Here is a 254,942-nt window from a genome sequence, read left to right as displayed (position 1 = left end):
TAATAATAATATTATATAAAAATTTTAACAAATATACATAATCTGCACATATCTGTCTGTCTGTCATAAATGATGCACAAAAATAATTATTATAAATACTTACATTATTACATTATTATATAAAATAAATATTTAAAATGGTTAACAACTGCAACAATCAAATCAGTACATTATCAGTAGAATATCTATCTATCTATCTATCTATCTATCTACCATGCACAATAATATAATATAAATATAATAAAAAAAACTAATAATAATAATTATGTACATGAAATAAATGTTTAAAATGGTTAAATCTATATAATCTGCAACAATCAAATCATTATTCTATCTGTCATCTTTGTTTTCAATATTACATGTTATATAAAATATAGAATACATTAATTTTCCATAAATACACTACATGCAGCATTTGACAAGATAAAAGCATTTGTATCTAATCACTATATTGCGTAAAACTATAAAAGATGCCGTAGTATTTTATTTTTTATAGATTTTCTTATTATATTCATATCAGACGTGACAAAAAAAAAAAAAAAAAAAAAACACGACAACATGAAATTAGATTTTTGGACGTGAAGGTTACATACATCTTGCTCTGAAAGCAAATCATCCAGCAAGTTACTCCCCTCTGTGAGGAACAGATCGCCGGATCCTGGGTCTTCATCTGGGAAGATTAGACCAAGCAGGTCTGTATTTTCCATATCCTCGCTCACTGACATCTGACACTGATTTAAAGAAGTAGAAATCAAAAGACGATATGAAACAGGGCAGGTCCGCAGCGACACGCGCACTGACAGCTCGATCAAGTTCAGGCCCCGCCCACTCATCATGTGACTGCATTTGCGTTTTAAACAACACAATCGACAACCAACTTCACAGCATTAACAGTCCAGCGTAAGAGTCAAAATCGCAATCATAAAATGGTTATACTGTGTGTGACAAATAGTTAAAAAACTCAGTAAACCCTACAGGGAATACTACTGTAACACGATGACAGCGGAGATAATATTGTTAACGTACTAATGCAAAGAGGATACAGGTCACATTTTAATCTGATTTGGTTATGCGATCTGATTTGCTACAAATTCAACATAGTAGCAATACGTATTGCAGAATTTACAGATTTAATAACGTTATTGATACTAGTAAAAAAATATAGAACAAAATCTAACGAAACGGAACAACTGAATTATGATAAATGGAAGTAAATAAAGTATTTGGTAAAGCATGTGACAGGTCTGCCGTTTGACAGCTCTACAATGACTGTATTGTGAAGAATTGTGAATTTTTCTGAGGAAAGCAAAGTCGACCTAACAGATGCATATAAAATGCTTTAGATAACCCCTTACCTCTGATGATGTTGAACCGAAATAAGATACGTAGACATATACAACAAATAGGAAGTGCCTTCTCTCTTTGTCCTGTTCCTGATGAAATCACCCTCCAACGAGGCAAAATTTGCGTCAACACGTACGGGCGGACAAGTACGTGCACGTCTTCTGCGCAAGGCTTCCTGGGAGTTGTAGTGTAAAATGCCATGCCTCGAATACGCCATTTATGAGGAAGACTCTGTGAAAATGTTATTGCAAGTTTAAATCGAAAAATCCTAGAAAACTTACTATACTTAATTATGATAAATATATATATATATTAGAGGCATACTGCAAAGGGAAGGTTTGAAACAATCAAGTCCAAACACTTTATTACATACATTTATGACATCCATGACGTTACAAATGTCTTGCACTCACTCGCTTGAAAACGTTCATACTTTTCATTCATTCATATAGACTACTTTATTAGAGGCATTCACTGATCTCATTTTCAACTGAAAAAAAAAAAAATAACAAAAGAGGTATATCAAATATATCTAGCTGAACTATAGCTCCTGTGAGCTGTCCATTATTATGTATATGTTTTCTGAGCATCACAGAATAATGCAGAGTTTAGACGTATGCCTAAGGCTCCTGTATGTCTTCAGACGGTCCTTTTTAGCATCAGTTCCATTCACTATGTGAGTAACTACTGGCATGCTCTCTACTGCTTGTCGTTTATGTGCGCGGTGTAAGAGGATTCGATAGACTCCAGTGATGGAGCTCCTGCAGTCTTTGCCCTGGTTGTTACGAATGTGGTCTGGAGTGATGCCAAAAGCCTCCAGGGCGTTCCTAACATCTATCTCATGCTCTTCAAGTTCCCCTGGCTTACACTCAGCCAGATGGAGCGGGTCCAGTTTGAAGGGCTCCATGGCCTTGGGAAACTCCACCGGCAGCAGCCACTCACAGCCCATCATCTGCTCTACTGTGTAGCGGTCAGACGGCTGGGGTTGCAGGATGCCGCGGATTAGTTTCTGGCAAGGATCCGGCACCCAAGTAGGCACTGTGTATGTCCCATCCAGGATGCAGCGCTTCAGCTTGGCCACTGTTTCGGCACGGAAGGGCATGGTGCCGGTCACCATAAAGAAGAGCATGACCCCCAGGGCCCAGATGTCTACACAAACACCTATGTAGTGCTCATCCCTGAAGAGCTCAGGAGCCGCGTAAGGGGGAGAACCACAGAAGGTGTTGAGGGTCTCATCGCGACGGCTGACGGTGCTGAAGCCAAAGTCTCCCACTTTAACACAGGTGCTACAGGTGTAAAAAACATTCTCTGCTTTCAGGTCTCTATGAATGATGTTATTGTCGTGCTGCAAAATAAGAAAGATAAACTACAATTAACTACTACATATAAAGATATTTTGAATAACAAAACAGTCGATAAACTGATTTAACTGGATTATATATATATAATCTGTGTGTGTGTGTGTTAAAATATGTTTAATAATATTTTGGATAAGAATTGCATTTTAGAGGCTTCTTCTTTATAATATCATGACAGTTGTATCAGCAATTTTTAAATACAGTATACTTCCCAAAAAATACCATTATCATTGACATTATAGTTACAACACTCAAAATAGCAAATAAATAATTATTAATTATAATAATAATGATATCAAAAATATTTAATACTTTAATACTTTTGCATTTCTGCTAATTCTGCAAGTAACTCTCAACATATTTATTAAATATTATTAATAATTTATTGATGAAACATTTTGAAAAGTAAACAATTAATAATTAACAAATATAATTTTAATCCCATTAATATATATAGGATTAAAATAAAAGATGCATATATCAAATAAGATGAAAATGTGTGTGTATATATCTTATATATTCTGAATGGGCATTGTGTAACTGACCTTCAAACTATGTATCTTATAGAAAAACTGAAAAAGGTAACTGGCATGAAATGGCTCAATCCTGCCAAATTTAAAAGGTCAGGGAAACAGAGGAATCATAATGAGAATATGTTTGCACCCTGTAAACATTCAGTCTACTATTATAACAGATCGCCCTCACTGAATTCTATTCCTTTGCACCATGTACATCTCACCATATGCTTCACAGCTGACAGAACCTGAGAGAAGACGATCTTGCTGTCGATGTCGGAGAGCTTCCCCTCTGTGCTGATCTTTGTGTAGAGCTCTCCTCCGCTTGCGTACTCCATGACCAGGTGCAGACGGGTCAGCGTCTCCACCACCTCATACAGACGGATGATATTTGGATGGTGCAGCTTTTCCATGCTTGATATCTCCCGGGACAGCAGCCTTTGCGTCTTCTGATCGAGCTTGGTTTTGTCCAAGATCTTGATGGCTACTTTGTCTGGGGATGACAAAATACATTTCAGTTACAGGAGTTTCTCATTCAGAAAACATTCATATTCTTTTGTCTGTGGGACATATGCATTCCTACTAATTTCAGTATATATAAGAATTGTTTAGTCAAACAGCAGTAATAGTCAGCTGTCATAAATCAAAGACATTTGAGCACTTACGGTATCAGATATGGTGCAGTGTGATATGGAATGTCATTCTACACCCTCTCTTCAAGATCTGCTGCAGCACTACAAATCCTCAAAATGCTCTGTGCATGAATTCACAAATGGCTTTGTAACAGCACACCACAACCTCCTATCCCTTACACACAGCAATCTTTGATGAGGGCTACTGCAATTCTAAAGGTCTCGATAGAAATGTGACACCTCAAATCCATCCATCTGTGTCTGGACCAGACAAGTTGTCTCAGCTTGACTTTGACTGAGGGCATACTTCCCACATTATCAATGTAAAGTGGACTCTCAGGACACATGTTCATCAAGACAATAACACTCAGCAAAAAGCATACGCATGTAAAAGCATAGAGCGGTTATATGTAGTTTTAACCCTTATTTAGTGAGAAGTATGTATTAAATAATACATAATGGCTTTTTTATTTTATTAAATATGGGTTAAAACTTCATATATCAGCACTATATTAGGAATATATCATGGCAATAAGTTCGGAAGAAAAATGTTATTTGAAACATTTTCTATGAATAAATTATAACTACCTGTTTTGGACCAAATGTCTTCTAAATTGGTGAGCTGTAATATATAAATATAATTTTGCACAATTTTCAATATGTTTAGTGAAAGTAAATTAAAAAAATGAACTACTTTAGAATTTAAGCATTTACTTTATAATTTTATATATTTAAATAGACTTATATCTGATTCAACATAGCTTAATAAAACTATGTTTACAACACTGTTCAAAAGTTTGGGGTTAATCTTTTTTTTTTTTTTTTTTTTTTTTTTTTATAAAAATATGATGGCTTTGCCATCACAGGCATAAATGACATTTTAAAATATATTAATTTAAAATATAAAATATATTAAAACAGAGAACTAAAAAACAAGCATCTAAATGTGCATTTCCAGACACATTACAGGGTGTCAGTGAGCTATAGGAATATACCCAGATCATAAAATTCTACAGTGTTAGTGAGCTGTTCTAAAATAAATCTATCAATATTGTAGCCTTCTTTTGAGGAGAACCTCTTAAGAAAGTCAAAGAATATGTAACAATTACTCAGAATTCAGTTTAGAGTCTTTTAACTGACATGTACCTTTCGTCAGAGCGTGGATGCCCAGCTTGACATGGGAAAAGTTTCCACAGCCGATCTCGCCACGTATCTTGTAGAAGCCGATGCGGCGACCCACGGTGAGCTCTTTCACCATCTTCTCATCCTGGCACATGTCCAGATTGAGCTTCTCCAGTGGGGTGAGGCGGCGTGGCTGGGTCCCCTCGTCGTCCGTGCAGATGTCGGAGCTGTCTTGTCGGCTCCATCGGGCATAACGCTGGGGACCCGTGGCCACTTCTGAGACCCCGACAGAACCCCCCCCAGCCGGGTACACAGCAGTCATCCTGCCACAGGCCACTGGGGGCTTAGCTCATGGCAGGAGACCTGGAACTAAGACACCACCTGAAAATATAAAATGAAACACAATTAGAGAACCTGCATTATGTATACTCTGCCTATAAACAAATCCATTATTTATCAAGGAGCAAATAAATAACTTTATGAACATAACATAATATTTTAATTTCTTAAAATTTTAATTATTTTATATTACATTTTCTATATTATGTTTTTACAATAATTTATTCAGGATTTTTTATATATAACTGTAATATATATATATATATATATATATATATATACACACACACACACACACACACACATATTTATTCATAATTAAATGTATACAAATATAAATACAATTATTATATACAATAATAAACTAAATATTATTTTTGATATTTGTAAGACACACACACACACACACACTTATTCATATTTAAATAAATTAAACAAATAAATAATAAACAAACAAATATTTATTAATAGAAATATTTTACACTATAAATTATATTTATAAATATTGTTAGTAATAAATAGTTATTTTATAAACACACTTTAATAAAATAAGTGCAAAACATGGGGACCGTTTTTCATAAAAAAAAAAGCAAATAATGGATAGTCTCTCACCTTCACATGTTGTCCTGTACGTCTGTGTCAATTTCCAAAATTAGCTCATTATCGCCACATCTCAACCCAGGCTTATACACATATCAAAGTATAAAGGAGTAGATGTTTAGGGTCGTCTGCTTCACCCAAGCGGCCCAGCGCACAGTGCTGTTCCTTCCCCTCAGTCTTGCATCTCCCTGAACATCATCACATATGCCCAAATTAATGGGTGCGTTGTCTCAGTGATAAAAATAGACCGCGGATCAGCATGGAGAACGATGAGTGCTGTGATTGTTGCCTGGCTGCTATAACAAGGCTCCACATTACTCTCAGTGGCCCTGGCTTCTTGTACGGTGCTTCCTCTCATTTAACATCTTCGCCTGGTGGCTCATTCAGAAATGGGGTCCCACATGGAAAACAGCCACTCCCTCTCATTTGTTCACGTCGGTGTGTATCTTTGGTGCTTCTGACTCACTCTACAGTCGCCTCTCTGGGATTAGCATGTACAGAGATCCTAATCCATGGCTTTTTTAGTGGCACTTAAGTGTCCAATTTAAACAGCAGGGACTAAACTAAAGGATTCCTGTTTACCTGGTGAGAGAGAGAGACAAAGAATATAACAAGACCATTACATTGTCCTTAACTCACCTTTCCTTAAGGATTTAGCTTATTTAGCTTGTGTAAACCAGCATGTTTGTAGAAAATGTATGCATTTGCAGCATTTGTTAATAAATAATTTGAACTATTTACAATTAAATTATCATTTTAAAACTCCAATGACAAGTTTTTTTTTTTTTAAATATGTATTTATAGTTACATTTGAACTAAATGATTTATCTTCCTACAAATGTGACTCAATGTGTGCGTTTTTGTGAGTTTCAGGATGCAATTAAGGTGAGTTTGCTGATGTAGTTCCTGTAACAATGTCCCTAAAGAGCAGAATATACGAACACAGAGCGCCGTCACCTCGCTCTCTAGCCACTGAGTGCTAACAGCACACATAAAACAAGCACACATTCATCACGCCACAGTGGACCACAAATAAAACAATATCAGAATATCAATTCACATATTCAAATGATTTCTGAAGGATCATGTGAAAGTGCAGACTGCTGAAAATTCAGCTTTGCATCACAGGAATACATTTATTTGTAAAATATAATAAAATAAAAAAGTGTTGTTTTAGATGGTAATAATATTTCACAATATTACAGTTTTTTCTGTATTTTGGAACAAATACATTTCTTGGTAAGAGACTTTTAACAGACCCTAAACTTCAAAAAAGTATAAAATCATTCAGAAAATGCGACTGGATTTATGGTTTTCGCCTTGATAAATGATGGAGCAACCATTTCTACGAATTTTTGGAAAGTGTTAAAATGTAGTTCATAACATTATACTTTCAGACTGTGTGTTTTTTGCAGGGGTTTCTTGATCAAAGAACACCAGGTGTGTTTAACTGAGGCAGTTTCTCCACACAGGACCGCTGAGCACTGCATTTGCACAGACATCTTCAGGTGTGACAATGTGTTTTTGCAGGTGGAGGTGAGCGGTGATGCTGATATAAGCTGCTGAGCTTGGTTTTCAACAGGGTTCTTTGAAGCAATATTCTTTTGTTTGAACTTTCGAGCATCAGCATTATAGAATTAGAACTAAACCAATCAGATCGGTTGAAAGTGCTTTGGAACTGACCGAGTGTTAAAAAGGCAAGTTTTGGCATTAAAAAGTGACAAAACAATCATATAGCTCTGTATCTTTACATGTGTTTGTGTGTTGTACATTTCTCTAAGTATGATCAGCCATTTGATAATCGAATGAGAACCCAAACACTCTTATACACAATCAGCAGATCTTTCTGAGAAGCAGATTTAATCCCCCTTTATTCACTCAATCAAAACAAGAGCTTACTTCTACTGGCATCAGCATTGAGCATTCAACCACTAAATACACTACCCTTCAAAAGTTTTTAGTCAGTCGTTTTTGAACAGAAAATTTAAAAGAACAACATTTATTTTAAATGGATGGAAACTAATTTTTTTGGAAACTGTGTATATATATATATATTCTTTTTTTATTAATACAAAAGTAGGCAAAAAAAAATTGCCTGAATACTGATAGCTAAACTGATTCTTATGAATAGTTGGATGGTAGCAAGAACAAATAAAGAGATGACTGAAAAAACACATCTATCTGATACAGCTATCTGACCTTCCTTATATTTGATATCTGCCCTAATTCACACGCTCTATTTACCAAGGCACAGCACACAAAATCAAAGTGATTCTTCTCATGAATATTCAAATCCTCAAGCTTCAAACACCATCTTGTATATGTTTGTGTGTGCTGCTGATTGCTGAAGGGGCTGAAAAGATTCGCCGGCTGACATAATTCTCTTTTAAAGTGTAAAACAAGCAGAAATCCTGAAACGATCCTTTCAAGTGCATGGATGTGCATGTGTCTGCATAATGATCTTCCTCTCTCACCCTTTTCCCCCATCTTTCTGATCTTATTTATTCAATAATTTATTTTTATTTGAATTTTTAAATCAAATAACCAAATTTTCAAATGGTTCATTTTTTTAGCTTGACACTTTTGTTTTTGCCCCCATTTTTTATGAGCTGAACTCAAAGATCTAAGACTTTTTCTCTGTACACAAAAAGCCTATTTCTCTCAAATATTGTTCACAAATCTGTCTAAATCTGTGTTCCAGCCCAGGGCCTCCACATCCAGCATCTTCACCTGAGACCAGCCTCCCAGATAGCTGCTGTAACAATCGGTTTGCATAACCAAAGAATTTTTGCACAAACTGTCAGAAACCGTCTCAGGGAAGCTCATCTGCACTCTCGTCATCCTCATCGGTCTCAACCTGACTCCAGCTCGTCATCGTCACCGACTTGAGTGGGCAGATGCTCACATTTGATGGCATCTACCACTTTGGAGAGGTGTTCTCTTCACGGATGAATCCCGGTTTTCACTGTACAGGGCAGATGTCAGACCCCCTGCCCCCGGACCCCCAATACACTAAAACTGCACATTTTAGAGTTGCCTTTTATTGTGGCCAGTCTAAAGTCGAGTTCAGACTGCACGATTTTAGCCCAATTTTTGGCTCGCCGACAGGTTTTGAGAAATCGCCGACAAATGCCTGAAATCACAGGCAAATCTGTTCTCGTTCACGCGAGTGACGATCACGCAGTGTGAATGAGCAAAGACGCGATCTGAGAGAATCGCCGACGAGTCGCCGATGCCCATGAGATATTTGGCATGCTAAATATCTGGACCTGTCGGCGATTCAAAATCATGCTGTCTGAAAAGTGTTCTGACTGAAAACTACATCGGCGATGACCGACAGCCAATGAGAGAGCAAGATACAGAGCAGTTATAGACCACAATATCAGCAAGCATGGCTTCATTGCAGAAAAAGGCTTTCTTCTCAGTCTATTTGGACCCATAAAATGGAATATAAATTAGTATAAATTTAGCAGGAGCACCCGTGTCTGTTTGACGTTTCATCTGAGCTATCCCAGTCTCACGTGAAAACTCCAAGTATAGGTCTCTGCAGGAAAGTAATGGGAGTTACCAGATCAGGGTGTTTTTACACCATGATAACTGATTGGCTGACATCACAGTGACGTTAGGTTTAGGGGTGGGGTTGGGTAAGGGGGATCATTTAGATTGCATGATTTAGAAACACCCAGCAGTTTGAAAACACCCACAAGGTGATAAACGCCCACTTTTGCTCTGCAGAGACCTAAGTCTCGAAAACTCCGGTCTTGCACGTGTGATATCGCGTTGTTTCCTTGTCACATCTCGCGGGTGTTTGGTTGTGAAACGTAGTTAGCGACGCGTGCCAGACAGAGTTGTCGGCGATTCTTCCTAAAGTCATGCAGTGTGAAACCTTCTGTCGCTGATCCGTCAGGCAGTGTGAACACAGCAGTGACTAGATAGTCATGCAGTGTGAAAAGAACAGTGACCCGACTACTTTGAAAATCGTGCAGTCTGAACTCGGCTTAAGGCACACCTGTGCAATAATCATGCCGTCTAATCAGTATCTTGATATGCCACACCTGTGAGGTGGATGGATTATCTCGGCAAAGAAGTGCTCACTAACACAGATTTAGACCGATTTTTGAACAATACTTGAGAGAAACAGGCCTTTTGTGTACATAGAAAAAGTCTTAGATCTTTGAGTTCAGCTCATGAAAAATGGGGGCAAAAACAAGTGTTGATTTTATAATTCTGTTCAGTGTACATCAACTGTGTGACTTCTTTCACGCCCCACGGGACAGAAGCACTGACTAAGCATTAAGCGTCTTCCACAGGGGCCATTTCTACTGATCCGGCCCTGATCTACACGCAAGATAAACATTAAACACATAGGATATCAGTGGGTAAGAAAATCCTTGTTGCATGTACAGGGTTCAGCAAGTAAAACATTTGGCTCTAAATGCAGGTAGTTACACATTTTTAGAAAGTAATTAAGTGATTCTTACTTTATTGCTCATTCACTATGGCTTTCCTCACAACATCCAATATGCCTACTTCCCTACTATATACAGTAATAAGGAAAAAGCAGTATGTGAAAGGAGCTGTATGTCCGTATTCATGGTATTATTCACAAAACATTAGGCAAAAAGTCCCAGGATGACCTACATCTGGATAGATTCCAAAATGTGCATTTCAAGGACACTTCACCATTCCATAATGCCACAGAAGAGGTGACACCATAAGTCACATGACATTGACAACATGATAAATTAAGTACAGCCAGATTATATTTATAATATATAGAACATCCGTGAAGTAAATTCCAAATCAAATGAAGTACCTACACAGTATGCGATTTCAGAAGCAGCTTCTGTGTTCACACCCTCAGCCACAGCTACACAAAGCCCTCCTGTGTGTGTTTTGATTGAGACACATGGACAGAGAGGGGAAAAAAAGAGCTCAGTAGTGAAAAGATCAGGGACAATAGGGGGCCAGAGGTGCCAATCTGGAATTTCCATCACGTAGCTACAACTACCAATTTTCAAGTCATTTTCTTACTATCAGATCAGCCACACAATAATTAAATATGATAACTATTTTGAAAAATGACGCATTCTGTTCCTAAACTGTATGAATTTCTTTCTTCTGTTGAACACAAAATAAAATATTTTATGGCTACTGTGAAGTGTTTGGTCACCAGCATTCTTCAAAATACCTTTAGCAGAAGAAAGAAACTCATACTGGTTTAGAACAACATGAGGTTGAGTAAATGACGACAGTATTTTCATTTTTGGGTGAACTATCCCTTTCATGACAGAGTATGTATTAGATATGTGTGGATGTCATTCATAAACATATTTTGAAGAGGCTCTACTACACATGATGAAATGATGTACTGATTACTGTAATTCTACATAACTGCATTAAAAATGCACAACACCCCAAGCATCACACATGCTTCAGAACATGTATTCAGATTTTGATACATGTCTGAATGTGTCCATTATTAATGAGTCCTTAAATAAGGAACATAATTAAGGAGTTCAATTGATGTTTGGACCTTTGAGGGGAAAAAAACATGCAGATTATGCGATGAAACCACAAAAAAGGCTGTTTCCGTTGCATTGTGCCATGTTAATGTATTCCCAACCCATCAAAGCAGCTTTAATCTCAGACCTAAAACCATGTTTCATGTCATCCAACTAAGGAGTCATCAAAGGGGCCTGAACAAAAGTTGACATCAATCCGTGAGAAACTAGAAAGGATAATTCAATATCATAAATTACAATATTCTCAGTAAATTAATACTTCTTTTCAGGAGCCATTTGGGATTCACACACCTGTACTGTTCAAACACTAATGCGGCTTTATTTAAAAACCAGAGGCCCTCTGTAGATCCCACACATTCCCAAATGCAAGACTAAAATCATGTTAATCACAAATCCCATTTGATCAGAGGATTTTAAATTAGTTTTACAAATGCTCAGTCATAAGGGATTTTATAAAAATAGAAAATATAATAAATAACATTTTTACACAAATAGTAGCAATACTAAACATTAAAAATTATATTAATTAGATTTATTACTGGCAATAAATAACTAAATAAATAAACGCATCTCAAATCACTAAAGGTGACACCACGCATGTTTGTGTCAGATTTTAGTGTGTAGTTTAGCTCTGTGCAGAATAATTATCAAATACAAGTATCCTAACAGTAACCCCTTCCTAATTTTTAATAAAATGATGCTCGAATCTGCGCCAAAGGTGAATTATATTTTACACGCTTCCATAACAAGCGCTGCTGGCCAGTAACCAGATACATCTGGTAAGATATCTGAACAAATGATATAAGCCTTGTAAAAAATTTGAAGGCATACATTCGTTCTTCATGCTTTTATGTATTCAGTAGTAACCTCTCAGGATGAGAAGATTGATAAGAGTGAACATCCTTACCTTCCTCAAGAGTTGAGGCGGTGAATATTCGTTGAGGGATCATTCAGTTTGTTTTAACTCGGTGCGTGTCATTAGCCTGAATGTGATGCGCGAGGACTCCAGTGGCTCCATCACAGCAACAGGGAGGTCAGGTGACGGACATTTCTGTTAACCAATCACAGCTTGGAGGTGGGACTAACGGCTTTATTTAACCAGTAGGCTATTTGAACATTTTCTAAAACAGAAAAATGTGTTAAACTCCTTCGAGTAAAAAATAACAAACAAAAAAAGTATAATTTTACTCAAAAGCAAAATCACTTTTGAGACTATCAATAAAGTTTAAATTTATCAACGGTGATTGTGATTCTGTAAACTAGTGCTTTTCAAACTTTCTAATTCCACTTACCAGTAAACATATTCTCCTTGCTAGATATAGACACCTATATGTTTTGTTTAGAAAAGAAAAAAAAAGTATAATTATAATGGGATGTTTAAACATTTTAATTAAATTGTTGTAATATATTCATTATAATATTTAAATTAAATACATTAAGAAATTATTTTAAGTCATCCTGTGGCCCTCTTAGAAGTTTTCTGAGGTCCTATAGTGAGTTCCGGCCCATTAGATGAAAGCTACTGCCTTCATGGGTGGTCAAAGCTCCTCTGTTTGAGAAAGCCTGGTTTAACCCATACCTGCTTCACAGTGAAGAGATGCTACATTTCCCAATGGCATTTAAGTTCCTGTACACAAAAATCACTGCAACTGAAAACAGGCGCAGAGTGCCAAATCAGGGTTAAAAACCTCTGACAAATATTTTATACATAATTTTATTGCTCTGTACAGCTGAACAACAAATTCATTTAAATCGAATAAATGGTGCAGACTGAACAAGGAGAAAGGTTAGAAAACAATCCAGAACTGCATACATGTCGTCTCGATTATCTAGGGAAACATTTTGCCTTTAATTCTTTTATGAAAATAAGCTTCTTGCACACGCTATAAACATACATCCAAAGATAACTTAAGAAAAAAAAGAAAAAGAAAAAAATACATTCTTTCCACACCCAAAGCAGTCTTGGCCATGTGCACTATTTATGAAATGAATTACATCTTACTATTCTTACCCACAACATACATTAAAAGCATGACTAAACCTGTGATTAGATTTAAAGAGACACTGCTTTCTGAGAAGTGAATAGATAGAGCAAAGCTTAAAGAAATAAAGCGGATGACCCATCTTTGATGGATGAAACCACTGTGAGCATTACTGTATGATTTTAATGTGGTGGGAAAGGAGTAAAGGCCTGTTCCATCTTCCCAATTCATTATCAAAGCGTCCATGCACAGGAAAGGTCTTTCATACAATGGCAGTTTTTACTTCTTTCGAACTGTCCACTGCCTCTTGTTTAACTTGACATTCTGCTGGTTTTGCAACAGACACCTGTGCTATCTGGATTTCCATTGCTCGTTCTTTCAATCTCTCGCTATCTACTTGTAAAACCACTGTCTCTTCTACCCCACCCACAGTCTGAGAAGACTGTATCGGCGTCTCTTCCTCCACCATGAGAGACTCCTCAACAGCAACAACGTCCACCGGCTCCACAGTGACATGCTCCACCTGTAGGCCATCCTCCAGGATCACCCTCTCCTCTCCCTCCTCAACCTCCGCCATAGCCAAGATCGTGCCTGGGTCTGAAATCATGACTTCCTCTGTGACGATAACCTTCTCCTGCAAGCCGTGGAGTTCTTGCAGATGAGTTTGGAGGTCTTTGGGTTGCGTGAACCACTGATCGCAAATAGTGCAGTGGTTGGGTTTCTCACCCGTGTGGGTCACTAAGTGGTCCTTGAACTGCTCCCAACTATTGAAAACACTGCTACAGACCTGAGGAGTGAGAAAGATAAGTGAGTAGGGCTGCATGAATGAGCAAAATACAACCAAAACTGACATGTTGCTAAGTGTGATTAACAAATAGCTTTTAATTAAATGCACAATATCTACATTTTTTTAATAAAAAAAAATATATTTAAAAAATCATTAGAACAGTGTTATATATTTTGCTGACTTGTGTTCTTGCATTATCCCAAATGTTTTGAAGAATGTAAAAAAAAAAACAATTTTTAATAATGGCTCATCCCTGGTCTGTTTTGTAGGAAACATGGGAGCACCAAAGACACTTTAATATGTTTTGTGTTTTATTAGACAGGTGATGACTACACTGAGTACGGCTTTCAGCCTTACCATCCTTCATATTATGATGTTAATTAATGCTTAATAAATTAGCTCATCCATGAACATGATTTCTGCCTGAGTCCCGTCGGATTGCATCAGTTGTGGAGATGAAGACCACAAACTCCCATGATTCAACACTGTCACGGTATCATCAAACTATGCCTTTGTTTCTTTTGAATATGCGCCCTCTAGTGGCGAAAACTTACATGTTGTGCCTTATGAAAAGCAATTATATACATGCTGTTGTCAAATATTGAGAAGAAACGTGAGGTCTTATATATATATATATATAAAATAAAATGAATTATTTGAGAAATTGCATGCAATATATTGTATATCAAAAAGTGAGTTTTTTAGGAGGTTTTGCATAGTAAAAATACATGCCTGGATAATATTTTACTGGCTAAAACCAACCTGGCATTCATACAACTTCTTTCTCCCTTTTTTGGCTCCAGCGCCATTTTGACATGCTGACATATGACACTTCAGCGTACTGTTCCTGGCAAAACGTTCATGGCACTCTGGGCACTCAAAGGGTTTCTCACCTACACATGCATGAATAAATGGGAAGCTGATTAGAGACTGCATTTAAATATATTTCTTAAAATACATTTAACCTTATATCATCTCACCTGTGTGCTTCCTTAAATGCTCTTTGAAGTGTCCAAAATGGTCAAACTGCTTTTCACAGTAATCGCAAACATGCACTTTCTTTTTCTGTCGTTGGGACTGTTCCTCCGCATCAAAATGGTAATTATTCAAGTGCTGTTTAAGGGCTCCTTCCCGGGCATATGTTTTACCACAGTGCCTGCAGACAAAGCCCTTGTCGGGGGTAGCGGTGTGAGTCTTCATGTGCTGTTTGAGATGGTAGTAGAGTTTGAAGCAGCGGTCGCACTTGTCACAACGGAAAAGGTTGTCCAGCTGTGAGATCTGAACCTCCACCACTTCAATATTCTCCAGGGTCTTGGAAGCAATCACAGCCTCTTCTGGCACGACTACTGAATCATCTACTTCCTTTTTCATCCCATGAAGTGTCTGCTCTCCCTGCTGGTACTTACTGGTGATATCAGCCAATAAGGCCAATGCAGAGTCATCAGATGAGGGTTCGGTTGAACTCCTAGCAGCATCCACTACTTCCACCAGGCCACTTTCCTCCACCTCAATATGTTCCTCGCCAACCTCCACGTCGATTTCAACAGATTCGGTCTCCACTGAAGGAAGAGTCTCAGTGATCACATTGGAGGTCTCTGCGATTTTCCTCTTCTTAGCCTTGCTCTTTCCTGCCAAGGCCTGGGAGGAGTTTACTGTGGTTGTACCATTCATTCTACATAGGAGAAGAAACATTATTGCTAAAAATCAACTTCAGTATAACATCATGCAAACGAAAATGTACAATAGTTAGCAACCTGTTGTTCAAGGCTTTGATCGCCTCCTGCATTTGAAGGTACTCTGCAGCTCTCCAGACATCACTGACTTCTTCCTCACCATTCACAGCTAACGTAGCTGTATAAGTGAACTCCATCAGGTGACGGAAGGCAGTGTTACCAACACCTGTTCATTGCAACAAAAATATTGCAGTAAAGATTATTATTTAGCATACATTATTTGGAGTAATTTTTAGTTTACTACTATTTGGGCTGGGAGACCGTAAAATGCAATAGCAGAAATGGGTCATATTGTGAGTACATGTAGTTAATATTAACTACATGTATATTTAATATGTGCTCTGTGTGTAAATAACCAAACCCAACGTCTTTTAACTGTTTTGCAAACAAGTGCTTCCAGTTAAGACAGTGTTGCTGATTAAGATTGGTCATTGTCCAGGAAAAACATGCTACATAGTAATATTTAACACTGTTTGGTTCCATGGAGTTGCATCGATTGTTAAGTACCTTCAATTTCCACTAGAGGCTCTTGAGTGAAGTCCTGAAAGAATTTGTGGAAAAACTGACTGCAGGCAGCCAGAACAGCTTTGTGGGCCCGAAACTGATGTCCTTTTAAAGAAACCACAATCATTGACACGTTTATTCAACTGTAAAATATTTTGCATAATTCCAAAAGTTATTAGGTCAGCAGGTACAAACAGTGGAAACCTCACCATCCACAATAAGAGTGATGTCTGTGAACTGATCCAGCTGACGCTGCTCATTCAGTTTGTCAAGCATCACTTTGTAATGGGCTGGAAACTCATGCCCATAGTCAACATCTCCATCAACAGACATGGTTCAGCCCTTTCCCTGCGCATGCAAGTACTATGAAGACGTAAACAGACAATAAAAGCATGTCAGCATAATACATATGTATACATGATATGTAAATTATAATAAAAAAAAGCTAAGTAACAAAAAGGAGTTACAATTTTTCAGGGGTGCGTTTCCCAAAAACAACTATGGTCGCAAGTCCCGTCGTTACCAATGGAACTCAATGAAACTAAGCATCATAGTTAGCTAACGAAGCTTTTGGGAAACGAACCCAGAGTTTAAAAGTGGAGAGATAGCTAAAATATTAAAATGTTAAACGCTTTTTGAAAGCCAATCAACTCGTCTACAATCTTTCACATGTCATGTTTCACATGACATTTTTTTTTAAGATAAATTAGGCACATACTTTGTAATGGCCCCTATGCCAACAGATCCACAGAGTAGCGGGCATTTCTAACCAGCACGCCGAATAAGCGCGCATTTTTACGGGGAGCTTCTCTACGCAAGACGGGCTGCTTTACACCCAGTGGGTCAAACTGCTGCAAAAGCCGCGCACTTCAACAGTCCAATCGTATGGAGGTCCTAAAGAAATATCTAAAAGGCGAAATGAGCACAGTGTGCCAGTCAGCTTCATGTTACTCGCGCGCTGGGCCTATGGCCGCTAACGCATTCGCCATTTGTTTTCTAGACCATTGTCGTTACGTCATCAAATCGCGCATTAAAATGCTCTTTTAATCAGACACATTCCCTTTTCGCTAAATAATGAGTGACGCCGGGTGTCTAACGCTCCCGAGAACTTACCCCGGGTGACGCTCCGATGTTTTAGTGAGGTTATTTATGCGCGTTGGAGGCCTGAAGCGATCAATGTGCTGTTTTTCCTCCGCTCGTCGGAAAAGGGCGGTCGCTCCTGCTCTGGCCTCGAGTTCCCATAAGCCCCCGCGGAAAAGTTTTATCGCGTGAGGCTGACGGGTGGTGGTTACCAGGACTACGATGCCAAAAGATCCCGTTGTCTTCAAGTATGGAAAAATGCACGTTTTGGCTTAATCATGTATTCAGGTTTTGTATATACTTTACTGCTTTGCGTCACGTCATTTAGGTCTATTATTTTAAAAATACTAATATTTGTGTTGGAGGCCTATGTATCCCCTGTAAGTGTTATATGTCCTAAATAAATAGCTTTTTTTTTGTAAGTATGTAAAAGGTAAATAAGTATAAGAAGTAAAATTTTGGTTGGCAACCTGATTTGGATCAAAATATTTAGATAAACATTTATTTAAAAATTAGCCATTAGTAAAGCATTTTATGGAAGCCTTGTAAATACAATTCATTGATATATTATTAACCTATAGTTTTTGTTCACATTTTGAATTCATTTTAAATGTTAATATTTAAATGTAATTTTAAATGTTTTCTTTATCTTATTGTCTTGTCATTTTTATTAGTTTTTCTTAAATGCCTATATAGGCTAGTTCTCAAAGATAAGATAAGATAAAATAAATCTAAATTTTAATAAATTTTACATTTTTTATTTTAGTTAACTTTTAATTGTATTATTGTTTTAAGAAACGTTTTTTAATGGTTTTGATTTTAATAAACCGATCCAATTTGACTTTTGTTCCTAAACAAATTTCACATTCACAAATGCAAATTCTCTAACTGTAAACCTGTCTTCTCTGTTTTCCTAAGAGAAATGGAAAACTATTTGAATGTAATCTCAGTATCTACTAATAAGAAAGCTATAAGGACTGTTAGAGTTTGCTCTGCCTTTGATCTCCTTGTGTAATTTTGTTTAGATTTTGGCCCTCTTTAGTTCTATTTTATTATTTATTGTTTTTTTTTTTGTGGTTGATATTATGTGATGTATGTTTATACTTTTGTATGTTTTTGTTCTCTGCATTAATAAAAAAGAGAAAAAAATCTCTCGCGGTGATTTGTATACAATACGTCGTGCCTTGTATTACTAAATATGTAAATAATAACTATAAATAAAACTTGTGTTACTGAAGTAATGGATACAAGTTTTTCATGTTACAGTGTGCTACAGTTTGTTGCGGGTTATTATTGTCATTCAGTAACACAAGCTTACCTTCAAGCTGCCTTGAAGGACAAGAGCTTATATTTATAGACTGAGACGATCGAAGGTCAAATATTATTTACATATTTAGTAATACAAAATGCGCGCTACTGAGTGACGTCTGTACTTCCCGGTCAGAGAGCACCTGTCCATCAAAAGCTCATTATCCAATCAGAGTAGATCACTGTGAAAACCATAGACATCATATATGTCTATGGTGAAAACACCCAACGAAAAAAAAACTGCGAAGAAGCGTAAGCGAAATCTGTGGCAATACATTCAGAATCCACGATTAGCGAAAACGAATCTTTGAAAAACATTAACAAAATATGAAGCATATTTGAAGAGCCTGTTAAATTTGTGAAACTGAGTTAATTTTTTTTTCATTTTCATTGTGTTTTTCTTTTTTTGTAATGGCATATTTTTGATAGTTTCTGAAAAAGTTACGTTCAGTTTTATAAAGTTTCGTTCATTTTTAAGCAAATGTGATGGTGGTGATGCGGCAACGACGCGAAGCAGAGTATTGGTATTACTTACATATGTTTTATAAGACCTTTAACAGAAGTAATACATTTTTTTAACTAAGGATATTTGAAGTTAATCTGAAAATTTACATGATAAAATGTTTTTTGCTTCTCTCAGAGCCGAAACGTGCGTTATTCATTGACAGACAAAGCTCTCTACTGCCCTCCTGAGGCACAACTGAGATACAGTAGCATTCCACTCTTGAAACCAAAGATTCCATGGAGAATCTTGAACATCCGTGGAACGTTTCCATTCCAAAAAAAGGATCTTTATGGTGGAAAAGGTTCTCACTGTTTTCTTCTCACTAAGAAAAATGGTACTTTTAAGAACTGTTCACTGAGAGCTAAAAACGGTTCTTATGGCATCACTGTAATAACCCACTTTTGGGATCTTTATTTTTTAAAGAGTGTAGCGTTTAATTTATGACAAAATACTGAGGCTTTTAAACAAAATTAAAGCAAGAACTAAGATGTGATTGTTGGAAGCATGCATACAATGTAAAATTAAATGTAAAAACATGATACAACATAACCTTAATTCATTTATCTGAACCAGACATCAACAGGTTTACACATAAGCTGAGTATGTTGAACCATTGCAGGTTTGCTAGTTAAAAATTAGGCTAATCTAAAAATGATTGTCAAAACTTGAGAGAGAAAAAAAGCTTAAATCAAATAGATTAGACAATTCCAAAGATGCTATTGATTTAATGTCCAGTTGTTGCACTATCCACTGACTTGGATATACAGTTTATTCTATACTAAAAATAGACCAATGTATTGTCAAGATTTATGAGTATCAGTTTATCTACTAAATGATTTCATAACACCCTCTTGAAGTTAACTATTAACTAGCAGTAATCAGTAAAATGTGTATTAACTGCATCTAAAGTGCATCACTAGGAGGTCAAACTGTCCTCCATGATCATGAGATCTGATAATGAACATTAACAAATTGATTGCTTATAAAACATAAGACAGTCTTGAGACTGTCTTTGAATGTTTATAAAAAGGTTTTGGATGCTTATGCAAGTTTTAAACACGTCTTGTTTTGAAAATGCACTCTATCGTTGTTCTTCCAGTCTTACAGAATTTGAAAAACAGGGTTTATCAAAGTTCAGCAAAAAGACAGGAAGTTTCAAAGTTTGATCTCAGCAGGAAAAGTGCTGACACTAACCCAGCTGTGCACTGCTGCACAAACAAAAATTACAGGATGTTAAGAAAACCATGCAAATAAAATGATCTTTTATTCTGTACGAATGAATGCTTAAATAACCATGTTGCACACAATGATCTGATACATAATTGGTTGTAATTTCTTTTCAGTGTTGCACCCAGCCCCCCACTTTTCAGTGCTTAGGGAAACAGAAGTCTGGAATGCAGTGTTCGTTAACTATTTACTATCTAGACATTTTTTATTTTTATTTTTTTTTTGTGGCAAAAACAAGTGTAACTTTGCTATCAGTTTTTTATGAAAGAGACGTGTGAAGAAATGAAAATGTTAGAAAGGAAAAAATGAAAAAGAAAATTAAAAACAGACTTTGGCAGTGAAACATACCAATACTAATCCACTTAGACATTCTTTTTTTTCTCTGCTCAAGCTTTGCCGTGTCCTCTCAAAACACATTATGGAGGTTACAGATATTTACTGCTGATGCGTGTAACTCCTGGGGTGAATACGTGAGCTATTAAAGTTTTTGAAACAGGGACAGAGGGACCTTTGCCCCGCTTTCAGTTGGGAAAAACAAGAGGAGTATAAATAGGAGGAGCCGTGTGGGAGTGGGTTGTTTTCGTCTAGAACACAGCTCAGAAAGTATCGCTGCTGAAGACTCTCAAGTAAAACAAGTAAGTCACTCATCAGTTATGAGATATAATATTTGATTTCTTTTTTTTTTCTCCAGCCGTTCTGTAAAACATCTTCTTTGCATTGCTTATTAATTTTTTGGTGTATTCAAATATACTTTAAGTTTAATGTAGCCTAGGTATTAATGCATAATTTAAAACTAGTTTGCACATTAATTAGGCTCTGACAACTCTTTACAATGTCCCTCAGTAGCATCTGGATGGACTATGGACCTTGTCCTAAACTTGCTTTCATTGACTTTGATCACTAAATCAGGGTTAATTACCGTAATTACAGGTACATGATTATTATATGGCCAATACAAGAACAATATGGTTATATAACTGCTGAATGGACAGTAATTTCGATATGTGCTGAGTCAAAAGAGACTATTCCCCTGCAGAGGTTCCCTTTTGTTTTGCACCATTTTTCTTGTTTCCTGTAAAGCTTCTTTAGAACAATATGTACTGTGAAACTAAAAATTAATTTTATACAAATATTTTATTAGCATATTTTATATCAGTATATTTTTTAGAGCTGCGACATTTGAATATAGAAATAAATCAATAATAAAATAAACATTTTATATAGGCTATATATATATATATTGTATATAGCTGTGAAATTTAATGTAACAATAAATAATAAAATAACATCACAATACATATTAAAAATGTTTGTTGTTGATTGTCAAGTTGGAACTGTATCAGCATTTTACAGTTCAAATGTGTTCTGTTTTTTTTTTCTGGATACGGGACAAACTGTTGGTTTTGTGTTTAGGTCAGTGGGTTTGTTGTTCGGAGTCATGTGGAAGGCACTTAGCCTTACCCTGGCTCTCTGCCTGCTGGCGGGCTGCAGTGCAGAGAGCGAAACAGACGGAGCCCGCTGCAAACTTCCTCCTGTGTGGAAGATCGGAGAGGAGGAGCCCATGAAGAACGCTTTTGGACATGTGACAGTGGTGGCTTTCCTCCAGGCCAGCTGATTGTTCTGCATGGAGCAAGCATCAAAGTGAGTGCAGACTTTTTACTTCATACTAATAATTTTAAACATATCAGAGAAAAACATTGATGAGAACCTTGTTTTTCAAACCCTTATCTGGTCACATTCTTGATCTTGATTCTTTGTACAAGATGTATTTATTTAATCCAGCTTGTTGAATGTTCTTCAAGGCTCAATGACTTGCTCCTGAAGTTAGAGAACCAAGGATACGTAAATATAAACTACATGGTGGTAAACAACCGAGACGAAAGGTCCAAGGAGATGCACCACTTGCTCAAAGAAAGACTGATGAATATCACCCTCTACGCCCAGGACCTCAGTCAGCCGGACATCTGGCAGGCAGTAAATGCTGAGAAGGACGACATCTTCGTCTATGACAGGTTCGGCTCACCACTCATCTAGTTCAATTCACCTAATGAACACGATCACTACATAACTTTAATAATAATATTCATTAAACACCTTTTTCTACCAGGTGTGGCCGACTCACTTACCATCTGTCTCTTCCCTACACCATCCTGAGCCACCCACATGTGGAGGAGGCCATAAGACTTACTTATTGTGATGGTATTTGTGGAGAATGCAGCATCGAGGTAAAACAGCATTTATTATACATATAGTATGTAATATACATAATATTTGCTTTCTGTAAAAACTAGCTCAAACCCGTTATAAACATGACCATAATAATAATAAAAAAAAATTATCTCCGTTATTTTCATTTACTTACCCTCATGTTTCTAAACGTGTGGTGCTGAGAATGATATTAGATAAATAGTCAAGACCCAAAAAGCACATAAATGTACCATAAAAGAAGTCTGTATAATCTGTGCTCTATTATTTTATTCTCTCAAAATCTTCCTCCATCCATCAGAATCTGACGCGTCTGTTTGTTTACGTAAGTGCGCTCTGCAGCATATAAGGAGAAGAAGGCGGGGCTAAAGAAAGCCATAATACATTTCGCTCCTCTGTATTAAAACCAACAGGTCTGTCCTTACAGCGGTAGATTTTAATGTTTGCAAGCGAATGCAAAATGCGCAGGGAATTGACGTTACAATGGCAAATTTTCCCTTTAGGAGGCCCCCTATCAAATAAGTAGCCTATACTTTTTTTTTTAAATTGGCTTCGTTTAGAAAAACAAATTCATAATATATATATATATATATATATATATATATATATATATATATATATATATATATATATATATATATATATATACTTTTAATTCTGTTGTTCTTTATTACAGATATTGGTATTCATATTGTTGGTATATGTTTTACTACTGTTATTATTTATTGGGTATATATCCTAAAACAACAACAGAAAACTTAAACATTTACTTTTAATATAAATGTTTTTCTTAGACTTTGGTTTTTATAATATATGTGATGCATTCTATACATAAGAATAAAAGCATATGTAAAAAAAGGTTCTTTTCTGGGCTCTATTCTATGTCTCCATGAAGAACCTATCACATTGGAACCTTTCCCTTGCACAAAAAAGTTATTTATATTGGAAAAAGGTTCTTTAGAATAATAAAAGTTTTTTTTTTTTTTTTACTAAGAAAAATTGTCATAAGTAACATATATATATGTAACATAAGTATATTTGTAGCAATAGCCAACAATACATTGTATAGATCAAAATTATTTTCTTTTATGTCAGAAATCATTAGGAAATAAAGATATTTTGTAAATTTCCTACAGTAAATATATTAAAACTTTTGATTAATAATATGCATTGCTAAGAAATTCATTTGGACAACTTTAAATGCAATTTTCTCAATATTTGGATTCTTTTGCACTGTCATATTCCAGATTTTCAAATAGTTGTATCTCAGCCAAATATTCCCATATGCCAAAAAACATACATCAATGGAAAGCTTATTTTTCAGCTTTCAGATGATGTACAAAACTCAATTTCAACAAATTTACCCTTATGATGGTTTCATGGTCCAGGGTCACAGATGGTCTTCTGTCTTCTAAGAACTGTTCACTGAAAGGCTATTCTTTGGAGAACCCAAACAGGTTCTTTTATGGCATCTTTTAAAAAGAAAAACTTTTGGAAGCTTTGTTTTTAATGAGTATTTTCAATTTGCCCTTTCCTCTGGTCATTACAGAGTTCACTGCAACTTGAACAGTGCAAGAAATCCACAGATGAGAATACAACAGAGGGAGAACAGCATCACGATCATCATGGACATGGTCATGAAGGGCATCAACCCGACGGTGTGGAGAGGCACAGGCATCATCATCACCATCACCACCATCACCACCACGGCCAACAGCAGGTTGATTTGGGTCAGCAGATGCTGGTCCAGGTTGACTTCGGTCAGGCAGCCGTTGAGCCACCAATCATGAAACGGCCTTGAGCTAAGCACACTAGGTGAAAAGTTCAGTACAGCTGACAGCAGGGGGCAGACGCTCCAGCCACCAGCTGATGCTGACACTGACGACAGCTCTTCGGCGACAGCAACGGGCGTGTGGCAGGCCTCTGACACTGTGAGGGGGCTCTTCCAGCCTCCTGACACTGACAGGGCCTGAAGGAGGACAACCACATCAGGGAGACCTGACAGTGACGTCCCGTCCCACAAGCTGAATGAGAGCTGTCGCAAAAAGCCTGAGCCTGACCAGCAGGGGACGCCAGTTGAGTATGACAGGAGAAGTAAACAGGGCCGTTGGCTTTGTAACAATCTTGTCTGATCATTTATAGCTTCACGTAAACATCAGTGAACCCCGTACTGCTGGTCAACGCTCTCGGTTAATCTTACCAACTAGTATTTACACCTCAGTGTGTGGCAGCACTGGACCTTGGCATCCCATTAGGAACAATTAGCAAATTGGTTTATGTTAGAAGGAAGCTAAATCATTCAGGAACATCTAAATTACAAAATGTGCACTAGATTTGGATATTTTTTTTGGTTACATCAAACAAACTTGAATGGGTCCAGTGTCTGTTTGCTACTGAGAGTGTGTTAGGTTCATCATGTTAGTGTCTTTTCTTCTCTAGATGCTTTATGTGGCCTTTATGAAGGCAGGTGCGGAAACTATGCACTAGTGGTGCCTGTTTGATGTTAGGCCACACAGAGCAGAGGGCAAAGGTCATGTAACATCCTGTAACCCTTGCTTTACCCAATCAAAGCTATCCTATATGAACATCTGGGGTATTAAAATCTATCTATCTCTCTCTCTTTTTTTGTTTTTTGTTTTGCTCTGGTATTCAGTAAGATGTTGTAGTTTTGCCGTGTGGAGATGGAGGTGGTAAAGTAGTCAGAGAGATTCCGATCTTAAAAGTTTCTTCTTAAAGACCAAACACTGTTGAATTATCTAGCATCTATATCTGTATTCCTCTAGTTACTAGAACAGATGTTGTAAGGGGATTGTAAAATGCATTTCATATTTGGCATTACAAAAATGTTAATGGATTATAGGGAAATGCACAAAAATATTTTTTTTTTACAACACATTTATAAGAGTGGAATTTGTATCCAAGGGAGTAACTGGAAAAAGGTTAAGTCGTTGTTATCTTAGGAAAGATTGTTTGCAACATTTTACATACTTAATGAAGGTTTTCTGGAAAATCTAGGATCACCTGGGAGATCTGAGAATCTGTATGAAAAAAATGTATGCTGTGGTGCCGATTAAATGTGAATGTAAAACGCATGTGAAATCTAAGACAGAAAGAAAACATGTTACTCAGATAAACTCAAATAAAGTAAAACAAACAAACAAAAAGGCTACTTTGATTTTTATACCTAACATATATGGAACAGACACAAATAATCCTACCAGTAAATCAAAATGTTACGCTTTGACTGATAACTTGATTAATTTCAATTAATTACTTATAAAAGGTTATTATACATTAATTGATAACATATGATTATTTGTTTTATATCGTTTAAATCAAAATTTACTTTTTATATTAAAATTATTTTTTTTTAAAGTCTAAAATATTGTATTTAGATGTTATTTATTAATACAATATTTTAATTATATATTTAATAATATAATTAAGTCATTTTTTATTAAGTTTCATGAATAAATTAAAAATATATAGGCGAACACAGTTTTTTTCTGAAGATAAATAAATATTGGTAACCTTTTATTTTCACAGTGTCTTTATTATATGTAACATGTACTTGTAGTAATAATAGTTAACCCTACCACTACAAGTACACTTTGTACTCAGTACTTGCACAATTACATTTCAACTGGCACCTTAAAATAAAGTGTAACCTAAATATTTAATTATATTATTTTCAACTTATTAAATCATTTATATTTTATTTAGATATATTTATATATGTATAGTATTTTAAGCGTGATTGTAATCGTTTAAATCATTAGCAAATGTACACATTTTTTTAAGGGAAAATATAACAAAATCTGAAACCTGTTCAAACCTGTTCTTTTCACGGTTTTATGTAATTCCAAAGTTCACCAACAGATGGCGCGCGCGCACTGATTCATCTTTCGTCTGTGTTGCTTTCCCTTTGAGAGCCTCTCCAACATTTTTCTCCCAAACCTGGACTCATGAGCTGTCTGCAGTGTTTCCTTTTAGATCCGTTTAGACACACAGATGTCTCTCTCTCCTGGCAGAAAACACAGGTAACGTGAGAGAGAAAGTGAAGGGGAAATGAAACATTTTAACCGCTGCCATGCAACACCTAATTGCCAAATTATTTAAATTTTTCTGAACATTCCTCGGAGTATTAAGAGCAAGCGTCTAGGCTGCAGACTTTGGGTTTCTACGCAGAGACACAAATAAATCTAAAGCAAGCAGAACAACCAAATGCCTTCCGTTTCATTCTGTTACATTCATAAGTGAGATATTCATCGACACTTAGCAAAGAAATTGTAGCTCAAGTTTCGTTTTAGTGCCACAATCTAAGAAAAAAGGTATAAAACTCACTGGCGCGGTATTATTGTAAAGGGTATTACACTTTATGTAATATGTACGCTTTACCCTTACAAAATTAACCATGGTTTTATTTTATTAACAGTAGTTTTTACCATTACTATAACAATATTTTTTACTACAAATGCCATTATTAAACTATGGTTAGTGCAGCAAAATCATAGTTAATTTGTGGTTACTATGGTTTAACTATAATAACCACGTTTGTTTGTGTTACGTTTTTTTTCTTTTTTGTAGAAAAACAAGTTAATTTTCGTTCACACGTGATATTCTCCTCAACGCGTGTCGAAGACTGACATGGAAGAGATGAAATTGTTGAATAAAGTCGTTTTACACAAAAACTCTTCTTGTAGCTTTATAAAATTAAGTTTGAACCACTGATGTCACGTCATGGACTCTTTTAACTATGTCCTTACCTTTCCGGACCTTGAACATGGTAGTTGCATTGCGGTCTATGTGGGTCTATGCTGGGTCAGAAAGCTCTCAGAATTCATAAAAAAAAAATCTTAATTTGTGTTCTGAAGATGAAAAGGTTTTATGGATTTGGAGTGACATGAATGTGAGTAATAAATGACAGAATTTTCATTTTTAGGTAAAATATCCCTTTAAGGTGCTAATGTGTACGATTTAGATGTAAATATATACCTTTTAACTTTTGTACTGCCCTAGTGACAGCTTTGTACTTTTTTTCTGAGAGAGTATAGTGAAAATATTCATGAAGTAGATGAGCTGTTTCTTTCAGACCGCATGACTTGCAGGATAGTAACCAGACCTGTCTTTTCATTGTTTTCAACTCAGCAAGGGCACTGTGGGTTGTGTGGACAAGCAATAATTTGACCCTGAAACATTTAGCATAAGATCAAGAATGACGTTTCCCTCGTTTCAACGGCCCTTGAGATGCCATATAAACGTCAGCTCTCAAACCTCCTGTTCGAAGCATGCAATGCAAAAGGTCAACAAGCAAGTCGAGGCAATAAATGGTAAGGGTGGGTGGCTTTGATAGGCTTAATTGGCCTGAAGATCCAGTGCAGGAGAGCAGAGACTCACGGCCAATTACTTACAATGTCCTGAGAGGCGGACTGTGAGAGTGGGCTACACAGATCCAATCAGCCTCACGCAGTGTTGCTAAGTATGCACCGCTTGCCAAATTGCCTGATCTGCTTTCCCTATCAGCCGGGGTCCTGCTGCTTCTCAAACCATTTAGCAGAGACCGGAGAGCTTCTATCTGGTCCTTGCTGGACGCCTGCTCTTCCCCTCGTTCCCGGTACATTAAGGCTTTCGTGGTGTTGACCTGGCCTTCATAATGCATCAGGCCTTCTCCACAGCATGGCTCTCAATGATGTAGTTAGGTTAGTCTGTCATACACATCACAACAACATCGTACTAATGGACCCCTTGTGCTGTAGGTTACAGTTTGTTCCTGTTTTCCTTTACAATGCTGTGAACTGAGAATGAAGACAACTTCCTGAGGTGTTATGAACTGGATATTTATGCGTAAGTGAGATGATTCATTTATTCATATGATGTCCATTAACTCCATGGCAGACCATAGAAACAATAGTGTATTAAAAGTAAAAAAGTATATCTATCATATTAATATATATATATATATATATATATATATATATATATATATAAACAGTTTTTTGAAGATTTTTTATTTGTGCACTAGAAGTTTGGGGTCTGTAAGATTTATCTTTTGCTCACCAAGGCTTCTTTTATTTGATTTAAAATACATTAAAATAGTATTATTGTGAAATATTATTACAAATTAAAATAACTGTTTGCTATTTGAATATATATAAAAATAATGTACTAAAAAGTTATTATTATTATTTTTTATTTAAAAAGTAATTTATTCCTGTGATTGAAAAGCAGAATTTTCAGCATCATTACTTCAGTCTTCAGTGCTATTATCATTCAGAAATCATTCTAATATACTGATTTGGTGCTCAAGAAACATTTTTTTTTTAATCAGTGTTGCAAACAGCTGCTTAATATTTTCAGAATCCTTTGATGAACCGAAAGTTCAAAAGAACAGCATTTATTTGAAATGGTATTTTTTGCAATACTAAAAATGTCTTTGTCATATTTTTTTTTATAGATTTAATGCATCTTTTATGAATAAAATAATTTATAGTAAAAAGTTATATTGTAAATAATTAATTTTAAAATTCTAATGAATAAAATAAGTTAGTAACTATTATTTTATTTTATAATAAATACAATTCAATTGTAATAATTTCTATTTTCATAAATATATTTCCTTCTATTCACTACAAAGGCAGAAAGGCACTAAAAAAGGCACTAAACTTTTCCTCATCTGTAACAATATTGTGGACCACACGTTGAACTCATTTTTATGGTATATTGCTTTATAAATGTAGACTCTTGGGTGGCCATAATGCAAGTCTAACACGTTTTCTTCTTTCACTTCTATTGCTTGCTTAAAAATGAATTTTGTTAACATGCTGGAGGCTTTTTTCAGTTGTTGTTCCCAATCAATCTTGTGTTCAGGGCTATTTCTGTTTATTTTTTACCAGTCCGTCCTCACCTTGAGGGAAATGATGCTTGAAAAGCTGAAACATATATTTTCACAGTAATACCCAAGTGCACAGTACACACATTCAGCCAGAACAGTATACTAGTATTACTTGCAACAAGATGAACTTAACAGTCCATGTCTATACATAAAACACGAAACAACCAGCAGCATATGGCTACAGATAATCTAATAATTTGAAGCTATCCTTTTAAATTGAAGAAAACAGAACAAAGCAAATGCTGAAAATTAAGATCATCTGAGCTATGAGGAATTCAACCATTTCCAAATAGCAAACAGTACAAACGTTTCAATAACAAACCTGAATCAAGTTCTTTATAATGTCTCTAGTAATGCTCAGCAGTGTGCATCAATGAGGCAAATACATCATTTGATCAAAAATTGGCACAAAACTGCTCCAAAAACATCCTGGGTTACGTATGTAACCCTAGTTCCCCGAAGGGAACGGACGCTGCATGAACTCGCAGTGGGAACGCCCCCAGCGTAGTGCGTCTGAAGCATGAATGAAATCAGTCAATGGTGAGAGTGAGCATCACGGAGAGTGACGTCATTGACCAGGAAACTATAAAGCACCCCAGAATCACAACCGCATCAGCTTCGACTGTACTGAAGCAAGCGATCCAAGGGGATGCTGAGAGTATGGCAGGACACGCAGCGTCCGTTCCCTTCGGGGAACTAGGGTTACATATGTAACCCAGGACGTTCCCCTTCAGGAACTACCGCTGCGTGAACTCGCAGTGGGAACGCCAATAACCACGCCCCCATATGAGCCAGTCCCCGTAGTGTGGTTAGGAAACACAAGCTGACGAAAGAACCTGCGCCCCAGGAGTAGAGCTAAGATCAAGACTATAAAATCTGACGAATGTGTGTGGTGAGGACCATCCTGCCGCATCACAAACATCTTGAAGATCAGCCCCAGCAATAAGAGCTTTAGAAGCGGCCATACTCCTAGTAGAATGGGCCTGTACAGCCAAAGGTGACGGCTGGCCTGCCGATTCACACGCAAGTGAGATGGCCTCAACCACCTACTTGCTCATCCTTTGCTTAGATGCAGGACCCCCTTTGTTGGGTGACCCGAAACAGATAAGCAGCTGTTCTGATTTTCTCCACAGGGCAGCTCTATGGTCATATGCATCTAAAGCCCTCACTGGGCAAAGCAAATTTAGTTTCTCCTTGTCAGACGTCAAAAAAGGAGGAGGACAGAAAGCCTGCAGTACGATAGGTCTAACTACCGTAGTAGGAACCTTAGGAACATGTCTTGGCCTAGGATGAAAAAAAGCCTTAGCCATGCCAGGAGCAAATTCCAGGCACGAGGGAGCCACAGAAAGTGCTTGAATATCTCCAATTCTTTTTAGAGATGAGATAGCAAGAAGAAAAATAGTCTTAAGAGTAAGAAACCTTTCTGACACTTCTTCAATGGGTACAAAAGGAGCTAGGGAGAGGCCCTCTAGAACGATGGCCAGGTCGCAGGATGGCACCCTCGTACGTACTACTGGCCTTAGCCTCAAGGTGCCATGGAGAAAGCGAGATATAAGTGGGTGTCTCCCGAGAGAACCTCCACTCGAAGGGGCGTGGTAAGCAGGGGGGCTGGATGGCTGAGAGAGAACCACAGTGGGCAGTGTGATGTCTCTCAGGAAGCAAATAGGTCTACCTCGGCACGACCGAAGTGTTCCCACAGAAGCTCCACCACCTCGGGGTGAAGTCTCCATTCCCCGGGCCTTGGCCCCTGTCTCGACAGGATGTCTGCCCCCTGATTCAGATACCCCGGGAGATAAATAGCTCTCAGTGAAAGAATTTTCCCCTGGGACCAAAGAAGGATCTGACGTGCAAGTTTGTAAAGCGGGCGAGAACGCAGACCCCCATGATGGTTTATATAAGAGACCACCGATGTGTTGTCTGTCCGGACAAGAACAAGGTGGCCCCTCAGGTCTGGGAGGAAGTGTTTCAGAGCCTGAAACACTGCCAACATTTCTAGACAATTTATATGCCACGAGAGATGATGGTCCTGCCACAGACCCTGAGCTGGGCGACCACTCATGATCGCCCCCCAGCCCGTGAGAGAGGCATCCGTCGTTAGCGTAACGCGACGACAAGGAGCTCCCAGCATGGGACCTTGAGAAAGAAACCAAGGATCTTTCCACATGATCAGGGCGCGATGACACCGTCGCGAACTCAAGATCGTGCGAAACGGATTTCCCCTCGGGGAGAATCCCTTGGATCTAAGCCACCACTGTACCTCAGGAACTTCCTGTGTTGAGGGAGGATTGATATGTGGAAGTTAGCGTCTTTTAGATCTACCGTGACAAACCAGTCCTCGGACCTGATTTGTGACATGATTTGTTTTAGTGTTAGCAACTTGAATTTGAGCTTCCCTACAGAGGGGTTCAAGAGACGCAGATCTAAAATGGGATTTTTTACCCCCTGTTCCATGACCAGCGCCTGCTCGGGGCCCACCACTGTGGTTAGAACCCCTCTGAACTGAGGAGGAGGCGACCTGAATTGAATGGCATAACCTCTCTCGACTGTGTGCAGGACCCACTGAGACACATTGGGAAGGAAGATTTTTCCACTCCTCCAGAAAATCTACTAAGGGAACCAGCCTCTCGAGGTTGCCCTGTATCAGCACACCAGCAGGGAACGACTGGTCTGAACACTCCAAGGCCGTCCTCGGAGGGGGCGAGCATCCCTCGGGAAAACACTCGCCAGGCCCTTCTATGCCCTGTATTGGCAGGGTTAATAGAACGGACCCCTGAGGGCACCGAGAGAGACAGGGCACCGTCAAGTAAGATGAACTCAAGTCTCTCTCGGTGGGGACCACCCTCAGAGCCCTGACACTTTTGGTGTCAGGACCTCTTCGACGCGGCCTGCTTGGCGGCAATGACTGTCCTCAGATCAGTCCTGCCTCTCGAAGACCGCGCCTGTGTCCCGCCTCGTCTCCCTGTCTCCCGCGAGTGTCCTGCCTCGTCCCTCCAGTCTCTCTGTGGGGGGGCACGAGACGCGACGCTCTGCTTCTGTTGCACTCTCTTTGAGGAGCTACTCGACGGCGGGGGCTTCCCTCACCCAGCAGCCCCAGAAATCTTAACTTTGAGCGGGATAAATTTATGAAAAGCGGCAGACTGTTTCTTTTCTTCCTGGAACCTCTCAATGACAGATTGTAATGCCTCACCAAAGAGACCCATAGGAGAAACCGGGGCATTTAAAAGAACAGATTTTTCTCTCTCATTCATTTTAGACTGGTTTAACCATAAATGCCTCTCCGTGGCCACCAGGGCTGCCATTGAACGGCCAATAAATCTAGCCGTCTCCTTGGTGGCCCGGAGAGAAAGATCAGCAGTCTGCCTCAATTCTTTAATAATATCAGCTGAAATTTCTCCCTGCTCGCTAGCCTCTTTAAGCAGGTCAGCCTGATAAGCCTGCATTATAGCCATAGTGTGCATGCAGGCTGCCGCTTGGCCAGCCGCCGAGTAAGCCTTCCCCACCAGTGTTGATGTATTTTTTAAAGGTCTATTGGGGAGCGCCGGAGCTTTAAGTGATGATGCCGATTCGGGAGAGAGATAGCTTGCGAGCGTCTCTTCTGCCCTCGGCATCGTCACATAACCTTCATTTTTAGCACCCATAATATTAGAATAAATGTTTGAAGTGTGGGTGTAAATGCGCGCTGACATCGGTCTAGCCCAGGTCTTTGACACCTCAGTGTGAAGTTCCGGGAAGAACGGTAAGCTCCGGCGAGAAGGCTGAGTGCGTTTGGGCAAAAATCTGTCATCAAGTTTGCTTTTAATAAAAGACTCCTGCCTATCAGATGGTCCTGCCCACTCAATGCTGAGCTTTTCTACAGCACGGGACAAAACATCAATAAGCTCCTCATCAGGGGGAGACCGGAGTGACGAGTCTCCAGCCTCCTCTGTTCCCAGGCTTTCAACATCCAGCTCCTCAGAACTGGATAGCTGAAGCTCGGGAACATCATGTTGTGTCTCAACACTTGTTTCTCAACACTGGGAGAAGTAGCGGCGCTTCCACAGCCGCGATAGAGACACTGGATCTCATCGGTGAAGGCTGAGATAAGGCGGAGCCCGTCTCAAACCCCTCGGTGAGATCCATTTGCGAACCCCACGACAAACGCCTCCGCTCTGCCTCGACAGAAGCGGGACCTGAGCCTCAAAGCTCTCCTCAAAGAGCGATCGACGGGAGCGCAGCGTCCTTAGGGGCAGACGCTCGCAATGCTCACAGTCAGCCCCCTCGAGAGCTGCCTGGGCATGCTGCACTCCTAAACAAGCCACACATAGTTGGTGTGAATCCCCACCCGTGAGAAAACGAGTACAGGGGGGAACACACTTTCTATAATGTGGCTCGCTCGTCACACTCTCTCTGCTCATTTTTCTGTGTTTTTATTTAATTTATTTTATTCCTGTCTAGTGCTTTTACAAGTAGAGACAGACAAACACAAGAAGACAGTTTTCAAACACACACAGAGAGCTGCTGAAGTACAGAAGCTAATGCGGTTGTGATTCTGGGGTGCTTTATAGTTTCCTGGTCGATGACGTCACTCAGCGTGACGCTCACTCTCGCCATTGACTGATTTCATTCATGCTTCAGATGCACTACGCTGGGAGCGTTCCCACTGCGAGTTCACACAGCGGTAGTTCCTGAAGGGGAACTATCTAGTCACATACAGGACTAACCGTACAGAAGATTAAATGTACTAGCATGTCTATATATCATCTGCATTTGTCAACTTGCATGTACAGACAGGCATTTAACTGCCCATGCAATTTCAGAATTTCGCAAAAGACAGAGATTCATAAGAAAATGCTACATGTGAAGGAAAGAGATAGGAGCAGCACATTCAGCGAAGCTTAAATGCATATCGTACACCACATATCATGAGAGCTTAAGACATTTCCATTAAAACATGAACATGCTGGTTTCACAGCAATGGCAGCAGCAGAAGAGTTGTATAATACTTGATATTTCTCAAGAAGGCAATATCTTTACATATAAAAGAATGGCATGTTGCTAAGCACAGTGTTAAGATTGACTACATCATGTATAAGCCTACTTTGAATCATATATACACAAAATAAACATGTGCAGGACTTCCCAAGTGAAATCGTTACTCCTTATCCTCACTGATTTAGCTTATGTCCTGTTGTGTGTGTGTGGAGGCACATAGAGTATAGGCCATTAAAAATCTGTCTTATATAACAGAAATATATATATATATATATATATATATATGTATGTATAATAATTAATATTTCTGCATGTCATAATATAAAAGTAAATATTTTAACTGTTTTTTTTTCTTTTTCTCCAGCTCAATATAAGAAAAAGCTAAATACTTTCTCCTGTACCATTTTTTTCATCTCTACTGCAGTATCTACACTACATATATCTCTAATATGAGCTTCAGCATCAAGTCTTTCCCTCCAGCTCACTGTTCAACAGTTTTTTGGTCACATATGTCTTCGGTGTATCTGTGTGTTCGCACAATAACAAAGGCTCAGCATCATAATTATGGCACTTCATTCTACTGTGGTACAATAGAACAAACAAATTGTACTAAATAAATTATTAAATCAAACAATACACATGATAAGCCTGAGCTGTTATTATGAGAACACATACACTACCCTCCAAAAGCAATTTAAAGAAGTTTTGTATTTAAATTGATTTTTCTCTGTAAACAAATCTGTGGATCTGAGATTAACTCCAGAATTTAATTGTGGACTATCAAGAACTTAAGGAAATGTTAAACTACGTGCAGGTTAAAAATAACAGTACATTTTAGACCTTTCGCATACTAAGGAAAAAACTGACCACAAAGTCTGCCCTAGACATGCAGGTTCTGCTTATGGCATCTGTACAGATCTGGCAGAACATCAACAGGGAACGATCAGCCGTGTTCTGTGAAGTCATTTACAAAGATCAGTTCATCCAAAACATAATATTTTGTCATTGTTTACGCACTCTCATGTTGTTGTATAGTGTTAATTTAGGTTTACAAATTGGACTATAAAACAAGTCATTCCTGAATTGTTCCAGAACTGACTGACTTCACTCTTAAAAATAAAGTTTTCTTTTTTTGGCATCAAGGATTCTATGCAGAACCTGGAACATCCATGGAACCTTTCAAATGCAGAAATGGTTATTTATAGTCAAAAAAAGGTTTTATATCTATCTATCTATCTGTCTGTCTGTCTGTCTGTCTATCTATCTATCTATCTATCTATCTATCTATCTATCTATCTATATCTATATCTATATATATATATCTATCTATATATATGTATATATATATATATATATATATCGTATATATATATATATATATCGTATATATATATATACCGTATATATATATATATATATCGTGTATATATATATATATATATATAATTGTTTTTGTTTTTTATTCTTAAAAATGGTTCTTTTAGGAACTGTTCACTGAAAGGTTCTTTGTGGAACCAAATATGATTCTTCTATGGCATCACTGCAAAAGGAACCTTTTATTTTTAAGCGTGTTCAAGACCCAGTCTCAATGGAACTGAACATTATCACTGAATAACAGCTTCAATTTTGGTTTGTTCATCACACAAAGTCATATTGATGACTTTTATGGTCTTTAAAGTCATTGTCTTTTGTTTTTGTAAATGATGAGGCTGTGATCTGCCTGAAGAATCTGTTTAAATACAGATGGAATTGAACTACTGAACTATTCCTTTAGCTTCTGTTGGAATATGCAATATTAATCATTAAGTGCAATTCATTGTGTCAAATGATTTGCCAAACTGGCGGTGTACCTTTAATATACTTGTAAAAGTTTGGGGCACAAATAACCTAAAAAATCAAACACTTTGGGGGCACAAATAAATCAATTCAAAATCAGAAGAAAATTAAATGCTTTTGGAAGGCACTGCAAGTCTGCAACTACAATAGACACCTAAAACAAATCAGGAGCCAGTATGCAAGGATCATAGGCAAACCCAGGACCAACTGAGCTTGTAATTTAAAGCCTCCTTCTTAACCATCATATACCTCTACTGTGATTCTCTAAAAACAGAGAACACATAAGAGTCACAAAGCGCTCAAAATAAGCTCATCTATACAACTTAACAAGCAATACTTTTTCTATACAAACTTATCAACAGCACAGAATTACATTTGTGAGAAATTCACAGACTGGGTGGCTTGAGAACTCTTAAAAGTCTATTGTTGTAAATAAAAAAAAGATAGTTTTTAATTCTCCAGTTATTATTTCTTCTATTATAATGCATGATTTCACAAAAGAGCTGTAGTTAAAAGCAGCTTTACAGGCTGTTTCTAGAGGACATCACTTAATTAACTGTCCTGACAAGAATTTTAGCCTTTTTTTAATGGCAAGTCTTTGTCTAATAAAACAAGTCCAAAAATTGGCACATCTTTCCCAGCTATCCTGTAATGCAGCGGTTCTCAATTGCAGTCCTCGCGCCCCACTGCTCTGCACATTTTGAACGTTTCTCTTGACGGTTGGCGCTTCAGACATTTGTTCTATTCGAACAAAAGTGCCCTGTGAAGTGGACATCACATGATATTCAGCCATGATTCCAGTTCGAAGCGAACGTAGCTATATGTTCTAATCGAAGTGCATTGAAGTGTGCAAGACGTGAATTTAAATTGTATTGATTGTCCATGTTTAAAGACGCTGCACATTTCATTTCTAACGAGCTGATTATCTGAATCAGGTGTGTTAACAAAGAGAAACGTGCAAAATATGCAGAGCAGTGGGCGCGAGGACTGGAATTGAGAACCGCTGCTGTAATGTAACTCCCATTGTAAATGCACATATAGATTTATAGTGTCTTCTTCAATATAAAACTGCTACATGCACAAAGGTAACTCATAAGAAAACTTGCCATACAGTTTGCATTGCACAACAAAGACTCTACAAGCACTTTCTTTTCACAATTCCCCTGGATACATTAATACAAATAAAGACAAGTTAATTTGTCACTTTTTGAACAAGCAAAGGTAACACCTTGTTCAGTGGGCTAATATAATTACAAAAACTTGTCTCAACATTTTCTAGTAATGATCGCAAATATTATATAGTGATGCTAAAATACATATCTGCACCACAACCCCATTTTTTTTTAGTGTTTTAGCATATTGAAAAAGTTCATTTTTCTGAGTTTATCCATCTGGCTATGGCAGAGGATGAAATGTGCAGAGAGCATGCAGCGCTCAAAACGGCTCCCATAAATCTGAGGAAGCAGGTTCCCTTAACAAGGTATAAAATATCGACTCGTCCACAAAACTCTAATATTTTGATTTCAAGAAAAATATTTTTGGGAACCTTAATATGATGCAATGGAATATTTGTAAAATTCCGTATGCGAGCAAATCCAGGTTGAGGAAATCACAGTAAAGCGATACTACTTTCACTTGTGTGTAAACAATTTAGTATAAAGATATGTTTGGATTTATCTCATTGAATCTGTTTCATCCCAATGCCACTGTAGCTCTAGATCTGTATCCTTGTAATAAGATAAACACATTTTCAAAATGGTTCTCTGACACAGGAAGCGAGCATATATCTGTAGTATTTTTTTTTTTTTTTGCATGTAACCAGCTGATGTTTCTGATTGTAAATTGATAACACATTTAAACTCTCTCGGCGAGCTAGCATAGCAGTACTGCAACAGCGAACACAAAATAAACCTTTTCAGCTCCTTCCATTTTGTAGCGTACAGCAGAGAAAATGAATGTGCAGGATTTCCATCCCGTGTCACGCCATTCATGCAACTTTGGTTTCCAGCAGTGAGTAGGTACAATAAGACCATAAACTTCACGGGGTCAGGTTTCCCAGAAAGTCTGGGGTGAGATATCCCATGGGCATGGTTGGCATTGCTGGGAGGTGTTTGTTTGGGCTGTGAGGGCATATCGCAGGCTGTGAGGAAGGAGGATTCAGGAGGAGGCTATGCTGGGCATCCACTTCCTGCACTACAGTATAGTCTGACACGGGGGGCAATATGGGGGATGGAGGAGCTTCGGGAAGGAGGTACGGCATCTGGGAATCACTGGTAGACACCAGGTACTCCCCGTTCCAGAGGTTCCCCTCAACAGCTTGGGTTGGAAATGTTTGGTACCCCTGCTCAGGACCAGGGCTGGACGGCACGTTGGCGGAAAGTTGCCTGGCTGTGTTCTCTGAGGTGTAGGCTCCATCGGAAATCAGCTGGAACTGTATCTTCTTCTCATTCTCTTCTTCCTTCTTTTTCTCCAGAGAGCTGTTCAGTTGTCCAGGTGAAAGCACCACTCCTCCTGCTGGTGTGAAATCGCTTACTTGGGCATAAAAGTCCATGTTAACCCAGCTGGGCACAGCGGGTTTCTTTTGAATGGGCGTCTCCTCAACTTCTGATGTCTGTTGGACGCCAAGGTCAGGGATGGACGAGCTGCTTCTGGAAACCAGTGGGTGGTTATCTCCCCGTCCAGAATGGCCAGGAAGAAGGGTAGCCAAGTCCTCGGGATTTGGGATTTCTGGGTCGTAGCAGCTAGCACGACCTGAATCTTCATCGCTTTTGAAATTCAGGACGTGAGAAGAGCCTGAGCGGGACAAGCCCAGCAGATGTTGTGTATCAGAGCTCTCATTCTTCTCTGCAGGGTCATCAAGGTCCAGCTGGATGAACTCCACCCATGGATCCTCATGGTAGAAGTCCGGCTTGTACATATCCTGACAGCTCAGCAAAGAATTGAGCTGGTCAAGCTTTCCATTCTGTCAGTGAAAGAGAGAATATATGCTGTTATTAGATAGGAAATAAGTGCTATAAAAATAAATAAAACTGTGATAGAAAAAAACTACACATTTTCAAAAACATTTGTATGTCATACATTACATTTTTATGTGGGCATAGGTGTGTTTGATTTCAATTGCTCTTGGGGTTTAATTGTTTCATGCTTACACATCACTCTAAAAATGGAGTATGAGGGTTGTTTAATTAACAAGTCCCCAAGCTTTTTGTAGGTTTTAATAATTATGGGATAACACCCACAACATGTCAACAATTTTGACCTTTTCAAAACAATCAAGTTCTGCAGTGATTCATGCCATTTTTGCACAGAGGTGTAATCTTTCCAGTCTAAATTTATAATGCAACACTGAAATAATTCTTATGGCAATATTTTTATGACACTGGACAATACATTTGCCATGCTGTATGTACTGCATTACACATTACTTTCAGTTACAAATTTAATTTTTATTAAAGAATTAACAAAATAAGGTACATGTTCATGTAAAGTTGTACATGTTTAATGCAGAATTACCTTCAGCAGCTCTGGGTCGATGCCTTTAATTTTAGGTGCAGGAATAGGTGGTAAAAATATTACCATCAACCTGTGAAAACAAATTAGCAAAATTTTGTAAATGGAAACCATTATATGCATTTGTAATTGTGTGTTGTTCCAGGGGTTGTGTAGACAGAGCAATTCCCAGCTTATAGCTTAACGTGAAAAAAAAAAAACGTAAATATTAATCTTAAATAATAAAAAAATGGGGCGTCGTTTTCATTGTGTAGAATCAGATTTTTTCAGAATCAGACCTTTTTTTTTGTCTTTTATTTTAGGTTGCTATTTGTGAGATACACTTTAAAGAGGTTTAAACAAAAACTCACCTCTGCTGCTGTGAGAAGATGAGGAGGACAAGAAGAATCACCACTCCAATCATTCCAAAAATCAACACCAACGTCGTCGGGAACGTTGATTCTGTGCAAAGAGAAATGGTCTTTTCTTACCCTGGAGCAATTTGCTTAACTGATTCCTGATGGTTGAGCTGCACAGCTGCTTTCACTTTGTGCAAACAACAAGTAAAGTTTCTGGCATCGACTAACCTTTGCTTGGTATCTGTGCCACATGCACAATGATGCTGTCACTGAATTCACCAAAGTTGTCAAAGGCTGTCATCTTGCAGCGCACCCGGACTTCATACTCTTTGTCAGTATGTAAACCGTAGATGGACTGCTGTGTGCCACTCTCCAGGTCCAGCTGCAATAGGAAATGATGAAAAAGTGAATATGAAAAGCACTAAACAAGGGATTGAGCAATAAACTAGCATTTGTGAGCCATAACATTTACTCAAAGAGAAAAATCGATATGTGGAAAGAACTGTACGTTTTTTCCAGGGCTGTCAATTTAATGTGTTGAGAAATGGTAAACAGATTTAATGTTAATTTAGTTGACAAATTGCTAAATGGATTACAGTGGACTGTAGGCCAATGATATGTAAATAATGCATATATAATAACATAATGACTTCCTTTGAGGGGCTTTTCTCAGCAATATTATTTATTTGTTCTCCTCCAAGCCTTACATTTTCGTACTAATCTAGCTTTATTTTAACCCACAAAGAGAATAACTGTCAAGAACCTCACTAAAAATAATCCTTAAAGTTTATATCTGAAACTCTCTTGAGGACACCAAAAAATGTGCTTGTATGTGACCTCAGCAGAGGGCCTACAGGAATAACTGTAACAGTGAATCATTCCCCTCTGATCTATTCAGGCCTGCCAACATACGGCAGTGATTAAACATGTGGCTCGGTGTGGTTTTTCGTGTGTCTGCTCAGGCTGGGCTGGACCGCTGGGCAGGCCGGGAGAACGTGGCTGTCGGGGAGTGCAAACTGAGAGAGCCCCTGAAGATCCTGCCAGATGCAAAGATCTCCCAGAACTAAGCCTGAATTACAGAGCACATATGACTGCTCTGGACAAGCAGTGACCCTTTTAGAAAGAGTAGATGAACACTGGTTGTGTCTCCAACACAAATTGTATTTCTCAGAATACAATAAATAGCGTGGTACAGCCAATTTCCTCCACCGCAGTGCCTGGGAGTACATCAAGAGAGGAAGATCAAAACAGCTTCAGAATGTTCTGTGATGGTTCGATGAACTCCACAAACTTTCTTTTAAAGATGGATTCTCTAGGTCTACATTATTTCATGCCACAGCTCTGCTCATTTTTAACCCTCACTGGCTGATAAAAATGTTAAAGGTTAGGGTAACACTTAATTTGATGATGCCCTTGTTACAAGTTACATGTACTGTACTTACTATAGTAATAACAATAAATTATGCATAATTACATGCAACTAACCCTAAACCAAACCCGCATCCTAACCCTAAACCATACAGTAAGTACAGTACATCTAGTTTATTAATATTACTTAATACTTAAATGTAAATTAATTACAGTGTAATAAGGACACATTAAAATAAAGTGTAACCAAGGTTTGTTTTAATACATTAATATGAATGATAAATTATTTAAGCGGCATTTGTATATTTATGCATGCTACAGTGTTTGCTCTAGCTAGCTAGCATAGATAGATAGATAGATAGATAGATAGATAGATAGATAGATAGATAGATAGATAGATAGATACTGCAATTTCAGTAGCTGGGTGAAAGTTCAAAGCAAAAAATATCTGTGACTATAAGTCATGTGTATTTCTTTTAATCAAAATGAATCTCTCCCACACACAATACTGTTACTTTAATAGCTGCCTAGAAACATTTTAAGACATACCATTTCCCAGTGGGAGTTGTTTCTGACCCGGTACTGAACCTGGTACTCCAGGCTCATCCAGCCCATCTGCACATCTGCTGACAGAGGGGGAGCCCAGCGCACAAGGACGTCATAGTGCAACCCTGAGCGACTCACATTCAGTAGAGTCCAGTTCAGCCCAATTGGTGGGTCAGGATGCACTGAAAAGTCACAAAATATTTGAAGTCAGACCTGCAACACAGATCATTCTGTAACTGTGTAAACCGCCATGGAGCAGTTTCACACACTGTTAAAAATGTATTGTATTTTTACAGGAAACTCCTGGCAACTAATTGCCGTGAATTTACAGCAAGTAATATACAAGAAACATACTGTTGATTTAATACAATAAAATTCTGTGTTTATACAGCAGTGTTGCTGTGATTACAGTAACATTAATACAATAAAATGTTCTATTTTGTATTGTTGTCGTACAATCCTCAACAGTGGTGACAATCCCGAAAAACAAAATTGCAGCAATGCATGCTGGGAGCCATGAACATGTTTTGTATGTTGGCATGAAACATGTCACCATTGTTGTGTTTCATACGAAAAATATTGATGTCTGTGAGTGTATAAATAACCTAAAACATGTTTTAAACAAAAAGTTAGCAAAGACAAAATTTATACACTGTTAAACATCAGTGTACGAACCACAACAGTGTTTCAAATTATTTATTTTTATGTCAGTTGGGTCACTTAAACCATTTTAGTGCAGTCAGTAGGTTGCAATTAAAACAGACTTGTTGATCTGCTTTATATAAACAGAAATGTTTTCTGAAAACAACTGCAACCGCTGCAGAAAAAAGTATTGCAGCAAAAGTTGAGGGTCAAGAGCACAACTGAAGCAAACCCTGATCTCTATGATGGTGATCTCAAAAAAACATTTTCAATAAGACATCAACATCTTAATCTCTGTGAATTCTCAATAATAACTTCTGTAGATGCATGACAGAAATAAAATCATTCTGGTTAGTATTACTATAAGTGAAGCTGGTAATGCTGTTTGTGGAGTTGTGGCTGAAGAAAGTTGTAGTTTGTGTTCTTATTTCTCTTTTTTCTTGCTTGTTCAAAGCAGGTGTTTGAATGACTGAGAGAATGTTGCAGGAACATTTTACTAACCTTAAAATAACATTATACTAATATGGAAACTGGACTTTTTTATGTTAGAAAGAATATGAAAGTACCAGTTTTAATGCTATCCCACAATGCTTTGTGGTGTCTGTAAAACAATGCTTCTACAGTGTAGTTACAATAATATTACAGGACTGTCCATCAATTTCCCATCATGCATTTGCATTTACAATAAAAACCATGAATACAGTGTATTGTTGTAAAATGTACTGTAAAATTACATAAATTGCTAACAGTGCAGCTATAAATTCACCTATGTTCTCCACTGTAAAGCAGGCCTCATCATAGGTTATGTTCTCACGAACTGAGCGCAGCTGAATGCAGTAGGAGGTCCAGATCTGTGTGAAGGTCTTGTTGAAGTAGCACTCGTTTTTCACAGTACGTGTGTAGTCTGGACACTCCTGCCACTCAGAATGGGCACTATATACCAGTCAATAAAGAAAAAAACAATATTATTAGGTGTATAGAAATATTAGACACCTCAGTACAGTATATGTAATTCGATTACATTAATGTTATAATTTGAGATTTACAATAAATATTTTAACTGCTACTATGTAAAAGGAATACTGCTGCAAAAAAGCACCTTATTTGTTTAAACTGTTTGAAAACCAAATGTTATTGCACTTTAAATAAAAAAAAAGTGCACAATACACTACTTTTGAATGCTTTATTGAATTTTGTGCATAACAAGATTAAAAAAAATAAAAGAATCGTTGCCCAGCACTAAATATATGATATTATATCATATTATATTATAAAATTAGCTGATTTGTAGTCTTCTAGACCCTGAATCCTATTTAAGAATGAGTCTTATCATACTCCTGAGTCCTGTGTAACCTAATCATTCTATTTTTCCTTTTCTTTAGCTGCACATGTGTCAGTGCAAGGTCTGCTTCTTGTGTCTGTGTCTTTCAGTGTTTGTCTCTTACTTTTTTGTCATGTAGAAGACCCTGAGAGCCCCAGGCTCGGTGAGGTTCTGGAAGGTCCCAGCGCTCCACCAGCAACGAAAGGTCTCCTGCTCTCTGGAGCGGCAGCCCGTAAAATGAGGTCCTCTGCTTGGATCTGAAACAGGAAAAGAAAATAGAACGGGCTATAAAATGAACGAACAGCCTTTATATATTATTGTTTAGATAGACAAATAAATACATAAATTATTCTTATTATACACTGTATGTACTGTATGTACAGTATGCTATCTTTTGGCTCATTGTCAGCTCTGTGCTCTGCAGTTGAGCTCCTCTGGTGCCAAGTTTACCAGCAGACCTCTCCGTCCTCTGCTTTTGCGCAGCCATAAATAAGCCTTGGAGGGTGCAATTGATTTCTCGTCCTCTATTTCTCCGCTCCTTTCCTAACTGCAGTATAAATCAGCAGAGCTTGCACGTGGCACCAAATCGGCTAAAGGTATCAAGATTTTCTATGACAGTGTTTCTAAATTGTAACTGCAAGAGTAAATCCAGGTTAAATTAATAGCGGCTTTGGGGATGAAGAAGGCTGTTAAAAAACGTACTCGGTTACTAAACTTAACCTCGGTTCTCTCTAGAAGAGCGAACGAGTACTGCGTCTTAGCTAAGACGCTACGGGAAAAGTCTCTTTTCACGAAATACTGAAGCAAAAAATTATCCTTAATTTTGTATTTTTGTAAAGCGCATTTGCAGCAGTACACAGCCATAGGCGAGACGGCTCGTTCGCTCATTGGCTTGTTCTGCGGCAACTGCACAGCCTATCGAGCGCGGGCTGATGCAACATCAGACCAATAAGGGCGCTTCGCGCCCTTCTTGCCACTTCCCGCCGAAACGGGTGTGGCCCAACCTATAAAAGGAGCTCGAAAAGGCTGACTCACCTGATTTATTTCATCGCCGAAGCGAACCAGAGTGAATCGTGCGCACGGCAGAGAACGCAGTACTCGTTCGCTCTTCTAGAGAGAACCGAGGTTACGTTTAGTAACCGAGTACGTTCTCTTACGAGAGCTCTCTCGTACTGCGTCTTAGCTAAGATGCTACGGGAACCCAATGTAAAACACCGTGCGCGCAGGGATCACACACCAATAAACCTGAAGCAACGCCCAGGATTTACAGTGCACAGTCACCTGAGGGACTCACAGAGAGTCCAGGACAGAAAAGGGAAAAAGCCCTCCGTCCCATATCTAGCAGCATCCGTAGATGCGGCAATATGACGTCACACAGCCGAGGCAAGGCCTGACCAATGTGGCAATGCGGGTCTTACGCAATACTGCCCATATAACAGTCGGCAGCGCATAGCGCTCGTGAACTCAGAATTCCCCTCAGGGCCCTGATTCGCCTATACCGACAGCAGCCTTGCTTGCAAGGCGGGAACCTCCAGGTTATAGAACCTGATAAATGTAGACGGCGAGGCCCAACCTGCCGCCATACATATATCCTGCAAGGAGATCCCAGTAGACCACGCCCACGACGAGGCGATGCCCCTTGTGGAGTGTGCTCTGACGCCCAACGGGCACTGAAGGCCCCTGGAAGCATAAGCTAACGCTATGGCGTCAACTATCCATCTGGATAGAGTCTGTCTCGAAACAGCCATTCCTTTGGAACGCCCACCGAACGAGACAAATAGCTGCTCCGTCTGCCGAAAGGCAGCAGAGCGAGACACATAAGCTCTTAAAACCCTGACAGGGCAAAGAAGACTCGAGTCTCCATCCTCCCCTGACACCGTCAGGGCAGACAGGGCAATAACCTGAGCCCGAAACGGTGTGTTGAGGGATTTCGGCACATAACCGTGCCTAGGTTTGAGTATGACTCTTGAGTCATTGGGCCCAAACTCCAAGCACGACTGGCTCACCGAGAGCGCGTGCAAATCACCCACACGCTTCACAGAAGCGAGAGCCAACAAGAATACTGTCTTGAACGACAGATGCTGAAGGCTAATCGATTGGATAGGCTTGAAAGGGGGACCTTTCAAGGCCTCCAAAACCGCTGCGAGGTCCCACATAGGGACTGACAGAGGTCTGGGAGGATTCAGCCTCCTAGCTCCTCTGAGGAACCGGATGACTAAATCATTCCTTCCTATTGACTGACCGGACGCCGTTTCAGAAAACGCCGCGATGGCAGCCACATAAACTTTGAGCGTGGATGGGGCTCTGCCCTTATCCAACAGCTCCTGAAGGAAGGAGAGGACCTCCGTCACCTCACAACTAAGGGGTGAATAACCTCGAGCTGTGCACCAGCTGGAGAACACAGACTACTTCGAGGCATACAGACGTCGTGTCGACGGAGCTCTAGCCTGAGTGATGGTATTTAGCACTCCCACTGCGAGATCAGCGGGTAACCATTGAGTGCCCATACATAGAGGGACCACAACTCCGGTTGAGGGTGCCAAATCGAGCCCCTGGCCTGCGAGAGGAGGTCTCTCCTCAACGGTACCGGCCACGGGGCGACATCTGCTAACTGCATCAAATCTGGGAACCATGGTTGGTTCTTCCAAAGAGGTGCTACAAGCAGTATTGAACATCTCGTTTCTCTCACCCGTTCTATCACCTGCGGAAGGAGGGAGATGGGAGGGAACGCATAAAGCGGGCAGCACGGCCATCTCCGTGACAGCGCGCTTTCGTTCTTGGAAAAGAACGCGGGGCAGTGAGCGTTTTCGTGGGACGCAAAGAGGTCCACCTCCGCCATGCCAAATCTCTCCCACAACAGCCAGACTGTTTGCGGGTGTAGAGACCATTCGCCCGTAGGAACATTGCCTCTGGACAGCCTGTCTGGACCCAGATTCTGCAGTCCAGGCACATGCACTGCTCTCAGCGAGCACACGTTGCGCTGAGCCCAAATCAGGAGGCGTTCCGTCAGCCTGCACAGGTTTCGGGACCCGAGACCGACCTGGCGATTTATGTAAGACACCACGGACATGTTGTCCGAACGGACTATGACGTGGTGATCCTTGATATGGGGACAAAAGCGCGTCAGCGCGTTCTCCACTGCCAGCATTTCCAGGCAGTTGATATGATGGAGCTTTTTCCGTTCTGACCATAGGCCAAAGGACGGTCTGCCTTCGAGCAGCGCTCCCCATCCCGAAGTGGAGGCGTCCGTCGACACCATTTTCACACTCGGGGAAGTCCCCAGGCTTACACCTGATCGGTACCAGCCGTTCGCTGTCCAAGGTGCTAGAGCCGCAACACAGCTCTGATCGACCTTGAAATGCAGCCGGCCAGACGCCCACGCTCTGCGCGGCACCCGAGCCTTCAGCCAGAACTGCAGGGGGCGCATGCGGAGCAGGCCCAGCCGCAGAACCGGAGATGCTGAGGCCATGAAACCCAGCATCTTTTGACAGTGTTTGAGCGACACAGTCGCGCCACAGCGGAAAGAACTCGCTGCACGCTGAATGCCCATCGCGCGCTGTGGTGACAGCCGCGCCGTCATGGAACACGAGTTCAGAACTATACCCAGAAACAGGATCGTCTGACTGGGGTTCAGCGAACTCTTCACCCAATTGACACTGAGGCCGAGCTTCTCGAGGTGATAGAGTAAAACGGCTCTGTGGTCCATGAGCTCCGCTCATGATCGGGCCAGAACCAGCCAGTCGTCCAAATAATTCAGCACTCGTATGCCTCTGAGTCTAAGAGGAGCGAGCGCTGCATCCATGCACCTCGTAAACGTACGAGGAGCTACGGACAAGCCGAATGGCAGGACTGCAAACTGGTATGCCTGGCCCTCGAAGGCGAATCTCAAATATCGCCTGTGGTTTGACGCTATCTGTATTTGAAAATACGCGTCCTTCAGATCTATTGACATGAACCAGTCCTCTCTGCGAATCTGCGCGAGGAGCTTCCTGGTCGTGAGCATTTTGAAACTGCGTTTCATCAATGCCTGTTCAGCTGTCTTAGATCCAGTATGGGCCAGAGACCCCCGTCTCTCTTGGGCACCAGAAAGTATCTGCTGTACAGCCCCCCCTCGCTTTGAGACACAGGCTCTACAACCCCTTTGCTCAACAGTTTTGATATTTCGGCCCGAAGTATGTGTGCTACTTCTGTTTTGACCGTAGTTTCGATGCGCGCTGAAAAGCACGGTGGGCGTCGAGAAAACTGTAGCGAGTAGCCTCTCTTTATAATGCCTAGCACCCAATCCGAAACCCCTGGAAGCACTGACCATGCATCTGCATGAATGGCTAAGGGCTGGATGCGAAACGCGCTCTGTTGACTGGGCAACGGCGGCGCTCGAGTGTGCTGCGCATCTGAGGCGGGGAGCGCGCTGATCACAGCGGGCAGATCGCTCTTCCTCGACCCCGTTCCGGCGCTTAACCGACTGGAGGGAGGCTGAGCGGGTCCCGTGGGACTCGATATATCTGCGAGTAACCGTGGGCTGCATGTGTGCACTTTTACCACTTTCAACTCGCTGTCTGCCTGTGCAGAATGTACGTGCACGGGCCTCGTTTTTACAGAAGCCCCGCGCCGTATGTGACATAGTGTATGTGGGCACTGGGAAGTGGGCACGTTTACTATGCGGCGCGCTCGACCGATCTGTGTCGATCTTATGTGCGCTAGCCCTGTGTGCAGGGCTGTGCTTACATGTGGAGATGGGCACTGGGTAGTGGGCATCGTCACTGCATTTATAGCACCATCGGCCGTGGCCGGACGAGCATGCACGGGTTTCGTTTTTACAGAAACCACATGACGCGTGTGACATAGTAATTGTGGGCACTAAGGGGTGGGCACGTTTACTATGCAGTGTGCGCGACCGACTTGAGTCGACATTATGGGCGCAGGCCCTGTGTGCAGGGCTGTGCTTACATGTGGAGATGGGCACTGAGGAGTGGGCATCGTCATCACATTTATAGCACCATCGGCCGTGGCCGGACGAACGTGCACGGGTTTCGTTTTTACAGAAACCACATGACGCGTGTGACATAGTGATTGTGGGAACTGAGGAGTGGGCACGTCTACTATGTAGTGCGCGTGATCGACTTGAGTCGCTTTTATAGGCGCGAGCCCTGTGTGAAGGGCTGTGCTTATATGCGGAGATGGGCACTGAGCAGTGGGCATCGTCACTACATTTATAGCACCATCGGCCGTGGCCGGGACACCAGAAATTACACCTTTTTCGGGAAATATCTGGGTAGCCGTGATAACGGTTTTCGTGTGCAGGCAAGCGGGCAACCGTACAGGCTTGCGCATTGCAAACAACGCTGAAACAGTCACAATCTCTGGAAACTGAAACAGCGGTGCGCTTAGGTGAGAGCCCGGCCGCAGCGGAACTCGTACACCGGCGCTTCGATGAAGCAGCCATCGTGTGTAGTGCCGACGCAGCGTCATGCAGCATGCGTAGATGGCTTTCCCAGGATGGCTTCGGGGCTCCCGGCCTCACCGTAATCCTCTGCCGCGGTCCCCGCGGCGCGGGGCGACGGCCAGTAGAGCGAGAACGGGGGTCTCGAGCTGCGTTGCTGAAGCTGTTGTGATAACGGCTTTTGTGTGCAGGCAAGCGGGCAACTGTGCAGGCTTGCGCATTGCAGAAAACGCTGAGACAGTCACAATTCCTGGAACTGAAACAGCGGCGCGCTTGGGTGAGAGCTCGGCCACAGCGGAACTCGTACACCTGCGCTTCGATGAAGCAGCCATCGTTAGTAGTGCCGACGCAGCGTCACACAGGAGGCTTTAGATGGCAACACCGCTTTTGCCGCCGTCCAGCAGAGGGCGGACAAAGGTGCGTCGCTATCGCCTGTTCCACCGGCGGAAGTGAGTGGTAGTTCCTGTTTTTAGCATCATCAGTGTGGAGAATGCTAGTGAGACAGACGAACGAGTTCGTGCTGAATATGGAGCGTTCCAAGCCTTCGCCACCTCTTCGTGAAGCTCAGGAAGAAATGAGGCGGGCTTTGAGAAGTACGCTCATCTGAAAGGGAAATACCATCCAGCCGGGAACGAGAGGGGGGGGCGCTGGTGCAAACCACTCGCGGCCGAGACTCATCGCGGCCAACACGAGCATTCGCCCCGGCTCCTTCTCGATGTCAGCTCGTCTGCTGGGCTTCTGAGCAGAAGCTAGCAGAGAGCGCGTGTCCTCTTCCCCCAACGCGGCCCTGAGATCGACTTCCTCGGAAGACGCGCCGGCAAACAGCGGGCGCTGCCCACCGGGAAGCGATGCAGGGGGGGCCGGTGAAGCAGGGCGAACCGGTGAGCTCGGTTGAGCTGAAGACGGTTCCGGAATCCGCTGGAAGCGATGCTTTTACGGCGCCTCAGCGCAGCGGAGAATGCAGGCTCAGAGAAAAAGGCCAGGCGAGTCCTCAGAGTCACCATGGCAACAGCTCGCAGTGGGGGCATCCGCCGTCAGCGAGCGAGCGCTGCATGATCTTCACCCAGGCAGGAGACACAGATGACGTACCGGTCTCCCTCGCTGAGTGGGGCTCTGACGAGCCGCAGGAAGGCATCTTAAAAAAGACGCGAGCTCTTTTACGAGTGTGTGTCGCAGGGCGAACACACACACACACATAAAGAACAGCTTGTATATAATAGGATTGAAAGGATATAGGCGCCGGATAGCGCAGCAGGAACGGCAATGGAAGGCGGCGATGCCAGCAGCTTCAGAATGGCTCGTCCTGCTGATGTGCTTTCTCAGACGGCGCTTGCTTCCTCCGTGATCCAGCGATGCGTGAGCTTCGCTGAAGAGATGAAAAATCAGGTGAGTCAGCCTTTTCGAGCTCCTTTTATAGGTTGGGCCACACCCGTTTCGGCGGGAAGTGGCAAGAAGGGCGCGAAGCTGTTAGGCTGTGCAGTTGCCGCAGAACAAGCCAATGAGCGAACGAGCCGTCTCGCCTATGGCTGTGTACTGCTGCAAATGCGCTTTACAAAAATACAAAATTAAGGATAATTTTTTGCTTCAGTATTTCGTGAAAAGAGACTTTTCCCGTAGCGTCTTAGCTAAGACGCAGTACGAGAGAGCTCTCGTAAGAGAATCTAATTTACTCTGAAGAAACGTTTCTGCTGAGGATCCCTTACACACCCATTTTTCCATATTCTCCTTCGTCTAGCCCGCGTCTAGTGACAACAAGATGTATTTCCCCCATCCCACAGCTGCTGAGCGCAACAAAACTGCTCCACAGTGACACTGGTCAGGACTGATCATGTGGGGAAGGGATTTCCAGTGGCTTAAGTGTGTGAGTTCACAAGAACGCATTCACATACACATAAAACGGAAACACAAACCTTGCTTATAAAGGTGTGCTGAATTACTACAATGAGAAAATCAAATTATTAAGTGATTTTAAAAACAAATCTACTTCAAAATCACTATACAATGATAAATATCGATACATAATGCTTCTAAAACAACTTCTGAAAACGACAAAAACCAGGGATGCACAATATATTGGTATCACTATAGTAATTGATATAAGATATTAGAACTTCAACAAAGAAATTTAGAATTATTGGATCTTTAATTGTGCATGCTCATTTTTACATTTAGATTATGTTTCCCATTATCTAATTCCCACTTAAATAAAACATTTTAAGTGTTTTTAATTTATACAGATTTATTTAAATAGTATAGAAATTTTTATATTAGCCAATTAAAGAAAAAATATCTTTCAGCCATTCTCAGTCATCATTTAATAAAAATCTCTGCTGCTCTATAACTACATAAAATTTTTCATAATGCTCCTTTTGTGTACCATGTATAAAAAAGAAGGAACAGCATATGAGAATGACACAGAGCTACCTAAATTACTAATAGACACTAAAGCTTTAGTCTGGATTTTCTCCGTGTCTAGAACTCTCTCTCTTCCCCTTTCTGACTCCCAAAACTCTGTTATTGCTACTCCCTCCTCCGAGAAATTCCGGCATGTGCAATAAAAGAGTCTGCTATGGTAGCGATTAGGTCTGAGAAGAAAAGATGATTTGTGGGCCACTGCGGAAAGGATGGGGACAGAACAGATAGGGACATTATCATCAGTAAATTGTTCCTGGTCAATATTTGGTTTGGTGTTGGAAAGGCACGAAGGTCTTCGAGCACACACAATTTGCTCTAAAAAAATGTTGCAAAAGCAGCTGTAAAAAGGCCAAATGACAACTTCGGGACCAGTTTCAACTGTGTTAGATGTCAGTTTGGGAAACTTTTTATCACAAACAAATTGGGTGTGGTACAAGTGGAAAATTTGCTTTGGCTACGCTTTTGATGAGGTAAACTATAAAGAATAAAACCAGGTGCTCTCATGAGAAAACAGAATGTAAATTAAAATCATATTTTTTCTTTCTTTGCTACAAAACAATCTCCCATAATATTAAGCAGAGAACACAAATTGTTTGTGGGGTGGGATGTTTCACCACAATCTCTTTTTTTGATAATTATGCAAGCAGTGAGTTACGCAGTTTTTGCGTATGAAGTTGGAACTATAAGTTGAAACTAGGGCTGGGACAACGCGTCGAGGTCATCGATGACGTCGACGCAAAAAATACGTCGACGCAAAATATGAGTGCTATTGAATGCTATCTCTATACAAGTGCAAAGTAATGCATTCTTAGTCAGTCTTTTATTTTATAATTTTAAGAGCAATAAACATATATTGCAATGTTAAGGAATTCATGTTTTTTTCATTCAGATATGTAAATCAACATGTATAAATTGTTAGTAGTCAATTAATGGGGAGATAATCGAAATCGAATCGGTCTGAAAAATTAATCGTTAGATTAATCGATGCATCGGAAAAAATTATCGCTAGATTAATCGTTTAAAAAATAATCGTTTATCCCAGCCCTAGTTGAAACTTTTGAGCCAAAGTACTTGTGCAAAATAGAGCTCATCTATCATGCAGATGTTTGGCAGAGATGTGGAATACGCTATAATCTACGTATGTGGTTCTGAATGCATGAATATTTTGTATGTGTACTGACCAGTGATTCCTACTCAAGAGATGTTACAAATCATTAATGAAATGTAATATGGATTTCTTGTTTCAGCAGGAAATCCACTGAATAAATCAAATTAGTTTTTTTTTTCAGTTCAAACTTGAAACACTGATTTTGCAAGTCATGAGGCTACAATTCTTCATGTGATTCTGTTAATTTTTTCCCCCACTCCATTTCAGGTACTTATGAATAATAAATGAACATGCAGTTGCTTATACACACACCTCGTGTTTGAAAAATTAAATAAAGCTACAGCTTGTGTGGGTGAAGGTTTCCCGTGAATGAAAATCATGATGTTTACTCAGCTTCCCGCAAAGACAGACCACCAGTAACTAGGATACCAGCCCAGACAGAAAGCCAGGACAAATGTTTTCCACTTCAGCGAGCCGCAAACTTCTGAATAAATAGACCACATTTCAGCAATTAAACCATCTTGATGGATTGCGATCACTTGAAAAAGCACCTTTATCACTGGCTGCCCAGCAAATGTCTTGATTGGCTCAGGGTTATGAGCTGCTGAGCAGACGCACCATCTTTTCCAGCTCATTTGCTGCAAAGACGACAGTTTAATAGCAGAATCAGAAGAAAGTGCGTACTTCAGCGAAGCTAAGAGACTGTCAGATAGCATGTGTCCACTTGCACAGTGTCAGTTACACATGTGCACTTATGAGAGCACTTACATAAGGGCTTGTTAGCTTCTGTATGTATGCTGTTACAGTTGTGCGTCATTCTAGAACCATGTGAAACTCATTTGACAGTGAGCATCACTGTGCCCTACTTACACTGAAGAACTTAAAGTAAGCACTAAGAAGTACGTCACATTAGTGCATTTAATTTAAATCAGAATGTTACCTTGATAACATGGCTTTGCTTCATTGAGTTGTCTTTAAATAGAGAAACAGCTAGCCACCAAGGTTTGTAAATATCAAATCTTTCTAAAAACAGCAGTTGATTTCATGAAAGAATTGATAAATTAATAAATTAAATACAAACTCCTTAAAGATCGAAGGGGATTTTTATTCACAATTTTTAAGAATGTTATGTACTCAAACTGAACATTTCAAACACAGAACCTTAAACAATTACTGCATACAGTAAAAATAATAAACTAATTTTTTAAAGAAATAATACTTTTATTCAGCAAGGATGCATTATATTGTTCTAAACTGACACTAAAGACCTTTACTGTATAATGTTTCAAAATCTTTCTATTTCAAATTTATTCTGTTTATCTTTAGAACTTTTTTTTTCATCAACAAACCCTGGAAAAATGTATCAAGGTTTTGCTTTCATCATTTATAATCAGCATATTATAATTATTTCTGAAGAATCATATGACAGTGAAGACTGGAGTAATGGCTGCTCAAAATTCAGCTGTGTCATAAGAGGAATAAATAATATTTTAAAATATATTAAAATAGGAAACTTTTTTTAATTGTAATAATACTATACAATATTACTGTTTTTACTAATATGGATCAAATAATTGCAGCCTTGGTAAGACTTTTTTCAAAAACATTTTAAAAATCTTACAGACCCAGACTTTTTAAATGGTAATGTATGAATAGTACAGTGGGTTTACAGCACACTGACAGGTGAAAACTGCGATAGCTGGCAAATTTACCATTACATTATGTATGCTGGTGTGGTGCTATAAACAAACATGAAAACATGTAAAGAATATTTCCTACTCATAGTTTTTGGATGAATGTGCATGGATATAAATTACAAGGGGAAAAAAATGTCACATGAGTCTCATCATCTGCAACAGTTTCCTTCAAGAGAGCAGAAAATGCTGTTTGTATTTTTATGTTTTTGGACAACGACATGAGAACATTATGTCCCATTAGCATATGGATGCGTTCATTACCAGACAGGGATTCCAAACCTTTATCATAGGGAGACAGAACATTATGATTATCATCTATGCACTATCCACAGATAGCTGGTTGTTTTTCAATTTATTCGATGGCAACTGGTTTCACAAACATTTTAACCAATATGCTTTACAACTTATTTAGAAGTAAATATACAATAATAAACAAATAATAAACAAACAGCAATGGCTCAACGTAAATCCAGAGCTCATGATTGTCTTCATTCATATGGCAAACACATAAAAGAAGCTAAAACATACCATTTACTGCTTTGTTAACCTTCATTTGCTCTGAAAGCCTGTATTAAGAAAAAACACAGAAAGCTTCTCTTCATTTAAATAAAATGGTTGAGATAGCAAATCACTCTTTTTATTTGAAAGACTATTATGTTAAAAGCTTAACTTTTTGCTTTAGGTGTTCAATTACATTTTTGACTTAAAAGGTGAAGTAGAAACAACTTTTACCATCGCTGTTGTTGCCAGAAACACTTTAAAAATGTATTTTTTTGAAACTCATTTTTCTGACCTAAGGAACAAAAGGTCCACTTGGTTAATAAACAAGCCAAATAATGAGCACAAAATATGACAGCAGTTATTATGCTGTTTTTATTCTCCTAGTCCCTCAAATCTAATTACCAATCACACACACACATTCACAGTCACTAATGAGCACATCTGAAAAGCCTTCTGACCCACGGCATAACTGCCTCTAAAGTGGTTGAATATTTAGTCCAAAACACAATTAAAATAATCAATTAAATTTCAGAAAGCAGGAATTACAGCAGCAAACAACTCTGTGTAAATAACTTTTATGCAAATTGGTTCCTTAGCTTAAGAAAGGCTTAAGAAAGATGATTTGCTTGTGTAGGTAAAATCTGATAGGGACAGATTTTCCCTCGGAAACCATCCAAAGGAAGAGCTTTCCAAATTACGCCTAATTAAAGTCCCATGGAAAGAAGGTCTCTAAGAAAGATCCATTCCTGCAGGGTCATATGGGGTGACCGTTTCAATGCTTTCAATGTTTATTACTGGTAATTAAAAATGTCATGTGCAAAGCTGACCTCATACGTAATTCCCCCGGAAATGTTTCCGTGTACAACAGTGAGTGCAAGCTAGATTAAACTGAATATTGTGTAATTCACTACAGTAGGACTCCCCAGAGCTGTGTGAGACACTTTTTATTAAGGATGGGCACTTTTTATTTAATTTCTTTTGGACTGATGCACTGCAACACCTGCTGAGTGGCATTAAACAGCTTGAAAGATCAAAGACCATTTTTTATATAACTCCGACTGGAGTCTGAAAGAAGAAAGTCATATACACCTAGGATGACTTGAGGGTGAGTATAATTTATAGGCTAATTTTCATTTTTGGGTGAACTAACCCTTTAATACTATAATTTCCTGCTCTTAACAGATTTATATACTACAAGCACACAGATGTCTGGCAAATCTCAGAATATTTTTAAAGAGACTCTAGTGATTTTAAATCATCAGATATCGGTCTTCTCAAAAACTGATTTTGGCTTTGGCACCCCTCAGATTCTACCTAATATATGAGGAAAACAGTTGACAGACAGACATTATGAAAACGGTGCTTCCAGAACTGTGCTGAGCATAAGAATTTGTGTCAGACTAACATCAGTCGTACAGACCAGCACATAAAAATACTCACTGACAGTCTAGCACATGCACCACCTGCTCCTCTTGGTCCTTTAAAAAAACATTTTGCTGTAAGGGGGGCAAAGAGGACGGGCTTCGGTTATGGAGAAGAGTGAGAGAGATGACCCTATGTTAGAGACACACACTTCCTATAAAGCAATATAGATCACCCAATATTGAAAATTTGAGAAATTCTGAATAATGTCCAGGCCCCTTTTTTCCATTCAATTATAATGAATAGGGCACTAAAGCTTTCAAGATTCATAAAGGTAGCAAAAGCATTGTTATTCATAATATTCTATTTTATATTTCAATAAAACTGAATATTACTATTCTATATACTGCCCTACAAAGGCAAAAGACCTGAACTTGCTAGAGTTTGAAACTGATAAAAATTACGTTAAAGTTTTTTATTTGTCCAGACAAATTAATTATAGGTAGGACACTGGAAATCTGGCAATTAAATGTTTTAGTAATGAAAATTATGTAGATTAAAAAACTGAACTCAAACTTGATTTTTTACTGTGAAGTTACTGTAATCTGCCTTTGCATTGTCTGCAAAAATTGAGAAGTCACACCACGGCAAAAAGCAGTAACTTACACTGATATCACAACTGTTCACTATTTACATAATTACATAATAGTAACACCTGTATAAAATCTAGTGAATATGGGCTGGCTCATAGGCTATTTCATATAGTAATGTGACTGTATTAATTGTTTTTTGTCGGTGACAAGCAGACTAAATGATAAACATGAGTGGCTACCATTTTAAAACCAATTTATTTGCTATGCTCAGTAATGTAAAAGAATGCTATAACTGCTTTTATATTGAGTCTAATGAAAATAGCCTAACATAACAGAAAGACTTGTGGATTGATGTGAACGCCAGCAAGCAGGAATAATGGTCAGAGTTCTTGTGGATTAAACATCTCCAAGGATGTTTATCGGCATGGATTGATTTTTATCGGTTTACAAGAAAAGGTAGGTAAATTTAATGGACAGTAAAATAAAGGCAAAACACTGTATTACTCCAAGCCGGCACTGTAACTCATTTTGAGCATGCCAAAAAAGTAAAATAGTATTTTTCCTTTGCACGGCATATAAAATATTGGTATCGGTACTCTGTATCAGAAAGTACCAAATATAAAAGTATCGGTATTGGGCGAATACTGGAAAAAGCTAAACAACCAGAGCTCAGAGTGCCATCCAAAGTGCTGCTATAATCAATAAAAAAATAAAAAATAAATAAGTACATTTCCTCGATCATCGATTTAATGATCGATCATTGTTGTCATGGTCGAGTACTCAAGTACTTGATCACTGTTGCACATCCCTAAAATATAATTATGAATTTATTTAGGTCTTTTTGTTTTTACACCTGCAATTGTCTGTGGTCACAGCAAAACAATCTTGAAGATTAACAAAATGATCGAAGGCAGCAGACACTTACAGCAGAATGTAAACTGGTGTTAAAAATAACTGCAAAGAACACAGACACACACACACACACACAGAGTGTACAAAAAAGGCGGATGAGAAACTCAATACATTGCAAGTGTTCACTTAACACAAACTCCAGCACCCAGATAATGTATAGAGGGAAGTACTTGAAACCACATTATATAGAATATAATGGCATATTTGGAGGACAAAATCCAGGCAGAGGCATCGATAATGACAGATAAGTGCCTATTGCCATTTGCTAACATAAAAATGATTGTTTTTCCAAATGTAATGTCAAGCCAGTGCAAAGAGCCATAAACAACTACTGGCCTCCAACTGTACTGTCTAAGTCCATCATTAGCACAAAGTCTCTTTGATTTTCAGTGGACACAAATCCAGACCCTTAGGCTGAATTACAGCAGATTTATGTCAAGTGACTCTGCGATAATGACCATAATTTGCGATAATGACCATAATCCTCCCTAATACCATAATAATCAGGCCATTACTTGAGTTAATCTACTAAATCATTTCTTAATTGGGAATTATATTATATTATATTATATTATATTATATTATATTATATTATATTATATTATATTATATTATATTATATTATATTATATTATATATGGCTCTGTGGAATACTTGATTCTGATTGGTCAGTCGCGACATTCCGAGGTATGTTATCCCTAGATAACAACTGGTAAAAGCTAATAACACAGGCTCATCCAGGTAACAGCAGTTGGCGCTGTACTCTTGCTTGAACTATTTTTTCTTGGTGGAAGCTTTGTGTTATTTTAGCTAATTATGTAATTATGTTATCCTGGTATTTCGGACTCGCTCTCGTTTCATACAAACGCAGCGACTGCTGCCCTTTTTTCTACGATTGTTTTGTACGCTGTAATGGATTATAGGAGCACTAACAAACTGATAAGGTTTTAAAACATTTTTGTCTTAATTCTTTTATTGCCTTAATTATTTATGTGGTGAATTGTTGTGTAATAAGTAGTTTGACTGCACCGTTTCACTTAAATGTCCGTCTAGTAGTTTGAATTTGCCGCTTGCTCACAACTGCTGTTCACGAAAGCTTTGTGTTCAAATATTTAAACTCAAATCAGTATTTTGCGTCTAATTATTTACTTATGTGGCAAGTAGCCATGTAATAAGTGGGATAATGTACATCCAGCTGGTTGTTCTCTCAGAATAAACCCCTTCAGGCTTTGCGAGACTTCGCGTCGGGGTCCTTATCAACCTGTTGAGATTTATTCTGAGAGAACAACTGGCTGGATGTACATTATCCCTTATATATTATACTTTAATTCACTAAAGATGCTCTCATTAAAGCTCTATTTAAAGGGGTCATATGATGCTGCTAAAAATAACATTATTTTGTGTATTTGGTGTAATGCAATGTGTTTATGCAGTTTAAGGTTAAAAAAAAACACATTATTTTCCATATAATGCACATGATTATTTCTCCTCTATGCACCGCCTTCTGAAAAGCATTGATTTTAACAAGACTCATCGGTCTCCCAGGCCAGCAGCATGAGACTCAGTCCAGCTGCTCTGCTCAGACATCACTAGACGAGACAAAACCAATAAAACCTATTACAAACTAGGCATTTGTTGCATCCAGTTGGGGACATAATTACTGATTATAATGACTTATACTGTCTTTTATTGCGTTGCGTATCACGCTGCGTATTGCGCTGCGTAAACATAAAGCCATGTCTGCATTTGTGATCTGAGAAACAACAAGCCTACTTTACACTGCTCAAAACTCGTGTTTGAATCATCATTGGCAAATTATTTAAATATAAATAAGATACTTACAGCCAGAAAGCGCCTGACTGTCCTTGCAACGTTTGAACTGCCCAACTTTATAGAAACAGCTGGTTCAGGAAACAGTCCTCATCCTCCAAAAAATGTGCAGCACACATCTGAATATTTGTGTTGGACTGTTCTGGAACAATGTGGAAATACAACTTAACCACTGATTTCTAGTTGTGTCCTCTTTTGTAAGGCTAAACAAGTAGTTTCGCTTTCACAACGAAACACACAGCGACTCCACGACATGGCAGTGGCGGCAACAGAGAGAATAAAAGTTAAACCTTCTTTCTTTGCGTGAACATTTGGCCAGCGTTATGCAAATCTTCCCACATTGTGACGTAGAGAGGGGGCGTGTTAGAACGAGCCGTTTTAGGGGGGTGTGGTCGAGTCTTAACTTTTATAAAGAATATCTCTTTGGATTTGAGACTGTGGTTTTTGCAACTTTACAGATCTTCTTCATTCACCAAGAGCTTGTAACACTCCAAAGAGAACAGAATAATTGAAATCGCATCATATGACCCCTTTATATTGCATACTGTTTAACATATTTTTATTACCACAAACAAAACGATCCACATTGCTATCCCTCAAAATCTATCAACCAAACATTTAATATTTGTCTCTCATATTTCTACAACCATTATGCTGAATTTGCAGACCACAGAAGATTTAAACATGCCTGCAGATGAAAAGTGATTGTTTTATGGCCACGCGCTACTTGTGGAAAAAGTTTCATGTGAACGGCCCTGCGGTCCTGCTCTCCATTTGGCAACTGGACTCTGTTTTTCGGAACAAAAAGAGCCAACCACTGCCTTATGTAACTGCAAACTTTGCTGTTCTCTGCTGTTCTACTTTCTCTTTGGGCTCAGCTCTCTCCCTGACTCACCCTGCTGTCTAGCGTAAATAAACTTCAGCCCAAAGGCGCTCCGCCTGCGTCTGAAACTCCCTGAGTCAAAGCAAGAAGACTCTCAGGTTTCGGAGCACTCACATCGCCTGTGTCGTGTGAGGGTTATGGCAGACAGAATGGCACAAAGAAAATTAAAGAATCAACACACCGACATAATCACTAGGCTTTTAAACACAAAAGAGCATGCTCTGCAGAAACCTTGGCTACAGCGGTACAGTGTCTTGCTCCTCAGTGAACATTTTGTTAGTACAGGAAAAATAGACAACTTCCAAGAATTTACTTGTGCTTCCGACTGTTTCCTCTCTATACACCGATATAGCTCTGAAGTCTTCTGTACTTCTGTTTGCTCATTTATTTATTTATTTAGAGGGCAGTCCCCTTAAAACAACCCTGCCTTGGTAATTGTAGTAAATCAGGATTGTGTTAAGATCCAAGCTTGTTGGGACTGCAGCACATGTTGTGATTATTGTAATCTGAAGGGCTCATTGGTTTTTCCTTTTTAGGTTTACCAATAAATAGCACAAACAGATGGGAAGACAAATAGTAAAAAACATTTTTTATTTTGCATAAATTACCAAAAATGAGTAACAGCCATTCATACTCAAATGAGAAGTACATAATGCTTTAAATTTTTCAATTTTCATAATGCATTTTGTTTTAATCATCTAATTCTTACGTAAAAATTCAGATATAATAATGATAATAATAATAATTCTTATTTGTACATATTCATTAATAATAATAATAATAATAATAATTACATGTTACTTTAATTACTATTAATAATAATAATTATATTATCATCATCATTCATTTTGATTATATTGTAATTTATATTTTGCCAATTAACATATATTCATGAAGGTATTTAAATATTATGAATAACAGTTATTTACATATTAATATTATTAACATTATATTAATATTATAAATAAATATTAATATAATAATATATTATTAATTGCATTATAATTAAATTACTAATTAATAACCATGTTTATTATTAGTTCTGACCATAATAATTAATTATTATTATATCATTACTATAACGTTGCATATATATATATATAAATATATATATATATATTAGGGCTGCAACTAACGATTATTTTGATAATCGATTAATCTGCCGATTATTTTTACGATTAATCGATTAATCGGTTTATGTACTTATATTTTAGTTTTTTACATTTTTTTCCCCAAGTAAATTATTAATAACGGGTCTTTATCATTCAGCATAGATTTTTAAGAGATTTTAACCATTTTGCATTGTCATATCCTCATCAAAAATATACCTGGAGTTGTTTTATTATGTGTTAGTGATCCTTTGTCGAACTCTTCTGCAATCAAAACACTGACCCATACTCTAGCAAATTTCACAAAGAGATTTCAAATAATGTTTTCACCATGGCAGTCCTTAGAGCTCCTAAAGTAGTTTAACATCCCGAACAAAGCTTATTAAGGAATCTTTCAGAACATATTTTCACAAAGAATAAGGATAAAACAGAATAAGATTGCAGTGTGTTGTATTTTATTATTTTCTGGGAAACAGCTTTATAGCTTTTGCTGTGAAATTGTAAACAATCCTTCGAATAAAGTGCCAATGGCCTGAAACCTGAATGGAACTCACAATTTAAAGTAAAATCCATCAGAAGGTTGTCCAGAAAAAAAAATTGGACACACAAAAAAAACCTGCTTTGTGAAAAAGAGCAGTGAATACTTAGAAAAAAAGTGCATTTTAAATATCTTTAAACATTTACCTCTCTCATTCAGTCATAATTAGGCTGCATGACTGAATTATGAACTGGTAAACGACAAACTGATCACAGAACATGTTTGTAAAGCTTTAAATGTTAACTGTTAAAAAGCAATGTTATCAGCTTTTACGACTAAACATTTGCAAACAACATTGTACTGGAGAATCTGCACAAATAAAAGTCTTAGGGGCCGTTCACATATCGTGCCTAAAAACGCGTGTAAAACGCTAGGCGCACCGCTTTCTCCTCCTTTCCAAAGCGCTCGTGCAGTTGCGCCCCTGAGGCGTCTGCCTTTGCTAAGCATTTGCTAATGACGTGCTCTCTCCTTGAAGACGCGGAAATTTCAGCAAAATGGATTTGCAGCTCAAAAAATCGCTTGTAGCTCTGCTACTAAATTTATTTCAAAATGGAAATCCATATACAGCTATGATCAGCTGTTCCTTCATCTTGGCTGAGCTTTTAACGTAGTTATGGGAAAGGATGAAGCTGATTATTTAGTTCTTGTCACATGACCTGCGGTGCGCTTGCCGCATTCTGAAAAGTTGAAATGTTTTTAACTCGATGTGGTGCGGACGCGCCTGGAAAAACGGGCGCGTCGCGACTGCGTCGCTTCCATTATGAGCGCGCATACTGCGCGCCTAGATTGGGAATAACGAACTTGAGCGCGCAAAAGACGCGATATGTGAACGGCCCCTTAAACAGTTCAGTAGTGCAGAGTTTACAGGTTAATCTTTTTTGAAGGCTCAAAGTAAAGTACTCCCACATCCCGCTGACTGCTGCAGAGACGCTGTTCGGGATTCGGGAAGCACGTGACATAAAACAAGGCCAGCTATTGGCTATTCGCTACTTCTCCTGTTGTACTGGCTGAGTAAAACCTCCGGTGGCTCATTACTGCCACACTTTGGTCACCGCAGATTTGAAATATGCACGAAATGAGCCGCTTACGGCAAATAAGTTATTTAGCAACGAATCGATGACTAAATTAGTTGACAACTATTTTAATAATCGATTTTAATCGATTAAATCGATTCGTTGTTTCAGCTCTAATATATATATATATATATATATATATATATATATATATATATATATATATATATATATATATATATATTAGGGGTGTAACGGTACGTGTATTTGTACCGGACCATTTCGGTACAGGGCTTTCGGTACGGTGCACGTGTGTACCGAATGACGGAATGCAATATTTTGTGTGCGGAATATAAGTACATTTTCGTGTTTCCAAACGAACATATTAAGTGGCAGAAGTCTCCGCGTTCAGTGCAAATCCCGCCCTGCAGCTGATTCTAAGGCCGGTGACACACTGGATGCATGGCGCAAGCGTCTCAGCTGCGTGGCGTGTCTGTTTTTAATTCGGCTCACATGTAAACAGGTTAGAGCTTGCAGACTGCCTGCGTGAGACGCGCATCTCAGGCGCGGCTCGAGCCGCGCGGAAAGCGCGTGCATGCTAGAAATAGAACCGACGCCTATTTTTCACGCGACACGCAAGCGTGTTGGAAGCGTTTCCAGGCAAAATAGAATAGGAAAGTATGTTTATATGTCATTTTGTACACAAATACATATTAATTCATGACACTTTGATGTTTGAAAGTCTATAGGTTGACATAAATTCAGATATAAATGTAATTTAAAAAATAAATGAATAATTATAGATTTTCAAATATTGCACCTGTCAAGCATAGTCTATTTTGCCGTCAATACTGTTGACGGTGTCCTTTGTCAGTAGGCTTTATATTTATGCTCAACATGAAGTATAGCCTAGATATTGTTGTCATGAAGACAAGAGCCTGGTCTGTCGGTGGTCTCCCTCTATGTCACCTACAGCAGCAGCAGCGCGTCAGGCACGTTTCTGGTGAAGCAGGCCTACAAGCTGGGATTGGTAATGCTGCACTGTAATCATAGTTATTTATTTATATTTTTCATTATATTTTATTATATGGTATTGGTTTGAGACTGAGAGTATTTTATTTAGTGGAGAACTTTGCAGCGGTATTTTATTTCTTATTCTTTTTTTATTTTATATATATTTTATTAAAAAGTATTTTAAAAAAAAGTGTATAGTAATAAACAACCTGCAGTTTAATGTTTGCATTTCTTTCCCTTACTGTACCGAAAATGAACCAAACCGTGACTTTAAAACCGAGGTACGTACCGAACCGTGATTTTTGCGTATCGTTACACCCCTAATATATATATATATATATATAGAGAGAGAGAGAGAGAGAGAGAGAGACAGAGAGAGAGAGAGTACATTACAATAAATGTTATTATTATTAAAAAATATGTTCAGGGTAGTGCTGAACAAGTATATGCTAATATTTTTTGAGAATGTAGTAATCACTTAACTCTAAAAAAAAAGTGCTGTCAAAAAATCAGACATTTGATAATTCCTCATCTCTGCAAGATCTCTTAAGAATTAAATAGAGAATAAAAAGCTAATAAACTCAATAACAACTTGCATCCTCGGGTCCTCTTAACCAAGAATTTAGCAGCACATCTAAATATTGTATATACCACATGACACAATCATTGAGGATATCAAATATATCAACAGTCATCAGTTGTTTTTGAAGCACAACAAATCTGCATGTTGTTAATGTTTGAAATTTGCAGCCTTATCTCATTACACTTCTACAACGAAGGCCCATATGCTTGGCCCAGAGTGAGTTGAAATATAAATAAGCGAGTTGATCTACACACATCTGATTTATTAGAGACACATTAGCATACACGCATGACTTTGACAGCACAGGCCTGAAGCGCTGCCAGTCCATTCTCTCCTCCATAAGACATCATCATGTCTTTGAAATTCCAGCCAAAACTGAAGAGTCATGTTTGCCAGACCCCCCTCACAAAAAAGTCCAGAAATATGGCCCTTGTCCGAAGCCATAACTCAAGACGATTACTTCTGTTCTCAATCAAAGCACAGCCTGTCCTCAGAACACCTCTGAAGAGACCTTAGTCAGGGCAGACAGCATATAAAAAGACACACGGACAGCCCGTTCAATAGGGTTTCCAGATTTCTGTCCCAAGGAATTTGCTTTAATGCAAAAACATATTTTAAATGCCGCATCATTTGAACATTTGAACACAGACACCCAGAAACACAACGCCACCACCCATCAAACACTCAATTGTGGAAAATATCCTAGGCAAATAATCTGTTTTATGAAGCATAGCTAGAGCATTTTCCTTAACATGCAACATCTGCTGCTTAGTAAACTCATGCACATTATGATCTCATATGGTGTTTAAAAACTCTATTAATCGCTTTGGACAATGCACTCTAATGGCAGTTCGTAACTAATAGTGGTGGATTTATATATTTTAATACAATCTGCTTAGCCCCCACTGTGGACCTTCATGCTTCATATTCATACTCATACAAAAAAAAAAAAACTAAAATAGTTGCATTTTCTAATGAAACTGGGTTGGCTTGGGAAGGACATGTTTTACAAGGCAACATGGAATAAGTAACAATTATTTTTTGCAAAAAAATAAATAAATAAATACCTTTTATGTCACAATAAGTTCTAGCACATCTTTGTTGGAACCTCTTTGGCACTGAATTACTAGCCCTTTCATTAATTTAATATATTATTTTAAAAATTAAAATGACACCATTGACTTGTTCTCCACATCACACTCCACCCACCCCCCCCCCCCCCACAAAAAACCATGCACTCCAAAGGCAATAAGACAATATTTTTATACATAGCTGTTAAATAATAGCTTAATAAACACTAAAAGAGTATATATTTAAACATAAAGCAAAAAAAAAAAAAAAAAAATTCTAACTTTAATCAAAGTGCTAAAGTCTGAGCTCCAACTTGTGCACAGCTACTGGGTCATTAACCCAAGTCATTCACTGCATCAGTGAAAGCCTATTACACAAATGTTATTCACCATAACATATCACTGTCTCCATCTCAATGATAAGCTACGTGCAGTGATGACATCCCATTTAGTTCATCATCCCATAAGCGCCACTGTATCCTGTCCCTGGACTTTGGACGACCACAGTCAATGTGTTTACTTTTTAAACAAAACCTATTTATTGAAGGATTGTTTGACTAGACCAAAGTAAAATGTTCTGTGTGCTCAAAGGTGAATAATCTTGACACAGGCCCAATGATTTTCCAATAATGACCTGGCACAGACATCTACAGTTTAAATCCAGGATTGATGAAAGCCCTTTGAAAATTGTCATTTTTAACATTTGCTACAATAACTTTAAAATAAATGAACAAATAAATACATGTCCATTTAGTCAAGTATTTATAAAAATGTACTCTTTAATATTCTTAAATAAACAAACTGATTAATGACACTATTCATTTTATTATTTATTCATTATTTGTTAATTGTATTATTAATTTAATAATTTACAACCAAAAATTATTTACCCCTAACCCATCTGTAATTTTTGCTGATGTACAGTATATTTACATATGCAAACAATCAAACAAATAGGGCAGACTAAATGCATAAACCACCTATAGTACAGTTGCCTCATTCTACCTCAGATAGACTGTAGGGCTCCACCATATTTCGAAATAAAATCAATATCACATATGGCTTTGTGTGACTGTCAAATGGCCCTGACAGCGACTTAATTAAATAAAGTTATGCATTTTCCAGCATGCCATTAAACACGTGTTGCTCATGATACAGTGATCACTGTTCAGTATCTGAGAATGGCTTGGTTCATTTACTACTTTTTATTTTACAGTATTATTACAATATATTTACTATTTTGTTTAATATTTTCATTTAATAATAATCTATAATCTACAACTACAATCTCAATTTTAACCTACAACCACCATCATGAAACCATCTCAATTATTATTCAATAGTGAGAATGTGGCATACGAAAGTGGAATATGACTTTTTTAAAAACAAACTGAAATGTTTTTTTAAAAGAGGTTTGAGGTGGTCCTTGTAAAAAGCAAACCCAAGTAAAAACACACCATTCCGTAAAATTTTTCCCAAAACTTTCTGATTCATCTTTCCCATTTACCGTATTTTCCGGACTATAAGTCGCACTTTTTTTTCATAGTTTGGCTGGTCCTGCGACTTATAGTTAGGTGCGACTTATTTATCAAAATTAAATACGGTAAATAAAAAATTAAATACGGTACAGCTATTCAATCATCTGATGAAAATTCCTGTTTTCATTCATATCGGAATATAATGCAGAAATACAAAATATCATATGTAAGTCTTTTTTTTTTCAATACTGATTTCAAATCAGACTGCTGTGGCAATGCAAAATGACCAATGTTTCTGACGTGGTTGTTAGTGCAGTACCTGGAGTGAACAGCTCAGATCTTGCAGACACCAGTCCGTTTCCACACAGCATGCCCAGGTAGAGCAGACTGAGTGAGAGAGAGTAAGCCATAGCTTCTGCTGTCTCCCTGAGCGAGGGAAAAAGAAAAATCATTATCAGTGGTGCTCCCAGATGACACCCCTCTGACAAATACTGAGCTGAAACCCCCCGAGAGCCCCATGGCCATTGCCATCTCCACAGCTTCTCCAATTCATTTCCTTACTCCTTCATGCCAAAATGCGTTGGCGGTTACCGCCATTAATTCTTAGCTGGTCTGTGCAAAACCCTATTCGAGGACACTAGACAATTAACAAGCAAACACAGCCTCTGAGCCCTGCAACACTCAGCACTTCCAGCCATACGTGGGCTTGTCATTATCTGTAGGTGACCAGGGGTCTTTAAAGCTTGCAGACAGCGCGGAGGATGTATTCACAAGCTAAGACTCTGCATTTATTGTGTTAAACTGGAGCTTCCATTATAAAATTGAAAAGAATTTAAACTGGCTTTGTATTGTCTACATTAGTGGTGGATGTTTGACAGAAATACTGTTGACAAGTTGCCATTATTCATACGGTGATTTATGTATGTGGGGGCGCTTTGTGATTTACTCGTTGTGCTTGGTTGAGTCTGTCGATGACCCTTCTCTATTTCCTCACCACTTTTGGGTCTTATCACAATAATATTCAATAGAAGAGATAATGGTTTGTCTGAAATGGCGATGACATTGTGACATAGTGAGAAATAACTGTCACAAGCAAGTAGTCTGAACAGGCTGTATCCAGCTAGCCGAAGAGTTAGGCTAAAAATAAGAACACTATATTTGTTTGGTCACCATCGCAAATCATAGAGAGGTCAGTGGCGCTTTGGTACGGATGAGTCTGATCTCAACAGTCCAACTAAGCCTGGAGATTTATATAGACAGCCTGATAGAAACGAAAACACTAATGATATGGTTTAAATGTGCGTCAAATATATGATATCAAATCAAATTTTAAGTAGACAATTAATAAATACAATCAGCCAATAAACATTGTTTAGACTGGCCTCGTCCTGATGCATTTCTGAATCTGGTTCGATTAGAGGAGTTCTGGGCTAAAACTTGGCTTTAAAGCTATTTTTCTTCTGCACTTGGCAATGGATTGTTGAAAGCAGCACCAGGCTATAATTTCCAAATGTGGGAAAATACGCGTTCAGCAAATAACTAGCTTTGCTGCATCTGACCTATAGCTTCACCTCATCTCGACATCTAATAATGCTAGAATAACAACATGCAGGTTTCATAACCCTGTCTTTTTGCATTGTGATATTTACAGTGTAAAATACTTTGGTATTTTGTATTTACATTCCCAAAAGCTAGCTAAAAAAATTTATGATTAACTATAATATATTTACTATTTAAGTCTGATACAGAGTCAACAAACACACCTAAAACTCGCCTTGATCGTCTCTATTCTTCTCAAGGAGATGGCCCTTCTCAGTCAGGCAGTGGAGAGGCCCCAATACTCAAAGGAATGCTGCTATCATACAGCAAGAGAGTGTAAAATACATTACACACCCATGTTGACAGGTCCAATGCTTATTAGCAGGTCTATGAGACTGTATTGCTTTTAGTTAAGTATAATTAAGTTCTATTATTAATAGGATAAAATAGTAAAACAGTGCTATAGAAGGAAGAGGACTGGTTGGAAATGTTTGAAAGGCTGTATTTATTTGATAAAAAACACAGTAATATTAATAAATAGTATTACAATATATTTTAAAATGTAATTTATTTCTGTGATGGAAAAGCTGATTTTCAGCAGTCATTACTCTAGTCTTCAGTGTCACATAATCCTTCAGAAATAAATCTAATATGCTGATAAGATGCGCAAAAATAAATAATTAAATAAATAAAATTATTCTTATTTTCAGTGTTGCTTAATATTTTTGTGGAATCTGTGATACATTTTCTTCAGGGTTCTTTGATGAATAGAAATTCAAAAGAACAGCATTTATATAAAATAGAAACCGTTTCTAACATTAAATTTATTAACTGTCACTTTTGATTAATTTAATGTGCCCTTGCTAAAAACTAAATAAATTAATAATAAAAAAATTGCACTGACCACAAATTTAACATTATATTATATTATATTATATTATATTATATTATATTATATTATATTATATTATACAGGTTATTTTATGAGGCATAGACTGCTGTCCCTCTTTTGAGTTTGCAGTCACATGTTTGGAGGTACTGGGAGGGCCAGTATGGTCCGGCCCCATGAAGGAGTTAAAGGGGCACGACAGTCTTCACAGAGGGCCTGATTGTCCAGACAGCCATGAGAGCGAGGAGGGGAGGAACCTCCCTTGAATCTGATTGGCGGAAAGAATTTCCCGCTTTCTGAGATATTCACTGATTTCTCAGCACTGCATGCATATTAGGCAATGCTTCTCACCCTTTAACCTCAAAAATGTGTCAGATGTTGATAATACAGCCCATCTATGAGTATGGACAACATTTAAATTTTTTGTAGGGGTCGAACGGTTCAACTTTTTCACGGTTGGGTTTGTATCACGGCTTTAGAGTCACAGTTTTGATACGGTTCGGTATGTGTTATGTTTATTGAAAAACTATACTTTCAAATAAAAATAAAGAAAATAAGAATATTCTATCTAATTACAAGCAACAGCACAAATAAATACAATAAAGATACAAATAAAATAAACAGTGATTTTTTTTTTTTTAGGTAGATCTAGCATTAGTTTTTAGGTAGCCTACAGAAATTGAATAAAGTATTATCAAATGTTAAACAGCATTGCATATTTGACTGTATACATGAAAGATTAATCTTTATTAAAGTTACATAAGCTATTCAATCAAGAGCAGTGAGTAATTTATTTGTTGTTGCTGTTCGATTAATATTAAGAAAGTGCTGTCACTTTCAGAGAATGCACTGATACAGTACGTTCAGCCGGATACGTCTGCTGTAAGATACTTACCAAGTTGGGGATTTTGACATCATTTTTGTGTGAATTTGTCAACTTAAACACAATACTTTAGAGAGAGCTTAATATTTGCTCGTGTTCTGAGACACGGTTTGCGGGATTCGGAAAAGAGCACGCACAAATCTTCTCACTGTTTGCGTGAGCTCGCGTCCTCTGGCTATTAAATGTTTCAACTAGCAAAGCTTAAATGAGTTTAGTTTATACACAGATATCAACGTTTGTTGTTCAGGTCTCACCTGTGTGCGTGCATTATCAACATCCGGGTGATGATGAAATAAATGCTTATTTTTCCAGCAAACGGCTTTCGCATTGAACAAGAGTGAATGGTAAGTCCATGTTTTTTTGTTTTTTTTATATCGCTGTTGTTGTAATGTTCTAGGACGCCAGAATGCACATCCATCAAAAAAAAAAAAAACTTTTTTTACGTGTTATTTATAAGAAACCATATTACAGATGCGTTGTCAGATTTAAGTTGAACCGCGGTCCCAGCGTGTGTGGAGAACTGTACGATTAGATTTTTCCCAACAAACCACCATTATTTTATTATTATTCTTTTTTTTTTTTGCTGCAATGTTTCTCTTTTAAATCCCTCATAAACATGTGTAGTATTGTATTTAGTTATGAGCTTTATGGGAATCCAAACACTTTTTTGTAACGCAGACACTTCCATATATATATCTGGGCATTATTGTAGGCTACAGTGCGTTGTGCAAATAAACAGGTCTGTTTTACATCAGTCACACTGTGTGGTTGAGCGGATGACAGCCCACAGTTTGTTCAGATTTATTTGTTGCTTAAAGCATTTGGAGCAAAACTTGATATAAAGAAAAAAAATATTGCCATCACTGGAGGGTTTCAACCAGTCCTTACCATTCCACACACAGATCACAAGACTCTTAAAACTATATAATTAAGGGAAATGATGCATCATTAACACTCTCAGACACATTACTCAAACAAATACAGAGATAGATAGATGGACGGACGGACGGACGGACGGACAGAAAGATAGATCTAATATAATATATAATCAAATTTCACTGTCTGTCAGAATTTTCATTATTTGCTGCCACAACTCTAATAAAAGGATCTGGTGCTGGCATCACTGATCTATATATATGACTATAATATCTATATTATAGATCAGTGGCTGGCCTGCATTTCTGCTAGCTGACCTTTTGTGTGGAAGAAAGGCCAGAAATCACCATTTTCACATCTTCACTTCATTTAGCTCACATTTGCAAACACAAACTTCTGAACTGTTGTAGCTTCCCTAAATGAACTACTAAGTTATCAGGTCTAGAACTCAGGCTAACAAGAAAGAGAGTATAATTCCTATTGGGCCAGCATCCAAGACTAAATAATAACATCCAAAATTAGCAGTGAGTGAGTAATACATGCAGAGTTCACCATTTGAAACCTGTTGATCTCTGCTATATAATAAAACGTCTGGAGTCACTGAGTCATACTCTGTTATGATGGTGTATTCCAAACAGGAAGTAATACTAAATCTGTGTGCGGTGATGTGCTCGGTCATAAACTGTTCTTAATGGCACCTATTTAGCAACTTTATATCAGCACTCAGACAATCAAGCAGAGATTTAATCTGAATGACTGAATCTATGTGCATTAAGACTAAAACCACTGTGCCTTTTTCCAGTTCTTCTGAGCTCAATCATGCTGTCAGCACATCTCTGATGTAAAACAAACATGTGGACATCACCTTTAGCAAACTGTGCTGAAACTACAGATGACATCAGTCCATTACCATGAATGTTGGGGTAACATGTTACACAATTAAATGTATTTGTATTAAATGTAAGTTACTTATCAAATTTACACCATACTATCCAAGTCACTTCAAAAGTTCAAAAGTTACACACATTCCATGTGCATTTATTTTATTTAGTGGCAAATATAAATAGAAAAAACACTCCCTTCCTATAAGAGTACATTAAACAAAGATTATTGGAATATATTTTACAAGAAAATAACACTTCTGTTGTAAAAAAAAAAAAATGCCTGAAGAACATTTTTACTGTAGAAGAGAGTATTAGTCAGCAGATAGTGTAACAATATGAATTTCTTTTTATGAGTAAAGCAATCCCGCAATGCATTTCTTTTAAAAGTAACACTGTATCTCCTATTTAAGTCCAATAAATTACACTAAATCATACACATTTAGTTCTACCGCTTTTTTAAAAAACTTTGTCAATGGTTTGGTTGGTCTTTAAAGAGACGAAAAAGAAAATTCTGTCATCATTTACTCACCCTCAATTTGTTCCAGACCTGTTTGAGTTTCTTTCGTCTGTTGAACATAAAAGAAGATATTTTGAAGAATGTAACGTGTTGGTCCCCATTGACTTCCATAGTATGGACAAAAATTATGGAAGTCAATGGGGTCCAGTAACTGGTTACATTCTTCAAAATATCTACTTTTATTATCTAGCTGAAGAAAAAACATTCATACAGGTTTGGAACAACTTGAGGGTAAATAAATGATGACAGAATTTTCTTTTTTTTTATCCTAATTATGGTGAAAATGTTGATTAACAATTGCCCTTCCAGTGGATCTCATCCACTGTATTTCTTGCAGCAGTGCAAACATTTTTGAATTTACTGTTGCAATCTAATTCTTGCTTAATCTTCATTGTTGCAGTGCTGTAGGTCTCACAGCATTCGGCTACTGCAGAAAAGAGGATATTAGACAGGATTCAACCTTTCCTATTCTGATTGATTTAGTCAGGAGACGATATGCACAGTTCAAAGGTCACATTCAGTCATCCCAGTTGCACAAGCAAGCAAACAGTGTGGTGAAACAAGCACAAAACCTTGTGTAAACCATTATACACGTATATGCATGTGCACAGAAAAAAAAACTGCATGTGCTGCAGTTTTGCTGGTGGAAAGGGGGTTTAACTTGGTTAGACAGGGGTTTAACACTTCACTGGACTATTCAAATAGAGATTAAAGTGGGCTTCTGCCAGCAGCAGTATATGAGAGTCTTTTCGCTTTGTGATGGCATTTAGTTCTGACTGGTGAGACCCGATCGTCTCTCCTGCTCCTATTTCACAAGGGCAGTGGAAAAGTCTGGGTCAGCAGAGCAGGCTGCTGGAGGGGGACGGAGCTACATTCTGCCAAACCATGTGTGTGTGTGTGTGTGTGAGGGGGAGAAATCTAAACTGACTCTAAACAAGAAAGAAAGAGAGATATCATGCTTCAAACACCTCTGGTAAACTGAGGTCAATCATGTTTGTGCAGAGAGCGTTTGGAAACCTGTTTGTGTTGCAAAGGTCTTCGAACGTCTAGACATTTTTCATAGAGAGTCAAAAGCTGGTGCACTGTCACATTAAACCTTCATACTCTGTTCTAATACAGAGTTTGACACTCAAGCCACATCTAAATACGTATGAATGTCTTTGCATTATACACTGCTGTTCAAAGGTTTGGGGGTGAGAAAGATTTGTTTACATTTTTTTTAAAGAAATGTATATCTTCTGTTCATCAACGATGCATTACACTAAAAAAGGCAGAAAGAAATTACAAAAGAATGAATGAATTCAAATAAATGATTTTAACTCTCTATTCATCTATCCACAAAAATATTAAGCAGCACCTCTGTTTTCAACATTGATAATAATACGAAATGTTTCCCAAACACCAAATCAGCATATTAGAATGATTTGTTTGTTACTTTAGTAAGTTTGTTAATTAATAAAACAATACGCCTACATGTGGCTGTTCGAATGTCACTATGTTTTTTGGTAATGTAATGAAGTACAGCTGTGGTTATTCTCTTAGAACACCTGTGTTAACTTGAGGAAAACAAACTTCCACTAAATAAGAATTTTGGAATATTGGCTCAAAAAAAATATATTTCTGAGAAAATCTGTTTACAGATGCCACTTGGTTTGATATTTTACATCCTGATATGCAGACATTTTAAGTGTGTCCTAAACGTGTGCAAATACTTATACAATATCTAAGCTAAATTGTAACTCTTCTACCATTGCCAGCAGCTTTATCTCCTCTCTGCATGTGTAAACTGTGATTCTGTTCCTGCAAGCCTGGTACACAAAAAGCAATTACCATCAGCACAAAAAAAAAATTAATTACAGACTAACATTAGGCTGAAACAAGTAATTCAGTTACTGACGGATGGCAACAATTTTATAATGAATTAGTTTAAACGAATAATGAATTTCAGGTTCAATAACTGCAGAAGGCATTTTGCAATTAGCATGTGAAAATCTACTAAACCCATAGAGGAAGCATTTCTCATCTAAACAGCAGCTAAACAGCATTAGGGAAGCATTTTGTGAGTGTAAACCAGTCAATCAAACATAACATAAGCTGCTCTGTGCATATTATGCCTTAAAAAATTAAACCTGTACAACCTGTAAGCTTTTCCACAACAAAGAACGGAAACGTCGGAAACAATCTAAGTAAACTGGGGTCTTGTCATATTGGCAAAAAGTTGCAAAAATAAAAATTATAAAGCAGTAGATTAACTTCAGAAAAATGTTTCATACATTTACATTTCAATTCAGGCAGTGTTTTAGGAATATGCAAATCTAAAACAAGTCCATGTGCTTCATTCACAGACTTGTTGCAATCGGGAACTCATGACCTTCTGTTTAAGCATCTGTGACATGGGAAATTGGATTGCAGTGCTCTTTACTTCTATTTGTTCAGGATTTTGAAGAATTGCACAGGTAATGTCATCATGGCTGCTTGGAAATATAAAATGCAGGGAGTCTGAGATTTGCAGTCTCATTTCAATGCCATTCCGGTCTGAGAGGTGGTCAGAATTATTTTTATTATTACTCCACACATTTTATGAGTTTTTAGACTTTTAAGCTTTGTTTTCTTCATCAATATTAAAATGCAAAGTGATTAAAAATTCACTGCAGCATTTTATTTGGGAATCATTGATTATGCAAACATTTTAAATTATGTTTTAAATTTTAGGAGGTTGATTTTTTTAGGAACACACATTTAAATATAAGCATGAATATATTATTAATACTGCTAAAGTAAATGTAGCTAATTAGTTACATTCAATTGTAACAGTTTAGAATTTTCTAAAGTTATTCATTTTAAAATATTCAGTGTTATCAAAAGTGCTTCATTTTATAAAATCTCATTTTACATTAGCACAAAAAATTTTTTTTTTTTTTTACAAAAGTAGGAGACACATTTGTCATAAGTAGGACGGGTAGGCTATATTTGTAGCAATAGCCAAAAATACATTGTTAATGTCACAAAATGTTAAGGATATTAAGTAAAGATCATATTTCATGTAGATATTCTGTACATTTCCTACTGTAAATATATAAAAACTTAATTTTTGATTAGTAATATGCAATGCTAAGAACGATTTTCTCTATATTTTGATTTTTTTCACCCTCAGATTCCAGATTTTCAAATAATTGCAGAAAGCTTATTTATTCAGCTTTCAGATAATGTATAAATCTCAATTTATGACCTGAAGTGCCCTAAAGTGTGTCAAACATGCGGAAAACACCTGAATGACAGATGCCATGTGCACAAATCCAGCTGTCATGCAAATTCATAACACGCATAAACAGCAAATGAGTCCATGAATTCCCGCTCTGTTTAACTTGTTAGTCTGGCCTTGATTTAACGAGAGCAATAAATATTTTTCAAACACTTTTCGCAGCAGATAAGCCACCTGAGGCCCCTTATAAACATTACTGAGAAGTGCGTAAAATACATTTCTGCCTTATTTCCACTGTGCAGAACAAAGCTTAGACGACAGATCAACATCAAATGAAAAAGAAAAAGATTACTTACAATCAAAATACTTCCAAACTGCACACTCAGCGCGCAAAAGTGCTCGATTTCGCAAACTGTTTACTGCCCTGTGCTCCACGAGCTTTGCACACCCCTTTAAACCAACGTATACCCCAATTACAGTAAAACACTTAAAATACAGATGTTTAAATGTATATCATGCAAAGAATACTTGATAAGAAGACTCACTCAGCTCCAGAGAAGTTGTCCGCGAGAAAACTGTTGCAAGTTTTTACTTTCTCAACAGTTCGTTCATCCGGATCAACAGACTTGCGTGTTGTGGGTCTCTCGGTGTTCTCCCCTTTTTAACGATCAAACTCAAAAATCACCCGAACATCGTTTCGGGAAAACAGCTGAACGCGTTGCAGGGTTTTTAGGTATAACGTGCTGAAAACCGTTGACAGGGATTTGTTCAGAGGGAGTGGGGGGCACAGCGCGCATCCTGAAGGGTCTCACGTTGACTGCGTAGCACTTCAAGTCTTCAGATTCACATATTTACTGGTCTCTCGCAGTGTCACTGGCTCGCGCCCCCTGTCGACAGATATTCCAGTCCTGGCGCGTGCTGCGAAATACAGCGCTCTCCCGCGCAAAATCCAAAACACTCATGTCGCATATACTCGAGTGAGTTTAATGAGAATAGATCACTCGCGGAGAGTTTGTTTTTGTTGTTTTTAAAAGTCAGCACTGGTCACTTTTTGTCGTATTTGGCCAGTTTAGAGAGCCAGAGTTTTTGAGGGAGACTATTTTGGTTACTTACTTGGGAAAGAGCAGACTGCTTATTCAACCAGTTTTTAAAAGAAAGCCAGCTCAGGGCACTCCTACTACAGTTTTTCCAGCTGCTTATGCACAAAATCTTAACTTGTCACATAATTTCTGAAACCTGACACTCAAACACCAGAACAACACACCAAATCTGCAAAAACATACTCTAATTCTCGGCCTTTGAATAAGTTTTCAATTTTATAAGACACTTTTTGCAAAACACAACACACAATTCTCTATGTAACACAAAAATCTGGTATTGCAAATGTTTGCTTTTGAGTTTTGTTTATGATTTTTTGACTGGAGTGATTCATTTAGCAAGGGATGTGAGGCATTTTGCATTTTGTGTGTGCAGTTCTTGGATTTGCGTGTAAAGTTTGGAAAAAAAGAGGCAAACTTACCCACATTTGTTTAGCTCTTTGTAAACAAACAAAACAAAAATTGGCTGCAAACTATGGCCCCAAAACATCGATTTTTCTTTTTGTCAAAGATCATTATAAGTAATAAAAGCATTATATATAGAAATGCTATGTTTCATGAAGATATTTTGGAAGTTGTCTACCGTAAGTAGACATGATTTTTAATATGCATTGCTATTGTAATTGAATCCTCAGATTCCAAATTTTCAAATAGTCCATATATTGTCATATCCTAACAAACCATACATCAATGCAAATCTATTTATTCAGGTTGCAGATGATGTATAAACCTCAATTTAAAAAAAAAATGGACACTTATTTGTAGCCCAGGGTCACATATACAGTATTGAAGAAAGTGCATTGGACATGTAGTCTTTAAACATTTAAATTTCACTTGCTTTACTACTATGACATAAATCTTAGGTTTTGTAGGTTATCTCTGTGTTAATGAACTGCAGATCAATGGAGCTGGTTTGGAAAAATTTATTTGTCTAGATTATAAGGACAATACAACTGCCAGCAAGAGAGTAATGACATTAATTGTAGAACAGTAATATTTGTGTAGGGCTGAGAATATTTTCTTTTCGTCGTCTTTAACTTGCAGTGAAATAATGGAATCCAAATCACTGTAAATGTTTGTCTGTACAGCTAGATAAAATGACCTCATCTTTACTTTAGGTCAGAGTTCATCGTGTGTCTTCTGTCATGTGACCTGCCTTATAATTATTTACTGGATTTGGCTCTAATGGAGTAGTTTGTAATTGGTTTTTATTAGGCCTTGAGAAACCTTACATCCTCGAATCACAGACATTCAAGTTTCCTTGTCAAGCTTCATTTTGTTTCATCATTCATGTTCTCAGATGTGAAAGGGTACAATCTAACTCAAGGTCTGCATGTTTTTACTGAAGCTTGCCTGTCTGCTTACTATGAATTGAATCAATGCAAGAGCTGTGCTTTTAATACATGAGAGGCTATCAGTTCTCATACCCACAGCTGTCTTAAAAATATATTAGAAATTCAAGTTTTTTTTAAATATTACAATCTTTCTAAGAAACCATAACATGGTGAGGTGTGATAGTCATGTAGTGAATTTTGATCAGATTTTAGAAGGGTAGTCCATTGAAAGGGGCCCATTCTTCGCTCACTATAGTGCTTCAGTGAATGAGAGTGGAAAAAACAGCAACTTCACATTAAACGAATGTGGCATGTGAACAAAGCTCTTGGACGAGATGTTGAGTGTCCAATTTCTCTTTCACCAAACTTCAAGCATTGCAACTTGCCCTTATATTTTATCTCAATAATGTTCATCACATGCTTTCGCCAACAACTTTGTTGCTGTTAATCAATTTTGGCTCAGGGTCAAGCCCACATTCTTGAACTTCTGAATACAGTATGTACACATTTTGCATACACACTGCAACTCTGGTGGTAATAATGTTTTGGACCTGATTTTTCTTTCTGATTTGAAGAATGTTTAGCTAGATGCATGTAGTTATAAAAAGTATAAAGGTTGGAAAATGAAAAGCTGGGTGGAAAATAGCCTTCGGATGGACCTTGAAAAGTGGTATAAAACAGAAATACTTGTAAAATCCTTCTTTTTCACTCGAAACATGGCCTTTTCTGGCTCCAAATGAAGCGTAATTCACTTAGTTGGTGTCACACCAAGCTAATGTGTATTTACCTCAGTGTCAGTAGCTAAGCTTCAATTGGATTAGAATGGCTGTTGTAGTTGGACACAGCATTGGTTTTAAGTTCCCTGAGGCGTTAATTTAACTTCAGTTGTATAAGTTGTTGCGGAATTGAAATGACAGTGAGGTGTAAAGAGAAAAGGGAAACATCAGATTATTGGACAGGAATAGAGACAGAATGCAATCTCCATCCACATCTAGAAAATCAGCAGTTATGTTTTTTATAAGTGTCGGAAAAATGCCTCAAATGCTTTTTTTTGGAGTTAAAGCTGTTCTAAGAAATTTAAGGCGGGATGTAAACTTGATTGGCCAAACAACTGTTAAAACAGAACTGAAATCTAGATCAGATTCTCGAAGGAGTGGCGTTTGAAGACTGATTTTTATGTAAATCTTTCCACATGCTAGTTATAGTACCCCATTAATTTAACCAGTTCGTCTTTCTCAAATCAAGTCATTTGAATTATTCACTCAACCTATTTGTTCTTGAATGAAACAGTGTGTCTGAAATCACATAAAACCTGAGTAGGTACTTCTTTTGGTTAAGTAATTTCTGCAATAGTTTAAAAAAAATATGTTTGACTACACTATAGTATGAATGTGTGTATTATGAATGATATCCAGAAGTACTACATTCATCATGTTGTTATTATCATGTGACCTACCAGAGTTAATAGCCTCGCTGCCATTCACAAATCCTCTCCTGTGGCCTCATGGGATAGTAAAGTCATGTGCACATCAGAATCTCACCAGCAGAGTTTTATGAACACTATAAATTCAGACATACTACTCTTATCAATTTCTGTTTTTGGCCCAAGGGAAATATGTGGTTTCAGATGCAGCCACGGTTTTGTTTGGAGATAACATCTTAATAACTTTACTAACATCAGATTTGAACACTGAATCAGGATGATTTAATGAACACTAGTGAAAATGTTTGTCAGCCTGTAGAACTCAAAAGAGATGTTTTTACCCACCTGCTGACAGTCTCAGTGGGTGAGAAAAAACAAAACAATTAGCATCCCAGTCCTTGTCACTGTTTTAATGTAGTATGCAAATTAAATGTTTTCCTCATAATTACTTGCGCATGGATGATCCTAATGGAGGTTAACATCGAAGAATACAAATAAGACATTTAATTCTAATTGGCAGTGAAAAATGGGTGTGTATGAGGGGAAGGGAGGGAACATGGAGCCATGTGTGAAATATTGTTATTAATCCAACAAAAAGAAACTACAATGCGTCAGTAAAACATGAATAAAAATGTAAAAGGAGGAAAAGTTCTGACAAAAATACTCTGCTGGGACCAGAACTGCAGGACTATTGTTTAATTCTGTTATCCTGTTCGAGGAGAATGGTAACCGTAATAACACTAGTGGAAATCACAGGTATTATCTGAAGAGAAAATAGGATTAATTATTTTTGCTGATAGAAAACAACAACATTATAAGCTTTTACACACAAAAAAATAGCCATTTGGAGAGGGAAAACCATGAAACATTATCAGAAAAGAGATGCTACTCTGTAGACTCTGACCCACTGTCATGATGGAAAAATCTGAGTAAACAACTCACATACTAACATAAGAACTGATATGTTAGTCACGTTGTTCATGACCCATCTCTTTATCTCTGTAGCTCTGTTTCTGAGACGAGCCGGTTCTATGCCACAGGTATTCTTACAGCTGAAGTGTTTGGCAGAGCTGAATCATATTAAAGCCACCTAAACTGAATGTTTTCTTTGTCTTTACACCCACTGGTCAGTATGTGGTCCAGGATTCCACTTTATGAAAAGTCCAAAACAGATTACTGTACATCCATTGCCAAAATAAAAGTCATGGCGCAATTATGTCCACTTTGCTACTTGCAACGTTCAAATGAGATTATTTGTCCTGCATTACTTATAATATAGTTGTCGCAGCTGGTCTATTTCTGATGCAGACATGAGGACATAATGCAAAAGTAAACTGTTTTTGCAAAAGTAAAATATTATATAATAATATAATATAATATCTACATTAATTTGCTTACAATTAAACTAAGAAGCAATTATGATGCATGTAATCTTAAAATAATCCATGGAAATCAGCAGGCAATTTATTCTAAAAGGATTTCAGGCCTGTTATTTTTATGGGTGCAGACAATGAACGGTCTGTCTCACTACATGAAATAATGGCATGAGTGAGTTAGAGAGGTACTCGTGAAGGAAAACTGTTTGCAAGAGCTTCTGGGGAGATGAAAGAGAAGATTTTAATACGGAAAGGTCAACACTTTCTCCATTATGTCAAATTTCATTACAGAGCAGGCAGCCATCTCTTCCATTCAGGTTAGACTTAATGCATCCAAATTGCAGCAATTACGATTTCATTTTAAAACATCCTTTTTTTTTCTTTTTTTTTCAAGACAATGATTATTGCTATACATAATCATTTTAGGAGTAAGAAGATTGATTGCAAGAGAAACAATTCTGTTCTTACTTTAGGGAAATACAAAAGGACTAAACATAATTCAATACATCTTCTTCCACCCGGAATGGATTTTAGACTAAAAATAATAATAATAAAAAAATAATAGTACATGCACTTAATGCTAAAAAAATTAGTCACTTGTCATATAAAACCCATCTGTCTAAACTACCAAGTGCTCAACCTTTAAAATATGTTGGAAAGACAAAAAATACAATGACTCCTGTCTCATTTCTGTAAGGCTGAACTTTAGGATTAGTCTTAATTACTCAGTTTAGCACATTACCTCTGTAAAATGCAGAAAGCATAGGCTGGTTTTCACTTTAATTAAACAGGAAGAGAACAGGGCCGCAGGGAGTCACCGACAAAGAGAAGACAGACAAAGCAATACCTAAATATTTCTGGAACACTGGCCACTGGATGACCTCCACCCTGAATAAAACAAGGCAGCAGGTTATACAAGGTCGATGTTCATATTGTTGTCAACAAATCATCTTAATAAAGCTGAGGATGCTGCCTCTTTGTGGACAAAAGAGGAAAAACACCCTTCTTGAAGAATGATTCACACTGAATAATAAATTATAAATAAATAATAATGATTTTCTTTCCCCAAAAATGGGAACACCAAATTAGGTAAAGGATTTTCAGCACAACACAGGGTTTATGTAATTGAACTATCATTATTTCACGGATATATATTTTACATGCATTACTCACCTAAGATAGTTTCATAAAGAAAGAAAACTGTTATGCTGTGCAATAAAATAATTGAATTTAGTTGGCTGAGTGACATTAAGTGTAAATATTTACATATTCAGTCCAGCAGCACATGGAATATGAGAGTAAGTCAATAAATCATTAATGCAACAAGTTCACTTAAAAACTGATGTGCTTATAGTTGTTTGGAAATGGTTGGGTCTGCTTTGTAATTGATGTTTGAAAAGAAGAGAGAAGTAACAGGCAAAATTGTGTCTAAAATGTAAGTTGATTAATATTAACTTCTTTATTGAACTGCATTGTATCACATTCATAACATGTTATTCTGATTCTGAATACCACCTGCCCACTGTCAAATTTCAGGCATGTTGTTATTAGGTACAAAAAAAACCCAATTGCTTCTGTAATATTACCTTTCAGAGCTATAATTTTCCTTAAAAAAGAAAAAAAAAAGAAAAAAGGACTAAAATAATTAGTGCAAAAGAGTGCAATGTTAAAACAGTTCACTGAATTATGTAAACTAATTTCATGGTATTACTGTGGTCACCCCCAAAAGCACAACTATTACAATGGTGTGACTTTTATGTACTTGTAGTAAGATGATTAAAAGGCCTCTTTTATAATGCATCCAGCAGCTTTCAGATTTTCTATTGGTTATAGCTTGACTCCAGAGTGCCTCAGCAGCCAATCGATACCATCCAGCATTCCTGACAGTGTTTCTGCAGCTGTGTCCTGAACCTAAAGCATGACAAAACATATTATTGCATATACAATATTCATTTATTCTATACAGAAATTCTTTGGTTATGTTTCCAGATGTATTACTATCCAAGGGTTGGTCAGTGTGCTGAGTTGTAGCTGATGGGCAACGGTCACACAAGGTATCCTGCATCTGTCTGCTGTCTCTCTAGACACACAGGAGAGCACCAGGATAGGGCGAGACACAGCACCCACCTCAGGGTCTAATATAACCCGGATCTGGGCACTTTCCTCCTCCCACCCTTGGTCTGTACCTCCAATATAGTAAAGAGAGATATACTGTACAGTATAAACTGCAAAATAACTTTGGGAATCTGCTTACAATGTTTCAGCAAACTAAAGAAATTCATACTTGGGCACAATTTATATTTGTGTACTAAACTAATTTCAAGCATAGAGGCATAAGCCTTTAAATCCAAAGTGTGCTCAGGACAATCATACCTCTTTCTTTCTCAGCATTGACCACAAAGATGAATCCATTCACAGCTTGACAAACTGGATTAAACATGGGGTTGATGCTTACTGGTATGTTGGACTCAATATCGTCCTCATAGACAAAGAGTTTACTGCGCAGACTGAGGTGCTCCAGCCTGGACATAACAAGAGCTTGAACAAGGGGTTGTGAAGGATGTTCCGAAAGAAGAGCCCTGATCTCCCTACTGCTGTATAAAGCAAGTCTGTATAAACCTTTATAAAAGATATAAAAATGTATATCTGAGATATAAATTCATAATTGCATGATATAAGAAAAAAAAGTCATAATTGGGAGATTAAAAAGTTTCAATTAGCTTTTTATTTATTTTTTAATTAAAAATTAAAAGTCTAACACTTCTAAATGACAATATAAAATCTTCTCCCTCACCTGTTTGTCGAATATAAAGTTGCAATATTTAATCTGTGCTGATCTTTGTACTTAAAACTGATTCCAGATCCAATGCCTGAAAAAGTAAAAATAAGAAAAATCTCATCAAGGTCAAGTTCAGAAAATGCAACCACAGAACACAATATCCATGTATTCAGTTTGATAACTGACTAGAATAAACTATAAGTAATGGGACAGCACCATCAATCTGACGCTGAGGTAGTCCTGCTACAGGCAGTACATGAGGGGAACACATGATCGTATCCATGAGGGAAATCTCTAACTGATCGAGCCCCGGGCCCAACATGGCAAACTGCAGCTCTGAAACTGGTACAAGGGACTGGAAGAAGGACGTCACGGATTCAAACACTCTGGGTTGGTGTCTCCATTGGTTTCGACAGGCCGGACAAACACGAAGATACCTGTGGGTGCCACGTTAAAGAGAATATTCCAGTAAATATTAAGGGTTTTTAAATACAGGCAACAACTTTCATAGATATAAGTTATAAAGCACTTTCAATAATTTTCATTAAATGAAGTATAATGTAAAAAAATTTTTTTTTTTAATATTATAAATCTACCAGTGCAACATAAACAGGGTGCACCTAAAGCCGATTATTTCTGATACTGAAGTGGCACAGCATTACACACTTACTCGGCCATATAATCAAGCTGCAACTTAGAGTCATCCAGCACAGCTGAGCCAGTGAGCTTGACCTGAGGCACTGATAAATGGTAAACTGACTGCCAGAGCGGCATATCACGCAACAGGAAGTACTTCCACAGGACAGGGTCTCGAACCATTGACCGCCAGTATGTACTGGTGCCTCCCAGTCTACAGAGGTCTTGCGGAGACAGGAAGGTCATAATGATAAACTGCATGTCAACCTGTGTTTGAGTAAGAAAGGCAAAAAATGTGTTTTGGAGCATTATAATCTTTGTATATTTTAAAATGTTATTTATTCCAGGGACGGCAAAGCTGAATTTTTAGCAGCCATTACTCCAGTCTTCAGTCAGATGATACTTCAGATATCATTTTGTATTTGTTCTAATGTTCTTCATTCTTTCTTCTCTGATATATTTTTTCAGGATTCTTTGATAAAAGTTAAAAAGCAAAGTTTATTTAAAATATATATTTTCGCCACTTTTGATTAGTGTAATGCATCCTTGCTGTAAATTTCTTAAAAAAAAAAACAAAAAAAAACTTACTGATTCCTATATTTTGCGCAGTAGGCTACAGTATAAATAACACTAACACTAATTTAGAGACATTATCTGGCATTAACATAATAAACATACTGTAATAAATTTAGCCACCACTAGGGGCCACAGGTAAGCTTTATTATCGCTTTCTTATAAGCTTTCTTAACACCTATTCTGCCACCACCTTTAATTTTAACCCGGTCTGGTCCAGTAGGAACACTCAAAACACACTCAAGAGCAAGAATTACCAAAGAATACACTTTTTATTAACAATAGCAGCCATTTGGCATTGTCTAACTTAAATATCCTTATTACATACACTGGTCATATTTCATTAAACCGTGACACACATTTAAAAGAGAACCCAAGAACTCATTCCAAATTCACAGCAAACAATAAATAGTGTGAAATCTCATGCAAAACACACAATTAGAAACTCCAATCCGGATTATAGAGTGAAAATCATGCCAAAACCTCACACACACAAAACGTGTTTTACTCATACCCTACGATTCACAAAATAACTCAGTGTGGTTTGCAAATACAAAACATCACTCACAAACTAATGCATTTTGTTCTGCAAATAAAAAACGTAGCTATCAAACAAATACAGTACGTTTTACATATACAAAGAAACGTATTTCTTCAATGACAAAAATATCCTCCAAGTACAAACTAAAATCTTTCAAGTACAAAAAAAAATCCTTAAATTAAAAAAAAATCATTCAAGTACAAAACAAAATCCTTCAAGTACAAAACAAAATTCTACAAGTACGGAAAAATGTCACGTGACTTTTGGCACAAATTTTATGCCTTCAGATCCACACGCAGGCTAGTAAACTGTCATGTAATTTGCACTCCACAACAGCAGGTGGCGCTGTTGGCAACTTGCTTGGCGCCGCCACCGACATGGAAACAGAAGAGAAGAAGAAACGCTAGCGTGAGGGACGTTTTGAACCGAACACGATGAGCGGCCAACAGGTGAGTTTGCAGTCATTTCTGGTGAAAAATCAGCCTGAAGGGGTTGTTATTCGCTATAACAACCGCCTCGCTATACATGATCCCGCTTATTACATTGCACAAAATATTGATTTAAAAATGAGTTTATTGATTTTAAAAACGATTGTATTGCTTCCGCTAAAGAAAATAGTCCGTTCCGCGTCCATAGCAACGGTCTGTTTTTCATGGCAAGGGTGTGTTTGGACCTCCAAATCAACCCTGGTCTTCTCCTGCTAGTGTCTAATAGAATATAGAGGCTTCATTCCATGTCAAATCAGTCAGAATCCAGGAAAGTGGTTGCAGCAACATCTCAGATGAAGAGTTTTTCTATATTATATTTGGTTCCCAAAACCAAGGCCTGTAAAAATATTCATATTTTTGTCAGTCCTTGAGATTGTCATTTTTATAGCATCAAAACACTATCAGAGAACCATATTTGGGCATTAATATCTTAAAGTGTTATTCATAGCCTCACCAAACCTTCCAGGATGGAAGACAAACATGTGCTTAGTATAACTGAACCAAAGTTTGTACTGCATGCCTATTGAAATTCTGCAAGGCCCTAGATTTGGGTAAATGGCTAAACCCCTGATACTGAGGGTATTATAAACTAATTTTCTGCATCCATATCACAGCAGCAGGCTGTCACTATACATGGGTGCTGCATTTTTTTAAAGCTGAAAATTAGGACATAACCTGCTTGTTTAACCCTTGCTAAAAAGAACTATATGCATGAAGTATGTGCGAAGAATTTATTTGAATTAAAGTATATTCAACCAGTTTTAAGAATAAACTTGGCAATGGGTTTGGCAGTGGTCCTTGAGGGAGGTTCAAGGGGGGGGGGGGTATATATAAATACACACACACAACTTTTTAATTCTGACTTTTTCTAGAAATTGACTATTTTTCCACAAATGTCTTTATAAATTTCACCAAAAATGCATCCCATTGACATTAATTTGAACATAAATTGACAAAAAAAAAAAGTAATGTTATTCAGTCTCAGAATTAATATTGTGTATTTCTGGAGTCTGTTACAAAATGTTATCAAATGTGGTCTGGGTCCTTGATGTAAAAATGTTTGAGAACCACTGCCCTACATAAACACTTTACATGTCTTTTCAGGGATTGTACCTACCACATTTGGACTGGGAGGACAGTGGCCTGCCTGATGAGCCACACCATGGTGTCACTGTTCCTGAGATGGCGATGTACTGAGTGATGAACAAATGGCAGCACTAAGGGCAGCCATAAATCCCCTGGGACACTCCCAATCACATGGCTCAGACATCTACCTAGTTACTGTGCAGTATGTCCATCACTTACTAGGCTTACAGTAAAACGTACTCCGCAAAGGACCTGATTCAATGCAATTGTAGCACAAATACAAAAAGAACAATTATTTACAGAACAGTGCCCCTGCTAATAACTGGTTTGTAAGATGTTACAGTTACACAAATAAATATTTCTGAATCAGTGAGGTGGTCTAATGTTTGATTTTCCACTGTTTAATCAAATCAGACCAGCAGACATGCCTCTTGTTAGGACTGCCAGCGGCAGCAGGAAGCATAGCTTTCCTCAAGCAGTGCTAGCAGCGGACTTTAAGACTTTCAGCTCTCTTAATGTCGTAATGAATGTTCAAACCAAACACATGTAGATTTTATTATTTTTTATTGTAGTGTGAATACAATCTTAAAACATCTGGGGGGTTGGAACAACCCAAAAAATACAACATCTTTCTCTCTTTTTTTTTTTTTACTATGGGGACCTGGTTTTCTCTTTCTTAACCAACTTGTGCAGCTCTGTGAGTGCATCTAAAATGCATTTTGGGATGAGAACCTGGTTAGAGGCAGCACTAAAAAGAACAGCCTCCTGAAAACACACAAATTCAAGGTAATCCAGGTCAAGTGTTGCTGACTGACAATATGCTGGAGCCGTGTGTGGATTCTCTCTAACATTGTTTGTGCAAGCAGTTCCTAGAGAGAGGGTAAAAGAGGAAAAATGTATGAAGTCAAAAATACTGGTGTAACTGAACAGGACCAGTAAAATGACCAAAAACTACACTTTGCTTTATTCTTAATATCTTCATGACCATTAGTGATAGAGACCTCATATATTGACACACGATTAATACAAGATTGTGCTTAAAGAAAATGTAATGATTGATATCATACAGATGCAGAAAATGAGTTTATAATCCCATAAGTATCAGGGGTTTAGCCATTTACCCAAATCTAGGGCCTTGCAGAATTTCAATAGGCATGCAGTACAAACTTTGGTTCAGTTATACTAAGCACATGTTTGTCTTCCATCCTGGAAGGTTTGGTGAGGCTATGAATAACACTTTAAGATATTAATGCCCAAATATGGTTCTCTGATAGTGTTTTGATGCTATAAGAATGACAATCTCAAGAACTGACAAAAATATGAATATTTTTACAGGCTTTAGTTTTGGGACCCAAACATAATATAGAAAAACTCTTCATCTGAGATGTTGCTGCAACCACTTTCCTGGATTCTGACTGATTTGACATGGAATGAAGCCTCTATATTCTATGAGACACTAGCAGGAGAAGACCAGGGTTGATTTGGAGGTCCATGAAAAACAGACCGTTGCTATGGACGCGGAACGGACTATTTTCTTTAGCGGAAGCAATACAATCGTTTTTAAAATCAATAAACTCATTTTTAAATCAATATTTTGTGTCAAATTATTTATTTTGTAGGTAGCAATGTAATAAGTGGGATCATGTATAGCGAGGGGGTTGTTATAGCGAATAACAACCCCTTCATGCTGATTTTTCACCAGAAATGACTGCAAACTCACCTGTTGGCCGCTCATCGTGTTCGGTTCAAAACGTCCCTCACGCTAGCGTTTCTTCTTCTTTTCTGTTTCCATGTCGGTGGCGGCGCCAAGCAAGTCGCTAACAGAATTACATGACAGTTTACTAGCATGCGTGTGGATCTGAAGCATAGACAGTAAAAGAAATGGACACAGCGACCCCATTTGAACTCAATTGAGACAACTGAAGCCCAGTTTTAGCTATTTTTAGCACTTCCGTTTCTGACGCGCAGACTCAAACTAACCCCCAATTTCCACCAGATGCGTAACGGCTCCGCTGCGTGACAGCTCCGTGTTCCGTCGTCCGTCAACACCCACCAGGTCCGTATTTGTTGCGTAATGGCTGCGGTCATGACTGACAGCTGACGTCACGATGCCCCATGTAATCTCGCGAACTCTGGTGTGATCGCGCGATATGTAGTTTCTATAAACAGAACTACCAAACCAGGAACAGTTTTCCATCCGAAGGAGTATAGGATAGAACTCTTTTCTTTTCTCTTTTCATTTCTTCATCCATCGTGTCAACGGGGTTAAAACTTCAACAAGCCTGTCTCCGCCCATTATGACGTTTTCAAGGTGTAGTGTAGGGAAATATGAGCGCGGTGTATTTTATTTTGAATCTTTTATTTTGTTTCTGGCTGTTCTGTTTTGTCACTCGACTTCCTGTCCTGCGTACTCTGCCCTGTAGTGCTGCGGAGCGCTCCGGCATCCGGCAAAAATAGAAGCTCTGCGTATCTGGTCCGGTGGGCTGCGGATCGCCGGAGTCGGAACGCAGCTGTAACGCATTCAGTGGAAATACACTCATTGACTTTAATGGAAACCTATTGACTCCGCCGCCGTGACGGAGCCGTAACGCAGCCGTTATGCATCTGGTGGAAATTGGGGGTAAGCTTGATGACGTCAGCAACCTGTCTGACAGATGTACATCTTCTAGTAGCTGTGCGTGCAAACTGCCATCGTTAATCTTGCAGAGACAGCGAGCTTGAGCGGGGAGTTCTTTGGCATGAGTAAGCAGGAGTAAGTATTCTGATTAATTATTTTGTATAGTATTTTAAAATGTAACACCAGTACGCCATATTAAGTTAATTGCCTGCGAGCTTCTCCTCCTGTCTGTACGGTAATGCGACAGAGAGTCGAGTGGTTATGACAAAATCGTTAGCCTATTTTTACAAAAACTGTTTCTACGGGGCCATAATTTAACATAGAAGGCAATGGAGCCCTTTATACATTCTTGTGTATTTTTAGAAATAAATAATGGACAAATGGAGTCTTTAAACGCCTCCGATGTAAAGTTATTAGCTGTCAAAGTGACGCCAAAATGAATGGGAGGTCAATGGGATGCTAACGCAAGTGAAGTTCTGCTACAAGATGGCAGCACCCGGCCGACTTCAACTTCCGGTCGGCTTCCTTGCCGCCTGATCTGAAGGCATATGCGTGTGGATCAGCAAGGCGAAAAATTAGTGCCAAAAGTCACGTGACATTTTTCCGTACTTGTAGAATTTTGTTTTGTACTTGAAGGATTTTGTTTTGTACTTGAAGGATTTTTTTTTTAATTGAAGGATTTTATTTTTATACTTGAAAGATTTTAGTTTGTACTTGGAGGATATTTTTGTCATTGAAGAAATACGTTTCTTTGTATATGTAAAACGTACTGTATTTGTTTGATAGCTACGTTTTTTATTTGCAGAACAAAATGCATTAGTTTGTGAGTGATGTTTTGTATTTGCAAACCACACTGAGTTTGTTTGTGAATCGTTGGGTGTGAGTAAAACAAGTTTTGTGTGTGAGGTTTTGGCATGATTCTAACTCTATAACGGATCCCCTGCTTTTGTGAACCCGGCAGGCTTAACAAACACAGCGTCTCAGTCTCTTTCACGGTTATTTATCAGGCAACAGAGTGTCCTCACCTTTCCCCTCCCCCACATTTAAAAGCATCCCAAAATTGTTCCTTGTCCACAGGTGTGCTCGAAGACATCATTTCTTCAGTGTTTGTCCGTAGCAGTGACGTCATGCACCATCAGTAGAATCATAATCATTACACTACTTCCTCTCTTGAAAAAAATAGGACTCATCCTGGAGTCCTTAAACAGGTCCATCCTAATCTTTGAACCATACAAGGGGTTTTCGTGATCGTAGGGGACAGCCCCGCTCTGTAGCAGATATAGCTGTTGTAGGCTATTTGCCCCCAGCCACAGACAAATCACTCCTGCCAGCCCCCTCAGCAACAGTAGACTGGAGACACCGGGGGGGCAACAACTGTCCACAACTGGAACTTCCCCAGAATCTGAAGACACCTCAGCCTCAATAGAAAGCTATGTTGTTTGAGTTACTGATAGCAGCCGACAGCCTAGGTGAAGCAGGTATTCCAGCAGCAGCAGGTGACCTAACCGACTGAAACCCCTCAGTGACACTGGTAGAAGCCGATGAATGGACACTCCCACCAGCAAAAGGAAAATCAGGTGGCCGTGATCATCGAAACACACAGCTAGACCCAAAGCCTGGACCCCTTTCTTCCCCCTAATTGGGGCAGATATAGTCTTATGGTCAGCTTTGAGTCTACGGGTGGCCATACAACAGCCAAAGCTGACCATAAGACTATATCTGTCCATTCATCGCCTTCTACCAGTGTCACTGAGGGGTTTCAGTCGGTTAGGTTAGAAGGGACATAAGGTTTCAGTTGATTAAAATGCACCACATGATCTATACCTCCAGCCTCTGGCTGTATCCGATACAACACTTCAGATACCCTTTCCAAAACTCTATATGGGCCCTTAAACCATTTCTGCAGTTTTGGACTCACCCCTTTCTTTCTAGCTTTATTCTTTATCCATACCAACTCACCCACTGAATAATACTGAAACTTGGCTTTAAAGTCAAAATACCGCTTTTGATGTTCTGAGGCTCTAGCCTGATGATTTTTCACTGCCCCCACTACTGTTGCAAGACTTTCAGCTACCCCTTTTACTGTTGCAAGACTTTCAGCTACCCCTTTTACATACTCATTCACAGTTGCAAATCGCTCTTTAGTGTTGCAACGACGCGTCAACGTCATCGATTACGTCGACTACAAAAATACGTCGACGTGCGTGAAATGTGTCGACGCGTCACACTGTTTACATCTCCCGTAATGGCGGCTTCTGCTCCTGGGAATGGACAAAGTTGCATTCTATCACAAAAACAATAGGAAAACATACTGGCGCTCTCCGGTGTTATGGTTTAACTGGTTACCGTTGCAGATGTGATGGAACGACCGCAGCAGATTCAGCGATTCTAAAAGGACAAACTGATATTATTAAGTGTCTAATAAACGCAGACTTGCTCATTGCATGATTCTGGTATTCTTGTAAGGATTACAAGTTACTGGTATGATCACCCGTAGCGGCTGAAGATAAACAAAAAAATAAAAATAAATTAAGTCTGTGTTGGCACGGGTTTCGAACAAGCGTTAAAAGATGGCGCGACGCGAGACAACAGTCACGAACCACAGAGCTACCGATCTACACCAAATCAGCTCCAGATCTTTGGACTTCAAGACAGGACTTTCGGCGGCACATCGTGCAGCCTCTGAATCAAGGAAATGTGATCATGTTAACTTGTGACCTGTGTTTACCCATTATGAAAATAAACCATAGCAGAACCCTGACTACATTTTATGGTTTGTGATGCTAAAGAACATTTCATGACATCTCAGACAACTGAAAATTTGTGGCTACTGTGGTTTAATTATATAACTCATATTTACCATAGTAAAAAACAATTTTCTTTGCTTCTTTATTTTTGTATACTGTAAAAACTTCAACCACATTTAAGTATTTTTTGGAAAAAATGAAAAAAAGGTTGAAATATTATATTAGAAGTTGTGCTTATATTTTTTGTAAAGTTATCCAAAGGATTCATTAGCTAATCAAAAAAAGAACACTAGATTAATAATTTATTTTAATAAAAATAATCGTTAGCGTAGGCGACTAATCGGGAAAAAAAAAAATCGTTAGATTAGTCGACAGAAAAAATAATCGTTAGTTGCAGCTCTATCACTCTTGTCCATCTACATCCATCATGATGTCAATTGGTAAAACCATCTCCTGACCAAATAAAACTTGATATGGGGTAAAGCCAGTCCTGGAATGAACACTACTTATATAGGCCATCATCACATAAGGCAAAAGGACGTCCCAATTCTGTTGATTGTCATCAACATAAAAAGACAACATAGACAGCAATGTATGATTAAACCTCTAAATCATTCCATCTGACTGAGGTTGATATGGAGTTGTCCTTGTCTTATCAATGCCTAGCAAACGACACAATTCACCAAACAAGTTTGATTCAAAGTTTCGACATTGGTCAGAATGCAGGCTTCTAGGGGTTCCATAACGACACACCCATTCTTCTACAAGTACTCTAGCTACAGTCTTTGCCTCCTGGTTTGGGAGGAGGTACACTTCTGTCCACTTTAAAAAAGTCCCCCACAACCAACACGTTTATTTTTGAGGAGGGTCTCAAGGAAGGGGCCCTATGTCAAGTGCAACTCGTTCATAAGGACGAGATGTTACAGAAGGAATAAGGGAGGCCCGGTGGACCGGACCAATTTCCTTATGAACTGTGCATTCAGGACATTCCTGACACCATCGTTTCACATCCTTATACTAGGGTCTTGCTGATAGAATCGTGTATCGACATAAGCAGATTTCCCTATCGATAATCAAGATGATATTAGGCTCATTCTCCTATTAATTTATTAGATTATAATAATAGCTATTATTATTTTTATTAGGCGGCCTATTATAATTCTGCTATCAAACTGCCCAGCTATTTCACTTCAGCACTGCATTTCACACACACACGCACACACACCGCGCACGCGAGCGCGCAATAGAGGATTAGAGTTTGAAAACGATGAAGTTGTAAAACTTTGACTTTTGATAACTGGGTAAATCAATTAAATGAAAGAGAAAGAAAACGAGGAGTTGGTGTCCCACACATTAAATGGCTGGTACACGACAACGCACTGTTTTCAAATAAGAGATATTAACTCTTTCTTGGCGTTACAAATATAGTAAAGACAAGATAATAAGGCGGCAGAGCAAAAATCATCCATAGTGGTTCTCACGTAGTCCTTCCCTTTTTAATTACGTGACAACCACTATGAATAAGATCGCTCTGCCACCTTATTATTTTCATGCACACCTTACTATAATGTGATGCATGCAAGATACATATTTTGGCCATTACAAAGTCTCCATCCACAAACAGACGTACATCATCTGCAGATATAAAGCTATTTCACTGCACTTTAACAAGTAATCTGAATGACCTGTATATGTGCAATATTTTAAACGAGCCCTCACTAACTGAGTTTAATGCCACAGTTATGTTAGAATGCATCTCATTCTTGTTTCTTTGGTGGTGCATCGGTCTCGCCATGAGGTGCGCGGTCCGGAGCATATTTCACAAGAATTTCATAAAGAGGCGTGATGGAAGTGTAATGCACGTGTAAAAGACGTCGGCCTAGTGACGTTCTCTCACAACCAATTCACAACACGGGTATATATTGAACTACACTTAGATAAAAGTCAAAGGAACAATTATACATGTAACCCCATAGAACTCTAGACATGTACAAACATATCTGAATGCATTTTTAGGAAATGTTCTGTGTTCCATATTTTTACCGATTTATGCCGTCCTACCGCGACTGTTTTTGGCTGGGGACACGACGTCACCATCGGACCAATGCTTGCTGGGATGCATCAGTTCGATTCAACTTTACTCCAAATATATGAACTTACCTGTTTTGAATATTTTTATATTTAGTATGTTCCATTATGTCCAATATTAGTGTTAAACTGTTGGACTTTAAAAGAAATATACTATTGATTTTCACCATTGACTGATTTTGCAGAACATTTAGACTGATAACCTCAGTGCGCAGATGCAGCATATTTGTCACAGGACGCGCGATATGACAGTTGTGACCGACTATATATGAACTAGCTGTTTTAAATACAGTATTTTTATATTTAAGGTTAGTTAAATCAGTTAGTGTTTTATGTTTTTTTTTTTTTCGATTACGATTTCGAGTCCAATTTTTGGAGGCAACACCCTCACCAACCTCTGCCCCTGAACCTCTATCTGCTCCCAGACCAAGGCATACTTCTTAAGGTATGGGTAGGCATTCATTACTACCTGTCGGTTACCTATCTGGCTCTTCAATTTTAGCATCAAACTCAACTCTGGGTCACTGTGCTGTCAAATCATTCCTTCCTCTTTCCACCTCCCCTATTTCATAATTCAATAACTCTCCCTGTTCCATAACACCACCCTGAGGTGCAGGTTATAACCACCGGGCCAACTGGCCTTCCAAACCCAGGAAATTATGCAATACTGAAAAGAATTATGGTCCGTTCGCAGCAAAAACTCTTTCCCTAGCAGGAAATGTTTGAAATACTTGGTAAAAGTAACTACACTAAGAATTTCTTTCTTTGTAGTGGCGTATTTACATTCTTGTAACTCAGGATTCTACTTGCATACACCACCACTTGATCTAAACCAGGGATCCTCAAATCTGGCCCACGAGATCCACTTTCCTGCAGAATTTTGCTCTAACCCTAATCAAACACACCTGAGCATGTTAATCAATGCCTTCAGGATCATTAGAAAATCATAGGTAGGTGAGTTTGTTCAGGGCTGGAGCTAAACTCTTCAGTGAATTGGCCCTCCAGGACAAGATTTGAGGATCCATGATCTAAACCATCAACTTCTTGTGACAAAACAGCCCCAATCCCCAAGTCACTGGCATCTGTATATAGAATAAATTGAGCGCTGTGGATCTGGATAGGCTAAAACTGGAGCAGTAGTAAGACACAATTTCAACTTCTCAAAAGCAACCTGGCAACAATCATCTCACTGAAATCGCCTCCCCTTTTCTGTAGCCGATGCAATGGTCTAGCCAACTCAGCAAAAACCCTTACGAATCGCCTATAATACGAAGCTAAAAGCTTCGTACCCCAAAAAGCTTCGTACCTCAGTCTGATTTTTAAGGATTGGCCATGATTGTACAGCTTCCACTTTGCTGGGATCGGCCATAACCCCCTCAGCCGAAATAACATGACCAAGGTAATGCACTTTGGTGGCAAACAGATTGCACTTAGATCGTTTTACTTTGAGATTGGCAGCCTGCAATTTGGACAATACTTAACCTAACCACTGGAGAGGTTCCCCAAATTTTTTCCTGAAAACTATAATGTCATCCAAGTAAACTAAAAACACAGACCACTGCAAATCTGCCAAAATCAAGTCCATAAGTCTTTGGAATGTACTGGGACTATTGGACAGCCCAAAAGGAAGAACATTAAACTCAAAAAGCCCCTGTCTTGTTATAAAGGCTGTTTAAGGGCGATCTATAGGGTCAACTATCTATCTATAGGGTCGGCAGCCATATCACCCTGGAGCCCAAGACCGGTTTCCCACTGAAGCTAAGCAGGGCTGAGCCTGGTCAGTACCTGGATGGGAGACCTCCTGAGAAAACTAGGTTGCTGCTGGATGAGGTGCTAGTGAGGCCAGTAGGGGGTGCTCACCCTGTGGTCTGTGTGGGTCCTAGCGCCCCAGTGTAGTGATGGGGACACTATACTGTCAACAAGCATCGTCCTTCGGATGAGACGTTAAACCGAGGTCCTGACTCTCTGTGGTCAGTAAAAAATCCCAGGAAGTCTTTCGAAAAGAGTAGAGGTGTGACCTCGGCTTCCTGGCTAAAATCACCCATTGGCCTCTGACCATCATGGCCTCCTAACAATCCCCATATCCGCTGATTGGCTTCATTACTCTGTCTCCTCTCCACCAGTAAGCTGGTGTGTGGTGGGCGTTCTGGCGCACTATGGCTGCCGTCGCATCATCCAGGTGGATGCTGCACACTGGTGGTGGATGAGGAGATACCCCCTGACAATGTAAGCGCTTTGAGTGCCTAGAAAAGCGCTATATAAATGTAATGAAATATTATTATTATTATCAACTTCGACCTGCCAGTAGCCACTAGCTAAATCTAAAGTAGAAAACCACTGTGCATGAGTTATCTAATGCATTGTTAATACGTGGAAGAGGATATGCATCCTTTCTAGTAACATCATTTAACTTATGATAATCGACGCAGAACCTCAATAACCCATCTTTCTTGCTCACTGGAACAACAGGAGCAGCACAAGGACTACAGGATGGTCTTATGATACCCCCTTCCTGCATCTGCTTCACATGATCTGCCACCTTCTGCTGCAAATGGAGTGGTACCCAACGAGGAGCCCATTTAATGGGCTTTGCATCCCCAGTGTCAATCTGATGCAGGGTCCTATGGGTCCATCCTAAATCTGTGTCACTTTTACTAAAAACAGGAAGATAGTTATTCAATTCTTGAACAGCTTGTAACTGTGTCGGTTCCAGGCCTCTATTATTCAGCCCCAGATTTTGTAACAAAACTTCAGCGGTCCATGGCTGCTCTGCTGAATCTTTCAGTGAACCTAGATAATTGACTGCACTATCCCCTATCTGAACATCAGTACACAAAGTTTCAATAGTCATCCCTTTTCTTAAGATAAGTTACTCACTTGTCACGTCGATAACCCATAGTGGCAACATTCCCTTTTCCACCCTACATAACACACGGGCCACCTGAACTTCAGTAGCAAATCTATCTGAAGGTTCCAGCATTCCTTCCACACACCCTTGCCCCACCGCAGTTCTTGGGGCCACAATCACATCCTGCCTAACTGATACAGTCCTGGTACCTCCTACTCTAGCTGATAGAAACATGCCAACACCCTGTTCACTACAAGAAACACTCATTTGTAGGCCAGTCATATAATCAGGGAGGGTGATGAGCATTTGGCCCTCTTTACTCGCCCCCTCTATTTTCCCTGTACATAAGGACATGCTTTTCTCAAATGGCAAATCACAACCACACTTCCAACATACATCGCCACGAACCTTCTGGCCCCGACTAAAACCATGTAATTCGGAATGGGAAGGAGCCCTTAAAGAAATGGCATTATTAACTTGAGTCTTAGTAAAATTTTGAACAGTAACCTTTAAAGTTCTATCTTCCTGGCGCAAACTCTCTACCGTTTCAACCAATATAGCCATTTCAGTACCATTAGGATTGTTATTAGACACTCCACGCACCTTCATTTCATGTGTAATATGACTACGCTCTAACTCTCGAATAAGCTCCAACTCAGAAGCCAAAGTTATGGCTGCCTCTAAAGAAGCTGGTCTAGCACTACGAAGCTGTATTCGCAATTTGCCCGTCCCAACATGTGCAATAAATTGCTCATGCGCTAGTAAATCTCACGTATCACAGTTAGCCACTGGATAAGATTTGGCTACTAATCACCTTAAAGCATTACCGAACTCATGTGCGCTTTCCCCAGGTAATCATCGCCTAGCAGACAAACTTGCACAGTTCCAATCCTCACTTTCACAAGGATCAAAACACTTGCTCAATGCTTCTTTTAGTTTGACATAACTACTCTGTCTTCTATTGTCAAACCACAGAATACATCTCTTGTTCTGCCAGACAACAAAAGTGACAAATTTCAATTTTAGATCCCCATTCCAATTATTCACCTCTGCGGCCATTTCAAATTGCTGGGACCAATCAGACCACTCACGGCCACTACCTGTAAAGGTCTCTGGCATGAACACGGGACGATTCCCTATGCTAGCAGAAGTAGCAGTCATACTCCTAGCTGTCGGAGCAGAAAACTCTTGACTAGAATGTGCATTTTTATTGTGCTCCATTTCAATAATTTACCACCCAAAAAAGGTATGGGTAGATTACGATTCAATCCCACTGCTGCCACCAGTGTAATAACTTTAGCTACCAATAGGGGCCACAGGTAAGCTTTCTTACTGCAGATTAACACCTATTCTGCCACCACCTTTAATTTAAACCCGGTCTGGTCCGGGAGGAGCACTCAAAACACACTCAAGAGCAAGAATTACCAAAGAATAGACTTTATTAACAACAACAACAACAACAACAACAATAGCAGCCATTTGACATTGTCTCACTTAAATATCCTGATTACATACAATGGTCATTATTTCATTAAACCGTGACACACATTTAAAAGAGAACCCAAGAACTCATTCCAAATTCACAGGAAACAATAAATAGACACAAAACACACAATTAGAAACTCCAATCCTAAATCACATGCCCTATGTGTTATAACCAGCACAGCCAATCAATATAATTCGGGAGGACAGTAATAACAAATGGCTGAGCACAACACCACACAACTCCGTAATAATAAAATAATTTCGGACTTCCCGTCCGACGACACCCTGCCGTCACGGTGAGGACTCAACCTTCCCCTCAGCGGCAATGTTGAGAAGGTTTCTTTCGAACAGCCTGCCATGTCCACCTACACTAAATAAAATAAACAAGACACCCATTTAATTTCATCGGAGACAAGTGAAGTCAATTAGAAGAACTTACTTACTACCTGGGGGTCGGGCGTACTGCGCAGACTCAAACTGAGCTTGATGACGTAGATGTCACGTGAGCAACCTGTAAATCTTCTAATCGCTGTGCCAAGAGAAATCTGAATCACCCACCGAATCTTCCAGAGAAGGCGAGCGTGAACAGGAGCAAATTTTGGTAAGTATTCTGATTAATTATCTCCCTTAACTCTTCATGCCTCCACGTCCCCCCGATAGCCTCATAGACAGTAAATGATTGCCTGCGAGCTTCTCCTCCTGTCCATACGGTAATTTCTCTACTGTGCGACAGAGAGTCGCTGGTTATGACGCAATCGTTTGCCTATTTGTTTTTATAAAAACTGCTTCCACGTGACCATAACGTAAGATACAAGGTAATGGAGCCTTTTATACATTTTCGTGTTTCTTTAGAAATAATTAATGGACAAATGGAGTCTTTAAACGCCTCAGATGTAAAGTTATTCCCTGTCAAAGTGACGCCAAAATGAATGGGAGTCAATGGAATGCTAACAGCAGGTGGGGGTCCGCTAGCCAATGGCGGCGCCCAGGGGTGCTTCAAAAAAAATATGAAACCCTGCCCCCTGGTTCTGCGCAGATTTTGCGCCTCTCAAACAAGCCTATTATCATTACAATACGAAACGTAAAAATCGCGCCTTACCGGCAGATTATCCAGAGAGGGGCCCGTGACGTCATTACCTGGTCCCTGACCATCACTTTGCTCATTTCTTTGTCGTCTTGTATCAAAAAACCTATTTCTAATACTCCTGAGACTTTGCACGACTATAGATCGGCTCAGCATACTGACACTTATTTGTCAGCTATTTCCTAGAAAGATTTCTATCCGTGACTTTTTAATGGAGCAAAGATGTTAATTCATTTACTTTACTTCATTTCATGACATGTCAGTCAACTATTACTCCCGATTTCAGTTGTGAAGTTACACGGAACTGTCAAAAGTTACACGTCTTTCGTGTTTTCATAGCCGTGCAACGTCACGCACAGTACTGCATTGTGGGAACTGTAGTTTTGAAATTGACACGGCCAAACTACAATAGATTAAAGTTTGGTCTATAACGTTCAGTGTTTGGGAGGACTAGGAGTGACACGTGATAATATGAAGGAACAAGTTATCAATTTATTAATTCAAACATTAAAATGTAATAATAGCACTTTTAAATGGACAAACTAGCTTTCTCTTATTTTTCTTTTGCAAATGTATTAGCCTATCTAGTTTAAAACACAAATTGAATAAACAGTTCTAAATATCCTGTTGTATTTCTCAATTTAAAAGTGATTTATTGATTTAACTACATTTAAAACCATGAATTTGAATTATAAACCTAATTCCTTGATTTATTTTGTTGATCACTCCTGTAATGTGAAGCAGTTAACCTACTTCAATATTGTTCTTTTAGTGCCCCAGTTACCTACAGATTGTGATTAAGGTTTTACAGAAAAGTATAGTAATTCAATAGAAATGGTTATTCACAACCACCAACTATCTTTTGTGTGAAAATTTACTTTGGATAAGCATATGTTTTCTTTTGGTTTAAAATAAAATTATGATAAAGGTCACAAACATTATGTAGTGTTGCTGTTAACCCCAAAGTTGACTACTGAAATGTAAGGTAGTAAAGGTGGATGATTTTACTATATCTTAAAAGGTTAGTAATAGGAGTAAAAAATACAGGTACAAACTGAAATTTAGTTGAAGACCTTTTGATAATTACTGGGGACATGAAGACAATCAGCATCTTGTATCTATTAACACTCCTTTGGTTTAACAACCCCTCATTAATGTGAAACCAAAACATCACTCGGACATTCGCATCTCAACATTTCTTAACCCAAAATTTATTTCAATGAAGACATAAAAAACAAAAAAATGAACTTCATTTTAAAAAGAATATGACCAAAAGTTTTAGCTTTTTAAAAGTATACTATCAAAATATCCAAATTCCCATCTCTGAACATTACATCTGGTCAATGAAAGGAATAAAGATACAACTTTTAATATGTGAGCAGAAGAGGTGTCATATACAAAGAGATGTTATTAAAAAGAAAAGGCCCATACTTGAAAATGGTCACAAATACTTAAATATGCAACATATACCTGCATTTTCCCCTCCTTTGTACCATTTCTTTTAACATATATAAATGTATTTAATTGAAAATAAATAAATAAAAATTAAAATAAATAAAAAGTTGTGATGTTTCTCGGCTGGAATTTTTTTTCTTAAACAAATAGTCATTTGTTTATATTTTACATTAGAAGTATTATTCCACATTCTCAGCGAAAACACACATCCAGAAAACAAATCTGGACCGGAAGATAAGTGCCTTTTTTGTTTTCAGTATTTTCTTTTTTAATCTTTTTTTGTTTGTTTGTGGTTTTGCTTTTTTTTGCTAGCTTCAGAACAATGACATTTTGTGAACCTCTCCTAGAAGCTCTCTCCAGGTCTACTGTAAAATACTAAGGATCTCCTTGGCATTCTCTGTGTTCCAGCCCTGACCCTGAAGTGGCCCCTCGCATGCCAGCACATACTTATGGAGGATTTGTGTGCCAATATCTCGGAAATGAAGCCGGTCCTCTTTGCGCTCTGTGGTGTCCATGCTGCAGTCCTCATATTTCACTGCCCAGAAACACATCTCACCAATGTACATCATTGTAAGCAAGTGAGTATCAGAAAAGATACCTAATGAGGAAAAAAGGTAAAAAAAAAAAATGAGTCAGTATTGACAAGAATACAAAAATATAAAAAAAAACTATAAAAATAGTGGTCTAAAAATAAGTTATGCATCTCATTGCATCTTGCCCATTAAAGGGTTAGTTCTCCCGAGAATGAAAATTTGTCCAACTTCTACTCACCCTTGAAGCATCCTAGGTGTATGCATCTTTCCTCTTTCAGAATAATCCAATCTGAGTTATATTAAAAATTGTCCTTTTCACTACAGGGGGCCTTTATTCACCTCCCGGAGCCATGTGAGCGATGTTTTATTACAGATTCGCGCACTTTATTTCACGTCATCTGAACTGTTGACAACAAACACCCACCTACCCCATTGAAAGGCTTGAAAGAGCAAGGACAATTTTTTATATACCTCTGACTGGATTATTCTGAAAGAAGAAAGTCACATACACCAAGGATGCTTCGAGGGTGAGTAGAAGATGGACAAATTTTCTTTGTTGGGTGAACTAACCCTTTAACCCCAAAGTTCACAACAACAGATGTCTGAGAACTTGTCTCCTTTCAGACAAAGCAACTGACTTCATAATAAGTTGCATATCATTTATTATTATATAGCAAGTGTTTATCATAATGAGCTTTAGTTAAAAACAGTGCATTGTAAAACAGCTAGCGATCTCAAAAATATTGGTTGATATTGATTAATGCAAGTACTAGGGGTGGAGTCTGCAGGCTACACATCTTTGCAATGGAAAATCCATATCCTTTGTAAATTAACTTAAATATTTGAAGATACTGATAACCCACTGTCTGTGCTGTTTAGAGATGTAATAAATGCTTTGAAAATCCATCCCTGCAGAGACACAACCCCTGATGTGTCACACACAGAGACACAATCTGAAGTAACAATAACCTGCATGTCTGCAGTACTCAGCTCCCAAATTCCAAACAAAACTTAGCAACGCCACAGAAATCAACCATTCGTCTTTCGGTTTTAGAACAGGAAGTACATTTGCAAAGATGTACCTTCTGCCAGAAAATTGGCGGTTGCAGAGTCATGAAAAACCACACCATCGTTCAGCTTGACTGAGTTCCTCACTTGCAACATTCTCATAAGGTAACGCACACCTTCTTGAAGACACTGTGAAGACATGGAGCATTGCAACACTTACTCAAGTCATGGCCACTAAAACTGGCACTGTGGAGTGAGAGGTTGGTGAAAGAACCTTAAGGAACGTGGCTTTGTTCTTCTTGATCCATTGCTTGCGTTGGTGTAGTGTGTGGCAGTACATATATAATAATGCCCCACGCCTCCAGTATAGGCACTCCAATAGCTCCAGCCCCAGAACAGACTGCACCTGATCCGAACCACAGCATCACACTACAGTTACTCATAGAACAGCTTTCTAATCTTATTCAGTCTATGCAAATTCAACTTGATTACAGTATAGACCTGAAGGTTTTAATTTAATTTATGCTATGGGTGCTTAGAGTAAAGACTATTTTTTTTGAACACCCACGTGTAAAGTCATGATGCATAAAAAGTTGCACTTACGTTGCACATAAAAGAACAAAATAATTATACTGTGCTGCATAAATTGCCACATTTCCAAATTGCACAGGTGGTCTGTAACCCAAAATATTAACCAGTGGGAGTGGATGCTTTATTTAGAATCAACAGCAAATAATGAAACTAATTGTTCTAAGTAAATATCTTCTACAGATACAGAAATACAACACCTCTTGCGCAGGTACCAGTCGCCCAGCTAACACCTCTGGCTCTGTCAAGTCCTGTAGCAACTGCTGGATTTTGAAAGGGGAAGTGTCCTCAGGAAACTCCTGATCTACAAGCCTGTTTTCCTCATAGAATGTAATGTCCAAGACAACCTGTAGAAAAGTAGGTAAAACAATAGGTCATATGAGCCATTAAATCAAAAACAAGATATCTGCAGTGTTTTTAAAATGAAATTCAAGACTTTATAAAGCCCTGCACAAATACAATCCTGTATGAAGAACAAACCCATAAAATAAATAATATATTGCTTATTCTTTTACTCAATTAAACAGACTGGGAACACATACACCTGCCAAACATGGTAAATGGACATTAAAAAAAGACATTTTTTTCAATATATACATAGGTATTGAAAGTGGCTTATGTACGAATATATAATTACATATAAATTAGGTATTGATCAATATTGGATTTTGCTGATATTATATTTTTAAAGAAAAACCACTAAACATTATTGTGCTGATAATAAAATGCACATATTAAATAATGTTGTTAGTCTCTCCTTTCTGTAAGAGGATGAAATTAAATGACACATATAGTTTGTGTAACCAAAATAGCATTAATAAAAAAAAAAGACGAAATGTGGGACTTTTACTTATAACCAAGCATAAAAACACTGTGGGGCTTATTTTGAAATGTCTACATTTTAATACTTCCAGCAGCTCATTTAAAAAAAAAAGATGAGAAAATATACACTCTTGTAACTATATACAACATTACAAATCAATAATAATGAGCAATCATTTAGCATAAATGTGAAGTGTTAATTTTGCACTGCTCTGACATTGTGAGCCAGTAGAATGTGCAACAGTGCCATATTTGGGCTTTTTCCATCCAGTGCTATCATTTATTTAAAAAAAAAAAAAGTGTCAAATCAAAGTTTGTTAATTGCATTAGGCCATATTGCTTTTCTGCTTCAAATTTAAGACCTCCTAAATTTATATTTATGACTTCGCATGAAGTCCTTTGATGCAACTGAATTCCCTGTAAAATCTTTAAAAAAAAAAAATTGTAACTAGTTTTTTTCCTAAATTAACTAACATGAAGGCTTATATAAAGGCTGAAAAATTATATTCAATTAATAAGACAACACTTCCAAATTAACTGTTTTATTCACATATCACACGTCAATAGATAGCTACGCTAAGCTTGAGGGAATGCTGCAGGGTGAGACCAGTGTTATGTGAAGTACCTGTGTATAATCCTGCAGCAGTTTAGGGAGGCTGCTGCTCTCTCCTCCATGTCTATAATAGCTTTTCAACTTGTCTAGTATGGAAGATGCATTCTGTAAGTAGTCATCATCTAGGAAGGGGGAAAAAAAAACAATATGTTAATATTTAACATCTAACAGAGCACATACAACATGAGAGTTTATAATTGGTTGTCTGAAAAAACTGTGAAAAACGGTGAAAACATATCGTTCTTATTTATAAATTTTAAAGCATGCAAATCTGTTACCTAAAGCAAAGCTTTTATTATAGACCAAAAGAAATCACAATATATTTCATATAACGATAACAAAGAGGAAACCCTTGTATATATCTTCTGTTTTATTCTGATCACATCATGAGAATAATTCAACTGAAACATTTAAAAATAAAAAGCATTAGTTAAGTGTGTAACGTTACACTACGTATAAGTGAGAGGACCTAAAACGCCAGTATAGTTTACAAATCTGCATAATTTCAGATTAAAGTAAATAAACATGACAGAAATGTGATCATTTGATCATACATTTGTTACTGTTTTTATATTAACGAGACCTGTTGTCTGGATGAAGTAGGATAATTCTGCTAAAAGAGTTTGACAGCACGTTAAATTCCTATTTATCTCTCATATAATTTAAAGTGAGATCGTAATATCACATTGCAGAATACGTATAACTACATATGTTGTTTTATATTATTTGTGCGTCGTTCTGTATCATTGCATGAACACATGCGAACTGTATCTAACTAGCTAGCCAAAACATGTGAAAAATTACAGAACGTAATAAACGTGTTTTACATTTTACATGATCTTGCAGTTCAGTAGAAGTACTATGGTGTTCGTATAAATTAGTTAGTCGAACGTTTGTCTAATAAACGGGGTGATAGATGTGCGGGAAAATGTTTGTTGTGATTCGCAGGAATGCTAACACAGAGCGGCTAAGCTAACTAGCCAACGATGACAACACCGGGCTGATTCAGCTAATGAACATGCGTGATCTATAATAACAAGAGTCTGGTTTTGCGCAACTGACGACATGCTTCCCGGTTACCTGGTTTCTCAGTCCGAAGAGTGGCACACTTGTTATCTAACTCAAAAATCCTCCTTTCCAGCTCGACGCTTCGTCTGTAGTCGTCGGCCATGACTGCAAACGACAGTCACGTGACGAGCGCACGATTACTCACGTGCAGAGGATTACATAGATGTTTTGTTCTTTCGTTTCATTCATAAACTTCACGCTTGGCACGTATATCAAAGCAAGAGAATACTTTGTCCACTCTTAACCAAATTATTCCCATAATTCCCGGTGTTTGATTACAGAGGGTTTAAATATTGGCAGAAGTCATGAATGGGATTCCGACTCATTTTCCGCGAATCGATACTTTCAAACAGTTCTTTTAAAGAATCATTTCAAAGAAAGATTCATCAGTTATTTTATGTTATGACGTAATTATGGCATCACGTGGTGTCATGTTGTAGCTTGTGCCTACTTTATTTTCTTCTGTTCCGTTTTATGTGATTTCTTTTTTATGTAATTTGCATACTGTTATTATCGGTTTTATGTATTTGTATTATTTGTATACATTATATTTATTTATATTTGTTATTTTGATATATTAAAACTATATTGTAATTAAAAAAATAGCCAAGCAATGCACCTACATTTTAATATTAGTGTAAATAATAATATATATATATTTAGGTTCTAAAAGTTTTTACGAGCTGGAGTAATGCTGCAACAAACGGGGGCGCATTAATTGCTTATTTATCGCTACCATAGCGATTTCTATAATATAATATAATACAAAATAATATAATAATAGATTATAATATAATATATAATATAATATGGATCAGTGAGACTCGGACATGTACTATGCTGCGTGGTTCAATATGGAACCATTCTGAAAGATTTAGTACGATTCGTGAAAGAATCACTTCAGACTGGTATGGTGATGTGAACAACCATCCGATTCATAAGAATGATTCGGAAGTCGCTAGATGGTGGTCAGAGGGTTAAATGCAAATAAGCAATTCGAGCCCCCGACACTCCTTTGCTTACTATATCTCCGCCTATCTGAGATCACCGAGGGCATACTGTCACCATATTTCACTGTACACAAAATTAGGCCTTTAATTTGCAGACATGGCGACTCTAAAAGCGCTATCTAGATTGGAGAGTGTGATCATCAGGAACGTGACAGCGACGATCAAGACGAACATCTCGCGATTATCCGTTGGCAAGGTCAGTGTTTACAATCATAAGACGGTGCATTCGAAGTTTTGCATGATGTTGAACCTGTCGGTGCTTCTATTTTTGCTCCACTTTCCAATGCATGGCGAAGACGGAGTGCAGATCGTATTAGAAGGCTATATAAGTAATCTCATATTATATATATATATATGATGTGTGTGCTTTAGTCTAAAACTGATGTTTTGCAACGGTTATATATTCACCTGATGTCAAAAGCTTGTCTAATTGCTAATCTCAGAGACTAGTAAACACTATTCATTTTGTGCTGCATTGTGTTTCCTCAGCAAACCATTTAAAGAGCATCAGCATACTTTTGACCTTGATTTCCAGTCACAACCAATCATTCATGTTTCTTTTCATGTATTTGTTTTATTGTTGACCTGGAAACAAATGGTCACTAAGAAATTCTGTCATAAGGAATAACCACCATAGATTTTATCAATAACTTTCATAAAAATGCTAGTTTTTAAAACTAGGACAACCAACTTGACCGCATTGCCAACACCATTTCTTGATTAACAGTAACCTAACTCTGCTCTCTCCTACTCATACACCTTCCCTTTTGTTCCACCCACCAGATTTGGCTTATTATATCTCACAACATGTGAACTAGACCACTGTAATAACTATTTCTCAGAACAAGGAGACGAATACTCCCTGACCGCTGAGCCTAGTTTTTAAAGTCATATAGTTATGACAGAGTCCCATGCTAGTGTCATGTGGCTGTGAGGTTCATCAGGTTGTTCTGTATGCAGTCGGAGCAGAAACCTTTGAATGACTGTTTCAAGGAATAACAGTGGTAATGATCATACATGGTTTCTTTGTTGAGTGAGTTATTATGGTCTTTGGAAAACTACTATAACTCAGTATTTTTGTATGTTATTATTTGGTAATAGTGCTTAAGGCTGACATATACCAAACAGAAGCAGATGAATTATTTATTGAGGCCGAGAGATAAGTGTTCAGCTGTTTCCTCTCCTCGTCCTTTGGTGGAGCTTTTGTGAGGTCAAACACACACTGTTGTGTCAACAAATAAAGATATAAATGAAATGGACGTCTTGGCTGGACTCCTGGGGTTTATTTGGCACGTGCAAATCAGCATGGGAAAGTGGTCAAACTGCTGTAGCTGACCGAGGAAATGGATCTTATGTTTATTTTAATTCACATTTCTATTAAGATTCCACTGCCTCGTGAGAGGCGCAGGGCTCATGAATGGACAAGTTAACCTCTGATCTATGTAGTATTTGTATTCCACTAGGCTGTATTCCTCAAATCACTACTTGTATGGGATTTTCTAAAAGAAGATAGCCAGGGAGCTTAAAGGATTTCAAGTGTTGAACAGATTCATTGACTGTGAATTCAGATGTGTAATCTCTTGCTTTAAATTTAAATTTGTTGCCTTTTAATATGTTCAGCCTGCTTCATTCACCCTTCTAAATTTCTGTTGTTAGCAGACATGTGGCTGTTACTTTTCCACTTCAAATCAACGGTCCCGACAGTTTTATTCAGACCCCCTTGAAGCAGTCAAAGATATTCCTAATGGAGCGACTATTCTTGTGGGAGGTAAGGGTTATGATTTATCATCATCTCAACCTTTACCATTCACAAGTTTTGCGGTCAGTAATATTTTGTTAAATGTTTTTAAAAGAAGTCTCTTATGCAAGAGCTGGTAGTCCTTTACTCCAGTCTTCAGTGTCACACGATCCATCAGATATCATTCTGTAATGCTGATTTGGTGTTCAAGAAACATTTCTTCTCTTTAGGTTTCCTTGCTAAATTAAAGTATTAAATTATTATTATTATTATTATTATCATCATTATTGTATATTATATTATATTATATTACAACTGAATAGCCTTGATAAATAGCTGACAACAACCATTTTTTTAAAATTCTTTAGTATCCTTTCCTCTCATTCACAGGTTTTGGCCTGTGCGGTATTCCAGAAAATCTGATCAACAGTTTGCTTAAGACAGGAGTTAAGAGCCTGACTGCAGTCAGCAATAATGCAGGGTAAGCCTTTTTATATGTCAACAACAACTTAAACCAAGCCAAAAACTGTGATTGCACTGAATTCGACCAACTTTCTTACTCCACTAGTTGGCCTAACACTGAGCTCCTGTACGTCCTGACACATGCAAACAACAGAAACCGCTTATATTTAAGTATTAATACCACTGAAGTATTAAAATCCGTTGGAGCCTTTTGAGAATTTGAAAAATAACCAAAACAATAAGATACAACTCCATAACCTCAGTTGTTCTCTAGATGTCGCTACAAGAATTTCTCCCTTAAATGACATTGAGAATGTGTGCTCAACTGACCACAAATAGAAAGAGATTGCCAGTATGAAGCATCGCACAACCTTTTTTTTCAGACAGGATAAACAAGTCTAATCTGTCAAGTAGGCCTAGGCATACTGGTAAATACAGAAGAGTGAACACAGGGAAATGAATGATCAAAATTCCTGTAAATGTTTTTATTTTTTAATGGCTAGTTATACAGTCTTTTTACTATCTTATTGGATATTGGGGTTTGGTTTATTGCCGCTATGTTGCAGCTGCTGTGAACATGTGACTCAACACTATGTATAGGCCTCTCTGTTCTGGCATTTTCCCAGGTTGGTTGTCTATATTATAGAATATATTATTGCCTTATTTCTGAAAATGGGCCAGTTATGTTATTTGGGGTCATTTTTTTAATTTATTTCTATCGTGACTACAGAGTACAGTGGACAGTGTGGGTTAGTGCTGAAGATGGTTGAAGAAGGGGATAAAGTCCATTCGAATTTTCCTAGTCAGGCTTAAATAAGACTATATACATGATGAATGCAGACAAAAAAACTTTTTCCTACACCATTTATTATTGTCAGCTCCTTTTTAACAAAATACAAACTTCCCAAAATCATAAAAGTACCCTTTTAGTTCAATAAATCTGTCTTTTTCCAGAGTTCCCTCAAGGGAAGTTTTGACCTGTTTTAAATAGAAAGTTCTCGACTGATTCCTTTCTTGAAGTTTATTTCCTTTCCATCTGACTGTTTGAGTCCTGCTGTTCTTGACTGCATTGTTTGTTGTCGTAGACCTTGTTCTGCGAGTTCTGTATCTCTGTGGTAAAAGTCTTTCGGTCTACCACAGAGAGACTTCTGTAATGTGAAACCAGCGACACAGCAGTGTTTGGCATTAGCATGCGTAGCTCGCACAGAAGGACGCCGTTTCCTATGCAACTTCTTTCCATCAGCAACCCCTGCTGATACTTTTAACGTGTTGCTCATTACTTAGAAATGGAGTGCTGACTTGTTTGGAAGTAGTTATTGGCCACTGTGTATTATCTGGTTACAGACTCGTGTTATTCTAAGTTGAAAGAGCTGCTCCAACTTTGTAGCAGTGTTAAAGGGATAATTATACAACAGTTCCGCTTCTTGAATTTAATAGGCTGAGATGTATTTTAAGAGTGCTGCTTTTAAGATCTTACGTCATTGGGACTTTGCAGTGTTTGACTGTCAGTCGGTATAATAGTGGAGTGGATGTTTCAGTAACTCTTTTGGCTGGTTACACGTGACTGTTGCACTCCACTGATGTAGTCTACTTGAATATAAGTGAGCAAATTTGGACGCTGATTGCGCCACCTGCTGGCGAGTTCTGGGAATTCAGGGCGCTACTCTCAAACACTGGTTTCAGACATCACTACAAGCGCTGTCCCGTCAAATAATGCACTGTATGTGGGTATAAGGGGTGATTTTATGCACATCCTGTCGTTTTCAGTAAATCAATCATTTAAACAGTTGCTCAAAATAACAGATTTATTCAAGAACAAAACCAAACCATTGAGATGCACTATACTGATTTTGCTTTAGCTCAATATTAACTTGCACTAGTTAAGTTATTGTGCTTTTTATAAAATACAAAAATTACCTCAGTAAATTCTAAGCACATATGACCTAGACAGTGGCTTCTTTTTTCCTTCTCACTTCAAGCACTAAAAAGCCTTTGTCGTTTCTCTGGCAGGAGAAAAAGTGAAGAAGACACATTAGAAGAGAGTTAATGAGAACATGGCATGACACAGTATGTCTCTAATTGCAACCTTTCTCGGTCCAGTGAATGAGTCGTGACATCAAGAGTCTGTGCTCCCTGTTGATTGAATGAACCTAAAAATATGAATGCGCTTATAAAACGTCTGTATTAACTTTCATCAAACATTTCCCCCTCATATTTCACCAGAATCCCTTCGGTATCAATAGGATACAAATGTCCAGATTTGCTTTACTGCACTGACTACCTTTAAAGAGGGATAGCCAACATTTTTATACCTCAGTGAGTTTCAAGTCATGCCATTAGTTAATGAGTGACAAAATAAGTTTTGAGTCACTGCTTCTGTAACTGTGCCAAGCCACTGCACACACCAAACTGAAGAGGTCCGACAGATCTGTAAAATGTTTCTTGCTGTAAAAGTGAGTTGTGTGGCCTTTGTCTCAGTATTCTCTGCGTGTTTTGAATTTGAATGACCTGTTTGTTACAGAATGCCCATTGGACACTGGATTTAGACCTGTTTAGGCAATAGGTTCAGCTGAGAGTTTCAACTGAGAGACTTCAACCATAGATTCAAAACTACATTTCAAAAGTTTTATTTTATTTTATTTTATTTTATCAAAATTAGTTAATATTTTATTCAGCAAGGAACAAAAACATTACAGTAAAGACATTAAAATGTAACCGTAAAATAAAATAAATCATAAACTTTCTGTTTGCCAAAGAATCCTGGAAAAAATGCATTGTTTCCACACACCAAAAAAAATTAAGCAGCACAACTGTCAACATTGACAATAATATGAAATGTAATCAAGCACAGACTCAGCATATAAGAATAATTTCTGAAAGATCATGTGACACTAAATACTGAAGTAATGATGCTGTTGAAAATTCAGTCTTGCATCATAGGAAGGAATAAATTACACATTGAAATATATTACAACAGAAAACAGACCTTTTAAATAATAAGACATACTTCACAATGTAACTGTTTTCACTGAGTTTTGAGCACATAATACTTTTTTGATTTGTCATGATTTTTTACATTTATTTATTTTCTTTATGGTTTACACAGAGTGGATGACTTTGGCCTGGGCCTGCTCCTTCGGACTAAACAGATCCGGCGTATGATCTCATCATATGTTGGGGAGAATGTGGAGTTTGAGAGGCAGTATCTCAGTGGTGAGCTGGAGGTGGAATTGACCCCACAGGTGAGACCATCCTTTACCCAAACCTTCAGAATAAACAATTTACCTTTGTTCTCAATGGCCAAGTATATGCAGGCTAAAGATTTTATAGGACCATTCTTCAATTTTGTTTACCCATTGTGCTGTGTTGATGGTAGGGCACGCTAGCAGAGCGGATCAGGGCTGGAGGCGCAGGTGTGCCTGCCTTCTTCACTGCCACAGGCTATGGCACACTCATCCAAGAGGGAGGCTCACCTATCAAATACAACAAGGACGGCACCATTGCCATCGCAAGTGAACCCAGAGAGGTCAGAGCTGCTGCTTTTATCTTCCAGTCTTACTGAGTAATACAATAATACAGCTGATGTTCCCACATAATGTTTGATCAGTAAAAGCAGATCTAAGATTTATATTGATTTCTATGTTGTGTTTAAGGTGCGTGAATTTAATGGCCGACACTATATCATGGAAAAATCCATCACGGGCGACTTTGCGCTGGTCAAAGCCTGGAAAGCGGACAGAGCTGGGAATGTCATCTTCAGGTACAAGTGTCTGTTTTTTTTTCCTCAGGTTGTTCAGCCCTACTTCACTTAGACTAGACGTTGTTTTCCATAACTGTACAGTGTCACACGTTCACTGGTGTGGTTGGTGTTTTGCCCAAACCTGAAAATAGTTATGTTCTCTCACGTTTCTGTTTTCATTTAGCACAATCCCACAGACTGTTTCACTGGAGGGAAGGCCACATGAGACACTTTTGTAAAAAGGAGACATAAACAGTACCTTGTTTTAGATTACATTTTAAACACAGTTGACAAGGCAAACTATTAAAATGACTGTAATTTCAAACCCAGTCATTTTATTCATTATACAACCCACAGAGAATAATGTTCTAAAAATAGAACTCAAATACATACATAAAAGAAATACAATAGTGACAGTTTTTTTATATTCTTTTAATATGCAGTACTATTCAGAGGATGTCTGCTTAACAGAGCTGCATTTGTTTGATCAATATACATTAAAAACCGTAATATTTTGTGATACTGTTACAATGTAAAAATAACTTTTCTATTTTAGTATTAAGTATTCGTTTCTTTAAAAAAAATCTTACAGACCCCAAACTTTTGAATGGCAGTGTGTGTATGAAATGCAACAAATCTTTATAAAATGTTGTCATGTTAAAACCATAGAATTAGTTTTATAAAAGTTGCTGTGTGTGGTGTGTTGCATTCAAAAACATTGAACATTCCCAGTGTTAAATCATTTTGTTTTACCACAAGGGTGCACTGTTTCCCTTTCCATTAAAAATGAATGCCCTCTTGTTCTGCTCTGGTTAAAGTTTTTAAGCAAGAGGGCAGCACTATGGATGATGACTTGATAAAAGTTGTTTTTGACAATAGTCAAACTGATTTTTATAGCTCATCATTCTGGCCTATTTCTCTATATTTCATCATCAGTGCCTTGTAAATAGAGGAAAGAACATTCCAGTCTTTCACATATAACATTTCACCTCAGCTCTGGATGTTTGTAAAGTTGGTTTTACAGACTTTAATACTGAGCATGTACTTTTTTTTACTATCAGGAAAACAGCACGAAACTTCAACCAGCCCATGTGCAAGGCAGCCAAGATCACAATTGTGGAGGTAGGTGGATACCACATGACCACATAACACATGTGCTTCTTTTAGATTCAGTTTGGTGCATTATTACAAGTTTAAAAGCTTGTACATATATCATATTATCCATCCTATGAATTCACTTGCCTGGAGCATTTATCTCTCTGCCTGTGTTTCATTTCATCACTGTTTTTCACATAAACAAAATAAATTGTCAGTTTCATCTAGATCTTTGAAGTCCCCCCCATTCACTCCTTTTTCATTTCCTTTCTACTGAGAGCGCTTTTCAAACACTTCAAATATGCTTTTATCTAAGCCTTTGTTCAAAACACGCAGCTACGAACAAAAGACTTATCAAAAGGCATTTTCAGTCGCCATGAACGAACTCCATTAATTAATATGGTTCCAGCGTCCTGCTCTTTCTCTTGCAGCCGTGGCTGGAAATGGTTTACAGTGTGAAACAATAACTGAATTAAAAACCTTTGAGTAGATATTTCTGTAACTAGTCTTCACCCTTCACAATCTGGCTACCAATCAATCCATTACTAGTAGTGTCATCAGGAAGAAAGACTTTTATCTCACTCATATTGTTTAATTGTCTTTTGCAGCAATCGTGTCGGTTGCTATCAGCACATTAGAGCTTTTATATTACTGCTTTTCAATCTTTATTGTGGCAGTGCAACAAAATGAGCAGTTATTAGTGGCCAGTATCATCTGACAATACGGTTATTGCAGTCCAACTGAAGATAAGCTTATCAGTTCACTAAACACCCAGTAATGGTTAAAGGCCTTCTTCAGTGTTTGCGCATCTGGTGATGAAAGCCGTCCTTCTAGGAGAGTGGATCAGTTGGCTGAGTGCTGAGCAACAGTGTGTATCTTGCATTCTGCCTCTGTTTGACTGGTTAAGATGTTGTTTGTGGCAGCAACCCTTCAGCTTTCACAGCAGGGACTCAGAATAAAGATTGACTCATGCCACGCTGCCATCACTGTTGTCTGGGGATGAGAAAAGAAAACAGTCATCTGGCTTACTACAGGTGTCTGTCTTGAAATGTTTTAAAAGATTAACTCCAGGATTCTATACTTATCCATTGTGCATATACAGTACACTACCATTCAGTTTGGGGGCAGAATTACCTTTATTCAGTAAAGATGCATTGAATTGATGAAATGTTACAGTAAAGGCATTTATAATTTTTCCAAATGATTTCAATTTCAAATACATGCTGTGCACTTTTCTGTTCATCTTGGTTTCCAGGAAAATATTAAGCGGCACAACTTTTTACAACATTGATAAAAAGAGATGTTTCTTGAGCAGCAAATCAGCATATTAGAATGATTTCTGAAGGATCATGTGACACTGAGGACTGGAGGAACTCTTACAGTATTTTGATCAAATAAATGCAGCCTTGGTGAACATAAGACACTTCTTTCAAAAACATAAAAAACAAAATATTATGCTGACCTTTGAACTGCAGTGTAGTTTGTGAATCATTGATTTCGATATAAACAGGAATGGGAGCAAACAGCAGAGATGACGCACATAATTTTCTGATTCTAATAATCAAAAATCACAAATTCAGGGTATTTCGTATAACCATGTTTGAGCAATACGTTTATATATGTAGGATGTGCAGAAATATGTCAATTACATTGCATTGATTGCTTTATGTTCACACCATTAACTGCAAATTGAGACCAAAAATGACAATTATTTGTTCTAGGGATGTCAATTTTTTGGTAATTTAAATGTAAAAATGTAAATTTATGCATTTAGTAGAAGCTTTTATCCAAAGCGACTTACTGTGAAATTTTTACCTAATTATTAAAACAATTGTCTAATTAATGTATTAGAATCCTGTTATGATGTTCATTTCTAATCTTTAATATTGTGTGTATTAGTGTCTTTATTATTAACATTTTATATAATACAATGTAATATAATAAAATGCAGTTGGAGCAAGCTGCAATTAATGAACACATATACTTCAGTTAGTTAATTGCATTTAGTTACTATGGAGTTAGTTAATTAATAGATCATATAATTAAGTTATACATTTACTTGATTTACAGGCCTAGTTAAAACGTTAGACCAAAATGCATATAGTGGAGATTTTGTGCAAATGCTTTTTGAGCGCACAGTGCTTGTGACCCAGTTTTGTGGATATGCAAATACATCTCTTTTCCCAGACAGAGCCATCCTGTTATGTGAAGATGATGATGTGAATCGTCCTTGCAGTCCTTGATCAGCTTATTATGGTCTCTTCTGTTTGATTGGAACCAGCGTAAGCCCTGTCCCATGTTTTACTTCAAAGAGACTGCCATTTCTTTTGGCCTTCACCTGCACCCAAGCTTGCATATATTATAAAACTACAGCATTTCATTCTTTGACTTTCTGCCAACTGATTTTTCACTCTAGAATAGCTGAGGCCATATTTAGCTGCGTGGAAGGGAGACAGTGTTTTATGATCATCCAGTAATAATCTGCCAAAAGCAGCAGCCATGTTGAATTATTTCCTCTCAATTGGCTGGCTGATGAGGCTTGCCAATGGCTCAGTGTTTTGAGAGAAGCATTCCTGTTGCCTGTCAGAGCCAGGCGCTGGAAATACTGATGCCACTGGAGGAAACTGCCACCTTGTTTCCTCTCATTATGAAACAGACAGCACGTCACAGCGTCCTAATTAACAGGATATCTGATAGCTGCGCATCCATAAAGCTGCTATTTTCCTAATGAATTAAAAAGAAATGATCATTAGCATTAACCAAAGGAAATGCAGATTGCCCGAAAAACAATAATAAAGCAGGTGAAATCTATTCGGCCAGTCGGTTGCCAGGCGACAGAAGCACGGCAGATCCGTGGCATTTTCCAGTTATCCTGTTATCGCAGGTACAATGAGGCCCAGAGCATTGAGGGGATGCAAGGGCAGTTGTTTCAAACAAGGCCATATTTGCTAGTCACATCGGTTCTAAAGGAACCAATCTGTGTTTTTTATTTTATTTTGTTGAAACGACAGGTTGCATGAAATGGGTTTTTCAGGATGAGGCTAATTGGTCATTGATGAAATTCGTCCTGAAAGGTATTATCTCTGCTCCTCCCTCTGTCCAAATTCAAAACACTGATTATCCTTTTGGTTTGTTGCACATAAATTACCAGTGCGACAGCTGGGGCGTTGTGAGCCAGATCAGGGATATTGCAAAATGTGAAGCCAGTAGATCGTAGCATTGATTTTTCAATCCTGTTTCAATCAAATAACCTCCTTATAGAATATTTGTGTGTCTTTATGTAAAGATTTCCTTATTATTCAGCAAATTCTTAGTTTTGCCCCCATCACATTTTGAAAAGGTACCGTCCAAGTGACAACTTTTGTTTTTATAAGAGTATAAAAGTATAAAGCAGCATCAGCGTCTGACTTGTGAACAGTTTGTTCTTTTAATTTGAATCTTTTCAATGGATAAACTTTTCTGGTTCACAAAATGATTCGTTCGCAAATCTGAGATTCTGTTCAGTTGGTGAGTTCACTGATACACTAACTCATTGATCAAGACATGATTTGATTGTCTGTGAAATTTCTTTGATTCTCACACATATACTATAAAAAATTTTTTTTGCTGCTTTTTAATGTTGCCTTGTGGTGGCCTTTTTGAATACTGTAAAAAAAAGAAAAAAAAAAATTGTGAAATTACTGGTCAAAAACTGGCAGCATTTTTAATGTTAAATTACATGAAATCTCACATTAGATTTATTACAGTGTACACCACATAAAGTAAGGGAACAGGTTTTTACTATATACATTTTATAGTCTTTTAACATTAAAATTATCAAACTTTTTTAAAGTAAAACATCAGTCATTGTTTGCTGTAATGTGGAATGGAATGATTATGCATATAATCTTAATTTTCTCCTTTCGTGTTATCATATGAGGCTGAATAAATGTTGACAATGTAAAAGAGCATGTGCAGAGACCGTATGATAATTAGATATTTATATTGTTGATTGCCTTGTTTGTTTATTTGAAAGGCTTCATTCCGTTGTATCAAGGCCCTTGGCGTAGATTCATTTTATAAAAATGTTCTACATGTCGATAAATTTAATTTTTAAAACGTACCTGTTTCTTTAGAGGTCCCTTTTTCTTCAGTTGTGCATATTCCCCTCAAGGGCCACTTGAGTGAAGTGGTAATTGTATTTAGCCTCAGGTTGGCGGCCCCTCAAGGTGCATGCTGCTGATAGGCCAGGACTCTTCTAACATACTTCTACTGAGCTGAAATCTGCTTCAAAAACATCTGAAGAGAAGTAGATAAATAGACAACACTGTACAAAAATACTACTACAAATATATCCTCATTATTTTTAAACATACCTGGTTTTGTGTTTTTTGGAAAATGTCATGTTGTAGGCTTAGTGCTATTAGCTTCATGCTCCCATTGGATTTTGGATTTGGATTGGTCTCATCATGCTCAGTGCCACGATGCCTAACTATTTTTGAAGATTATGGTTTATTTGTGCACCGTCTGTTGCCTGCGCTTGGCATTTGCTATGAAGTGAGACATGCATAAATAAAATGGAATCATTTTTAGCTACCTGCCTGATTCGAAGCGATATGAAGAATTTATCCACTGCATGTTTCTGATCGAGACACCAACTGTTTCATAACAACATGTGTCCATCAGGTTCTATAGATTTAACCTGCTTTGACAAGGATCTCAGTCCAAAAGAAGAACAAACCCTTGAAAAAAGATTTCTCTGTATCTCTCAGGGATTTTGGATCCCAAGGGATTTTCTTCCTTCTAGATTACATCAAGGTTATTTTAATTCCCATTGAAGATCAAACGCCACTTCAGAGGAAGATATGTCAATATCTGAGTTTATTCCCCTGGGTTTTTTTTTTTTTTGTACATATAAGACAGTATGTGACGTACTGTATAGTATAATGTGATATCTGTATATGAAATGTAATTTATAGCTAAAAAAAAACTGTCAAAAGCATATAATATTATTTAATAGTATTTTATTCTAAACAAAATAATATTAATTAATATTATGACACAAATTAACTAATTGATAAAGCATAGTGTATAATATAACGACATAGGTTAAATAGCATTGTAAAGCTAGTATACATACTACCTTTTCACATTATAAATTAAAAATATGATTTAAAATATAATACAAATGCATCAATATAAAGCAATATATTGTCTTATATCACAGCAATTAATTATAATGCAATATAATATATAAATGTTGCAACTGAAATCAGTACACACACTTTTAAGAAATATTAAAATACTTTATAGTATAAAATATAAATGCATTATAAAGCAGTACATTTTATAAATAGTGTAATATAAAATAACGCAATATAATATAAATGCTTCAATATAAAGCAGTACACATACTTATTACATTATTATTTAAAAATACTATATACAGTATAATATAAATGCAATACATAGTCTTTTATTGAAGTTGTTATATCTAACAATATAATATAATATAATAGCAGTTCACCTCTGTAATTGTCACTTTAAAGGAATAAATTACCAAAAATTAAAATTTTAATTTATTAAAACTGTAATTTATTTATTTTTTATTTTATTTCAATAATGGCAGTTTTTTGTAATAAGAACAAAGATTTTCATTTTCATTTTGGATGTACTGTTCCTTTAACCAGTATACTATCTGTCTGCATCTTAGCATATATGGTAAATGCATGCATGAAGGGTTAATGAGGCAGCAAACTCTGCAGAGAGAGTGTTGCTAACTCATACAGATTTCATTTTGTGCTCCGCATTAAACCCTTAGGCCGTCTGGAAGCCTGAGCCCTTCAGTCACTCTCTGCCCTGCGCAGCCCGTCTAATGATAAAAAGCCAAATGCCACCAGCGGTAACCATGACAACAGCAACACTGCTCAATCTAGGCTCACGTTTTTGCCCTCTCTAACAGCGCCGTGTGCAGAGGACACATTTATAATATACACCGATTTCAAGAAATGTCTCTCTGTGTATGATGCCCAAGTGTGCAGAATCTGAAAAGTAAAGTCAGATTGGTGAGGTCTGCAGGATCCTTAGCAAGCCTGGCCTTTGTTCTCTGTTTGTGCACATCTGAAGAGCTTAAACATGCTTTGGGTGCATCGATTTGCTTCTCTGCGAAGTGTGTTTTTCCCCCTGAGCCTTTATCTGAGCTTCAAATTTTTGTTCAGTATTTTAGGAGCTTATTTTTGGTCCTTAAAGGAGTGCTAAGCTGCTCTGTGAGCTCTCAGCGGCGCTGTCTGTGAAACCGCGTCTGCGGCTTTGTGCTGTTATCAAACACACCACCAGAAAGAACAGGTACAACATCAACATTCCTCACGGGAGGATGCGGATGAAGACACGTTGAGACATACACATGAGACATATTCGGCAAAATGTGCACTGATAATAACAAAGTTCATCCAAAAATTGAAATGTCTTTTAAATCCTGTATATTTTTCTCTGTTCCATGAAACACAAACAGAGTTTTTTTTAACAGGATGTTTCACACTCTATTGGTTGTTGTGCACCTTGTAACTGATCACCATTTGCAAATATTAAAGCTGCACATATGAAATATTAATTACAAAATTTGGAGTATAATCACTGTAGGTTTTGTTATTAGTAATTGTAAAAACCATCTCTTGTTTTTCGTAGCTGGTTACAAGTGCCACATTTGAATATGCAAACAATAAAATTACCCTAATGAGATATTAATTATTAGTATGGAGTATACATAATTAAGCACCAGGTTTGTAATTAGTAATCCATCCATCCATCCATCCATCCATCTTCTTCCGCTTATCCGGGGCCGGGTCGCGGGGGCAGCAGTCTAAGCAGAGAACCCCAGACTTCCCTCTCCCTAGACACTTCCTCCAATTCTTCTGGGGGGACACCGAGGCGTTCCCAGGCCAGCCGGGAGACATAGTCTCTCCAGCGTGTCCTTGGTCTTCCCCGGGGTCTCCTCCCAGTGGGACGCGCCCGGAACAGCTTCCCGGGAAGGCGTCCAGGAGGCATCCGGACCTCAGCTGACCCCTCTCGATATTGAGGAGCAGCGGCTCTACTCTGAGCTCCTCCCGGGTGACTGAGCTTCTCACCCTATCTCTAAGGGATCGCCCAGCCACCCTGCGGAGAAAGCTCATTTCGGCCGCCTGTATCCGGGATCTTGTCCTTTCGGTCATGACCCAAAGCTCATGACCATAGGTGAGAGTAGGAACGTAGATTGACCGGTAAATCGAGAGCTTCGCCTTGCGGCTCAGCTCTCTCTTGACCACGACAGACCGGTACATCGACCGCATTACTGCAGAAGCTGCACCGATCCGTCTGTCAATCTCCCGTTCCATCCTTCCCTCACTCATGAACAAGACCCCAAGATACTTAAACTCCTCCACTTGAGGCAGGAACTCTCCACCAACCTGAAGTGGGCAAGCCACCCTTTTCCGACTGAGGACCATGGCCTCGGATTTGGAGGTGCTGATTCTCATCCCAGCCGCTTCACACTCGGCTGCAAACCGTCCCAGTGCATGCTGAAGGTCCTGGCTTGATGAAGCCAACACGACAACATCATCCGCAAAAAGCAGAGACGAAATCGTGTTGTCACCAAACCTGACCCCCTCCGGCCCCTGGCTGCGCCTAGAAATTCTGTCCATAAAAATCATGAACAGAACCGGCGACAAAGGGCAGCCCTGCCGGAGTCCAACACGCACCGGGAACAAGTCTGACTTACTGCTGGCAATACGAACCAAGCTCCTGCTCCGGTCGTACAGGGACCGGATAGCCCTTAGCAAAGGGCCCCGGACCCCATACTCCCGGAGCACCCTCCACAGGCCGCCGCGAGTAATTATTAATGTTAAACATTATTTATTCTTTAGTTTCTCATAACTATTTACAAGTGCCAAATTTGTATATACAAATATATAAATTGCATAAATTAACTAGTATTAGAAATGAATCACTAGGATTGTTATTAATAAAGTTAAACACTATTGGTTCTTGTTTCTAATAAAAAGGTTAGAAGTACCAAATTTGAATAAGTCAACAAGTCATTTGCATGTGAAAGCAGAAATACGTTGAATTCAGACGATTATAACGTGCACGTAAACTTTCCTCTTGAAATGTGTGTGTGTGTAGGTCCGACAATATCCTCCACGATGTCATCGCTCATTGCCAGCACACTTTTAAGCATTGAGCAATAGGCTGTGTAATATGTGTGAAATCTTTTATTTTTGTTATCACTATGGCCATTTGGCTTATAGCAGTGTCTAGTGTTTCCTATACATTGAGTTAATTGTGACGGCTAGTCACTATATCAAAACTGACCGCCACGAATAGATTTTCCAAAAGGCTTATACTTTGTTGAATAAAATGAGTGCTTCACATTTCAAAATTAAAATCCAGCATGGGTGTTTTTATATGAATGTATCTTTGAAAAGAACTGACTGTCTTCAAAAAAGCTTGAGGAGCGCTTATTTGATTACAGCTGTTACCGGGGAAAGCGCTATAGCTCTTCTCCAGCAGTGCCTCCTGCTGGCAGAGAATTCATTTGCAGTCTGTGGGAAACGCTGGTATCTGTTAGTAAACAAACAAAAAGCATGCTACAGAACTGTTTTTGAAAGGTGCTTTTAGTTTTGAGCCATGTATTATTACTCTAAATATGGCTACTACTAGTATTACTGTCTTGTACCCTGCAATAATAATTTGCTCAAACTCACTTTTATGAGATGAAGGGGGGAAAAAAAGAAAACCAGTCAAACTTATCAGCCAAAAAAAAAAAAAAAAAAACTAATCTGCATCATATATCGGCAATCAGCTGCCTTGGTTTCTAAATATTGGCATTGGTATCGGCCAGTGAAAAACTCATATCGGTCGACCTCTGTTAAAATAGCACAAATGTAATATTCACTAGTATTGTGGTGTTAATGAATTCAAGATAGTTGACCCAAAAATGTCATTATATTTTGTCATTAATTACCCACCCTCATGTCGTTCCAAACCCGTGAAACCTCTGTTCATCTTCGGAACACAATTTAAAATATTTTGGATGAAATCTAAGAGCTTTCTGACCCTGCATGGACAGCAACGCAAAGGTAGTAAGAACATCGGTAAAATAGTCCATGTGACATCAGTTGTTCATTTTATCCGTCATTTTATGCAGCTACAAGAATCCTTTTTGTGCTCAAAGAAAACAAAAATAATTGAACAATTCAGTCTCCGCACCGTGTTTACAGGAGGAGCACAAATCTGTGTTTCGAAGATGAACAAAGGTCTTACAGGTTTGAAACGACATGTGGGCTAGTAGTTAATGACCGTTTTTTCGTGGGTGAACTATCCCTTTAAGAATGGTTATAATATTCTTGTTTTTTATTTTTTTATAATTAATCACTTTGTTATTAATAGTCATCATTTTTGGTAATGTTAATTGTATGTAAAAGAGCTTCAGTATGTGCACATTCTGCCAAACATCTCTGTAAAAACGGACTTTTTTTTTTTTAAACTGTCACTTTAGCCTGATATGTAAAAGAGTTTTAGAGACTTGAGTTTAAGATTACTGGTTACGGAAAGTTTGTGATTTATGTTTATTTATTTATTTATTTTTTTCTTTTTTTAAACTGTCAGCACTTCATTCTCTGCTTCTCATTTCCTCTAGTCTCCAAAGAGAGATAGGTTAACATTTTACCATCTGCAGGACAAACCCTCCTCAATCAGGCTGCTTGTATGTGACAGCTTTATTATTCCCTGTAAGCTCCTCAAAGCTGCCCATTTCAATGCTGTGTGAAGGTAAAATCAACATCTCGGAATTCAGAATAAAAGCTTTTTCTTGCATCTAGTGTAAGGCGTCTCTACCATTTTCAGGGGCAGTTTGACCTACAGAATATGGTACGTTTTTCAGCTGTAATGGATCCCAGACAGGGAGCTGATGATAGATGATGATACAGGCACTGAAGAATTGTTTGACACTGAACTGTCATCTAGCCTGGCATCCATTTAAAGCGCAGGTTTTCAACCCCACCGAAGTGTTGTGAGTCTTAAAAAAATGGGTTGTCAGGATAATTTAAGGAGAGAGTTCACCCAAAAATGACTCACCCTCATGTTTTTCCAAACCCGTAAGACCTTCGTTCATCTTCGAAACACAAATTAAGATATTTTTGATGAAATCTGAGAGCTCTCTGACCCTGCATGGACAGCAGTGCACCACCATTGTGGTAAGAGTATCACGATGAATGCGCTTCCACTTAATGTAAACAACACATGTGCATGGCGCTGCTGCTTACGTTAACACGCACATGTGCCATTAACATGAAGCAGAAGCACATGCATCGTGATACTCTTCCCACAATGGCGGCACGCCACAGGATTAGGTGCAGAAGAATTGTTGAATAAAGTAATTTTTTTTTAGTTTTCTTTATGCACAAAAATTTTCTTGTAGCTTCGTAAAATGACATTTGAACCCCTGATGTCACATGGACTATTTTACCGATGCTTTTTTTTAAAAAGTCTACTCACTTGTGATCAATTTAATGCATTCTTGCTGAATTAAAGTATTACAAAAAAATGTCACTGACCCCAAACTTTTGTATATATTTGATATATACAATGATAAAATGATATTCAGCAGACAAATAGGCTAAATATCTGCGTTCTGTTATTGCACAAAATTATAGTCATCCGAAAAAATGAAACTTGCGGATTATGCAAAATAACCAATATATTATTAATTGCAGGTGATCTGAAGTCTGATAGTGCTTTAAAAGGAATGAATATAGAGAAGCAACTTACCTGCGAGTTTGCCATGCCGACAGTACTGAAAGACTCTTAGTGCTACATATACTGTCAACATCCTAAAACTGTCTCTGAGAGGTTATGGCACCCATTTTAACCACTACACACAACATTTAAAGCTACATAAAACAATCTTGACCGTACTAATCAACGGACAGTCAGCAATTCTGCCCAACTGTTGTTCCTTTCTTATTGCAAAGAAACATGATATCTTAATCTCATTGTCATCATCAGCTGGTTTATGTTCTGTCTTCAGGTGGAGGAGATTGTAGATGTGGGCACGTTTGCAGCAGAAGACATCCACATCCCCAGCATCTATGTCCACAGGATTGTCAAGGGAGATAGCTACGAGAAGCGGATCGAGGTGAAGGGGCTTGACTCGTCTGGCTCGTTTCTATCAGTTTTCCTTTATCCATCTATCCTCTGTCATCTTTTTTTTTCCTCTTATTGCCGCCCCTCTGTCTGACCTTTTGTAGAGGCGTACAGTAAAGAAAGGCCAGGCTGAAAATCCCAAACTTAAGAAAGACTCTGATATTGTGAGAGAGAGGATTATTCGCAGAGCTGCGCTGGAGTTTGAGGATGGGATGTATGGTATGTACAGTGTTTCAGACCATGTGACCTAGATTTTATCGATCTTAATTTCACACTGAAAATGAAAATTCTGTCATTATTTATTCACCCTCATGTCCTTCCAAAACTGCATGTTGGTTTTGTGAAAATAAAAAGGGGAATTTTGAAGAATCTGTCTTTGCCGTGCAATTACAGTGAATGGGAATTGAAGCTTTCAGAGATTAATAGAAGTGAATCACACAGCTTGTGTGCTATGTTTCAAGTATATGAAAGCTATATTGAAATTTGGTGATGTTTTCCTTTAATTTTAACCAGTTATTATGAGCAACAATGGTTTTAATGTTTGCTAAGAATGTAATTCCTGTTTGTCTCTTATGATTATCTGTTAATGCGGTTTTAGCTAACCTGGGCATCGGAATCCCCATGCTGGCCAGTAATTTCATTAAACCAGATATTACTGTCCACCTGCAGAGTGAAAATGGCATTCTGGGGCTGGTAAGCCATCTTTTCTCAGAGTTGTATTGAATTTGCTTAATACAGTTATAAATTCAGTTATACAAGCATTTGAAAAACCTTGTCTGCTATGATTTTATTGTTCTTGCATTCTTGTTTATTTTAATGAGACAGAAAATCATTCTAAAAAAAGTTTAGTTGTTTATGAAAGTTTGAAAATGTTGACATTACTACAAACCTACACTACCATTCAGAAGTGTTTTAAATCATTTATTCATCAAGAACACATTAAAAGTGATAAAGACATTTATAATTACATTTACATTTATTCATTTAGCAGACGCTTTTATCCAAAGCGACTTACAAATGAGGACAGTGGAAGCAATCAAAAACAACAAAAAGAGCAATGATATATAAGTGCTATAACAAGTCTCAGTTAGCTTAACACAGTACAAATAGCATGGGCTTTTAAATAATATAATAAATAAAAAGAAAATAGATAAAATAGAAAAAGAATAGAGCAAGCTAGTGTTAGAGGTCTTTACACACACACACACACATATATATACACATATATACAAATATACATAGTACATATACAAACATATATATGCATATATATATATATATATAGTACAGACCAAAAGTTTGGACACACCTTCTCATTCAAAGATTTTTCTTTATTTTCATGACTATGAAAATTGTAGAGTCACACTGAAGGCATCAAAACTATGAATTAACACATGTGGAATTATATATGGAATTATATACATAACAAAAAAGTGTGAAACAACTGAAAATATGTCATATTCTAGGTTCTTCAAAGTAGCCACCTTTTGCTTTGATTACTGCTTTGCACACTCTTGGCATTCTCTTGATGAGCTTCAAGAGGTAGTCACCTGAAATGGTCTTCCAACAGTCTTGAAGGAGTTCCCCGAGAGATGCAACTGCATAAAAAATGAAAAGAAAATAGAATACAAAAAGATTAGAAAGGGAGTTAGATTTTTTTAAAGAATAGAATTAGAATAGTGAGTGTTAAAGTTAGAGGGTCAAATAAAGATGGAAGAGATGTGTTTTAAGGCGATTCTTGTAGATGGCTAAGGACTCAGCTGCTCGGATTGGGTTGGGGAGGTCATTCCACCAGGAGAGAACATTTCATTTAAAAGTCAGTAAAAGTGACTTTGTGCTTCTTTGGGATGGCACAATCAAGCGATGTTCACTTTCAGAACGCAAGCTTCTAGAGGGCACACAAGTCTGAAGTAATAAATTTAGGTAAATGGGTGCAGAGCCAGTGGTAGTTTTGTTGGCAAACATCAATGCCTTGAATTTTATGCGAGCAGCTACTGGTAGCCAGTGCAAATTGATAAACAGAGGTGTGACGTGTATTTTTTTTGGCTCATTAAAAATTAATCTTGCTGCCGCGTTCTGAATTAATTGTAAAGGTTTGATATAATTGGCTGGAAGACCTGCCAAGAGAGCATTGCAATAGTCCAGCCTGGACAGAACAAGAGCTTGAACAAGGAGTTGTGCAGCATGTTCCGAAAGAAAGGGTCTGATCTTCTTGATAAAATAAAGCAAATCTGCAGGATCGGACAGTTTTAGCAATGTGGTCTGAGAAAGTCAGCTGATCATCAATCATAACTCCAAGGCTTCTAGCTGTTTTTTAAGGAGTTATGGTTGATGTGCCTAACTTGATGGTGAAATTGTGATGAAACGATGGGTTTTTCTGGTATCACAAGCAGTTCTGTCTTGGCAAGGTTGAGTTGAAGGTGATGGTCCATCATCCAGCATTAATCAGCATTAATAAGCATCCATTTATAATGTTACAAAAGATTTAAATGCTAATCTTTTGAATGTTCTTTCCACAAAACTATGAAGCAACAAAGCTGTTTTTAACATTGATGATAATAGGAAATATTTCTTGAGCTGCAAATCCGCATATTTGGATGATGGAGTAATGGCTGCTAAAATCAACTTTGCTTTCATAAGTATAAATTACATTTGGGAATGTATTAAAATAGAAATTAAAACAGAAATTATATTTAAAATTGTAATAGTATTTCTGTATATATAACTGTATTTTTGATCAATTAAATGCAGTCTTGTTAAGCATTTGAGACTTTACATTAAAAGAAAAACATAACAACTGCAACGGTAGTGTACAGTACAATATATGTACAATAATGTATCTTTAGTTTGTATGATTTGTATTTTATTATTGTTTAACGTCAAATATTACCACTATTAGATATACAGCTGGTATCATGTATGAAAGGAGAACAATAATTCTTCGTGAAGCAACAGTTGAATCCTTGGCTCCATTTAATTTTAAATGTTTTTATACCTTGTATTTATTTTTGTCTTAATATGGGTGATTTTTGCACTCCTCATAAAATCATTCATAAGTACTGTTTTTTGTGCTTTTTTGAATAATTCAGGGCCCTTACCCAACAGAGGAAGAAGTTGATCCAGATCTCATCAACGCTGGTAATAATTACCCCTGATTTTCATACTAGTAGACAGTCATACAGCATTAGCATTGCATAAATTACCTTTTAATAACCTAATTTGTCCATTCAGAGCACTTAATGAAATCTCTTTCCATTTCACCCTCACCCTTTCAGGTAAAGAAACTGTCACAGTTCTTCCTGGAGCCGCTTATTTCTCTAGCGACGATTCCTTTGCCATGATCAGAGGGTAAGGACGAATCACATTCAAGTCTAACGTTATTCAATCATATATAAGGACTTTTTATATATATTCAGTGTGTTATAACCATTCCCGCAAAAGATTTTTCACAAGTTGACTTTCAGTAGATTGTTCCTCAGACAAGCTGAATACTTCGACCCAGATGCTGTCACTTTAAAGAGCTCACTTAGACATTCCGGTAACAAATGTGACTTTTCATGTCGAATGAAGCGCCGTGGCTGTTTTGTGTGTAAGGGCTTGATTTGGAGCTGGTAAAGGGTTGTTTGATGGGTGTAAAGTGAGGGATGGAGCGGAGACAGAATATGCAATAAGACGGCCGTGATGCTGCCTGCGCCTCAGGCCACGTTGGCTGACATTTTCAGCTGTGTCAAAACAGGTGGCTATTTTAATTGGATGCTTCTTGTACCGCTCAGTAGGGTGAGAATGAAGGTGCTTTGTCTCTGCCGGGACCGTTCTGGCCTTCACTGAGAGATCGTGTGGTGCTGTCGGTAATGCAATTGATTCTTGCTGGTCTTAAGTGCGTGAGTGTGTAATTGTGCATCCTGTTTGTGTGAATATCAATTTCCTGATGACACCATTTTAAGTGGTGTTTTTCACAGTGTATTTTATGAGGGCCCAAAAGCTACTAGAGTCTAAGACCACAAGGGAAAAATATGTATATATAATATTTATATAAATAGATGTCATTTGGTCATTTTGATTCCTTCCGGGTTATCTGTTTTAGTGCAGGCATAAATTTAAATTTGCCTTTAATAATTCTGTTATTTGCATAGCTGTATGTTAGAAAATAGTGTCATTTTGAAAACTCCCTGTTGATGTTTTATGAGCCTCATCGATTTATCCACAGGCAGCTGACGCCTTCTTCCCACAAGCATCACCGTAATTTCTGTTTTTTTCAGCTGCGAATCCAGCAGCGGTCATATATTTAGTGCAATAGGGAGCACAGTGAATGGTCATGGGGTCTTTGCGGCACAAGGGGAGTAATGACAGCACATACATTAAGAATAGAGCACTTCCACCCACTTACAGTCTGTCTCTAGATTCATGAATAAGACCTTCTGACAATCCAGTGGTTTAGTGGTGCACTATTTCAAGCCATCTTTTTGGCACACAGGACCTTACTACTTAAAAGATTTAGTCCAGTCTGTTAAGAAGTGTTTATGTTTTTTGGATGGCCTTTTAGAATTGACCGTTTTACTTAAAGGGATACTATACCCAAAAATTTTAATTCTGATTAATTACTCTCCCTCATGTTGTTCCAAACCAGTAAGAGCTTTGTTCATCTTCAGAACACAAATTGAGATGTTTTTTGATGAAATCCGAGAGCTCTCTGACCCTGGATAACTACAACGTTTTAAGGCCCAGAAAGTTAGTAAGGACATCAATAAAATAGTCCATATGACATCAGTGGTTCAACCTTAATTTTATGAAGCTACGAGAATACCTTGTGTGCAAAGAAAACAAAAATAATGACTTTAATGAAAATTTCTTCTCTCCCATGTCAGTTTTCGACACGCATGCATGTGCATTCCTCTGCTTGTAAACAAGGTGCAACACATCCAGGTTCTTCGTCTGAATGCTGGCTCCTGCGCGGTACTCTCGTGAACTCACATCGAAGACTGACACAGAAGAGAAGAAATTGTTGAATGAAGTCATTATTTTTGTTTTCTTTGTGCACAAAAAATATACTCGTAGCTTCATAACATTACAGTTGAACCACTGCTGTCACATGGGCTATTTTAAAAATGTCCTTATTACCTTTTCTTGGCCTTGAACGTGGTAGTTACATTGCTGTCTATGGAGGATCAGAAAGTTTTCATCAACTATATCTTAATTTGTGTACTGAAGATGAACCAAGGTTTTACGAGTGAGTGATTAATGACAGAATGTAATTAATTGGTGAACTATCCCTTTAAATCTATGGAGGAATTATTGAGTCAGATTATAAACTAAAAGTATAAAACTAAAAGCCTTAAACCAAATCTAAAAATCTAAACTTTAAACTTAAAGTGCAAGTCGAAAATTAATTTGGTATTTAGGATAGGGCATTTTGTATTTAGGATTGGGCATTTTCTATTTAGGGTTGGGCATTTGGTCATTTAGCCATTTAGGATTTAGGGTTGGGCTTTTGGGGATTTAGGATTGGGAATTTGGGGATTTAGGATTGGGCATTTAATCATTTAGCCATTTAGGATTGAGGATTGGGGATTTGGGGATTTAGGATTGGGCATTTGAAGATTGAGGATTGGGCATTTGAGGATTGAGGAGTGTATGCAAATTAGGAGGCGTGGCCCAAATACTGGAGACTGGGTTTGAAATGGCTGGTGCGCAGAGGTGTGTTTGTATATACTTAGACCGGCCCGTCTGGCACCAACAACCATGCCACGCTCAAAATTGCTTAAATCACCTTTCTTTCCCATTCTGACATTCAGTTTGGAGTTCAGGAGATTGTCTTGACTAGGACCACATACCTAAATGCATTGAAGCAACTGTCATGTGATTGGTTGATTAGATAATTGCATTAATGAGAAATTGAACAGGTTTATTAGATAATTGCATTAATGAGAAATTGAACAGGTGTTCCTAATAATCCTTTAGGTGAGTGTATATATACATACACACACGACATATGACATCAAAGAGAGTAGAAGCTCCTTATGCTTTTGAATCGCTCTCGCAGTACTTTAATGTCATAAACCGATCAGTCTTGCAGTGTGCAGCGCCGGTTCAAGTCAAACAAGCCTAATTTCTTTTCTCTCACAATCTTTATAATATATATATAGGCTATATAGCAAAAAAAAACAAAACGAAACAAGACCATCTAGTGGCAATGTGAAAGGAGTGTATCTACTAATGTCAGAGGGGTTAACCGCAGTTTAAAAAAGAAAACAGCATGTCCCAATATAATAATACCCTACTAAAGCATGTTAGCAATATCAGCTTATATAACTAGTAGCTAATGTTAGCATTTTACCTGCTGCACTGTCTGCTGCTTTCTTGTCGTCAGACCGATAGCCCTCCTTTCACTGGTGACTTTGTGTTTGAGGCCACAAATGTTACAAAGCTGTCATTAAGTTGAAGTTATCACACAGTCCTCGCTCAAGCCGCTCACTCGCTCTGTTTCATTACAGAAACAGGATTACATTACAATTACATTACTTTCATTACAGTGTGCTCCTTAGCACTGGGAGCTCCCTCTGCTGTCCGTAAGGTGCCTCTGCGCACCAGCCATTTCAAACCCAGCCTCCAGTATTTGGGCCACGCTTCCTAATTTGCATACACTCCTCAATCCTCAATCCTCAAATGCCCAATCCTCAATCTTCAAATGCCCAATCCTAAATCCCCAATCCTCAATCCTAAATGGCTAAATGATTAAATGCCCAATCCTAAATACCAAATTCTCAATCCTAAATCCTAAATGGCTAAATGACCAAATGCCCAACCCTAAATAGAAAATGCCCTATCCTAAATACAAAATTAATTTTCGACTTGGACTTTAAGTTTCAAATTTAGATTTTTAGATTTGGTTTAAGACTTTTAGTTTTAGACTTTTAGTTTATAATCTGACTCAATAATTCCTCTATATAAATCAAGAGCTTATTGAGCATGATTAATTATATTATTACTACTATTGCTTTATTATTACTAATAAAGGAAGTACTCTAGTTTATCCTAACATGAACTTGTTTCTTTAAATAGTTTGTCAGTTATTTGTTGTAATATCTTGTATTTGTTAAATCCATGACCAAATGACATGTTGCCATAACAGTGGCTTATTGTTGTGATTCCTGCACAGCATAATAACGCATGCCCCAGCTCTTAGTATTTTATTGCAGACAGGATTATAACATTGAAACCTATTTTTTTTGTTTGTTGGAAATTCTGTATAGTCACAATGTTCTGTATATATATTTTTGTGAATTATGAATTCTGTCATATTAGTTAGTGACACCAAACATAGGAGTATAAGGTTTGGTCTCTGAATCTGTTAAATATTTAAACATAATATTGGCAAATAAAAGACATGATCACGTTTACCATTGCTCAGTAAATTTTCGTGGATAAATCCAGTACGTAATTAATTTCTATACGAAGCTTGGAATTGTGTATGAGCAAATGATTTCCAAATGCAATTATCAAAAAGGTTTAGTTGCTCATGCAAATTGACCAGATTGACCAACAGAAAGCTGCTTGGTTTGAAAGTGACTTCTGTGCTGTGTTTCATACATTGCTATACCTTTGACAACAGACAATACACCTTTTTTTCCTCAATGAAATTTCATCATTTAATTTGATTATTTTTTTTTGTTTCCTCTAGGGGTCATATCAACTTGACCATGTTAGGAGCCATGCAGGTATCCAAGCATGGAGATCTGGCCAACTGGATGATTCCGGCAAGTTCCCAGCTTCATTTCCTTATTTATACATATGGCTGTATGACTGACTTTGAACAATAAGAGTGAAGCTGAACCAAGATTTTTTTTCTTGCTTAAATCTATCCATTTGCGTCTAACACACAAAACATTTTGTGGCTTTGCAGATACTGTATGTTTTTAATTGCTTATAGTTGTGTCCTTCTTAAGTATTTTAAGACAAGTGTACAAGGCACAACCTACCAGGAACCAAACTGAACTTCAATTCTTTCCCTTCTTTCCATCTGCATCCATTCGTCAGTCTCCCGCTGAGATTAACTTGAGATCTTTCCTTTTGTTTTCTGGAAATCACTGAGCAGCTAATGACAGGACTCCCAGTGTGAAATCCGAAATGATTTATGTAGAAGATGATGTTCTCTGAAGAGCACAAATACAGATGTATGGTCTCATTTTACGCCTGTTACCGTCTCCTTTCAAGCAGAATAAAGAAGTTGTCACTCAGGTAGCGCTTGTACAAACCCATGAAGAGTTTAATTCATTTTGTAACATGGTAGTGCAAATGTGCATATCAATTTTGGCCTGTATTAGCTAAACCAAAAGCTAATCCAAATTTTCAGTATCCAAATTGGAGATTAGACAAGCCTAATCTGAATTTTTTGGGGTCACAACCCATGAGTTGAGAACCACTACAGTTAAGAACCACAACATAAATCCCAACAGTTGAAATGTATAGTAGCTAGTGATCTAACACAGACTCCAGTTAATCAGACCCACTGCATGTCAGAGCAGTTTCCTATTCTATTATTTGCATTCACATTGTTCAGTGTAATTCTTTCTTACAGTCATCCAAGTATTGTCTTTGCATCAGCTAGCCTGCTATTGTCCTAAATCCAAAGTCATTGCTTCCCTCTAGGTTCACAAAATGTGTTTCCAAGGCTTAATGAGAGTCAGTGTTGGCTGTGGTTTTTTGGAGCTGTTTTTCTGCTGGCTGTCACCTGTGACGCCTGGTCTTGCTGTCATTTGAGGGACTGTCGATACACAGCTGCCCTGCTTGCAGACACCTCTGCAGGGTTATTTATAGTTCTTCAGGGCCCTCGCCCTGTCACTGACTGATGCCTCCAAGCCTCCTGGCCCTCTGCGCGTCTCGCTTATCGAGTTTGGTTGAAGGTTATTTCTCGCAAACTGACACACATGGACCATAAGATGCATTCTGCTTTCAGTGATCCCCCACTCCCCCACCCCCATCCTTGTTTCATTTTTTCCCCTTAAGTCTCCTCACTTGCACTTCAGTAAGGGCAAAATGTGAAGCATACATTGAAATGCAAAGATTACACTCATGAAAGATGTGCTACTTAATGTGTCTAAGATGCCGAAGATATGGATTGGTGAACTGATAACATTTAAATGAATGCATTTGTCAGAGGCTTTTATCCAGAGCGACAGCAACATAGCATTCAGAGTATATACTTTGTGTGCTCCCTGAGAATCAAACACATGACATTGGTGTTGCTTGTGCATTGCTTTACTATTTGAGTGCCCTGCTTTACCATTTCTACCTTCTTACAATGGAACTTCAATGGGTTCCAGCCAGGGAGAAATAAATGTTATTTAAATATGTGTTCCAGTATATAAAAGTATATTATTTGTTGATAATAAGTAGAAAGGTTTTTTTTTTTTTTTTTTTTTTTTTTTTTGCTAAAACTATGACCAGATGTTATTTTATTTTATTTTATTTTACAAAGCTTTGAAATATATGTTGCCTTAAGGGGGTATATTGTAATAAATGATAAAAAAAATTTTATTTACTAATATAATTAGTTTTTTTGTTGATTTCAAAAAGACATGTTGTGATTTATTTTTTAATTTAATTTATTTTTCATCTAATTACTGGACATTTCGGAAATCTCAGGCTTTCTCGCGTTTACCTGCATATTGGAAAAAGAAAACCGCCAAACCCATAACACATTATGTACAAAAGCTTTCATAATAAGCATAGACAGTAAAAGAAATGGACACAGCGAACCCATTGGAACTCAATTGAGACAAGTGAAGCCCATTTTTAGCACTTCCGTTTCTGACGCGCAGACTCAAACTAAGCTTGATGACGTCAGCAACCTGTCCTGACATTTGTAAATCTTCTAGTAGCTGTGCGTGCAAACTGCCATCGTTAATCTTGCAGAGACGGCGAGCTTGAGCGGGGAGTTCTTTGGCGTGAGTGAGCAGGAGTAAGTATTCTGATTAATTATTTTGTATAGTATTTTAAAATGTAACGCCAGTACGCCATATTAAGTTAATTGCCTGCGAGCTTCTACTCCTGTCTGTACGGTAATTTCTCTACTGTGCGACAGAGAGTCGAGTGGTTATGACGCAATCGTTAGCCTTTTTTTACAAAAACTGTTTCTACGGGGCCATAATGTAACATAGAAGGTAACGGAACCCTTTATACATTGTCGTGTATCTTTTAATGGACAAATGGAGTCTTTAAACGCCTCAGATGTAAAGTTATTCGCTGTCAAAGTGACACCAAAATGAATGCAAAGTCAATGGGATGCTAACGCAAGTGAAGTTCTGCTACAAGATGGCAGCTCGCGGCCGACTTCAACTTCCGGTCGACTTCCTTGCCGCCTGATAATAAGGGGCAGTGCAGTCGCCTGTCAATGACGTTAGTTACCCTTTGTTACCACCTTTACTGACGTAGAAACCACATGATTCATATGTCCACAGATTCGTGGACATATGCAGAAGTAGCTTAGCGACAAACTTCAACTAGAAAGAGATGCCGATCTCGCTTGTGTTTTACTCGACAGGTGAGTTGTTTTGATTTGTATCTTTACAGAAAACATATGCTATTATAACGATCAACAAGATTAGTATTATGTGGCATACATGCCAAACGCGGGGCATCGCTTCGCATCTCTAGCGCGAGAACGCGTCTGATCCAAAGTCTGATCAGGTCTTTGCATTGACTTTGTATGTAATCTACTCGCGCAAATCGTTGAACTCGCGTTAAAGCCATGATTTATCTTTCCGTCTGATTGATGGCCGTCAGCGGTTGGGTAGGAGACAACAAATCCCATCATTCCATGCTCCTTCTTAGCGTCATCAAACCACGCGATTGTTATTGTTTTGATAGTGCGCCCTCTCTTTGCAGGTCCTACAACCTGTACCTTTAAATAGCCTTTTCCAAAAGGTAATTTTAGCTCCATTTATACTATCACACATTTATTTACATATGTCTGACTATTTTCAGTCAGATACATAATGCATTCCACTAGCTTAAACAGGGGAGCATAGCAGTAGCAACGGCAAGTTCATGGCTCGATTTTTAGGGAAGTGTGCAATGTAAATATAATGCAAGTTTAACCTTAATACAACAGACCTGTAAAGACTATATTCTCCTGTGATGGTATGTTTAGGTCAGTAGCTGTATGTGGGGCCATCAGGGTACATTATCAGACATAACTAGGTTTGCATGCAGCACTAGAGTGTGCTGTTCTAAGCTGTCTTTAGCATTTAAACTCTTAATGAATCAGACAAGCCTGGCAGACTAATTACAATAATCCCTCCAATTACTGTGGGCTCCCCGGCCACCTCTCAAACTAAAGGGACAACAGACTGTAATGTAGCCAGAGGGCCTGGAGCTGAAAGACTCCTACTATCAAGAGAGGAACAGGGACGTTATATGTCCCCTCCTCTTCCTTCTGCTCATCGGCTGATAGCAGCTCTCCCTTTCCACGGCATCCCAAATGGTGATGAAGACATGCTACATCAAATAGTCTTAGCATCTTCAACAGGGGGCCGGTAACAATAAAAAGCAGACAAGTTGTCAGGGTTTGCCAGCTTACAGTATGAACTTTTATTTATGGGAAAAAAAACTGGTGTTCGGCTGTTATTATTAATCTTCACTTTTTGGACCATTAATCAACAAATCCCCTGTAAATACCACAGGTGTTATGATGGTGACATGTATGAAGGTTAATATATCTTTTAACCGAGCAAACAGGTTACTAAAAACCCAGCTCTCTCGTAGATTATCATGTAAAGTCATTTCAATTCAGAATTGCCCAAAAAGTTGTGTACTTTCTAAACTCTTCTTTATAATTAATTCCATTTTCATCAGTTTTACCCATTCCTTTGGATTTACTGACCAATTGTGAACATAATAGAGTTTGTTAGTGCCTACCTACTTTTGGTTCTGTTAGTATTTCTTCCAATTCTCACATATATACATATATATATATATAAATAAATAAAATATTTGTTAAAGCATTATAAGCCATGAACCAAGCCAACCAGCTACAAAGGTGAATCACAGCATTACAAACTTTGATTTGAAGCAAGAAAGCATTTGAAAATCAAACAAAAATGTATAAGACTGCATATTTAATGGCTTTAGTGAGGGAAATAACTAACTTGTGATTCTTTCTTGGAGTGTGATTTACACAGCCTTTCACCAAATAAAAAAAAAGATAAGGACATAAATTGTTATTTGTGAAGAGCCTGTTTTAAAATCTTAGGGCCAGATTTACTATCAGCTTGTACCAGCGCAAACCATCTTTTGGCATTAAAATAAGCACTGAAAAGGCTTGGACACAGTTATTTTTGTGCCTCACCTCACCTGCATTTGTAGGAGTTCCCATTTCAGACGCGAAATTTATGGGAGTAGAGTATTAAAATGAATCATGCAACGCAATTTACTAATGTTTGTGCTTGTCAAATGGTATTTGTGCTGTTATTTAACTCCCCCAAAAAGCATGTCTTAAAGCAAATGGTAATTTAAATGGTTCTTGGTTTTTCAGCTTATTTTATGCATAACATGCACTATGAAATGTTTTGTCCATTATTCACACATATTGCACGTATTTTGCAGCATTTTGTGTAAGGCTGAAGTTCTAATGACTTTGTACTCAAGTTGAAAAAAAAGGACCTTGCATTTTTTTTCCACTGCCCACATCTCAGTTTTTCAATGCAAAAACACATGCTGTGTGAATGGCCAATCTGACCTTTCATGTTTAATTTTATTTTTGTACTGTTGATTGTTTTCTCATCCAAATTATTTTGATGTGCTTGCATCCTAGGAGAAAATGCCCCTGAAGCAGCAGTAATGGGGATTTTGAATTTGCGTTCGTAATGTTCCAGAGCAGCTTAATCCAAAAACAAATGTACATCAGCCTTGAGCTCTTAGATGAGCTGGTTGGCATTCATTGGTAAAGGACAGCTTTGTTTTTTTTTTTTTTTATTTATTTATTTATTTTTTGGGTGAAGTGGTTTATGGACAAGAAGTGGGAAAATAGAGCCATTCCTCACTTTATAGTCATGCTGTGTCTTTAATTATAATGTACAATGCAGATGCAAAAAATGGGGGTCTGTCACAATCTGAACTTGATGATATGAAATAATCCCGCTTGCTTCCACATCCTAACACCCACACACTCTCTTGTTAAAAACAAGAGAACAAACCTTATTTGGGACTCACTCTTGACCCTCACTAAGAAATGGCTCTTATACAGCCTTTCAGCAAGCCCAGACACAAAATTATAGTCCACTTCAAGTTACCCATTACCTGACGGAACTTAAGGACACAGAAGTTGCTCAGTCTTTGCTCACTCTTCTGCATGAATCTTGTTCTCTCTTCTATGTTTTATGGCTTTCACCCCAGGGCATCCAAGATGTAGGTGACTTTGTTTCTTTAGTCAAACACAAATTATGATTTTTAGCTTCAGTTGTTGCAGTCTCTCAGTCGTACAATGCATGAAAAATGGTAACAGAATCTATGAGAGTAAAAAAAATCTTGGATTTAAATCTTGGATATCCTGGGGGTAAGCAGATAAACATCTAATTTTCATTTTTGGATGAACTATCCCTTTAACTTATACATTTCATAATTTTTTTTTTTTTATATATATATAATGAAGTGTACTGATTTTTTGAACAGTAAGATTTTATTTTTATAATTTTTTTATTATTTATATATATTTTTTTTATTAAAGAAGTCGCTTCTGTTCACCCATTCTGCATTTATTTAATCCAAAGTACAGCAAAATTCAGTAAAATGTATATATTTTTGGTTACTATTTAAAATGTTTTCTATTAGAATATACTTCTAAAATATAATTTATTCCTATGATTTTAAAGCTTAATTTCTAGCACCATTACTCCAGTCACATGGTCCTTCAGAAATCATTCTAATATTCTGATTTGCTGCTCAAAAAACATTTATTATTATTAATCTGTTGAAAACAGCGGAGCAGAATTTTTTTCAGATCCTTTGATGAATAGAAAGATAAAAGAACAGCATTTATCTGAAATAGAAATCTTTTGCAGTATTATTAATGTCTTCATCAACACTTTTGATCAATTTAAGCATCCTTGCTAAATAAAAGTATTAATTTCTATAACCCAGTGAGTTTTGAAGGATAAAGTGACACTGAAGACTGAAGTAATGATGCTGAACATTTTGCTTTGATCACAAGAATAAATTACATTTTCAAATATATTCAAAAAGAAAGCAATTTTATATAAAATTTTTTATAAAGCAATATTACTGTTTTGTTGTATTTTGGATCAAATGAATGCAGGCTTGGTGAGCAGAAGAGAATTCTTTAAAAAACATAAAAAAGTCTTACTGTTCAAAACATTTGGACTCACCGCTAAAGTAATTAATTCACCAAATGATTTCCCATATTTTAAATGTCCTTACAGCTCACAACAGCAAAAGAACTAAAACCCACAAAGGCACTGACCAATACATTTAGCAAACAATAGGAAAAAAAAACTAAATTACGAATTATTTCCATATTTTTGCCACAAAGTGCCATTTTATTTTGTACGTAAAGCCAATGCTTCACATCTTGGCAGCATCATCATCTCAGGTGTGCATTATTTGCTAATAATTCTGTGGCCTGCTGTGAACTATTCCTTACTTATATTATGGTAATAATATTCATAGTATCTTATTTGCTTAAAGGGATAGTTCCTTCTTTACTTATTATTTTCCAAGCATATACAGTCTTACAGATTTGGAAATGAGTCAATGATGAAATTATTTTAATTTAACAAATTTTTTTTTTGGCCAAATTTGTGCTTCAAGGTTTCTTGATATTAATTAAGGGAGAAGTGTCAGTGGCTAACACTGCGCAGAGGAAAGCCACCGTTTCAAAAGGTTATGTTTCTGGTTAATTATAAAAAAAAAAGAACCTGGAATGTAATACCCTAAAGTTCACAGACTTCCCAAGATGTGATAAAGAATTATACAGTTGTCTGCAGTTGTTCGGCTCTGTTAAACTACAGCCTTTTGTCACACTGTCATTAGCACTTCAGTTGTTGTCTAAGAAACGGCATTAATGCTAGACGCTATTGAATTGCCACGCATTTAAATGTCCAGCCCGTTTGTGTAGGAGAGAATGAATTTAGAGGAGCGGATAAGGATGCAAACCGACAAAAGGAAATCACCTGAAGTGAAGGGCATTGTAATAATAAAAACTCCATAATCTTCGGGAAGAAGGAGGCGGGAACCGGCGGACAATCAAATGAAAGACTTTCATTTCCCAATCACTCCACCGGCCTCGCTCGTTCCCACATCCCTCGGCCCCGCCCCACTCGTCACAGGCATAATTTCTCCTCTTCATCAGCAGTCATGAAAAGCAAGGATAGTGTGATTTACAAGGGAAATATTTGATAAGTTGTCATGGAAACTCTGTCTGCTGTCCACTAAAGTTGCATTTTTTTTTCTCCATGTGAAATATCCCCTCAGCACATATATATACACACACACCCACACAGCACTTCCATGTGGCACTTCCCCAACGTGTAAACAGCTCTCCTTCCAGAATGTGCCTCCTTCAAAGCCTGCATAAACGAAGTAGAATAAAGCCCAGGTGTCTGTACTTGGACCCTTTCTTTCCACTTTGCTCCCTTTTATTTAGTTGCATGCTTGTCAAGCTCTCTGTGTTAAGAGCCCTTTGCAGTGATGATGAGAGCTTGATGGTTGATTGATTGATTTGCTCTTTGTGGTTTTGAGATAGACTCTTGGTCCATTTTCAATCGGTTAATGCATTATTATTCTTCATCTGACAAATGAAAGTTCGAGTTTCATATCCATATATGTCATTTGGTGTGATTTGTGAACCGTTTTCAAGGATGGAAACTCAATGAAAGCTTACATCACTCTTTGGCAATTCATTTTTTCTATTGTTATTCAGTTGTAGGAAAGCCATATATAGGGCCGGGAACAGCAACTACCTCAAGATTCATTTCAGTGAATAATGTACAGTGTCTCAGTTGGATTGCAGTTATTATTACTGCTTAAAACTAATTTAGAAATAAAATTAGTTTTTAATTGCTTTAATAAAAATACAAATATAACAAAATATGCCAATTAAAGAATTATTGAATGTTAAAAACCACATTGAGCTTGTGACATAAACCACACGCATCAGAAGGACATTGAAGGACTGTCTACTGACCTGTCAGTCAGCAATTGAGCAAAAAAAGGGTTAAATGTGTCCAAAATCTAAAAATTTTGATACTTTATCAATATGTTACGCACTGATGTACGTGATTTATTAAGTCATGAAATGACCACACTCTTGAAATCAGTGTCATTTTAGTATTATTTATGTATTATTACAGTATTTATGAACATTTTTGATATTTTTATTTTATTTAATTTGATCATTTTGTATTTAATTTTAACTTTTAATAACATTTGATTTTTCATTTTTTATAATTTAGTTCACGTAATGAAAATTGTTTTTATTAGTTTTAGTTAACAAAAACCACATTGCTTGAAATTCGGATCATACTGTAAGTGATCACAGGAGACTCATTGGAGACTCATGTTACTACTTGCTATAGGTCATGGTTTATCGCACCTGACACTATTGAGATATATTGTAATGTGTAATGTAATCTTGGCCCAGCTCAATTAAATATCCAAGTGGAACAATATTGAGTATCCCTAATCGTTATATATTAATACATAATTCGCCATATTATGTCTGTGTGGCCTCTTAATTTACCTAAGATTTCTCCATTACATTTAGAGTAAACAGGAATGACTTTCCGTAAGCCTGTATTGAGGACATTATCATAGATAAATAGACCTTGAAAAATAATATTGTTCAAAGATATTGTTCAAAGATATTCCTCCATACATGAGTGTGCACAAAATGCAGACACCTGTAGTACAGAAAAACCATCAAGACTTTAAGTGTTCCATTTATATTCACTTCTTTTTATTGAGAATCTACTCAAGCATTTCAAGTACGACTGTCTCTGTTGGAGACTGAATAAGATCATGCTGTTTGAGCTTAAGCCCAATACTTTGAAAAACAGCAGAAGACATTTTCTTAAATGAATACCCAAAGCCTATAAAATAGATTTGAGAAATTCCTATAAAAAGATACTACGGGGGATCAGGAAGCATGAGCGGTCAAGGCCGTTTCCATTTGTCATAGTGGATCTAAATTATGGCAGAATATCTAGGCATTTACTTAATGTGTTGCTTCAGGGATGGTAGGAAATGTTATGTTGATGCATTCAAGAGCAAAACTAAATCTATATGGCACAAGACAAGCTTATACTCTTAGCTTCCATGTGCCCAGTTTGTTTGTGCAAGTGTCTGTGTTTGAGCATGTTTTGGGGGAAAAAAAACAATAAAATAAACGTCACTAAAAAGGCCCTTTTGTTAAGTGACTCCAGCCACAGGTAATCTGGTTTATGGTTTCCTAGCAACAATGCCCTTTCCGATCCCTTATAAAACAGATCTGACCGAGCTCTCCTGTGTTCCTCAAATTGAACTAAAATACATAGACCACTGTAGGATTTCATTTGAATTGCTTAATCAGTTCTCAATTGTTTCCTACAACCTGAAATATTGTGTGTTTGTAATGCAAAAATGTGTTTTGATTTATATGCATGTGTTGCTTGTGTCTTGCAACATCTTTATTTGTATGTTTCCCTTCAGGGTAAGATGGTGAAGGGCATGGGAGGGGCTATGGATTTAGTGGCCAGTGCTGGAACTAAAGTGGTTGTTACAATGGAGCACTCTGCTAAGGTAGGTGTAATCATATGAGACTTTGTTATACTGGCTTGTTAGCTGCTGCTCAATAACAAGAATTTAATATAATTAGCATTTCAGACACAACATGGCCATTTGTTTGTTTGTGCTAATGCTAATGAAAATATTTCCAAATGATCAAGTTTTGGATGTTGCATATAGTTCTGGAATGCAGACAAGCGTAGTGACAGATGGTAAAGTGTTCTGTGTTTGAATTGGGCTAGAATGACACAGAATGATGTTCGGGACCTGCGAATTAAATAAGAAAATAAATTCCATTCCATTTTGATCCAGTACACAAAAAGTTTGGTAACACTTTATTTTAAGGTGTCCTTGTCACACGTTGCATGTACTTACTATTATAACAACAATAAATTATGCATAATTACAGGGAAGTTGTTACAGAGAAACTGACAGAGGCGTTTGGATTCATCTGCAGAGCTTTAACAGGCAAGGGTTGGACACTGGCAAACAGGCATATCATGGGCAAGACAAAAGAGTAGTCCATTAAACAGACATGGTCAATCTCTGGCGAACAATGTCCAAACAGGGTAATCCAAAGGGGTAATTCGAAACAGAGGGCAATAGTTCAGGCGAGGGTCAAACAGAGTCCAAACAGGGCAAGTCAAGAGAAAAATCCAAAGACAGGCAAGATATCTGAAAACACCACAAGACTAAACAGGTAGTAGTTGACAGGAATAAAATACCAGGAATGGCTCCATACAGTAGCTATCAGTAGCTATCACTAAGCAGAGATAAATGCTAACAATGCTCGGCCTGGCATTTGGGTGTTGTATAGTCTGTGTTATTGGTGGCAGGTAATCATTGAAATGATACATAGGTAACACTTAGCATATAGTGGATACATGTAGTTCATTAATATTACTCCGTACTTAAATGTATAATTACACTGTAACAAGGACCTTAAAATAAAGTGTGACCAAAAATTGTAAAAAGTTAGTAACAAATAAAAAAATTTAATGCAATGAAAATGATCCATTTTCGATATATGCACTAGGGGTATCAACTAGTCGACGTCGACTAGTCACTGGTCCTATAGAGGGCGCAACAGGATAAGAAATCTTTGAAGGACTTTCACATTTACGCTCCATTTCTGAACAGTTAAAATGACAAATACATGCATGTTCTGAAAGTGCTCTACAAAATGTATGATTATATTACTGGATGCTCGAAAACTGAACTGAAGAATACACGTTTTAAACAGTCTATTGTACAGTGAATTAATTGTTGTTCTAATCTAATGCGCTGCTGCACTGTAACACACACACACATAGTCTACAGACAGTAGCTCGTACATCACACACTGATCTCAAGCACACAAAATCATTCAACGCGGAAATGTATTGGCAACACTGTTCTGTGATTTCCCAATAAAATAGCTTCGAAACTGAAAAGTTCAAGCATTTATTTCTTAATAACTAAATCCCACAGCTTCACTACTAGAAGAGAGACGCTGCCAGGTAGAATTTATTCACACACGCAATCGTTCTCAATAATGCATTCATATGAATTTAATCTTTACTGTGCTACTTTATCTGTATCTCATTTGAGCAGAAATCTATAAACGAAATATAACAACCCAAAGACAAAAGAACTGATAAAAATTAGCTTTTATAGGAGCAAAAGCCATGTGGGAAGTGCTGTGTCATATGCCATAGCTGTGCACAAGATGTTTAAGTCTCAGCTTCAGAATTATTTGTTCATTCATGTAGTCATTAGCGACAAGTCAACTTCGACTCGACTCTCATCACATAAAAGTAGACTTCAAAAAATCAGAAGTCGTTCAACCGCTAATATGCACTACTGTTCATACTGGTCTGTTCTGGGTTTTTTTTTTTTTTTTTTTTTTATTCAGCTAAGATGAGTTAAACTGATCAGAAGTGACAATATTACAGTTAAGTTTTCGCAATAATAATTCACAATATTATTGTTTTTACTTTATTTTTTTTTTTACTTATTTTTATTTTTAATCAATAAATACAGCTTTGGTGAACATAAAATACTTCTTTCATTAAAAAACAAAAACAAAAAACATATTGACCTCAAACTTTTGAACAGTATTGCATGTTAGTAACTTTAATTGGATAATTATTAGAAGTTGCTTGGCTTATTAAAAGTGAGCTTTAGATCCAATGACCACTCGTGTCATATTTGTACATTTATCTATGCCATCCATGACTTTTCCATAGTCACTAGACCCACCACTCAGTTTGAAAACTTTCCCCACTCCTGAAATCCCAATTTATAAGCTGGTTTTTAAAAATGTCAGCACTTTTTGGGAAGCTACTTAAAAAAGTAATATAAGTGATGTTTCTTTCTCGTGAGTCGATGGTAAATCAACTATCAAAGATATGGTATATGAACAGAATAAGGTATGTTGAGCATTATATTATGAAGGTATTTCTTCAGTGTTTCTTGTAATTCGTCCAAGTAGTTTGGTTCTAAATGTAGAAGCAAGTGAAGATTGCATCAATCTGTTTTAATGAACAGATTCTTATTGAGTCACATTGCATGGCACATATTCCCTGTGAGAAGGGCATCATTATTTCCCGTGAGTGACAGAATCTATTTTCCTTAAGCAGACATTTGGAGAGGCATCAGTATTCTGAGAAGCTTTCAGCTGTGCAGATAGGGGAATACATACATGCCATGTCAAAGGTGTATGCTATGCGTATTTGCAATCTTAAAGGATAGTTACCCAGAAATAAACATTCTGTCATTATTTACTCGCCCTCATGTTTTTCCAAATTTGTATGCTGTTATTTTATCAGTGGGGATTTTTTTTTGTTTGTGAATAACATACAAATAAATGTTTTGCTCCAAACAGCAAAAAAAAAAAAAAAAAAACATAGGGATGTACAGCATATCGTTACCTTATCAGTTTTGGCTGATATTAGAGAGATTATGTTTTCTTTTTTAGGTTTCATTTTTGATTACTTTAGACCAGTTTTATTTTAGTTTCATTGATATACTGATATACTACTGTAGTTTTTGTTAATATTTTGAATTAGATGTTGTTTTCTGCTTTTAAAATTATAGATAGTTTTACTAATTGTTTTGTTTTGCAATTTTTATTATTTCTTTTTAAACGTCAGTACCATATATATATATATATATATATATATATATATATATATATATATATATATATATATATATATATATATTTTAACGTTAAGTTATTTTAGTACTGCAAATTAAACAACAAAAATAAGAAATATTTCCTTGGCAGCTAGATTTTTATGGTTTTAGTTTTAGTTGTAAAAAAAAAATTATAGAATTTTTAAGTTGAATAACCATACCATGAAAACAATTATATCGCCCATAGTTTTAATATTGATGCATTCCTACAAGAAAGCATCATGAAAGTATCCTGAAATTGGCTTGTGCATTACATACCAAGTATTTTGAAGCTATATTTAATAGCTTTGTATGGCTTCTAAAGATTTGTAATATATTACATGAGTCACATGGACCACTCTGCTGCTTTTGTGGTCTCTTTTTGTAGCTTGACAGCCACTATGAACTGTCATTTAATGGAAGGAGCTGTGTAAAGATTCTTCAAAAACCTTTGACAGCATACAGGTTTGAAACGACAAGAGGGTGCTCTTTACTGTTTCTTGTAACAGTCCTTAAGGTACAGCTTTAGTGGTATGTTCAGCACATTTTGAAATTGTCTGTGAAAGAAGAATCAAAGAAGAATTTAAATAGAATGTAGTAGAAAGAAATTAATATTTATTTATTTTTCTTCAGAAATTGGCCATCAGCATGTTGTCAGATTAAAAACATTGAGTATTAATTATTGATAAAATTGATTAATTAACCATATTTATTTTAATTTATAATTTTATATATATATACACATATACACACACACACAGTATATATGTCAATTCTTCCAAAAAAATTTAAAAGAGAGAGAGAAAGACTCAGACATAGATTTGGATGTTTTTGGATGTGTCCATCAAGAAAACCCCTATTAAACCTAAATGACACCATTGTTAAACAATCTATGTCAGAGTTCAGTGTTCCCATCTGTGAAATGTGCTTAGATTTGTTCAAGGGTCGTGAATAGTCTCGGTTATGGCAGTGGTGACATAATTCCCTTCACACCACTCAGATCACATTGATTCAGACAGAGATGGAGTGAAAGACAAGTGAAGTGAAGTGACATTCAGCCAAGTATGGTGACCCATACTCAGAATTTGTGCTCTGCATTTAACCCATCCGAAATGCGCACACACACAGAGCAGTGAACACACACACACACACACACTGTGAGCACACACCCGGAGCAGTGGGCAGCCATTTATGCTGCAGCGCCCAGGGAGCATTTGGGGGTTCAATGCCTTGCTCAAGGGCACCTAAGTCGTGGTATTGAAGGTGGAGAGAGAACTGTACATGCACTCCCCCCACCCACAATTCCTGCCGGCCCGGGACTCGAACTCACAACCTTTCGATTGGGAGTCCGACTCTCTAACCATTAGGCCACGACTTCCCCACTCTCCAGACAAGAGAGATGGGCATAGAAAGACATGGCTGCCTGTGGTCACATGCTGCCCTTCTTTGTTCATGCTGGCAGTGGCCGGCCTAGAGGAAGGCTAACAGGGCCAGCTGCTTTTCCCTGGTGGGATGAACTCTCTGGACATGAGTAGAGTTGACCACCATTAGCTATCTAATTATTATGCCCTGATCCAACAGCACATGGAGTCAGCAGGGCGAGTGTATCCAGTACGCCTGCGGGTTGTGCACCATTCAGCATTTAATTTAGAGCGCCTTTTTTACTTGCCATTCCTGAATTAAAATTTCAATTCAGTTTTATAAAAAGTAGAATTAAAATGGAATGTAGTTCAAATAAGTTCATGTTGAATAGACGTTTTTCTCAACAACAACAAAAAGTCATAATGAGCATATAATTAGATACAATCATATGGAGTATTTCTGAAAAAATTAATGTGTAAATGGGTTAAAATGGGAAACATTGATTAATAATGTTTATGTATTTATATTATAACTATTTAAATGATCATACTTGAATATAATAAGTATTAAATAAATATTAAACATTAAATATGTATTCAGATAAATAATTTATTGTAAATAAGTTATATTTAATATGTCATGTATGAAATTATATTACTTATAATTACTTATTGTATTATTTTTAATATTACTACTATAACTAGTTACATTATGAATCACTAATAATTCATTTTATATAACATATTAAATATATATTATAATATTGTCAAATTTTTTGGAAGGACACCACAATGCTTTAATGTAATATTTATTCACTTCATGAATACTCATTTATTCATGTTCATATTCATATTTATTCATGTTCATTTGTTATAATATAATTTCATGTATATGTAATTTACAGAAGTACATCTAATCAAACATTATTCTGCATTTAAGAGGATAAATAGATCTAAGTCTTATGGGTCTTGGTAATTCAGTTTTAAATTAATGAATTAAATTGAAATTAATTTCTAAATCATCCAACCCTCAGACAGTCCTCAATAATATATATTAAAACTAATATGGGCCAAAAGACATTTTATTTTTTGAATTCCTTGTTTTCTTGTGCTAATGAAACATAGCGTATTTTAGATATTTAATATTCTACATTATATTTTGTGTTTGTTTTGTTACATATTTTCTAGGGTGGCAAACACAAGATTCTGGAGAAGTGCAATCTGCCTCTGACCGGAAAACAGTGTGTGGACCGTATAATCACAGAAAAGGTGGGTTTTGATTTACAAGAGCCAATGATTTTACCTTTTTAACATAGGAGACTACTTTAATCAACAGCCCACACCGTGTCTAACCAGACTCTGCTGCTTATCACTTCATCAATATACAAAATCAGCCTTGGATAAAACTTCAGTTGCCACAGTGAAAAGCTGTGAAAATGGCTTTGCTCCCTTCTCTTAACGCATGTACAAAGAGATAAGAAGATATGATGAATTGTTATGACACTGCACATAAGCAGTGGAAAATGGAAATCCAATTATTGGGCCAACCTTTATCAAATCTCCTGATTGGAGCGACATTACATATTGACTGTTTTTTGTTTGTTTTTGTTGTTTTTTTGAAACCCAGAGCTACTTAATGTGAATGCTACCTAATAATATTATCAGCCCTGCTACATGGCCTGTATTCGAAGAGCTAGGTGGTGGAGCCTAAGGATTTGCTGTAGTCTCATCAAAGAGCCTTATTAGATGGTTCAGGGGCTCTTGACTGCTGTGTCTGTTCATACTGTAGCTGCTGGTTTTTATGGAGTGCTGCTGGCACTTGTTGAGCCGACCTCTCGCCTCGCCAGCGGTGTCACTGGACTGTATGCACCACAGCCTTTCTCCGCTCCTTACCTGTTAGTCTTCTGTTTCTCTTTGTATGCTTTGCCAGCGTCTGCTTTTGTAACAATTACACACTGTGGTTTCCATTGAAAGGATTCTGTCAACATTTGGAAAGGTTAGACCTCTCCAGCTACACTGCCACCACCTTCTGTTCAGCCTGTGTTTGTCATGCTACCCTGCTGTTCAACACAACCCCTGTCTGTCAGCCTAACAAGCTGAGCTTTAATTTTGCTTGTAAGAAGAACCTTTTGACTCTTTAACCCTCATGTTCTTCAAGACCCCAAGGCCATTTTAATAGCTCAAGAAACATCTTTAGCATTCAAATATATCCTTGATACTTGGCGGCTCAGTGTCACATGATCCTTCATTAATCATTCTAATATGTTATTGCTGAAGAAACATTTATTATTATTACTAATCTTGAAAACATTGTGCATTTTTCAAGGATTCTTTGAATGGAATATTAAAAATCTTTTTATTTTTTTCTTCTTTTTTTTAAGTGTCTTAAATGGCACATTAATTAATTTAATGAAACCCTACTTTTGAAGGATAAGGTATATTTTCTGCACTGTTATATATCTGTTTATAATATATGTTTTATTTATAATACAGGTCTTGAAATATTAGACATTTTTTATATCTGTAGAAATTATCATTAACTAAAATTAATAAATGCTGTAAAAGTATTTTTCATTGTTAGTTTGTGCTTTCTAATGCTTTAAGTAATAACTAATTGAAATTGAAACTTAATACTAAGCTTCAGTAATATCTACCTTCATGATTTAACTAAGTACTGAGACTAAACATATAGATTGTCACTCAAAAAATACAAGGTTTAAGCTGCTTTTCAAACCTCTATTAAAAATATTAACAAGAAAGAGCAACTGTTAGAGCCAGAGGATCTAACTTAACATATGTGGTTAATATGTTAGTTTCATTATGAGCTGTCTTCTAAATAGAACCAATACAGGGCAAACATCCTTGATTCCTAGAATGCATATAAATCCAAAAATGGCATGCTGAGCCAATTTTCCACTTGTCATTTCAGCAGCACACATATCTCCAGCGATGGACGTTTTATATAAATATTGCTGGCAAACTGTGATGTTATTATGCCATCCATCTTGCCATGTTTGACTGTTCAATTAGCTTTCCCCAATTGTTGAAAAAAAATAAACAAGCATGCAGTACAATATCACTGAGGAGAGAAACATTTTTATGACTCCGTCTGGAACTCTGGCAGGTATAGGCCTACATTGTTACACATCCAAGCAAATCCTAGAGACTCATTCAGATGAAGGAGAGGATGCAGAGACAGCAGGCCCAAGGCAAAGCTGCCCATGGCAGGTTCTGCTCCACAGGTATTCAGTGAAATGAGACTCCGGCAACATTAGATCTGGGTCACATTGAACATTAAAGGGATAGTTGACCCAAAAATGAAAATTAAGTCATTACTTACTCGCCCTCATGTTGTTCCAAATCTGTAAGGCCTTTGTTCATCTTTGGAACACAAATTAAGATGCATTCTGAGAGCTCTCTGACCCTCTGATCAGTGGTTCAACTGTAATTTTTACGAAGCTACGAGAATACTTTGTGTGTGCAAAGAAAATAAAAATAACGACTTTATTCAACAATTTGTCTCCTCCTCATCACCCTATAGCCCCATTATGAAGAGTATCACATACGTAAATAACATATGCCACTTATGTACGCGGATTCGTTGTTTACATTCAGATCAAAGCGTAAACAATGTAAATGGCATATCTGCGTATGGTGCTGCTGACACAGAACAGCATATGTTGTTTACATATGTGATACTCTCCATAATGACACTATAGGGTGATGCAGAGGAGACAAATTGTTGAGTAAAGTTTTTTTTGTTTGTTTTCTTTGTGCACAAAAAGTATTCTTGTAGCTTCATAAAACTACGGTTGAACCACTGATGTCACATGCGTTATTTTAAAGATCTCCTTGCTACGTTTCGGTGCCTTGATCATGTTAGGATCCTTGCTGTCTATGGGAGGGTCAGAGAGCTCTCGGATTCCATCAAAAATATCTTAATCTGTGTTTTGAAGATAAACAAAAGTTTTACAGGTTTGGAATGAGATGAGGGTGAGTAATTAATGACAGAATTTTCATTTTTGGGTGAACTATCCCTTTAACAACAGGCTGCTGGGTTTCATGCAAACATACATGATTTGGTTCAGTAATGGCCTTTAGCATGCACAATGCATGCACTTGACCTCTTGCAGGTCATTGTGAACCACGTACGTGTCTTGACTAACAAATGTGTTTTTATGTCTCTATAAACAACATTGTGTATTATGTATTGTATTATAATTACAATAATAGAATAAAAAATTATGTTAATGATCTGACCTGTTTAGAGCCCATTTAATTACTGCAAGTTTAATGAACACAATAAAAGAAATAAATTGCGCTAATAGTTGGGAGGTTTATATTCCCTTTTTTCCCCAGTGTGTTTTTAGACTTTCTGGATATATTGTTTTTCATTACATTTTTTCACCACATTTCCTTTCTCTACCCCATCTGACCACATCCTCAAGGTCAGAAGAATTCACTTACACATGGCTGCACATTTGATGGCACTTCTGTCATGCTCACATTGTTTTCCTTTCTTCTCCAGGCTGTATTCGATGTGGACAAGGACAAAGGTTTAACCCTGACTGAGGTTTGGGAGGGTCTGACACCAGATGACATTAAGAAATGCACAGGGACTGACTTTGAGGTGAATGACACAATTGAATTACAGAAGCACGTAATAATATTAAACACTTTATACCATACTGTATGTAATATAGCCCACTATGGCATTTTACAACAGACAAAACCCTCTAATACTTGCTTGAATGAAAACTAACGGCATTAGCTAGAATACAAGGTCATAATTTTGACGTCTGCTTATTTTCCTGTTGTTGTTTGTTTTTTTTCCTTACAGGTCTCTCCTAACTTGAAACCAATGCAGCAGATTTAATGGTTTTAGAAAAATGCTTAAGGCTGTTTAGACATCTGATGGAAACCACACACTTGTTAAATCCCCCATGCAAATCCTTTTAGGGCTTCAACTGAGGAAATGTCACTGAAGCATGTTCAAAACAACAAATATCCAACAAGGGCGTCACAGTATCTTCATCTGTTTCAGTGATTTCCATGAATGTGCAATTGCCTGAATGGTTGTTTTAGCTTATCAATATCAGTTTATTCAAATGCAAATTCAAATGTTAGAATGTCGATAGGTGTTGAATGGAAAATATTGTCAATAGGTTAAACAGAAAGTATTGTGTTTATTTTAAAAAGAACAGTCAGTCATTTCATATTTAGATTTTCCATTTGCCCATCTAATTCAACTTTATCTGTATCTGGAATCTGAGGGTGCAAAAGAAATCAAAATATTAAGAAAATCACCTTGTTGTCCAAATTAAGTCCTTAGCAGTGCTTATTATGAAAAAAAAATAGTTTTTATGTTTTTTCGGTAAGAATTGTACTAAATGTCTCCATTTTTACTTAATATCCTAATATCCATTTTTTTTCACATAAAAGAAAAATCAATCATTTTTTGCCATACAATGTATTGCTGGCTATTGCTACAAATATACCTGTGCTACTTACGACTGGTTCTGTGGTCCAGGGTCACATTTTATTCAAGCTGTGTGACTGAATTTTGTAAGTGGAACACAAAAGGTGATGTAATGCTGAATGTTAAGAGACCGTATATTTTCTTTATACAGCCTATGAAAGTGAATGGTGTCATTCTGACTAAGATCCCCTTTTAATTGGTTATTTGTACTGTGTTATCAAATTCTTTGAGAATATTTTTGGAAGCTCTGTAATGTAAGCCTGTTGTTTTGTCATTTGTGATGCATCTGTTTACACTTGTTGCACAACCGTTTGTTCTTAACGCCACTTCACAATTCAGACTAATGAAGATATTTGTACAGTGTTATCATATTCTTTGAGAATATTTATGGAAGCTCAGCCATTTAAGCCTGTTGTTTTGTCATTTTTGATGCATCTGTTTACACTTGTTGCACAACCGTTTGTTCACAATTCAGACTTATAAAATTACATAATAATAATAATAATATCCAGTGTGAAAGGTTGAATGTGTATGATGCACGAATCCAGAATTTGTCCGCCCCGTTCCCCTGCACGCAGTAATTGTTCAATAACATCAAATGGATTTAATAAATCCGCGCGCTCTTTAGTCTATAGTTGCGCCCACACCAAGAACACACACGGGAGGGAATAATTTAGACATTTTCTTTGCAACCAGAAGGCAGGGGGAAATGTGAAGTAGGAGCGGCGAGCGCCGTCTCGGGGGTGTGGTGATGCTCGCGCTGTGAACTCACGCGAGCGCGGGCGCTGAATACTAGAGCACTTAGAGCGAAGCACCGACACCGAGCACCACAGAACCGACGGCATGGCATCATCTCAGGGGAAGAGCGAACTCCGTTATGCGGACTGGATGTCAAGTTTACCGGACACCTTGCACAGTATTCCTCTTACCAACCTCGCCATACCAGGTAAGAATTATTTTGCCTTTTAATGTTCGTATTGGACTACCTGTGGACAGTGAGAAACTGCTGCAAATTATATATATATATGATTGTGGTCATTAATGACTTAACTGACAGTCTCAAAAAAAGTTTTTTAGTACTATTTTAATCAACTCTTGTTCAAAACGCACATTGCGTTGAGAGGTCACCCAAACGTAGCCTAGATAAAATGGGTTAATTCTGCCTGTGACATAAGCAGTTGTGTGAGTAATAGGATGTCGACATTAATATTGCTCCAATCTAGCGAGTTTCTAATAATGTTAAGACGTGTGACAGAAATTAAATAGGACACTTGTTGCTAAGGTCTCGAAATCCGTCTATGCGATGGATTAAGAGACATACACAGCCTTGACCAGATATGATATTACGAAATAACACTGAGATTATATTTGGAACCACAATGTAGTTGGATGAGGAGTAAAAGAAAAATATAAATACCAGCGAAGTGAAGAATAATTGCTTTGTTACTTTTTAACCTTACCCTATACATATTCTCAATATTCACAAAAACCCTAAACACCTAATTCACAAGTAATAGTTTACACAATAGCAACCCCCCCACACACACCTTTAAACATATATTGCCGCTATCCGTGGTTCTATAAAGAACCTGTAATCTATATAGCCCATGGAACATTCCCAGTGGAAAGTGTTCTTCACAAGAACTCTTAAGAACCATTAATTCGTTTATTTGAGGAACCCAGTATGATTCTTCTATGCCTTTGCTGCAAAACCCCATTGTAGAAACCTTTATTTGTAAAAAATAAAATAATAATAAATAAAAAACCTTGTTAGAATCAGAGGGTTCAAGACTGTATTTGCATACAGACATTGCATGTTCTTGGTGTACAAGGAATAATGATTCATCACTTTTTGTAAATGTGTCAATTCTGTTAAGATGAATGCAATCAGTGATTGAGTGCTCATTACTTGTAGGAATCTGTTTAAAGGACTAATACTCTCCCCGAAAAAAACAAACAAAAAACAAACAAGAAATCTAAAAATTTATTAAGATGTGGATGAGCTTTTTTCTTCATTTGAATATATTTGGAGAATCTAGCATTACTTGATCACCAATGGATCTTCTGCAGTAAATGGGTTCCGTTAGATTAGAACAAGAGTCCAACCGGCTGATAAAAAAACATCAAAATAATCCACAAGGGTTAGTAAATTTTCAGCAAATTTCCATTTTTAGGTGAACTGATCCTTTAAACTTTCAGGAAGGCTTCACTCTATGCTTAATCCTGGGTAAACCTAGGGTTAAGCAACATTTCAGGAGGGTAGTACAGCTTTTATAAGAGAGCATGGTTCTTTTTATCCCCAAACTATAATGCCAAATAAATACACATGAATTAAAGTGTGAAGTGACATTCAGCCAAGTATGGTGACCCATACCCAGAATTTGTGCTCTGCATTTAACCCATCCAAAATGCACACACACAGAGCAGTGAACACACACACACACTGTGAGCACACACCCGGAGCAGTGGGCAGCCATTTATGCTGCGGCGCCCGGGGAGCAGTTGGGGGTTCAATGCCTTGCTCAAGGGCACCTAAGTCGTGGTATTGAAGGTGGAGAGAGAACTGTACATGCACTCCCCCCACCCACAATTCCTGCCGGCCCAGGACTCGAACTCACAACCTTTCGATTGGGAGTCCGACTCTCTAACCATTAGGCCACGACTTCCCCTACTTACCCCTTAATTACTTACCCAGGTTAATGTATGAACAAATATAAAACAAGATGACTCAGGATTACGTTATTATTATTTCAAATCCGAAAAGCACTGTTTTTATCTAATGCTTTTAAATGGCTTTTTATGGCATGCATAGTTCAGGATGGTTCTGAAAGTAAGAGGTTTAGTGTTTTTTTATAGTGGAGTTTGGGTAGTTGAACTGCACCAAAGGCTGAAGCAATCAGCCCTGGACAGCTCTGATTAAAACTCCTGATTAACGTCTCTGTCACTGATTTCGACCCTGAGCCACAGGGATCAATTAACTGCCCTGCCACCTCCAAATCATCAATTATAGATTCTGATTTCTTGATCGTACCATACAGTAAGTGCTCTGGTTTCAAGATACAATATAAATGCAAACTAAATAGCATGATTTTTATGGACAGATCTAGTGGAGAAGATCACAATGCCACTGACACTGGTCTGTGCAGGATTCATCATTCCAGCAGTAGTATACAAGCAGTAGCCTACTTAAGGACAACTTGACCCATTGCCATCATCACTCTTTTGTAAAACTTTTGTAAAAACAGTGTTGTCGGCGAGGCTGTGGGTGGGTGATGGAAAGTTGTAGTGTAGCAGCTGTTTATCAAAAAGCTCTAAACGAGTGAAGGCTTCGGTAAGAATTCTGAACACGTACCACTCCCACACAGATATCTTGCAAATCTGTGAGCTTTTGAGTTTGTCTTACCATGTGCTGTTAACATTAACTCTTAAAGACAACCATAAATTATCCATTAAAATGTAAGCATCTTGCCCAGGGGCTCGTATACAACTGACACTGTATGAAAAAGTATACATCTGTCTATCCATCTATCCTTGTTTCCATCCATCCATCCAATTATTGTAGAAATGCGTTTATCATCTGCAACAGTGAGAGGTTTTGTACATCCATTCATTCATCTATTTTGACCCTATGTTAGTCAAGTCTGATTTTGCTTAAGCCACTGGTAATAAAGTGCGTTTTTCAGTTTAAATGTACACTGATATAATTAGAGAAAGCAGTGGTCATTTTAGCTCCTCAAGATCAATTCCAAAAACATAATCATTGATCTTTCGCCTTTGTCTCATGCATATTTCAGGAATGCTTAATTTCAGCCTGAGGCACTTTTGCTCTCATGCTGTCATATTGTCAGGCTGCTGGAGGTCTGCATGATTCTCCCAAAAAATTCTATTTTAGTTTTTTTTTTTTTTTCAAAACTTGCATAATGCACTTTGTTTTCCTTTGTAAGTCTATATTAAAGACACCATGAAACCACAATCAATCTGTTTACTTAATGAATGTTCCTTTTCTGGGTTGTGCTGCTGGTGTTATTTCAGTGCATTTCAGTGTTATTTCAATGTTATTCCCATGAAAAAAAAAACTTTATTAAAGCCATAAACCAAACCAACCAGCTACACAGTAAATAATAATGATACAATTTCGTATATTAAGCATAGAAAGAATGTACAATTGGATAAAAAGACAAAGATCCAAGACTGCACATAACAGCTTTAATCAAGGAACAAACTACCCAAGAAGCATAACGAATGAAATAATTGAATTCAAAAACAATTGAGAATTATAACTATTGATTTAAAGATTGTATTGAAACAGTAGAATTTGTTTATTGCAAAATATGAATATTATAAACACAGTTTGAGAGTATAGGGAAATAAACTCTATCATTTGGGGTGCTTCCTGGAAGTGGGCAGAATTCTTTTGGTGCGATTTGCTTGCCATGAGTCTCTGTTTGGTGGAGATGTATGTGCAGAATCATGGATAATGCAGTTTTTCACCAGGAATTCAACTGTTTAATGTGATTATTTAAAATCTGTTTTTGATGGCTTCAACAAACGCATACCTTTAACAACCTCGTAGTTCACAGTAGGTCTGTCTTCACAAGTTATGATTAAAATCAAATTCCTCTACAGAGAAAATGAATGTGATTTTTACTTCCAGAACCCGACTAATGCAGTCTAAAACTTGCTTTTGACCTGCCTCCATTCTGGTATGTAACATTCACTTTTCACAATCCAATCAATTTTAGGGTGAAATCAAATCTTACTCTACATTTTCTTGGGAATACATCATATAAGCAACGCTTAAACTTGTGATAATTTCTAATAGCAATTCCTTCCTATACAACGATATTAGAAAGCCATCTGCTTTAAACGTCATCAAAGTCAGTATGTGGATGTATTATAGGCCCTGATATTTTTAATCACTGCCACTCAAAAACTGGCTCTGCCTCCTCCTGCTGCGTGAAGGTCAATGTTTGTGCTAAGAGAATCTGGTGTGTCTTTTATTTCCTCTATCGGAACTCTTTTTATAGTCATTCTAAATTAAGAGGCTCAAGAAATCATTATAGCCTCTCAAACCTCTCTCTAAGATTAAAGATTTGACTGATCTTCCTGTTGCAACTCAACATTGTTTACTTGCAGCATCAGTATTGGCAGTTTTTTGGAGGTCGGCTAATCATCCTCCACATACGCACTTGCTAAAACATTCTTCTATTGGCATACAAGTCCCCGGGGGGCAGACATACAGTGTACCATTACTGAACTGAATAGATATTCTATGTTCTACCCTCAGAGTGTATGTGCCAGGGGGATCTTTGTCATCAAGGGATACATTTATTCCTTTGTTGTGGACACTGAACAGTGTTTATGTACATAAAAAACCTGCGTGCCTCTGCTAAGCGTCTTAAAAAATGCCTTTTTTTTTTGCAGAGGAAGTCTTTTGTGTGGCTCTTATACTACTGTGCTCTGATGGATGGCTGGCTTGATGAGGTCATCACCCCGTTAAAGTCACCGTTGTAACCTGCAGAGGAATTGTGTCAGTGCTAAGGGCACCTGTGCTAAAGTGACAAGCCTACAGAATAAGCAGGCCACTGCTGCTTTATCAGACACCTGTGCTTTGAATGTACGCAGGGTGTTGCAGTTGAATGGAACCAGGGCTTATTAGGTTTTATGGAGAGCCATAATTGATATTCACGCTACAGCTCTCATAAGGGAATGTGTCTCTGCCCCTTAATCATATTTAGTATGTAATCAGCTTTTGAGTGGCAGCCAATGACAGACACTGTAGAAACTGAAAAATCTGTGGGTTGTTGAGTGTTGTGCATTTTTCATTTATTATGCCATACAAATGTAAACACTCTATTTTCTGCTATGTATTAAACATGGCAGATTTTGCTGATTTAAAGCAACATTATATGAGTTGTAAGAATTTTTCATGTTTACTTAAAACATATTCCTGTGATTTTTCGGTTTTCAGTGTCACATGATAATAATATAATATATTGCTAAACATTTTGTATGAACTGTAAAGATGTTTGCAGTGCAAAGCTGGAGTTATCTTGCCCCATTTTTCATACATGGTAGCATATGTAATCCCACCTATTCACCAATGAAGAATAAGTAGTATTACGCCACTAACCAGAGCTTTTTGTTGATGAGCTTTACAGAGGCTTCGTAATCTCACTGCAGTGGTATGTTAGAAGTGATCTTGTCTGGTCTAGACGTTTGACCTTGAGGCATCAGGAGAGTGTCATTAGAAACTCATCTGCTGGCCAAGTCTTTTCCTGTCCATGAATGGCATCCATGGCCGATTATTGGCTAAGCACTTGGACTGATTGTACATGCTCGATCGAAGACCAAAAAAATAATCCAACTCAAGGCACATCTTTGTTGCAGATAATTGTTCTCTGAAAATAAGTTTTTTAATTACCCATTTTACTCTTCTCCACTCATTTTTCTTCATAGTAGAGCATTGCATTGCTTTGATGTCAAAAATGCCTGCCCAAAATGTTTCCTGCGGTGAAGTGTAGGAATTATTTCTTTATTTCCTGACAGATCTCACACACACGCAGCAACATGCGCACATACAAAATGATCTCAATTGCTTAAAGTTGTACTAGAGGCATGAAAAATCGTAATGGATTCAAACCTCGAAGGCACCGTTTGCTCTTGTCTGATTCATCTTTAAATCTGGCCATCCATCCAATTGTTCATCCATTAATCCTGCACTTTAGACCTAAAAGAGAGGATATTTAGCCTGCCATGTCTCAATAAACAAGATAAATGGAAAAGATTAAGTGACCAGACATGAAATTGCACAGTCACCATGGGGAAAAGATTCACTTTTTCCTGTAATGATGACTTTTTTTCCTGCTGTACTGAGGTTGACAGTGACATGTCAATCTTTTGTGAGTAGTTACATCATCACACAGCAGCCTAAGGGTTCACAGTAAACCCTTGAATAGAATATCCTGAATGCTTTGCTGCAGCTGGTTTGTCTTTTAGTATGACCAGTATGTCTCTGAGCTGCATTATGTGATGTTGGACAGGTAACCCAGGGAGATTTTGACAGATCACATTGGAAAATAATTCATGCTAGCTCTTATTCACCATATCCATGGAAAAAAATCACATTATATCAGAAGATAAAGTCTTAAGATGAAAACACTGCAGCACTTTCTCATCTAGATTTGTTCAGCTAAGCCGTGGAAAGGTGTTTTGTGTATATATTTTTGGTTTGTGTTGTAATATAATTAGCTTTTTATTCATTTTATGTAGACAGGTCTTTGACTTCTCTGCACAGCAAAATGTATTGTTTCACTAATCATCTCTGAATTGCATGTTTCAAAAACAAAAATGAGTCTTTAATCCACTCTAATGTGCCTCCTCTCAGAGGTTCAGAGGTGAAATATGAGCGCAATCAGTCGCTTTCATTTTGTTAAATGGTCCATTTTCCCAGAAATAATTTTCCTCAAACATTCCTAATATCAGCTCAGTGCATCTCAAAGCAGGGATCTCATAACAAGAAGATACTCTTTTGGATTTAGATGAGGAGCTATCAGAATGCCGAATAAATGCACTGGGTCCTCATGGAGCTGTAGTTGTTTAGGCCTGTTGTATTTCACATGATTTTCTTCTGAATACAGCTTCCATTGTCTTTAAGTTTTTCACAACACCTTAATGAGAAAAGACAAGTTGCTTTCAATTAGTTTTTGTAAATGTAAAAAAAGAGGATGAGAATAAACATGTTTAAATAGTAATGTATAGTGCTGGTTTCATAAAAACGTATTTACGGTTATGCTCATATCTTATTTCCCTTCACAGTCTCTGATTTAATGAGATGTAGATGGAAATTGTGTTAGCTGAGACTTCCCTCCATGTCCACATACCAGAAGGCATTACCTATGTCAAGGAGGAAAATGTGACATACTTTTACTCATTAATCTGAATTTGACACAAGAAGTAACAGCAACAAAATCTGTATATTTCCAGGCTGATCTGTTTAATGAACATTCATTAGATATATGACACACATTATTGTAATAATAGAGACAGATTGTCTGGGAAAACTGTAGCAAATCTCTGAGAGTTGCAATTCTTTCTTTCTTTCTTTCTTTCTTTCTTTCTTTCTTTCTTTCTTTCTTTCTTTCTCCTTGGCTGGTTAAAAGCAGCATCTATTGCTTCCATCATTTAGACTGGTTTTGTTGTTGTGGTGATTGCGGAGATGTCTTTGGCGAGCAGACAGCTGTTTGCCTAATGGCCCTTTCTCATGGTGAATGTTGATGCTGCCTTCAGATGCAGAGCTGCATTGTTTATTCATCAAAAATAATATTCGGAGAGTCTCTCTCACATGCACAGGATATAGACTGCTTAATGCTTTCATTTAATTGCATTAGCAATGCGTCTATTTAAATAGTTGTTTTGATTTTTGGAGATCAAACATAGCACCTGGCTTTGCTCTGTATTTACACTGAAAGCGTGCTTGTGAACTCCACGTTATTGTCCTTTAGGCCCTGGCAACGCTTTTTCTTCTACTGCAGTCTGGATGCAAGTGTTGGCTATTGCATTATTCAATTTAACTGTTACAAGAGCCATTATATGTATTCTTAGATTCCTGCTGTACAAAAGTATGCAGATTGTCAGACAGTTTTAGATTTGAGCCTTTCTCAGAGAAAGTCACCTTAAAATCATTGTGCTCATCATTTTAGAGCAGATGGCCTTGTCCCAAAATGACACATGTGAAGTGCATTTGTAGACTTGTGCAATGTGCATGTCTGTGAAGTCCATAAAGCAGGAAAATTCAATAACTTTACCAGAAAGGAGCCAAAACGAAATATTTTCGTGGACATGCCAGTCAGAATATTCTGTCAAAAAGCTGGTCTCTACAATTTTTTGCTATATGATAGTTAATATAGTAATATATAAACTAAATCACTTCATTGATCCACAGAATAAATATTTTATTAAATACTACTATATTTATCAAAAGTTTTTGTCTTGTGGTCATCAAGGCCTCATTGATCAGAAATACAGTACAACCAGCAATATTGTGAAATATTTTTACAACATAAAATAATAAATACAAAATTCTATTTGACTATATTTTTTTAATTTAATGTATTCCTGTAATGCAAAACTGAATTTTTAACAGCCATTACTCCAGCCTTCAGTGTCACATGATACTTCATAAATACTCTTAATATGCAGAATTGTTGCACAATATTTTTTTTTATCAGTGTTTAAAAACAATTTTTTCAGGATTCTTTGATGAATAGAAATTCAGAAGAGCAGCATTTATTTGAAATAGAATCATTTCTAACAATTTAAATGTCTTCACTGTCACCTTTAATTTAATGCATCCTTGCTGAATAAAAGTATTAATTTCTCTTTGCTTTTGAATAGGAGTGCAGGTATATTTTATATTATATTATATTTTTATGTGCCATTTCTTCTAAAGCAATGTAAATGTTGCCTTTATCATTCCACAAAGATTGGTGATTCTGCATTATATATACTATAACAAGTTCCCTTAAGAATGTTTTATATGAGCCAGAAAATTGCATTAGTTCACTCAGTTGTAATCATTTTAATGTTCTCTCTTTATGAATATCACTAACTCAGAAATCTTCTCGTCCAGGTTCCCACGACTCTTTTAGTTTTTACATCGACGAAGCCTCACCAGTTGGGCCGGAACAGCCTGAGACCGTACAGAACTTTGTCTCTGTGTTTGGCACAGTGGCCAAGAAGCTGATGAGGAAGTGGTTGGCGACACAGACCATGAACTTCACCAGCCAGCTGGAGGGAGGCATCCGCTTCTTTGACCTCCGCATATCCACCAAACCCAGAGACCCCGACAACGAGCTCTTCTTTGCACACGGCCTGTTCAGCGCCACTGTACGTGAAGGCCTGGAGCAGATCAGCACCTTCCTGGCCTCCCATGCTCGCGAGGTCGTGTTCCTGGACTTCAACCACTTCTACGGTGTACAGAACCTCCATCACGAGAAGCTGGTCCAGATGCTGCGCACCATCTTCGGGGACCGACTCTGTCCAGTAGTGTTTGCTCAAGAGGTAAGCCTGAAGTACCTCTGGGAGAAAGAGTATCAGGTGCTGGTCTTCTATCACAATCCCATGGCTCTTGAGGTTCCGTTCCTGTGGCCTGGTCAGATGATGCCTTCTCCTTGGGCCAATACCACAGATCCCGAGAAGCTCATTCAGTTCCTTCAAGCCTCAGTAAAGGATCGGAGACGCAAGGGCACCTTTTTTGTTTCCCAAGTGGTTCTCACTCCCAAAGCAAGCACCGTCATGAAGGGTGTCACCAGTGGTCTGAGGGAGACCATCACAGAGAGGTAGGCTATCTTACAAAATCCATTCTGTGAAATGTGTGGCATCAAAGAACACGTTGACTCATTAGATTTCACTCTCTGTTATCTTCAAATCAGCGCCAGGCAGATTTTTTTACAGTCCCAATTTAATCTCATTACAGTTATTAGCCGTTGCTCAGAGTCTCTTGGGCTTCACTGATCAGGGTTAGTCAGGCTTGGTTTGAAACATGAAACTCTTGGCAGAAAGCAGATTTCGAAATGGCTCTGGACAACAGAACAACATATTCAGTGCATTAATTCTAGAGTGCAACAATATTCTGCTCATTCAAATGACTGAGAGGGGGTCTTTCCACTTCCCGCATGGAATACATTGGCATCTGTGGCTGTCAAAGGATGATCTTCTGTTATTCTTTCATGATATATAGTGTGCCACTGGGCATGCAGCTAAGCACAGCCATAACAATTAGGCATTGGAATCATAGAGATATATAATAATTAGATTCCTCTCAGTGATTCTGGTTTCTTAAAAGAATGATTCTTTTAGTATTTCTGAAGAAGAAATATTTGGAAACAATTCCTGCAAAAGATGTTTTTACCCAGATGTTTAAATTACTCTTCATATTCTTATCATAGATGCAGTAAATAAAGTTGGTGTTAAATATGCATTACTGAATACTGGGGGGAAAAAAGCTTTAGATATTTTAATGCATTTATTTATTTAATAAAATACTACCCACACACAAAACTCATAAAACTTATGTTTAACCACACATAGTCATATGAACAATCAGTCAGTGAAGTCTCAAGATACCTAAATACAATCACAGATTGACTAAAAAGAACCAGCTAATTTGTTCGGGAATCATTTTGACTACATTAGTCATGCTGTATGGATTTGATTCATAAAAGAACCATTTAAAAATGGTTCATTCAGTAATTAGTCTACACTTGTCACATATGTTTTTCACTTTACACTACTGTTCAGCAGTTTGGGATCAGTATGATCTCTTAATGTTTTTGAAAGAAGTCTCTTATGCTCACCAAAGCTGCATTTATTATTGTGAAAAATACAGAAAACCCCCCCAGTAACATTCAGATGTATTCCCTGGTGAAAAATAATTATACTAAAATGTATTTGAAATCGATTAATTTCATGCTAAGTATACTAAAAATACATTTACATATGTATGTACTTAATAATATAACCTGCATTTGTAATTTTGGTGTACTAAACTGGTATACACAGTATATATACCAGTTATATACCAATTAGTCTGCTAAACTAATTTTGTTAATTGTGTTAATGCACTTTAAATGTTTGACAGTTGTACTGAAGTGCAACTAAAGATATACTGAAATATATTTGCTAAAGTGGAACTATTGCAAGTATACTTAAGGTACACTTTAAATATCTTGCAATTAAAGACCAGTATTATTCAAAGATCATACAATCCTCATCAACAGTGACATTAAAACACATTTTAGGCTTAAAGAGTTAGTTCACCCAATAATCAAAATTATGTCATTAATAACTCACCCTCATGTCGTTCCATACCCGTGAGACCTCCGATCATCTTCGGAACACAGTTTAAGATATTTTAGATTTAGTCCGAGAGCTCCCAGTCCCTCCATTGAAACTGTGTGTACAGTATACTGTCCATACGCAAAAATCATGGTTCGGTACGTACCTCGGTTTTAAAGTCACGGTTAGGTTCATTTTCGGTACAGTAAGGGAAAGAAATGCAAACATTAAACTGCAGGTTGTTTATAACTATAAACTTTTTTTTACAATTTGTTTACACTTTTTAAAAATACTTTTTAATAAAATATATATAAAATAAAAAAAGAATAAGAAATAAAATACTGCTGCAAAGTTCTCCACTAAATAAAATACTCTCAGTCTCAAACCAATATCATATAATAAAATATAATGAAAAATATAAATAAATAACTATGATTACAGTGCAGCATTACCAATCCCAGCTTGTATGCCTGCTCATATTTAAAATATATATATCACTTTTCCAGCATCAACAATTTCAGTTTTTAGACCTGCTCAGATTTCGTTATTGCGTTGGACTCATCGGAATTAAGAGCAAAGGTCTGTTTAAATGCCGACGGGAGCTGCATTTGAATTACAATTGTTTTTTCCCTAGTTGTAGTGATGTTCACACTCGCGTGATGCCTTTTGAAAACCTTAGGCCGGTGACACACTGGCATATTGCACCTGTCAAACATAGTCTACTTTGCCGTCAATACTGTTGATGGTGTCCTTTATCAGTAGGCTTTATATTTATGCTCAACATGAAGTATAGATATTGTTGTCGTGAAGACAAGATCCTGGTCTGTCGGCAGCCTCCCTCTAGGTCACCTACAGCAGCAGCGCGCCAGCTCCGCATCAGGCACGATTCTGGTGTGTAAAGACACAGAAAACACGAAGCAGCCGTCACGCAACTGACATGCAGCAGAAACGCACGCTCACGCCACGCAGCCAGTGTGTCACCGGCCTTAGAATCAGCTGCAGGGCAAGATTTGCACTGAACGCGGAGAAAGCACCGTACCGAAAGCTCTGTACCAAAACGGTCTGGTACGAATACACGTACAGTTACACCCCTAGTAGTGATATCTGGTTCGCGAATGAATCATTCGATGTAACCGGATCTTCTTCAACCAGATCCGGTTACATCGAATGATTCGTTCGTGAACCGGATATCACTACACTTCAGTGTTTTGAAATCTCAGAACAGATTGGAAGAGAAGACAATGCTGAATAAAGTTGTAGTTTTTGCTATTTTTGGACCAAAATGTATTTTCGACCCTCTGATGTCACATGAACTACTTTGATGATGTTTTTATTACCTTTCTGGACATGGACAGTATACCGTACACACAGTTTCAATGGAGGAACTGAGAGCTCTCGGACTAAATCTAAAATATCTTAAACTGTGTTCCGAAGTTGAACGGAGGTCTAACTGGTTTGGAACAACATGAGGGTGAGTCATTAATGACAGAATTTTGGTTATTGGGTGAACTAACCCTTTAATATTAAGAAATGTGCATTGTGCACAAGTACTATTCCAAATAAAGTTTAATTATTTTTTTATGTCTGTAAGTCTCAAGCAATATGTTAAAATATTTGAACTATACTTAGTATGAAATAAATGTATTTTAAATATATTTCATTTCACTAGGGTTATTACAATTTTAAATCATTGTTTTCTATGTGAATGAAATGTAATCTATTCCAGTGATGACAAAGCTGATTTTTTTAGCAGCCGTTCCTCCAGTCCTTAGTTTCATGTGATCTTTCAGAAATCATTCTCATTTGCTGCTTAAGAAAAATTTCTTATTAATATCAGTGTTGAATTATCAGTGCTGTTTAACATGATAGATTATTTTCATGATTCTTTGATGAACAGAAAATTCAAAAGAACAGCATTTAAAAAAATTAAAATAGAAATCTTTTATAATATTATACATGAATGTACTGTCATTTTTGTCAGTTTGTGTTCTTTCTGAATTACAAGTATTAACTTCTGACCCCAGACTATTGAACAGAAGTATAGATTCAGTAGTGGTGTTATTGGTACCGATGCATAGTCGGCAGAATTTATCTGATTCTGTTAACAGAACTGAGCATAATTTTGTCAAGGTATTTAAAAGAGTGGAACCATATCTGAACTGTAATCACACCTTATGATCCCACCTTCATGCTATCCACACTCGTAGCTAATTCCCCCTGGGTATTTGGTGAGGAGCAGCACATTATTTCTGCTTAGTGTAACTGGTACATTAGCTAAAGGGCAGAGCTGACACCAGCGTTAGTCACCCTGGTTACAGGAAGACTCATTCAGAAGTCTCATCTCAGCATGTAGCAACATCTTAAGCATTCAATCTCTACTTTCTTTTAGGAAAATGCACACTTTGATCATATGTTTAAGTTTATTTTATCCAGGCCAAAGCCAATGTGATCATTTGGTCGATTGTGTCGTTATTTTTTGCATCAACTGTGCTGATGGCAAATTAATTATATATGAGGGGAGAGGTGGGGCACAGAGAGTAAAATGATACGGCCTCTGCCAGCACACTGCAATCTGACAAGCATGGCGTCTTATTAGCTGATAAAGCCTTCTAGCCCTTGCATCATCTGGGAGTGAGCAGCATGAGATAACTCCTGAGTCATAGTCCTCACAGGAGTGAGTCTGTGTCTGCCGATGTGACGCCACTTCAGGTGCATCACCACCTGCAGACAATTTATAGACAGACCCGGCAAACAATGCATATTATATTTGTTCCAAAATGTAGTGAGCTGCCTGCCTAGACAGTATCCTAATCAATTAAATTGAATCATGCTTCCTACTAAGACAAGGAAACCCTGTTTCTGCCACATAAGAAAAAATATATTACTTTGGTAAATAACTGTGCCACAAAAAAATTAAATAAATAATAATTATGACAAAAAATTGAAAGATGATAATTATGACTATGTTAAGAATGTTTAATTTCATGGTTTTGACTTGTCGCAGTTTAACCTTTTATCCCTAATTATGGAGATAATTTGAACTTTTTCAACTCATAATTATGATTTAGTATCTCTTTGAATTTTCTGCATTATAATTAGGACTATTAAGCATGATTTCTTATGTGACAAAGTCGAAGTGATGACAAAACAATTATGACATTAAAATAGAAACTTACAACTTAAACAACAAAAAGTTGAAACTATGAGATAATTTTGACAAATTAGTGACAAATTAGTTATAATTATAGAATAGCTAAAATGATGATAAAATGGACTTTGTCATAATTGAATTTTTGTGTAAAGATTAATGTTTAATTTCATAATTTTGACTTTTTGTCATAATTTAAATTTTTATCAAATAATTGACCTATGTTCTTATTTTGACTTAGTATCTCATAATTTCGACTTTGTAAGTCTTTATTATTATTTAGCAAAAGCATGATATTTTTTTCCTTCTGTGGCAAAGAAAATGTGCTTCCATATAAGATAACTAATTTTGACCACATTGTAAGATTGCATGTATTCTTGAACTGTATTATGGCAGACGATGCGAGAGAAAGGCTGATTATAATATAAACACACTCATAATTCATTAAATTCTAAAAAATTCAGCTCACTATGTTTTGAACCTGATCTATTTTGTGTTCTGTTTGGGAACTAATGTATATTAGCGACCTGTATATATGTTTTCTCAGGGCTCTTCCTAGCATGATGCAGTGGATCCGCTCACAGCGACCTGGGGAAAGTGGAGTAAACATCATCACGGCCGATTTTGTGGAGCTGGGGGAATTTATTAGCGCCGTTATCACCCTCAACTACTACCTGGATGATGAGGAAGAGAACGCCACCTGAACCTCCACATTTCTCACATCGCTTGTGGTATCAATTACTTGCTCCCTCTCTCTTTGCCATATTTTTATGTTTTATTGATTTTTATTTATTTTTTGGATCATAGAGGCTGTGTTCGTCTGACATTTTTAGGGCTAATGGAAACCATGAGAATGAAAGTAGAGACCAGACACGGTCAGGTGGAATAATTTCAGGTTTTGTCTGAGGATGAACAGGGGCAGATGGTGAATTCATTTCTTTCTGGGCAAAAAAAGGTGACTGGCCTTTTCCCATGTTTCTCTGTGTTCAGTCTGTGGACTGGTAGTTACTGATCCACATTGCTCAAAACCTTGATAAATTCTGACCAAATTCTGCTTCTGATCAAAGTAACAGTAACGTTAACTTATTTCATGGGAATAAATATTGTTTGTACAGTGAATGTGATGCTGAATCTATTGTTGGTTTATTTCTAGTGGTCATAGTAACTTGTATGATTGTCGAGTTGTAAATACTTGTAAACCTGTTGAATTGTAACTTGGCTCACTATTTGTCATGCTGAACATACATCAAGAGTTGAGGTCAAGAAGTGAACTATTAGATGTTTGTATTCACAACCAAAAATTGCAACTGTATGTAACAGCTTTTTTGCCTTTCTGCTGTTATCAACACTAATAAGTGAGGCTTTGTTTCTACATTTTTGTAGTCATTCTTTACTTTTTCCAACAGATTATTTTATATATCCATGAACAACATAAATATTCTTTGTATTTGCACTGCTGTGACTGTGGACTGTTAAAGAGTGGCCACTGAAGTTCCAGAACACCCCCCCCCCACCATACAATTCATCACTTAATAATGCACAAATTGCATTAAATTGTAAACATGCATAACGTAAACAAATACTCAAGAGACTCACTTAATGGGTGTGAACAGACTTATTATAACACCATTTTCTAATTAGCCAGACTAATTGGGTAAATGGCCATGCTAATGTTTTAATCACACAGATGCCAAGTAATTGAATTTGTTCAATATATGACATTATGAAACAATATCCCACACTGCTGCCTTCTCTCTTTTACAGTCAGGTGGCACTGAAAAACTAACTAGAAAGTTTGCAGCATTGTCTGTTTATTGAAGTGTTTAAATCATTTTTTATTAACGTGACAATCCCATGGCCAAACTGGAGCATTAATCATGCCTTTGTACAGTATAAAATTGCATGTAGTTGTCTAGGTCGAGAAATTGTATGTAAACTTTCTATGGGTATATGTCCTAATCAAACATTTCTGACAAATCTGGTGTACAATAAATGTAAATACTGCATATATGCCACAAAGTGTGTTTTTTTTCCCTTTTTATTCAAAAATACATTATAATGCAATTTATCTATTCAGTTAATTGAATACAGGTTTTCTGCATAATATTTGTTAAAAATTCATAATACTGATATAAAAAAAAGTTGAAAAAAAAGTTATATTATATATGAACTCATTTGTACATATCTTTATGATCTGCTTATGCACAACTAAAGGTCTGTTCACAAGAAAGGACAATAATTATAACATTACTGATAACTATAAAGCAGCCAATCAGAATCCACCTTACTTTAAAGACCTTGAGTATTTAAGGCAGTGGACAAAATTGCAGCACATATTTAGAAGAAACAGAATATTAACCTCTATTGGTGTAAACACTAATATTCTTGTCCTTATAGTTATCATTCTTGGTGTGAACCAGCCTTAAATGGATAGTTCCCCCCAAAATAAATATTGTCAACTTGTTCTAAATTTGTATGAGTTTCTGAGCGCAAAAGAAGATAGTTTGAAGAATGTTGGTAGTCAAATAGTTGTGTAGCAAATTTAAGCTCAAGGGAAATGTATATAAATATTACAATTAATTATGATTAATTACAAGTATTTATATGAGCTGCCAGTAGTAACTGTAGCAGACTTAAATTGCCATTAACTAATCTGTTCGTCCAGCAAACATTTAGCATAATTTCATATAAACTCTAAGGTACGGAGCCCCGCACATGACATGCAAGAAAAAATAAAAAAATTCTGCGCACGATTTACTAATTCGTTCCCTCACTATACTAAAACGTGCACATGATTACTATTGCGTTCCCTCTAATTACTATTGCGTACCCTCGATTTGCTAAATCGTGCGCATGATTTAGCAAATCGAAGGAACGAATAAGCAAATCGTGTGTTTTTTTTATAAATGGAGTGAACAAAATAGTAAATCGAGGGAACGCAATAGTAATTGTGTGCACGTTTAAGTACATTGAGGGAATGAATTAGTAAATTGTGCACACGATTTAGCCTACTATTTTTTTTCTCCGTAGAAAGGATATTTTCATGGGCACAGAAAATATTTTCATACAGTATAAATGCATTAGAGCATGTAGCAAAATCGGAATCGTAAAGGGACATTGATTTGTAAGGCAGAATTATAAACTCATGTAATTTGTGCACAAGAGTTTAATTAACTAAACACTAACGCAAACTACAACCCGAATTCCGGAAAAGTTGGGACGTTTTTTAAATTTTAATAAAATGAAAACTAAAAGACTTTCAAATCACATGAGCCAATATTTTATTCACAATAGAACATAGATAACATAGCAAATGTTTAAACTGAGAAAGTTTACAATTTTATGCACAAAATGAGCTCATTTCAATTTTGATTTCTGCTACAGGTCTCAAAATAGTTGGGACGGGGCATGTTTACCATGGTGTAGCATCTCCTTTTCTTTTCAAAACAGTTGGAAGACGTCTGGGCATTGAGGCTATGAGTTGCTGGAGTTTTGCTGTTGGAATTTGGTCCCATTCTTGCCTTGTATAGATTTCCAGCTGCTGAAGAGTTCGTGGTCGTCTTTGACGTATTTTTCGTTTAATGATGCGCCAAATGTTCTCTATAGGTGAAAGATCTGGACTGCAGGCAGGCCAGGTTAGCACCCGGACTCTTCTACGACGAAGCCATGCTGTTGTTATAGCTGCAGTATGTGGTTTTGAATTGTCCTGCTGAAATAAACAAGGCCTTCCCTGAAATAGACGTTGTTTGGAGGGAAGCATATGTTGCTCTAAAACCTTTATCTACCTTTCAGCATTCACAGAGCCTTCCAAAACATGCAAGCTGCCCATACCGTATGCACTTATGCACCCCCATACCATCAGAGATGCTGGCTTTTGAACTGAACGCTGATAACAGGCTGGAAGGTCTCCCTCCTCTTTAGCCCGGAGGACACGGCGTCCGTGATTTCCAACAAGAATGTCAAATTTGGACTCGTCTGACCATAAAACACTATTCCACTTTGAAATAGTCCATTTTAAATGAGCCTTGGCCCACAGGACACGACGGCGCTTCTGGACCATGTTCACATATGGCTTCCTTTTTGCATGATAGAGCTTTAGTTGGCATCTGCTGATGGCACGGCGGATTGTGTTTACCGATAGTGGTTTCTGAAAGTATTCCTGGGCCCATTTAGTAATGTCATTGACACAATCATGCCGATGAGTGATGCAGTGTCATCTGAGAGCCCGAAGACCACGGGCATCCAATAAAGGTCTCCGGCCTTGTCCCTTACGCACAGAGATTTCTCCAGTTTCTCTGAATCTTTTGATGATGTTATGCACTGTAGATGATGAGATTTGCAAAGCCTTTGCAATTTGACGTTGAGGAACATTGTTTTTAAAGTTTTCCACAATTTTTTTACGCAGTCTTTCACAGATTGGAGAGCCTCTGCCCATCTTTACTTCTGAGAGACTCTGCTTCTCTAAGACAAAGCTTTTATAGCTAATCATGTTACAGACCCGATATCAATTAACTTAATTAATCACTAGATGTTCTCCCAGCTGAATCTTTTCAAAACTGCTTGCTTTTTTAGCCATTTGTTTCCCCCGTGCCAACTATTTTGAGACCTGTAGCAGGCATTAAATTTTAAATGAGCTAATTAAGTGGATAAAAGTGTAAAATTTCTCAGTTTAAACATTTGCTACGTTATCTATGTTCTATTGTGAATAAAATATTGGCTCATGTGATTTGAAATTCCTTTACTTTTCATTTTATTAAAATTTAAAAAACGTCCCAACTTTTCCGGAATTCGTGTTGTAGTCTAACAAACGAACAAACAAACATACAATCACTCATACAGGGGAAAAGGCAAATGAGTTTGATGGATGATGCCATCACGAAAACCAGAGAATGAAGCTATGAAAAGAGTCAATTAACCACCTGAGTAAAACCATCAGCGCCGTTTATAACGGGGTCTATAACTTATACTAAACCTCTGATTCGTTTAGTTAAATATACAATACTTGCATTGCCTTGGCCTGGAACAAGTGTCTTGATGGTTTGGAGGTTCGGTGTTGTAGGAGTCGCGATCACGTTCTTCCGGTTTTGAAGAGTGATGAATTCCAAAGATGTCCTGACTCAATGGTGATTGGGAGTTTCTTCCCAGTGGAAAGTGAAAAGAGCTAAAAGAGACATCAGCTGAGATCCTAAGATCTATGGTGAATGGAAAGTGCAGACTTAGGGGTCCAAGAGAGTTCTAGTTCATCCTCCTCATTCTCTTAGGATCTAAAACAGGGGTGGGGAACGTTGTTCCTGGAGGGCCTGTGTCTCTGCAGAGTTTAGCTCCAACCCTAATCAAACACACCTGAACAAGCTAATCAAGGTCTTCAGGATACAGTTAGGTATTTTTTTTCAGGGTTGGAGCTAAACTCTGCAGGACATTGGCCCTCCAGGATCAACGTTCCCCACTCCTGATCTAAAAGAACCACAGACTGAAGGCGGGTCACTGATGTGAGGCTTCTAGGTTTGAGAAGGTTCAGGCCTCTCAGGATGGGCTTGTCCAATAAGAAAGGCTAAAATTCAAAAGCAGGAGGTTGGAACTAATGAAGAGTTTTAAAACCCTTTGTGTGCAAGTGTACAATCAGAAGACGAATTCATAGATACTAAACATGGTAAGATTACATATAGGTAAGATTACATAAACGAGTGGTTCTATCATAAGCATGCATAAAACTCTACTCAATTGAAATTCAACAGACAATATACAAAAACAGCAATAATATACACAATATCCTAAAGGATATGTGTGTTCATTCAAAAAGAGGATTTTTTATGAACTTATTAGAGAAGAGTCCCTTTTTATGGGCATTGTGTGTCTGTTTTTGAGAGACTTGAGTTAAGAGTTGCTTTGCTGCATTCCTGGGAGCCATAAACTAGTGTTATCAGATAGTGTGCCTTTGGTTGCTATGGAACCAGAGGCCTGTTCTGCCTTTTTTGAGGTGATAGTTGCATTTCGGGGCAAGGGTCCATACACCCTTTGGTTAGATGAGGGGGTGTTAGATATTATTTGTTAAATATAACAAATATTTGTGTGTCTGGTTGGTCCAAATGCTACAGTTGTTCCTGGAGGGCCTGTGTCCCTGCAGAGTTTAGCTTTTTTTAAGTCTTACTTTTTAACTCAAATCATACAAACAGCTAATCTTCCAAAATACTGCTACTTTCTCATGAGGTTGGGTTGTAATGTAATCTATACAAATGGATATACAATCATAACTGATCATTTAAGTTAAATACAGTTAAATAGCTTGTGCTGAAATTCTTGCTCCAGGCCTTCTATGATATCCTCCACCAAATGAGCCATGACTGTTGAAATCTATTGAAATGCAGATGAGAAGCTAATTTGAATAAATAATGATAGAAAAAGTAACATTTGCAGTGATGAGCATTTTGCCAGTTCTTTCTCTCTGTATGTGATGCCGAGAGCAGAGTCCGTGGCCTCATTACATGCTTTCTCGATTACAGCTATTCATTGCTGGCAGAGGTCCGATCAGCTTGTTTTTGACAATGGCACTATGCAGCTGTTAAAAACCTCTCTTTCACTTATTCGGAGCACTATGTGCTCTCTTTTCTGATTGTGAGCTTATTAGTAGAAGCTGTTAGTCTGCTGATTGTATTTTTCAAACTGCAACAATGAAGTGTTGCTGTAACTGTGATTCTCTAAATCAGTGCACAGCAGATAAACAATCTCTGCTGTTCATGGTATGTAACTGACCTTTTGAAAACCACACAGAGATGTTTGGAGATGTTGTACAGTATATTCTGTGTGAGTGATTTTAACCAGATTGCTGACTTCTGACAGTAGCTATACTTATCTTCAACTACACAATCTTCATCCAAAACCATCCACTAAAGATATGTCAGCAAGAATCACTCACATGCAGGCAAAAAAAACAAAAACTTTATGATTGGTAGTTTTCTAAGGGATGCTCCCATGAATGTCTTTATTGTTTACAGAGCCTATAGTATACTTAGCCTGTTATATCTGTCATGTTATGGCAACATTTTATTGTATGTATTCTAAAAAATAATTAGAATTGATCTGCATTAATTTAGCTCAAATTAATTAGTTGCTAATATTTCAGAGTGTTCATGTTGTAATAATATAGAGAGACATTCTGTGTACCATTACATTTGTTAAGAAGATGAAAATGGTCATTTATTTTCTGTGGATAGGAGCCTTCTTTATCTTTACCAGGGTATGACATCACACTCAGAGGCAATAATACTGTAGGGCTACACTTGATTTGTGACTGTAAATGAGCAGTTGATGAGCAGGTTAGCTGTAATATTTTTGTATGTCAATAGTGACAAGACTCAGCTGACCTAGAAATTCATTTTCTAGATATTTTTTTTCCATCTGTGTAATTGTTATTTCCTATTATAAAATATAGAACTTAATAAATGACATCAAAATATCCCTGATTTGTAAATCACACTAAACCAGTGAACCCTATGTGCCACTTTTTAGTGGGGAAAAATCTAATGTAATAATAATAATAGCAACAATTATTATTATACTAAGTTATTATAGAACATGTTAGATTCAGTGCAGCTATAGTTTTCTAATGGATTGGGGTGGAAGCTTAAGTTCTGACACTAATTCAACTACTTAATCAGCAACAATTCCTGATGCCCAGTTCTAGATGTATGTAATTCTAGAGAAATGTTTCTCTTGGGCATAAATAAAAACCTGTTGTGGGAGGCAGTTATGATATAATCATTAGTCAGTTTCCATTTCTGATTAAGAGTGGACATTGTCTGACTGGCTCTTTCTCCTGCCAACTCAATCTATTCGTGTTTGACAGTTGCTTGCAGCGATTTTAAAAACGCTATTCAGATTGCCAAATAAGGCTGGGCATAAACCTCGCATTCACAGTCCACAGTGTAATTACAAGCAGCGTGGCACCATTTTGAAAGCAGCACTGGCGTAAGATAAGAGTTTCCCTAATGCCAGCATGCTTTCAGACAGGCAGCTGAACAATATTAGCTAGTTGGAACATCCTAGTTTGACAGCATCCATTTACAACTCATATTGAGTCAAATAACACAAAAGTAACTGTAGAAAATACTTTTTTCACCACATTTTTGTGATGTTAACAATTTAAACAAATACTTAATGTTGCTGTATTTATTACAATTCAAAGCAGATTACTTGAATTTGCTAGTGTTGTATAATCTACTGTTTCTTCAAACTGTCAGACACTGCAAACCTTGACTTTGAGATTTCCTTTCTATATAAGCTGGATTCTTCAGTTTTATGTCATCAGAACCACAAACAGAAATTGTATTTATTTATTGAAATGTGATATTTTGCTGTGATGGTAAAGCTGATTTTTTTTTCAGCCATTACTCCGGTTTTCAGTGTCACATGATCCTCCAGAAATCATTTAACAGGCTGATTTACTTCTCAAGAAACATTTCTAATAATTATCAATGTTTAATATTTTTTAATGTATTTTTTTTTTTCGGGATTTTTTTTACAGTTCAAAAGAACAGCAATTTTGAAATAGAAATCTTTTGTGAAATTACAATTGTCTTTACACTTTTGATCAACTGAATACATCCTTGCTAAAAAACAAACAAACATGATCTTCAGGTTATAAAGAAACTTAAGGAGTGTGAGTGATGTTGTCAAATCAAATAAGAGATACGTATTCTTTAGTTTTTAAATTACATTTTCAATTCAAATCATATTAAATGAAAAAACGAAGAACAAGTATTTGCTCTACTGTTCTCAGACTTTGGGGACCCTACTGAACAAAATGTATGACCTTGGCTTTTAATGAGTCTAATGAGTGATTTAAAGAATGCTGTAGCTGGTGCCAGCAAAAGGCCAAATGAGATCAGAAATATTATTTTTTTCAGCTCCCGAACTCCTAAGTTTCCATTCATTAATCAAGATTAAAATTATAAAAAAATTTCCAGTGTTAATGAAGAAACATACCAAAGCTTCCAGGTCCAGCTGTAGATTTCCTGCTATGTACATTTCAGTGCTAAGAGATATTGTATGTATATATTTCTGTTTGTGTGAACACATGCAGGAAAGGACACTGTGACCGTATGACTCTGACATGATTTTATGATGCATTATCTGCCCACTGAACATGTTGCTAATAACAGCTTGCTGATGAGGGGCTCACTGAGAAACTCAATTACCTTTTAATTATGCAGATGGGATCCTCAGAGGAACTGTGGATCCTGAGCAGGAAAGCATGTAAATTAACCCCTGACCCAGAGACAATACAAGGCATTATTATTCAAAAAGGCATCTATATGCTGGGAATGTGCTGTTGTTCTCTTAGGAGATACATCAGGAGATTTTACTTTTAAATACAGTGACCTTTTCAGTAAACAAGACATCTGAAATCTAAAAGAGGCTATATATTAAATTCTCCGCATTTGCAGCTTCTTAAAGGGATAGTTCACCCTAAAATTAAACTTTTCTGAAAATGTACTGTGACACGTGTCCCGAGCTCTCATCAGCGTCGCCCTGGAAACCGAGCAGTCACACCTGCTCCTGCTCGTCAAGGGCTGAGCGGCCACACCTGCGCCCCATCAAGAGCTGCCTTCTTAAGCACAGCAAACGAACACAGAGGTGAGAGATGTCTCCACGAGACTCGGCTAATCCCAACTGTCTGTCTTGCTTACAGAGAGCAGTGTGTGACCGCCAGCCCCACCGCACACGGGAGAGCACAAGGGACCCACACCGCCACAGCGCACAGACCGAAGAGGAAGCCGAGCACCCTGCACCAAACCACCTCACGCCACCGCCTTCGGGCCTACCCCGTCAATAAAATCCACCCTTTGGGGAACTCACTTGTACCTACTCGTCGTGTCCTTCTTCACCCCGCCACACTGGTGGAGAATGCGGGCAGGACAGTGAAGAAGACACCGACGACACCTTCCCACGCTGTGTTTCCCCAGTTGGACTGGTTTGGTTGTTTTTTGTGGTTTTTCTTTTGCCCCACACCCTGTTGGCTCATGTGTCTTCTCTGGTTTCCCCAGGTGGCGCTCCTCCTCCCGGCGATGGAAGAAATCTTGAAGCACCTCACCGAGGTGAGCATCCGCCAGCAACAAATTATGGAGCACATAACGCCGCGCTCCATATGGCTGCTGGCGCACGTACTCCGCTGCCTGACCCCCGTGTCCAGGCCACACAGCTGCTGCCGAGGATGACGTCCCACGATGATGTTACCACCGCACACCAGGTAGCAGAGCGTGTTGTGGTGGATCACCTCCTGCAGGCCGCAACGACCTTGGCTGGCAGGCTGCGCCGTGCACACGGAGAACGCGCCGCGGGCAGAGGTAAAACCGAAGCTCTCCATCACCTGTGTGCACGGCGACACCAGGGACGTGCCGGCACGATGGGTTACCATCGCTGCGTCGCCCGGCGCCTGGCCCATAGACGTCGGGCTGGTCAAGGATCTGCCGGTACCAGTCCTCCTTGGGCGAGATTGGCCAGGATTCGACCAGTTGCTCGCCACCGTCACTCAGCCTGCCGGCCCGCCCGGGAACCGCCCATCCCAGAAGCCCAGCAAGAGGTCCCGACGGCGTCCCGTGCTGCTGGCCTCGGACAGCCCCAGAGATGGTGAGTCACCCCCTCCAACACCTAACCTCTACTATGATCTGTACCAACAGGTGACGGGGGCTGGAGGGTTCTCCAAAGAGCAGCACGCGGACGACTGATTAAAAGACTGCTGGGGCCAAGTAAGAGTGGTGGACGGAAGAGAAATCCAACCGGCACCCCACCCCACACCTCACTTCATAGTGAAAAATGGCCTGCTGTACTGTGTCACACAGCGAAGGGGGGAGGAAAAGATGCTGCTGGTTGTCCCGCGCAGCAAGACAGGAACGGTGATGGAGATAGCCGACGCACACCCTATGGCAGGACACCTAGGAGTCAGATACTGACTGACCAGGGCACCCCGTTCATGTCCCGGATGATGGCAGACCTCTGCAAACTCCTGAAGGTCCAGCTGCTCCGTACCACAGTGTACCACCCCTAGACCGACGGGCTCGTCGAGCGATTCAACCAGACCCTGAAACAGATGCTGCACCGAGTGACGGCCGAAGATAAAAGGGACTGGGACAAGATGCTGCCATACCTCCTCTTCGGTGTTCGGGAGGTCCCTCAGGCCTCCACCGGCTTCACACCGTTTGAGTTACTCTTCGGCCGCGCCAGCCCCGTGGTCTGCTCGACGTTGCCAGAGAGGCCTGGGAACAACAACCGGCCGTACACTGTACCACCATTGAACACGCGCGTGAGATGCGGGAGAGGATCGACCGAGTGATGCCCATCGTCCGGGAGCACCTCGTCAAGGCACAACAGGCCCAGCAGCGACATTATAATCGGGCGGCCCAACCACGGGAGTTCCAGCGAGGAGACCATGTCCTGGTTGTGGTCCCCACGGCCGCTTGCAAGTTCTTGGCCACCTGGCAGGGGCCATACACCGTCACCGAAAAGGTCGGCCCCGTTACATACCGAGTGCGGCAGCCCGGAAGACGGAGGAAAGACCAGCTCTATCACATTAACCTCCTGAAGCGCTGGGTCAGAACTGGGCCTCAGCTCTCTGCCTACACCAAGGCGACTCCCGTGGTTGTGGACATGGACCCTCAACTCTCCGCCGCCCAGAAGACCGAGCTGCAGCACCTGGTCAGTCAGTTTCTGGATGTGTTCTCCCCCCACACTGGGCAGACCCACGTCTTGGAACACGACGTCCGCACACCACCCGGAACCATCGTCCGGCAGCGGCCCTACCGTGTCCCAGAGGCTCGGAGACACGACATCGAGGAGAAGGTACAGGAGATGCTGAGGTTAGGGGTAATTGAACCATCTCACAGCCCATGGTCCAGCCCCATTGTCATGGTTCCAAAGCCCGATGGCACCCTCCGCTTCTGTAACGACTTCCGCCGCCTCAACGAAGTCTCAGAGTTCGACTGCTACCCCATGCCCTGCGTCGATGAGTTGTTGGACCGTCTGGGAAGGGCCCGGTTTATAGCAACCCTCGACCTAACTAAGGGCTACTGGCAAGTCCCTCTGTCGGAAAAGGCCAAGCCAAAGACGGCCTTCTCGACCCCAAACGGACACTGGCAATACCGGGTCCTTCCCGTTGGCCTCCACGGAGCACTGGCCACCTTCCAGAGGCTGATGGACGTCCTCCTCCGGCCGCTTCAGGCCTACGCGCGGCCTACATCGACGTCGTCATACACTCAGAGACTTGGGAGGACCACCTGGAGTGGCTGCGGAGTGTGCTATCGGAACTGCGCCGGGCTGGTCTGACCGCCAACCCCCGGAAATGTCACTTGGCCCTCTCTGAAGCTAAGTACCTGGGGTACCAGGTGGGTCACGGCCTAATTAGACCTCAGGAGAAGAAGGTGGCAGCAATCCTCTCTGCGCCGCGGCCCACCTCTAAAACACAGATACGGGCCTTTTTGGGGTTGGCAGGGTATTACCGCTGCTATATCCCTAACTTCTCCTCCTTAGCCTCTCCCCTGACAGATCTGACCAGGAAGGGGCAACCGGAGAAGGTCCCGTGGACCCCCGAGATGGAGGCGGGTTCACTCTCATTACAGATCACGCCCCCCTGCAGTGGATGGCCCAGTCCAAGGAGACGAACGCGAGAGTGATGCGGTGGTTCCTGGCGCTCCAGGACTTCAACTTCACTGTGCAACACCGAGCGGGGACGGCCAATGCCAACGCCGATGGACTCTCTCGGATTTGGGCAGCTTTCGCAGGTCTGTCAGGGTCCACTGCCCTCCCCCAGTTTCCCCGCTTCTCCACAGGACTAGGATGACGCTTAGGGGGGGGAGTGTGACACGTGTCCCGAGCTCTCATCAGCGTCGCCCTGGAAACCTGCTCGTCACGGTCTGAGCGGCCACACCTGCGCCCCATCAAGAGCTGCCTTCTTAAGCACAGCAAACGAACACAGAGGTGAGAGATGTCTCCACGAGACTCGGCTAATCCCAACTATCTGTCTTGCTTACAGAGAGCAGTGTGTGACCGCCAGCCCCACCGCACACGGGAGAGCACAACGGACCCACACTGCCACAGCGTACAGACCGAAGAGGAAGCCGAGCACCCTGCACCAAACCACCTCACGCCACCGCCTTCGGGCCCACCCTTTGTCAATAAAATCCACCCTTCGGGGAACTCACCTGTACCTACTCGTAGTGTCCTTCTTCACCCCGCCACAGTACTTACCCCTAGGCCATTCAAGATCTAAATGAGTTTGTTTTTCTCCAAATCAGAACAGATTTAGAGAAATTTAGCATCACATTACTCATTAATGCATCCTCTGCAGTGAATGGGTGCCATCAGAATGTCTAATCAGCTGATAAAAAAATCCAATAATTCACAAGTAATCCACAGAACTCCATTCCATAATTTAACCTTTTGTGAAGCAAAAAGCTGTGTGGTTTTAAGAAGCAAATCAATTAAGGAATTTTTTACTCCAAAGCGAACTTGCTAAATTAGGAGAGAAATAAGCATAGATTAGCTTATTTAAAAGCAAAAACAGTTCAAAAAAAAAAAAAATTTCAGTGGATTTTGATGTGAGAGAACAACAGAGGATTAAGTTTTTCACTGGCAGAAGTGTTAGTATGGATAAAGGACTGGTATTTTGACCAGAAGAAAGGGTTTAATAGTTAAAACGATTTAATAAATGGATTTATTTCTTACAAATACACTGATTTTCTCTTCACAGGACGTTAATTGATGGAATGGAGTCATGTGGATTACTTGTAGATTATTGTGATGTATTTTATCAGCTGTTTGAACTCTCAATCAGACACCACCCATTCTCTGTAGAGGACCTATGTAATTCAAGTTATGTAATGCTAAATTTCTAAAAATTTGTTCGGATTTAGTTGCAAAGTTATTTACAGTTAGTACAATTTCTAAAATGGGAAATAAAGTGTGAGAAAAAAAAACACACACACACGAAAAAAAACCTCTTCTACATCTTTGATTACCTGAGGGTGAGTAATTTTTATTTTGGGGTGAACTGTATCTTTACTGGTGCAGAACTGGATGCAAAATGGTGCTTTGTCTCCATCAAGTGTCTACTGTGTATACCTACATGACATAGAGAATCCAATTTTAGATGTCTAATTCTCAAAATGCATGACAGCTACCTAAGTGAACATGATTTAATCTGTCTGTTTACTCAAATGGATATCCATAACTGACTTTGAGTGTAATGCTTTGAGTTTACACTGACGCAAATTATAAACTCCAATGTTATTGTCGAGATTAATTAAATATTATTAAAAGGTATTTTTTCCCATAACTTATAGGAAAACTGTTTCATTTAACTTTGTTCTCAGTGTGTGTTCTGTCGTTCTTGTCTCACTGCAATTACACAGTAAGTAACTAAAAACATCTTTTCTGCTATAACGTGTTGTTGCTGTACGCTGAAAACATTAGCACAAATGCAATTGCGGTATCTGTATATTGACATATGGGGACATTACAGACATAGAGCCGCTCCACTGCATTCTACCCTCAGTTTGGTGGCCAGTCTTGTACTGGAAGCTGAACCCGCACTCATCATGTATACCGGCTCAGGTCTGTCCTCTAGAGGAGAATTGTGGAGAACATTTTCACTGTCAGTCTGCCATACTTAATTTGATATATTTCAACTTTTTCTTATTTAAAAGTCTTTAGAAGGTAAAAGTTTTAAGAGGTGTTGAATAATTTCTCTCTTTCTTTCTCTCAAGGGAAATGTATCAGCCAGTCGCAGGTATGCAATGGAGATCATGACTGTGAAGACAATAAAGAGATCCGTGACCTGCAAAAACCTCCACCGAATGTAGAGTTCATTGGTCAAGAGCAATTCAATGATATTATGAGCTATAATAAAAAGAAGAACATGTTACCAATGCATGACCAGGACCTGGGGACTTTCTTTCAAGGTTTTTTGTCTCAGTTTCTGCATTTGTTTTTGCTAGGTCACAGCAAAACATTATTTCACAGATGAATCAGCAATATGACAGCACTTGGCACTACCTTAATCACATTGAGCATCATTCAAGAACAACAGGCACAACTCATGGGCATGATGATTATGTCTTCCACGATGAGCTGTTACAGTCACAGGTACTGTATGTTTCAACATATTCACTATACAATATTGACATTAACTCTTGAAATTATTTGAACATATATTGGGGATTATTTCATATTTCACTGTTTTTTATGCTGTTTTAGTCATTTGTCCTGGCCTGTCAGAAACTGTACATTTAACATTCATATTTGCTTATGTATGTGATTAATACCATTGGTTAAAGGGATGAGCATGTGACCTGTGATTGTGTACATGCGGACACAAATCCACTCTTTTTGTTTTAAGTCTTCTAAAGGACTGAAAAATAAAGCTGTCTCATCACTCATCATTGTTCAATATTTAACATTTTCTCCTAAGATTCTGGAAACTAAAACTAAACAAAACCTAAAGCTAAAAACAGCCTGTGAACTTTTTGGAGCCAGTTTAGATTATTTATGCAAGATGTTGTTAAAAATGCGTAAGTGGTCTGCATGTCACATATTTGTTTCACTATTATGAGAAGTCATTAATGTTGTTGATGATGCCATTCAAGATGTTTCATCCAGCAGTTGTCTGTTATGTCTTTTTATATAGAAACTGTGCAAAGAGACGATAAACATTGTGTCGAAACATCCATCCTGTTTATCATCTGATGGACCACAGTAGAATGTAATGAACAAACTTTTAGAAAAGTTCAATCCTTTTTAAAGTCATTTAGAAAAATAATGCAAAATCAAACCATAGATGCTCAGCTGAAGCTTTCTTTTGCTTTTGGGAGACAATGGCACTAAATTATGCATGAATATGTAATACTTTCATGATAGTCTCTCAAACAGATGAAAGCATATCAAAAAATTATATGACCACAAATTTCATTGGTGGAACTTCTGGATATATAGCAAAATTGTCAATGTTAAACAAAAACACACCAGTGGAGAATGGCAGGACTTTCTCGCAATGGTTCAGTGAAGGACTTTCCAAAAGTCATCAAACCAAAGGTTGGTTTGGAAAACTAATGTTAATATATGGTTATTGTATGCACATAAGTGTTGAAATCATAACAAAACAGTAATGTTGTAATTAAAAAAATAAATGTTAACATTTATTTGATAATAACTAAAACCATTTTTGTATATGATTTTACTTTATGATATGAGATTGGGAATATGCTGTAAATATAAACATGCTCAATTTATGTTTAATTTATTCATTTTTAAGCATGTCTTAAGTATCCAAATAATTTTGGGGGGGTCACTATACTTGTTTCTGAGTGTCCAGTTCATGTCTTTGTGTCTTAGGAGTGATCCATGGAGACTGGGCCTGTTGGTCTTCATGGAGCTTCTGCAAGGATGGTCAGTAACGCCGGAGTCACTCCTTCAGGCAGCAGGGACTGTATTGAGAACGCTGTGGAGAACACTGCCTGGGATGATGAATTAGATTACCTACTGTGAGGAAAGGTCAGCAGACTGTTCAGCAGCACAAAGCTCTGTTCTGGAAAGCTGTAATAAGCAGTTGTTTTTTACAAGGTGCTAGAGACCCAGAGAAAGTTACTGTGCAACAACACTGCCACTATGTGGAAACCTGATTAATTGGTTTTGACCTATTTTCAGTAAGGTTGAGCCTCACTGCTTTGAAAATTCATTCACACACCCTTCCCTCCTCGCTAATGGGTTTGTTTTGGTAACAATAATTATGATTATATTATAATAATTATATTATTAGAATATGATTGAATATGTTTTTTGATATGTTATAATGTTGTCGTCCTCCCGTAATTGCAGTATCCCAAAGATGCATATCCAGTGGGCAGTAAGACTGAGAGATCTGAACTGGTTGAGAAATCAAACAGAGGGCAAGAGTAAGTGTAAAGGACTTTTTAGAGCTGTCATTTGCTGATGGTAGTATCTATTTTCAGTGTATCTTCATAAAGAATGCATTTTATATTCTGTATATAATTATTTTTGAACTATTTATACATAAGCCATGGTTAACAAATACTTAACGATTAATTAGTAACTTTACTTAAAATCTTTTTATTAGCATTTTGTGTGACAATACAGATTGAAATAATGATAACAAGGTGAACAGTAGGATATTGTCCATTTATTAATCCCTTCCACAATTCCCCCATTCATATGGACTCAGACGGACAGAAAAAATAAATAAACATTAACAATTTAAATAAAATAGATATAATTAACTAATATATAGGTAAATAACAAAAATAATTTTTAGTAACTAAGATTATTTATATTTCACTTAGCCTATATATTAAATATTAACATTATTACTCTTTTGTTATATATATTTTATTGGATTATTGTTTTACTGTTTTAATTATTTTAATTATACATTTTAGAGAATGAGAAACCAGGTTTCATAAATACTAAATGATATAAATACATAATATAATTTTTGTTATGCATTTAAGATATTTCAGTATATACATGTTTTTTCATTGTTTAAATATTAACCTTTTACCTGTGGAAGCTTACGTATAACATCGGTGAAGCTGTCTCACTCTCCTGCCCTGAAGGGAAAGTCAGAGAAGGTCCGGCTGAGATTCAGTTCAATGCTGGCCTTTCCTGGTCACCGCAACCAGGACAAAACCAGGCAAACTAGTACAAAACTAGTGTGGAAGCTGTGCTTTGTATGCAAAGTCAAAATAAAGGAAATGGTACACATTACACAAACATTGTAAAGTGAGAATCATTATAAGGTCATTTGACAAATTGATGCATAAAAATTTAGAATTAATTATTACAGTCTGAGTAAAATGTGAGCAAAAGTTATTTGTTTTCCACTAGTTTTTAAGTCAGCCACTGTGCCAGTGCAATGCCAGCCATGGGAGAACCTGGCAAAGGACAATGGCAACTGTAAAGTACCCCATGAGTGCAAGTATGTTCCCAGACAGGAAGGCTTTAGCATGTACATTACACAAATTCAAAAAATTAATAAATGAATAAATAAATGTCATAAGGGCATTTTTATACAGCCATCCACCAAAACCCACACATTTTATTTTAAGTTTAATAAAGGATTTTTTCTCTCTCTTCTGCAGGTCTTCTTTGGAGATATGTGGTACTGATGAGAAGCGCGGTTGGACACGGACACTGAGTCTATGTAAAGTACAGGATATGTGCTGTCTGGGACATCAGTACATGCTTACTGAAGACATCGCTCATCCACTGCTCGCCCACACTGCATGCTCTGGGAGATGTGTGATGGTGAGGGATTATAAAATACAAAATAAAAAAATGGCACGCATCCCATGGTGAAAAAAAAGTCCACTTTAGCATACTTTTATAAATAGTAGACCTATACTTAATAAGGAAATAATATACCTAAAAAAATAAATAAAAAAAAAAACAGCTTTATGGGATAGTTCACCCAAAATGAAATTTCTTTCATTAATTACTCACTCACATCATTTCAAACTCATAAGACCTTCGTTAATATTCGGAACACATATTTTCATATTTTTGGGTGACTTTTCTGACCCTACATAGACGTCAATGCAACTATCATGTTCAAGGCCTAGAAATGTAGTGAGGACATCGGTAAAATAGTCCATGTGTCATCAGTGGTTCAACCATCATTTAAGAAGCTACGAGAATATATTTTGTGCGCAAAGAAAACAAAAATAACTATAATCAATCACTTTTTTTTCAAAAGGGTCATTTTTTTAACATGTAAACTGAGTGTGCACACACTTTTACATTTATTTTGCCATTTTAAATCTCTTGTGGTTAACACGACTTAAGTACATGCTATCATACCCAAACATGAAATGTAGCCCAATGCTTTAATGTTGTGAAACAAATCATGGCCATCTTTTCAAATAATGCTAACCACAGAAATTGAAAACTGCCTTTTGAAAAACCCATTTGATATTCCTGAGGAAACCCATGGCCTGAAAATGTAAATTCTTGCTAATGTGTTTTTGAACCTCGTATTTTAAAGACTTAAAATGTTGCAATCAGATGCAATGTTGTATTCAGGAATGCTTGGCTACAACACTTGTGTCATTGTAGAGCAAACGAACAGCTGCTGTTGCAAGACAAGTGAGGAATGCTCATCCCCGGACACTTGGATCCATGTGTGCGTGCAGCAGGAAGGAGCGAGCGTCTGCAGCAGTGACAGAATGTGAGGAAATGCAGAGGAGAAGCTGTCCGCATTGTCAGCATTCAGCCCTGTCAGTCATAATATCAGAGCCTCACTTATCAGTTAAATAGTGTAAATGAATTTTGTACCCTAAATATACAATCAAACACTACACTACAGTCACAAAGCTTCCACGTTATTATTCATAAAATTTTTAGTTGAAAACAGTTTGCGGGAGTTTTCCTGTTTGCTTTGATGATATTTAATGTCCAAGACAACCTCTGTAGTCCCCTTTAACTGCCTTTTTCTTTCAAGACAAGTAAAAGCTTAAAAAAATCACAAGGGAGTGTTTAGCCATGTACTTTATGTCATAGAATAAAATGAGAATCAGTGGCAGACAAAAATCAAGCAAAACTATCTTCACTTTCCTTAACTATTTGATTAGCCTAATAACCAGCTAAACAAATAAATAAATAAGAATAGCACAAGTTAAACATTAAATCCTGTCAACCTGTTCTGGACTTCCACTGGGCTCTGGACAGAAGCATATTGAGCCAGCTCCAGACGTCCTGCCAAACTCCTGACAACCAGCCTGGATTCTGCCAACAGCTTTTCCAGCGTCAGCACTGCAGCCAAATAATTCACCTGAAAACCATGTCGGTTCCTGTAAACACTTTTTTTTTGCACCCTCCATTACTGCTTCAGCATTGTTGCGAGAAAGTAAAAGGGTAGGCACTGATGCCAGGTGTGAATTTCACAGCCTCCCTATTAATGTGCTAACAAATCCAATTACCTATAACTGACTGAGATCCAAACGGGATAAATTTAATGGGAGATGTTGAAATTGGAGTCTGTGACCAGTCAGAGGGATGTTCTGAGAATTGTGGATAATAGGGAGGATATCAGATGGTTTATATTATTTCTTATTGAAAATCTGACTAATCAGAGGGTATCTCTGAAAAGAGGGTAATACTTATTGATACTGACTTATTATTCCACAGATTCATATCTGTACCTTTTCTTATGGTATTTTGTATGTTAAATAAACATAACCATTTCTAATACAAGACACAAAGTTCCAGTTTATTAAATCATTAAAAAAAGGTTTATTACCAATGTAAAACGACACTGCGCCTTTTCATAAACACTACAGTATCTTCACCATGCCTGACACATTTAGAACTGTAATTAATAAGCAAGACCCATGCTGAGTCCCTCCAATCTGGACTTATATCACACCACCAGATGGATAGACATGCCAACCTTTACTGACAATCTCTTTAAAAGAATCACACTTTTGAAAAATAATTCAGAGCGCTAGGTTTACATTGTATATGTACATCTCTAAAATTACCATTTTTAGATATATTCTTTATTTACAAAGGCTTCTTCAGGTATTATATACTCCTAAAGGCTGAAACAAAATGAAAAAAAAAGTTACAGGATTTCGGTTTATGGAAGACTAAATAATACTGTAGTAAAAACATGGTAACAGCAAAAAAAAAAAAAAAAAAAAAAAAAAATCACATTCAATCATGTTGCAGTATGTATATATATATATATATATTTTTTTTTTTAATGTTCAACATAACCTCTGCTCTAATTAGCACTCTTCAATGCCTCATTACAACATCTGTCTTCACAAAAAGCACAGCATATGAATCGTGTGGACAAACATAGCAGTATTCATACTACAAACCATTTTCTTAACGAAGCATAATGTAGACGAACATTCAGTTATAAAGAAAATCTGTTGTACTGATCAAATATTATATAGTGTTTGTATGACTACTGATGTTACACAGATATTACTATTTATTCTCATAGCAGTAGGAAATTGGACGGAACTCACCAAAAGAAAGAACTGGTTTGGGAAATGGCAGTAGTACGGTTGATTGGTGAGTGTCACACATTGTGAGGAAACGCAGTCATTTGTGACTGGATTCTGGGAGAGAGAGCTCTTAGCTAGACACCAGACAACAGAGGCCAAAGAAACGCCGCTTTCTCTGCCGGACCAATGGGTATGGCGTCAGATTCAACAAACTGCTGTCATCTGCATTGATACGAAAATAGATAAATGTTAAGATTAAAGGAGCAAACATTAATAGAACATTTTTCCTTTTTTATTTAACAAAATGTCAAATATGGTCAAATATGACCAGCAATTAGCATTGCAACTGGGCAAGAACTCCCTGCACATTCATGCAGCCTAGCATGGATGAGAACAGGGAGAGCAGCGATAATCCCGCTAGGATAAACAGAACAGAACCAACATAAATGTATTGCAGATATCATTAATGTTCAGTAATTTTATGTAAAGTCTGTTTCAAAGGGCAATCAGAAGGCTGAATCCTGACTGGACGAGAGGAGCTGGGGATGGAGGAGGGTAGTTAGCTATAGAGCAACGCGAAAGCTGCTGATAATACTGAAAGACCTTATATATGAATGCTAAGGTAGGCATCACAATCCTTTATGTAGACATGGATCAGCTGAGAATCAGCTGATGCGAACTTGACTAACATGACCTGCCAGAATAAACGATACGCTTTTGATTTTTAACATTTTGTTATCATCTAGCCAGCATTAACTAGTTGCAAATTTAATTTTAAAATAAAATCTACAAAATGGAAATAAAAATGTGGCCACATGGGAGAACCAACTACATTATTATTAGTTTTAATATTATTTTCTGGCAAATATACTTTTAGGTTTACGGACATCTTTAATGCTAAGTGAATCTTAATATATTACCATTCATAAGTTTGGGGTCAGTACTATTTTATTTTAAGAACTTGATACTTTTATTCAGAGAGGATGTATTGATAAAAAATACAGTAAAGATATTTACAATGTTACAAATTTTCAGTAGATTTCAGATAAATATAGTTCTTTTAAACTTCGGTTCACAAGTGAAGAAGTATAGCAGTATTGCAATAAAAATATTAAACAGCTGTTTTTGATCTTGATCAGCAAAATGTGACACTGAAGACTTGAGTAATATCTGCTGAAAATTAACATGGCTATCAAAGGAATAAATTCAATTTTAAAAATATATTAAAATAGACAACATATTTTAAATACTATTTTACAATATTACTTTTTTTACTGTATTTTTGATCAAATTAATGTAGCCTTGGTGAGCATAAGACTCTTTTTTTTTCAAAAACAGACAATCTTACAGCACCAAACATTTGAATGGTCGTACAGATAAATTTGAGACCTTGATAATGTTGAAATGTTGTTTGATGGTCATTTTGTTTTTTCAAAGAATTTCAAGTTTTCAAGTTTTCTATGAATTTGTTGGTAAAATATTCAGAAAGGTGAGAGAGATTACCTTGGTTTTTCAGTGGTAAAGGCATGGTCTCCCTGAGTTTGCTTAGCAGATTTTTCATTTCTGTCATGTCCCTAGAATATCGAGGAACCGATTCAGATTCAAACGGTCAGTTTCATAGAAAAAAAGAAGATCCTGTTCAGCAGCTCAGACTACTCACCTCTCGATGTTCTCAATGTCTGTGGCCACCAGGAAGTAAGTCTTCGGACAGTCTGGCGGAGTGGATGACGTGTCTTCCAGGATTGGGATGTCAGAGCTGTCCTCTTTCTTACTTTCTACCTTTGTAGCTCCTGAAAAATGTTTTCCTGGAATACATACAGTGAGACATCACTAACGGACTCTAAACAGGAATGGTCAAAATATGTCATCTCAAGGTTTGACCCCAGGGCAACAAGTCGACCTGCTCCATGAGCATCCATATTTACTGTTTCTGATAAGCTCAAATAAGATACAATTCACAGAAACTAGCAGTGTCGACTCCTGCAAATATCAAGCCACTGGAAAGCTCTACAGTTAGACAAGCCAGGCTTCATCAGCACCAATTTCCTGTCGCTGATGTGGCTGTTTCCTTCTGAGAGCCCAGGGGCGCCCTCACAGCATTACCTTTCCTGTGGAGCTGCAGGGATCCCAGCAGACACACAGACTTCAGCATCTCCGTCAGGTACATTTCCAGACAGCACTGCAGCTGGATGAAGAGGCGGCAGATCTCCGGATGTATTTCTCCATCTTCTGGGCTGTGGAAAAAAAGCATCAATAATGCATCTTAGATCTGGATTCTGCAGAGTTCTGGCCCCGAGCCCTGCGCTACAACCTGTCTAATTTCTCACAAGATACATATCCCTGCGTTCCTATGCCTCACAGTACACTACAAGTGACCAGTGACGGAAATCATCTCAGACACATTGTATGTCGTGCTGGAAAATATAGCTATTAGCATCTTACATCTTGGTATTTTCAGAGTTTTGATTAATGTTCAGTTCAATGTATTTGTATTTATTATTTGCACTGAAATTGCTTAGTGTCTTTTTCAAATCTATAGGACCATCATTTCAATTAAACAGTCACTGTAGATTCAAAAATTCAAACATTAAAAACTGAATTAAAAGCAATTATGGCTAAATTAATTTCACTTATTAATTTAAAAACACAAAATATAACAATACAAATAAACCAAATAAATAAATAAAAAAATGTAATGTGAAGCAGACAGAATGCAAATTGAGTTTTGAGTTGGAACATGGAAACAGAACTGATTCACAAAAATGTATCGAACTTACCAGTTCTAACACCGGTTTTGCTATTAAATCATTTATAGGCCCTTTAGATTTTAATAACATTTATAGGCTATTTATACGTCTTAATGAAAATTAATGACCAAAAAAACTAATTGAAATCATGCCTATATTCATCATGGCAGAAAAACATTGTGAATATATCATGAATATTGAGTAAATCTCCCTAAGTAGATGTTTGACTATTGCTGAGCAGCATGTTTACAAGGCTATACAGAAAATCTAGAGCTCTAAACATATTAGCTCAGTGGCGAGTGAGACTTCTCAGAAAATCATATTTCTCAGAATCCTACGTCTGTAATTACTGCTCTGTAATTCCCAAGTGTAATGCTGTGGTTGCTTTATTTTCCTGTTCTTTTTTCCCCTGTTCTTGAATTACTTGGAACAGAGAGATGCACCAAATGCATGAATAAAAGATGAATTATGTAAAGCAAAGCCATAACAATTCCTTGACCATTGTAGCTAACCATTTTTTAATGAAGTATATAGAAATAAAAAGCTAGGTCTATTTCTATTTGAATCATTGCAAATAATATTTAAAAATATGCTCACATTTATTCTTATTTGTATGCATAATATGTTGAAAATGCATAATGTTGTTTCATCACATTCAGTTTACATTTTTTATTTCAGTTTTAGGTTGGTTTGAATCACTTTATATCACTGTCGGTTGTTTCATTACTTTCAACTTACCTTGCTCTCTATCAATGTTAAAACTGAAGCTTGGTGCAGAAATTCACGCTGGGTTTTCTATGTACAGTAAACCTCACTTTGTTTAATTCAATGGACAATCTCAATTATTTTGACATTGACAAACACTGTCAAAACACTGAGACAGACCAGCTTAAAAATGGAACTTTAAAACCTTTTTGTCGTCCTAACAGCAATTTAAGAATTTCAAATACTGGGGGGACTATTTGGCAATTTCTAATCAAAAGCTGTGGTATTGGTTTATTGTGTTCTTAGAATATGAAATCATGTAACAGCCCTGTGGTTTATGGTAAATGCACAGTAGAAAGTATATTTTACAACTTAATTTGCATTAACCTGCTCATCATACAGTATATAGTGCATGATATGCCAGTCAGCACCAGATGATATTTATAACCTTATGCTGCTGTAAAGGTGAAATCTTGTCACAGTTTCATAACATATGACATTGATTTCAATAGGGGAGCCGAAGGGGTACTACAAGCTAACTATAACTTGATAACAAATAGATTTTTGTGAAATTAAACAATTTCTAAAAAAAATACATTAATTTTAAATAAAGCTAATGCCACATTAACATGTACTGTTATTATGTAATGTAAACATATTACTCTTTGCATCCACGATCAAATACCTGTATGCATGTATGTTTTTACCCTGATATTGCAGAAAGGTTTTGATGTGCAGTCCGTGCCATCTCACAGCCTTTTGTGCGTGTCTTGTGCATTTCCGCCCGAAGAGAGGGACAATCAGTGGAAATCTCTCCAATAGAGATTACCAATTCCCTATAGAGGGCCACCAGTGTATTGAACTCCTGGACAACCTAATGTAAGAAAGAAAAACAAACACAAACTGAGAAAATACATGGCTCATAAAACCATTTTAACCTCGAAAATGTATAAAGCATATAAGGCCTAAAAAAGAAAAAAGTTTGGTTCCGGTTGGTTGTCAGTTGAGGTCATTGGTCGGTAGGGATTTTTTTTTTTTTTTTAATTTATTTTATTTTTTCTCCAGTGGCAGTTTTACACACACACACACACACACACACACACACACACACACACACACACACACACACACACACACACGCGCGCTGATTTTAAATGTGTGTACCGGTACTTTTACGACAGTGATTCTGTATTCCCGTTTAAAGTCTGTTGTTGCCATAGACACGCAAAACGCACACACACACACAAAAAGCCTTCGCGGGAGTTTGACAGGCGATCTCATAGTAGATTAACATGGAGGATTTGAACTTGAAAAACGGAGTGTACAGACATCTTTTTGTAGTCAAACAACATTCTTTGTTATGTTCATTTATGTGGTTTATTTGATTTTGATGCTATAAATTAACTAGAAGCAAGAGACGATCAGTTAGTTTTAACTGATGATCTAACTTACAGCGATCTGTTCGACACATTCAAGAGCCACAAAACGGTATTTATTGTTTACATTTCTTTAAAAAATGACCACATTTGAAAGGTGAAATAACCAAATGAGACTTTGTTTCATATTAAAAGTAAGCTGGTAATGTTAATGTCCTGTCTGTCAGCATGTTGTCAGTGCCCTCTCTGTTCCGCGATATATTGTTGACTCCCCCCTCCCCCCGTGTTTCTCTTAATGTTACGATTTCCAAACCTTAAGTTATAGCTCACTTTAGGAATTGACAGTTAAAGGGTTTTGATGCAATACTTAATGATTTTTAACGGATTACTTAAGTGTAAAACAGCATTTAAAGGAAACTGTAATTTAATTAACGATGTGTGAAAGACCGTTCTTCCCCAGTCTCATAAAATAAATTTGGGTCGCACATAAATTGACAGGGTCGGTCGGAAACCGGAACCAAACAAATTTTTTTTTTAGGCCTAAAGGAAACATGACAAAACATTGATGAAAAGACATGTAACCAACTTGTCAATAATTTTTTTTTTCATACTGAACACTGAAACAACCTGACAATACCACAAAGGTAAAATAGGCTATTTGTTGGAGAGCAGCGCCACAGGCGACAGATGCTCATGCCATTTTATCAATATTTGGCAGAAAGGAAGCGTTCAATGGAAAGCTGTTTTAACATAAAAACCTTTACCTAGAGTATTGTTATTACTCGTTTTCATGTTTAATTACTCATAAGTAGTCTCAAAGTGATTGCTGTGTTTTCTAATTATTTCTCTAGTAGCTATTCATTACAGATTAGCATTTATTTCAGTAGTGACTAGTATCTATTCTACTCGGTCACTAATACTCACTCACTACTATAGTGACAAGTAACTGTTACATTACACATACTATTTTTGTTGTTGAACTATGCCGATAAGTTGCTTACAAACACTACAGAACTTACAAGCAAAACTGGAATAGTGACCAGCAACAACTGGAATACTTATGTGACCTGGACCACAAAACCAGTCATAGGGTTTTTTTTTGCAACTGAGATTTATACATCATTGTAATAAATTTCCATTGATGTATGATTTGTTATGATTGGACAATATTTGGCTGAGATATAACTATTTGAAACTTGGCAACCTGAGGGTGCAAAAAAAAAAAAAATCTAAATATTGAGAAAATCGCCTTTAAAGTTGTCCAAATGAAGTTCTCAGCAATCCACATTATTAATCAAAAATTAAATTTTTATATATTTATTGTAGGAAATTTTAGGGCTGCTCCGATCATGATCGGCCAATCGTAATGTCCATCTCGTCATTAAAGGCGATACTCTAATCAGCAATTCAGTAAATTCCATCAGGTGCGTGATATCACATAGAGCACTTACTACACGGAGCCATTGTTAACTGAGAAGATGCGCAAATCCACGTTCATTTTCAGCGTTTATTTGCGCATCTTCTCAGTTACCAACGGCTCTGTGTAGTAACAGCTGCTCTATGTGAAATCACGCACCTGATGGAATTTACCGCTGATTAGAGAACCGGCTTTACTGACGAGATGCGCATAATGATCGGCCGATTGTGATCGGCGCAGCCCTAAGAAATTTCCTAAATATGTTCATGGAACATGATCTTTACTTTATTCTAATTATTTTTTTGGCATAAAATAATTTTTTTTTTTTGACCCATACAATGTATTGTATTGCTACAAATATACCCATGCCACTTATGGTTTGTGGTCCAGGGTCACATATTAGTCATAAATGAACAGCTAATATCAGCAACACAGAATTCAGTGTCAAAAATTCAAAGCATCTGGTCAATGTTAACTCGGCTTGCCACAAGCCTTCTGCCTGTTAATGGGGTAAAGACTCCTCAAACACAACACAAGCCAGTTTGCTTTCCAAATGTGCTCGCAGTTTTACCCCAAAATGGAGTAGCTACTAAATCATATCGCTCACTCCATGCCATAATCTGCCAACTGAAACGATGTTGCTGGAAAATGAAAATGAAGCTGGAACTACCGCCGCACCATAGGACAAGTCACAGACCTCCAAGCCAAATCATTCAATATTTAACGTCCCTAGTGTCGCATTATACATTTAGGATGTTGGCACTTGCAGAACACTGCGTGAATTTCAAACAGTGCTTGAACAATCAGCAGGATTCAGAGCAGAATAATGCTGTAGGGTCATGACGCAGGCATACGCACCATTCTGCAGTCCGCTAAGGCACGCAGAGCCTCGCTGCTCTCCCGGCGCTCCGACTCTCTGGACGGGGGCTTACTGCCGATCTGGAAAATGGTCCCGGCTGTTCTGGGGCGGTTTTTGCGCCCATTCGGTGCAGAACTCATGCATACACATCAAGTGAAGAAACTGCCCAGATATAAAATGCCGACTGATCAATATACTGCCACTCGTTTGGTAAATTTCTTACTCAATTGATCGATCTGCCCGTGTCTTGCTCCTGGATTCTCTCCGCATTGCCACGATGCAGAAGCCGAGTCACCTTCATTCACTCCAGCAGAGAGCTGAAGTGTTCTTGTAGGGCTTCGTCTTCTTCAGCAGAGAGACGCGATAACAAAGAACCAGATGCAAACATGTCTTGATGCCCCGTATAGTCCTTCAACGAAGAAATAACAACCGCTTTTAAACGAAACGCCTCCCAGAGACAGTAACCGCAACTCGAAATAGACTAATATGCGCCGCAAGTTGAAACGATAAACTCTGTATGGCGTTTATTGAGAGTAGGTAGCAGAAGGTGATCTAAGAGCGCTTTTCTAACCTTGATAGGTGCAGTTGCTCGAGGCATGACGTGGTTGAACACACTGCACTCTCATAGGAGGAGAATAGGATGCAACAGATTCACCAACTCCAGTGTGTTCACTGAAAGGAACAGTAAAATACGCGAGTCAAATCATTGGCAGCTAAAATCTAGGCTATCTACCCTGCTGGGGAAAAAGCCCTTTGTCAAGTTAAATAGTCTCTCTGGTCTTGGCTGGTCTTCTAGTCTGGTCAAGCTGGTGTTTGGTGTGGGAAAAGTGTCCAAAACACTTTTAAACCAAACACACAGATATATTGGATGAGGCTGGAAGACAAATCATCTTAGATTGGTTTAAAAGTTTTTCAGCAGGTATCTAAATAAATAAAATAACACATACAGTATAGCAAATAGATAATGAGTGTGTGTGTGTATGTGTGTGTGTGTGTGTTCAATATTACATTTCCAATGTAAGCCATTTCAAATGAATCTTATTAAATATTCATAAAAGTAAAGTATCTTTAGGCTGGTTATTAGGAAATGTTGTATTTGTGGTTGACTCATACTGTTTATTGTACCAAATCCTAATTGTACAAAAAGCAAGAGGCAAAATCAGACTTAATATTGGATGAGTTGCTAATGGCAGCCTGCTTGCTGTACTCTGCCAAATCACTAGAAACCACTGCATTTGAGATACTGTGTGTGTGTGTGTGTGTGTGTGTGTGCATGAGATACATAATGTAGAATTGATGTGGAGTGTCTTGACATCACATTTAGAACATGTTGTTGAACAAGATAGCTTGAGTTAACAGCATGGATTGGACGAGTTTCCAAAGGATGATACTTCATGCTTTCAACATGAAATATTTATTAAAGTGCAGGAAAAGATTCACACCGCTGAAAGATTTTTATTGCTGCTTCATGTTTTTTAAAGTAAAAAATTAATAAGTTAAATTAATACTTGAGAATAAAATCTATATATAAAATATAAAATAATAATAACATCAATAATTTTCATAATCAGAAACAATCTGTGACCAAGAAACAATAAATTGATGTCCTTAATATCTTCAGTGAAATTTTATGGAACTTTATGGAACAAATAACTAATTGTTCCCTCATCATGTGCTGAGAGAGAGAGAGAGAGAGAGAGAGAGAATATATATATATATATATAAATTGTGTTGCAAAAGTCTATCTAAGACAACAAACTGAGTATTAGGTATTGAGACTAGACAAAGAACCTTTATGGCAAATTTACAAATTCTGGAAAAGCAAGCAGGAAAGGTTAAAAACGAATGAATTGTTATTATTCTCCACATATTTTATGAATAGTTTAGAAGCTGACCCATAGTTATGGATAGTTTACAAACCTCTAGAGAAGACCTTTTGAAAATACAGCATGTGAATACAACTTGTAGTGAAATGAATAGTCCACTTGTGATTATCCATGCAAAGCTTCTCCACGCAGTCAGCCAAAATTCTGTTTAAAAGCAAACAGATATCAGGCAAACCACAAACTCAAAATTCATGATTCTTCTTTACAGTAAATGGACCATCACACTCTTGAGTTTTAGCTGTATGAATTCATTTCTCTCTGTGACTGGTTGGTGTTTCCTACACATAGTCCAGAAACAGCGGCAGTGCAAGAAGATTCTCTTCTTGCCGACTTTGGTATTTTCCTAAAGATCTGAAACACCGCAGACAGTTTCCCTGTGCTTTCTCTTTAAAAAGAGAGGAAGAAGAAATAGCAGAAGAAGCAGAAGATAATGAAGCCAATGACCCAGTTGACGGAGTATATATAGATGATCACCATGTCCATGTCAAATCGCCAGCCATGCGAATCATCCTCAAAGTTGAAGGCATCAAGCCGGTAGCCCCCGTGAGGGAACTGCCGTCTGCCGATTGGATTTGCCTGCCTTCGAAAGCCTAAGAAAGAGAGAGTGGGAGAGAAAAAAAGAGCAAGACAAAGAACAGTAAGCATTACTACCATATGAAGAATTACAACTGAATCTGAAGGGGAAATAATTGGAACAGATGTAAAAATAGTTTTACCTCCAAAAATTCGAAACAGTTTACGGCAGCTTGGAAGAGGCCATTTTGCACAGCCTGCTTTCTGGAAATTCTGCTTCCGAGACAGGTATTCCTTTGGGAAGAATGTACGCGCTGTTTGGTTCAGTTCTGTGAAGAGTGGGATGTGTGAATTTATTTATCTGTTAATCATTAGTGTGCTCATGTGTATCACTTCCAGAAAGTCCAGACTCATTTTAAATGGATTTATCATGACTTATACAGCTTGTTTCTCAGGTCCTATTTCATGTCATTTTTAGTGTTTGAAATCAATGTAAGATCAACATTTCTACTCAACCACTCTGAAAAACCATAGAGTGCAACTAAAATGAATTCATTTTCATCTCTTTCATTTTGTCATTTAGAAAACTGATTTTTAACAATTCTCTATAAACGTTTTTAAACGTTTCATTTTCACTGAATTGGTGGTAAATTTCACAAAGAATTAAGAAGACACATTGCATTAAACATGAATCTTTGAAGTTGAAAGACTTAATTTTTCTTTTAAAACTTCATATAAACACAATTTAACTACATATATTCACAATACTTTTTTACAGTGTACATGAAAAGAAAAGAAAAGAAAAGAAAAGAAAAGAAAAGAAAATAATTCTATCTCAGAGCTTGTAAAAATGTTTTGAAATCCCTATGGACAGCATAAATGCTAAAAGTACTTCCAGAACCAAAGTGTCTGATAAATGTAGGCGCTCACTCTTGTGCTCAATCCCACTAAAATGGTCCATAATGTAAGGGAAGGATGTTACATTCGGAACCTACATTAGTTCCATTATTAGAATCGGCTTTTAATATCTTCATAACATATCTCTTTGCCACATCCTTAGCCATAGAAATGCTTTTGTCCAAGCATTATCACTGCATGTCTTGATTATTGCAATGTTCGTTTCTTTTCACTACTCTGCAAAACTATTAGCAGACTACAGTATATTCAAATAGCAGTCAATAAATATATAGTTTAAGGTACAAATTCTTCTTTTGACTTTCTGTGACCCATCTTTCTGAGCTCCTCCATCCTTACATGTCATCTCATTCAGGTTCTTTAATTCAAGTCTACTTCAGTTAGTAGATTATTCACTGTCATGAACTTTCTCCCTCAGATCTGAGCTTAAGCTCTATTCTCACAGTACTTCTTCTCTCCTCACTGCTATTCTTTGTCTTACAGAACTGTTTGAAGGCCAACACAGAAGGCTAATGCTACATGTGTTCCCTTGGGAATTTCTAATGGGTTTTCTTTTTACTGAGCCTCTCCTATTTGTTATGTAGAAACCTGTTAGCCACTTATGTTTATAAAGCACATAAAGGTTAAAAAATTCTGGCTGAGGTATGACTGTGTGTATTTTATGTTGCTGAAAATAATGTGAAAATCTTTTGAAGTAATGTGAGCCACAGACCTCGTTTTACTAACAAATCTAAACTGCAATCTAAACCCATTGGAAATTCCAGAAGAAATCGATTGCTTGTTAATCCTAATTGTCTTCAGGGTTTCAGGACTACAAAGTGAGAAGATCTGTTGTGCTCTTTTGTTTTATTTTGCTAATTTCTCTCTTTTGATGTTCTTTCGTATTATGCATTGCTTCTTTCCTTGCTAACCTTTTATGTATACGCTCTGTTAAACATTTTTTGTTTTCATATTTATGGAGTTCCTTTGAGCTTTGGAGAGAAAAAAAGTATTATTATTTTTAATAATAACAGTAATATTTAACAATAATAATAATGTAATTATTATTAGGTGTTTTTGACAAATTTCCAAAGAAGATTAAAAATCACAACAATAAATAATGATAAAAAATATTTTTAGCATCTGTTTTTTGCGACATATTTGATAAATCACAATAATAATAATAATAAATTAGAAAAAATATACATTAGTAGATTTTCTGTTAGCTAGCTATTTTTATTTTTATTTTTCATTAGCCTAAGTTGTGTGTGGGCTTTTTTAAACTTCTATAACACCCCCCCAAAAAAACATTATCAACAGTTGTTTTTGACAAATTCCCAAATAGTATTACAAAAATCACAACTAGATGCTTTTGCAAACTGTGATGAATCACAGCAACAACAACAACAATAATAAATTATAATATATAATAAATTATATATTAGTAGCTTTTTATTTTATGTTATTTTATTTTATGTTATTTTAGGATTTTATTCATAACTCTGGTGACTTCTTTGAAAAAATATGTTAGCTGTTTTTGTCAAATTCCCAAAGAGATTCCTGAAAATTACAACATTATTATTATTATTATTATTACTACTACTACTACTACTACTACTATTACATTTGCAAAAAGATAACAGAAACTGTAATATGCCTTTCTTCTGAAACAAACCTTTCTGGAAGAAGACGTGTGTTATGGTGGTTCTGCACAATGGACAGGGTGTGTTGGTGGGGCAGTTCTTGGCCAGCGTCCGCAGACAAGGCTCACAGAAGACGTGACTGCAGGGATGGCACATGTAGGGACTGAAGTAGACATCCAGACACACAGCACAGATATAGCCTTCACGATCCCGGCTGGGCAGCTCCTCGTCCTCACTACTGCTAGATGGGTTCCCTGTAGAGCTCTTCAGCAGAGTGAGAGAGCAAAAGAGATGACTCAGAGCTGCTATTAAACTCAACAATCTGCTGAGCTTCACCTTTACTAGGGAGCATCACTTGCAGTGTTATGCTGATGGCTCGCATAAACAGTGTTTTGACTTGACTTGTTGGACTGTCAAACTCACAGTAAGATCCCCTGAACTGTCCTGTTTTGGATTGTGTCCAAGGCAGCACTCAGAGGTGTTGTGTCACACACATGACTCCTCTGGTGGACAGGGCCTGTCAGCATAATCACAGCTCTCCCACCCATGGGGACCTCCAGAGCCTATGCCCCTTGTTCCCTAGGTGTGTCATTATCACCAAATACACATCTCATAAAAGCCTGCACATCCCACTTGACAACCCAGAAATGCTTCCTGTGGACGCCAGTATCCTAACATCAACATCTCACACTGAACCTGTCAGGGCCTAAAATAAAGTCAAACATTTTTATATAAATGGATAATATAAGGGTCCTTTGTCTGCCAAATCACAACCCACCCCACTTCTAGACTGTGGACAATGAAAAAAATGAAGGAGGAAAATATGTTACTGCATTTGAATACTAATAATCAGACCAAAACCAGGAATTAAAGGACTAGCACTTTCTAAGAGCTGTCTTCTGTGGGTCTTGATTTCATAGGAGACACTTTGGGGTGTTGTGCATTAAAGGTTAATCAAAATCATCATGGAGAGAATTAATTTGAATTTTTACAATCATTTTACATCTTTAATTTGGCTTTAACTTAAATTGTACATCATTGATAGAGTGAGCATTAATGCTCATGAGTTTATTGCAGTGAATTCAGAACCACTAATGCAGAATCTGTTGATTGTTGAAAGATGCCCTCTGCTGGAAAATTATAAATTCTGAATTATCTGTGGGTGATCATTCTGCTTTATAATGTGCTACAGAAAAAAGGAAGTAATAAATAACATATGAATATAGGAATATATGTAAGAAATGATGTACAGCCAGTTGACCATTATCGCAAAATAAACCTCAACGTGAAATAATAATTTGAAAAAACAAATATTTGAAGAACAATAATCTGTTACAATGTAGAAAACAACCAGTCTTTAGAAACAAGACAAAACAACGGAACAAAATCATAAAAGTAATATGTTATTATTATTATAATTTCTGCACATCAAGGTTACTTATTTTCCTCTAAGTTTACTCTCATCCAGCTCTTTGACTTTTACTAGTTTGGCGTCTTTTTCTGGGTGATAAATGCTTTGTCTTTTTTTAGGTTTTATATTTATCATAACAGTAATACTGTAGTCCCCTGATTATATTTTAACCAAGTCAATAAACATTTATAAATTATATATAAATAACAGAATTTACTGTGTATATGCATTTTATTGCATAAAACAATTTGGGGAATCTCTGGGCTATATATCTATATAGATTGTCTATATTTACTACATATTTTCATAAAATCTTACATATTATATATATATATATATATATATAATATGTAAGATTTTATGAAAATATATAGTAAATATAAACAATACACATGTAGCATCAACATAAACTAATGAAATACAATATTACATAATCATTTTTTTTTTTTTTGTTTTCCATCAGCACTTGAAAAGCTGATGATAAATCAATTGAATAAATTGTATTTATTAAATAGACAAGTTTTTTATTCTATAATAATTAAATCTTTGGCTCTAATTTAACAGAAAGTATTACTGCTTCATAGACTATTGTCTTTATTTTGTTTCATTGTTTGACTCATTTGTATCACATTTGATAGAGACTTTACATTTGCAAATAAGTTTTTCTTATCTTCATTTGCCGTCAGTGTTCACTTCTCTAGAAAAGCAGCTGAAAAGAGCTAATATTCTGATAGAAAAGCTTTAGCCCTATTACAGCTCAGACATCATGTCTAAAATGTAAACTCATGTGTAAACTCATGCTTGATTGCATTTCTGTTTCACCTGCACGTTCTCCTGCTGCTGGCTCTGTTTGCAGAGCTCTCTCCTCCTCTGTCTCCTCCTCAGGCTCTTCAGTTGCTTCCTCTCTCTCTTACCCAGCCTGCGTTCCCCAGTGGGAGTGGGTGTAAGCAGGGATGAAGTCACGCTGAGCCCTGCTGGAGCTCTGCCAGCCTGTTCACCTGCCTCCTGTTCCTCCTCAGAGCTGCTGAGAGACATCAGAGGAGCTCTACGGTTTAAGGAGCTGCCCGCTCCCTGATCCTCACGAGAGATGCGTGATCCTCTAATAATATCCGATCTAACAGGATCTAGATCAGACCTCCTCGAAAGCATCACAGTCCTGCCATAGGGAGGAGGGCTTGTCCTATGACATGGGGATGTGGAGGCCTGATGGCTGGCTGTGGACCTCAGCATATGCCCTGCCTGGAGATCACAGTCTGGAAAGTGCAGATCAGAGTATCCTCGTGGGGAGTTTTGCCCCCTGTAATGAACTACCTGGTGGGCATTTGTGTAGTCCAGACTGAAAGTCTTCCTGTGGGCTAGTCTGGCTCCAAGTCTGTCCCTCTGCAGAGGCCTGACCTCCAAACACAGGGCCTCCGCCGTGCGCCCAAGGTCCTCTTCTCCATGTGAGTCCATCTCAGATCAGAAAACTCACTGTTGAACTGAAACACCCCCCCCCCCACCCCACTGTGCCCAACTCTACAGCAGACCAGGAAACATTTGAGTTGATTGTTGAAGAGGTGAGCAGGAACATACTGGCCCCCTGAGGTATTTTGCACTGTTGACAAAGGTAAAGCCCCCTAAATAGTGGCAGTTCAGCGACCCGATTGTCTCTGGGGGCCTATAGAATTCAAACAACCCACAATGCATGCATTGTGTTATAAGGGTGGTAAAATTAGGTGAAATAACTAGACCAACCTTTTTCAGCAGACACCGTCAGCTCTTTTTCTGTCTGAACAATTGGCAGCATATGGGAATATGACAGTCACGCTGACTGAAACAAAATCTCTGGTCATTTTATACAGTTTGCATGTGTGGCTTCTACTTGATGCTTCATTTTTCTTTCTCTTTTTTCTCTCTCTGGCAGTCATTAGGTTATAAAGGCAAGTTTTAAACAATTATTTTATTTAAACAATTATAATTTATGGAAACGGATAAAAGATACATGTAAAAAAGTGAAAGATATCTGAACTCTTAATGGCAAGCAAAGCAAATTAATAAGTTTATAAAAAAATAATAATATATTTTTTAATAATATTGAATAATATTGAATTATATATATATATATATATATATATATATATATATATATATATATATATATATATATATATATATATATATATTTAATGCGACAAACATCTGTTTTAGCTTATGTCCTCCAGAGTAAATGGCATAAAGAGTAAATTAGTGATGTGTCTTTAATGGTCCTCTGCAAACTTTCGTTATTTTTTTTTCTCTCAGTTTTTTGTTTCGCACACCTCTCACAACTTGGCACGTTTTAAAGACATGTACAAATCGAATGCCATTACATAAGGTTACGTAAGCTCGTTATCGCAATTTTTTCATTATTAATTATGCATGTTGAGAGCTTTGCGATAGCCGTAGTAAAAAAAATAATAATAAAAAAAACCCATTGATATTATTTATATTCCAGCACTTTTTCCGTATTAAATGAGGTGGGGGAAGGAAAGTCTATGCTGCATGAAGTTAAGAGTGGTCTGAATCGTTGGGAACAGGGGTCTCGTTCCACAATACGTTCTCGTTATGTTCTTTCATCTTTTTGCCATGTTCTCACCAGATGGCAGCAGATTTCCGTTCTGGGGAACTCATGGAACTGTCCGCGGTGCTGAAACTTCTTTTTCCCGATGCATCTCTGCAACAAAGGTAATAGGCCTGTAGAGTACAGTATTACAATCATTCCAATAATCATCAAAAGGTTTGTGATATTCAATATATTATTACTGTCATTATATGTTACTGAAAAAATGGAAACCTAAAAAAGAACAGGTATTTTTGGAATAATAGGCTACCAAAGTAAACCTAAGTATCTAACTAAGTACAATAATACAAGCAAAACTCATTTTTTATTAATCAAAACTCTTTAAGGTAACAATTACAGGTTACGGCTTTTTAGAGTGTAATGCTCATATAATAGCTTATGACACTATTTTATTTATTTATTGTAATTCATTCATCAGATCTAGCTATATTTTTTTATCATTTCGTCATGATTATCTTTATTATATATTAATTATCTTATACACATTTATTTGTCTCAAGTTTCAGATTTCAAGCAGATTTTCTTTATCTGCAACGAAAATCAAATTGGTCTTTCACTGCAAAACTATAATAATAATAATAATAATAATAATAATAATAATAATAAATTTACCGGACGCAACACGTTGTTGAATTTGCATGCGCAACTTTTATAACAGAAACTGTTGAATATCTCAAAACATATTGTACTAGAACACTGCAAATACGAAAGGACAACTTTGTCCTGCTGTAAAGCTTGCACGGCCGCTCTGCGCGCCAACCTCTTCTCAGCCATCTCTGACGCACTTAGCACGACTCGTATAAATGAATTCACTTCGTCACTGAGCGCCAATGATAGCAGCTCGAGCGTGCGGCACTTCCTCAGCCCGGAGCCCGCCATGCGTCTTCAGAGCAGCGAGGTGACCGGTGCGAGGGACTGTCTCTGAGTCACCGCTCTCACCATGGAGAGTTACACCAACACCACAGAAAGCCAAGACTGGAGCGGGAACGCGACGACAGCTGGCGAAGTTGCTTTGAGTTACCAAATAATCGGCTCACTTTTCTTGGCCGCGTTAATTCTGTTTGCCATATTGGGAAACGCGTGTGTCATCGCTGCCATCGCCTTGGAGAGATCGCTTCAGAATGTGGCCAACTATCTCATCGGTTCCCTGGCCGTCACAGACCTCATGGTGTCGGTTCTAGTGCTACCCATGGCAGCCCTGTATCAGGTTCTGAACAAATGGACTTTGGGACAGGAGATGTGTGATATTTTCATTTCCCTAGACGTGTTGTGCTGCACCTCTTCCATCCTACACCTGTGCGCAATCGCTTTGGATAGATACTGGGCCATTACCGATCCCATAGACTATGTAAATAAAAGGACCCCGAGACGAGCGGCTATCTTGATCAGCCTCACTTGGCTGATAGGATTTTCCATTTCCATTCCTCCCATGTTGGGCTGGAGGAAACCAGAGGACCGGGCAGATCCCGACGCATGCACAATCAGCCAAGACCACGGGTACACCATCTACTCGACTTTTGGAGCTTTCTACATCCCCCTCATCCTCATGCTGGTCCTCTACGGGCGGATATTCCGAGCGGCGAGGTTTCGCATTAGGAAAACTGTGAAGAAAACCGAGAAAGCTAAAATCGCGGACAAATGCCTGGCAGTGTCTCCGGCGCTGTTCCCGAGGAAAGCGATCGGCGAGGTGAACAAAACTTGGAGGCGAAGCGTGGAGCCGCAGCCGAGCTCCTGCGTAAACGGAGGGCTGAAACACTTGGACGACAGAGAGTCGTTCGAGATTACAGAAGTTCAGACCGTCTCCAGAAACCACCTGAGCCTGCCCAACAACCCCCAGCCGTGCTTCGAGAACAGAAACGAGAAAAACACGGAAGCGAAGCGCAAAGTGGCTTTGGCCAGAGAGCGCAAAACGGTTAAGACTCTGGGAATCATTATGGGCACGTTCATTTTCTGCTGGCTGCCCTTCTTCATTGTGGCGCTTGTTTTGCCTTTCTGTCAAGACTGTTTCATGCCTGAGTGGTTGAGGGCGGTCATTAACTGGCTCGGATACTCCAACTCACTTTTGAACCCCATCATATACGCGTACTTTAACAAAGACTTCCAGAACGCATTCAAGAAGATCTTGAAATGCAAATGTATTAGACAGTGAACGGTGCTGTTTAACGGATGCTAATATGCAGATATTGATTGTTAAAGAACTGCTCTAAAGGCATTAATACGAAAGGACCTAGTGCGGGACAGTACAGCACAAGAAGAGGTAGAGCTCTGTCCTTGTGTATTTATTTATCTGTGATGTTTATCTGCTTCCAAAGAAAAAAAGAAAAAGAAAAAAAAGTGCATATACAACTGGATGGATTCAGATAATACCAGGACTCTCAGACCAGCTGTGTGCATTCAATAATAAAGCCCTTAAAAAAAAAGGTTTTTATTTTACTGTACATGATGAAAGCCACCTTTCATCGAGCAGGGAGGTGGGATTGTAAGCACACAGAGATGTCAAGATCCAGCAGATCATTTATTTAGAAAAATGTAATGTGAAACCATTTCTCATTTCTATTTATTTTCCGCAGTTTTCTTATATGACATGGGCTGACTGGAAACACCTTGAAATAAAACATAAATCTAGATCAATAAAATTGGCTGAATTTGAATCATTGCATTTGGGGTGGGATGTGGCTCTTAAATGAGGTTGGAAAGAAAAAAATCATGTGGTTAACCATACACTGTTCAACTGTGCAATTTAGGAAAGTCATGAACAAAAATATAAATTAAATTTAAATTCAAGTTAGTATGACAATATAATGCAACCTCGCTGAAAGGATTATTTTCTTTTTCAATTGGCATCTACAGTAGGTAAGCCAAAAATATTTAATTAGCATTCAAATATGTGCACTTAGATAAAAATGCACTATAAAGCATGTGTTAAATGTCAGTGACAGTTAGAATCAGAGATGCTAAGAGTACGCAACAATCAGTTTGCCTCAGGCACAGCTAGGCCATTACCCATGGGCCCTTTGTTCCTCTAATACTGCAGCCTTGCCATGCGGCATTAAAAAGTAACTTAGAACCCATAAATCAGTTCAAGTGATTAAAACTTAAAACCCTTATGTTTGTTCTCATTTTTTTTTTTAAAAACGCCTAAGAATAGTTCACCCAAAAATAAAAAATAGAGGAAAATTTACTCATCCTCAGGTTATCCACAATGTAGATGAGTTTATATCTTTGGTGATTTGGAGCAATGTAGCATTACATCACTTGCTCTCCAATGGATCAGTGAATGGGTGCTGTCAGAATGAGCGTCCAAACAGCTGATAAAAAAACATCACAGTAATCCACAGGACACCTATCCTTTAATTAACGTCCTGTGAATCAAATCATATGTGCAGCTTTGTGTTTGTAAGAAACAAATACAGTCATTAAGATGTTTTTAACTTCAAACCATTGCTTGAAGCCAAAATAAGAGTCATCTATTCATAATATTACTTGCTTCGGTAAAAAAGTCATTTTATCTGAATCATAAGAGAAATATAAGCACAACATGCACCATTTACAAGCCAAAACAGTCTAAAACAGTTCTAAACAAATTTATTGGTAGATTTTGATGTGAAAGCTCAAAATATATGGGATTTTGCACTGAAAGAAGCATTATTATGGATTATGGACTGGTATATTGTTAATTGATGAACTACAGTCGTGTTGTGATGTTATTGTGATGTTTTATCATCTGTTTGGACTCTCTCATTCTGACGGCAACCATTCATTACAGAGGATTCATTGGTGAGCAAGTTATGCAATGCTACTAAATTTCTCCAAATCTGTTCAGATGAAGAAACAAACTCTTCTACATCTTGGATGACTTCAGGGTGAGTACATTTCCAGCAATTTTCATTTTGGGTAGACTGTTCCTTTAAAATCTAAGGCAAAAAAAAAAAGAAAAAAAAAAAAGACTTCAGCTATCATACAGACCTCCTCTGATAAATTGAATTGGCTTATGTCACCCCAAACATCTTTTACATGGGTCTCCAGATGTTGAATTCTTTAAAGTTAGTCCTATAGATTATAAACCTCCTCCACTTCCAGTGACATTTTCAGTGTATAAAGTCAGTGGCCACATGCACAGTGTGCTGGGAGAGGCAATGGTGCAGAAATGTTATTCAAATAACATCCTAAGGCTCTGCCCACACAGAGCCCTGGCAAAATATAAATGTCAGAAAAGATTAATGAAAAATACTCAATGTAATGTTTATGAATTGCCTTCCCCACCCCTACATTTGTAAGTGTGCTGTTTTACTGACACACTGCCATGTGACGAGGACGTTCAGAGGAGGTGACAGCATTGATAACATGACAATGGATATTGTGAATGAACACAAATCACTTGCTGAAATATCCTCTGTAGGAGTGAAATTTTGCTGACTCACTCCTTTTGCACATAAAGGGCTCATTAACTAATTTTACCCATTTTCAGTTGTGACATTTTTTTTAAATGTACCAGCACTTCTCATGAAGGTGGTCATACCCTCATGTCAAAGTTATAAATGGCCAGCCACTAACTTTGGCTTGATTGGACAATATTGGGGAAAGACGCAATATGAATTTCTTCTCCTTTGTGCCCTGGAGAAAATCGAAATGGCTACAAGGAACATTTGCAAGGTCATTCTAACCTTGATACAACTTTTTTTGTGAGGCTAAATGACAGTGAAAGAACATTCTGAAGTCAATCTTATCTTCTGAGGAACGTCTTATTCTAGAGACAGCTAGATTTTTTTTATGTGTCTGTTAGTTACTCAGCTGACCTTTGCTTTGGAGTATTAAGAAGAGATTAAACTGGACATTTGTCATTTCTTTCTTTCATTCAAAAAAGTGAGATATTGATAACCTATCAATCATCAATTCCTTGTACATTTAAACAAGCTCTGTTGGATCTTTCCCCACTGAATAACATATTGAAAGCATATGAGAATAGTATAACAAGCTGTATCTGTATGATAAGTTGTGATAATAACAAACGCAGTGTTTGTCTCTGGATTGTAGCACATGACCTAGTTGAGCACTCCCATTAAAGGACATATAAAATCAACACATTTTTCTAGATTAAAAAAAATAAAAATCAGCTGCTCAAATGGATTTTTAATTCCTTTACAATTCAGACTAGAGCAGGGTAAAAGTTTGGGGTAGAACATAATAAATAATTATACAATGCATTGATTCTCTCCCAATGGCACTTTCAATATGTTTTATCAAATGGTGCGTTATAGATTTCGGTGAACTAATTTTAGAGGGGTTTATTTACAAAAGGGATGACAACAAACTCCTTTTAAGGATGTTGATGTGAAAGGCCCTAATGTAAAGATGAGTTCACACTAATGCATGTTTACTGAGTCATTATCTCAGTCACTTCAGCTTCTGTTTCAGTGTTAGTTTTGGAGAGGGTCAAACCAAAGAGCTTTATGGGATCAAAATTCCTCTGCTCGGATCATGACAACATTTATTCAAAAAGAAACAGAATGCAAGCTAGTTAATTAAATAGATATTTCTGTATACACAAACACACACACACACACACACACACAATGAAAAGAGAAAAATTAGCAACAGCAAAAAATAGCATTTTTGCATTTCTATCCTAGCCAAGGGGCACAATAATGTCATTGTGTGATTGCTTATGAGTCACTTCTTCAGCTACAGACGTCAACGAAGTCACGTTTTTGATTCCCTCTGTCTGGCTCCGGGGCCGCAGAGCTCATGTTCACTTCAGAGCATGATGTCGTGATCTCCTTATTTTTATCTTAAACGAATGTTTGTACTGACATAGTTTTAACAATGTTTGAATACAGACCGTTCTTAATAAAATGAGACCGATTTTCTTCACTGCTCTCTTTGTCTTCATGGTGTTGGGCTGCACTGCTCGACTGCTCTACTACCGGCTCCATTAAATGAGTAATTCCATTAGCTTTCTTACACACATTTGACCCAGCCATTTAAGATTCAGCTGAAGGTCTCGCTGCTATTGACCTGTAGCACATTCCAGCCAACTTTCCCTAAGTGCTTTGCTCTGAAACAGTGTGTCTAAACATTAAAAGACGGAGAATGTGGAGCACAGAGAAGGCATAGCTGATGAATAATCACACCATGTCCTTTGTCTGCATATATCTTATGACACATTTAATCATAATACTTTGTAATTATGCAATTAGTGATAAACAGTCAGGTACATGTTTTGAATGTGTAATTGTCAGGGAGTCATCTCAGTCACCATCACAGTCAACAGCCCTGGTGCACCAGATGTGTTTACTTACCCTGAGATGCTCCACTGGATCACCTAAATAAGACAATCTTCTTACCCTCAGCTAAGAGACTTGAATTCCTTTCCTCCCTTAAATTACTCCTCCTCAGACTGTTGCCTTTCATCCCGCTGCCCTTTTATCAATAAATCTGTTGTTGTGAGAACTTACCTCTGTGTTTCTGGCCTGTTTGCTGACAGTAATATACTTAACAATGCATTAGTTTATAAAATATTTAATAATTTCTAAAATATATTTGTTCAAATTTAAAAAAAAAAAAATATATATATGATAAGAACTGTTATAATAAACAATGTATTCATAAATTTGTTATTTTAATCCTTTTTTTACATTTATAAATATATAGATGTTTATAAAGTTATTTAAAAATGTCAACATCTTATAACTACATAATTATAATTTATCAAAATGTATCGATTATATAAAATAATAATTTGGAAACCAATTAATAAAATATATTATGATTATTTTTATATATTTGATAAACATTCTTCATAAATGTTAAATAGACAGTTTGCTTTTAGGTTGGATTTATATATTATTTTCAAATCATAGTGTATTTTATTACTTATATTCATAAAAATAATTAATAAACTGCAATTCTCAGAGTCTACTGAAAAATAATATCACAACTTCCTGTATCATGTTGACTTTGTTAGCTAGCAGATTATCTTTAATGACATGCTAATCTATTTAAATTGTCCACATGCAGGGTACAATGCTAAAACTTCATTCAGATGTGTATCACGAAGAGCTGTTCTCCAGCCACTGCCATCAGATCAACGCTGAACATGCAAGAAGTATCGCACTTTATTAAACCAGACCCCTCATGGTGCTCAGAAATGTCTGTGGCATAAGCTGTATTCTTTCCCCCCATTCATAAGAAATAATACCCAGCTATTTGGATACTTGGAGGCAGTGCTGAGAGCTGTGCTGGTCACCTTGGAGATGCTCTGACGCCGAACCTCTGCAGTTCCAAGGGAGCAATTACCTGATGACATCAAAGCCCTTCAGCAGCACAATGGAAGCATGCAGGACAGACAGGCTTCAAACAAATTAGTCTGAAGATTCTCCTCATTTGCATTAAATTTCCACTCCGTGTCCACGGAGCAGAGCGCAACAGCAGGATGCAAATCAAATGTTAAGAGTAAACAATGTTTAATGTACTGCAAAGTACATTTACGCTGGTGGAGAATGAAGGAAATTGGCAGCATTATTGAAGCATTCCGGGAAAGCAAGCAATGTAGTTCTCTTGTTAACACTCAAAAGTTTTTTGCAAGGGTACAATTAGTACCAATAGTTCCTTACAGTGACCCAGTGAGAGCAAGATCTCTCTGGCTTAACTTGACTCAGTTGGAGTGGGGAAAGACATGAAATGAAACCGTTGCCAACACTAGCATGCTAAACAATTTTTTTTTTTTTAATGCAACACAAAATTAAGTAACAGACATATGTTGTGTAGGGTTCTGGCAGGAAGGGAACAGCGCTGCTCATTTCATCAGTGATCACTCACTGAAATTTGTAATTTTACCTTACACAACCTTTTCTCATGCACAAACCCAATTTTCATTACTGCATAACCCCTAAAACATCAATTTGAGAGAAAAAGAGAACAAGCAATATGATGCTGTCTGTTACTCACTGTATATGCAAGGAAACAAATCAGCTGAATATTTCACCTGTGACAAAGGTCAAAAATATAATTTTCAGACAAAATAATTGCTTGCTGCTTCAAGTAATTTTATACACCTAGCATCTATTAGCTATATATATATATATATATATATATATATATATATATAATAAATATGATGTAAACTACTATAAAATAAATATATAAAATATAAACTATACCACAAAAGCTGTTTTTTTTTTAACTTTTTTTTATTCTTATTTTTTATTCAGTAAGGATGCATTACATTGATCATAAGTGACAGTCAAGACATTAATAATTTTACAAAATATTCAGATTTCAAATCAGTGCTTTTCATTTGAACTTTCTATTCAACAAAATACTGGACAAGAAATATCAGTTTCCACAAAAATATTACATGCTGTATTCAAATTCTACAGGGAAGCGGTCTTCAACAATGATAAAAAACTTGGTTACTAATTGGTACTAATTGGTTCTTGACCTTATAATAATAATAGGATCACGTGACACTGAAGACTGGAGTAATGACTGCTAAAAATTCAGCTTTACCATCACAGGATTAAATAATTATTTAGAATATATTCAAATAGAAAACATTCAATTTAATTTGTAATAATATTTCATAATATTACTGTTTTTTTTTTTCATCAAATAAATGCAGCCTTGGTGAGCATAAGGCTCAGAATCATATGTGTGGTAGTGTCGTAGTGGTTAAGACTGAGTTATACTGGAACACAGGATGTGAGTTCAATTGTGAACAGGGATCAGCCGGTAATTGAGTCAGAGATCACAGTCCTTTCAGAGAATCACAGTTGTGTCCTTGGGCTACTTACATTGCTCCAGTGAGATCTGGCCTTGCAATTAGAGTACAAAAAGTCACACTGAATTTAAATGGTCTGTCTAATAAACTATGAGCAACTTTCAAAGTACATCACTGTTTATTACTAAGCAGAGCTAATGTGTTGTTTCTCACCTTGTATAAGGTGAAAACTGCGTTCAGGGTAATCTTGTATGTAGCTCACATTTCCAGCGGGCAATGTTCTGTACAGTGGCTCTATACAGCGTGTTGTCCTCATTAAGGGAGACCCGAAACATGTGCAGAAGTCATTTATAAAACATGAAAGGGTGAAAGATTCTATTGATCTCTCGGTCAAACTCATTGCTTTTAATATGAGACTTTACAAGTCTTACATTAAAGGGATCGTTCACCTAAAAATAAAAATCATTTACTCACCCCCATGTCATTCCAACCCTGTCTGACTTTCTTCTATTCAAGACAGGATCTGCCAAATAGTGATAGACAAAAAAAAATTCTAATAATTTTCCTTCAATTAGCCACTATGTTTGACATAATTCAAATGACTGACATATCTGCTAATGGGTTTCTCAAACTCAATAAGAGGTTGTGGTCTATGATTTGCTCCGTTAAAGAAACAGTACACCTAAAAATGTACAAATGGATGTAAATTTACTCACGCTCAGGCCATCCTAGATCAAAACAGGAGAAAATTAGTACTACATTACTTGCTCACCAGTGGATCCTTTGCAGTGAATGGGTGCCACCATAATGGGAGCCCAAACAGCTGAAAAATAAAAATAAAATAAAAAATCACAATAATCCACAAATAATCCACATGATAAGTCCATCTATTAACATCTTGTGAAATGAAAAGCTATACACATTCAATTTGATTCACAGGATTTTAACTGATGTACTGGATTCCTGTGGATTAATATGATGTTTTATCAGCTGTTTGGGCTCTCATTTTGACGGCACCCATTCACCGCAGAGGATCCACTGGTGAGCAAGATGTTCGATTTCTTCAAATCTGTTGTGATGAAGAAACAAACTCATCTACATCTTTGATGGCCTGAGTGTAAGTAAATTTTCAGCATTTTTTGAGGGGTGAACTATCCCTTAAAAGTTTTAACGCCCTAGCTGTAATAGCTTTGGCACACACACACACTGTGCACATACTTGTTACTACAAAAAGCAAGATCACACAGCTCTCTGTGACGCCCCACATTCATCCCCTCCTGTGACCTGCACGAGTCAGTCAGTAAAGCAGTAACACACCTTAATCCTCCTGGATCCATCTCTGCATTTATACAAAGAGTGATAATTAACTCTGCTTCACAATGCAAATTCCTCTCCTATAATCCTGTTGTTGTTAGTGGATGTTTTGTTCTGCATGCAATAGATAACATATCTCTTAGTCAAAAAGTAAGTGCTGTTAGCTAATGTGCATGAAGATTCTTGCAAAAAAAAAAGTTTCACACTAATTTTAGAAAGCAAATATCCTGTGATGTTTTCTGCAATGAATGTGCACATTTAAATGTTTGTATAATGTGGCATAAAATGTCACAGATTAATGTGTCTTTCTACATGTCTTTGATCTGTAAAAGCCTCTGCATTATAAACCTGGAAGCTTTAACTTCTATATATATACACAGAGGATTACCATGATTACGGTCAACACCGAGACATCAAACTAACAGAATGCATAAACAGAAACAAGACTGAACAAGTTTGCGCTCAGATAAAAAACAAACTATTAATGAGAATCCAGCGGCATAGCTGATTATGTTTGTTGTTTTTATGACAAGCTACAGATTGTGATGTTTACTGTTCAAGGTCATGACATCTAGTTTTAAAACTTCTGATGAAATAAAGCTTTTTAAAGATGTTCCAAGTAACATGTTTGAAAAAAATTACATAAAATAAACCATCTTACAAAACAATGTCTTTACCCAAATACACTTTAATAAACCTGCACTTATTTATATCACTATACAATAATTTATACATAAGAAACCATAAAATAGCTGTTTGTTTAAGAGATACATTTTAACTGAAATAAAATAAATACTTTTTAAAATCTTAAACTTACTTTATTTTTTTCTTCTTTTTTTAGCTAACCTTGATGTGCTAAAATTGATGTACTAAAACAAACGCTAAAATACAAATTAATTAAAAGGATATACATATTTAAAAAAAGGATAGAAATGACAAAAAAAGATTACTAAAACTTTAACTAAAATGAAAATAGGCAAAAATATATGTTAAAATATTTTTTTATTTAATTTTATTATAGATATTTTTTAATTGTTTATAATTATGATCTCTAGTATACTAAAATAACCTTGACCAAGATGGATTATGTAGGAAACTGCAAACATAAGCCATTTTCTCACATCATCTCACAATGTTATTCATATAATTAAGAATATTTGATCTCATATTTTGATTTGGCTATGGACAAATACGTATTTGCTTAATGTTTTGACCTACATCATTATACCATGTGGCTAAAACCAATGTTTAAATAAACATTATCTTTGTAAATCTGCTTTGGAACAATATGCATTTTGAAGCACGATACAAATAAATTGCATTGAACTGAACTGAAAATCTCTGAGGTCCAGCAACTTCCCAGTCTGATTTAATTTTAGGCACTTTAAACGGTTTTATCGCACAGCTGGAAGACTAACCTTAAACTGATTTCAAATAGTTGATGTTTGTCTCCTATTACGGTTTAGCTATTTATATTATTTTAGATTGATTTACTATGTGGAAAGCACTGGTGGAGGCCATTAAAGAAAAGACCTTATCCCTTTAGCTCTTATCGGGAAACTCCATTTTGAGTGTATCGCAGAAAACACAAGCACTTCTTCAGAGGACTTGACTGATTTTAAGAGACAGTGCACTTACCCCAGGAGAGCTCTCGCATATACCAACCCGCAGCATGTGTGTGTTACGGATCACTCGGGAAGCTGAGGAGTAACAGAATGAAGATGTTTATTATACACAGACACAAGCAGAGGAGCAGGTAGTGATGAGTGACAATGAGGATGGATCCGTGAAGGTAGGGTGAAGACTTCTTGGAGGGACGGTGAGCCACACACACGCACACTTGGGGAACTGGGTCTTCGGAGAGAATCGCTGGAGAGAGTAGAAGAGGAGTTAGTCATTATAGTAAGCATACAGGAATGATCTTGTCGCGAACTTGACCCGACAATGTTTTAGTGCGTGTGTGTGGCTTTTATGGTGCTGCGGTGATAGGCTGGTGATGAGGATCAGGTGGATGTGATTTAGAACTCCAGTGAGGGTGTGCGTTGTGATTGTGTGGAGGTGGAACCTGGCGTGTTTGTAACAGTACCCCCCTCCCCACGGCCCGCTCCTGAGGGCCGGGGACCCCGAAGACATGGTGGGCGTCCTCTTTCCCTGGGAGCTGGTCGGTTGAGATGATTGGAGTGGAAGGTATCGAGTAAGGTGGGATCCAGGATGTCGTTGCGTGGGACCCAGGAACGTTCCACTGGACCGTAACCTTCCCAGTTCACTAGGTATTCCAGCTGCCCACCATGCCGCCGGGAGTCCAGGATGTCCTTGACTGTGTAGGCCGCGCCGTCATCTAGGAGGAGAGGAGGGGGGGGCTTCGGCTTCGCCAGGTTCTGTGGAGAGAGAGACAAAAAGGATGGTGAGTTTTAAGGAGTGACACATGGAATGTGGGGTGAATCCGGTACTCAGGGGGAAGCTGGAGTTTGTAAGTGACCGGATTGATCTGCTGGGTGATGGTGAATGGGCCAATGAATCTGGGACTGAGCTTGCGGCAGGGTAGACGCAGGCGGATGTCACGGGTGGACAGCCAGACCTTCTGACCGGGTTGGTAGTTAGGAGCCTCGGATCGGCGAAGGTCGGCTGTTGTACTGAGTCTGCGAAGTGCCCGCTGAAGTTGGTGATGTGCCGCGTCCCAGACCCTCTCGCTCTCCCGGTACCAGTAGCCGATGGCGGGGACATCCGAGGGTTCACCTGACCAGGGGAATAGAGGTGGTTGGTAGCCGAGTAAGCACTGGAAGGGAGTGAGTCCGGTGGTGGGTTGGCAGAGGGAATTCTGTGCATACTCGGCCCACCCCAGGAATTGGTTCCAGAAGTTCTGGTGGCCGTGACAGAAGGTACGGAGGAAGCGTCCGATCTCCTGGACCTTCCTCTCCGTCTGCCCGTTTGATTGAGGATGATACCCGGAGGACAGGCTGATGGCCACACCTAGGAGGGAATGGAAGGCTTTCCACACCCAGGAGATGAACTGGGGGCCTCGGTCCGATACGATATCTTCTGGGATGCCGAAGTACCTGAAGACATGGTTGAACAGTAATTCAGCCGTTTCCATGGCTTTAGGTAGGCCCTTTAGAGGAAGAAGATTTAGAAAATCTATCCACTATAACCAAAATACAGGTATTGTTATCTGAAGGCGGGAGGTCAGTAATGAAGTCCACCCCTAGGTGTGACCACGGGCGATTAGGAACGGTCAGAGGATGGAGCTTTCCAGATGGTAGATGGCGAGGACTTTTGGACATGGCGCAGCTGGTACATCCACTCACGTACCTCCTGACATCCGAGGCCATGTTGGGCCACCAGAAGCGTTCCCTTAGCAGCGAGAGGGTTTCATTGACCCCCGGGTGACCAGTGCCAAGTGACATATGAGTGGAGTGGATGAGTGGGGTGCGCCGTGTCCTGGGGATGTATAGGTGTCCCGGTGGGCAACCCGGCGGGGTGTTGGTAGGAGGCTCGGCTGGAGGAAGAGTGTCAGAAGACCAAGTAATCGGAGAGAAAATGATATTTTCTGGGAGGATGGTTTCTGGAGTTTCAGATTTCTCTTCGAGAGCGTAGCATCTGGATAGGGCATCGGCCTTTACGTTTTTCACCCCTGGGCGGTACGAGATGGTGAATTGGAAGCGGGTGAAGAATAACGCCCAGCGGCCCTGTCTGGGATTGAGTCTCTTGGCTACTCGAAGGTATTCTAGGTTCTTATGGTCAGTAAGGACTTGAAATGGGTGTTTGGCTCCCTCTAGCCAATGCCTCCATTCCTCCAGAGCTAGTTTGATGGCTAGCAATTCCCGATTTCCGATGTTGTAATTTACCTCCGCCGGGTGGAGTTCGGTCCAGGTCCGGTCATCTTTTACGGATCACTCGGGAAGCTGAGGAGTAACAGAATTAAGATGTTTATTATACACAGACACAAGCAGAGGAGCAGGTAGTGATGAGTGACAATGAGGATGGATCCGTGAAGGTAGGGTGAAGACTTCTTGGAGGGACGGTGAGCCACACACACGCACACTTGGGGAACTGGGTCTTCGGAGAGAATCGCTGGAGAGAGTAGAAGAGGAGTTAGTCCTTATAGTAAGCATTCAGGAATGATCTTGTCGCGAACGTGACCGGACAATGTTTGAGTGCGTGTGTGTGGCTTTTATGATGCTGCGGTGATAGGCTGGTGATGAGGATCAGGTGGATGTGATTTAGAACTCCGGTGAGGGTGTGCGTTGTGATTGTGTGGAGGTGGAACCTGGCGTGTTTGTAACAGTGTGTTCAGTCAGGACTTCAATTCTGTACTACAACAATAGAGGAAAATCAGGACTTAATGGTGAGGAGTGCGAGTATTTGGGAAACAATCATAATTTTTACAATACAGTTCAAGATCATAAATATTTGAAAAGGCCATATTGAGGCTGAGAAGCCTCATATATTTATAGTTCAAACGGAAACCCTTAGTTTGGTGACTCGTCTTAATTTTTAGTCTCATTATACTTCACTAATAACATTTTCTGTTTGAAGCTGTCAAATTTCACCCCGAGTCAATCCAGTGATCATTATGGGATTCTCTGGGATTCCATTGGCATTCATTTATTCCCTTATGCTCACTGGGCCTTGTTCCCTTGTTCTTTGTAGTCTATCTTTTTAAGAGGTACGAATCCCTCTTGCGAGTTCCTTTGCCTGGAGCTCAAAAAGTAGAAGCCTTAAAGGTGGCAGACAGTAAGGAACTCTGGGTAAAGAGAAATGTCGCTGTATCTCAAGGAGGGCAGGGGACAGAAAGAAACTAACAGAGAGAGGAAATGAAGAGCCCAACCCATATGATAGCTGAGAAAAGAGATCCTTTATTTCAATGCAAATCTTCCACTGATATTTCTCTCTGCATAAAGAATAAATCTGATTCTAAACTAGAAAAAACATCAATGCACTGAAACTTTACTTAGTAGAAAGTGCAAATGCATGCAGTATTTTTTCATTCAAGCCATCCTGACACTGCAATACTAATGTAAGAGAGGAAATATGATTTCTCAGTTCTTTTTTCTTCTCATAAAGGAAACAGATGTTCACAGTGCACTTGAAAGCATGCTTAAGGCTTTATGTTCAGTCTTTCTTTTCTTAATTGTTTGACCAATGCATCACAAAACCAATTAATTTAAGGTGTCAGATATTAGTATTATTAGAAAGATTTACTCCACTAATATAATTAATTAGCAACAATCAGATGTAATTATAAGCTGTTAACCAAAAGAATGAAATGTTGCTCATTAAAATTGTTCAGCACTTACGCAATTAAACTCCTAAATGAAGACTGAAGTAAAGCATGACCACATTTAATTTGAAAGAAGGAGCAGTTGGAAGACATTGTGGGGGCAAGAAAGAAAAAGAATGAAAGTACTTCACTCAGAGCCCAACGTAGATCACTTTTGAAACCTGTCAAAATTGAAAGAGAAGAGAGTGAACTGGGCTTCAGAAAGAGTTCCTCGGAGTCTTTGAAAAAATACACAATAAAAGGCTTCACAGTCGGTAGTTTAATGGAATAACATCCTTCAGCGCCAAGAACACTTTACTACCTTTGAGGTGTTTTTGAGCTATAATTACTGCTTTAATAGTTTAGAAAATCATTTGAATAAGTCTGTCCTTATAGGCACAAAATAAATACTGGCATTTTAATATATACAATTTAATATGTATAAGACAGTTGGCTGCTTGCTCAAAATTGGTATAATTAACTTATTTTAAATGTTTCTGAAAGCACAGTATGTTTGGTCACGTACCAGGAAACAGACCAGTCCAAATCTATTTTAATCTTTGTGAATTAAGTATTCATTTGCTGTTTGTCTGATCTTGCTTTCTGAAAAGAGGTGAATCCAGTGTTCTCCCCAGGCAAAGAATGTGTCAGGCTCTGGGGCTTGTGTAAAATACCTTTGCAATCATTTCCACTTGTTCTGTTTTCCCTCTTTGCTTTGTAATGTGTGTGCTTGAGGCATCCATAATTTCCTGTTAATAGTGTTAGGACAAAAAAAAATAAAAAAAAAATAATAATATTTATTTAATATTATAATTATATAATAATAATTATATATATATATATATATATATATATATATATATATATATATATATATATATATATATATATAGTGTAATAAAAATCTGCATCCATACGCAACAGAAACCTCATCATTTATATTACTGAAATTTTTATACTGCACGAAATACATACAAATTAATATATTACATTAGTATACTGTAGAATAATACAGAAAACTAGTAGTACATGCAGTGTCATAGTTTCTCATTAGAGAATCAGAAAGCAATAAAGCTCTAGCTCCTCCAGGTTATTTTGAACAACAATTGTGTTGCAGCATTCAGGAGCACAATCTCTCATTCGTTAAATCAGCTGAAATCAGCTCATCTGCTGATACTCTTACTTCTACACACACACACACACACACACACACACACACACACACACACACACACACACACACACACACACACACACACACACAAAAGAAACAGATTCAAGAAAGATACCAGACAGGCAAGATTAAAACAAAACATTTTGTCTCAGTAAGAATCTTCTAAATCTGAATTTGAAAATGAGCCAAAAAAGAGGAAAAAAAGGGAGTTCTGTGTGTTTATGTTTACTGGTCAATAGGTGCTGCTGGCCTGAAGATTATAATTGTTCACTAAATAAACTAAATACTCACTAAATAGATTAACTAAAGCTGTGAGGATGTGCTGAATGTGAAAAAGGAGTGTGCTTAATTGTTTTGAATGTGGATTAGTGTCATTCCTTGAGATAATATAATTGTAATAATGATAATAATAATAATAAAAGCACTTAAGGGTATTATTTATTTAAATATAATGATCTAAAGTCCGGATCATACTGTGTGCACTGCTGTGGTTCGTGTGATTAACGTGAAACCAGACCTCATTTGCACCAATCGAAAGCTTATTTACACTGTCTGAATCGTTCCCTATCACCTACACTGTGCACTACAAGCCATTCACTGTACAGGAAATACTACACTGTGAACAAGTGACTGATCTCATGCTGGCGTTTCAACATCTATTTATGGTGCAGGGGGCGGGCGCTTCGGATTGTAGAGAGCATTTGATTGGTCATAAGATTTAACGAGAAGATGAAGTACAATGTGACGTCAAAAAAGAGACGAACTGCAAACTTTGAATGCTCATATAAATGCAAATTTTGTCACTGTTTTGGAGCACACTGCCTTATAGATAACCTGAAGACTGACATATTAACACCCCAAAAAATGTATGGGGACTTTAAGTCCTATCAGTGGGTCAAAAAAACACTCTAAAGTTCAACTAATTAAAGTTGAGCTGCGCTTTTTCTTATCAATTTTGAAAACATTGCAACCGTTTTTTATGCAAATCATGCTAAAAGTACTTAATATTCAAGATCACATGATCATAAACAACAAAACTACTTAATTTCAGATGTAGTTCAGTAGACTCAGTAGTTCACTTTTGTATACTCTACATCCCGTCCTGCAGGGACCTTCAAAAGTTTGTAAATTCGCCCAAAATATTCCAAAGACCCAACGAGATCACATCCATCTCACATTGCCTGATGTTTGCATCATACCCGGTTACTGTCACTATATAACCATGAATAAAGTGATTCTTTGATCCTGAAAAGCAACTAAGTATGCTCAAATTGCCGAAAGGTCAGAACTGATCAATTCATTCAAAGCATATCCTATCTTGAAAATTGAACCATGATTCAAGTCTCTTCTTGTTTAAATTAACAAAGCCCCATAATCCTAGATGCAGTGATTTATTCTGAGTGCTAAGGGATTAAATCAACGAGCATCGATTCATTGACTTGTTTGTGATGAGAACTTGCTCGACAGCAAACAAGTGCATAGCGACAGCACTGCTAAAAATCATCTCCTGGCATAAACCTGACAAACAGGCTTTTGTTAAAGCACAGTACATTACGTCAAGGTCCTCTGAACAACATCTTCCATAATGTAGTAGCACGATCGATCCAGACCATGTGACCTGGATTAGGAGCAGACGAAGCGGCGAGCGTTCGCAATGACTGAAAAAACACCCAAGCTGCCAGATGATCAGACCCGCCGAACAAGCAGAAGGAGAGGAACGAGATTGCATGAAGCACTAATCAATAACGTTGTCTACGCTGAAAAAATTAATTTCGAGCTTTTAATATCCCAACTGACTGAGCATTACAGAGTCCTAAATCTTCAAAAAGATGGGCTGCAACTCTCTAAACTTGGTTAGTGCTGCTCCATCTTCTGAAATATAATATGGAAGTGCAACCAAAATATATTTGGCAGGCCAACTCTTATTAATAATTGATTTGTGTAACCGAGGGCCAAATATTGCTCATGTGGAGGAATAAAGACTTGCTACATTGCTGTCATGCTGAGATGTCCCAACAGAAAATTTGTTGTGGTAAGAAGGCAATGACAAAATGCACCAGGAGGAGAGCAGACCTTGAATGTGAAATAGCGGTCTCCAATCAATTAAGATATAGTGAATGAATAACTGGCATAACGACTAGACCGTGAGTCCAAGAAGAGTTCAATATTGCATGCCCGCTTATTCATGAACTCTGTATTTGTGTGGGTTTTAAATATGTGAATATGTCAGTTATGCTCATGCATGCTTCATTCAATTTTAATGTTGCCTTGAGTCAAATCAAAATAATTTCCATAATCAAAATTCCACTGAGATTTCTTAGCAGTGTAATTTACAGATTTCCTCATGCAATATTACTGAAGGTGAATTCTCAATGGACTGAGTGCCTTTGTTCATGACTTTTACACTTCAGGTTCATTCAGCCTATTGCTTCGTAGTTTGTCAGAAGGCATCAGCAAGGAGTCATGAAACATAAACATCTTTGAAATATGTCAGCTCAGCTCCTCAGGAGCTAGATGGAGGCATTTGTTTTGCACTCAGTGTGCTATTTGTCTCGTAGCTGGCCTTGATGTTCTTTTTTTTGCTTACGTTGTGTCATGTAAGAGCTATGGTAGTCCTTGCAGACAATTTTCCGGCATCAAAAGAATGGAAACTAAACCTCAGTACTTAAAACCAACCTTCAAAAGTATAGTTTGTTGCACACAAGCAACTTTAAATGGGACATTTAGCATATTCAGCCTTGAGTGAATACGGTAGCTCAGGACATTTTATATACACATTACTGGAAATGGCCGTAGTTGGTGAAGTCTATTCAAACATAAATACCTCTATGATATATTAAAATAATCCATTTTTTAATGCCAATTATTTCATTCATAATATAACACTCACATTTTTTATATAGGGTCTCTCACATCAAATCATTTGAAAACCTACAGCTGTGGTCAAAGGTTTGCACCCCACTTTCAGAATCTGCTCTTAATGCATTGTGTTTCCTTCTGAAGCATCAGTAAGCATCTGTAATAATAGTCCATCAGTTGTCTTCATTGTAAAAAGATAGATCTCAAAATCATACAGTCATCGTTGGAAAGCATTCAAATACACAAAAAAAGAATTTGTGGGACCTGAAGGATTTTTCTAAAAGAATAGCAGACAGTTTAACTGTTCAAGACAAACAAGGGTATTATGAACAACAAAAAAGACAAAAACAAAAACAAAAAACAACACAGAAAAAAAACCTGTGGATCATTCAGGTTAGAAAACGTGTCGGGTTACTTGACTGTAACCCTGTTCCCTGAAAAAGTGGGAACGAGATGCTGCACTCAATAGCGCTAATGAGGAGAACATTCTTTGTTCGACGGGTTGTGAAGCATGTGTGTCAAACCCGCCAAGAATTGGCTTTAATAACCTCGGCAGGTGACGTCACTGATAACGTGCACCAGCAGGTTATAAATAGACGTCAAACGGAAACATCCTCAGGTTACCCCTTTGTCTGAAGAGATGTCCGGACACGTCGACAGTGCGGCATCTCGTTCCCGCTTTTTCAGGGAACAGGGTTACAGTCAAGTAACCCGACACGTTCCCTATCAAAAGCTACTCTTGATGCTGCGCTCAATAGCGCTAATGGGAACGAGAATACCAACGCCGCCACACTTTAAGTGTCTGGACCCCCAAGGTTGTGTAGTGTGTGCACACACAGAACAAAGAGGTCTCAGACATGACTCTGGGATGTGGACTCAAGGGCATGCGAGCCCGGAGTAGCTTCGATATCCAAACTATGGAATCTGACAAATGTGTGGAAGGAAACCAACCTGCCGCATCACACACTTGCTGCAAGGGCGCACCTCTTGCTCAAGCCATTGAAGATGCAACCCAACTGGTTGAATGGGCACTAACTCCTAGAGGCGAAGTTTGACCACGCGCCTTGTAGGCTAGGGCAATAGCAACCCTCACCCAATGTGAAACTGTTTGCCTGGTGGCAGCCGCACCCTTGACTGCGGCCCCCACGGCATATGAAAAACTGCTCTGACTTACGCCACTGGCTAGTGCGGTGGAAGTAAATCTGAAAAGCACATACTGGACACAGTAAGTGAAGTCTTTTCTGCTCTGGTGTTGTAAATGGCGGAGGACGGAAGTCTTTAGAAATGAGTAGGATGGACATCCAAACTATAGAACCTGACAAATGTGTGCGGAGAGGACCAACCTGCCGCATCACACACTTAAGCAGGAGCATCCCTCACCCAATGTGAAACTGTTTGCCTGGAGGCAGCCGCCCCCCCCCGGTTGCGGCCCCCATGGCATATGAGAAGCTGCTCTGACTTACGCCACTGGCTAGTGCGGTGGACGTAAGTCTAAAGAGCACGTACTGGATACAGTAAGGAACATTCGGAAGATAATTTGGGTGAGGATGCAAAATAGCTTTGACTCGCCTAGGGGCAAAATCAGAACAGGATGGCAGGACTGACAAAGCCTGTAAATCCCGAATTCTCCTTAGAGAGGTAATGGCCATAAGAAAAATCATCTTTAGAGTCAGAAGCCTGGCAGGCACTGATTCTAATGGTTCGAAAGGGGTGCCAGCCCCTCAAGCACTACGGATAAATCCCCTGAAGGGGCCGTAGCTCTAGTGGGTGCCTCAACCTCTGAGCCCCATGAATGAAGCGGGTGACTAGAGGGTGCTCCCCTCCCTTCAGTAAGAAGCGAGACCCCTGTCGACGGACCTTGGCCAGGACTCCCGGGAGCAGAGCAATCGGAGGAAAGGCATAAAGACGCAGTCTGGGCCACGCATGGGCCATAGCATCCAGACCCAGGGGAGCTGGATGAGTCAGAGAGATGTAGAGGGGACATTGTGCCATCTCCTGTGAAGCACAGAGGTCCACTTCTGCTACTTGAAATCTTTCCCAGATTTGACTACTTAGGGGTGGAGTTTCCATTTCCCGTGTTTCACAGCTTGTCTGGACAGCAAGTCTGCTCCCACATTCATATGCCCAGGAATGTAAATCGTCCTAAGGGACAGGAACTTGTCCTGTGCCCAAAGCAGAACCTGGTGTGCTAACTCGTTCGAGCGGAGCGACTGCAGTCCGCCCTGGTGATTTATGTAAGAGACTACAGATGTGTTGTCCACCCGCACTAGGACATGGTAGCCTCTCAACTGCTGGAGGAAGTATTTCAGGGCCAGAAATACAGTCTTCATTTCGAGGCAATTGATGTGCCAATTCGAGAAGATGACCTCCCCAGCCCATGAGGGAAGCGTCTGTCATTAGCATCTTGTGATGCCAACACGGACCTAGAGTGGGACCCAAAGTCAGACACCGGGGTCTGAACCACATAGATAGGGTACGAAGCCCCTGGTGCGTAACCCTTATTTGCCACTGGGGATTGGCCCTTGGATGAAATCCCCTGGCTCTGAGCCACAACTGAAACGATCTCATGTGCAGGAGGCCCAAAGGTATCACCGTGGATGCAGCTGCCATGAGACCTGAACAGTGACTTTCTGGCCTAGCTTGATGTTCTTTAGGGTGTTTAGAATGGATTTGACACATACAGGAGACAGCTGTGCCTGCATTGTGATCGAATCCCATACCACACCCAAATACGTTGTCCTCTGAGCAGGAGAGAGAACGCTTTTCTTGGCGTTGAGTCTCAACCCCAGAGATTCGAGATGAGCTAGGACGACATGCTGATGTCGAAGCGCAAGCTCTTGAGACTGGGTCAGATTCAGCCAGTCGTTTATATACATTTTAAATGTGGATGCCCTGGAGTTGTACACGTCCATAGATCTATGATTGGACGCAGCCCCCCGTCTTTCTTTGGAATCAAGAAATACCGACTGTAATAGCCTGACTCTCTGTCTGACAGGGGAACACATTCTATGGCCCCTTTGACCAGCAGAGTCTGTGATTCCTGTGTCAACAGATATGCACGTGCCAGTTTCACAGAGGTGGAGACCACGCTGTTGAAACGCAGAAGACGATGTGCAAACTGAATCCTGTAGCCCTTCACTACAGTTCTTTCGACTCATGGGGAGATATTTGGCAGTAGCTTCCACGCTGCCAGCTTCTCCAAAAGGGGCACTAATTGTGACAATTATTTTTTTGTGTGTGTGTGGATGTGGCAGAAAGCAAACAGTGGCAGGAAGCAAACAGAGCATGTATAATTTCACTGGAGACCACTGCCCCCCGAAACACCGGTGGTGGCAGAGGTTGTTCAGTGATCCCCTAAGGGTGCCAGGAAGGAGCCTCACACTTCTGATGGAATTTTCCAGGACCCTCCCTGAGGGGATACACCCTTTGCCCTGGGCACAGATTAAGGCCCTTGATTTGGTCTTGATTACCGTACTTTAGTCCAGCTCCATCTGCGGCTGCCAAGTGTTACAAGCTGCTCCCCAGTCTTATGAGGGGGTGCACAACTGGACACACTCTCTCTTTGAACCTCCTACCCCAGAGGAGCTGAATCGGGTCAGGACTGTTTATTTATTTATTTTTTGACAGCCCCAAAACTTGAGCACAGTGAGAGAGAAACATATTAAAAGTCTCCTCCTGGCACTCTTTTTTTAGATCAGCCTGATACGCCTGCAGAACCCATGGTGTGCAGGGGAGCACTAGTCTGACCCACAGCATGAAATGCGTTCCATCCAAGTGTAGATGTTGCTACAGTACGTTTGGCAGGGAACAATTGCTGTCTTTTCGTATATATATTTTATCTATATATATTTGTTATTCATCATCATCTCATCATCATTTTTCAATTTATATTTTTATTTAAATGATGTTGCTCCAATAGGGGAGAGATAGCAGCTAGCGTCTGCACGAGTCACCACCTAGTAACTCCTCATGTCCTTATAATCGCGAGAGGAGCACTAGGAGAGAGCACTCTCAATGTCCATTTCAACAGGAGCTAGAGCTACAGCAGCCTCTGCCCAATCCGAAGAAGTGCCTGGGCACGCTTCGGAGGTGGGCGTGAGAACCGTCCGATCTTCCAGATCGGAGCGCGATCTTAAAGCCCATCTTTCAAGTTGGAGATCCCTGTGAAAGAAACGTGTAGATAAATAGTGTAGGAACTCGATTTGCATGAAGAAATTAATCATAAATGTGCATTTAAAAAGTTTTTTAAAGAAATTATGAGTAAAATTACTTCCGCTGTCAAAAACGCTCTGACGCAACGGCCGGTAAATCTCATCTCTTCGTAATGGATTCAGACAGTGAAGAGGTTGCAGCTGGGGTTAATGTCAACTCTTACGATGGGCCATTGCCGTATAATTATGAGCCGCCTATGCGAGAGAGGGGTCAGGCAGAGTTAAAGGGAAGGGTAAATGGACAGAGGAGAGAGATAGAGTTATGGTGTGAGGAGAATCGGTAGAGTGACCATAGGCTATAGCTAATTGTGGCTAATGTTGTCTCTATGTTTATCACATTGCAGTATCTTTAATTAATTATATTTAGCAATATTGCTGTCGACTTTGTTGTTTTTCAACATGTAGATTGTCACCCTCTATGCCAGCAACATGTGTCTTAAAATGTTTAATTTAGATCCCAGATTTTAAATGAATGCTGACGTACATTATGTAAATGAGCTCGCATGTACTGTGGAGTACGTGTATGAAAGCAGTTAGTGTTCCGGTTAGGACGGGAATATGCTGTTCATGTAAATACAGTCAATGTTACAAAACCTACTATAATAACGATAACGACAAACTCCCTTTTCTGATACCATCTCTCAGACTGCGTAAACCCAGGGTGCTCAACACTACTCCTGGCGATCGACTGTCCTGCAAAGTTCCGCTCCAATCCTAATCAAACACACCTGAAGCAACTAATTAAGGTCTTCAGGCTCACTTAAAAATTAAAGGCAGGTGTGTTTGATTAGGAATGGAGCTAAACTTTGCAGGACAGTCAATCGCCAAGAGTAGGGTTGGGCACCCATGACCTAAACCCACACTGAAAACCAGGGCGGCAGCGCCTGTGTTTGCCTGTCCTTACGTCATATGACGCGTTCTCTGGGAAATGGCGTAGCTTAGAATAGGTACACTTTTTTCTTAATTTCTGCCTGTGGGTGTTGTAAAACACATGTATTCTTATGTATGTCTTTTTAAATTAACTTTTTTATACAAGATTCTGTATAAATTAAGTTATACAATTAAATTGAAAGATGGCTTTTAATGAGCGGGAAGCGGTTCGTTCAGCGTGAGAGCAAAGAGCCTAGGGCGGATAGGAAGTGAACCGCGGTGCTTAACAACTGCCACTATAGAACGCGAAAGCAGCCTTTTTTTTTCAAACAATAAACATGCAATTTCTCTTCAGAGATCGGTCATGGAGAGTGAGGCACGCATCTCTTATAGAATCAGCAAGAATAGTTAGAACTTTCTTTTTCCTTGTTTTTTTTTTTTTACTCTCAACATACTCAACATACCTTTTAAACTAATACTTTAATCAGCGTGACACACACACACACACACACACACAAACACACACACACACACACAATGCGGTCTCTGAAGTCAAAGAAACCTGAGGATGTTTCTGTTTCACCTCTATTTATAACCTGTAGGTGCACGTTATCAGTGACGTCACCTGCCGAGGTTATTTAAGCCAATTCTTGGAGTGTTTGACACACATGCTTCACACCCGGTCGAACAAAGAATGTTCTCCCCATTACCGCTATTGAGCGCAGCATCGAGAGTAGCTTTTGATAGGGAACAGTATTAACAATCACAGGATGTAAACTTTTGAATGGGGTCATTTTAATATATTCCACTATTATTATTTTTTTCTTGTGGATATTTCAAACAAACATCTTTTATTTGAAATATCTTATTCAGGTCAGTACTAAATAAACAATAACATGCATTTTTGATACCTCTTATTTTGGTAAAATAATTAACATTTTGCAGATTCTGAATGATGATGTAAAAATGATGTAAACTTTTGAACTCCACTGCACTTCAACTAAATTATATGCTTTCTTGGGACTTCATACAGACATCTTGAGGAAGCAGACCAATATGGCTCAGTATTTATTCTTGTATTATGTTTCATACACATTTGTGTATTTGTGGTCTGTGAGCAAAGAAAAATTGTACATTCTTTCATTGCAAGGATTGGATAAAGGAAAAAATCATTTATTTATTTATTCTCTAATTTTCCACCTGGCAAGTTAACAACCCCATTAAGGTACCATTTTTTACTGACAGTGTACATTCACAGATGTGGGTAGCCAGACATAAAACACTTCTTGTTATCCGGTTCTACCACTCAGATCTCAAAACTGGCTTATAAACTAATAATAGGAGGACAAATAATAGTAAAATAAGGCTTAATAATGCCAAAATTTAAAGCAGTCGTCGTGATATGCAGTGTTGGGAAGGTTACTTTGGAAATGTAATAGGTTACATATTACAAGTTACCCTGTTAAAAATGTAATAGTAGTGTAACTTTTTCAATTACTTTATTAAAGTAATGTAACTAATTACTTTTGAGTACTTTTTGATTACTTTTTAAATTTGTGAAAATTAATAATAAATAAAAGCATATACATCAACTTAAATACAGTTATCTAATAAGCATGTGACGTATTCTGTGTAATAAAATCCTAAACATTGGTGTTTTTGCTGTCTCTTTGTATATGATGATAGTTTTCTCAAAATAAGTAAAATGCACATGAAGTGACACAGAGCAGTTTTAGGAATTATGTTTATGTGCTCGTGTACTCCTATATTGAGGCGGCAGGGGTTGAAAACACTGCGAGCTTCAGTAGGCCTGTGTGTAGTAAATTAAACCATGTCTTTGCCATTAATTTACAGGAGGGCGGACTGGGAAAAAAATTCAGACTGGAAAATTCAAACTCATACAAACAAATTCATGGACAAAACTATTTTTTTTATGGACCTGACATAAAAAAGGTTTAAATCTTTAATTTGGGGACATGCAAAATAATTAAAAGTTCTCTCCTGAACTGCACCTTCACTTCCATTTTTCTCTTCAGTCTCTTTATTTTGCCGTTATCCATCTCTCTCATGACTTTAATACTCAAGATTGAACAAAACTATACTTTACAATACAATACTCTACAATACTACAATATCTTTATAGAAAAATCCTAATACTGTACACGAGTCATGTTTTTCCCTTACAAAAATTAACCATGCTTTTATTAGCCTATATACAAGTAAAATAACCTTTTTTTGTTTTGCAAATGGATTTGTATTTATTTTTTAAATAAATAATTTGTAAAATAATTTTACATTTTTGGTTACCACAGTTAAACAATAGTAACCATTTTCTCTGGATTTATAGTAAAATAATAAAACGTTAATAATAACGTTTATAATAATGATGTCCTTTATATAGTATTTTGAGTGATGACTGATGAGCAACGTACTGCTGCTTGATTAAATAAATAAAAAAACAAAGACAAAAAAGCATCTTTACATGCATCTCTCTCTCTCTCTCTCTCTCTCTCTCTCTCTCTCTCTCTCTCTCTCTCTCTCTCTCTCTCTCTCTCTCTCTCTCTCTCTCTCGTATTGATTACTCTGAGTCTGATCCAAACCGTTTGGCGGAGGCGCGGAGAGCGCGCGCGTCATGACTAACACTTCATGACTTATTAGAGATTTAATTATCAAATGGCGGATTCGCAAATGATCGCTTTAGTACATTCGGCAGGCAATTATACAATAATGATATTAAAATAGAGAGCCAAATCGGCTGCCAGCCCACCGGGAATTGTCCCGTTTCTCCCGGTGTCCCGTCCGCGCCTGATTTCCACAGACACGCGGAACGTGCAGGAGTCATACTGTATATTGCATTTTTGGGGCTTTATATTCACAGACACTAGTCGATGTCATGTTTTGATTCAAGTGTACTGACCTACTTTTGATTTAGTCATCCAAAACGTGGCATATTCCGTCCGCGTTAGGCATTCCGTTTTTATGACTGGATTCTACGAACCAGACTGTATTTCCGCATCCCGGAAATTATTAGTGCGGTATGTCTCAGAATAGTCAGTGCAATTTGGGAAAGAAATCAGTTAAATCTGTATGTGGATGTGTGTAAATATTCAAATGTAATCCCCTTTGTAATCGTTAAAAATTTCATAAGTAACTGTAATTTAATTACTCATTTTTTCTTAGTAACTGTAACTAATTACAGTTACAATAATTTTGTAATTAAATTACGTAACGCCGTTACATGTAACTAGTTACTCCCCAACACTGGTGATATGTGATATGGTATTTGTGTGGATTAACGGGGTCCATGCAAACAATGAGGAAGGGGAACAATCCAGAGGTCCAGAAATAGAATGTATTTGTCCAGACCAAACAACTTCTTCAGAAGCCAACAACACCAGGATAACGAGATAAACCCATAAAAATAAAACCGCAAGGCAATGAAATCCCATTCATCTGACATATTATAAATCTGAATGATATTCAAGAACAATATGCACAACAAAAATGTGCTGCATTTTTCCTTTATGAATAGAGTGATGGCACCTAATAAAGGCATTGTGGAATCAAGGCACACACAGGCACAGCTAGTACTCCACAAGAATCAGACACGAGTTTTGTGATTATGTTCCAGATATTTGAGCTAATCCATCTAAATTTGTCATCTATCCTACATGGACCTGAAAATATTGCATTCAAATCTGAACCTAAACTTAGCAAAGCTTGGTAAACCCAAAGCAAATTACTTGGAGTTGAAAGCTTGATCTCTCAGAAAGATTTTCAGTAAAAGAAAAATAAAGCTCAATTTAATTAAAGTTTTCACTTTCGCTTAGATCGAAGGGAAAAGTGTCCTGCCCAAACTCTGGCAGTAAAGATGAAAGAACGCATTGCTTTGAAACTTTATTCCACAACTTTAAGATTTGTAGAATTAAGAGACTGTTAATTAAACCCATTAATTATATGGGGTGTCCATACTTCTGGCCATGTATTAAATGTTGGGATTATTGGCAGTGTAAATAATTGAAGAACTGCTTACATGACTGCTCAAGCCGATTAAATTAAATAGACCAGGGGTTTTCAGTTTGAAAGAGAAAATATTTGGGGGCATGAAAAATAAAAAAAATCTCTGTTTTAAATTGTTCACTCTACGTAAATTCAAACCAAGGTCATTTTCATCCATTTAGTTTTCAGCTGTTGAACCCAAAATGCCTGCCATTCCTTCCAATTCAGACACTGTATCATTGGCTTTCATTTTTGATAAGCATCTTAAATGAAATCCACATCAATATGAGTGGGTGAACACACCGAAAAACAATAACTAAAGGATTATGTCGCTTAATTAAAGATGGATGGTGAAAAGCATAGAAGAGTCCTTTTGAACTCTGCAGATTTTACAAGCTGTTGATAACCAGTAATGGTGTGTCTAATGGTAGCTTGTTAAGGAAATTGAGTTTTTTGGCAGCAGGAATGCCACCTGCAGTATATCCCACAAAGCCTGTATCTAGTCTTGCCTGTTGAGCAGCGATCTCAGGGGACTTCCTGAGCGAGCCCCAGGAGCATTTCTGGAAATCACCCAATCAGCAACACATTGGAGGTTATTTAAGATGTCAAGATATAAGAAATAAACCTTGTCACTAGTTTGAAGTCTGTGTGCTCTTTGAAGCTGACACAAAGCTGAGGGTCAGAAAGCTGCAGGAGAGACGCAAAGGGCAACTGTCAGGATCAGTCCAAGATCACAGCAAACTAAGACATAAGAAATACAGTAGCCTTATCATCCAACACAAGAAACTAAGCCCATGCTGTGATGGGAGATCTTAAAGGGTAAGTTTCCCCCCAAAATTGGAATACTGTTATCATTTACTTACCTCAGCTTACATCATGTTGTTCCGAACCTGCATGACTTTCTATCTGAACACAAAAGGAAAAGCTTTAATGAATTGCACTGGCCATACTTTTCCATACAATCAGTCCCTATTATTACCGGAGCTTTCAAGCTGCAGAAGCACCATAAAAATTGGTTCATGTGACTCGTGTGCTTAGATACCAATATAGGAACAGACTGAAACTTGAGCCCTTATTCACTGAGATCAGCATTATCACAGACACAACCAAAGTTAATATAACTATTTAATGTAATATTCATACTATGTGTCTATTAAAGTATTTGCTTCCCTTTATAAATTAGATTAACATACAGTCCGTAGCATACTAGTCCTATATGGAACACATTTATGATACTTCTGTGGTCCTTTTGTGCACTGTTTATAGCTTAAAGCCTCAGTCCCCATTCATTGTAATGCTTTGAAAAGAGTGGCCAGTGCATTCAGCATTTCTCCCCTTTTGTGTTCAAATGGGGTTTGAACAAATGCCACCATTAGCTAAAACAAGAGACCTTGACAAAGTATATTTCTTATTAGGTAATGTTTACTTAAGTTTACTTAAGGTGAAATACTGGTCTGAGTGATGGAGAGAGGCTCATACATTTAATTAATTCAGATTAAATGTCTTTTACCACATGCTTTTAGATAAATGCACAGACTGCAAAGATATTTGTAATGGCAAAATATGACAAAATACATATTTTAGCTACATAAAACTTATTCATTTGGCAGATGTTCTTATATAAAATGATTAAGAGTGCATTTAAGGTACTTTAATCATGTGCTTTACAAACCCAAGACCTTGGTGCTGAGCTATACTAACTTAAAACATGGATAAAATCAAGATGGCAGATGCACTGATTTCATAGCACTATGCGGCAATTTTTTTTTTATTCACTAAATATCCATTACCAGATTTAAATCTGAAAGTAAAGTAATTTCTAATAATATTGCAAGATATTCTCTTGGATTTTCTATTCAGCATAATTATTTAATGATCATCTGCCATCACAGAAATAAATTACATTTAAAAATATGTCTAAATAGAAAATAGAAAATTAATTAGTAGTAATGTACAATTTTGTACTGATTTATTTTTGTAGAAATTCAAGACTCAATCCTGCTACACTGTTTTACTTTGTGAAATTCCCTTGCATTGACCTAGCTGAGGCATTTAGGCTTCAACAATCCCCCCCATCGCATTTCTGAGCCCTGATTTCAGCGATATGATGCCGAGTCTCTGATGACTGCGAGAGAACACACGCTTCTCCAGCAGCGCAGACGCCCCCTCAGGGAGACAAGAGATCACTGCGCTCATGTCAAAGGAGCTGTAATGAATTCTTTTGGAGTCAAAATGTCTCATCAAGAGCAGCATCTCCAAGTCTTAATTGAGGAGAGATGAGTAATATAGTTGACTGTCTCCTAACCACAGGGGAGCTGTGTAATTCCCCAAAGGAATCATAGGAACGTGATTGAAAAGTGTGCAAATCAAAGGGTGGGAGGACGCCTGGTGCAGGTAAACATGACTGCAATCAAAAATCATCAAACCTGAGCTGAACAGCTCAACATCAGCTTAAGAGTTCAACTCTGACATCACTATATGGAAAGCCCTTGACACACTAAAAATGACATCAAAGGGTCTTTTCAAAGAGAATAATCAAGTCACCGTCTGGTGTTTGTGCTCCAAAAAATGGTTTATCACTTTTAAAAGAACTATAATCATTAGAAACAAACTGCGAAATGAACTTTGCAAGATTGTGGTCTTAATTAACCACCTACAGGCATAACAAAAATACTATTATGACCTCTTATAGCAACTATTTTTCCTTTCACACCAGCTGTTCCTATAGAGATATTTATTTATAATCCATATGGAAATTTAAAAAAATATATACATATATCAAACCACAGTTCAGTGCAAAACACATCAGAGAGATGAAACCTAAAAAAAGATTCATTTGAAATCTCTGATAGCTCTTGAATGCTGTCGGAGTCTCAGGGTGCATGCTGTTAATAAGCTTTGCTGGAGGCATGAATGGACACATTGAGAGCCTAAAGGCACAAAGACATTGTTAATGCAAAAGTATTGACCTATTCCAGACATGTCACATAACTAAATTCTTCTGGCTGCTCATAACAAAAAGAAAGAGACAGCACTGATTAAGCACATTGTTGTGTTCATGTGCACTGAGTTCAAAAACACCTGGAGCGATCATTTGCTTCACTTCAATTGCACAATTACACAGACTCTTAATTGCAACTTTTAACTTTAACAGCAGTAGTACACAGTGAGTGGAGTCCCACAGAGTCACAAGGATTGCTATATAAAATCTTTCCACTCTCAAAACGCTTTAGGGGTAATGTTATTCTTGCAGACTCTTAAAAATAAAGTTTCCAAAAGGGGTTTGTCACAGTAATGCCATAGAATAACTGTTTTTCAGTTCCCCAAAGAACCTTTCAGTGAATAGTTCTTAAAAGAACCACTTTTTCTTAGTCTGAAGAACATCAAAGATCCCTTTTCACTATAAAGAATTTTAAGTGGAATAGAAAGGTTCCATGCATGTATCATAAAACCATCAATGCCAATGAAGAATCTTGAAACATTACTATTTGTTATGTTTTGACATTTGGCATTTTCACTTTTTGCTGCTCATTAAAAAAAAAAAATTAAAACATTAAATGCAATACAATACCGGTTTCATGACTTTTCATTCGTTTTCATAGTTAATTTTTCTTCACTGTAGAAAACACTTTGGGATGTAAATTTTTTATAAATAACCCATATTTGTTTTTTTTTCCTGCACCAAGTACAATGACATTCAGCTCATCCGATCTTTTAATTAAAACATTTTTGTTTTTAGCAGCGTCTTTTTTTTTCTTGAATGTAAATTGCTAATTCATCCTAAAGGATAAAACATCTGTCTTTAGTCTCGCTCCAGCTCCTTTTTCAAGTGCATGTGCATGAACACATTGAATTACATTCCAGGTTGACCGTCTTTAGCACACAAAAGATTCTAGCCACCCACGTCTGCAAGCCCGGTATACACCAGCTTCCCATTACTCTGTTTTGACACCTCGACACATCATTTTGTTCCTCCTCCAGTTTAGAAACTTTAAATTGATTTGACACTCGAATGGATAAAAGATAGTGGCTTACCAGTCACAGTGAAAGCTTTCTGTGCTTCTGTGTAATCATACTTTGCCAGACAAAACAGGCTTTAAGGATTTAATGTGCTCATCTTTTAACACCTGGCTTCGTATAATCAAGGTCTTTTCAAAACCATAAACATTACTAAGAATCCATTCCACCAATGAGCAGCAGTGAAAACTTTTGGGTAAGAACCATAAGTGAATTATACTAGTGTTGGTAGTACAGTAAGTAGCCTATGTGTTGGCAGCAGATGTAACAACACTGTACTGTTTCCAACAAGTAGGTGTGCTAAATGGTAGTGATGTGTCGTTCTTGAACGATTCATTCATTTTGAATTAATCTTTAATGTGACTCGAGAAGAACGAGTCGTTTAGGGGAGTGATTCGTTCAGAGCGCGCATGCGCAACATTCTATAGGTCCTGTTCTGCTAGTAGTAATTCACCTGTGTCAGTCAATGCAGTCTTGAGCTGGAAAGAGAATTGATTAGTTCATAGTTCGGGTCTATCAGGTTTTTGACTCGTTCCTTAATCAGGTGACATACCCATACGTTAAACCAATGCGGTATTGAGCCGGTAAGAGAATAGATTAGTTCATCTTTCGGGTCTTCGGGTTGTTCGTTCTTTTGTCACGTGACATGACAACATTGACTAGAGTAATTAGTTAATTTACAACCTTCCTTACAAATCAGTGCATAGTACTAATTATTCATTTTTATTATGATTATTGGTTATGCTTTAAATTTTGTCCATATGATGACGTAAACAATTTGATAAAGAAGAGATTTTTATCGTTTTTTTTTACAGTGGATTTTATTCTTCAAAAATGACCTTGTTGGTATGATTTATGTCTTTTGAGTTCATCCTTCAGATTAGTCTATAGACGGTTTCGTCGGGCGCACGCGCCTGGACCTAAGTAAACTTCCGGTCTGTGTTGTTTATATCGGTCTGGCTGCAGTGCCTTCTACAAATGCAGTTAAAGTCAAGGTGATGAGTAGACTGAAGTTGGGGTCAGGTGGTTGTGCTGCGGGATGTGTTTCCCATACATTTATTTATTTTTGGAGACTCGCCACAATTTTAATACTGATCGATTTTCAAAAAGGTTTCGCTGAATAAACATGATTAACGTTACATACTGCACGTTTAATAATAATAATTCCTTACATTTATATGTTTAAATATCAAAACGAGGCACAGGTGTTTTTATTTCGCTGTATTTCTGAAGGAAGACTTGCGTGTTATATGCCTGATAAAGCAGCGTGTGAGCGTACCAGCTCTGCTATGTTTACAACTGTTACTGGGGAAACCTCTATTTCTCGCGCTTTATGTCTATGCTTTAAAACATCTCCTGCTGCCAAAGAATGAATTTGCATTTTCATTAAGTCCGCCTGATCCACGCGGCAAACATATTTTGTTTGTTATCAAAAATTATCTACTCTATAGGGACTTGGCTGTTGTTATTGATTCTATTTGGAAGTCTACCGGAAGTTAAGTTAGGTCCAAAAAAGCGCGCATGCGCAGTAACGTTTGTTTATGTTGTGGCCGTTGAAACCGTCTATAGAACTGTAGTGTTACTTGTTTAGGATTGAAAATGTTATGTGCTTTTAATTTATGCCATTATGTCCTTTTTGAGCTATCCTCTTGTACATATATTAGACCAAAATGTCAAGTTTGCCTAGGAAAAGCAATTATTATACCAGCAAACGCAAAATTGGATTAAAAATGAAGAAACTAGGCTATAAATACTTTGTACCGTAGGCTTGTATTATTATATTATTATATAGCCTAGTGTTTATTTACTGATAGACAGTCAAAAAGACAAATTCATCAATATTTTATTTATAAAAGGGCTTTATTTATTTATAAAATAATAACACACCACAGATCCTGAAGAAAACAAAAACACAGTGACAGAAATGTCAGAAATAGCGTATCTGTCACGTGATTAAGGAATGACTCGACTCGAAAGACTCATTAGATGAACTTATCAATTCTCTTTCCGGCTCAGACTGCATTGGTATAGCGTATGGGTCTGTCACGTGATTAAGGAACGACTTGAACCTGAAGACTTTTCAGACAAGAGATGAGGTGAGCTAAACACAGAGTGAAGAGCCAGGTAAAAAATGAATTAATCTTTTCTGTATCTTTATAGCATTTTAGTTTTGTATTGTTTGTAGTGTGATCAACGTTTGCGTAAGTACTAGATGTGTTGGGGAAGTAACACGTAACATTTTAAAATACATTTTGCTAAAATGAACGAAATTAACAAAATGACTCGAAAAAAGATTCATTCATTTTGCTGAACGAGACTCAAAAGTGTGATTCGGTAAAATGATCCGAACTTCCCATCACTACTAAATGGCTTTATAACTGGTTTTGTGTCACAAAAATCTTACCTGTGCAGTTATAACTGTGCACATAGTGCAAATTATTAAAATTACACAATACGAAATGAAATATTTCATACTGACTACTATTTTTGCTTTTATCGCGCATTGCCTCTTTTTAATGCACACAATGGTGAGGAAACCTGTAGATTAACACAAAACTGAGCTAGAATCCCTGGATTAATAAAATAAAATAAAATAGCTGAACTTCATGTAAATTAATAATGGATAGTAAATTAATAATGGATCATAATTGCAATGTATAATTTAGAATAATATTTACGATTTGTGTTTAGAAAATAGCATTTAAAAACAGCACTATTTTTCTAAAATGCTCATTAAGGTAAATGTGACCCCCCCCCCCCAAAAAAACAAAAAAACCCCAAAAAAAACATTATAAGGGACTAGTCTGGAATGAACTAAATCAAACAAGAATTCACTGATTTGTTTAAGTCATCACTAAAAAGAGTTTCCAGAAGTCTTTGTAGTACTTATAGCTTGGCAGGCTTCATTTTCAAAGGTCATCTAGAATGACATCAAGCGTTTTTGCACACCTGGAGGCAGCATCTATGTGTCCTTCAACCAGGACATTGAGATATTTGGTGAGGTAGGAAAAGGAGCTCAGTCTCGTCAAGATTATGCTTGAGGTGACGAGTAGGCAGCCAGTTTGATATGTCAGAGAGTCATGCTGAGATCCTCTTTGAGATTGCATTTGTGGAGACAGAATGGAGGATAAAGATACTATTGAGTGTCATCTAAATAGCAATGACAGCAGTGACACAAATGAAAATATTTCACTCTCTCAGAGACAGAGCATTCAGTTCCACTTAGGTCTGTCATTTTTACACAGTTATCTGATCGAAATAAATCTTGTGATAGTGAGTAGGAAGGGGGTGAAAATGATATTGACTGAAAATTGTGTTTATGCATTTACACAGAAAATTTCATAGTAAAGTAAAAAAGTTGTACATTTTAGAGAGTACTCAAATGAGAAAAAAAATGATTTTTTACAGAAAAATATAGGTGTCTTAAAAATAAAACGTGAAAGCATAGGCATGATAAGCAAAAGTTGAACTACTGACCTGACTGTCCCAGAAGAAAACAAAAAATCATTTATGTTGATCCTTGCCTGTTCTTGGGGCAAAAAGTTTTGTTTTTTATATTGCTAAAGCAGTACCTTCTGCCCTTAAAACAGTTTCAAGTAAACCCCATTTGTGCTGAAAGTGATTTTCAGTGTGAACAATGTTGTTCAGTCAATACCACAACAATTGGATTGCTGTGTGTCTAACAAGAGTCTTCCAGGATGTTCTGCTTGACATAAATCTCTCTTGGCATGAAGCTCTGATCCCGCCAATGCCTGGCACAGTCACTCTTGACTTTTAACTCAAATTCTGGACAATTATTACACCAACATGTATGGAAACTAAGTTTAAATGTTTGACTGAACTTGTCAAGCAAATGTATACTTGTTTATTTAGCACTGCAGACAGAAATGTCCCTTTAACTGATGTAAGTAGGACGTTGTAATAAGCAGTGTGACTGGAAACAAAGGCAAGTTTTGAGGTGGAGATGGGCCAAATAACTCTGAATGGTGAGGGATCTGATAAACCATTTGTTGGTTCCAGGAAAATACTGCTTTTGGCTTTTATTTACTCTATAGTTTACTAAAATTTGAGAGTTTTAGTAATTGTTTACATTTATGCTAGCTAATACTAGCTAAAGAGAGCAGATAATAACCTTATATAAGTGACACAAACTCTATCTTCACGTCTCGCATGATAAATAAGCACTTTCCACATTAGTCTTAGCCTCCGGCAGTTCAGTGTACACTTAAACTGCTTCTTTAAACAATCAGGGCAACAGGCCAAACACTTCACTTAATTGATAACAGTATTTACCATCGAGTAAACTCTTATAATTTAGATGAACTGGAATCCTAAGGTCCACTGTCAAGCATTGATTCTCGAGTCATTATTCTCAAGTGATTGTCTCACACTGAAGTCAGTCTTAAAATAGCAACACAGCGCTGCATTGTGGGAAGTGAAATGACTGTTCATATAAGATGCTTGTTGTTCATTGCTTGTGTGCCCAGAGGGGGGTTTAATTATATCATAATCATCTCCTATACATTCTGAAGAAATCTGTCCTCATTTCGTGTCTTTATCTTTTTCATAGTATTGACAAAGTTTGTTTCCTTATCAGTATGATGAGGTAGCTTGCACAACTATATGATAAAATATTTCTGGTTCTTCTGCTGCAATGAAAAAGCTGCTTGTTTTCAAAAAAAAATTACAGAGTGGTAATAAAATAACATATATAAAATAATAATTCAATTCCATAATTGTATTGAGGCTTTTTAAATAACTAGCACCACTTAAGACTTTCGCTTTAAAGTCAAGAATCAGCCAAGACCTTAATCAATATGGAGTAAAAGTGAGAGACATAAATAATAACAGTAATTCCAGAAATGCCACCAGGGACTGTTTTTGGTTATTACATCAGCATGATAGTGTTTATATATATATATATATATATATATATATATATATATATATATATATATATATATATATATATATATGAAACATGACATTTCCCTTACATTCAACTTCCAAAAGTGCATTCATCTTTGCCATGTTACATTCATTTAATAGACTAGTGCACTAACAAAAACAAAAATCTTATTAATAAAAACACTGACAAGCTACGCAATATGGTGTTCATAATCGAATGCAATTCATCTAATGAACACAATATAGCATAGCTTGTCAGTCATCTATGGCATCTATGGTGTAATAAATGTCGCTCCATTTGAAAGCCCGTGATGGAGATTTACCGGTACTATTAATCACAGAACCGGTTTACTGACGAGATGCGGATCACAATCAAAAAAGGGAGAAAACATGCCCTTATAACTATTAAATAAAACATTTACTTTTCAATACCGACTAGATACAATACTGATTTGGGCAGAAACGAATTCTTTTTTTTAATTTATGGCATTTATATATATAGTCAAAAAATTATATATAATATTTAGTTTGACTTCCTGATATTGATATACATTTTCCTCCTTAATAAATAATAATAATAAATATAATAATAATAATAATAATAATAATAATAATAATAATATTTTCGGGACTATTTTAAACTTGGTATGCTCCAAATGTCAGATCTTCAACACTTCACAAAAACAAACAAAATGTGAGTTATGGGACGCTATTGTAAGACTCTAGAGGATCAGACTTCCAGAATAAGACCAGAGTGAGTTTATAAAAGTGAATGGATGATTTTAATATAAAGATGCGGAACAGCAATGAAATAATAAAGCACTTAACACACAAAAAAAGATATCATACCAAGATAAAAAATATATGAAATATGAGACCCAGCATTAAATTACCCAATAAAATATCAACCTGCTTGCATAAACAGTAACAATAAAAATAACAACAACAAAAACAACAACAAATTTATGCTAAAAAGGCAAATGAAAAACTGAAACAAAAGTCTTTTCTGAGTTTTGTAAAAGAACTGCTTTGATATAAGACGAATAAAACTGATATTAAAGAGGAAAAAAAACAAATGTGTTTTTGTTTTCAGGGTTCAATACTGGAACATGATCTCAAGTATACTTTTCTATTATATTTATAATAAATCAAATCTATTCAACCTGCATATCTGTTTGGTATATTTGTTGGAGGACAGAGACAGTGAGACACATCAGCAGACAATTGTGAAGGAATTTTCTTGGTGTTAAAGCAAAGGCACTGATCTGAGCTCATATCATATGTGACTTAACACATGAAGACTGAAATGAAAACACGAGACACTCATTCCCTCTCAGTATTTATATGCTAATCACTGCTGTGGCCGCCTGTGCTAAAACAAAGGGCTGACGTCTAGGCCCTCATGATGAATTCAATAATTGAGTTTGCTTTCCATTATGCAGACAAAGCAGTATCACACTTTCTTTCTGTCATACACTGGGAAACATAATTCATGATTAGGGTTTATTGATAAAATGACTCAAACTGTGCTGTGGGATAGAAACCGTGTTCTGTTACATCCACTTCTGCCTGAATATCTTTTCTTCCATGAGCACGAGCTGAACAGGCAACAGTCATGATTCCAGATGCACTCTTAATCATTTATGTTTCATTCTTTTATTTTTTAAATAAATTATATTTGGCTTCAATTTTGAGTACCAGGGTTGTTATGTGAGAAAAAGAATGTCTCTAAATATGAAAGTACAAAAGTTATACTACTATAGTTTTATATATATATATATATATATATATATATATATATATATATATATATATATATATATATATATATATATATATATATATATATATATATATATATATATATATATATACATATATACATTTTTAATCGTTTTATGGTCCACCAGGCAAAAAAAGTAAATTCTTGACACATCCTCTAATATGAGCTACAGTAATAAGAATGTTTACCAAAGATCTAATTCTTATTTTTGAACATTTTATTTACTTTATTGTTGCAGTGCAAAAAAAAAAACTATACAATTATTTTCATTTTATTAGTAGTATAAAACATTAAATAAAAAAAATAAATAAAAAAATTTAATGATTATTTTTCATTTGGAATATTTAAAATACCTTTACATTTTCAGTAGTAATGTTTCAAAAGGCAAAGCCTGTTGATGTATCTGCATCACTGCATTCATGCAGAGTCAAACTGTAAAGCTCTTGAATACTGTAACACACGCCATAAATAATGCTCTGCTAATGAAGGGGGGGGGACATGAACAGAGCGAGAGAGCGAGAATTAGCATACTGTTGTTGCATACATTAAGCTGATGCTTCAGTCTCTATGCAACCAATGACTAGAAAAATCTAAGTAAATGCAACATTGTGGAAAATCTATTAAGGATGGTGTCATTTCCACCCTTCTTTTGACACATGCTGATTGATATATTCAGTCAAACTCAACATCAATGTTATGGTTGTAAATATTACATAAACAGTACATTAATACATTATATGTTGTATTTAAAAAAACATTAAGTGTGTCATGGAACGTACATCTGTCAGTGTGATGAGCATTAACAATGCCAGCTGTGATTTTTTTTTTGCAATTATACTTATTCACACTAAATTAACTCTAGCAGCTACCCTGCGGCATATGAAAAATCAAAGAGGAAAATGTCATTTTCCCCAGTACTTTTGGATTTAATGATTCCAAATGCCACCATCTGCAAACTGTAATATCCTCCAAAAAGGTTAAATATGACAAATTCCTAACACACTGTCTCTCTCCTCATATAATACTGGTGTAAAACACAAGACTCAACATTTACCTTCCCAGAGACATTTGCACAGAAAACTTCCTCCCAGCAGTTGTGTTCAGATCTTCTACTGAGGCGTTTGATCACACTGCTTCACCTGACTCTGTGATGGCTCTCAGGTAAAGGTGTCTCAATGTGAACACAAGCACCAGATCAGAAGCAACATGCTCTCATGGCTACTCTGAGCCAGATGAAAAAATTATCTAACCGGATCCATTGCTTTAAATTGGGCATTCTGACATGTATGTGTATTTGATAGTCAAAAAGATTGTGTCTGAGGAAAAAATGAGATAATATTTACAACAGATATCCTGGTGTTATCTGAACTTAATGTGTGGCTGTGAGAGTCCTACTGTTATCTGAACTTAATGTGTGGCTGTGAGAGTCCTACTGTTATCTGAACTTAATGTGTGACTGTGTGAGTTCTTAACATATTCAGTTCAGAGGGATTCAACCTTAATGGCTGCTTATTTTTCTTTCTAAGTGAATTTTCAAGTCACTGGATTGATTTCACAGAGCCCTGCACTGACACTGCTGGCTATACACACAGTAATATACACTGAACAAACTATAACTCAAGACTCACTCTGTAATGTGCTGAATGAATCACAGTGTTTCAAAGCCAAGGGTCTTCTGAGTAGTTTAAAGGTACCCTCTGTAATTTCTTCTACATGCTGGGAATATGTTAGACTTGTCATTAACACCTAAAATTAAATTAAATTAAATTTGATTTAACTGCGTTTTGATTATGCATAAATTTAGAAAATACATAATTGAGGCTTAGATCTTTAGAATAAAGATCTAAGCCATTACAAAGAGATTAAATGAAAGGGACATAATTAATCTTGACAACTATAGTCAAGATTAATTATGTCCCTTTCATTTAATCTGTTTGTAATGACTGACACGTACAAACAAATAAAGTTCAGTGTGAATGACCTCATAATTACTAGGGTTATAAAACGGATGGTTTGTCATGATACGATACGATATAGATTCTCATACCCAGCGATATAATGTTTTCCGATACTTCAAAAAAATTATACGAAATGATTCCAATACGATTCTCTACAGGAGAATATCAATCGATATATCAATATTGTTATATTATATACCTATTTTAAACAACCATCTACATTTTTATTAACCACAAATGCACCCAAAACATATAACATGAACATTTATCTTAACTTTTCACATCCTGTTCCTAAATTGGGCCATTCACAACAAAAAATAGGCCTACACTTTTTTTTTTTAAACAATAAAGAAAGATAAATAAATGGGGGAAGGGGGGTCTTTCAGGTTTCTATGCTAAAATATGCAATGTGTAAAATAATGTAAATCCTCATTAGGAAATAAACACAAATGAGGTACTCTTGTAGGAAAAATATACATTAATGTAGAAAACAAAATAATACAAAAATAAAACTTCATTTGAGTTTGGCTGCTACTATAGGCTCAGTGCTAAAAACATTTTCTACAGATAACCTAATTACAAGCAATAGCAGAAAATATTTAGCCTACAATATAAGAAAGACACAAATTAAATAAACAGTGCTTTTCAGGTTTTTCAGGCAGATCTAAAATACATTTTCAGGTACAGAAATATAATAATCAAATGTAAAATAACATTACATAGTCTTCACTGTATAGATTATATATACAACCCGAATTCCGGAAAAGTTGGGACGTTTTTTAAATTTTAATAAAATGAAAACTAAAGGAATTTCAAATCACATGAGCCAATATTTTATTCACAATAGAACATAGATAACGTAGCAAATGTTTAAACTGAGAAATTTTACACTTTTATCCACTTAATTAGCTCATTTAAAATTGAATGCCTGCTACAGATCTCAAAAAAGTTGGCACGGGGGAAACAAATGGCTAAAAAAGCAAGCAGTTTTGAAAAGATTCAGCTGGGAGAACATCTAGTGATTAAGTTAATTGATATCAGGTCTGTAACATGATTAGCTATAAAAGCTTTGTCTTAGAGAAGCAGAGTCTCTCAGAAGTAAAGATGGGCAGAGGCTCTCCAATCTGTGAAAGACTGCGTAAAAAAATTGTGGAAAACTTTAAAAACAATGTTCCTCAACATCAAATTGCAAAGGCTTTGCAAATCTCATCATCTACAGTGCATAACATCATCAAAAGATTCAGAGAAACTGGAGAAATATCTGTGCGTAAGGGACAAGGCCGGAGACCTTTATTGGATGCCCGTGGTCTTCGGGCTCTCAGACGACACTGCATCACTCATCGGCATGATTGTGTCAATGACATTACTAAATGGGCCCAGGAATACTTTCAGAAACCACTGTCGGTAAACACAATCCGCCGTGCCATCAGCAGATGCCAACTAAAGCTCTATCATGCAAAAAGGAAGCCATATGTGAACATGGTCCAGAAGCGCCGTCTTGTCCTGTGGGCCAAGGCTCATTTAAAATGGACTATTTCAAAGTGGAATAGTGTTTTATGGTCAGACGAGTCCAAATTTGACATTCTTGTTGGAAATCACGGACGCCGTGTCCTCCGGGCTAAAGAGGAGGGAGACCTTCCAGCATGTTATCAGCGTTCAGTTCAAAAGCCAGCATCTCTGATGGTATGGGGGTGCATAAGTGCATACGGTATGGGCAGCTTGCATGTTTTGGAAGGCTCTGTGAATGCTGAAAGGTATATAAAGGTTTTAGAGCAACATATGCTTCCCTCCAAACAACGTCTATTTCAGGGAAGGCCTTGTTTATTTCAGCAGGACAATTCAAAACCACATACTGCAGCTATAACAACAGCATGGCTTTGTCGTAGAAGAGTCCGGGTGCTAACCTGGCCTGCCTGCAGTCCAGATCTTTCACCTATAGAGAACATTTGGCGCATCATTAAACGAAAAATACGTCAAAGACGACCACGAACTCTTCAGCAGCTGGAAATCTATATAAGGCAAGAATGGGACCAAATTCCAACAGCAAAACTCCAGCAACTCATAGCCTCAATGCCCAGACGTCTTCAAACTGTTTTGAAAAGAAAAGGAGATGCTACACCATGGTAAACATGCCCCGTCCCAACTATTTTGAGACCTGTAGCAGAAATCAAAATTGAAATGAGCTCATTTTGTGCATAAAATTGTAAACTTTCTCAGTTTAAACATTTGCTATGTTATCTATGTTCTATTGTGAATAAAATATTGGCTCATGTGATTAGAAAGTCTTTTAGTTTTCATTTTATTAAAATTTAAAAAAACGTCCCAACTTTTCCGGAATTCGGGTTGTAGATCAATCTTTATAAAAGTTGTTCAGTCAAAATCTGTCAGATATTTTCTGTTAGTCTGCTTTCTCTTTTCTTTCTCAACTGTTTAAGTTAAGACATAAGCCTACCTGACTGTGTTTATTAGGATATTTGCCAAGGCGCACAAGTTGATGTAATTTGGTCTATTTGTTTATCCATGCACACAAAAAACAGAAGAGAGCTCAATTAGGTATTAGGGCTCTGTTGATGCGGCGGTCGGTATGTGTACGCTTTGGATGTGTGTCACAAGCGCTCGACAATTCCGTCAACTATCCCTAGTGTCTTTTACACTCGCCCTTCAGGCAGTCTTATCATCCCAACATGAGAGTTTGATTGAGAATTCACAAGTTGGCAGTAATGCATATAGACAGACATTGACGGTGTCAAAATAAGGTGGCTATTTATACTACAGATATCGATATTTTATGTGCGGCATCGATACATAATTTTGTTAGACATTTAATCAATGTATTGATCCATATCGATGGATCGTTACACCTCTTATGATTACAGTATCAAAGTTGAAACAGAAATCCACTGATTCTAGATAAATGGTGGGGCTCTTGACCTTGGTAGCCACACAGAATTGTACATACAGACTAAATCAAATCTCTCCGGTGATCCGATGTAACCTTGAAGTTTTCCTGGGAACATGATCAATACATCTATCAATTGCAACTGGACAGCTTCAAAAAAGATAATAATAAAAAAGTGGTTATAAACTCCACTGTTCACTCAAAGAAGCATCCTTGAGCTTCGAGGGGTTATAGACATGTTCCCCATCATTAGTAAAAATCTTTTATGAGTGGATGAATTGAAGTGAAGTGATGTATGATCACCAAAATGCAATTGTGATATACACAAAACAGCATCAACAGCTGTATGTGTAAGTCGAATGACAATAGAAAGCACCATTGTCAGCACTCGCACATGAAAATGCCTGAATTTGAGTAGGTATTATACTATCTCAAAGAAAAATCAATTAGTTCTGGAAAGAACAGTGTAGTCTGAAGTCTTCAAAATGGGTTCTTATTGTAAGACGTGAATCCTTCTGCATATCCGAACCTCCAAGACCAAAGACGATGCATTGTTGAGACCTAGAAATGGCAGGAAGCAGTAGGTCCTTGAAAAATTGAAGAGTTTTGTTGAAAAACAAGGATGGCTTTTAGGAAGAAGGCACTCCGAAAAGGATCTTTGAAGTATTATTCTATGCAAAGCCAGTGCTATAAAGCAGAAAGGCCTCTGGAAGAAATCCTGCCCGAGCTGCTGTGAACTTTTAATGGATTTCATCAATTGAATAAAGTAAAAAAAAAAAAACTTTGAAGACCGGATGAGTAAATGCCAATAAAGTCGACCCCAACTGTACTCAGGCAGTCATCTATATTTAAACTCAATTGGACCATTGATGCATTTTTTTTTTTCTCAGCATATTTTAGTCTCAGTGATCCCCCATACAGACTTTCAAGATTTACTCAGTACCACTGTATAATAACTTTCATAAAGAACATCACATTAAATTATTTTAAACAGATTATTAGTCAGGACATTAACAGCTAGAATTTGACAACCTGTAAGTTGTTACCAACCATAAAGTACATGTAGTATTTAGAAAGTTAAGCTTATAAAACAGACAAAATATATATAATATTAATAATGCTCAGTCATGATATTTTTCAGTTCCTCTTTGAGGTAAAAAAATAAAAATAAAATTAATAATTAGCCATATTCATAAAACACTTGACTAATTTCTGTTTAAATCAATCATAAATTCATTCTTTTGAAAACTGTCCAACTAATTTGAATGCAATCATTTATGCAAGATGGTTTTACATGTCATATCCACAGGAATTCATTCTGCTTGTTTCATAAATGTAGCCCAAAGCGAGATTTGAGGCAGAATCAATTTTCACACTTTATGAATAACTATTTTTAAAAAGTCACGGACTGCAGAAGTTTGCAGCTGTCACAAAAGTCCTCTTCTCATTAACGTTTGTAACAATAGTAGTGTTTTGGTTGTTAGGAAGATATTTTTGGTTTGGTGTTCATGAAGGGGCACTGATGTACTGTAACTGCAGGGCTGCAAAAGAAAGAAAATTACATACTTATAAAAACACTTCTAACCTGAAAGTTTGTCAGTCTCGAGTTAACTACAAAACAAAATCCATTTATGTACATTTGAAAAAGAAAAGCCATTAGAGAAAATCAGATTATGGGCTCTCTCTCCTATTGCCCATAAAGTGTCTACTACACAAAAGAAAAGATGTGTGAGACAATCACTGCAGTTCCACAATCTAAAAATCTCAAATATCACAGTCTCTAATGCTCTACATATAAATCAGTGTTCACTCAAATGGTCCTGAGACATCGTGTATGAAAATCTTTGTGGCATAAGTGAGATTCCAGATTTATAACCCCCATGAACTCTTTACAAACATTTGTTCAGTTATAAGAAAATTGTGCGTACATTTATAAACTTCAGTCCTCATTCTGTCTCTTGCCCAAAGTAAATAAAATGGAGATTACAAAGATTACATAATACTTTTTTATTATGCATAACTTAAGCAAGACAATTCCAAGAGTTTGACCTTCAGGAGTCAAACTTATCATTAAAATTATCAGAATTATTTTCATACATTATATTAATATTAATTGATTAAACTAACCTTTAAAAAAATACTATATTTATAATATAATGAAAGTAGATTTTATTTTCTTAAATGCTGATGTGTATAAAAATGGCAAATACATTTTCAGATGCCCAACTGTGCATTCAAAACCCTGTGAATTGTATGCCCACTGACTACAATGCACATCTCCAGCACTGTAAGGTATTAAAAGCCAATCCATAAATCCGTTTTCCAAAAGGAAAGGTCAACCTGACTGTTTATGTAGATCAAAATTTTCAGGGAAGATGGGGCAGCTTTGATTTACTTCCCGAGTCCCAATAAATCCTACCTTACCTTACAAAGTTGTCTGAAAGGTTAAGCCCACGTTTGCTTACTCTGCACTTCCACAGGCTCTTAAAATAGACTCTAAATGATATTAATGGTGTGTTTGCATCCACTTTGCTGGGTTGGTAATGAGGGTGTGGGGGAGGGAGTGGATCAAAGAGATGGAGCCATGCTTCATGAATTTCTAATTAGAGCTTTAAACCTCATCAAGTCACTCAAAGAGGCCGTGAACTAAATGAGAACGGCGCTTTCCAATACAAATCGTGCATCAGTCATTCAGAATCAACCATCATCCTCTTCTGTGTGCGACATTGTCTTCTACCGTGTTCTTGGCAAACAATGGCTTTTCTTTAATGTGTTGGGTCACACAGAAGTGAAAGGAGTCGTGGGTGGCCCTACTCGGGCCAGTGACTTTAATATCTCTGTTTGACAGATGTGTCACAGCAGCAGATCATTTAATAATGAGTGGATTCTCAAAGTCAAAGGCTGCTGTATTCTCAAAGCTTTTGGAGAGGAAATGGCTCGACACAAAGTTGTAATCATACATATGTGTTTGCTAGTTTCAGTTCACATTTTCCTGTCCAGCGCCACGTCATTTAATTAGCAAATGCATTTGCGATCATTTGTGCGCCCATGGGCGTGCTGGTCTAAAAATGAGGCGCACCAACCTTTTTGCCGTCGTTAAAATAGCAAAAGTGGATTTGGAGACTCCCTGAGTGCACCTGCGCCGTGCGCTTTACACTTTGCATTTAGATTGTTAAAATAGGGCCCAATCATTGTGATAACCTCCTAAAGTTAGGATATCCTCCAACTTGTCTTAAATACCCAAAGGTGAGATGTTTATTGAATTTGTTGGGATGTTTCAAATATTAAGCATGGTAATACTAAATTAATTACATATAATACATATTAGGGTATGAAAACATATGAAGTGACACTAATTATCAGTAATGTAAAGAATGATGATTAAACATGACATGAATTTAACATTCTTACAAACTACTTTCTAACTAACTTCTTAAAGTAGATCTTTGTGAATCAAGCCCCTGGTTATCAGAGACTAGTAAAATCACTACTGGAACTCTACAGTTCTGGCTCAGTAAAATAAGACGGCAAATTGTCTTGGTGGTTTAACCCTGACAGATGAATGACAGAAAGACTTTGCAATTTTACCCTTCGTACAATAAAACAGTATCCCTGTATTGATTAGCTTTAATCCCACTAGTAATTAAACTGTCTGTGTAAGCAGAAGTCTGGCAATATTGTACAGTACATTGTAAAATAAAATATGTCAGACATAATCCATATTTGCTTTAACTGTCTGAACTGAAAAAAGAAACTTTACCAAGTCTGAAATCTTATATGCAACACAAATTTTTAAATGGTACTATTGAATTGCCTGAAGCAATTCAATAAAACAAAAGATAAATGCATCTTTCTTCACAGACTGAAAATGGATATCACTTCTGGAAAGAGATCCACTGAAAACGTGTCAAAGTAAATTCAGTATATCATAAAATATAATCTGGATTTTATTTCCCTTGCCACACAGTTGTTCTATTACGGAAAGGGTGGGGGGAGCTAATCAGGCCTTTTCAAAGGTCTAGATGAAGTTAACAATCAAGATTTAACACCCTTATTTGAAATTTCGCAAGACTAAATATACCCCTGAAGCAAGAGATTACGAAAGGTCAAAATTAGCATTTCTGGCACAGCAGCAACACAACAAAAAACTGCTACTACAGAAACAAGACATTGCAAACTGAAAACAATTACTTAACCTGAAAGAAAAACATGAATATGATAATTGCTCATAATTTAGTTACCTAAATTATAAACAGTTATTTTATTAATGTAGAGTTTTTGCACAACACAAAAAAATCACCACAACACAATGGAAACAAGCCACAACGCATAGGACTAATTTCATTGTTTTGCTAACTTTGTTGTGTTGCAGCTTGTTTTCATTGTGTTGTGCAAATTGCGTTGTGTTGCAGCTTGCTTCTGTTGTGCTAATTGTGTTGTAGCTTGTTTCTGTTGTGCTAATTGTGTTGTGTTGTAGCTTGTTTCTGTTGTGCTAATTGTGTTGTGTGTAGCTTGTTTCTGTTGTGTTGTTACTTGTTTTCGTTGTGTTGTGCAAATTGCGTTGTGTTGCAGCTTGTTTCTGTTGTGCTAATTGTGTTGTAGCTTGTTTCTGTTGTTTTGTGGCTTGTTTCTGTTGTGTTGTGACTTGTTTCTGTTGTTTTGTGGCTTGTTTCTGTTGTGTTGCGACTTGTTTCTGTTGTGTTGTGACTTGTTTCTGTTGTTTTGTGGCTTGTTTCTGTTGTGTTGCGACTTGTTTCTGTTGTGTTGTGACTTGTTTCTGTTGTTTTGTGGCTTGTTTCTGTTGTGTTGTGACTTGTTTCTGTTGTTTTGTGGCTTGTTTCTGTTGTGTTGTGACTTGTTTCTGTTGTTTTGTGACTTGCTTTTGTTGTGTTGTGCTAATTGCATTTGGTTGTGGCTTGTTTCTATTGTGTTATGCTAATTTTGGTGTAGTGAGGCTTGTTTCCGTTGTGTTGTGGAGATTTCGGTGTGTTGTGCATTACTGGGCCAGTGGAGGAAAGCAGTTTCAGTTTTAAATTAAATTGTAAAACGAAGTCTAATTATATTTAAGCAAAAAATACAAATACATAAATTATAGAATTATAGTTATATAAAAAAAAGATTGTCACAT

General features: G+C 37.7%; 12 protein-coding genes and 2 pseudogenes across 14 annotated transcripts in view; 6 read left to right on the top strand and 8 right to left on the bottom strand.

The window, feature by feature from the left end:
* Nucleotides 1-1,475, bottom strand: part of creb3l3l (cAMP responsive element binding protein 3-like 3 like) — a 7,713-nt gene extending 6,238 nt beyond the window's left edge. Inside the window, exons 1-2 of the mRNA XM_059503474.1 lie at nt 1,356-1,475; nt 594-731 (exon numbers count right to left, since the gene is read on the bottom strand). Of these exons, the coding sequence (XP_059359457.1) occupies nt 594-725 (132 nt within the window). The 5' untranslated portion in view covers nt 726-731; nt 1,356-1,475. The remainder of the gene's footprint in view (nt 1-593; nt 732-1,355) is intronic.
* Nucleotides 1,476-1,702: 227 nt separating this feature from the next.
* Nucleotides 1,703-13,008, bottom strand: LOC132097623 (serine/threonine-protein kinase NIM1-like). Its single transcript, XM_059503475.1, has 6 exons — nt 12,728-13,008; nt 12,343-12,556; nt 5,923-6,492; nt 4,996-5,352; nt 3,442-3,710; nt 1,703-2,689 (listed from the first exon to the last, which is right to left on the bottom strand). The coding sequence occupies exons 4-6, from the start codon at nt 5,291-5,293 to the stop codon at nt 1,934-1,936; spliced, it is 1,323 nt and encodes a 440-aa protein (XP_059359458.1). The 5' UTR covers nt 5,294-5,352; nt 5,923-6,492; nt 12,343-12,556; nt 12,728-13,008; the 3' UTR covers nt 1,703-1,933.
* Nucleotides 13,009-13,133: 125 nt separating this feature from the next.
* znf131 (zinc finger protein 131) lies at nt 13,134-17,712 on the bottom strand. Of its 2 annotated transcripts, none has more exons than XM_059503472.1 (7): nt 17,555-17,712; nt 16,651-16,804; nt 16,445-16,546; nt 15,959-16,103; nt 15,185-15,876; nt 14,967-15,097; nt 13,134-14,204 (listed from the first exon to the last, which is right to left on the bottom strand). In XM_059503472.1, the coding sequence occupies exons 2-7, from the start codon at nt 16,772-16,774 to the stop codon at nt 13,680-13,682; spliced, it is 1,719 nt and encodes a 572-aa protein (XP_059359455.1). In that variant the 5' UTR covers nt 16,775-16,804; nt 17,555-17,712; the 3' UTR covers nt 13,134-13,679. The 2 variants fall into 2 exon arrangements, with proteins under 2 accessions (XP_059359455.1, XP_059359456.1); XM_059503473.1 differs by lacking the exon at nt 17,555-17,712 and adding an exon at nt 17,160-17,515.
* A 3,328-nt stretch (nt 17,713-21,040) lies between these two features.
* selenop (selenoprotein P) lies at nt 21,041-25,930 on the top strand. Its single transcript, XM_059503480.1, has 5 exons — nt 21,041-21,196; nt 21,975-22,202; nt 22,364-22,573; nt 22,669-22,786; nt 24,316-25,930. Exons 2-5 carry the CDS (start codon nt 22,000-22,002, stop codon nt 24,862-24,864), a joined length of 1,080 nt encoding a protein of 359 aa, XP_059359463.1. The 5' UTR covers nt 21,041-21,196; nt 21,975-21,999; the 3' UTR covers nt 24,865-25,930.
* Nucleotides 25,931-38,503: 12,573 nt separating this feature from the next.
* On the bottom strand, nt 38,504-77,377 carry ghra (growth hormone receptor a). Its single transcript, XM_059503471.1, has 9 exons — nt 77,072-77,377; nt 68,056-68,162; nt 44,315-44,447; nt 43,636-43,802; nt 42,231-42,409; nt 40,542-40,695; nt 40,326-40,416; nt 39,979-40,048; nt 38,504-39,427 (listed from the first exon to the last, which is right to left on the bottom strand). The coding sequence occupies exons 2-9, from the start codon at nt 68,144-68,146 to the stop codon at nt 38,504-38,506; spliced, it is 1,809 nt and encodes a 602-aa protein (XP_059359454.1). The 5' UTR covers nt 68,147-68,162; nt 77,072-77,377.
* A 6,001-nt stretch (nt 77,378-83,378) lies between these two features.
* On the bottom strand, nt 83,379-101,150 carry fbxo4 (F-box protein 4). The gene is made up of 7 exons (XM_059502773.1): nt 100,744-101,150; nt 85,206-85,438; nt 84,752-84,972; nt 84,551-84,626; nt 84,130-84,278; nt 83,755-83,942; nt 83,379-83,667 (listed from the first exon to the last, which is right to left on the bottom strand). Exons 1-7 carry the CDS (start codon nt 100,882-100,884, stop codon nt 83,584-83,586), a joined length of 1,092 nt encoding a protein of 363 aa, XP_059358756.1. The 5' UTR covers nt 100,885-101,150; the 3' UTR covers nt 83,379-83,583.
* Nucleotides 101,151-101,917: 767 nt separating this feature from the next.
* rimoc1 (rab7a interacting mon1-ccz1 complex subunit 1) lies at nt 101,918-107,113 on the bottom strand. Its single transcript, XM_059503470.1, has 6 exons — nt 106,828-107,113; nt 105,760-105,869; nt 104,513-104,659; nt 103,999-104,130; nt 103,799-103,913; nt 101,918-102,781 (listed from the first exon to the last, which is right to left on the bottom strand). Exons 1-6 carry the CDS (start codon nt 106,916-106,918, stop codon nt 102,546-102,548), a joined length of 831 nt encoding a protein of 276 aa, XP_059359453.1. The 5' UTR covers nt 106,919-107,113; the 3' UTR covers nt 101,918-102,545.
* Nucleotides 107,114-107,756: 643 nt separating this feature from the next.
* Nucleotides 107,757-153,319, top strand: oxct1a (3-oxoacid CoA transferase 1a). Of its 2 annotated transcripts, none has more exons than XM_059503468.1 (17): nt 107,757-108,021; nt 109,482-109,593; nt 109,954-110,044; nt 113,132-113,267; nt 113,402-113,551; nt 113,679-113,785; nt 114,826-114,886; nt 125,901-126,008; nt 126,121-126,235; nt 126,615-126,709; nt 129,106-129,154; nt 129,292-129,364; nt 133,695-133,770; nt 143,717-143,806; nt 149,500-149,580; nt 152,840-152,941; nt 153,152-153,319. In XM_059503468.1, exons 1-17 carry the CDS (start codon nt 107,923-107,925, stop codon nt 153,185-153,187), a joined length of 1,581 nt encoding a protein of 526 aa, XP_059359451.1. In that variant the 5' UTR covers nt 107,757-107,922; the 3' UTR covers nt 153,188-153,319. The 2 variants fall into 2 exon arrangements, with proteins under 2 accessions (XP_059359451.1, XP_059359452.1); XM_059503469.1 differs by having other exon boundaries at nt 107,758-108,021; nt 109,485-109,593.
* Nucleotides 153,320-154,497: 1,178 nt separating this feature from the next.
* Nucleotides 154,498-170,787, top strand: plcxd3 (phosphatidylinositol-specific phospholipase C, X domain containing 3). The gene is made up of 3 exons (XM_059503467.1): nt 154,498-154,736; nt 163,422-164,130; nt 169,324-170,787. Exons 1-3 carry the CDS (start codon nt 154,634-154,636, stop codon nt 169,478-169,480), a joined length of 969 nt encoding a protein of 322 aa, XP_059359450.1. The 5' UTR covers nt 154,498-154,633; the 3' UTR covers nt 169,481-170,787.
* A 10,965-nt stretch (nt 170,788-181,752) lies between these two features.
* Nucleotides 181,753-184,016, top strand: LOC132098270 (complement component C7-like; annotated as a pseudogene).
* Nucleotides 184,017-184,796: 780 nt separating this feature from the next.
* On the top strand, nt 184,797-188,064 carry LOC132098268 (complement component C7-like; annotated as a pseudogene).
* A 589-nt stretch (nt 188,065-188,653) lies between these two features.
* Nucleotides 188,654-197,621, bottom strand: rgs7bpa (regulator of G protein signaling 7 binding protein a). The gene is made up of 6 exons (XM_059503466.1): nt 196,897-197,621; nt 193,953-194,119; nt 191,897-192,027; nt 191,454-191,598; nt 191,297-191,367; nt 188,654-190,015 (listed from the first exon to the last, which is right to left on the bottom strand). The coding sequence occupies exons 1-6, from the start codon at nt 197,035-197,037 to the stop codon at nt 189,924-189,926; spliced, it is 747 nt and encodes a 248-aa protein (XP_059359449.1). The 5' UTR covers nt 197,038-197,621; the 3' UTR covers nt 188,654-189,923.
* Nucleotides 197,622-198,622: 1,001 nt separating this feature from the next.
* rnf180a (ring finger protein 180a) lies at nt 198,623-205,270 on the bottom strand. Its single transcript, XM_059502771.1, has 4 exons — nt 204,067-205,270; nt 201,866-202,097; nt 199,500-199,625; nt 198,623-199,373 (listed from the first exon to the last, which is right to left on the bottom strand). The coding sequence occupies exons 1-4, from the start codon at nt 204,694-204,696 to the stop codon at nt 199,171-199,173; spliced, it is 1,191 nt and encodes a 396-aa protein (XP_059358754.1). The 5' UTR covers nt 204,697-205,270; the 3' UTR covers nt 198,623-199,170.
* A 1,210-nt stretch (nt 205,271-206,480) lies between these two features.
* htr1aa (5-hydroxytryptamine (serotonin) receptor 1A a) lies at nt 206,481-208,479 on the top strand. The gene has a single exon (XM_059503465.1). The coding sequence runs from the start codon at nt 206,784-206,786 to the stop codon at nt 207,990-207,992; it is 1,209 nt and encodes a 402-aa protein (XP_059359448.1). The 5' UTR covers nt 206,481-206,783; the 3' UTR covers nt 207,993-208,479.
* The last annotated feature ends 46,463 nt before the right edge of the window (nt 208,480-254,942 follow it).

This window comes from Carassius carassius, chromosome 21 (genome assembly GCF_963082965.1).
Source record: "Carassius carassius chromosome 21, fCarCar2.1, whole genome shotgun sequence".
In the NCBI taxonomy this organism is placed as follows: domain Eukaryota; kingdom Metazoa; phylum Chordata; class Actinopteri; order Cypriniformes; family Cyprinidae; genus Carassius; species Carassius carassius.
Note: the sequence above shows the minus strand (reverse complement) of the source record. Positions and strands in the feature narration are given on the sequence as shown.

Coding starts and splice junctions, on each gene's coding strand:
- znf131 (XM_059503472.1), bottom strand. CDS start 16,774: ATGTCTGTTGATGGAGATGTTGACTATGGGCATGAGTTTCCAGCCCAT. Junction 15,877..15,958: donor ATCAAAGCCTTGAACAACAG/GTTGCTAACTAT, acceptor TCTCCTATGTAG/AATGAATGGTACAACCACAG. Junction 15,098..15,184: donor GCATTTAAGGAAGCACACAG/GTGAGATGATAT, acceptor ATGCATGTGTAG/GTGAGAAACCCTTTGAGTGC.
- plcxd3 (XM_059503467.1), top strand. CDS start 154,634: ATGGCATCATCTCAGGGGAAGAGCGAACTCCGTTATGCGGACTGGATG. Junction 154,737..163,421: donor TACCAACCTCGCCATACCAG/GTAAGAATTATT, acceptor CTTCTCGTCCAG/GTTCCCACGACTCTTTTAGT. Junction 164,131..169,323: donor AGGGAGACCATCACAGAGAG/GTAGGCTATCTT, acceptor ATGTTTTCTCAG/GGCTCTTCCTAGCATGATGC.
- rimoc1 (XM_059503470.1), bottom strand. CDS start 106,918: ATGGCCGACGACTACAGACGAAGCGTCGAGCTGGAAAGGAGGATTTTT. Junction 105,870..106,827: donor TCTTCGGACTGAGAAACCAG/GTAACCGGGAAG, acceptor CCCCCTTCCTAG/ATGATGACTACTTACAGAAT. Junction 104,660..105,759: donor TGCTGCAGGATTATACACAG/GTACTTCACATA, acceptor ACTTTTCTACAG/GTTGTCTTGGACATTACATT.
- oxct1a (XM_059503468.1), top strand. CDS start 107,923: ATGGCGACTCTAAAAGCGCTATCTAGATTGGAGAGTGTGATCATCAGG. Junction 114,887..125,900: donor CCAAGATCACAATTGTGGAG/GTAGGTGGATAC, acceptor TTCTGTCTTCAG/GTGGAGGAGATTGTAGATGT. Junction 126,236..126,614: donor GTTTGAGGATGGGATGTATG/GTATGTACAGTG, acceptor ATGCGGTTTTAG/CTAACCTGGGCATCGGAATC.
- ghra (XM_059503471.1), bottom strand. CDS start 68,146: ATGGCTTACTCTCTCTCACTCAGTCTGCTCTACCTGGGCATGCTGTGT. Junction 44,448..68,055: donor ATCTGAGCTGTTCACTCCAG/GTACTGCACTAA, acceptor TTCCTGTTTCAG/ATCCAAGCAGAGGACCTCAT. Junction 40,049..40,325: donor ATCTTCTCACAGCAGCAGAG/GTGAGTTTTTGT, acceptor TTGTTTTCACAG/GTTGATGGTAATATTTTTAC.
- fbxo4 (XM_059502773.1), bottom strand. CDS start 100,884: ATGCTGAGCCGATCTATAGTCGTGCAAAGTCTCAGGAGTATTAGAAAT. Junction 84,279..84,550: donor ACTTTATATTCGACAAACAG/GTGAGGGAGAAG, acceptor TGTTATGTCCAG/GCTGGAGCACCTCAGTCTGC. Junction 83,943..84,129: donor CAATGCTGAGAAAGAAAGAG/GTATGATTGTCC, acceptor ACTATATTGGAG/GTACAGACCAAGGGTGGGAG.
- rgs7bpa (XM_059503466.1), bottom strand. CDS start 197,037: ATGAGTTCTGCACCGAATGGGCGCAAAAACCGCCCCAGAACAGCCGGG. Junction 194,120..196,896: donor CCTTAGCGGACTGCAGAATG/GTGCGTATGCCT, acceptor TTCTTACATTAG/GTTGTCCAGGAGTTCAATAC. Junction 192,028..193,952: donor AACCTTTCTGCAATATCAGG/GTAAAAACATAC, acceptor TTTTTTCCACAG/CCCAGAAGATGGAGAAATAC.
- rnf180a (XM_059502771.1), bottom strand. CDS start 204,696: ATGGACTCACATGGAGAAGAGGACCTTGGGCGCACGGCGGAGGCCCTG. Junction 202,098..204,066: donor AGCAGCAGGAGAACGTGCAG/GTGAAACAGAAA, acceptor ACTCTGCTGAAG/AGCTCTACAGGGAACCCATC. Junction 199,626..201,865: donor ACACGTCTTCTTCCAGAAAG/GTTTGTTTCAGA, acceptor CACTCTTCACAG/AACTGAACCAAACAGCGCGT.
- htr1aa (XM_059503465.1), top strand. CDS start 206,784: ATGGAGAGTTACACCAACACCACAGAAAGCCAAGACTGGAGCGGGAAC.
- LOC132097623 (XM_059503475.1), bottom strand. CDS start 5,293: ATGACTGCTGTGTACCCGGCTGGGGGGGGTTCTGTCGGGGTCTCAGAA. Junction 3,711..4,995: donor CATCCACGCTCTGACGAAAG/GTACATGTCAGT, acceptor TGTCATCCCCAG/ACAAAGTAGCCATCAAGATC. Junction 2,690..3,441: donor TGTCAGCTGTGAAGCATATG/GTGAGATGTACA, acceptor CTTATTTTGCAG/CACGACAATAACATCATTCA.